Here is a 288,358-nt window from a genome sequence, read left to right on the forward strand (position 1 = left end):
TGTAAATTCTGTTGTGTTCCCCATGGGAATAAGAACAGCCCGGGGCTATTCTTGGCATGAGTGTCAGAATTATTACAAACATACAATGAGGTGGCAGAGTCCTATGTGGATGACTTCTATGTGATTGACAATGAATTACTTGAACACGTGTGCAGGGTGAACAACATATTTGCGGGGTTCGCCAACTTGGGCTACAAATTTAATTTCAAGAATTCAAAAATTGCCCATCTCAATGTCCTATTTTTGGGATATGAGCAATCAAGTGAAGGCAAGAGTCGGGTAGCAAACCTTTTAGAAGGGTGCGCGCTACTCCAACCTCCGAAGACTCTGAAGGGTTTGCAATCCATTTAAGGATTTCTAAATTTTGGCAGAACAAACATTCTGGATTATGCAGAAAGAGTAAAACCTTTCTACGACTTAATTAGACACGATACACAGCACATCAGTGGACATGGGAACATACAGATATTCTCCGTTCCTTTCTGGCTGACATGATAGCGTTAAAAATTGCACACTCGTGTGAATTCTACCAACTTGGTGATACGGGTGGTCCCAGGTTTATGAGGATATACATGCATCGCTTTCAATGAAGATGAGACAGTCCAAATTGCACACAAATCACATTTATACACAAATGCTGAAATGCAATTTGCAGCCACAGAAAAAATACTGACAGCAGTACAGACTGCTGTAGTGAGAGAAAGAGCACTAGCACAGGGGAAACACATAATAGTTGTAACCCTGGTACCAACTGTAGAAGCTGTGATCCAAGCAAGCATTCCCAATGCAAAATCACTGAATCCATGATCAATCAATCAGAGTTTTTGTAAAGCGTGTTACTCACCCGTGAGGGTCTCATGGCGCAGCGGGCGGGGGGTGCAGCTCCGGATCAGTTGCAGAGCCAGGTCTTGAGGCTCTTCCTGAAGGTGTGCAGAGTGGGGGAGCATCTGATGGTGACCGGGAGCTTGTTCCAGGCATTTGCTGTGACATACGAGAAGGCTGTTCCACACGCTCTGGTTCTGTGGATTCGTGAGGTTTCTGCCAGGGCGAGGTCGGCGGAGTGGAGGTTCTTTTTGGGTACGTGGAAGGAGACTCTTTCGTTGAGGTATTTGAGTCCGATGTTGTGGAGGGACTTTTAGGCGTGGGTGAGTAGCTTGAAGGTTACTCTCTTCTCAATGGGGAGCCAGTGGAGGTCTCGTAGGTGCTGGGTCATGTGCTCATGTCGTGGGGCTCCGAGGACGAGTCTGGTTGTGAAGTTATGGATGATTTGGAGCTTGTGTAGCAGTGTTTTGTTGATTCCGGCATAAAGGGCGTTACTGTAGTGCAGTTTGCTGGTTATGAGTGCGTGGGTGACGTTCTTTTTGTATTCGGGGGGATCCCCTTGAAGGTCTTGCAGAGGATGCTGAAGGAGTTGAAGCAGGTGGAGGTGACGGAGTTGATCTGGCGGGTCATGGTGAGGGAGGAGTCTAGAATGATGTTGAGGTTTCGGGTGTGGTCTGTCAGAGTGGGTGGGTTTCCGAGGGCAGGGAGCCACCAGGTGTTTTCCCAGGCAGTGGAGGAGGGTCCAAGGACGAGGACCTCTGTCTTCTTCGAGTTGAGCTTCAGGCATCTGTTTTGCTTCCAGGCCGTGATGTCTTTCATTCCTTCCTGAAAGCTGAGTCTGGTGTCTTCAGGGTTCTTAGTAGGGAGAGGATTAGCTGGGTGTCATCAGCGTAAGATACTATGTTGAGCCAATGCTGGCTAACGATGGCAGCGAACGGGGTATTGTAGAGGTTGAAGACCGTGGGGCTGAGCAAGGATCCTAGGGGTACTCCAAAGTTAATCTCTGTGTGTTCGGAGAGGAAGGGTGGGAGTCTGATCCTTTGGGTTCTGCAGGCGACAAAGGGAGTGGATCCAGTCAAGGGTGGTTCCCCGTATGCTGGCGTCATGGAGTCTGGTAGCGAGAGTGCGGTGGGAGGCAGTGTTGAAGGCTGGGGAGAGATCTAGTAGGATGAGGCCGCAGTATGTTCCTGGTCAAGTAGCATGGGGATGTCATCGGTGGTGGTGAGGAGGGCGGTCTCGGTGCTGTGGTTGCTGCAGAATCCAGACTGGGAGGAGTGGAGGATGGCGTTCTCTTCCATGACAGTGGTCAGCTGGGCATTGACGAATCTCTCTGTGACTTTGGCTGCTAAGGAAAGGAGAGAGATGGGCCAGAAGTTTTTCAGGACCGTCGAGTCTGCCGAGGGTTCCTTGAGGAGGGGCTTGACCTCTGCCTGCTTCCAGTCATCGGGGAAGATGCCGGATTTGAAGGAGGCATTGATGGTCCGGCATAGTTCGAGTGCCATGGTGGTGGCGGTGGCTCTGTGGTAGATGGGCAGTGGGCAGAGGTCAGTGGGGGCTCCTGAGTGGCTGTTAATAAAGGTCGTGGTGGTATCTTCGGTGGTGATGGTGGGTTGGTTGTCGATGGCGGTGAGGAGGGTGGTGTCTGGAGTCTGTTTGCTGAAATTGTCATAGAGGGCCTTGATTTTTAGGTAGATGTAAGAGCTGGGTGTGATGTCCGTGGCTTCGCTGGGGGGTTTGGTGAACTGCTGTATGATGTTGAAGAGTTCATTGCGTTACCGGCATTGGTGTGGACTTTGTTCTGGATTAAGGTCCTCTTGGTAGCTCCTATGCGCTGGTGGTATTCGGTGATGGCGTTCCTGTAGGTGTTCTGGTCTTCGGTCGTTTTCCTGTTTCTCCAGAGTTTCTCAAGGCCTCTGCAGGTGCGCCTGGCTTTTTTGAAGTCGGTGGTGAACTAGGCGGCCTTCAGGGGGCGTTGTATGATGGGGTGGCGGAGGGGTGCAAGCTTGTCTGCGCAGCTGGGGATCCAGCGGTGTAGTTCATTAGCTGCAGAGTTGGCGTCGGTCGTGGCGGAGGGGGGGGGTTCCTGGCAGAGGGTGGTGTTGAGGTGTTCCTCTGTGATCTGGCTCCAATTCCTTTGTAGCGGGCACGGGACGGGCTTGGGTGCGGTGGTAGTGTTGAAGGTGAAGTGTACACAGTGGTGGTCTGTCCAGAGGGGCTACGATGTGTAGCTGAAATGGATGTATTTCCCTCCTGCAAAAATGGGGTTGAGGGTGTGCCCAGCTTTGTGGGTGGAGGTGGTGATGAGCAGCTTTAGTTTGAGGTTGTCGAGGTTGTCTAGGAGGGTGGTGGAGTCGGGGTCGCTGCGGTTGTCGAGGTGGAAATTCTGGTCTCCGATGAGAATGTAGTCCGTGGAGGTGATGGCGTGGGGTGCGAAAAGGTCTGTAATGGTGGTGGCGGAAGAGGCATGAGGCCCTGGGACCCTCTAGGCGAGGGTCCAGCGCAGCGTGGTTCTTTGGTTGGTCTGGATCTGGAAGTGGAAGTGCTCTGTGTTAGAGAGGGGGTCGCTCGTGCTGGAGATGGAGAGTCGGAGGGAGCTCTTGTGCGCGATGACGAGTCCTCCTCCTGGGCGGTCGGGCAGTCTTTTCACTGGATCTTGTATCCCTCGGAGATGGCGGTGGTGATGTCGGGACCGAGGTGGTGTTGGTCCACGTTTCCATGAAGAAGGCGACGTCTGGCGTGAGGGTTTCGAGCAGTTCCCAGATCTCTACAGCATGTCTGTGTAGGGAGCACACGTTGAGGAGGATGCACCTCAGGGCTACTGTGGTACGTGCGTCCAGCGTGGGTTTGGCGGTCGTGGGGGGGCTGTCGATGGTGAAGGATTGTCGGCAGTGTCAGCAGGAGAACTGAACGTGGGTGGTTTTCGGCATTGATCTCTGGTAGCTGTTGTTCCTTCGGGGGTTGAGTGCGGGGAGGGCTGCGGAGTTGTAGAAGTGGGAGGTGATAGATCAAGGGTTCCTGGTGCTGGCCATGGTTGGGTCACGGATGGGCGCAGATGGGCTTGCCTGTGGCTTGCCTTCGATGCGCCGGCGGCACATCTGCTGCACGGCCGCACCGCGGCCACCATTTAGTAGGGGAGGGGGAAGGGGAGCGCAGCTGGGAGGTGGGAAGCGGGAACCGGCAGGGGGGAAGGGCCGCGTGGGCAGCAGCGGCAGGAAGGGCACAGAGGGCAAACGGGCATGGAGACAGAAAACGGCTCAAACAAATACAGAGGACACAGGTACAATTACTGGCACCATAAAGACAGGCACAATAGAGATAGAAGGCTAGAAGGAAGTCAGAAAACAGGCACAGAAAGACAGAAAAACTGAGACAGAAAACAGCTAAAACAAACACAGAGGACACAGGTACAATTACTGGCATAATAAAGGCAGGAACAATAGAGATAGAAGGCTAAAAGGCAGGCAGAAAACAGGCACAGCAGGACAGAAAAACAGCACGAAGACAGACACAGACAACAGCAGCCAGCATAAGAGTATGGCTCTCCCACTGGACCACCAGAGATGAGGTACTGGCAGGAGCCTGTGGGTGGAGGAGGGCTTCAAACACCTACCTGAGGAAGAAAGCAGAGCACAGTACAGGAGCGATGGCACTTAACAGCGGAGCTGCGGGGGATGGCAGGTCCCTGACCAGGAGGTCAGAGGTCTTGCTCTCATTCCCTCGCAGTGGCTGCCATTAAGTAGGGGAGGGGGAGGGAAGTGCAGCTGGGAGGCGGGAAGTGGGTACCAGCGGGGGAGGGGTGCCGGGGGCAACAGCAGCGGGAAGGGCATGAAGGCCAAATGGGCACGGAGACAGAAAATAGCTAAAAACAAACACAGAGGACACAGGTACAATTATTCGCAAAATAAAGACAGGCGCAATAGAGATAGAAGGCTAGGAGGAAGGCAGAAATCGGGCACAGAAAAATGGAGACAGAAAATGGCTAAAACAAACACAGAGGACACGGGTACAATTACTGGCACAATAAATACAGGCACAATAGAGATAGAAGGCTTGAAGGAAGAGAGAAAACAGGCACAAAATGACAGAAAAACAGCAAAAAGACAGACGCAGGCAACAGCGGCCAGCAGAACAGCAAGGCTCTCCCACTGGAACACCAGGGATGAGGCACAGGCAGGTGCCTGCGGGTGGAGGAGGGCCTCGAAAACCTACCTGAGCAAGCAAGCAGAGCACAGTGCCAGAGCGGTGGCACAAAACAGTGGAGCTGTGGGGGGAGTGCAGGTCCCTGACGATGGATACAATGGGCACATTCTTTCACTGCAACAGATGTAGAAACCAATTTGATGCTACACTGAAAACACAAGCATACCTGTAGTATGAGCAAGAACACCCTCTTCCGAAAAAAATCTTGCCTCTAGAAAAATATGAGTACATCTTTCACACTGATGATTCTGCTCAGTCTGCCATTGGAAGTGAAGAACAGTATAGCACATCATGTGCTACAGTGAAGGGACGTATGCGGGATAGTAAGTTCCATCTCAGCAATACAACTACACAATCTCTAGGAGATTGTACAGCACAGCTGGAAGAACTAAAAGCCCTGATACTAGCACTACAATATATGGATTGTGATTCTCCACACTAATAGTGTGCAATTTGTTCTACTGCGTACAGTCTTATAATTAACCCTGGATGTAGTGGACATAGCAGGGCTAGGCGGAGGTCCATGGAGTTGTGAACAAACTCCGCAGAACTCCGCTATGCTACGCTACGCTGTGCCATCCGCCTCCACCCCCCCTAAATTAACAAGTAATTCTAAATTACTTAAAGTAAATTAAAGGTAAACCACTTACCTGAATTGCGGTGTCCCAGGGCTGCCCTCCTCCTCTTCCTCACCGTCTGGATAATCCTTGAGAAAACTGCACATGCACGCGTGCCCGTGCATGTGCATTTCTTGTGAGAAATGCGCATGTGCAGGCGTGCGTGCATGCACAATTTCCTCAAGGATTATCCAGACCACGAGGAAGAGAAGGAGGGCAGCCTGGGAACACCCCAGTTCAGGTAAGTGGTTTTAATTTACTTTAAGTAATTTAGAATTACTTGTTAATATAGGGGGGTGGAGGCGGGGGCTGGCCAACTCCTCCGCTCCGCTGCAGGAGTGTGCAGAGATTTTCCTTCTCCGCGTTCCCCGAGGAACGCGGAGGAGGAAAATCTCCACACACTTTGCAGGTGGAGCGGAGTTCTCTGCCCGGGCTAACTTATAATGATATCTTCATTACTGGGACCAGAATGGGTTTTGAGATTCCTAGCGTTGCACAATTAAGCATAAATTGTTATTGGAACAAGTGGCACAGCTGAAGGAATGCCTGCCACGGGCTCAAGTTATTAACACTGTGAGTCATCAACATGCTTGCGTACATGTTGAAGGGAATTTACTGGCTGATGAAGCTGCCAAGGCGACAGTGCGAACTGCTGCTTTTGCTGCAATCACTCGTTCTAGCATAAGGATAGATAGAGACCTACTGATAGCTGTCAACGCCTCAAAAAATGGCTCTGCCCTGCCAAAGGGCTTCCCACTCAAGTACTCCTATAAATTAGATGTGCAAAATACACTGTATGCTCAAATTCCAGGAGTGGGTGATAGATTTATACCAAAGAAGGATCGCAGATAAAGTTTGATTCTAGCTGCACACGAGGGTCTGGGCTCATCACACGCAGGAGTCACTGCAACAATTTCACTGTTGAAGCAGCAATACTGGTGACCAGGTTTGTCTAAACAATCCAAGGGCTATGTTCTAAAGTGCAACATCTGTCAGAAGATTAAAGGTTCCACCATCACACGGCCACTGCAAACACCACTACTCATTTCAGACAGACCTCTCGCATGTGTCTATTTGGACAACTGCAGCCCCCTAAACTCGGAGTGTGCCTACAAGTACATCTTGGTGGCAGTGGATACATGCTCTGGATCCCTAGAGTTTGGCAACAGCGCTCAGCTGACACCCGAACTGTTATAAAAGATTTGGGACATACGCAATTGGCATGTTGCACTCCGACTGTGGCCCTGCATTTAGCTCAGGGCTTATAAGGAAGCCATAGGAAGTGTCGTCGTGGCCTTGCGGCACTCCTTCCCTTCCCATCCCGATGGAAATTGGGTGGTGGAGAGACAAAACCGGGACCTAAAGCAATCCTTAACAGAAAGGGTATTAGTTGTGGTGGCAGTTGGGTCAATCACCTGTATGGGGTCCAGAGGGCACTTAACGACATGCCAAGAAAATCCTTGAGAGCACATACCCCCTATGAGATCTTGTTTGGGACAAGAATGTGGGTACCTGACCTCGATTGTACCAGCACAGTGGCGGATGTAAAACCATTTGTATTGAATGATCCTTTGGCTATTTTACAGAAACTCAATGAGTTCTGGGCATTAAAAAGCAACATCCAAGAAAAATGCACAGCAACTGGGGAAGTGAAACCGGTTCCAGCAAGACCTGTCTGGGTCCAGAAGATTGGAGACCTGGTCAGAGAAAAGATCATCGATAAGGAGTTTGGGCAATCTTACAGAATACTTGTACCTGTCCTGACGGGTCAAGGAACAAGAACAGTACTTCTTCCACCTCTTGTTGGCAAAAAGGAATATTTGTCTCCATTGATCAGCTCAAGCTCCACTATGTGGCTGATTCTCAACAGTAGGCCGCGTGGAATCCTGAGTAGCCGCAGATCTTATCTTGCTACTTTACAGGCAGTTCACTTGGAAAGACTAATAACGTTTCAAGAGTCCCCTGCCCAAAATACAGGAGTATCAAATAACGGAGTACAAATTACACCAGTTGAAATTAAATAACATCCAAATACAACTGAAATGCAAATTGAAATTGGCCCAGTAATGACATCTACATCAATGTGCTTTCACAAGAGACACCTGCCAGTTCTACAAACCCTGCAGAGCTACCAATGATAGATCGAACTGCGTTTGGCTACTCTATCAACTTCAATGACTATTCTTCAGATCCAAGGGGCAGGCTTTGGTTCCAGGCTTTAGGCATCTAAGTTTCCCCAGCGGCTGCTATGGGAACCAGAGATGACCATCTTTGCTCACTCAAAATGTTAATGGAAGTGCTGTAGGGATTCCCACCTTCGAGTGCAATTTTCAGCGATGTTGAGTCTTCATCACAGGATTCATAAACAATCTGGCCTTCCCTGTGCTGGGAACTATTCAGCAAGTTTTAAACATTTACCAAATTGAAGGAAAAAACTGACTTTCTTTTATTTTTTTCTCCTTCTCTGCTCTAACTAAGCATATTGGCGTTCAAGGTGCTCAGTGTAATAATAACCACATATAAAAGTTTAGAGGATATTTTGAACACTTTTAGGGAAAATGGCTTTTCTTTTATGGACCCTTTTAAGTGTTTTTAGTATTTCAATTATAGCTGACCGTGTTTACCTTTTGATGAGGAGTGTGTGTCATGTCTCTTAGGCTAGTCCTGTCCTGTATGCCCCTTTTAACATACATTGTTCCATCCACACGACAATAACTGTTCTGAACAGGTGACCTTTTACCTAGTAGTTTGCTCCTGTGTCTTCGACACCAGGCTCTTAGTGTTTTATCATAATCCCTGTACCTGACGTAAATAAACATGTCCTCAGGCACTGCATCATTATTCTGTATAAGGGTCACCACTTTTTTCCATCCTTGGCCAACAGGCCTGCTGTGCATGATCACTTTGTTTTAAAAAAATATTAATGATTGTTTTCAAAACATTTATGATTGTTTTCATAACATACCAATTCTAGAAGAAACCCTGGAGTGACTACTCTAGTATATAAGACCCTTAGTCCCCACTGCAAAAGAGAGGAGAATTCCTTCCGCGCTAACACAGGGTCCTGCATGCTGAATCTTCAACACGCAGCAGACTGACAAGAAGCAGTCTGACATCCCTGGAGCAGAGATTGGGTTCTTCATTCTCTACCATCAGGTAAGGGGGTTGGTTCTTGCCTAGGGGATTCTTCACGATATATATCTATACACATATACATGCTACACCTACATATCTAGGCTAGGTACATTTAGGCAAATTACTTAGGGTACGCATTATAGGAGTATGCAAGTGCTACTGTCTTCTCTGAACTGTATATGTTCATCTTCTTAGCACTATGGTAGAAATCTATCTAAGGTTTACTATATTAGTATTTGAGATTTCTTTTGTCTGCTTCTGTCTCCTGATTGTCACAGCAAATATGTTTTACACAAGACTGACACTGGACCAATAAATGTTTATTGAAATGTCCTAACCACCATTCTGTGTATTTTCTGAGAATAAGTAAGCAAAAAAAAGTACTGTATTGTTTTCCGCGATCCTTGAGAAATCAGGGTTGTCATGCTCAGTAGTTGCCATAAACTACCTATACCACTGTAAGATACAGGGGGGGGTGGTAGTGGCACTGTAGAGCAAGCTGGTCTAACGGCTGACGTATCCTGTGGAGGTGTCGGTTTGGACACCAAGCCCTCAGCTTAGGTCATCCAAAACACGCAGGTCCTGAGGATTCCTTGAAACTACACACCATTGTGGGCTCTTTTGATCTCAAAGTCTTTGTTGAAGAAGATTTGGAGGACTTCTAAGATTCAAGTGATTAGGAAATCAGCACTCTGAAGATGCAAAGATTGTACCTTCAGTTACAGACTTCCTGTTCTGTAAGATCCCTGTTCAGTGAGGAAAAGGAGCGCTCAAGATTTTGCATGTGCTTGGCTTGAACATTGTTATAGACTTCCACCATACTTATTCTTTTCTCAGCATTAGAAATTCTTATTGTTAGGTCTTTGCAGTCTTTGTGGATCCCAGCCACTTCAACCTGAAGCTGGTCCATATTTGTTATAGTGCTCTGAGCTATGTTGTGTACAGAATTGAGTTTGGGGAATATTGCCTTCAAGGTGGAAGAGGACTTCACAGGTGACTCCAGAATGGTGAGTGACTGTTTTAGAGTACTCTAGGTTTTCCATTGATATCTCTTTCCTTCATTTTTCCATCTCTGATGGCTGACGTGTTGTGGCAGTTGTCTGGTGACCCATTTGTGGAGGTGCGGTACTATTGACAAGACTATATATTTGTATCAATCCTTCAGAGGATGCCAGTGTCCCACACCAGGAGGTAGAGCATGATCCCTTAGCTCGGGGGCCCCTGCCGTCAAGGTGATTTCAGCTAAGCGAGGGACGCTTAGGTAGTTCCATGCATGGCTGGGACTATTCGTGGGTAAAGATTCCTCCTGTGAAATTGTGGTCATTGAATATGGGGTTGCAGGTTGACGTGGGTGCTGATGTAGGACTTTGCATGTTTGGATCTCTTCATTGGGCCTCTTCACTGATGAGGGCTCCTCCTGTGACATTGGTGGATTCGGAGTGCCTTAGATCCGGTGACACGGGTGGAAGAGTGTCTGACATGGGATCACACTGGAGGTGCCCCCGTTGGTTAAGCAACAGCCTCTATTGAGTTAAGGCACAGTCCTGAACACAGTCCCCAACCTGGGCACATATAGAGTTCCCAGCACCCTGTAGAGAAGAGAGAGGTGATGCTGGTATATAGTGTTGGTGCACAGAGTTAATATGCCTAGGATCAAAGTACCAGTGCCCAAATGACTCTAGGGATTTGGGGATGAAACATCAAGCTACCACACTATATGATCTGATGCCTCTCTGTCACTTGTGGGGACACCGTTGCTATGTCTTCATAGTTGCTGCAACGAAGGCACACAATTGGTCCAGTATGGTTCAGTATAGTCTGTCCCCTAGCAGACACTCGATAAATGTATACAGGTAGTGCTGAGGTTTGGAGGGTCTGAGCCCAGATAGTCACCACAATTTTGTTGGGGTAGTAGGGATTTATATTACTTGGAACAGGGCTGTAACTTGAACTTGGAGAATCAGCCATCTAGTGTTAGAGTTATCATAAAAGAGACACCCTCTACATGTTCTTTGCAAGACCCCAAAGGTGTCAATTTGCCCCTAGGCAGGAAAGAATGCAGGTCTAGTCCCAAACAGTTGCTGCCATTTTGTATTAAAGTGAGAGCACTTGTATAATAAGTGACAGGATCGTCACAGAATCCACATGGATTGGAGGCCCAGCACAGGAAACCTTCTTATATTGGCAGATCGCACCCAGCCTGGTGATGAACTTTAAAGGAGTCCGACGACATGCGGCATGAACCAGGCACAGTTTGGGCGGAGAAACGGGTGCACATGTACGGTTATGCAGCATCTCCTGATTGGGGCATTAGGGGATAATCGCTTTGTACTTACCATCATCTGACCAGCGATGCCCCTCAGAGATCCTTAGAGATCCTAGAGTCCATGCAACAGATTGTGGGTTTCTTCAATCTGCCCCTTTGCAGCATGAGGTTGTCATTGTTGTGCCAACTTAGCCAGCCTGTTGCAGGGATATTGGACTGATAAAACACATGCTGGTGAAGTTTGAGGGCCCACAATGACTCCTCTATGCTCATCACAAATTCTGCTGCGTGTATATGTCTTAATTAGGTTGAGCCTAGCAGCAGGACACATGCACTACTCGCTCTATGAGACTGCTGTAGTAGAGTATGGGAGAGAAGCCAGCGCCCACTCTCCTCCCATATTTTTCATTGGCTTGTGTCATTGTTTTTTCGTAAATGCTGCCTTCGGATTTGTTGATAGGCTTGTTAGTCCCTCCTTAGTATGACCTTGTTTTCATTTGTACCCTCCCATGGCTATTGGTCCATTTACTTTGGTTGTTTCACAGGACCTGCTATTAAGTCTGTAAGCACTATTTACTTCATTGAGTTTCTCTTACTGCATGCCAGACATGCTCTGCTTCAGCTGAAACCTGTTTTCGTTTTTTGAAGCAGCACGGCCGCTTCTGTTACATGGGCGCCTGCTTTCAATCACTTTAACCAGTTATTATCTCGTGTCTTTTTCAACCTCCCCCCAAGTAACATGGATTTAGAAATGTTTAGTGAATTAAGTCATGTGAATGCCAGGTAGCATCCTGTTCTAATGGGCTGAAGCTGATAACAGCACATATGTGTTACATGTCATCTCTACTAAAGCCACGTGACAGGTTGTTTTCAAAAGACTATTTTATTAACAACGCCAATACCACCACCATCAATACAACCACCACCAATACCACCACCACCACCAATACCACCACCAATACCACCACTGCTGCAAATACCAAAACCAATACCACCACCACCCATACCAACACCACCATCAATACCCCCACCACTATTAATACCACCACTCCCAGCACCACAAATACCACCTATCCCACCACCACCATCAAGACCACCAACAACCCAATACCACCATCAATAGAACCACCAATACCACCACCACCAACACAACCACGAATACCACCACCAACAATACCACCACCACCAGTACCAATAACACCACCACCACTGATACCACCACTACCAATACCACCAGCAATACCACCAATACCACAACCAACACAAATACCAATACCACCACCATCACCCATGCCACAGCCAATGTCAATACCACCACCTCCACCAATACCACCACCACTAATACCACTGGCACCAATACACCACCAATACCAACACCAATTCCAAAACCAACACCTCTATTACCACCACCAATACCAACAATATCACCAACAATACCACTACCAATACTACCACCAATACCACCACCACCAATACCACCACCACTACCACCACCAATACAACCACCACCAATACCACCACCACCACCAACACCACCACTACCAATACCACCACCACCACCAATACTACCACCACCAGCCCTACACCAACACCAATAGCAATATCACCACCACCAATATCACCACTAATACCACCACCTATACCACCACCAATACCACAACTACCACCACCAATACCACCACCATCACCAATACCACCACCACACTAATACCACCACCACCATACCACCACTGCCACCAATAACAATACTACCAATACCACCACCTCAAATACCCCCACCAATACCACCACCACCAATACCACCACCACCACCACCAATACCACCACTACGGCCAATATCACCACCACCACCAACACCACTACCACCACCACCATCAATACTACCACTTCCACCACCACCAACAACACAAATAACACCGATACCACCACCAATACCACCACCACCCCTACATCAATACCACCACCTCCACCACCACCAATACCACCACAAATACCACCAACATCACCTCCAATACCACCAACACTACCACCTATACCATCACCAATACCACAAATACCACCACCAATACCAATACCACCACCACCACCAATACCACCACCACCAATACCAATACCGCCACCAATACCACCACCACCACCAATACCACCACCAATATCATCAATACCACCACCACCAATACCACCCCCAATACCACCCCCAATACCAGCACCAATACCAGCACCACCACCAATACCACCACCACCAACACCATCACCAATACCACCATTAATACCACCACCACCACCAATACCACCACCCCCAATACCACTACCACCAGTACCAATACCACCACCAATCCATCCAATACCACCACCATCACCAATACCACCACTAATAACACCACCACCACCAATACCACCACCAGTACCATCAATATCACCAATACCTCCACAAACATAAATACCAACACCACCACCAATACCACAGCCAATAACAATACCACCACCACCAATACCAGTAGCACCACTACCATCACCATCAATACACCACCACCACCACGAAATCCAACACCAATACCATTACCACCACTAATACCACCACCACCAATACCACCACCCCCAATACCACCAATAATACTGCCACCACCCCCAATATCACCACCAACACCAATACCAATATCACCACCACCAATACCACCATTAATACCACCACCTATACCACCACCACCAATACCATCACCACCACCACCAATACCACCACCAATACCACCACCACCAATACCACCACCATCACCAATACCACCACCAATACCACCACCACCACCAATACCATCACCGCCAATACCACCACCACCAATACCACCACCACACCACCACCGCCACCAATACTACCACCACCAATACTACAACTACCAATACCACCAGCACTGCCAACACCACCACCAATACAACCACTACTGCCAATACCACCACCACCAACAATACCACTACTTACAATACCACCATCACCAATACCACCACCACCATCAATACCACCACCTCCACCAACACCACAAATAACACCAATAGCACAACCAATACCACCACCTATACCACCACAACCAATACCACCACCAATATCACCACCACCACCAATACCAACACCACCAATACCACCACCACCAATACCAATACCACCACCAATACCACCACCACCACCACCAATACCACCACCACCAATTCCACTACCGTCAATGCTAAAACTACTACCAATACCACCACCACCAATATAAATGTCACCACCCGAATACCACCCCATGACTAAAACTACCTCCACCAATACCACCAACACCAATACCACTACCACCACTACCACAACCAATACTACCACCACCAATACCACCACCACCAGTACCACCACCACCAATACCACTACCACCACTTCCAATAGCACCACCACCACCAATACCACCACCAGCAATGCCACCATCAATACCAACTCCACCAATACCACCACCACCAATATCACCACCAGCAATACCAGCACCAATACCACCACCAGCAACAATACCACCACCACCACCAATACCTCCACCAATACCACTACCACCAATACCACCACTAATACCACCACCACCAATACCTCCACCAACAAGACTACCATGACCAATACCTGCACCACCACCAATACCACCTCCACCAATACTACAACCAATGCAACCAATACCACTGCCCCCAATACCACCACCATTACCACCAACACTGCCAAAACAACCATGACCACCAATACCAGCACCAATACCTCCACTAATACCACCACCACCAATTTCACCACAACCACCAATACCACTACCACCAATACCACCACCACTACCACCACCAATACCACTACCACCAATGCAACCAATACCACCACCACCAATTTCACCACCACCAATACCACAACCACCAATACCACCACCAATACCACCACCATCAATACTGCCACCAGTACCTGCACCAATTACACCACGACCAGTACCAATACCAATACCACCACCAATACCAGCAATGCCACCACCACCAATACCACCAATACAACCACCAATACCACCACCACCATCAATACCACCACCACCGCCAATACCCCACCACCTATACCACTACTACCACCAATATCACTAACAATACAAGTACCACCACCAATACCAATACCACCAATACCACCACCACCAAAACCAGTACCACCACCACCAATACCAATGCCACCACCAATACCAATATCACCCACACCAATACTGATACTGCTACCACCAATAGCACCACCACCAATACCAGTACCACCACCAATACCAGTACAACCACCACCACCAATAACAATACCACCACCACCAATACCAATACCACCACCACCAATACCACTACATCCACCAATGCCACCACCACCAATACCACCAATGACACCATCAGCACCAATACCACCAATACCACCACCAATAATACCAATACCAACCCCACCAATACCACCACTACCTCATCAATATCATTACATCCACCACCACCAATATTACCACCACCACTAATACCAACACCACCAATACCACCACCACCACCACCAATACCAATACCACCACCAATACCACCATCACCACCACCAATACCACCACCACCAATACCACCACCGTCAATGCTAAAACTACTACCAATACCACCACCACCAATATAAATGTCACCACCCGAATACCACCCCATGACTAAAACTACCACCACCAATACCACCAACACCAATACCACTACCACCACTACCACAACCAATACTACCACCACCAATACCACCACCACCAGTACCACCACCGCCAATACCACTACCACCACTGCCAATAGCACCACCAATACCACCACCAGCAATGCCACCATCAATACCAACTCCACCAATACCACCACCACCAATATCACCACCAGCGATACCAGCACCAATACCACCACCAGCAACAATACCACCACCACCAATACCGCCACCAATACCACTACCACCAATACCACCACTAATACCACCACCACCAAGACTACCATGACCAATACCTGCACCACCACCAATACCACCCCCACCAATACCACAACCAATGCAACCAATACCACTGCCCCCAATACCACCACCATTACCACCAACACCGCCAAAACAACCATGACCACCAATACCAGCACCAATACCTCCACTAATACCACCACCACCAATTTCACCACCACCACCAATACCACTACTACCAATACCACCACCACTACCACCACCACCAATACCACTACCACCAATGCAACCAATACCACCACCACCAATTTCACCACCACCAATACCACAACCACCAATACCACCACCAATACCACCACCATCAATACTGCCACCAGTACCAGCACCAATTACACCACGACCAGTACCAATACCATCACCAATACCAATACCACCACCAATACCAGCAATGCCACCACCACCAATACCACCAATACAACCACCAATACCACCACCACCCTCAATACCACCACCACCGCCAATACCCCACCACCTATACCACTACTACCACCAATAACACCACCAATACTAACAATATCACTAACAATACCAGTACAACCACCAATACCAATACCACCAATACCACCACCACCAATACCAGTACCACCACCAATACCAATGCCACCACTAATACCAATACCACCAACACCAATACTGATACTGCTACCACCAATACCACCACCACCAATACCAGTACCACCACCAATACCAGTATAACCACCACCACCAATACCAATACCACCACCACCAATACCAATACCGCCACCACCAATACCACTACATCCACCAATGCCACCACCACCAATACCACCAATGACACCACCAGCACCAATGCCACCAATACCACCACCATCACTAGTATCACCACCACCAATACCAATGTCACCATCTCAGCACCTCTCGCTCACTAGTAATAGCAGGGGCACTGTATGAGGCCAGAACTGCAGCTAAGACCATGTGCCTGCCCTAAAGCACAGCCCTCCCTGCACCAGGAGGTGAAGCCAGGGCCCTACTACAGCTGGAGTGTTTTTATAGGCCAAAGATAGCAATGACATTACGCAATGCGACACTGCACACTCAAATCACGGAGGGGGCAGGAAATAGCCCCCCCTCTCACTCTTCCTCTTGAGCTGCGACAGTGTAATTGCAGAGCGAAAGGTGTTGGAGCACTTTGTTAGTGTTTATAGCTTGGATCATTTGTAACTCTCACTTCACACTTTGTGTCTGTGTAATTTACAACACTTACACATCTTCTTCACTGCACTATTTATCACTACTTTGAAGACATCGTAGGCCGGTCTCTTCCTCTGGTTTTTACAACCTAACAAGTGGTCGAGAAGGCCCTTTATTGCAATGAGATAGATCGCGCATTCGCGAGAGTTTAAGCTATTAGTATTAATGACAATGCCTTTTATTTATGTTTTAAAACCCAAAACATAAATAAAAGGTATTGTCATTTACAATGCCAATAGCTCAAACTCACCTGAATGCAAGACCTATTGCATTGCAAATGCTTGTTTTTTTCAGCTGTCATCAGGGATGGCATGCAAGCAGGAGGCTCTACGGCACTTTAGGCAGAGCTGCCAACCTCGCCGAATACCTGGCCCACATATCCAAAGTAATAATATGTTTCAACGCTTCTTCTTCTTGCTGTATTATTTTCTATCAAACACGTTTCTAATATTTAGTTTTTCCAATTATTGTTGTTTTCTTTAATTGGTTTCCTAGTAATGCGTTAATGTGGTTTCTTTTCCTATAAATTTACATGAAACACTGATGTTCTTTAAACATGGCAAGAAGGGCAAGATCTTCGAATTGACGAAGAGAGTGACCAGGGCTTAAAGTGGGCAGGGTCTCACCGGTGCGGCGCACTGGCAGTTTTTTAAAGGGTCCTTGAAACGGGTCTCTATTGGGCTCTATTTTGTGCCCTGGCAAGGGCGGTCAGTTTTTTTCCAGACTGCAGTGACAGCAGGCACATTGATGTGCACGTGCTCACACTGCTCACTTCTTTCTAGCGGAGAAGTTACGGCGTGACGTCATGCTCGGTGAGCATTGTAGGGGAAGGGAAACCCTTTAAAGAGTCTTTTTCGCTGTGATTTTCCCTTCTCTTTTTGAAACTCAGGAGAAGCAACAGTGTTGTCGTGTCACCAGGGCTTTAAGTGGGAGTTTTTTCAATATTATATACAAGCCATAGTTGCTGCTTATTTATCTTCTGCAACTAGCAACCATTGACAAAGCCAATGGCCCTGACTTGTTGTAGGTATGATGTTACTTGTTGTATCATATATTTGGATGCAATGACAGAATGACAGAAACAGCACACTGTGCTAAGCACAGATTTTTAGCTTAGTGCTTAGCTTAGTGCTTAGTGTTTAAGCCACGCCCTTGATTACATTGGCCACCCCCCAGTTTTTTCATCCCACTTGAAGCCCTGACCATGACTAGTGTAATGCTGGGGATCTTGTATCTCTTCTAATATGTATAAGAAGCACAATATATTTTATGTGAGAGGCACAGCCTCTAAGTCAGTGTCTGCACCTAGATGATTGTTGGTATATTGCTGGAAACAAAAACTCTGAGGGGCTTATTTACAAGCCCCTTTCGCTGCCGGTGCGTCGCTTTTAATATGGGAAAAAGTGACGTACCAGGGGCTTGTAAATAAGCCTCTGAATGTTTGGGAAATGGCATAAAATGTGAGTTTGCTGAATGTGGAAGTAAAAGTAAAAATGTCTGACTAACGTGATAAGTCAATGGACTTTCTAGATTCGAAAGAAACCTGTTAGTGAGAGCATCGTTCAATTCTTCTAATACTAGGGGACAGTGTCTAGAGTGACCAGGGGAGTGCAATACGTGACTGCATGGTGGAAAGCAGAGAAGTTTGGCTTGTTGTTGGCTAGACTGCTGAGGGCATCAATATTTCAATACCTACACCTCAAACCCTGAATTGGAAGAAAAACATTAGACTTTGAGACAACGTTTCGGAAATGTTGTTCAATGTATGTAGTGTTACCATATTATTTAGTGTGGAGGAACATATTTGACTAGTGTTGGAGAGGTGTTAAACCTCTAGAAGAATGGCCGTCCTTAATTTGTGTGCATCAGCTTGACTGGTCCAGCTGTTATTCTATTGATCCTTTTATATGTTTTTCCCTATTGTTGTTTTACTTTAAGTTTGAAGGGTAGTTCTTTAAAATATTTCGCTATATATTGGTCATTATTTGGAACTTTTTAACGTTATGTTCTTTTTCAACAACTTTTGAACTGGTTGTGTTTGTGTAATCGTAAAAACTAAATGAAAACTTAGGACCAATGGGCAGTGATTTATTTCTGTGTTTTCCCTTTTTGAAATGTCTCAGATACTGGTGTAGTTTTTCGCCATTTTCTTTTGGAGCTCAAGTTATTGTATGGTTATTAAAAATGTCTTGCCAGGGTGATAAATGAAAACTGCAAAGCTTCATTTTGAAAGAAGATATCCAGGGGTATCAATGTGATAGAGTTATATGGAAGAAGCAATGACAGAAGATGATAACGTTTTGTGGGTTGCTCTCTACTTTTTTGATGAAATTCTGAAAGATGTTGGATAAGGGAATCTTAGCTAGTGGGTATAATACTAAGTTATAAATGAAATACGAACAGAATTATTTAAGATTTGTCAAGAGTTCGAGTATAAAATGCAAAGTACTTATTCAATCTTCAGGTTGTGTTTTTTTGCGAACCTCATGCTGTAGTACACAGTGCTTGGTAAAAAAATGAGGGCAGAATTTATGAAAAGTGGTGCATCGCTGCGAGAAAACAGCAATGCGTCACTTTTCATTGCTCCCTCCTTGCGACACCAATGATGCATCATTCTTACCGTATGACGCATCATGTCGCAAGGGGTTACAGATACGTCTGCATTTCTGACGTATCTGTAGGCGCAAAAATGACTCATTGCTGGAGTGTGTCACAAAAGTGACGCAACTGGGTCATTTAATATGGGCAAGTCCCATTTCATTGTGCCTGCATCAGTCTTACGCCTGCTGTGAGGCAGGCGTAGGATATGGACACATTTGCGTCCTAGAAGTGACGCAGTAAAATCTCTTAGATTTCACTGCGTCCCTTCTACGAGGCCTACTTGCGTCGGAACGCCCACCCTGCATACATTATACCTGACGCAGGTATAATGTGGCGCAGGGGTTTACAAAGTGACACATCTACCTAGATGCGTCACTTTGTAAATATGGTGCAACATGGTGCATTTTTTTACCATGCTGGTGCGTCACAAAAAGTGACGCTACAGCGGGTCAAAAGTGAGGCAAGGGCTCAAAAATCAGCCCCTGAATATTTTTTAGTTTATGAAGGGGCATCAGGAAAGCTGCATTAATGTTTGACCGTTTTGCTGTGGTGCTAAGCATTTATGAACTGGTAATGGACAACTTGAAGCAATATGTTCCCTTCACAACATACACAAGATGTTGTTTATTTGTTCTAATATGACAAGGAAAAATATGTTTTCTGCTCTGCTCATTAGTGCAATGTGACTGCAAAATTACCACACTGGTGCACATTTGCCCTGCACCAATACAATTTACAAAATGTAGCCAAGGATCTCTTCATTTTTAGGTTTTGCCTGCACAGTATTTAAAATATCTTAAAAGGGGGCTCATATCAGTTCACATTTTAAATTACTGTGTTCATTTGCCTTTGTGTAGAACTTTATTTTAACTCAACCAGGCTGCACACAATACTTCTACTAAAGCTTTTCAAACTGTTTAAGCACCCTTCACTGTCAAGATAAGATTTCTTTCCATGGAAAAGGCTGACAGCTTCAAACAGTATACTGGAATGCTTGCTTTGTATTACTTAGTTGTGTAACACAGATGCTTTAGCCACAGAACGTTTTTGGCACTTCTTATTCATTCCTCAGTACATTTCTTTGCACTCTGTAGGCATTATCAGATAGATTTTTTCAACTTAATCTAATTGGTCATTAAGATCAAATTTTAAATGTTGTAATATGGTGTAATAAACATTGCAAGTTAAAAAAAAAGTTAATATACAAGAGCTGTACTACATTTTGCAACTAAACAGGCAGCCACAGGTACAGTTACCTTGCAGAAAACAGGTTCATGATTTGAGTGTAGCAGGTGCAGTGGCACTGGGCCCAAACCTTTATTAGAACTCCTCTAAACACATAATGTTGCTATATTTGACTACTAAACAGGCAGTCACAATTGTAGTTACCTTGTAGCTAAAGGGACTTGATTTGAATGGTGCAGCAGATGCAGTGGCACCAGGGCCAAAAGATCTATGGACCCCACTACGCCCAGATTATTGCTAACATTTAAAACTTAATAGGCAGTCACAAGTGCAGTTACCAAGATGACAACAGAGTCATGATTTCAATGGAGCAGCAGGTGCAGTGACACCAGGCTGATGGCAGTCCATAATCTTCAAGGTCTCAATATTGTAGTTTATCCAATCATTAGCACTCCCTTCAACTGGGTTTGGCTACACATTCGTTTGTAGGTAGCTGTCATGTAACAAGCATACTTTGATTTAAGGGTTTGAAGTTTCCCCAGATGTCTTGAAACTTGCCATGCTGGCCATTCAGGTTAGGTATTATACATTTGTAGGAGGCTACTTTAACCATCTCTTGCATCCATGTATCTTTTTAAGGACATCTACTAATTCTCCAAAGTATAAGTATTCACATTTTTGCTGTAGCCAGTGTGAAAGCCAACTATGGCTTCTGTTAAGTAGATATTTCCAGGAATTGATCAAATTCATGGATCAGGGAAGTGTGTGCCATCAAGTGATCTTTCATTGCAGCATATCTCTACATCCAGACTCTATGCAGAATGGAGACAGGTGTGGGCTTTCTCAAAGCAGATGGATGATGCCGCCCCCTCACTCGCGAAATACCTGTAACATTGCCTGTGGAAGAATCTTGAACAAACTCAGTCTCTTGGGAGATAAGTGCCACCTGTGTGGAATTTAAAGTAGCTTAGTTGTGAAGGCCGAAGACCGTTCTTTTTATATGTCAGGACTGTAGAGGATTCTACAATGAGTGAGAATGGACTCAGGTGATGTTGTATGCACTGGGTAAGTGTCTAGTGGTCCCAAAATTGGCTTGGCTAGAGATTTAACCCAGAGTGCATTTCTGCACATATTTTTGTTTCCCTCATGGAGCAGATCTGAGATTCGGAGTACACCCTCAGATTTCAGGTCTTCCCGCAATGATTCATTGCCCCTGAAAAGGCTTGGCCCATTGGTTCTAGACCTTTTTTACAGACACACTCTGATGGCTCTTTTTAGCAGCATGAGAGTGTAAACGGGAGAAAAGTAGTTAACAAACAGTTAATTAGCCAATAATTCTCCTTGATACATAATAACCCATGGACAACTGCATATGGTTAGTTCGTTTATTACAAAGCCAAAAATAACTGGACATAGAGTGACCTCAACACGAGGGTTTCGAAATACAAGCGAATTAGCATGATGCCAAATCTACATATCCCATTTAAACGGTGCAGCATAAACAAAACCATTAATTCAAAAAGTAAGATACGGAAAATCAGAAAGCATGAATCAATATTTCACTCCATTGAGGATTGGAGAGTGAAAAGCATTACATCTCTCCCTGCACTATCGATAAAATGACATCCCTACATTACTGGGTAAGCAATTCAAGTCAAGAGGAAAATAAGGTGTCAGCCATGGAGTCTTCCTAGGAAGTCTCTTGACTGTCAAGATGGGTCATGTAGCATAAAGGCATCATCTCAAAGAAAAAGCTTGTTCCAGGGTGCTCTCTCTCTGAAGGCAAGAAAGAAGTGAGGTACTTTCCCTAGTTCCAACAATCAGTTATCCACAGGTAGAATTCCCATAGTGCACCTTGCACACACCGTCCACTCTGGGTACAGTCCTGAGCGTACTTTTCCACAGTGTTGTCCATGTGCAACTTTCACTGCATTCTACCAATGTCCTTCCTTTATCAACCCAAATCATGCAATTGTAACTTCTTCTCTCCTTGCCTAACTGCTAAAACAAAGACATTATTCTGCCTAAAAGAACGCTTCTTCACCTGCAATGCAAAACGTGAGAAAGAACAGATTCCACAGTGACATGAAATTCGAGCTATTAATTATGAAGTGAGATTTATCAGAGGCTTGCATTTCAGACGTACTATTTCAGTTAACATAAGAATGCATCAAGTAAGCATTACAAATTCACAAATTATGCATTTACTTACGTATGAAATATTACCATTAATAAACACAATTAGTAAATGAGTATTGTCAGCTTTCAAAAACAAGTTTTTCAGGTTAACGTTTTCTGCTTGTTACATCCATTTCCCACGTTAATTGTCCATGCTACTTATCGATAACTCAAAATACATTACATATAGATGTTGATACATTTCACCATTCTAACCCCTCACGTTAACATAGTTGCAAGATTATATGCGGGTGCACTCTTCACATGATTATGTTGTACCCCTACAAATGACATGATATTTCCACTCTATCACACCCTTCTTAATCAAACCATTTGCGATCTCTTTAAAATTGCAAAAAAAAATCTCTCTAAAATGTAAAATCACTACATTGGATTGTTTTATCACGTTTTGTATTTTTAAATTGTGATAGCTTTAAAATTGCACTTTACATTTGCCTTTTGCACAATCTGACTCGCCATTGCCAGCCATTGTAGATGCCTCAGGGCCCTCTTGATTGGACAGAGTGTACCTAATCAGTGGGAAGGTGGGCGGAGCCAGTGAGATCTCGCAGCCCTTAAGTACCGGCAGCAGCACAGTCATTCTTTTAACAGACTGCCTCGCTGCATTTGAATGTTTTATCACACATTGTATTTTAAAATTGTAATCTCTTTAAAATTGCACTTTAAAATTGTTTTTTGCACAATCTGACTTGCTGTTGCCAGCCACGGTAGATACTTCAGGGTGCTCCCTGATTGGACGGAGGGGTACCACTCAGTGGGAAGGTGGGGATGCCAGTTTGAGCTTGCATCCCTTAAATGCCGGAAGCAGCTCAGTCGTGTTTTCAACAGGCTGCCTCGGTACATTTGATTCTTTTATCACGCTTTGTATTTTAAAATTGCACTCTCTTTAAAATTGCACTTTAAATTTGCCGTTTGCACAATCTGACTTGCTGCCAGCTGCGCTAGACACTTCAGGGCACTCCCTGATTTGACAGAGGTAAACCAATCAGTGGAAAGGAGCCTGTTAGAGCTCGCAGCCCTTAAATGCTGGCAGAAATGCGTTGATGCAGTGGACGCGTGCAGGAGATGCGCCGACGGCAAGCCCATCGGCGAACGTCGTCAGCCTGTTGGGGCCAGGGGTCAGTTATAATGTTCAAAATTTAACTTAAACGTCCACTGAACTTAGAGATATGCATCTGGGAAATCTCCAACTGGACACTCTACTTTTCTTCATCTTTCCAGTCAAGGGCTACTCAATAAAAATAGCTCAGCCACTGAATTGAATAAACTCTCTACCTCCCTCACGAAAGTCGACAGTGGAACTGCTGACTCTTCTAACCAGATTGCAGTATTTTTTCTTAATGCTAGACCTAGGGTTAGGCAACAAATAGAAATATTTCAGCAATTAAACCTGGATAAGGTCGATGCACTACTATGAGAAACCTGGTTAACGGATTAATCGTCTCCCGATATATTAGCTGCTACCCCAGGAAATTACTACCTTTTCCAAGCCAGCAGATCAGCAGGCAACAAAAGGGGAAGGAGTGGCTGCAATAAATGGAGAACATTTGAGATGTTCTACTCTAGAGTCATGCAACGATCCTGCTGTTGATGGTCTTCTAATTAAACTTGCCTCCACAAATTCAATTTGTGCGTTGAATCAGACTCCTGGACTATATGCCCTATTTTTCACACACCTTGGTGGGATTTCACTCCGCTCCCCTCTAGTAATTGAGTACGCAAAAATACTGATAAATGTAGATTTCAATCACTGTGAATCAGGTGGGCACCTGTCTATGGATTTCACTGATAAGTTAGCAGCTTTAACTTTGAACAGCATGTATTGGTGCCAGGCGCGCAACACCCATTGGGCTCACCGGGCTTCAGCCCCCCCCCGTCGTCTTCTTCAGCCCGGGCTAAGATTACACACGCTGAAATGATGAACGAAGGCTGCGCATCGGATCCTTTCTGAGAGGCCAGGCAGCCTGCCTCTGAACAGCCTCTGAACAGTTTCATTGAAGCCCCATGCCCCCACCTCTTGTTTTCCTTTACACTGGCTTCACCGAGGTGAAATCCTTGCCTGAAGGCAGGGATTTCACCTAAGCACTTGAAAAGGGGGGGGCTCTTGGCCCCCCCTCCCGCATGGCAGTGCGGCGACCACCCTGGCCTCCGGGACCTCTCGGGGGTGGGGCGTGTCCTTTAGGGCACGCCCTGCCACCGATTGGTTGGCACCCTCCCCTGACCCGGATGTCCCTAATCGACATCCGGGTCGGGGGGGAGGGGGCGGGCTGCTGAGGGGGTTAAAGAAGCGGGGAGCGCCCAGGTGACCCTCTCGGTCCTTGGTCGCTCCCCCACACCGGACGTGCCCAGGGCTCGGGGCTTCTGATTTATTAGGAATGGGGCGTGCGGTAAGGTCATGACCGGTGAGCAACTATTTTAAGGTCTGAGGGGGCGGGCATCATCCTATGGAGGTTCCCGCCCAGGGGGAGGGGACATTGGCCCCTCCTAGAACTTCAGGGGCAAGGTAACTGGTGCTTCAAAGGGGCGCGGGTTGGGGAGTCACGCTTTCCTTAGGCTGGTAGCCACCCCGCGCGCGCATACTCATGACGTCACCGGATGGCGCAGAGTAAGGGCCCTCCTTAAGTGGGTAAATGAAGTTCACGGCGTGGACCGGGTAATTACCGGGCCCGGCTGCGCATGCGCACATCTTTAGGGGAGGCGCAACTAGTAGGACCTGACACCGGTTAGCGACCTTGCCATATGGCCCTGAAATGTTAGTATACAAAAATGCAGAGGATGATGTTAGACTCGGTTAGGAAACAATCTGTATTAGAGTTTTGATAAGGATAGTCACTCACACCTGTTGACAATAATGTATCTAATGTCCTGCTGATTTTTTTATAACTGTTTATCATGCAATCATAAATTTTATTGTTTTTAACCTAATAAATACGGCCGGGGGTCTTGCGACCTCCCGCCTTCCAAAGATACCACGTTCCATGTTCCTGTGTCTGGGGGTGGGTGAGGTCATAGGGAGGGGGGCGGCAGCCAGTCACTGACCATGTGATGGGATGGGAAGATGTGCACAGCAGGGGAAAAGGGATGGCCAGTGCAGGTGACGCTTTTCCTTTGTCAAGGAATTTCTGCTGGCGTCATAGCCCAGGGTGTGCTGTCTGTGCACTTGTATGGATGTGTATTCCATACAAGTGCACAGACAGCAAGCCCTGGGCTATGACTCCAGCAGGAATTAATTTACAAAGGAAAAGCGTCACCTGCACTGCCATCCCTTTGGCCCTGCTGTCTGTGCACTTGTTTGGAATTCACATCCACAGCGCTGCTCACCAGATAAATGGTGAACAGGGCCATGGATCTTTCTCTTTTTGCATCCAAGGGCACCAAGGAAGAAGCAAAGGAGGCCCAGGCAAGGAGAAACCAGGAGACATTTGACCCACATCTACCTACACTGTAAGACCTTTGGGAGGGGCTGGATGCCAGGGCACAGTGCTGCTGATCAGCCCGACTCCACAGAATAGCATCAGAAGAGCAGGCAGCAGTTTTTTATGTAAGTTCCAGTGACTTTAATGCATTTTTCAGCACAGCATTACGTACTGCCTGCATAAGTGAATGTTGTTCTTGACTTACATACATGGAAACGTCAAAGAGGACAGTCCCCACCGTATAGGCAAATGTAGTGTAAGTTTGTAGTGTTCATTTTTTGGAGTTCTAGTGGGTAACTTTAGGGTTCAGGGTGGGTGTGGGTTTTAGGGTGCCAGGGAGTAATTTTAGGGTTCAGGGTGGGTTACGGATTGGGGTGCCAGGGGGTAAATTTAGAGTTCTGAGTGGGTAAGGGTTTTGGGGTTCAAGGGGGGTAATTTTAGGGATCAGGGCGGGTATGGATTTTGGCGTGCCAGGGGTCATTTTAGGGTTCAGGGTGGGTATGGGTTTTGGGGTGCCAGTGGTCATTTTAGGGTTCAGGGTGGTAATTGGTTTTGGTGTGCCAGGGGGTCATTTTAGGGTTCCGGACGGGTCTGGGTTTTGGGAGGCCAGGGAGGTAATTTAGGGGTTCAGGGTGGGTGTGGGTTTTGGGGTATCAGGGGTAATTTTAGGGTTCAGGGTGGGTATGGGTTTTGGGGTGCCAGGGGTAATATTAAGGTTCAGCGTGCGTATGGGTTTTGGGGTGCCAGGGGTAATTTTAGGGTTCAGGGTGGGTATGAGTTTTGGGGTGTCAGGGGGATAATTTTAGGGTTCAGGGCAGGTATAGGATTTATGGTGCAAGGGGGAAATTTTTAGGGTTTTGGGTGGGTGTGGGTTTTGGGGTGTCATGGGGCAATTTTAGGGTTCAGGGTGGGTAGGGGTTATGGGGTGCCAGGGGGGAATTTATGGTTCAGCGTGGGTATAGGTTTTGGGGTGGCAGGGGTAATTTTAAGGTTCAGGGTGGGTGTGGGTTTTGGGGCATCAAATTAACAAAAATGCGTGCTCTAATTGTTGTCCAGTTTCAAATGCAGAATTCACCACATTTTTTTCTCAGCTTGATCTGAGCATTATCCGATCCTGATTATCTGCCATTTTAGCCCCGCCCCTATTGATTAACATTAGCCACGCCCCTTCATTTGCCATGTTAGCCCCCCCCCCCGAAATTAAGACCTAGTTGCGCCCCTGATTGGTGCCTACCCACAACAAAGGCCAAACCTTACATCATTTGTGGTCAATTAACATGTCTGTGTTCAACGTGACGATTGTGTAATGTGGATTTTCTGACCATTATTTAGTAACATTTGCACTTATCGTTCAGGTCCTCCTTAAATCTTCTACAAATACAGAAATTTCGTCTAGAAATTCGGCCAGAGTCAACATTGCATTGTTTTGCACCTCACTGGCTACTACTTGCCCAGTGTAAAGACTAATGCTAATCAACAGGAGGAGGAATTCACCACTTGGCTGATAAAAGAGAGCAATTTAAAGCCCACCTTTGCAAAATCAGACCACTCAGTCGTCATGAGGGATCTAGATGGATTTCCAAATAGTTAAGAGCTGCTAAACTTGAACTTCGTAGAGCTGAGCGTAGTTGGTGGAGGGACTACTTACCCAGGAAAAATGAAGTTTATCTGCTCCATTTCCAACAATATAGAAAATCCACTAATCAATAAAATAGGCAAATTTCTCCGATACAATCACAAACTCTACCAACAAATCTAAGGAAATGTTTTGAATCGTTACCAAATTATCCAACTCTGATAGATTGGTGGCAACCATCCATCCTACTCAGACCCTTTCGATGCTTCTAATGACTTTATTGATAAGATTAAAATGATGAAAGATAGCATCCCAGCCCCATCCACCCTCTGCTACTTCCCCAATCAAGGACAGGAACTCTTTGACATTAGCCAAGTGGCCAACTATCAGTAAGGGACACTTCTTGGACGTGTTAACGGAAGTAAGTCGGGTTCCACGATGGATATATGCCCTCCAAAGGTCTGACAAGAAGTATTCTCCTACTTTTAGGACCTAGCCCTATTCCCTTCTCAATAATTCCTTGAGGCAAGGTGTGGTCCCATCTCCTTCAAGGAGGCAATAGTGGTCCCACTATGAAAGAAAGCTGGTGATAGGAGTGATATGTGTGTAGTGGTGATGGTAGTTTTAGGTGTGTAGTAGTGATGGGAGTGATAGGTGCGAATGATGATAGGAGTGATATGTGTGTAGTGGTGATGGGAGTTATAGGCCCCTAATGGTGATGGGAGTGACAGGTGACTAGTGGTGATGGGCTTAATAGGTGTGTAGCGGTGATGGGAGTGATAGGTGCCTAATGGTGATGGGAATGATAGATGTCTAGTGGGGATGGACATTATAGGTGTCTAATAGTGATGGGTGTGATAGGTGTCTACTGGAGATGGGAGTGACGGGTGTCTAGTGATGGAGTGATAGGCCTCTAGGGTAGATGGGAGTGATAGATGCCTAACGGTGATATGAGTGACAGGTGTCTAGTGGGGATCGGATTGACAGCTGTCTAGTTGTGATGGGAGTGATAGATGCCTAATGGTGATAGGAGTGATAGATGTCTAGTGGTGATGGACATTATAGGTGTCTAATAGTGATGGGTGTGATAGGTGTCTACTAAAGATGGGAGTGACAGGTGTCTAGTGATGGGAGTGATAGGTCTCTAGGAGAGATGGGAGTGATAGATGTCTAGTGGTGATGGGAGTGACAGGTATCGAGTGGTGATAGGAGTGATGGTTGTTTAGTGGTGATGGAAGTTATAGGTGTCTAATGGTGATGGGAGTGATAGGTGCCTAGTGGTAATGGCAGTGATAGGTGCCTAATGCCGATAGGAGTGATAGGTGTCTAGTGTTGATGGGAGTGATAGGTGTCTAGTGGTGATAGAGTGATAGGTGCCTAGTACCTGGTGTTATGTATGATAGAGCATGCACACATTCTTCAAATGATAGGTGTTTAGAGGTGATGGGAGTGAAAGGTGCCTAGTAGTAATGGGAGTGATAGGTGCCTAATGCCGATAGGAGTGATAGGTGTCTAGTAGTGATGGGTGTGATAGGTGTCTAGTGGTGATCAGAGTGACAGGTGTCTAGTGGTGATGGGAGTGATAGATGCCTAATGGTAATAGGAGTGATAAGTGTCTAGTGGTGATGGGAGTTACAGGTGTCCATTGGGGATGGGAATAATAGATGCCTAGTGGTGATGGGAGTGATAGATGCCTAATGGTGATAGGAGTTCTAGGTGTCTAGTGGTGATGGGAGTGAAAGGAGCCTAGTGGTAACGGGAGTGAAAGGTGCCTAATGCCGATAGGAGTGATAAGTGTCTAGTGTTGATGGGAGTGATAGGTGTCTAGTGGTGATGGGAGTGATAGGTGTCTAGTGGTGATGGGAGTGATTCGTGCCTGGTGTTATGTATGATAGAGCATGCACACATTCTTTAAATTATAGGTGTTTAGTGGTGATGGGAGTGATAAGTGCCTACTCGTGATGGGAGTGATAGATGTCTAGTGGGTATGGGAGTGACGTGTCTAGTGGTGATGAGAGTGATAGATGCCTAATGGTAATAGGAGTGGCAGGTGTCTGGTGGTGATGTGAGTGACAGGTGTCTAGTGGTGATGGGAGTGATAGATGTCTAATGGTGATAGGAGTAATAGGTATCTAATAGTGGTGGGAGTGATAGGTGTCTACTGGTTATGGGAGTGATAGCTGTCTAGTGGTGATGTGAGTGATAGGTGTCTAATGGTGATGGGAGTGACAGGTGTCTAGTAGTAATGGAAGGGAGAGGTGTCTAGTGGTGATGGGAGTAACAGGTGTCTAGTAGTAATGGGAGTGATAGGTTTTGAGTGTTAATGGGAGTGGCGGGTTTCTAGTGGTGATGGGTGTGATGGGTGTCTAGTGGTTATGGGAGTGTCAGGTGTCTAGTGGTGATGGGAGTGTTAGGTGCCTAGTGATGGGAGTGAAAGGTGCAAATGATGATAGGAATGATATGTGTGTAGTGGTGATGGGAGTGATAGGCCCCTGATGGTGATGGGAGTGACAGGTGTCTAGTGGTGATGGGAGTGATATGTGTCTAGTGGTGATGGGCATGATAGCTGTGCAGCAGTGATGGGAGTGATAGATTCCTAATGGTGATAGGAGTGATAGATGACTAGTGGTGATGGAAATTATAGGTGTCTAATAGTGATGGGAGTGATAGGTGTGTACTGGAGATGAGAGTGACAGGTGTCTAGTGATGGGATTGATAGGTGTCTAGTGGAGATGGGAGTGATAGATGTCTAGTGGTGATGCGAGTGACAGGTATCTAGCGGTGATAGGAGTGATGGTTGTTTAGTGGTGATTGGAGTTATAGGTGTCTAATGGTGATGGGAGTGAAAGGTGTCTACTGGCGATGGGAGTGACAGGTGTCTAGTGATCGGAGCGTTAGGTGTCTAGTGATAGGAGTGACAGGTTTCTAGTGGTGATGGGAGAGATAGATGCCTAGTGGTGATGGGAGTGATAGATGCCTAATGGTGATGGGAGTGCTAGATGCTGAATGGTGATGAGAGTGATAGGTTCCTAGTGGTGCTGGGAGTGATAAGTGCCTGGTGTTATGTAGGATGGAGCATGCATACATTCTTTAAATGTTAGGTGTGTAGTGGTGATGGGAGTGATAGATGCCTAATGGTGATGTGAATGATAGGTGTTTAGTGGTGTTAGGAGTAATAGATGCCCAATGGTGATGGGAGGGATAGGTGTCTAGTGGTGATCAGAGTGACAGGTGTCTAGTGGTGATGGGAGTTATAGATGCCTAATGCTGCTAGGAGTGATAGGTGTCTGGTGTTGATGGGAGTGATAGGTGTCTAGTGGTGATGGGAGTGATAGGTGCCCGGTGTTATGTAGGATAGAGCATGCATACGTTCTTCAAATGGTAGGTGTTTAGTGGTGATGGGAGTGAAAGGTGCCTAGTGGTAATAGGAGCGATAGGTGCCTAATGCCGATAGTAGTGATAGGTGTCTAGTGGTGATGGGAGTGATAGAAGCCTAGTGGTGATGGGAGTGATAGGTGCCTAGTGATGATTGGAGTGATAAGTGCCTGGTGTTATGTAGAATAGAGCATGCATACAGTCTTCAAATTATAGGTGTTTAGTGGTGATGGGAGTGATAGGTGTCTAATTGTGATGTAAGTGATAAGTGCCTACTCATGATGGGAGTGATAGATGTCAAGTGGGTGTGGGAGTGACAGGTGTCTAGTGGTGATGAGAGTGATAGATGCCTAATGGTAATAGGAGTGGCAGGTGTCTAGTGGTGATGTGAATGACAGGTGTCTAGTGGTGATGGGAGTGATGGATGTCTAATAGTGATAGGAGTGATAGGTATCTAATAGTGATGGAAGTGATAGCTGTCTAGTGGTGATGTGAGTGAAAGGTGTCTAGTGGTGATGGGAGTGACAGGTGTCTAGTAGTAATGGAAGTGATAGGTGTCTAGAGGTGATGGGAGTGACAGTTGTCTAGTTGTAATCAGAGTGATAGGTGTCTAGTGGTGATGGTAGTGACGGGTGTCTAGTGGTGATGGGAGTGTCAGGTGACTAGTGGTTAAGGGAGTGATAGGTGACTAGTGGTGATGGGAGTGATAGATGTCTAGTGGTGATGGAAGTGATAGACGCCTAATGGTGATAGGAGTGATAGGTGTCCAGTGATGATGGGAATTATAGGTGTCTAGTGGTGATGGGAGTGATATGTTTCCTAGTGGTGATGGTAGTGATAGGTGTTTAGTGGTGATGGGAGTGATAGGTGCCTAATGGTTATGGGAGTGATAAGTGTCTACTCATGGTAGGAGTGATAGATGTTTAGTGGGGATGGGAGTGACAGGTGTCTAGTGGTGATGGGAGTGAAAGATGCCTAATGGTGATAGGAGTGACAGGTGTCTAGTGGTGATGTGAGTGACAGGTGTCTAGTGGTGATGGGAGTGAGAGATGCCTAATGGTGATAGGAGTGATAGGTGTCTAATGGTGCTGGGAGTGATAGGTGTCTAGTGGTGATGGGAGTGACAGGTGTCTAGTGGTGATGAGAGTGATAGATGCTTAAAGGCGATGGGAGTGATAGATGCTTAATGGCGATGGGAGTGATAGATGCCTAGTGGTGATGGGAGTGATAGATGCCTAATTTTGATAGGATTGAGAGGTGTTTAGTGGTGATGGGAGTGATAGGTGCTTGGTATTATGCAGGATGGAGCGAGCATACATTCCTTAAATGACTTAGGCACTGTTTCAAAGGTGTGGGAGTTGTTATTTATGTGGGCAGAGTGAATGACTGTGTACTTTCATCAGCAGTCAGTAGCTGGAATAATGCCCCTGAGAGTATACGATGAATAATAGCACAGCCATATATATTGTAATCCACATCATACTACTGTGGTTTAAGGCATCTTCAGCACAACTCATTCTAAAATGCTAAACATATGGAAAATGTTCCATTGTTAGTTGTTTCATTAATATGGAACCAATGCCCCTTGCTCATTTACGATTCATTTTTGATATGCAAGATTCTAACCAGCATGCAGAGAAGCCAGTTTCCTCTGCCTTGTATGTAGAGCTTAAAATCCAGCAGAATAATAATTCAGAAACAGTCATGAGCTCTGTGCTCCCAGGGCAGCAATGAGTGGGACTTTGATGAGAACACAGGAGTGCACAAAATTCAATTATGGCAGAGTGATATGCTTCTATTTGACTAGGCTCGGTACGTGAGTCAATTCCAACGGGAGTCATTTTATTTATGGTTTAGAGAAATGAGGCATCGGGAATCTACTGAAACAGTAATAAGCAGACGCAATATTACTCAGTGGAAATAGGAGAAAGTGGGATGCGTGCTATAGTTGAAGTTTTCGTTTGTACTTGTCATTCAGATGTTCATGAAATATTTAGTACATTATCCCGCAAGGCAAGTTCGTTAACCAATATTAATGACCTTCAGTTCCAAACTAGCAATACCGATTTACCAATGTGGGAATTAAGTGTTGCTGACATTTAATATTGCCACATGGAATATGGGATGGCTAGGTAAATGTCGTAACTTTGAGAATATGCCTCTTTCTCTGTAACCTCGGAGTTTCTTGTGCTCTGATTTAGGCATGGATCATTTAGCTGTGCAATTTCACGTCATCCTTTATCACAGGGTGATAGAAGACAAGGGGGCATATGTATCAAATACCGTTATTGCGATTCTCAAATAGCGATTTTTAGGGACTTGCTATTTGAGAATCGCAAAACGGGATGTAATAAAAAAATCGCAAATATTTTGCGATTCCTTGGCATTCCTTAATTGCGATTACCAAATTGCATATCGCAATTAAGGAATACCTTCCCATTCATGCCTATGGGCTTGGAGGCCCATAGGAATTAATGGGAAGACATTCTCAATTTGCGATTCGCAATTAGACAATCGCAAAATGAGAATGCAATTCCAAGGGTGCCAGGGACACCCTGTTGCACCCCTGAAATATGTATGTGTGCACATGGGGCGTGCATACATGCCCTAAGGGCATATATGTGCGCCACATGGCACTTTGAAAAATGCAAAAAACTGCATTTTTCAAAGAAATCGCAAATTACCACCAACTTGAAGTTGGTGGTAATTTGCGATTCCTTAAGGCCAAATCGCACTTTTTCTGTGCTTCATACATTGCATTTAAGGAATCGCAATTTGCGATTCCTTTAATGCAATCGCAAAATAGAGAATTGCAAATTTTGCGATTCTCTAATTTGCGATGCCCTTTTGGGATGATACATCCCAAAAGGCCTTTTCCAGTTCGCAAACGGGCCGATTCTGAGAATCGGCCCGTTTGCGAATGGGAAAAGGGCTTGATACATATGCCCCTAATTCCTTCTCTCTATTCACCCGAAAGATCATTTAGCATTGCTCGTGGGTCTCTGTACATTTGGATGCAATGTCTACTTTATAAGGTCATCAAAGTTTGATACATTTAGAACCTATTTCCACTGACCAGTTGTTCCACTGGTCACCAAAAGGTTTTCAGACAGATGCTTGTCCAACAGGCATGTTTAAAGACCTTAGTCCAACTAAAAGCAAAAGGGTGTCAGTGACACATTTCTAAAGAGGCCTCAGGCAGACAGACTTCTCGGGGTATAAGCACATTTTCTCTCGTCCCGAAAACCACACTTGCCAAATTTAGCTTAACTCCAAGATGAGCAGGTGGCAGAACAACCTCTACCCTTCTTAGAAGCTAAACATCTGTTTAACCTTTCACAATAAGGTTTTAGATTGGTGCTTGTAGCTCAACCTACTCTCCTTTTAGAATGACCTCTGTTAGACCTGTCATTCTGAGCGTGGTCTTCCCCCAAACATTTTGCCTGCTTGCCTCCACTTTTTGCTGTATCTCTTTGTTGCCCTTATGACTCTGGGTACTTTACCACTGCTGACCAGTGCAAAAGTGCCCGTACTTCTGCCCTAAACATGGTGAAATTGGTGAATACCCAGTCAGCATATTGCATTTACTTCTAAATCCCTTGTAAAGTAGTATACCATTTACCCTGGGTCCGTAATCTAAATGCTGCTAGTGGGCATGCAGCACAGGTTGTGCCACCCACACAAGTAGCCTTTCAAACATGTCCAGGCCTGTGATTGCAAGGCCTGTGTGTAAAGTTTACTGCCAATTCGACTTGGCATTTAAAAGCACTTCCCAAGACTGACAATCCCTTTTTATTACACATAGGTTAGGCCCTAGATAGCCCTAAGTGCAGGGTGCTGTGAACTAAAAGGTAGGGCATGTACTTTCTAGTTTTACATGCCCTGGTAGTGACAAACAGTTACATTTGTTTATCGCTACTGTGAGCCTACTCCTCTCATAGCCTAATCCTTGGGAATTCCTTAAAACAATTTAAAGCTGTAACTTCCGATTAGAAAGGAGTAGCTGCATCATGTTTCATCTTTGGAATGGTAATGATAAATCCTCTTTACTGGTAAAGTTGGATTTAACATTACTATTTTAGAAATGGCACGTTTAGAAAGGGGCATTTCTCTGCTCTTACTGCTCTGTGTGCCTTGGAGCCTGTCTCCAATACACGTCTGGGATGGGTGACAGCTACACTTTGTACATACCCTCTAGACAGCCAGAAACACAGGAAGGGTGAGTGTTACAGAGAGCTCATTTGCATTTATCTACCTTCTGATAACTCTTCCTGAGCAGGTAAAGGGAGGGGGAGTTGGCACTTACACCTGAAAAGGCAGTGTCCTGTGTCCCACACAAAGAGCTGATTTCCCACTACTGATAGTCTGGAGTCAGGGCGGGGATTAAAAGGGGGACGTGCATACTTCAAGGGATTCCTTTGAAGTCACCCCCACTTCAATGGAACAACTGTGTGTAAGTATTGGGGTTATAACCCAATCAAGACAGTACACTGCTGGACCTGTGAAGAAGTCTGACAGGAGTGACTGCTGCTCTGAAAGAACTGTTTCCGACTTTGCTGAGCTTCAGTGTTGCCTGCCGATCTCTGCCCTGCTGAGGGCAAGGACTGTTCTCAACTGAGTCCTCACAAACGGTATTGGCGTGAGGAGGGATCCCATATCCAGTGACTCAGCATCGTCAACAAAAAGCAATTATCTTTGTGAATCATTTTATTTCAACATGATTAATCAGCCATGGATGCCCCCTCTAAAAAACCTAACGTCAGCATTACATAGCTCTGATGTCAATGCAGTATACATCCTGATACCGGACACAAAATCCGTCAAGTATTAAAAATCACAGCCCTAAAAAGAAAAATCGTGCTGCACAATCCATTGATGCTACTTGTGCACGCTTTGACGAAAATAGGATATCATCATTGATTGATTTATTGTGGCCTTTTCCTGATGAAGGCACTACCCAGTGCCGAAACGCGCGTAGAATACAAATACAACAGTCAAACTGTAATTGTGCCACATTGTTCGCTTATGGATACGACAACTGGATATTAATGACCACAATTAATTTTGTTATCAATCTGTTTCTTTCAATAGAGATCAGATTGCATGAGATGTATGATTGCAGATGTGAATGGATCAGTATGTTTGTGTTATTATTTTTTATTGCTCCAATGATTATCAATAAATTATAACTTTTGTACTTTCTTAAGAAACAATAGTATTTGTTGGTTCTTTCTCTCAACATGTATTCTAGATTATCATTTGCATTGTAATAATGTGTGTTGTATGACTGTTGCCTTAAGTTTTTACATTGTGCTTATCTCACTTGAACCTAGAGTGACTCCGTGGGCTTGCTGGCTTGCCCCCTGTTCCGAAGTCTCAGGGCCACTAAAGACTGATACATCCCAAAAGGCCTTTTCCCGTTTGCAAACGGGCCGATTCTGAGAATCGGCCCGTTTGCGAATGGGAAAAAGGCTTGATACATATGCCCCTAATTCCTTCTCTCTATTCACCCGAAAGATCTTTTAGCATTGCTCGTGGGTCTCTGTACATTTGGATGCAATGTCTACTTTATAAGGTCATCAAAGTTTGATACATTTAGAACCTATTTCCACTGACCAGTTGTTCCACTGGTCACCAAAAGGTTTTCAGACAGATGCTTGTCCAACAGGCATGTTTAAAGACTGTAGTCCAGCTAAAAGCAAAAGGGTGTCAGTGACACATTTCTAAAGAGGCCTCAGGCAGACAGACTTCACGGGGTATAAGCACATTTTCTCTCGTCCCCAAAACCACACTTGCCAAATTTAGCTTAACTCCAAGATGAGTAGGTGGCAGAACAACCTCTACCCTTCTTAGAAGCTAAACATCTGTTTAACCTTTCACAATAAGGTTTTAGATTGGTGCTTGTAGCTCAACCTACTCTCCTTTTAGAATGACCTCTGTTAGACCTGTCATTCTGAGCGTGGTCTTCCCCCAAACATTTTGCCTGCTTGCCTCCACTTTTTGCTGTATCTCTTTGTTGCCCTTATGACTCTGGGTACTTTACCACTGCTGACCAGTGCAAAAGTGCCCGTACTTCTGCCCTAAACATGGTGAAATTGGTGAATACCCAGTCAGCATATTGCATTTACTTCTAAATCCCATGTAAAGTAGTATACCATTTACCCTGGGTCCGTAATCTAAATGCTGCTAGTGGGCATGCAGCACAGGTTGTGCCACCCACACAAGTAGCCTTTCAAACATGTCCAGGCCTGTGATTGCAAGGCCTGTGTGTAAAGTTTACTGCCAATTCGACTTGGCATTTAAAAGCACTTCCCAAGACTGACAATCCCTTTTTATTACACATAGGTTAGGCCCTAGATAGCCCTAAGTGCAGGGTGCTGTGAACTAAAAGGTAGGGCATGTACTTTCTAGTTTTACATGCCCTGGTAGTGACAAACAGTTACATTTGTTTATCGCTACTGTGAGCCTACTCCTCTCATAGCCTAATCCTTGGGAATTCCTTAAAACAATTTAAAGCTGTAACTTCCGATTAGAAAGGAGTAGCTGCATCATGTTTCATCTTTGGAATGGTAATGATAAATCCTCTTTACTGGTAAAGTTGGATTTAACATTACTATTTTAGAAATGGCACGTTTAGAAAGGGGCATTTCTCTGCTCTTACTGCTCTGTGTGCCTTGGAGCCTGTCTCCAATACACGTCTGGGATGGGTGACAGCTACACTTTGTACATACCCTCTAGACAGCCAGAAACACAGGAAGGGTGAGTGTTACAGAGAGCTCATTTGCATTTATCTATCTTCTGATAACTCTTCCTGAGCAGGTAAAGGGAGGGGGAGCTGGCACTTACACCTGAATAGGCAGTGTCCTGTGTCCCACACAAAGAGCTGATTTCCCACTACTGATAGTCTGGAGTCAGGGCGGGGATTAAAAGGGGGACGTGCATACTTCAAGGGATTCCTTTGAAGTCACCCCCACTTCAATGGAACAACTGTGTGTAAGTATTGGGGTTATAACCCAATCAAGACAGTACACTGCTGGACCTGTGAAGAAGTCTGACAGGAGTGACTGCTGCTCTGAAAGAACTGTTTCCGACTTTGCTGAGCTTCAGTGTTGCCTGCCGATCTCTGCCCTGCTGAGGGCAAGGACTGTTCTCAACTGAGTCCTCACAAACGGTATTGGCGTGAGGAGGGATCCCATATCCAGCGACTCGGCATCGTCAACAAAAAGCAATTATCTTTGTGAATCATTTTATTTCAACATGATTAATCAGCCATGGATGCCCCCTCTAAAAAACCTAACGTCAGCATTACATAGCTCTGATGTCAATGCAGTATACATCCTGATACCGGACACAAAATCCGTCAAGTATTAAAAATCACAGCCCTAAAAAGAAAAATCGTGCTGCACAATCCATTGATGCTACTTGTGCACGCTTTGACGAAAATAGGATATCATCATTGATTGATTTATTGTGGCCTTTTCCTGATGAAGGCACTACCCAGTGCCGAAACGCGCGTAGAATACAAATACAACAGTCAAACTGTAATTGTGCCACATTGTTCGCTTATGGATACGACAACTGGATATTAATGACCACAATTAATTTTGTTATCAATCTGTTTCTTTCAATAGAGATCAGATTGCATGAGATGTATGATTGCAGATGTGAATGGATCAGTATGTTTGTGTTATTATTTTTTATTGCTCCAATGATTATCAATAAATTATAACTTTTGTACTTTCTTAAGAAACAATAGTATTTGTTGGTTCTTTCTCTCAACATGTATTCTAGATTATCATTTGCATTGTAATAATGTGTGTTGTATGACTGTTGCCTTAAGTTTTTACATTGTGCTTATCTCACTTGAACCTAGAGTGACTCCGTGGGCTTGCTGGCTTGCCCCCTGTTCCGAAGTCTCAGGGCCACTAAAGACTTCTTTCAACCCTTCAACAGCACTGGGACTCTGCAATATGTGAGTGCTGCCCTTCCAAGTGGTGCCAAACCAGTCCTAGGCCCATGAAAGGTGATTTCTGCTGTGCTGAGCCATCAGAACCGATGCATCAATGACTTTGCACCAATTGGAATCAACACATTGCCCTCCAACGTTGCGGCTGCCCAATGATATCAATTCAATGGCCTGTGCGGCTTGACAACTATAGACGGTGTGGTTTACTGACGATACATCACCTGCATTATAAAGGGGTTCAATGCTGAAGCCTTCTCTGACTGCGTGGCTTGGAACCAATGCATCACCTGCATGCATGAGATCGACGATTAAAAATCGCCTCCCCTGCTCCTCACATCGAGACTTCAATGTTTGCTTTATCTAAGGTACCTTTCCATCAGGACCTGTGTGTGTTCTGTAGTCAGCCTTTTCTCCATCACAGCTGGTCTGAACTTTGGATTTGCCCATGTCCAAAGTGACCTCAAGTAAGCCCTAAACGCTATTAACCTCTAAGCACTTCGTTGTGATTTATAATTTAAAAATTCATAACTTTGGTTCTACTCATGTGTCTCATTTTGGGGATTGATTGATTTCTTGTGGCTCATAGGATCTTTAAAACTGACTCCTCAAAGATTACAGTATTCACCATCAGCAGATACCCTTTTCCATACAATCAAGGTACTTGCGCAATGATTCTAAGAATTAATGTTACATTTTTGGACTTCATTTGATTTTGGTATTTTTTTATTTTGTACATGCATCGATAGGCATCCAACTAGACTTTTATTCCACATCTATGAACATTATTAACTCCTAAAGGACAGACCAGTGTACATAGGTTTCCTTTAGATCTCAACTAATGCCTTATCCCCAAACATCACAGCATCCCAGTTCTTAGAAACCCATGCCTCACTCCTAAGTTGAGGCAAGTGAGTCCCTTCATTTAATATTTCTGAAGGTGGACAGGTTGTGTTCAATCTTTAGCTGCTGAAGGAACTACTTTCCAGCTTGTTTAAGGGGCCCCTGGTATTTTCCTAAGTGTTGTTCAAGATTCCAGATATAATGACTTTATCTGTAGGAGCACATAGCGGACCCTAAATTGAGATTGTTTTCCCTCTCCTTCTTTTTATTTGACTGGAACACATTACTTACTCAAATACAATATTCTGGCCCTCAGACATGTAAACTCATATTAACATCTTCATTAGTCTTTTTTTTCTTTTTTTATGCAATGCTTAACATAAGTTTGTTAAACAACGGTGTTTTTGAGCTTAGCCGGTACTTTTGTGCAGCAGTTTGTCATCCAACTGTGTACTTTATAGACACTTGGCACTCTGTCATCATATACTTGTAGACATAACTAATTTATTCTCAGTGTCCTGGTTCTCAGGTCAGGTGTGCTAACTTACACGTAAGTTTTAATTTAATTTTTTTTCATGTAATACTCTAGATGAATTTGGTTAGCAACTGCCTGGAGAACCACCATGGGACTTGGAGTCACCTGTTGTCCGACCCACCTAGGGTGCACTGCTGGTGGGACTGACTTCGCTGCAGCTCCTGCTATGTTCCTCTCTGCAGCAGCAAATCAGATTAAGAGGGCCCGAGGCCTTCTGACATCCAATCCAACAATGTTGCGCCCTCCATGGGGACAGTCCACAGCCTTGCCCCATGGAGGACATCCGACTTCCAAAATAGAGTCAACGACCAAAGGTAGAAATATTTACCAGACCCGATGTCAAGCAGCATCGCCTTCACAGAGAGCATGCCAATCCTTCATCGATGAGCCCCTCTTTGAATCCAACCTACAGCCTTGCTCCACTAAGTACTTAATCTTCTTTGAAAGTCAGAAGGTAAATCATTGATTGGGACCAACTTGGTCCTGTAATCCTACCCACGCTCCATCACAGTCGCCCTTAAAACTTACATTTGTTCTAGGTTTTGCCTGAACAGTTGCTCACAATTAGTGCTTTGGGCTATTTGTTGCTCTTTTTAGTTACAATTGAAAGAATTCATGTCTCCTGTTCTCCTTATTGAACTTTCTTGTTTTGGTGTCATTTTGTTAATTGAAATTGTCTCTATTTTTATAAATTGGGATTTTTATTGTGTTGTGTTTTCAACCTTTTAATTGTTTTAGTACTTCTTAATGCTTTACAATTTTATTTAAGTTAAGCCTGTATCCTCTATGTTATAACTACAAGGGGTTGAGTTCAGGTTTTAAAATACTGAAACCTTTACTGGACCTAACAACATTATTCCATTACACTAAACAGCCCCACCCCCTGCCCATTTTATTAATGTGTGTGCCTGCTGTGCATGCAGCAGGTGGGTGCCGCTCCTCCACCATAAAGGAGGAGTCGCCCCTGCCTCATACTAAAGCATTAAAAACATGAATCTGTTTGAGGATCAAACTGTGCTTACTAGTACGTATGCTACCTAGCGTTAAGGTATGTCAATTGAACGCCATCATTAAGGCCTGATTGGTGAGAGCAAGTGGCTTAACGGCTAGGACAGTCGACCTCGAATCTGGGGTACCGGGTTCGAGTTTTGGCAGGGACGTTCAACATCCTGTGGTTCTGGGCAAATTACTTAGGGCCAGATGTATCAAAAAAGCAATTTGCAATTCCCAAATAGCGATTTTTACCAAATTGCTATTTGGGAATTGCAAAACGCTATGCAGGAAAAAAAATCACAATTAAATAGCGGATCGGTAAAAATCGCAATCACAAATACTGATTTCAAAAATTGCGATTCTGTATTTGCGAATTCGCATTTAAGAAATCGCAAAATTGCAAATCTGTATTCAGGTGCAGCATGATGACATCACAACCAGGAAGTGTGACTGGCCATGCTGTTTCTGAGTGCCTGAGGCTGTGTTAGAGGCTGGGAGCAGGAGCACACCACTCAGAATCCCATCTGGAGTGCAAAGACACCCACAAAACCACTATGGATACACAGGAGAAGGCAAAGGAGGCTGTAGTATGAAAAAGGAAACAGAAATTCAGCGAGAAAGAACTGGAGGTCCTCATTGAGGAGATGGTGAGGAGCCATGAACAGCTGTTTGGGAAAAAATCTTCTGCCCATCCCTGAGACAGAGAAGAGAAAATTCTGGCTGGATATACAATTCTGGCTGGATATACAGGCAAAGTAAATTCCATTGGTGTCACACAGCACTCCATATAGGACCTAAGCAAGCGCTGGTACGACTTGCGCTCAAGGGCAAAAGAGAAGGTTGCAAGCAGGCTTGTGGATGCTAAGAAAACTGGTGGAGGTCCATCTACTGAGCCGGCATCCACACCTCTTGAGGACTTGGTGGAGTCTACCCTACAGACAGAAACAATCAGCGGCGTAGCAGACATTAACAACTATTAACAGCTCAGCCGTGCCCAACACCAGACAAGGTAGGATGCATGCTAAATCACCCCTGACCCATTACCCACTAAACATCCCACTCAATAATGACTCAATGTATAAGTATGATTGCCACTCCATGCCACAATTTTGTGGTCACCCAGCAAAGCATCATGGGAGATGCAGTCCTACACATAACACAGTAAAGCATTGGCACAGAGTAACATATCCGCAGTTGAGACACACCAGTAAAAGACCAATTGAAGCACAGCATTTATGTATAACAGAAAGTAGGACACACAATAAGTAGTTCTCTAGTGTGCACAGATGAACCTGCAACACAGGGTTAAAACACACCAATTGATGAGGCACCACACCTACAGGAACAGGCAGGGGGAGAGGAGTCAGACCACACAACGCAGACAACACCTGCACCAGGACCACGCTGTTACACTGTGGCTCCACTACAGGAGTTGGAGGGAGGAGTGCAAGCTATCAAGGATGAGCCACAGCCAAGGCAGGAAGAGCAGGCACGGCCTCAACATGACCAGTCTCCTGCGCACCGTAGCGACAGCAGTCGCAAGAGACACAGACCAAGGGCACAACACACCACTGATGAAGGAGAGGAATCCTCTGTCTTCTCTGGGCTGGAGGGCGCAATGGTGAAGGTGCAGTAGCTGCAAGTGAAATGCATGCAGTCAATGCAAAGGCAGCTGGTGTCTGTAAATCACAATCTTGCTGACATAAAGGATGGCATCAGGGAGCTCAACAACACTGTGGCAGAGGGTAATATGGCTAGTGCAGACAGCATGAAGGACATGACCGTAGCCATCAAAGAGCTCAGTGCCACCATGCAGAGGGACCATGCCTCCAGACGCAGGGAAACGCAACACCTAATTACCCGTCTGGATCACTACACTAAAGCAGTCAACCGTCTGTGCAATGCCACAGCCGTCCTTTCCAGAAGCAGTGTCCATGCAGATTGAAATGGCACACTGCAGCCAGGATGTTGCCAACGGGTTGGTGCAGGTCACCACTGCAGTTGAACAGCTACAGACAGCCAATATAGCTGGCACAGGTATTCTGGGTGCAAGGGACAGTGAGGAGGTCTCCAACTGCAGCAACATTACCCCACCCATGACTGAACCCAGGCAAGGGAGTGTGAGGCAGGGAACAGCATCCAACACCTCATCAAGGGAGGGCAGTGTGAACATTGACCATGCAGATGCTGTGCGTGGGGGCAAGAAATAGACAGTGTTGTGACCGAGTCATGCAAATGGGTGAGGTAACCCATGGCATACATGCAGCAGTAATATAAATGTGCATGGACTGTGGACATGGCATGTAAAACACCAAAAGCCACACATTAGTTGTGACTTGTAGGCTGGGTGAATACATTTTACCTGATGTTAAGGTAAATTAAAACACAGTTTTTCAACAGTCATGAGTTGCTTTGTGTCATCATTACTCACCTAGAAATAGTTGCATGTTATTTCATCACGTCTCTGTCTGCCATCTGCTGCACCTAGACCACCTGCTGGTCTGAGATGTGGACCTGGTTCCTCCTCTTCATCTCAATATGAATCTGTGAGGTCCACTGGCATGCCTTTGGTTGTGCAGCATGGCACAAGTGGTCTAGATCTTACAACAGGTCTCTGGCCTATACTGCAGTGCTCCTACAGTTGTGTGTAGACAGCGGGACCTACTCTTCAGTATTTCAAATGTCCACTCGATGACATTGCATGTAGACTTGTGTGCAGAATTGTATTTTCTCTCACTCTGAGTAGCAGGATTGAGGTATGGTGTGAGGATGAAGGAGTGAACAGCACATGCACGGTCACCTACAGGGTGAAAGGTATATGGTTAATCACTGTCCTATTTAAGCAGATGTAATGAGTACATCATAGTGTGTAAAATGCATTTACCTAGGAGGTATTCTTTGCCAAATTCACCCCCAGTAAGACGTGTGTATATTCCACTGTGTCTAAATATGAAGGAATTGTGTGTACTGCCAGGATATGTGGCCACTATGTCAGTTATTATGTGTTTGGCGTTACATATGACCTGGATGTTGAGTGAATGGAAGGATTTCCTGTTCCTGAAAACGTGCTCATTATCTGAGGGGGGACAGATGGCTACATGTGTCCCATCAATGCACCCAATTACATGTGGGAATTGTGCTATCTGGTAGAAATCCACTTTGGTCTGCTGCAATGCCTGTTGTGTCGAGGGAAATCTGATGTAATGGTGTATCTCTGTATCATTGCATCCAAGAAAGCATTAAAAAAACGTGACAGGCAACTTTGGGACACCCTTCCTGCTGTAGCTATCACCCCCTGGAAGCTCCCTGATGGTAGTAGGTTCAGTGAACAGAGGACCTGCACATGTGTTGGAATTAATTTGGTCCTGCGGGTTGGATGCTCCAGTATTGGTTGGAGGTCAGCTATCAGGTCTAGTATAGTTACTGAGTCTAGTCTGTATTTCTCATGTATTTCTTCCTCTGTCTGCTGAAACAGGGTTATGCGCACTCTGTAAATGCGTTCCTTTCTCCGCCTCATTCTCTGGGCTGCTGCTTGAATCTGCATCCTCCTCGCTATGACTTACAGCGCTGCCATTGTGAAAGACACTGAGGCATTCTGGGACTGTTTAAATAGGTTGCACCTGGTTACCACCTACCCTGAGTTGGTGGTAAATTGAAGGTGCAAAATTTCGACTGTTTCATACATTCATTTGCAAATTTGCGAGAGACATTTTTGTGAATTCGCTCTTTGAGACTCTCAATAATTTTTCGCAGATGTGATGCTTCGCAAATTTGCAAATTGCAATTTTTGCGACTATACCTTTTGCGATACGGAATAGTGTCATACATTGTAACATGCTATTTTGCGTTTGCAAATGCACTATTTTTGCGAATCGCAGCTTTTGCAAACGCTAAATATCTTGATACATTTAGCCCTTAATCTCACCATGCCTAACAAAACAACCATTTGCAATGCAATAAGTGTCGCATTTACACGGGTTTAAGCTATTGGCATTGTAAATGAAAATGTCTTTTATTTATGTTTTAAACACCAAAACAAAAATAAAAGGCTTCATCATTTACAAAGCCAATAGCTCAAACTCGTGTAATTGTGAGACCTCTTGCATTGCAAATGCTTGTTTTATAGAATCAACATACCACATTTCCACCCATTCAGACCACCAGTAAACATAGCAAACTTTATAATTGCACTGAATGTGGCACAACATACAGAGCTGCCGACTTTGGGACTGGAGACTACAGTTCAAGTTTAGGTGTCCACTCTCCCCTCCTTGATGTAACCAATTCAAATTCAACAACATCACAACATGGAAATGAAACAGTGCCGTATTTGTAGAATTTAGTTGAACTTTCTGAAGCTGAGATACTCAGGTAAACAAAAGCAGTAAATGAATGCAGTGTCATGAGGAAGCATTATGCTGGGATGGCCAATGAAATGACGGGCTGCATTTCCAGACGTGAGGCGGCCGGAGGGGGCCATCACAATGTGAAGGAGCATGAGGAGTTTGGATATGAGTTTTTATAGAATCAACATGCCACATTTCTGCCCATTCAGACTGCCATTAAACAAATCAAACTTTATAGTTGGTGCTGAATTTGGCTGAATGTAGCACAACATACAGAGCTGCCGAATTTGGGACTGAAGCCCGCTGTTTGAGTCTCTGTGTCAGCTCTCCCCTCCTAATACTAATTCAAATTAAACAATATCACAACATAAAAGGAAATGAAACAATGCCATAATTGTAAATAGTTGAACTTGCTGAAGCTGAGACACTCAGGTAAACAAAAGCCGTTAATGAATGCCGTGTCATGAGGAAGCATTATGATGGCATGGCCAAGGAACGGATGGGCTGCATTCCCAGATGGGAGGTGGGAGGATGGGCCATCGTGATGTGAAAGAGCATGAGGAGTTGAGATATACGCCTGCTGGGACGACCAAAAGAAAAAATTTGTGAAAACGCCATGGGGCAGGAACAGACAGAGAATGGAGGAACAAACACCAATGAAATGCCACCATTTCAGAATGCCACAGGTACCAGCAACTGTAATTCATGGACGTGCCACAAACTAACATAAGAGAAAACAACAGGTCTTACAGACAGCATAACTCTCAAAAAATAAATAAATTACTGTCCTTTCTAGAGAAGTATTGTTGAAATTTGTGGTAAGTGACAAGCAAATCCTCCCTTGTTCTACAATGGCCTAGCTAATATCTTTCACACATTGTCCTGTTTCAATGTAGTGATTGGTCATGCCTGTGGTGTTTTGTTTGCATTTGGTATTGCTGCGATGTTCACAACTTTGTATTTAATTTTGCACCATTTTCCCTTTGTACCTTTGGTGGCAAGGACTCTATGTTGAAGCATGTCCCATAGATTATGTAGGTGAGAGCCATTTTATAGAAGCCTTTTTGTGGTTTCTAGCAGCTTTAAATAGACAACAGCTCTATTGACTTTAATGGTATTTATTTCCTTTGCTGACGGCGCCCACTATCTGCTTTTGTTAGAACTGCCTCCCCAGAAGGCAAAGAGATCCTCAGCGGGGATTACATATGTTGAGAAGTCCTCTGCCAAGGAAGCTAAAGCCATAGCATGTGCGACCTGGCCAGCAGGTGGTCCACCCATCCATATCTAAATGACCTCTTTAGACTTTGGAGCTCTTAGTTCATGAACGGGAGCGAAGCAGAACATTCACTTTGCTTTTAAGTTACTCACTTTAATCTCTTGGCAAAGAGTGCTTGCTAATTTAATATCTGTATGGTACCACAATTTATTATCCAAAAACCCCCTCTCATCAACCCTAGCTGCCATTTCACCTTCCATTTTAGTAGCATCAGGACTCAATTGCATTTCTTTTTAGGTCTCGCCTGGCGTAGGCTGCGCGCATGCGCAGTCTCGCTAGCGAGATTTAATGAGATGTGGTAGTTTCTGTAAGGGGCATTAAGCCCCGCCCCTCTTTTCCATTGGCTGGCGTCACCGTTTATGCTAAAAGGTGGCCAGCCATTGGAAAAGAGGTGTTTGTGACGTATTTGCTTGGCTTTCTGAGCCGTCCCATTTGGACTGCCTTTCCTGCTTTGCGTACGTCGCAAAAGGTTTCTTATCTTTATGGGGCCAAACACATGGCCCCATAAAGTCAAGAAACCTTTTCGCAGGTGAGAAAGGCGAGCAAATATGTCACCCCCCCCCTTTTCAGGTTGAGCCAATAGTCCTGGAGGAGGAGGGTGAGTGTGTGACGTGTGCAGCGTTCACTGGAAATGTACCTCCTCTTCTCCGTAAGAATGGCAGTGGAAGAAGTCCAGGGGAAAGTGGGTCAGCAGGGGGGCGGGTGCTGTGGGCTGCCAAGACTACATTTCTCTGCATGCTCTCAAAGCCCAGATATGGAGCAGTGTGGTAGTGGGCGCAAACAAGATGCAGTGTGGGAATGCGGGCAGACATGGTGCAGTGCGCACAGACATGGCGCAGTGTGGCTAGTGAGAGCAGTTATGACCCAGTGTGGCAGTGTGTGCATACAAGGCACAATGTGGCATTGCGTGCAGGCATGGTCAAGTGACAATACCTGCAGACATGGCGCAGTGTTGTAATGCGCACCACAGGGCTCCAGTGCCGCCACTCATACACTACACCCTGTAAATGACACACACTCGTCCCCCCGACCCCACACAGGATAGTTAAAAGCATTTTTTTTTTGCTGCGCTCACCTGGGTATAAAGTAGAGGGTTAAAGCCCCCAACCCCCGGGTATTTCATAAAGAGCCCCCTCAGCATCGGGCAATTCCGCCCTACACCACCCTGGCACTGCACACACTTGTCAAGCCCCCTCCCTCCCGCTTACGCCCTCACCCCAGAACAGGCTATTAACGGCCTCTTGGTGGGGGTGTCACAGCCCAGCAGCAGCGCCTTGAATTAAAATAGAAGCTCCTCTCACCTCCCAGCTGCAGCAGCGTCATAGCTCGGCCCTGTCTGCTCCCTCCTATGACAGTGGTCCAGCCTGTCTGTAACCTGGGAGATGGGGCAGGACAAAGGAAAAACGGGTCAGAGGTGGGAGGACAGGGTGGGGGCTTTGTGCCCAGCTTCAGCCCTTCCAAACTCCGTCATCCAATCGACAGGCACATATTTATGCAAATGTTTTTATAGCCCTGCGAACACTGTCCCACAATAGCAAATGCCTGTGGAAAATGCAGCAAAACAGAATGTACACTGTTACATTCCAGCTCAACGTGTGTAGCGCTTCTTAATACTGGGCATTGGCATGTCCTTAAGCACTGTACACTCAATTTCAGCAGATAAGGGAACTGAAGGTCTGTGCCATGAAGATGAAATGCACAGTGATCATAATCTGTCTTCACCCCGAACCCCCACTCTCTAGCCTGGATCAGGCACCCTGGAACTTGGAATACGAGTTTCATTGTTGCTGCTGCCCAAGTGCTGGACTCTGCAGCAATGCACACCACTGTCACTGTGCTGAATACATAGTTTAGGAGGACTAAAGCACATGGAGATAAGGCGATCTGTCCAGGATCACACATTTGTGTTACACCCGGGATTAGAACTAGCACCACTGGGTTAAAAAATAAGCATTTCACCCACCAGATCACACAGGCAACGCTCTACCCACTTCTTCTCCGTTGTAAATACTTTCATCGCACACCCTCTCCTGTGTAAAGTCTCTGCCCCCTTCCTGGCACTTAGAATAATTCTGCAGCGCCCAGCCCCGTCCTTCCCTGCTGCCCCAGAGAGCGCTCACCTTCCTCAGGCAGCTCCCAGCTCTGGAATAGCCCGCTATGTGCAGCTCGGGCTCCAGGAGTTATTTCCAGTCGAAAACTTTGTCACTTATTAAAGTTTGAGCTATTGGTGTTGCATTATTTAGCAATGCCAATAGCTCAAACTTAAATAATGCGAGACCTATTGCATTGCAAATGCTTGTTTTATATATATCTTTATTGATCTTTTGTACAAACAAACACCATATATAGCGACATGTGCCATATCCATGTGCACACAATGGCAATTGTTCACACTTCAAATATAATTGGCCGCAGCCCAAGAACAGCAGCATCAAGCTTCATCCGAGTTTGGACAATTGCATTCTGTTATGTAAACAAAATGATTAAATGCCACAGAAACGCCAAGACCCGCTCAACTCCTTTTTATCTCCACTGTGAAGGACGAGACTGCCAGTGCTCTGTAAATTCTAATCTGCAGGGCAGGTGTGTGCCTCGCTGTTGACTCATGGAGCCAGATATGAACCAGGACAGGCCACTGCAGGTTCTTCCTGGAGTCATGAGACGAGTGCCACCACTCACATACATGGCGGAACTTCCAACTCGATAAGACCATAAAGTGATTCACTGTGAAAAACGAAAGAAAGGCACGGTGTTGGAGCCGGCCTCGTGGCGTGGTCCTGTTCCCCCTCACTAAGCCGCACGAGGTCCCCTGCACCTCGGGGCTCCTCCATTTTGGATTATACGTGACTCTACGCACCTGCCTACGTGACCCCGCTCCACCCGGCCTCGGTCCCAGCGAGGCCTGACATCGAGGCACCAACCCCTGGCCAGGGGGATACCACGTGAACACTTCCCACTCCCGGCGGAGGGCAGTATCGATGGGACCCCCAACCGTCCTTCCACACCTAGGTGCGATCGCCCAACAGCTCTCTGGGGCCTGGCGCCTCTCCTGCTGGGCGTCTGGCCGCTCCCAACCCGGCCTCTCCGCCCCCCGGGCGCAAGGGTCTGGACATCAAAAGGTTCCAGACCTATATCTGGGGCGACCCGGCAACAAGACGGCAGTTGTTTCCCGGAGTCAAGAGCCCTGCTGATCAGATCGCGGCTGACCCTTCGGAGAAAAGACTCATCCTAGAACCACGCTCTGAGCCCTGCTGACTACGTCGCGGCTCCACCGTGCTTAAAGACCTTCACGAACCTTTGGGGCCCTGCTGACGCTGTCACGGCCCGACCTTGTTTAACTTACCATCAGAGCCCAGCTGACCTCGTCGCGGCTCGACCGAAGCGGACCTACCACCGGAGCCCTGCTGACTGTGTCGCGGCTCGACCCAAGCGGAACTACCAACCGAGCCCTGCAGACACCGTCGCGGCTCTCCACGTCCGAGCTGCTTTGAGACCAGCACGCAAGGTCTGGCGCAGAGCCTCCCCGTACCAGGCTGGTACTAAGACTGTCCCGCTACCCTGTCCTTACAAAGACATTGAGACTCTTCCTGGATCACTTGATCACACTGTAAATATTGAATGTGCTACCATTGATAAAGTACCGAGATAAGCAACTGATACGGAGTCCTGTGTGGTGGTGTTACTGGGCCTAGTACGATCACAGGAGAAGGACCTCGCCTAGGAGGCTTCTTAGCAGCGCTTGGCTATAACTTTGCGGTAGGAAGGTGCCCCGGAGTGGTCCCCCTGACTCCCCGGTGGTCCTCCCTCCAACATTTGGTGGCCAGCGACGGGATCCGAGCCAGACGCAATCGTACAGGCAAGTAACGCACCCGCTGCCTAACCAGACGGAAAAAGAGAGAGAACCATGAGCAGCCAAGAAACGACCGTGGCCGCAACCTTCCAGCCAGAAAGGCTGGAAGAATACACCCACAAAGAACTGAAACAATTCTGCAAGGACAAAGGGATCCCAACCACAGGATTGGGCACCAAGGAAGAAATGCAGAAAGCCCTGAAAGCCTGGGCAGAATCCGAGGCCACTCCATCCCGAGCCGAAGGGACCTCGGCCCGGGACGGAAACCTGCCACCGACCATAACCCCGACAGATGGGGGGCGAAGCATCCCGGAAGCCGGCCTATCCCACGAAGAAATGAGAGAACGGGAGAGGGTCCGGACACACGAATTGGAACTCGCACGACTCCGGCTGGACGGTGAACTCCTGCTGGCGGAGAAAAAATTAGCCTTAGAGCAACTACGGCTGCAGGAGGAAATCGAAGAAAAGAAACGGCATCGAGAACTAGAAGAGAAACGGCTAACCCTCGAGCACGAGAGGGGCCTCAAGGAACTCAAACTGAAATCCAAAACGGGGGAGACCAGCGCCCCCGGAGCCCGGGACGCTCTGCCACTGACCGAGCCAAAGGTTCATATCCCCAAGGATGTTGTCAAGGAATACTACAAAAACGACGACATCCAGCAGTGGTTCCGAGCCTACGAGGTAGCCATGACCTCCCATCGGGTACCCCGGAAGGATTGGGGTGCCGGCCTATGGGGGACGTTCCTCAGCGAGGGCCGGGATACCCTGCTGCAACTCCCTGATGCAGTGATGACATCATACGACCACATGAAAGAAGCCCTACTCACCCGCTACGGACTATCAGCCGAGATGTACCGGCAGCGCTTCCGGGACTGCAAGAAGCTCCCCGGTACCACATGGGTCGAATACGTGGACTTCTTCAGCAGGGCCTTTGAAGGGTGGATAAAAGGGAGCAAGGTCACCTCGTACAACGAACTGTTAGACCTCATTGTCTGGGAGCACCTCACCAACAACTGCTTTGTCGAACTAAGGCAACACCTCCTGGACAGTAAGCTGACCGAGCCCCGGAATATCACCGCCGAAGCCGACCGATGGGTCAACACCCGGGTCCCCCGGAACCCCGTGGGGGACTACCAACGAAGTACCACGGGACCTCCTCGCCAGCGGGGCGGAGGAGGGGGGTCCCACCGCAGTCGAGAATTCCCGGCCGGCCCGCCCCAAAGCCCGCCACGAGGCCAAGCCGCCAACCACACGTCCCCGACCCTGGTCCGTAGGGGGACCCCCATCGCCAGGCCTGGACCCCGACCAACAGTGACCTGCTTCGGCTGCCAACAGACAGGCCACTATGCGAGCGACCCGGCCTGCCCCGTGAACCGACGAAACGGGACCGCTGGGCCCCCTCCCCGACAAATAGCCGCCGCAGCCCTGGGGGAAGGAGAAGAAGAGGAGGAAAACCGCGACAACGGGTCCCCCGAGTGGGAACCGGCTGCCATGTCACTCGTATGCCTGGGCTCCCGAGAAATGGTGCCCCGAGCTGCCCTCCCAAGCAACACCCAGAAGTACCAGCAGTGGGTCACCATCAATGGACAACGGGCCGAAGCCCTCCGGGACACTGGGGCCAGTGTGACCGCTGTCCGCTGCCACCTGGTGACCCCCGAACAGATCCTGCCGCATGTCCTATGCCCTGTCCGGACCGCGGACAACACCGAAAGCATGTGCCGGATGGCCAGGATCCCCTTCGAGTGGGGAGGAGTGTCCGGCACCCTAAAAGTAACTGTCCGCGATGACGCCCCAGTGGACTGCCTCCTGGGGAACGACCTAGAGAGCTCCCCCTGGGCCCAGGTGGAGCGCCGAGAGCATCTGGGGATGCTAGGGCTGCCCGAGTGGGCCTGCGCCACCACCCGGTCCATGACCGCCCAACCCGCCGCTGCAGCGGCCCCCGGCGAGCCTACGGGTCAAGAACTGCCAACCTCCTCCGGCACGGAGGAGCCTGACGATGAGGCCGGGCCATCCGAACTTTCCCCCGACGAGGCCACCTCCCTCAGCGAGATCCCCGAGCTGGCCCAGTGGCGCCACGACGGGAGCCCCACCCGCGAACAATTCCAGCAAGAGCAGAAGGCCTGCCCGTCCCTCGAGGGGGCCCGACAGCAAGCGGCCGCCCAGGCCTCGGGGGACCCCACGGGAACCCACTGGATCTATTGGGACAATGACTTGTTGTATACCGAGCAGAAAGTCGCCGAACTGGGAGCCGGCCGGGTGTTGGTGGTTCCCCTCCGATTCCGAGAGTTCCTCCTGAACCTGGCGCATGACGTGCCCCTCGCCGGACACCTCGGGCGAGACAAAACCTACAGCCGCCTAGTGACCCATTTCTATTGGCCCCGAATGCGGAGAGACGTGGACCACCACTGCCGGTCCTGCTAGACCTGCCAGGCTAGCGGGAAGACTGGGGGTCGAGTCAAGGCCCCCCTCCAACCGTTTCCAGCCGTCCACACCCCGTTCGAACGAGTAGGGATCGACATCGTGGGGCCCCTCGACCCCCGAACCGCCCTGGGACACCGCTTCATCCTGGTACTGGTCGACCACGCCACCCGATACCCCGAGGCCATCCCGCTCCGCACTGTGACAGCTCCAGTGGTGGGCCGGGCCCTGATGGGCATCTTCTCCAGGGTGGGGTTCCCCCGAGAAGTGGTGAGAGACAGGGGTACGAACTTTATTTCGAAGTACATGAGTTCCCTCTGGCAACAATGTGGGGTCACCTACAAATTCACCACCCTTTACCACCCCCAGGGGAACGGACTGGTCGTGCGGTTCAATAGAACCTTGAAGTGGATGATCAAGGGCCTGGAAGAGCCCCTGAGGAGGAGATGGGACGTCCTGCTGCCCTGCCTCCTGTTCGCCTATCGAGAGGTACCACAGAAATCCCTGGGCTTCAGCCCCTTCGAACTGTTGTATGGGCACCCTGTCCGAGGGCCCCTCAGCCTGGTCAAGGAGGGCTGGGAGGCGAACGTCCAAGATGCCCCCCCCCGACGTCTACCGGTACCTCATGGCCCTGCGGAACCAGACTCGGAAGTTCCGGGCCCTGGCAGAAGCCAACCTCGAAGCCAGCCAAGAGGACATGAAACGCTGGTATGATGAAAATGCCTCGACCATCGAGTTCGAGCCGGGCCAGCAAGTCTGGGTCATGTCGCCCGTGGACCCCTGCGCCCTGCAGGACAAGTGGACCGGGCCCTTCAAGGTGGTTGAGAGGAAGAGCCCCGTCACCTACCTGGTCGACCTGGAGTCCCCAAGGAACCCCCTCCGGGTCCTACACGCCAACCGGCTCAAGCCCCACTTTGCCCGAACAGAACTAAGCCTGCTGCTGGCTACCGACGATGGGGGCGAAAGCGACTCCGAGCCCCTACCCGACCTCCTGGGGTCATCGTGATGATTACAGGCCCCAGCTAGGCCCGCAGGACACAAGGGTTCGCTCTCCTGTAGAGGAATCTATAAGGAAGTTGGCACGGAAACTGCAAAGTACAAAGACAGAGTTTATTAACCCTTAAGGGTGGTCCTACAATCCATACAATACCCTTCAGTATTGCATAGAGTAGCACAAAGAACTTGCATACACGGTCCCCTTTTATACACAACAGAGGGGCTCATAAGTGGGAGGATACGACATGAGACGAAGAATGTTACCTTTTATGGACATTTTCAATACAAGATCAATATGTGGGCGGAGCTGACATACTCCTTAAGCCCGCGAAAACATGGTCAAGCAAGGACTAACTGATAACAGATGTGGTCAAGTCTGGGCATGCGCCAGACGGACAAAGGAACTATTTATAGACTGTTACTAGGCAGATTACAAGAGCAACTAACACAAAGATAAGACTCTCCTCGTGTTGCACACGTGGAGACCTGACAATACAAAATGGAGTCCAGACTTCAGTCAACATAACAAAAGAGACATGTGTAAGGCAGGAGAATTCATGTCTTTAGTAAATGCTTAATCACATCGAAGTTGCAATTTACAACAGACGACCCTTTCAGCATTTACTGAAGACATCCGGCTTGTTAGAATAATCATCATATATATCAATTATCATAATCTATTCTACTTCCTTAGCTAAACGTTTCTGATAAGTGACATTGGCAATAGCTTTCTTATCGGGGATACAGAATGATACACATAAGGAACAGAGCAAGGGACCACATTGAACACAGATGCAACAAGAAAACAGAACTGCCATAATTATACAGAGACCAGTTAAAACCTTCCAACCCCAAGCAGTGATCAATGCCCAGAACCATCCAGAAAAGGACCAAGTGCCGTTTTCTGTATGGATTTCAGCTGCAATTTTATGCAACCTGTTAATTGCATTATAGACTGAAGGTGTGTGGTCAGGAATAAACACACAGCAACTGCTTCCGATAATTTTACAAGCTCCACCTCGATCAGCTAACATAACATCTAACACCATACGATTCTGCAATGCAACAATTCTGGTAATCTGTAATTCTTCCGTAAGATTCCCAAGAGCAGCAGCGGTTTGGTTTGTCACAGCCTCTACCACTCGTGTTAATCTTCGAACTTTCCTACTATTTAGGGCAGCTCCAACGAAGAAAAACAATCCTAAATTGAAATCCATATACTGCTGCAAACTGGTGTCAGTCTGGTCCACGTCGTCAATTGATAGAGTACGTTTATACCTATTTACAGTCACATTATTTAACAACTTTAAATCCTTATGATAGGATGCAGGTGCCAGAAATACAGGAGGCAACAAAAATGATACATAACATACTCCGGACCAACCGGCTGGCAAACGGTAATAACCTTTATTTCCACATACAAAGTACATATTATGGGATGCTAAGAAGGTACTGTTATTCAACCCATCGATGTTTAATATGGTAATACAATCGCTAACACCAACAGGAATATAACCCACACTTTGGACACACAGGTCCGCTTGAGCTTGTGCCACTTGAATCACAAATTTGTCTTTTCCCACAGTGTCTCTGGTGTTCGTGAAAACATATGTCTGGTCGATACTCTTCCCATTCCCAAATTGTCCCATTCGCTTGCGGATATCCATCTTTATCCTGATGACATTCTTTATTGAGTCTGAAGAGTAATCGTCCCACTGTGGGTTTCCGAGTGGCAAAAAGCAAAGTGTACCATGCTCTACAAGAGCCATTATGAGAGAAAGGAAGAGGTATGAATGGCGTTCCTCCTTTCTTCTGATGAGCTGGCATCATACCACATATCCAACAGTTCGTAGCATTGGTGGCAACATGGGTATGATGTAACATCTGGATGAAAGTGTTATTCAAATAGGACTGACGATGCTTCAATTCTTGATACGGAAGGGTATAGAAATAGTGCTCCGCAGGCACTGGAGTGGTCAACACAAGCAACTCTCGAACAGGAGTCACATCCTCCACAAACCATGTGGTTATCCCAACAATAGCTACTGTGAGCATAAAACCTGTCGCACAAAGGATCTTCTTTTTCTCCATGTCAGAATAGAGAATCAATATCTTCCTGAAACTAAAAGGTTTGTCAGAACTCTTCCCCTTGGGCAGCGGTCGATTTCTTCACCAACGGGCCAAGACGGGTGTCGCTACACTAATGCAGGGCTGATCCCCCCCCCTTGCCTCATTGGCTCTCCGTTTCACTAACCCAAGGGCCGTTCTGACAACATGTCCCGATACTGAAGGATTCACTTTCTTGGCCTCAGATGATATCGCCTTCCTCCAGGAGTCGCGTGGTCCGGAAAGAGCTCCTCAGCGTCGTTCGATTCCACAGCACGGCCTTTCTCTGTGGTCAGAATCTCTCGTTGATCGGTCAATACAGCGGGCTCCACCAATCCGGGCGGTACTTTGCGGCAGTGCAGGGAATGGATCCAATTCTTTCTGTTGGAAACTCGCACAGCCGTCCTCGTTGCCAGTAAGACTTGCTCAGGGCCAACCCATCTCGGCTCCAGGCTGTTCGTCCTGTCAAAAATTTTCAGCATGACATAGTCTCCAGGCCGGAGACTATGTCCTTCGCCGGTGGACCGATCAGGGAGCGCCTCCCGGACCTGTTGATGAATGGAAACCAAGTTATCCGTTAACTGTGCCAGATAATCGTTCATCATTACACAAGGTACATCATACACAGCCTTAGGTTTTGGTGGACCCCAAATATTCATTGGACGTCCAAAGACAATCTCATACGGTGTAAGACCAATTCGAGAGTGCGGTACCGATCTAATTGACAACAATGCCAGCGGTAAAGCATCTGGCCAAGTCAAAGACGTTGAAGCTTGAATTTTAGCGATCTTGAGCTTCAGTGTACCATTATATTTCTCGACTAGCCCTGCAGATTGAGGGTGGAATACTGCGTGGAACTTCTGGGTGATGCCTAGACCCTTCAAAACATACTTTATAACATCCGCTATGAAGTGGGGTCCGTTATCACTCCACAGAAGTCTACAAACGCCATATCGAGGGAAGAACTCCTTCAACAGCATCTTAGCGGTAGTCATTGCAGTATTGTCCTTCGTAGGGTATGCCTCAACCCATTTGCTAAAGGCACACACCACTACTAGAACATACTTCAAATTGTTACAACGCTAAAGCTGGATGTAATCCATCTGCAAAACCTCAAAGGGTGCAGTAGGTGTTACAAACCCTCCTGCTGGGGTCCGAGTACCCTTTCCTGGGTTGTACCTCAGGCAAATCATACAGGTCTGCACCACCCTCTTTGCCGTGCTAGCAATCTCTGGATGCTCCCAAACTTGGGTAAGCAATTTTACAATTGCGGAAGCTCCAACATGTGCTAGCCCATGTGCCATCTGAACCATAGGTTGTACAAAAGCCGTGGGTAATTTCCATCTATCCATTTGCTTATTTCTCCAGCAGCCCTCCTCATCCAATTCTCCCTCACTGGACCAATTCTCCCGTTCTTTGTCAGAAGCGGTCCTCTGTATTTCTCGCACTTCTTCCTTCGCATCATGCCATCTTTCTACTTGCGACTTCACTACATACATGGCAGTAGCATCAGGCTGCATCGCAGTCTCCCGCGCCACCCGGTCTGCTAACGCATTCCCTTCTCCAACTTTATCGACTACTTTCCTATGGGCGCTACATTTAACGATGGCAATTTTCTTCGGATACGTCAATGCAGTTAAAAGATTATGAACTAACTCCCCATGCATTATTTGTACTCCATGCGACGTTAAGAACCCTCTTTCCTTCCAGAGCAGGCCGAAATCGTGCGCTACTCCGAAGGCATAGCGGCTATCTGTATAAACATTCACACACAATCCTGTACTGAGCTCACATGCTCGTGTTAATGCTATCAGTTCCGCTGCTTGAGCTGATTTCTGTGGTATGCGCGCTGTCTCCACTATTGTTTGCAATGTGGTAATCGCATACGCTGCTGAAGTCGTACCATCTGGTAGCCTCAGGCATGACCCATCCACCCACAGTTCTCCATCTACATCTGAAAAGGGCGTATCCTGGAGATCAATACGACCCTTTGTTTGTTCCTCGGTCACAAGGATACAATCATGTGCTTCTCGTGCCTCAGACCGAGTCTCGGGGTATGGCAACAATGTGGCAGGATTTAACGTCACGCACCTCTTCAACGTAATATGAGGAGCCAAAAGCGTCAGCTCATATCCCGTTAAACGGGCACTGGTCAAATGCTGCGTCTTTGTCTGATTAAGCAGGGCATCAACAGCATGGGGGACTAATACCAACAGCTTATGAGATAACACAATTCCCTCGCTCTGGCGTATTGACACAGCTGTTGCCGCAACCGAGCGAAAACAACCAGGCAATGCTCGGGCAACAGGATCAAGTACAGCCGAAAAATATGCACAAGGGCGCTGCTTGTCGCCGTGCATCTGCACTAAAACCGATAATGCACATCCATCTTTCTCATGCACATACAGCGAAAAAGGCTTGGTATAATCAGGAGTCCCTAACACTGGTGCTGAACAGAGGGCCTGTCGCAGTTTCTGAAAGGCAGTGTCACACTCATTCGTCCAAGGAAGCGGGATAGGTGTATCTTTTGTTAAAAGGGCTAACAATGGCTTGGCTATGTGCGAAAACCCTAATATCCACTGCCTACAAAAAGAAACAAGACCCAAAAATGCGCGCACGTCCTTCTGCGTGGACGGCGTCGGTGTGTCCAGAATCACTTGGACACGATCTGGTGTGAGTGCACGTCCCTCCTTAGACAGAAGGTGACCCAGATAAGTCACCTTTGGTCTACAGAATTGCAACTTTTTCCGAGAGACTTTGTGATTGTGGGATGCCAAAAAGGAAAGCAAAGACAACGTACTCGTTTCACACAACTCCGGAGTGTCGGCCGCCAGCAAGATGTCATCGACATATTGAATGAGGGTGACACCCTCGGGCAGAACAAAGGAGTCCAATTGTCTTTTCAAAGCTTGACTGTAGATGCTAGGGCTTTCCGTATAGCCCTGAGGGATTCTACAAAATCGGTAAGACCTATTATTTAGAGTGAAACCAAAAAGGTATCGACTATCGGGATGAATGGGAATTGAAAAGAAGGCATTTTTCAAATCAATAACTGAAAACGTGGTCGCCGTAGGCGGGACCAAAGTAAGCAACGTCGTGATATCTGAAACCACTGGGTACTGAGGTATCACGATCTTGTTTACTTCTCTCAAATCAATGATAAACCGATAGACTTTGGCATCCGTATCCTTTTTCAGAATGGGTAGAATCGGGCTATTACAAACATTATAGGGAACTTCTTCCACTACTCCCACTTTAATCAAATCCTGCACAATCTGTATAAGAGCCTCTTCCCCCTCCTGCGAAATACGATACTGTGGAAGGCGTGGTAACACCGCCCCCTCCTGGACACTAATGTGAACAGGCGGAATCACCATCTGTCCCACATCAGTATCCGAGGTGGCCCATAGGGCGCAAGGGAGGTTAGCTAGCTCAGCATCTTCTGTAACCACACACATCCGTTCAGACAGGGGGTAATTGTCATTCAATATCACCCGCACTCCAGCAGGGGAACAGCGGATCGTAGCTCTGAAGTGCTTCAGCATATCAAGGCCCATAATATTGTCCGGCGTGTTCGGGGCAAGCAAAAACGGACAGGGTGCAGAAAAAGAATCAACCTGAAATGTGAGGGGCTGCGAAAGAGGGCTTCGGGAGAGTGTACCATCAAACCCTACCGATGTAACCATTAAGCCAGATGGGGGAGCCCTCGGAACCAATTGTTTAGACAGCGCACTACGAGTCGCTCCTGTATCCACTAGGAACTGATCAGTAGAGCCCAAAACCTCAGCTGATACGTAAGGACCCTTCTGATCAACTGGCACCTCAACTGATTCTAACCCCCATCCAACGCATTCCTATGCATGCTGAGAATCATGGTACCCAGAACGGTCAATCCCCGACACTTGATACTGATTTTGTCGATCGAAAACATTAGACCTATCTCGTTGCTGCCCGGCAGGGTCAAAACGAGCGTGATCATTAGAATTCCCTCTAAAATTCGAGAAACCCCCTCTACCTCTCGGGCCACCCTGATTGTGTCCCTGACTGTGTCCCTGACGCAAAGCATGCAACGCTGGGCAATCTCTGGCCCAGTGTCCCGATTGCTTACAATACGCACATTGATTCCTATTCAGATCAGATCGGCCCGAGGGAGGACCATAAAATCCTCCCCTACCTCTATTTACACCCCGTAGTGGCGGACCATATACTTGTGCTAACATCACCTTTGTTTTTAAGTCCTTCGATTTCTTCTCCTCCTGCCCCTTCGCTTCCTGCTCCTGGCGCTCATAGTACTGAGCTATAGTCAGGAGGGCTGTCGGGGTCGCAGTGGACCAAGAACTTTCACTCGCTTTTAGGCGAGCTGCAATCGCCGGTAATAAATTCGCCACATATTTATCAGCAAAAAGGTGCCGCCCCGTATCATCCGTAAGGGACTGACCACTAAAATCATGAAACGTCTCCTCAAAGCGCGTAAAGAAATCTGCAACTGATTCATCGGCTTTCTGCTTGCACGAGGCTAGCATATTCCAGTCAATCTTTTTAGGGGGAATGATTGTCTTCAACTTAGTCAGAATAGCAGCGGGGAGATCTAAGATAATCTGAGGTGGTTTCTGCACGGGCTTTCTCTCCCTATCCTCATCCTCAAGCTCAGACCATCGAGCCTTAAAAGTGGCAGCATCATCCACCTTCCGCACAGATCGCCACATATCTGGTGGTAGAATAAGCCCAAAGAACAAATCTATATCCGCTAAGGTCATAATACAAGAATTCAAGGCCCCCTCGACTTCTTCGTAAAAGGCCGCTGGATTCTTGCGGGGATCAGGCAACGCATTCTTTAATGCCATGACGTCAGCCCTGTGCCAGGGAGTATAAAGCCAATTATATACAAAATATCCCTTAGCATCGGCGGAGGTAGTATCCGAGCTAGTCCCCGCTCCTTTAGGAGGAACATACAGAGGCGCCGCCTCGCGCATTGGTTTAGCATGCACTAGATCACTCTTATCTGATTGAGAGGTGGATGAATGGCCGCCTCCGGTACGCGAATCCAACCGCTTTTCCCCCTCAAGTTGTTGGCGCGCTTTCTCTTTAAGATCTGCCGCCGCATCCCGCAACGCAAACAGTCGTCGAACCGCCTCAGGCGCCTTAGAGGGAGAGAAAACACCATTACGCAATGCTTTAGCATCTAATACCACATCGTCAGGTTCAAAGACACTGGAATATTTCCGAAAGGCAGCAATCACTTCATCAGAAAAATGTCCCAAGAAATACAACCTTTCTCTATCCTGCCACGACTCCCAAGAATCCAACAACTCAGCAAGGGATAACTTGCCCTTACATGCACGATAGGAGAACTGTCGAAGCTCACCCATTCGCTCAGCCTAAAACATGGATCGCGTGTCTACCTTACTCGAACCCGATCCAGAATCTTGTGGCCTCGGGGCAGACGCGCCAACATAAGGAGGCGGAGAACGATCTAATAAATAAAAATCATCGTCATGATTATTAAGGATAGGATAGAGTGGCTGACGAACAGCATATTGACCCGAGACTTGTAACCTGCGTTCTTTCTCTTGCTTCTCCGTCTGTTCTCTTTCCTCCCGGCGCTTTGCTTCCTGCGCTCTCACATGATCATTCTTTCGTTGCTCTTTATCAAACAGCGCTTTCTCGCGTTTCTCTCGCTCACGCACTTCCTTCACCCATAATCGCACACATTCAAACATGTCTTGACGAGCACGCCGTTTACACATACACTGTTCCACATACTCAATCTTACGTATATCAAACGACCCATACAACGGCCACCGTAACTCAGGATCCTTTTTGGTATATTTCCTCCATACTGTGCTGTACATTATGGAGGAAAGACCATGCTTCACATACATATCCCTATTAGGAGTCCCCTCTGGGGGAGCTGGAGCGGATTCCTCGAGGTTTAACCGGTTTCCAAAGCAGCAGCACCACTTACGGAGTGCGCTAAAAGCAGGCATGCTCAAAAATAATGCAGAATATGCAGTATTATCAAAAAAATGGCACTTAAACGTTGTGCTGTTCAAAGTTACACAGTTCCGGAGAATTATCTCCACATTACCTGCCTATATGTGTTGCAACGCATATATTCTCACAATAATCAATACAAGATATGACCGGTCATCACAAATCAAACTCAAATAGCCAACCCAGGCTTCAAAAACTCGGAGCAATTACCGTACAACGGTTATTACCAATTAAGAGTCCAGATTCCAACTGCCAAGCTCCGAAATTCGCCCAAACGGCTGTCACGGCAGGACCGACAGAAGAGGTCTCAGTCGAGGACCGGCGCCACCCAGATGGTCAGGTCGGAAGGGAAGGAAGAAAAACCTCGGGATGCCAGGACTAAAAATGCCTCTGGCAGTGATCACATCCCCGGCCAAATTCCTCACCTTCGTCGCGACCAATCCTTCGAGCATCCGAGTCGCCGATGAGCCCCACGTGACGGGCGCCAATTGATGATTACAGGCCCCAGCTAGGCCCGCAGGACACAAGGGTTCGCTCTCCTGTAGAGGAATCTATAAGGAAGTTGGCACGGAAACTGCAAAGTACAAAGACAGAGTTTATTAACCCTTAAGGGTGGTCCTACAATCCATACAATACCCTTCAGTATTGCATAGAGTAGCACAAAGAACTTGCATACACGGTCCCCTTTTATACACAACAGAGGGGCTCATAAGTGGGAGGATACGACATGAGACGAAGAATGTTACCTTTTATGGACATTTTCAATACAAGATCAATATGTGGGCGGAGCTGACATACTCCTTAAGCCCGCGAAAACATGGTCAAGCAAGGACTAACTGATAACAGATGTGGTCAAGTCTGGGCATGCGCCAGACGGACAAAGGAACTATTTATAGACTGTTACTAGGCAGATTACAAGAGCAACTAACACAAAGATAAGACTCTCCTCGTGTTGCACACGTGGAGACCTGACAATACAAAATGGAGTCCAGACTTCAGTCAACATAACAAAAGAGACATGTGTAAGGCAGGAGAATTCATGTCTTTAGTAAATGCTTAATCACATCGAAGTTGCAATTTACAACAATCGGGCCAAGACGGCTCCTTGGAGGGCGTCCACCTCTCCGCCACCCTGACCCCAGAACAGCGCCATGACTGCCGGAAGCTGCTGCAGCCCTTTGCTGCCCTCTTCTCTCTCACGCCCGGGGTGACCCCCTGGTGCGTCCACGACGTGGACACCGGGGACAGCCCCCCTGTGCGACACTGCGCCTACAGAGTACCCGACCGAGTCCGAGCCTGCATACAGACCAAGGTCTCCAAGATGCTCACCCTCGGAGTCATCGAGCCCTCCGACAGCCCGTGGGCCAGCCCTGTGGTCTTGGTGCCGAAGGCCGCCGCCCCCGGCACCCCCCCGGAACTCAGATTTTGTGTAGACTACAGGGGCCTGAATGCAGTCACCAAGACCGATGCCCACCCCCTGCCACGGGCAGACGAGCTGATCGATCGCCTAGGGGCCGCCCGCTACCTAAGCACCTTTGATCTCACCGCTGGGTACTGGCAGATCAAGCTCACCCCCGGCACCCAGGAACGATCCGCTTTTTCCACCCCCGATGGGCACTACCACTTTCGGGTGATGCCCTTCGGTATGAAGAACGCCCCAGCGACCTTCCAGAGGCTGGTGAACAAGGTCCTGGCCGGGCTAGAAGCTTTCAGCGCGGCCTACCTCGACGACATTGCAGTCTTCAGCAACCACTGGGCCGCGCACCTAGGACACCTCGGAGAAGTCCTGGCCGCTCTCCAAAGGGCCGGGCTCACGATTAAGGCCAGCAAGTGCCAGATTGGTCAAGGATCTGTGACCTATCTGGGCCATCAGGTGGGGAGTGGCCAGGTGGCGCCCCTCCAGTTAAAGGTCGATGCCATCCAGGCGTGGGAGCCCCCCGCAACCCAAACAGCTGTCCGGGCCTTCCTAGGCCTCACAGGCTACTACCGGTGATTCATCAAGGATTATGGCAGTATTGTGGGGCCCCTCACGGAGCTCACCTCCAAGAAGCAGCCCAAGGCGGTGCACTAGACGCCCCGCTGTCAGACCGCGTTTGAAGCCCTCAAGGCGGCCATGTGCGCTGCTCCTGTGCTACAGGCCCCTGACTAAAGCAAGGAATTTGTGGTTCAGACCGATGCCTCTGAGTACCGGGTTGGGGCGGTCCTCTCCCAGATGGACACCGAGGGTCTCGACCGACCGGTGGCCTTCATCAGCCACCGACTGCTGCCACGAGAACAGAGGTGGAGCACCATCGAGCGGGAGGCCTTCGCGGTGGTATGGGCTCTCAAGAAGCTCCGGCCCTACCTTTTCAGCACCGACTTCAGAGTCCAAACTGACCACTGGCCCCTGCGGTGGCTAATGCAAATGCGGGGCGAGAACCCCAAGTTGTTCCGATGGTCCATCTCGCTGCAAGGGATGGACTTCACCGTGGAGCACCGGCCCGGCAACGACCACGCCAATGCCGACGGCCTGTCCAGATTCTTCCGCCTCGGTGAGGAGAACCCCCAAGGAGATGGGTGACTCTCCCTGCCTTCAGCTGGGGGGGACGCGTGTTGGAGCCGGCCTCGTGGCGTGGTCCTTTTCCCCCGTCGCTAAGCCGCACGAGGTCCCCTGCACCTCGGGGCTCCTCCATTTTGGATTATACGTGACTCTACGCACCTGCCTACGTGACCCCGCTCCACCCGGCCTCGGTCCCAGCGAGGCCCGACATCGAGGCGCCAACCCCTGGCCAGGGGGATACCACGTGAACACTTCCCACTCCCGGCGGAGGGCAGTATCGATGGGACCCCCAACCGTCCTTCCACACCTAGGTGCGATCGCCCCACAGCTCTCTGGGGCCTGGCGCCTCTCCTGCTGGGCGTCTGGCCGCTCCCAACCCGGCCTCTCCACCCCCCGGGCGCAAGGGTCCGGACATCAAAAGGTTCCAGACCTATATCTGGGGCGACCCGGCAACAAGACGGCAGTTGTATCCCGGAGTCAAGAGCCCTGCTGATCGGATCGCGGCTGACCCTTCGGAGAAAAGACTCATCCTAGAACCACGCTCTGAGCCCTGCTGACTACGTCGCGGCTCCACCGTGCTTAAAGACCTTCACGAACCTTTGGGGCCCTGATGACGCTGTCGCGGCCCGACCTTGTTGAACTTACCATCAGAGCCCAGCTGACCTTGTCGCAGCTCGACCGAAGCGGACCTACCACCAGAGCCCTGCTGACTGTGTCGCGGCTCGACCCAAGCGGAACTACCAACCGAGCCCTGCAGACACTGTCGCGGCTCTCCACGTCCGAGCTGCTTTGAGACCAGCACGCAAGGTCTGGCGCAGAGCCTCCCCGTACCAGGCTGGTACTAAGACTGTCCCGCTACCCTGTCCTTACAAAGACATTGAGACTCTTCCTGGATCACTTGATCACACTGTAAATATTGAATGTGCTACCATTGATAAAGTACCGAGATAAGCAACTGATACGGAGTCCTGTGTGGTGGTGTTACTGGGCCTAGTACGATCACAGGAGAAGGACCTCGCCTAGGAGGCTTCTCAGCGGCGCTCGGCTATAACTTTGCGGTAGGAAGGTGCCCCAGGGTGGTCCCCCTGACTCCCCGGTGGTCCTCCCTCCAACACACGTCATCTCTTTCATCATACAGAGGGCATGATCTTGCATCTCTCCACAATGTGTCAGCACTCACCAAACCTTGAAGATAATCAGTTATGTATTCCAGTTGAAAGTCAAGAGTAATCTAATTTCAGACTGATTGTAAACAGAAATTCAACAGAGGACGCATTGTTGGGTATCACAGTGAACACTGAGGGTCAAATATGACATGTGGCCCTGGAATTTCTATATAACTCTCTTCTATTTAACAAGTATTAGTTTTACTGTTTTTCGTAATACTTCCTAATACTTCATTATGGTTGCGAGAAAAAATATTTACAACAACACCTTTTCACATCTCTAATGATTATATGCAACTATGGGGGATATTCTCAAGAACTTGTGATAACCACCGCAAAAGTAGCTTAACGCAACCGTGTCAACGTAGTATTCTCACAACGGCGGCACCATGCGATAGAACCAACACAACGCGGCAAATGAACGTGTTAAAATCAACGCAACATCGCAAACATGCGAAACACGAATGCGAAAAAAGCGGCGATGATGCAAATCGCGATGCAAAAATCAGCGAAAACCAGCCACAGGCCTGCAAATCCCCACGCGACATGCGGGAAAAAGCACTATAAAAGTAGGAGAAAAAAACACATATAAAAGTCAAACAACAGCGAAACACAATGGAGTCAGCCGGAGCAAGTGCAGAGGACAACCAGAACCCCACAAGCCCCCCCGGAGGACCAGCCTGGGACCTCGGGGTCAGGGAAGGGCAAGGACAAGAAGAGTAGGAAGAAGCGGTTCAGTCCGCAGGAAAACAGGATCCTGATAATGGAGGTGATAGAACACCATCAACTACTGTTCGTCACCTCCACTGTGTCACTGGGAACTAAAAATGGAATATGGCAGATCGGACAAGGTGAATGTAGTCAGAGTGCTGAAGAGGAAAATGGAAGAGGTCAAGAGGTGCTGGAATGATGTCAAGCGCAAAACCGAGCAGAAACTTGCAAGCAACCGGAAGGCTGCAATGCATACTGGAGGTGGGAGTCCAGCGCCACTGGAGGAGCTGGACGAGATGGAGGAAATGGTGTCCACAGTCATCAGTGGGGAGACGGTGGCAGGAGTCAGGGCCCGGACACTGCTCAACATGACCGGACACAACAGCAACACGGTGAGTAACAACCAGGGACTGGGGGGACGGGGAGAGATGGGCACAATGGCACACATGCACAAGTAAGCATAGCACATCTGCGGACAAACCATGCCCCAGACCCCCAACTCCAACCAAGAGACCAATGCACCCAAGTATGCAACATCTCAGCACTGTATAACACAGAAGTCAGAGGCACGCCACATGTAAGGGATAAGGGGCAGCCAAATCAGAGCTGCAGGGGTGACTCCCCCAAAATGCGGCACACACAGATCACATGCTGAGCACATCAACACTGACAAAGATGTGGCACAATCCGCAACACGTCCACAACAGAACAGAGGATACAACTGTGATGTTGTCAAAATGTCTACTGTTTCGCATGATATAGGCAGCTCCCCACAAACAGTCACAATGTACACTGTCATTCAGTCTGAATGTAAACATGTACAATGTGTCGACATACATGTGAACACAATGTTAAACTGCATCTCCCCATCACATTGCAAAGGGAAATTCAACACCTCCTGCAGAGCAGTCCCAACCTCTATTCTCTGATGATGAAGAGGACCACCACACCTTCGACTCCGACACCCTCTAATAGCTCGTGGACAGCCTCCGCAGCCCACTTCTAGGAGCAGGGCAGCCCAGCTGCTATGGGGAGAACCTACCCCCTGCACAGAACACACAGCAGGCAGCACCCACCACTGCGGCTGCCTCCCAGGACCCCCACGGCGAACACATGGCCTTCCAACGCCCTGTTTTGGCTTGCCAGGAGAAGCTGGCTGAACAGGTGCAGGTGGGGTTTGACCGCATGGCAGACAAACTAGACGCCATACATGGGTGTCTAAGTCCCATCAGGGACCACTCACAGTCCCTAACGGACACCGACAGTCCGCTCCATGCCCTCCAACGAACCATGGCTGACATCGCCAGAGTTCTGACTCTGCTACAAGAACGACTGTCTAGTCAGATTGGCTCCAGCTCGCTCGCCCGGGAGTTGGGACTCATGCAGAGGCTCATGGAGAACATGGAGCGGACACATGCGGAAAGAGCGGCTGCCACGGCTGCACACCAGCGAGAGGAAGCTGGGTCCCTCGATGACATTAAGACCCTCATCATGGCATTGCTGCCACAAGGCCTGGCGCTGATGCATGCTGCTGCTACCACTCTATCCACATCTGCGGCCCCTGATGTGTCAGTGCCACACAGTGCGGCGGACATTCCACCTCCGGCCCCTGAGGTGTCAGTGCCACACAGTGCTGGATGCAGCAGAGGATGCGGCTGAATCTGCCTTCGTGGTCAGAAGGAAGCGGTAGCATTCATCTCCACCATATGGTCTCTTTCTGCTTGGTTCAGCCCTCTGCATCATCACCTTCCACTGTCCCCCGATGCACTCTGCAACACTCACCTTGGACCTCGACATGGACTGCCATATTCTGGTTGGTCACCAATGACACAGCTATCAGACTGCGGACTGAACTCCTCCTCTACTGATGTACTTGTCATTCCCTGAAGGACTCTGGCTGGCTCTCCACGGGCTAACTATGTAAAGTGGGGTTGGCATGGCCCTGTAGTGCTCCAGCTGCAACACTCCACAGAATGTGCATTAAACATTGATTTTCACCATCATGTGCCTTGTCTATGATCTTGCAAGTGTGGAGGTATGGATGCATGTAGCGTCAATGATTTAATCTTACGTCCATGTTGCTCATGTTGTTGGTCTTGGGTCACAGGGTGAGACATTGCCGATTGCGCACCGGGTGGCGCCGACACTAGAACAGAATCACACCTACTAGTCACTTTCTTGTCCAGCCATGGACGGAACCATGCCGAGAGCCCTGGGGTCATTGTTCGCACCCTTACGCTGGACTGGCATATGCCAGGCCATCCTACTCCACTTACACTCACAGGGGGGGCGACAATGCTACATGTACCAGGTCCTCTTCCCTGTAGGGATCTGCTGCTCACAGGTCTAGTTGCCAGAATGCCACAGCCACTCCCTCACGGCTGGTTTACACCAACACCACACCCATCCGGCACATGCGTCACAGGACATGTGACCCAGCCGATAACAAAGGGCCTGGCGCACATGCTGGACGCCATTTCCACCCTGTAACTCGGTGTCTCCGTGTGTTTATCATTTTTGCCTGAGGGCCTAGGGCCCGGGCACAGCACATTGCCCAGTGCCGGGGGTGACATGACGGCGTCCAAACCACGGGACTCAATCATGAAGGGTCCATGGCTTGCGGTGCACAGAATTTATGGCACCCGATACACTGCGGCAAGCACAGGCTCACCGCCACTGGATGGTGTCTTTCGGTGTACTGAGGTAGGGGCACCTTAGGTACTGAGCGGTTGTGCAGCCTGCGATGATGTGCCGTCCAGGTGGTCTGGAATGGTGGCATTAGTGTGAGCCTTGCTGGACCGCAGTGTAGGTGTGAGTCAGCGGGCAGTGCGGGCCAACCGCCACGTGGCGTCGCTTCACCATTCACAGAGTTAGTGGCACCAATAGGGCTGAGTGGGTGTGCAGCCTGTGATGAGGCCGGGTGCACTGTTATGTTCCCTGCCATAGCGAAATCAAGACCCAGAATCAAGTGTGTGACCCGGTGGCCTGCGCTGTGGGGCTGCATGATGTGGAGGGTGCCATGGTGATGAGCCCTGGGCTTGGGGATCCCACCGGCATGTGGTGGGCCCTCTTGGAGACACGCTGGTGGCGGAAGGTGAGCAGGGAGGCCTGGTTGCGCAGGGGCGGGCAGTCTCTGCTTGGCGGCAGGAGGGGTTGGGGTGCAGCAGCCTGAGTGCGCAGGGGTGGGCAAGCGCTGATGGTGTGTGCTATTGTATGGACTCTGCCATTCATGTCTCTGGCAACTGGTTCAGGTGAGGGACCTGGAGGACTGCAGAGTGTACCGGCACTTGGTTGGAGACACACCGGTGGCTGTAGGTGAGCAGTGAGGCCTTAGTCTGCAGTGTCAGCACTCTCTCTCCCTCTCTTTCTCTCTCCCTCTGTTGGATTTGGCCCTTTTTGGCAGGTTCGCCCATAAACATTTTGCCTTAAGCTCTGACATGGTGGTAGTGGTTTTAGGCCTCTGGGCACTTTAGCACTGTGGCCCAGTGTAAAGTGCGTGCGCTCTCTGAGTGTGTGTGGTGAGATTGGCCTGCCCTCCCATAGGAACGCATGGAGGATATGTGTGTCCATGGTAATTCTTGGTATGAGGGGAGTACAGGGTCGAGCTTAGTATGTTTGGAATCGTGAGAATGAATGCTGCGCAATGGTATGCGCCGATCCGTTGTGACTATAGGATAAATACCACTTTTAGAAGTTGGCATTTCTGTGTGCTGTGTGTCTGCCTGCCTGATGTGAATTGCATGTCTGGCTTGTAATTGACAGGAGCTGAAAGGGCTGGGGAATTCCAGGATGGGTCTGCCCGTTGGTGAATATCGAGATCTGCATGTAGATGGGAGGGAGGAGTTGCACCTGGGACCTGAATAGGGCTCTGCCTTCCCTCCACAATGCTGGCTCCACCTCCTATGTCTGATGTCCCTGGCCTGTCCTGTGAAAAGGAGAGAGGAGCTGAGCAAAACAAAGTGCTCAACAGCTCCCCTGAACCAGTTGTATCTGGTTCCCCCAGGCCCTACACTTTAAGACAAAGGAAAATGCTGTATAAAAGAAGGGGCTGTGACCCCATGAATGTGTTCTGTACTTGGGTGCTGATCCTGCAGGGTGTGCTGCTGCTGGGGGACCAGGGGAGGGCTGGCCTCCCTGGGCCCTGCCTGCCCCTTTTTGCCCTGAAGAACTTCTTTGCTGGGAGCTTGGTGCTCCATTTCTTTTTCCCCAAGGACTTCAAAAACTTAACCCTAGCGCCTGGTGAGCGCTTTATTTTTCCTCTCTAGGGAGCGCTTTACTTTCTCCCGCGGAGGGGGCGCAAGGCACATTGCTGGTGCCTGCCCCCGCCACATCCAAGAAGAGAAGTCTCCCTGTGCAGGAGCCCGGTAAGTGAGGGCTGGGCAGGGGGCATGGCCGCAACATTTCCTGAGCAGCCCCCACCTGATAGGGGGCCGCTCCAACGATGGGGTGAATTTGCTTAAAGAGCCCCGAGGGACCCGCACTCCCCTAACTGTCCAGGCATAATAGGCAGTGCCATTTTTCAGCGCGGCCCCGGATGGCAGCGGGCCGCTCCAACCCTTGGGGGCCTTATTTGTTTAAAGAGCCTGTGTGTGGCTCTAACCTGGCCATTTCAGCTGCCCCACTTGCTAGAATGCAGCTGCCACGTTTTTGGGGATATGGTTATTTTTAGAGCCCGTGCGTGGCTCCAAAGTTTGGCATGTTTTACTTCCAGAGCCTAGGGGGCTGCATCGTTTGGCATAATTTCTCTACAGAGCTCCGTGTGGCTCCCACGTGGGGCATAATGTGTTTTAAGGGCCATTGAGTGCCCATGCCTCAGTTTCTTATTTCCATCTGCCAAGCAAGTAGTGGGCAACTGCACTGTTTAGGTGCACAGTTCTTTGGGGGCATGTCTTGTGAAGTTAGGAGAGAGATTCACTCCTTTGCCCCATACTTTCCCAGCTGCCCAGCAAGTAGTGGGCATCTGCTACGTTTAAGTTTGCGCCGTGGCGCACCCTTGACTCCTGCTTCACAGGCAGCATGCCCTGACTTTTGGACAGAGGGCATTTGAGCCCCTTTGGAGATGGCCAGTTGGCCAGGGGGATTATTAGATTTATAGGGCACCAGGCCCTAATGTGATGTGGTGCTAGGAAATGTGATGTATGTAGTATGATTACGCACCCTGTGTTATACCTCTGAATGTGGTTTATGATTATGAGGTTGTTTATGCATATCATGGTTTATGCGAGGGAGAATATGTTTCACTGGGTGATTTACGCCCCTAAGGTGAGTTATATTTAGGAGGTTAGGGTCTAATGTGTTTAGACTTGTGAGATGATTGCATAATGTGTTTATGCTGGTGAGGTTGGCGCAGAAGGTAATTCTCGCCTGCTATGATGCGTTACATGATATGATTTATGTTACAGGATGATGCTGAGTATAGTGTGCCAGTAATTACTGGTTGTGTTCTATGTTGATAATATGTCTACATTTATTATCTTTACTAAGTGATGATTCTGACAGTGGCCCGCGTGGTCCTGTCATGTGTATATGATCCCCTGTAAATATTGCCCAGTGCCAGTTGGCACAGTGTATATTGTGTGATTACCATCGAATGTGTTTTATGATACTACAAAGGCTATTTTTATATATAACCTTGTGTGGAGTTCCTTTTGTGGTGTGCCTAGTATGTTGTTGCTGTGTGTGTTGTGCAAATGCTTTACGCATCGCCACCGGGATAAGCCTGACTGCTCGTGCCAAGCTACCAACGGGGTGAGCAGGGGTTATCTTTGGCGTGTAACTCCCTTTCCCTGACTAGAATGGTGGTTTCTGCCTGGCTTTGGCACAAGCCTTAGCCAACCAGAAATCCCATTTCTAACACCTGCTCTTTCTCTCTCTTTCTCTCTCCCTCTCTTTCTCTCTCCCTCTCTTTATCTCTCTTTCTCTCTCCCTCTCTTTCTCTCTCTTCCTCTCCCTCTCCCTCTCTCTCTCTCTTTTTTCTCTCTCTCTCCTTCTCATTCTCTCTCCCTCTCTCTCTCTTGCTCTCTCTCTCTCCCTCTCTTTCTCTTTCCCTCTATCTCTCTCTCTTTCTCCCTCTCTTTCTCTCTCTCTCTCGCCCTCCCTCTTTCTCGCTCTCTTTCGCTCACTCTCTCTCTGTACTTTGATGGGCGCATGACACACCTTCTTATCTGTATTTCTGTCTTGCAGGCTGTGACTTACAGAATGCCCATAGACCGGGCATGCCTCTTCAAGATTGTTGTTTTTTGTTTAATCTGCAATAAAGTTTTTATTTGGATTCTATGACTTGAATGTATGATTTCCATTTTTCTGGTCGCACCTGTATGTTAGGTGTTGTGATGGTGCGACTTCAGGCAATTTTTTTGGTTCATGGATTCGTGGTGTTGATGTGCATTCTCTTTTTCCAAAGGGAGAGGGAGGGGTGGGTGGTAGGGTCCTCGGGGTGGTGGCGGTGGGTGTTGTTGCCCTATTGGGGCTCCGGGCTGCATGTTCAGTTGCTCTGGGGCATCTGTTGTTCTTCATGTTTGTATATGGGCTGTGCTCCCTTGGCTGCTGCCGGTTGTTGTCCAACTTTACACCAGGGCAGAGCAGGTGTTAGTTTCCTGCTGCTAACGTGCCTTATAGCCTGTCTTGGGATCTTATCGCGGATCTGGCAGGTCATTGAGAATGTTGTGGAGTGGTGTTGTCGCGGCTTTTTGCTCGGGAACGCCTACTCTGTATTTCATTAGCGATAGTTGCCGGGGCCATCCGTGGCGATGTTTTTTGAGGATGCTATTGCCAAAAACTGGTGATATTGGCTGTTTGCATCGGCTTGTGAATGGGGCAATAGATTTATCGCGACTTTAGCTGCGCTAAAGTGCTGGTAACTCGGCGATAGTTCCTTAGAGAATATGCCCCTATATCTCTTCTCCAGTGTGCTGTGTGCAGGCAATTAACATTGTCTGCTACATTTTGTGCAAACTAACATAATGTGAATGTGTAAAATTGCTACACATTTTATGCTCACATTGCTTCAGTAAAAAAGGGCTTTTATGCTCTAATGAATGATTGCTCTATCTGAGGCTGTAAACGTTTTCTGTAGATTGACCTTGTACAGCTCTCTGCTGGCACAGCAAAAAAGTTATAAAGGACTGTTGCTTTTGGGCTTCCTAATATTTCTAGTCGAACATTGTTTTCAGTTTCATGCCGCAAACATAAGTTCTATGTGCCTTAGACCCACAATGCTCTATCTCCTTTTTAAAGGGAAAAAGGTATGAAAGCGAACCACTTTCTCTTCACCAACCCACTTTCAATAAGAACCTAAGTATTGGTTTTACATTGTTTCTTAATTTGCCAAAATTGAATAGTAAGGATTTGACAAGATGACCTGTCAACACTACAAGTATAGCTCAATGTATGAAAACTCTGTGATTGGAGCAGTCATTAAACTGCAGGCGAGGTACTGCCAAAAAACCATAAAAGAACAACCATCTCGTTTTCCGCCATGACACTTATCACAATTTCTGGAAGGGAATCCTTGCGAGTAATCTGAAAATTCTTGAGCTGATTGATTTTCATCTGTACCGCCAATGAACATGAGACCTAGAATCAGATCCTATATGTATTGTGGCTAAAACTATCACAAAAGTGGGAGTCACACAGATTATGAGCGCAATGGTATTGCAGAAGGGTCCATGTAGCCCAATATGCACTATGTAATGTGTGCATGGTGACCTGGTGCTGACTACCTGGTGAGATAAAATTGTAATTCACAATGCACATGGTCTACAATATATGTTTCTGGAAGGACATCTTCTCTCCTTGCTAAAGGTGTAAATTTCCCTAGTGCAGCCAGCTGTAACTTTAGCACAGACAAATACATATTTTCAGTGTCTTATACAATAAAGCATGGTAAGTAAATTCATGGCCTAACAATATCACCATGTGGTTTTGGTGACATAATAAACCACAAAGTTGTATGCTAAAATTTTGAGATGGCTTTGAGGATTTTATTTCATGTCATGTTTAATTTGTTCAGTTAGCATGAACTTTCTATAGGCAGGTGAGTTTTTCGGATTCTTAAGAAGAATAGCAAGTCTAGTGGCAAACTAATGTCATTTGGTATCTGATGCCTCCTTCTGGGAGCTAGGCAAGAAAACGATAGGTTCATTAATTTTGACTAATGTAATTTTCACCTTATTTCTTCCTCACAGACTTTGACATTAATATTGTATCCCCATACAATTCAATTAGCCATGAACTATGGGGCTGCTTTCTGTTCCTTATCAAAATATATGGAACCTATGTATTATATTCCACATCAAACTATCTTTCATACACCCAGCATGCCCTTCGGTGACAAGAAGACAAAAAAATGGCACTGGCTGTATTTATAGTGGAAAGTTCTGATTTAAAAAAAGTCTGCTTCACACACAAACCAAAGGCCACGCTCGTGCGAAGGCACAGGCTGGTAACGCACTATCATCCGAATGTCTATAATTGGTTGCTTAAAACACACTGTTTCTTCATCTCATGACGAGCAAAGGTTTTGTGGTAGAAATCTGCACAGACAATACTCATCTCTGTAGCTTACTTCCATCCTGTCTTCACATAAATTAGGGGTGGGTGAATAACTCCGTTCAGCCAGTGGAGTTGGCAGAGTTTTGCCCACTCCGCGTTCTGCTTGGAACCAGGAGTTCCAGCAAAACTCCACCAACTTCTGCATGAGGGAGTTTTTAGTCACGCACAGCTCACCAAGTTTAAGTTGGCTAGCGCGAGTGAGAATTTGCCTTCCCTTGCATGATTTTCGGCTGCTGGAAGGCCTCCCAGTGAGATTTCTCAATGTGGGAGTTCGTAGCAGGTCATGACCGCTCGCATTGAGAAAGCTGTAGCACAAGTGGAAAATCTATGTGAGAGGCAGAAAGTAGCAGCGCTCTGGAGCACTGCGTTGCGCTGTTTGCGCTATTTTTCAGAGCGAACAAGCTCCCAGTGCTAAATATCAGTGCGAGCAGCACGATGTGTCAAATTACGCCCACTCGCAGAACTCCAGGACTCTTGCAGAGTTTTTATGTAACTCCGTGGAATTCCATTGAGTATGACTCCGCAAGGTTCACCCACCCTTAATATTAACCAGATTTTAAAATACTGGCAAAGACCAAGCTCATTTGCTGATGGACTGTAGCAAGTGGGCCGTGTCCAAGTCCTTCTTAACACTGCTTACTCCAGTCCCAAGCATCCTCTCCGTCCTCACAGCATCCTGTAAATGCTCTTAGTTGGCCTCCATACTATAAGCATTTACATGAGTACACATAAAAAAGTGAGAACTCGGGTAACTGCAGCGCTACACAGCCATCTTAATTACAATGTTGGCTTTGCAGCATCCTATACTGAGACTAACTCTTCACGAGGACTAGAGGCAGTGTGAATGTCTGATCGTTTGAGGTCGCATCAAAAAGCCCACAGGAGAGTAACAGAAGAAGTAACCCTAAGGCACACACCGGCTGCCTAGACATGGCAGATAGGTGTTTACAGAACAGGTTGCAATTTAAATGTACCTACATACACGTTCCAATTTCATTTGGAAGTAAATGAATAAGGTCGTAATTCGTGGAAGGCTTGCACACCGGCAGCCGGATTATTGATCAGTTGCTGTGAAAGAGGACAGCTGGAAGGCCCCGAGCACACAAACAACAAACAGAAGGAGATTCATTTGCTAATCAGGGCTTTGAAAGAGAGAGCTGAAAGCAGGGGGCACATGTTTCTTACCATGAAATGAAAGGAGGGCTCCTTAGTACCAGAAGAATAAAAGACCTGATTAGCACTCAGGGAACCTCCAGCTGTTTGAGGCTTTATCTGCGACTGTGCTTTTCAGACCTGCATGCTTCAAAGGGCTGGAAACCATGTCGTTGCCAGCTGCTCACTGGCATCAGATATGCAGTAACGCTGTGACTTTACAAATGTACTGGGACCGTAGTCTTCCTATGGTCGCAGGGCTGTCTTGAGCTCATAGTAGAACCAATGGATGGGAGCTAGTTCTCTGGATCCCTCATAACATGCTTTAGAGCTCGAGCGGATGGGATACTGCGTCACAAACATGACGGATATCAGGTTTGCCATTTTACAAGTGCTTGCCTATGGCATGTGTAATACAGGGAACAAAGTGCTTCATTTGAGCCAGTAGTTACAGGTTGGGCCCACTGTCACCCATTTTTGGGAACTGGCACTTACTTTGCCTCATCAGACTTTGATCCAGAACATGGGAGAGAAAAACACAAAAGAAAGAAAGGAGAAGGAAGAGAAAAACATTAAAACAGTGACAAAGAGAAAGCAGGGATGAAAAGAAACATGTAAGAGAGAAATAAAAGGGGCAGTTAGTGAAAGTTGCATTATTTGCAATTGAAACTTCACAGTGCTGGTAGTGGGCAATCTCCATATTTTTTAGCATAAACGTTGGGCTCTGGCACTTAATATTCCACAAATCAAGCACTGTGTGGACGGTGTATCTGTCACTTTCATGACAGAGTATCCAATCTGCCAAACTCTCCATCAGGCCCTAAACATTTGATTTTTATTGGGAGAAGGAACGCGTGCACCAAGTCTGACAACTATTGGCTGAACCTAGACTACTCCAGCCTTCGGTATTATAAAGGACAATATATTCATTAATATACCACTACGAGCATTAGGCACAAATTCGGGAGGAGAAAAAAGAAGCAAAGGCGATCTGAAAGTGTGGAAAGCAAAGAAGTCAGAAAGTGTAAATTCACTTTTTACGGTTGAGCAAATGTACACATATTCATTTTGCACATGTGAAAATGCTTTTACAAGGGAGCAGATTGTAATTCACACGGAACTATATACCGACTCATTGAAAGTTAAGCCTATCACTGCATTTCAGACGTACTCTATGAACCCACTTAAAATTGGAAATAGATTCCAGATGCAGGGCTGAGTTTACTTTCGTACATTTCAGGGTTTTTTAAACAAATCAGTCCCTTCATGATCTGTATTGCAATGTTCCAAATAGGGGTCCATTCTGAGTTGGCAGAGTGCTGTCTCCTGCTGAGATAGCATCCGCCTGATTGAAATTTGTACCAGATATGGGACAACGCCTGTTAAACCACTTGCGGATGGAAAAGGCCCGAGATTGTCTTGTGGAACTGGGCCTAGATATTCCAGGTCTGCATGTTCTCCTCTTGTTGCCGGGTCTGCATGTTTTCCTCTTCTAGGGCCAACATTTGTAAGGTAATGTGGGCTTTTCCCTATTGGCCCATATGTGGGAATCTGCAAAGGAAGTCACACCTCAGAGTCGAACTTTAGTAGAGAAAGTATATATGAGAAACACCAAGAATGAGCTGGAGATTTCCATTTTTGAGGCTGATATTTTGACAACCACCCACAACCCCTACAGAATGCCAATCTTGCCAGGAGTGATGCGAGGTCCCAGCATAAATAAAGCCCCATTTCAGAGACATTAGAGAAGTAAACCATTCATTGCAATGCTGCTTTCAAGGCATCTGAATTTCAATGAAACCGAGAAGCAGCCCAAAATGGATGCAACACCAAATATCAGTTGAAGCCTGAATTACTTACCGTAATCTTCCTCACCCTCATTTTTCCTTACTTGGTCCATTAGCAACTCTAAGGGTAAATGTACGAATTTACTGCACTCTGCTCATTGCTTAAACAGGGATCCTCTCTCCCCCGACCTCTACTTGTTCATACCAAGTACTGGGACAAAGGCTGATGAAAGCAGTAGGGTGGAGGGAAGGTCGTAGGTAATGGGCGAGCAAGGAGAAATCAGTGTAATGTAGATTACCGGCAAGAAATTCAGGCATTACCTCCTCTTTTCCATTCTTGTCTCTTTCCTTATTCTACAAGGTTTCCCCAAGCTAAGGACCCTTCATCGGCTGAAACGAAACACACTTAGGCTGTATAGAGTTGGAAATAATCTTTTGCCATTCTTTCTTCTTTTCTATTCTCTGTTATGTTTTCTTCCTTATTTTTGTTTTCAAACAGGAACACAAAGGAAACAGAAAATACAAGTATTCTGACTTTACCTCAGGAGAAAAATCAAAGGAAGGAGAATGTCTATCTCATCTGACATGGATTTTATAAAACCTGTGATCCGAAGAACAGCACAGATCTTTCAGCAATATGCAATCTATAATATAAAATAAATGTAGGCGGAAATGTCATGCATGAACAGAAGAATGTTACGTGCTGAAGCCATAAATGGAGATAATTATCTTTCCTTGCACCAAGCATCATGGAAAGAAGCTCAGTGATGTTCATAAGTCATATTAAACAACTTCCTTTTGAGGTTTGCAAAGATCTAGAGACAGAGAGAGCAAACCGCTTTTTCAAGAAACCCTCCCTCTCAACCTCCAAGCCAACAGTCATAATCAGGCTAGGGAGTCCAGAGGTAGAAGAGAGCAACTCAGAATAGATGGTGATATGAGTACAATCCATTCCTGCTTCACCGCTAGATGTCTTAGGAGGGGAAACCATTGCCTCCATGTCCAGAACAGAAGGACCATAATCATCTCCACTGATTCCCTCTGGAGTCTAGCCAGGATTCTTTGAATTAGAGGAATAAGGGGGAAGGTTTAGAGGACCCTGCCCAGACATGATTAGGCAAGGTATCTATTCACACATCCTACTTATTCTCGTATTATAGAAATTGTGGAAGCCGAGGAGGAGGTGTCATCATCAGGGAGCTTCTGGACAACGTCGTGGTGAAGATTTCTCTGTATGGACTTAGTCTCTTTTTTTTGAAGTCGAAAACTTCCAGCGTGACTAAGCTACAGGCTGCAGTTGAGGAGGGCTCCATGAGAACGGATACCCCTTCCACGATGAGCCGCTAAATAGGATTTTCTGCTGCAGAGAAGAATGTAGCGGGAGTGACAGTGCTGTCAGGCCAACTGGTGATTCACCTTGGGTGGATCGGCGAGCAGGTAGGTCCTGTCTGCTCTCGGATCTCAGAGCAATGTTTGGCAGAAAATGTACTAAATCCCAAGTTTTGGATTTGGGATATCTGGGCACCTTTAGCACCACTTCCAAGGGTTCGGGTTGGAGGGGCACCACTTGAGAGTCAGGTTTCACTCAAGCTGGGTCCAGGTGCGGGTTAAAAATGGTTGGAGACTTTTCTGTCGCTGAGTATCTGATCAGGCGTCAGCCACATAGCCCAAGGACTCATTCTAGAAGTCCTTGGTTCAAACTAAAAGGAAGGTTTCAAGCTACAGGGCAGTCCTCTAAGTCCAAGGGCAAACGGCATGCATCAGGCAGCACAGCAGTCAACTGAAATAAAAAGTAGGACACAGGCAGCAGGGCAGATTTCTGAGAGTCCTCCGTAGGCTCAGAGCTGAACTCAAGAGTAGGTCTGAGGGTCCTAATTGTATACCTGGTGTTGCTTTGAAGTGGAAGAAACGTCTACAGATTCACCCCCACCCAAAGATGCTATTGAAGATCATTTCATCCATGCCCTGGTCCCAGGATGTCTAGAGGCACAACACATGTATATGTGTGTTGAGGCATCTGCTCTGAAGTGCACCTCCATACTGCCAGGATGGCCCATCCTGCCAAAACCCAGTTCCCTTATTGTGTGCCTGTCTGGGAGGAATACATAAAGACCAACTCCTAACTACACATAGTCATATGACACAGGAAATATACTGCAGGCACCAAATGGTTAGGGCAAAAAAATGCCAACTTTCTAAAAGTGGTATTTTCAGAATTGTGACTTGAAATTCGACTTTACCTTTGAAGAGGATTTTAAACTACAATTCCTTACACACCAAACATGCAAATTCAAACTGCTGCCAAACAAAAGTCATAACTTATTAAATGTAATAAGGTAACCCAATGTTATCCTATAGGAAGGATAGGCCTCATAGTAGTGAAAAATGAATTTGTGAGTTTTTCACTACCAGGACATGTAAAACTTAAAAAAAACGTGTCCAACCGTTTAAACACAATGCACCCTGCCCTAGGGGCTATTTAAGGCTTACCCTAGGGTGACATTAGTATTAAAAAGGGAGCTTTAGGCTTGGCAAAAGGTTTAGTTCGCCAAGTTGAATAGACAGTTTAAAATCGCACAAAGCCTCCAATGAAAGGCCTGAGGGGTTTCTTAAGTGGGTGGCACAATATGTGCTGCAGGCCCACTAGTAGCATTTCATTTACCTACCCTGGGAATTTGATATACAATGCAACTAGGGACTTAAATGTGAATTATATATGCACATCTAGTGTAATCAAATCTTACCATGTTTTAGGTAGTGAGCGCAAGAACTTTAGCACTGGTTAGCACTGGTAACGTGCACAGTGTCCTAAGGCCAACAAAAGCAAATTCAGCAAAACAGGAGGGGAGAAGGCAAACAGTTTGGGGAAGACCACCATAAAGCTGAAAGGTTTAATGTAGAACCTGGACAGACCTTCAGCATTGGAGCGGCCAGACCCTGGGAGGTGTTCCACCGTGAAGTCTGTTCTCTGTAGTTAGATGGACCACTTTAACAGTTTGAGATCCTCACCCCTCCTATGCATGAGCCATCTGAGCAGCCTGTGGTCTGTCTGAAATTGATAGTATATCCCAAATAAGGTATGATCCCAGCTTCTTCAGTGCCCAAACTACAACAAAGGCTTCTCTCTCAATAGCACTCCACCTGTGTTCCCTGGGTTGTAACCTACCACTGAAGAAGGTTACAGGTTGGCCTAAGCACTCCTCATTTAACTGTGACAGTACAGCCCCTATGCTCCTATGGTCAGCGCTTTGATACCTTTGGATTTAGTGTGCTTTACACATTTGTTTTTCATTTTATTTTTGGAGACAACCTCCTTAATTCTAGTCCTCCCCTTGTTTGACTTCCTGTAAATTTTATATTTCACAGGGATGCTGTCTCCAGTTACTATGTCATTGGTGCACAGGTAGTTGAACCTAGGGGAAAGGAGAACAGAGAGGTAAACTGCCCAAACAGTGGGTGACAGTCCATCTGTTGCACTAGGGCCAGGGTAGGAGACAGGTTGACACGCTCCACTGACCAATCTTACTCCTTGGTGGACAGTAGGTTGGAGAGAGGATCACTCTCCTCTTCCACCCCATAATCTGTCACCATGTGCATGGTGACTCCCAACCGCTCATAATGCGGTTTGAGGCGATTTACATGGATTATCCTTAAGGGATTTCATGGGGTCTTGAGGTTTACCAGGTAGATAACCTCCTCCTTCACCTCTAGGCCTGGTGGCTTAGTGGACTAATGCATCCACTCTAGGGCCTGTGTTTGATTTGATTGTCACAGGTTCAAATCTCAGTGGGCCCACTCAGCCTTTCACTCAGTTGGGTACCAATAAACATATGTTATTCAGCCCCAAGAGACCCCTCTGGGTGAGCGTGTGCATTACAAATACATATGTTATGTTATAAGAACCTTGGGCTCCGCTGGTTCCATTACCCACACTTTCTGGCCAGACTGTAAAGTGACTAGAGTGGCCTTTTAGGATTACCAGAGCTTCATGACTTCCTGGCTGGCTTCTAAGTTCTCAGAAGCCTTCTCCCAGAATGTATGCACCTGGTCCAGAGACCCAGCATGTAGCTAACTACATCCTGGGGGGGGGCTTCCAGGGAGCTTGCTCACTCCCCTCCTTTCCCAGACTAAGAGGTCCAGTAACAGGGAGACAATAAAGAAGTTAAAATGGGCTAAACCTAACTCCCATCTGTGGTACCTAACTTTAGGCAAAGAGCAGGCATGGTAAGAGGACATCCTACTTCTGCCTCATGGGCTCAGATAGCCCATAATCATGCCTCTTAGGGTCTTGTTGAATCTTGGCCCTGGTGGAGTTCGAAGTAGCGCTATGCCGAAGTCAGGGGAGTGGCTAAAAAGCCCTGCCTCACTATGCAGAGTTCCGCGGGTTGGTGGAGTTTGCCGGTCCTCCCGTTCGCGTTGCGAAACGCAGCCCGGAGTACATTTTCGCAATCCAAATAGTGCACGAACAGCACCACACAGTCCGCATGGGTTCTGCCATCTTGTTTTCTACTCTGTTTATGGCACTGGGTAGGCCAGGGCAGTAAACTCCACTCCACTTGTGGAGTTTGCGGAATTCGGGCACTCCATGCTCTGCAGAGGAGTGAGGAGTTTCTGAATTCCGCATTCCCAGCCATGAAGCAGCGTTTTTTCCGTTCTCTAGATTTGTTTTGGTGCTTGCTTGCAAGCTCCACAATAATCTTGGGACGCTAATGAGCTTGAACAATACTTTGTATTCGCTTTCACGGCTTCCAGCTGCAATAGCCCCCATGTACTGCTGATCATGAACGCACTTCTCAAGCAGCTTTTGTGCTTGAGAAGCAGATGAGAGGCCTTTCAAGTGGATTTTCTTCTCCAACGGGCCATGGGAGTTGGTGTTTTTGTGTGCAAGGAGCCTTTTTTAATCGTTTTTCCAACAGAAAGGAAGTGCCACAGAGACTCCAATATCTTGTTCCAGTCCAGCAGGCTCCTACCAGTGCTTTGTCCATCTCCTGGCCACTTTTCATTTGGATTTGGTGCTGGAAGGATCACTCTCTTTGTCTGCTGCATAAATACCATTGGATTTAAGGAATTTCCATTTGCAATTTCACAAGTTTAAAAACTGTTCTATAAGGGTGTTGTTTGTTTCATTGGGGGCATTCACAGGGATTTATTTGTACTTTTATTCAATTTTCAAAATTTATTGTGGGGGTTAGCCTGCAGTTTCAGTAGCTGCCTCGTTATTTATTTGCTTGTAATTTTTCCAGTTTAGTAAAGGAAACATTTTGCACAGTTTAGTACATTTTCTCCATGTTTTTTAATACATTTTCAATATTCATTGAATTCACTATGTGGCCTAGTCTGCAAATGGACATTCCAGCTAGTAGGCCCGATAATAGTCATGGGTGCATGAAACAACTGTTTCTGTGGTGTCTGTTGAATTGAAACATATTTAGGCCATGGATGGAATTGGATTGAATTACAAAATGTGTTTTTTGGGGTATTTCAATTTTTCCCCCCACAAACAGTGTATAGGTGGGGTAATATATTTGATGCCTTTGGAAGATGTGCGTTGCTGTAAAAATGATTTGCCTAGTTAGTGTGATTGTGAGTGTGTTTGCTATAAGCCACCATTTGTCTTTGTTCCCCATGCAATGTGTATAGGGGGCATTTTTTGTATTGTTAGTATCCAAAGGCAAGTGTGTTTTTGCCATAGGTCTGCATGTGTTCTTTGTTTTCCATGCCTCCTGCTTGTTGTTTTGCCATGTTGCTGGAGGCTATTTTTTGTAGCCAGCCAGTGTGCTCTGTCATAGGTCTGAATGTCCTCTTTGGTGTGGCCATGCCTTCTTGCTGGTTGTTGTTGTGACCATGTGGCTGTGGGCCATTTTGTGTAGCCAGCCAGTGTGCTTTTGTCATAGGCCTGCATGCCTTCTTTGTTGTGGCCATGCCTCCTTGCTGGTTGTTGTTGTGACCATGTGGCTGGAAGCCATTTTGTGTAACCAGCCAGTGTGCTTTTGCAGTAGCCCTGCATATCTTCTTTGTTCCCCTTGCCTCCTTGTTCAGTACTGTTGTTTGACCATATGGCATTGGCTGGCAGCCATTTTGTGCATCTAGCCAGTGTGATTTTGCCATAGTTTGCATTGATGGATAAGATATCAGTTTAATAATATGCTTGAGGATCATTGTAAAATGTATATTAAGAATATGATTTTGATGAGCAGTGCTTATATATCACATTATTTTTTTGTTTGTTTTGCTCCTCCAATAGGTTTCTTCTCATCCTCCCATATAAGCATCGGCAACTATTGATTTTTTAAATAATTTTTATTTTTTTTACATTTTTCTTTACATTTTCTTTTCTTTCATTTTTTAAAAAAATTTCACTTGGTTGTAATTGATTTTCCTATTATTTTTTTGTATTTTTTAATTTATACGTTGTTTACATTTAAAAAAATGTAAATGTAATTTTTTGAATGTTATTTTTGCTAACTTTTTTTACATTTACATTTTTTTAATTTTGCTTTTTTAAAGATTAATCTTTCTCCATGTCCCTCTTCAATTTCAAATTATTTTTCCAGTTTGCCTTGGTCAATCCATTATCCATCTATTCATTCACCATAGTTGACACAGCTGCGAAAAGGCATTCAGTTTTTTAGGTATATCATTCCATTTCCTACTGGACACCCTGACTGTGGTGCACTTTAAACACAATAGCATAATTCATTTATGTAATGATGATTATTCCATTTACCCCTAGACCACCTTGCCTGCCATGGGTGCACACTACCTCCATTTTTAGGTCTTGCCTAGGCAGCGCGCATGCGCTGTCTCTCCAAGACATCCAGTAATCCGTATAGCAAGAGTGCTGCTTGCCTGCTTCTTGCAATTGGGTTATTAATGCGTCAGTCGGCACTTCCGGGCTCCCTATTGGTTTCTGCTCCAATTCGTCACTTCCGTTTTTATCAGAACCAGCACCAATAAATTACTGTTTCATTGCGCTGCAACTGTAGTTATGTCATGTTTAGGGACTACTTGTTATTATGTAGTATGGCGTCCGTTTCACTCGCAGGCGTGTAACTCGTATTGTGCACATTGGGTGTCACTTCGGCTTTATTTTCATGTTTGTTTACTTGTTTTACTGACTGAACGTGCTTTTGGTGCTCCAACACCCATCATCTCAACTTCAGACGCACAGCGCCTGCGAAGCTCCACCCGCTCCTCCCCTTAACTCGTTCCGTGCTCATGACGGAACCACGCCGTCATGAGCCACGGTTTCCCGTGTGCTCATGACGGAGTGGTTCCGTCATGCTGCGGCCGTTGGCGGCCGCGCCGCCCACGTGGCGCTAATTCCCCGCCTGTGTGGGCGATTAGCGCCGTGGGCGGAGTCATGACGGAACCACTCCGTCATGAGCACAGCCCAACCGTGGCTCATGACGGAGTGGCTCCGTCATGAGCACAGCGCCACCGCGCTGCCCCCAGACCCCCCCCCCAGCGCTGCGGCGGAATTTCCGCCGCAGCGAAGGGGTTAATGCCATAGATGTTTTCACAATTTGTTTCTGCCTCACTTCAGACGCACAAAGCCTGTCCTACGATTAGTGTAGCTACAAAGAACCACCACCTCCTCCCCTCAATGCAATAGATGTTTCACACTTTTGTTTACGTCTTACTTCAGACGCACAGCGCCTGCCCCGTGATTAGTGTACCTATGACGCTCCTCCCTTCAATGCCATAGATGTTTCACACTTTTTTTACTGACTGAACGTGCTTTCGGTGCTCTGACACCCATCAACTCAGCTTCAGACACACAGTGCCTGCAAAGCTCCACCCGCTCCTCCCCTTAGTGCCATTTATGTTTTTCACAATTTGTTTCTGCCTCACTTCAGACTCACATCGCCTGACCCACGATTAGTGTAGCTACAAACAACCACAGCTTGTTCATTGCGGCCGCCCACTTTCTCCGTGGCTTAAGCTGCCTCCTTCCCCCGCCCTTCAGAAGAAAGGGCTGCTGCTTTCGTTGCCATTACATGCTGCCCATCTGCAGCTGAGCCATGCCCCTCTCACCAGGGGACAGTAGAAAGCCGCTCCCCAGCTGACGGGAGAACGGGCAGAAAGGCTAATTCCCCGCAGATATGGTATGTACAGCAAAGGGGAGGCAGGAACATGTGCACAGCATGCCGCTCCTCTTCGATGAATGGAACTCTGTGCTGCAGATAGTGTGTTATGTTTATGCTCCTGGGTGCATTTTGTTTTAGCCCTCCAGTGCATATTAACCAATGCATGGCATGTAAGGCTTGCAGCTGCTCTACTTCCGTAAGCCTTCCAGTGACATTGATATGTTTCACTTTTAATTACTTCCAAACACGGAGAATCCCAGCTCCCCCACTTACCACGACTTGTGATCCTGAGCGCGTGTTCCAATACCTTCTTTCCGTTATTTAAAAAGATAACGGGCATACAGGAATGGTCTCGGAGCAGGCTGTAAAAACAGTGCAGTCTGTATTGGTCCGCAAATAACAGGCTGGGAGCGTACACGGCCTTCTGCACTGTTGTGTGCCTGTGGGTACCCTTTGTAATGTCATTGCAGTAGTCTCTGCTTCCTGGACATGGTGTGTGGGACAATGAAATGCCTCTTGATTTTGTTTTGTTAAAGTAGCTGGGGCTTGTGTGTCTGTAGCATGCACAGAACACGGGCAACAGATACCAGCCCTAGCCCCCATTGTACTGTTCAGGGATAAAAGGCTGGTTTCGATATTTTTTAAGCCAGCTAGCTCAGGGTGTTAAGTCATTGTAGACTATTTCAGGAGCAATGGACCCAGGGGGTTGACCACTACGATTCTCCCGCATTTGACAAGTTGGCACGTTTCCTACAAGTCAGTTCCTTTCATTTTTGCACACCAAATGTAACCACGTGCTTCGGCTGCAGTGTGTTCAAATGTACTTTTGAGCACAACATCCTGTTTGTGAGAACAAACGAGCGAGCTGAGTGGTAGCCCTGGTTTTCCTGTTTGTTTAGCTGAAGACGTTTTCCGCAGTCTTATTTTTATGGAAACAAACTCAAGATTTCAGAAAGGAACTGAGGCAACGATAATAACGTGTGAAAATAATATCATACTCTCCCGTTTGTGGAAAACCCGTGTGTTTACTTTGGTGAGTTTACTTGGCATCATTTATAGCACTGCTGTTGTTCGTCTTTGTGGAGGTTTGGTGAAAGAGCTCTCATTGCAGTTTTTGTCACGATTCTGGCTGAGACAGATCACAGAAAATGATTGGTCGGGGGCATCACTGGTGACTTACATCATCGTGTTATCAATATTTTACAGTGGCCTTATTAGTTTTTTAGTCAAATTAATGATCCTGGCTTTTATATGTAAGCAGTGACATAAAGAATCTATAATTCCTTTAAGCAAACCGTTTGTCATATGACATGAATTATGACGAATATTTGATACCTATTTACCTGTATTTTCATAATTATCAATTTTCAGTGTAGGAATTATTTTAGCATACATTCCCTTGGTGACCCAGATATTAAACAATGTACTTTAAAAAAATACCCGTAATGTTAGACAATGCTTCATCTCAAGCCCGCCAGATAAGGCTTCAACAACAGCAAAGGTTTATTTTCCCTTTAATTTCGAGAAAGCTGATTGTTACCATGCTTTCGTCCGAAAATGCAAAAATTGCAGGAGTTGACATGTTTAATTTGACTTACCAAATGTTGTGTGCTAAAATGTTATAGGTCACATCCTTTCAAAGACAAACAGAACTGTTCTTCGGATGACAACAAACAAACATTTCAAAAGGTACAATATACAAGCATTTGGAATGCAATAGGTCTCGCATTTGCGAGAGTTTGAGCTATTGGCATTATAAATGAACATACTTTTTATTTATGTGTTGGTTTTCAAAACAAATAAATAAAAGACATTGTCATTTACAATGCCTATAGCTTAAACTCTTGCAAATGCGAGACCTATTGCATTGCAAATGCTTGTTTAAAAGATTGCTATTTCATTTACCCATGCAGTTTCCTGAGTGCCAAATGGGTCTCCTTTAGAGTATATGGACATAAAGTAAAGAGCTCCATAATTCTATATGTTATGTGTTATTCTGATTGTCAGGGCTGCTCCATCCCTGCAGCAGGTTGAAGCAGAGGCGTAATCGTACGGGTTCAAAAGCACCCGACGAAACAGAAGGAGTGCTTTGCGTTCTAGTTGTGCGAGTGTCTCCTTCACGTTCGGGTGCACTCACCTACTACCGGGTCATCGCGGCATCCTTCCTGGTGATTCCTCTCTCCATACGCAGGTTTCTTCAGACGGCATTCGTCAGAACCGGTGTCTTCTGTCCCTTCCTCGACTCACGGGACCGCCCCCCTGGGGGGGCTGTGTTACAGGTCATGTTCCTACGGTGATATTATGCTGGCATTCCTGTAAAGCCAAAAAAGAAGAAAAACTAAAAAAAATGTATCCACACTTATGCTGAAGTGGTAACGCGCTTGCTCTGCAGCATTACATAAAAGGCTTGATTTAAAGGCACTAATTTATGTATCTGACTGTATTCTTTTTTTTGCATTTTCTTGGCTGTGCCTGAGTAGTGCAGGAAGTGAGTAGTTTCCTGCAGTTAAGGAAACAATATATTAGCCTACACATTTTTTTGCATTTTTCTTTTTTATCAAAATCATACTTATATCTTTCTTGTCCATTGAATATAAGTATCAAAACTACTAATTTTGGGCTACATCTTTGCTTTTATTTATTCTTTATTAATGGTAAGCAAGTTGCGATGGACACTTAAATTGCATAAGGGAAATGTATACATTGCTTTATCCCTGTCTTTGCATTTCGTCTTTTCACTATAGATTTATTTTGACTCCTGAGGGAATTCTTTTGGATTACAGTGAAAGAGGGGAGTAAATCAGGTAGCGAAGATAGTTATATGTTTAATCGTTTCATACAAACCTGTTACACTCTTACCTTTGCTCCGTCTTATTCTGGTTCTCCATTTTCAGGGTCACACACTTTAAGTGATGACTTATTTCTGCCCTGACCACACCAAGGGGCCTTCTTCATTTCTCCTTACCCCTGTACGTTGGTCTTGCTTTGACTGAGTTGGGCATACCAAGTGAAAGCGAGAAGTGCGAACCTGCTCCTCAGCTTCTTGTCTCTTGTTCCCGTGGAAACTTCAGGTGAGCCTTGATACTGACGGGGAATTACATTTTATGGCATTGTGGTGTGGTTTGACTTTAAATTGGTTAGTATTACCTAAGTAAACAACCACACTAATATTGCTATTGTCTGTACTAATTCAAACTGCAGACAATGGCACGTTTCACACTGAATGTTTTTACTTGCTTGTTATCCAAATGCCTTTCTCTTTCTTCTACACTGACTAGAAAGAGGCAAATGAATACTAAATATTATACAACTCACTTTTGAAATGCAGATATTATCCTGTCTGCTGTAAGTAGACGTTGGGGAAAATGATGCACTGCACTACAGTGAAAGGAACAGGCTAAATAGATTGTATTTGCACGTTCATTACAGCGTATCCCATACTCCAAACTTGACATACAATGGCGCACTCACTCCCATTTTACTCGCCCACCACCACATATTATTTCCAACAAATTCATTCACGGGGCAGCAAGGAAAGGAAACCTGACTTACTCTCCTGCACGGTAAGGTAGAGGGATTAGGCAGGAAGGTGGAATTCAGAAACTCTGCGCTCATCCACGGAGTGCCCGAATTCCACAAACTCTGCAGTGGAGTGGAGTTTAGCTCCGGGGCCTAGTAGGTAGGCCAAGTCAAGAAATCTGAGAAACTGAGGTGAACAGATATTCATGTTTAAAAGGGAAGGGTCAACCCTAATTGTACAGAAATGTGCACTATATTCCTTGTGTTTCAGAGGTAAAGGAACTTGTTACAGGACCAGATAAATAAGCACCACGCAGGTTCTGGGTCTGTATTCCGTTTCCTTCAAGGTTCACTCTCCCTCTCCTTCAGGTTTAGTCCCAACCTTACTTCACTCCTGTCCAGCACCCTGGGGAAACATAAGCACAAGGCTGTTAGCATCCCAACTCTAGTTCTTTGTACCCTTAACCAAGCAAATACCTCTGTGTAGAGAAAATGAGTGATGTGATAGCTTAAAGCAATCTCCTAAATTGTGTATGGCTGTAAGAAAGAACTAGCCCCTTATTATCGTTTAGCATCAGGCGCATGTCAAATCTCAGTGCTCCTCAAATAGGTTTCAACACCACCCATGAACACATGCCAAACAGCCATAGTCAGTAGTGCCCCATTGAATATAGAAAGTCCCACGTGCTTTCTTACCACACTTGAATGATGCCACCACTCAAACCGGAATAACGCCCGCCTCGTCCAGCACGTCCTTCCTCGGGTGCTCTTAACCAACACAAATTGTTTCAGCAATTCCGCCACCCTTCAGTCTCCTGTCCTCTGGTCTCCTGTCCTCTGGTCCTCCGTCCGCCGGCCCTCCAGTCTCTGATTCTCTGATCTGCGGTCCTCCGTCCCTTGACCTTGCCTCCAACATGGCCAAACTTTGACCTCAGAAACCATGCCCATCACCATCAGCACTTCTGCTTGTCTTACACGCAAGTGTCCGTCCGCTCTCCTTCAATGCCACACAGTGGCCATGCCCCTGAGTCTGACCAATGCAATGCTGAAGATCCAGGAAGGACTGGGTCATGCACAACTAAAACACTAGAATGTGCGTTCCCAATAGCTGTGGAGTTTCTGCTATCAATCATCATGCCCAATTTATCACAGAACCATTAGACTGGGTAAGAATGAAAACTGTGACAAAATACTGCACATTCTGTACATGCAATGGGGCACATCTACACTGGTGGATACCTACTGGCAATGCAGCAAGTTTGCCTACACTCACCTAGTCTCCTGATGGCGTGGCCTCTGCTCCCTCGTCACCATACAAACCCCGACCCTGGTCATCCCCAGAGAAGATCTGTCAGAGTTGCACCAACCTCTGCTCAAGAAGAAGACGACTCTGTTGCATCAGGCTTGACAAAATAGAACTGCTGAGTATTTTGTCAGGACTCAGTACAAGACATTCTGGAAGAATTCAGACAGTTTTCTGATTCACAACTAAATGCTTGGAGGGTCTGTACCCTTCTTGACAGTGCATACGAAAGCAAATGCCTACTGGTTACAAATGACCAGGTGGAAATTACACAAGATGATGAACAGCACTGAGCTCTGTCTTAATGCAATCAGGGAAGAATTAAGACTATTCGCCCCATGGGGATTCAACATATGTGTTGGACTTAATGACTACAATGGAGGGCGGGGCATGTGCCAAGACCAGTGCATCCTGCTGCTCCTATATTCCTGGCAATGACCTAGACAACAGGACTTTAACTCTTGCCATCCTAGCATTGCACCGTTTACAAAGAGACATGTGTGAGGAGGGATGCGCCCCTGAGCAGGAATGGTACATGAACTAGCTATTCTGGCTCCCTTGGTGACTGACCTGAATGTGCATGTCATTGTTGCCCATTTTCATATTTTTATTGTTTAGTTTCCTGCAATTGGGGGTTTCCTGCCGTAAAAATCACAGTCCTCAAATTAGGAAGAATGTAATTAGGAAAGTAGTAATGGTCAAAACTGAAGAACAACAAGTACCCAATAATATGGCTGTCGTGAAGAATGGGTTAGATAATGTAGTTGAAATTTCAACTAGAGGGGGGAATGTTAATATTGATTACATCAATGCCAATATTTTTAATCATACACTTGGATATACGGACAAAATCACGTCGCTAATAACAAACCCGCCTGGCATGAACTCTCCATAAACACCTGACTCAGAAAGAAATGGTCAGGCAGGCTCTGCACCCTAAGCCTGAGGTTACTGATTGACAGGTCACAGGTGGGGTGTCACGTAACAGCCAGACAAATGGGCAAAGAGGTCCATTCCCTAGATAAGCACAGCAACACCACAATGGCCCTCGGAAATTGACCCCAATAAAGCACACATGGCCAGAGGGATCACACATTCCCAAAACATCATAAAGTCAGATGCCACACAAATTTAAGAACCCAGATTACACACAGTGATCATGCGCCCCTCATGCCGGTCATCTGGACATTTTACCCACTTGATCCCATTGTGTCCACGTAAGGTTGAGGCCCACTTGCATTTATTATCAGGGGCCTTATATATGACTCCACAGAGTCACTCGTGTCTGTTGGCGGCGTGTGGCTGGTGCTGACGCTGCCTCTCCCAGCTGCATTTCTCTTCGGGTGCCGGGCTTGGTAACGCCCCCTGACCACGCACGGAAGTGCGCCAGGAGGCGCTTAAAGACGGTGTCGGACCCTTCACTGGTGGGTCACTCGTGTCTGTTGGCGGCGTGTGGCTGGTGCTGACGCTGCCTCTCCCAGCTGCATTTCTCTTCGGGTGCCGGGCTTGGTAACGCCCCCTGACCACGCACGGAAGCGCGCCAGGAGGCGCTTAAAGACGGTGTCGGACCCTTCACTGGTGGGTCACTCGTGTCTGTTGGCGGCGTGTGGCTGGTGCTGACGCTGCCTCTCCCAGCTGCATTTCTCTTCGGGTGCCGGGCTTGGTAACGCCCCCTGACCACGCACGGAAGCGCGCCAGGAGGCGCTTAAAGACGGTGTCGGACCCTTCACTGGTGGGTCACTCGTGTCTGTTGGCGGCGTGTGGCTGGTGCTGACGCTGCCTCTCCCAGCTGCATTTCTCTTCGGGTGCCGGGCTTGGTAACGCCCCCTGACCACGCACGGAAGCGCGCCAGGAGGCGCTTAAAGACGGTGTCGGATCCTCCTCCCGCGAGGACGCGCGCGGGACGCGCCGGGCTGAGCCCGGGCAGAGGGCGGGCCGTCTGTGGCCGTCAGAGGCCAGAGGAGGCTGGGCTGGGCCACCCCCCTAAGGTGCTGCGACTCTGATACCGGGACTCAGTGTGAAGGTATTGTAACCTATACTAGCGGCAGGTCTGTGGCATCCTGTTGTATGTGGAGGACGGGAGGGGCTCCATCCTCCCTGTGTTATTGAGTGGCACCAACTGGTTTAGGCCACTGTGAACTGAGGGGAAAGTGAACGAAGTGGCAGGGGAAATAACTGTCTACCCTTATTAATCTGTAACAGTGTGGAATTAGAGAACCCCATGTCAAAAACCAAACCCTCCTCAACTAAATCAACCATGGACAATTATTTGGTAAAGATGGTTGATAAAATAAATAAAGAGCGGAGAAAATCATTGGGGCGGGGGGAGGTAATCGACCCTATTCTTGTAGATACCAACCCTATTTCCCACTTAACTGATATAGGCAATGTTAATGCCAACCATGAGCTTAGTGATCATGATCGGATTTATGATGCGGCAGATCTTAGTGTGCCTGCCTCTGCTGATGACACTAACATAGTTGACCCATCTCCTGAGGATTTAACATGTATTGGGGACTCTTTAACTGCTGTCCCAGCGGCTACCACATCACAAAGAACACTACGTTCTAGTCGGTCACATAACAAGGCATACAACAAGACCGTGCATTCTAGGAGGGGGGGGGGGAGAACATTAACATCTACTAAAAGAACTGATCCCTTGGCCGTAAACCCTACCCAAACCCCTCCCGCTGTGATGGATAGTAACCCGGTCGTTATTGAAAGTAGTCAGTTGGATCTTTTAATTAGCATGATCGATGCCAAGTTTGCTTTACTAATCAAACCTTTAATGAATAAATTAGACATGGCAATTATCGAGATGGCTAGGCTGGGAGGTTTGTTAGAATCTCATCCCAAAGCAAGTACTGGAGCTGAAGCAATCACCAAAAGCCCAGTAAACAGCCGTGCTTCTCGACAGACCTCTGAGCCAGCTGACCTAGTGGCCAATCCCCCTAAGACGTCACAAAGCATGCAAGTTAATGAAAGTAGAGATTCCACTAATTTTCTGCCGATTCCGGATCAACTAGTATCGTCCAATCTCCCCGGACTTGGTGTAAAAAACTTAGGTACTTCAAGGCCTGATCTGCCCCCAGCCTGCGCCCCGTTTGTGGCGGTCCTTACTAATGTGCCACAAGTCAAAGAAACTGGCCGTAATTTTAGCGAAACACACGTTTCTTTGAAAAATAAAACTGTGGACTGGCTGCGTCGAGAATGCGGCTTTCCAGTAGCCTTGGCCAAGGATATCATAAGTACTAGAAGAGTTGATTGGATCGGGAGCTCGCGTAAGACCTGTGGGGGTGATTGTATTATAGTTAATTTTCGTAACCCGCACCTTGCTTCCACAGCTCTGTTAAGAGCGCAATCCTCTCTCTCATTGGAAAAAGGGATATCCCTTCGGCCTCTAGGATATTTTTACAGGCATCATAACATCCGTCCAAATACCGCACATACTGGGGTGAGGGAAAGAGATAAGTATGTTCTCCCTGGTCCTATCTTTACCACGGTAAATAGATATGAAGCATTGAGTGGATTGGATGGGAACGATTGACTGGGGATAGATTTGTCTGAATCATAACATACTAGAACAACTATGAGTCTCAAAAAGTAGAAGACCTAGACACAAGGATAAAGGTAATGCTAGAGTTTAGTAAAGCTGTGAATTCATTTATGCATATATGTGTGTATGCACTGGAAATAAAATTCCCATCATCAACCTCAAGAGGTTAAATTCATCATCTGGGAAAAGAGGACAAGCACAACAAGTACACTGGCAAACAGACCAACCACCGCAGAACCCATAGAATACAAAGAACAAAGAACCGCTAAGACTACAGATGACAAGGATCTTCTAGTGGTGAATTTGAGCCAACGCAATTTGACGTCAATTGAACATGAGGTTCTAAACAAAGGTCTGGGGTTCGTTCCCACATGTGTGGGTGATCCCTTCCAATTAAAGTGCGAACTCGGAAAAATTTTTCGGAAAGTTCGCCTTCATTTCTTTTTTAAAGGTAAAGACAAGGGAACCAATATGATGAGTCTAGATGACACACCTCCAGAATCCAACACAGGTCTCAAACCAGCTTCTAACTTCAACCCACCAGTGCATTTGGTGCCAGACCATGTAAAGGTGTTTGAACAAGCTGTTACCAACGATGTCACTACGCTGTGCTCCACCAGCGAGAAGAAATATTCGAACTTTTCCCTCTTACAAAGAAAAGCCTTAACTACCCTTTCCAATGACAACACTATCACCATCAAGCCCGCTGACAAGGGGGGCGCTATTGTCATAATGGATTCGACAGCATATCGGAATGAATGTCTCAGACAGCTTCATGATGGCAAATCTTACCAGGTCCTGTCAGAAGACCCGACAGCCAGATTGTCCAAAGAAATCAATGATCTGGTCTATGAAGCAAAAGAATCAGGCTGGATTACACCACAAGAGTCTGATTTCCTGATCATGAGGTTTCCGGTGATGCCCTATTTCTATGTCCTCCCTAAAATTCACAAAGCCACTAGACCACCACCAGGACGCCCCATCATATCGGGGATAGGATCTCTCCTTGAACCTCTGTCCACCTTTGTGGATTTCTTTTTACGTCCGTTGGTCAAAAAGATGCCAACATTTTTACAAGACACAAAAGACGTCCTGAGACTGTTACCTGAGACCCCTTTCGACACCGAAACAGACCTTTTGGTAAGTTTCGATGTCGAATCTCTCTACACCTGTATTCCCCAGGACGAAACCCTGGAGTCCATCAGGGGTTTACTTGATACCACAGATCTAGACACAATCACGCCTATCAATTTCATCATGGAGTGTGCCAGACTGGCAATGAAAGAGAACTTCTTTAAGTTTGAGGATACCATTTACCTCCAGACCTCAGGAACATCAATGGGCAGCATTTTTGCGCCGAGCCTGGCGAACCTTTACGTACATCTTTTCGAACAGGACACAGTACTGAACGACAACAATCCCTTCCACGACAGGCTTGTCGTCTGGAAGAGATATATTGATGACATTCTGGTCATATGGCGCGGTAATGTGACTACCCTGCTTGATTTCCACACATGGCTCAATGCACAGAACAGATTTCTGAAATTTACAGTGACACACGATAAGACAAGGTTGCCTTTTTTAGATATTGTCATCTATCCCTCAGAAGGCACTCTGGGGAGTGAATTATACAGAAAACCCCAAGCAAAAAACTCTTTACTGAATTTTCAAAGTTATCATCCTAAGTCTCTTAGACAGAACTTGCCTGTTGGACAATTTCTGCGGATACGCAGAAATTGTTCCACTAAGGAGACTTTTGACAAGCATGCAGCTGCCTTATCCCATCAATTAAAAGCCAAAGAATATCCTCCTTTCTTGATTAGACAAGCTAAGAAAAGAGCGGCTAATAACAACAGAGACGCTCTTATTGCTCCCCCAATACCAAAACCGCCACTAACAAGATTAACTTTTGTCAATACTTTCAGCACACTTTCCAATCAGGTGCAGAAAGTAGTACGTAAACACTGGCGTATCTTGAATCTCAACAACGAAGAAATTCCTCCCCCACTTTTCGCTTTTAAGAGGGGTATGAATTTAAAAGACAGTCTGGTTCATACACGACCAAAAACTATGAAGAACCCTGTTAACTTAACACTCTGGGACCTGCCACCCGTACAAGGGCATTATCCTTGTGGCAGCTGCTCGGTGTGCCCACAGACAAAACATACTAAATCAGTAGATATTGGCACCGCAAGACCATGGTTGCTTCATAAACATACCAACTGCAACTCAGAAAAAGTAATTTACCTTATCACCTGCCCGTGCTCACTCAAATATGTTGGGATGACCACCCGCAAAATCAAGATAAGAATAAGTGAGCACAAGAGCACAATCAGGCGTAAGAAACAGTCAACAAAAATGACTACACATTTCTTGACATCAAACCATAAACCAGAAGACATGCAATGGCTCATCCTGGAACAACCTTTCATTCCACCACACATCACAGATGTCACGAACTACCTATTCCAAAAGGAACAGAGATGGGTGTTTAGACTACATAGTGACCAGGATGGGCTTAATGATGATATTCCTTGGGCAACTATCTAGGTAGATACACTTTCGTTTCCTAAGGTGTATTGGAGCTCAGGTCGATATGATTCAGTTAGCGTGTGCTTGTACACTACTATCTATTCAGGCTTGTGCTTGGTGGTTTTCACCTGAGTGGCTGCCTTCTTTATGTGTATACATACACATTTTTTCTGACATTTATGCTACCTTCATGGATAAGACAGAATTTTGCCTCATCATGCCATCGTTCGAGTCGAGCTATGTGCACGTGATTTGCCTCTCATAAAAAACCACATTTCCCATACTCGTTTGGAGCGATGCGGGGACGCTACTCCCCTGTGTCTCACTCACAGAGTTGCCATGACAATATGACACCATTTATTCAGGCTTGTGTTTGGTTACATTCACCCGAGCGGCTGCCTTCTCCATGTGTACACATACACATTCTTTCAGGAACTCTAGTCATCTTCATGGACAAGACGGAATATCGTTTTGTCTTTGCTATTGTTCTAATCGAGCTCTACCTATGACGCCTTCCCATAGGAACCACATTTCCCATACTCGTGAGGCGCGATGCGGTGACGTAATTCCCCCGCGCCTCACTCACAGGGTTACCATGACAACCAACACTGGCTTTCTGTACTTCAGCCGAGTGTTTCCACCCCGCTGGTTGCCTCCCCTACGAGCTCAGTTCCACTCCGAGGTACCGACGGAGAGGTGAGCAGTAATTCTCTCCTTTTGGTTCATTTTATGTTGTAAGAAGGAAATATATCGCGTTTGGTAATATCGAGTGAGTTACCTTGGGCAGTGGAGCCTTTCTCCTTAACTGTTACCATGGCGACTACTCAGTATAGCCTACAGGTACTACCCTTTTGACGCTTTGTAGCCCTCGAATGTCATCATGAGGGTTTAGTCTTTTCTGGCATTTCGCGGAATGAGCGCCTGCGGTTTTTATAAAAGAGCTCATATTCTGAGCAAAAATACATTGTGAACCCTCTGATTCCCTTACAGAGCGGGGCCTCCCCTAACCTGAGCAGTAGCCAGGCGAGGTGAGGCGCACACCCACAACATTTTGGGTAAGTGCCATAACCTTTACTCATTTTATTCAATTAACATAGACTTAATATAGTCTTGATACATTTAAGAGTATTTGCATACTTGGTCAATTACTGGATGCTATAAGTTTTTGACCTCATGAATTTCACTTTCTAAAAGGTTTGCGTCATGCTGTGTTTTCTGTCTCTCCCCCCCTTTTTTGTTTGTATCTCTGTAGGTCAACGGAGGAAAAATAACCTCCCACAGAGTTCCTTGGCCCTTCGTTTTGGGTCCAGGTTGTATCATTTCACTTTATTGCTCACTCGAGCACCGTTTATTTTTTGCAGTAGCTTTTTTGGTCCTGAAGAATGCGTGGGTGAATTTCACCCGGTAGCAGAAACATGTAGACCTATTTGTCATCACAGTTATTTGTTTAAACTGTCATAGCACTGTTTTTAGTCATTGCTAACAAGGCAGCGATTGAATAAAAAGTGTTTTAGTGCCTTGCTAGACAATTTTTATCGAGCACCCCCACAACATCACGTTTCACGAGCACTGCAATTCGCACACCTATCCATCCATCATCAAATAACAACTATATCATCCACTGGTTTGGGACACATAAGAGACCAAGATCTACTAATTGCTAAGTAGAATATGGTACTCTTGCCGTCCTCTTTTCCCAGATGATGAATTTAACCTCTTGAGGTTGATGATGGGAATTTTATTTCCAGTGCATACACACATATATGCATAAATGAATTCACAGCTTTACTAAACTCTAGCATTACCTTTATCCTTGTGTCTAGGTCTTCTACTTTTTGAGACTCATAGTTGTTCTAGTATGTTATGATGTTGATTTGGGGATACCACAACTATTAGAGTCTATAAACTTCTGTTCCCTTTGACCCCCACTCTACTTGAGATACTTTAAGACAGATAGATTTGTCTGAGTCAACTATTGTGGCTAATATTACTGGAGACAAGGGAGAGACTGAAGCAACGAGGGTCCCAGACCCAGTGAATGTCAGTGGGACTGTTATTGCCGTTGGAAATTTTGCTCACCGTGAAGACGAGAACTGTGTCCCTCTGTTGAATGACCAGCCCTGCAGTCACATCCCTTCTGACCCCACGAGCCATCCTCCCCGCCCTAGATCTTGGAGCCAGAGTGCCTGTCTGATCGCTAGCTGGAACATTGCTGGACATTCCTCCAAGACCACTTGCCCAGGATGGGTTGAATTTATTAACAGTTTTAACATTTTATGTTTCCAGGAAACCTGGTGTGTTGATCCAATCAATTACAATGGTTTTGTCTCTTATAACCTACCAGCTGAGGCCTCAACATCGGGTAGAGCCAAGGGTGGCCTATTGGTTATGGTTGCTGTTGATATACCTGTCAAAGTAAAAAAACATGTGTTGGTTGGAACACATTCTCAGATCTTATGGCTTCAACAGGAGCATGACAGGAATATGCTTTTAATTAATTTTTATAATAATGTCTTTGACAATTCAAGGTACCAGGTTGTACTTGCTTTAGAATCCGCTATGGAAAATATAGTGACTAAGTCTGATATTGTTTTTGATATCATTTGGGTGGGAGACTTCAATACAATGGTGTGTCCTTTTGCCACCCAAAAGGTATGTGGTTTTACTGATTGTTGGGGGGATGGGGTTTCCCATTTCCCTCACAACGCATATGGTAACTCTCTGAACAAAATTTTAATGACATATGATATGGAAATACTGGCTAACCAGACTAATAACTTAGGGGAAATTGTCCCCACTTATACGGGAAGGAACGCCAATACAGTGATTGATTTTTTCTGTCTATCATCTGGAATTGCCCCAAGGTGTTCTACCCCTGTGGTTGTAGACAACCTGATTAGCGATCATAATTGTATCACGGCAGAGTTAACACTATGGAAGGAACGACCTGTGTTTGCCCCATGTACTATTACTAATATTGAGCCCCACCGCCCCAATGGCACTCGTATTAGATGGAAAGGCAATAAAGCGGACATTCAGTCTAACGCCATTGTGTCGAGGTGTCTCACAGAAATAGTCACTATTTTAGAACAGGAGGAGGGAAATGCCGAAACCCTGCATACTTTTATTAATCTTAACCGAATTATAAACAGCAACTTCACTGTACCGCATAAGGGTACGAAACACCAGCCCAAGGGATGGTTTGATCACGCCTGTACTATTGCACTAAAAAAACTTAAAACAGCATTGTCAGATAAGAAGAGAGATATGGGAACCATTAGGGAATTACGAGGGATTTATCAGATGGCTACCAAGTCCAGGAAAAATGAACTCAGACTAGAAGCCTGGGAAAAACTAGATTTGGCAGCCTCTACAGCGGATTCCTCTTTATTTTGGGCAACAGTAAACAGCCCTTTTTTAAAGGATGAAAAGCTCCCAGAATTAACAGCCAATGTTAGTTCAGAGAGCTGGGTTACCCATTTCTCACAGATCTTTGACTCGATTAGAACCGGAAATTCCTATGAGGACAGTTGGCCTGTTATACCCTTGAACATCACTATCGCCGAAGTGTGGGATAGTATTAAATCCAGCAAGGGTGGGAAGGCCCAGGGACCTGATGGGGTCCCTATTGACGTATACAAAACTGTACCTGAATTATGGGGCCCACTGCTGACAAAAGTTTTTAATACTGCTGTACGTTATGGGGTCCCACACACCTGGGAAGAATCCATTATCGTACCGATTTTCAAGAAAGGTGACAGGGGGGATGCAAAGAATTACCGCCCAATATCCCTCCTGGACTCCTCGGTGAAAGTCATGAGCCGGGTTCTCATGGTCAGGTTGGAAGAATGGGCCGAGTCCAATAATATCCTTGCGGACTCTCAATACGGTTTCAGGCCAGGCAGAGGAACATTGGAACAATGCCTTAACTTAGATTTAATCATAGGCAAATATACAAAGGCAAAAAAAGGATCGCTCTATCTCTGCTTTGCAGACTTGAGTAGTGCCTTTGACATGGTGGATCATAGTATCCTATGGTCCACGCTATTGGAATTGGGGGCCCCAGAGGCAATTGTCTACTTTTTAGCGAGACTTTATGCCAAACTAAACTCTAGTGTTCGCTACGGCCAGACCGGAGAGTGTACCCCCAAGTTTAGGGTTAGACGGGGAATCAGGCAAGGATGTGTGCTTGCCCCTTTGCTATTTATTCTTTTTATTAATAAGGTGGACTCAGTCTTAAAGGAAATTGTGGCTGACGCTCCAAAAATAAAAGATTTCAGCGTCCCCGTACTTCTTTATGCGGACGACGCTGTTATTTTGTCTAGGACCCCTATTGGCCTACAGCGTTTGATGGATAGGTTCCTGCTGTTTATCAATGACAGGAAACTGTTGATTAACAAAACTAAAACTTTTATAATGGAGTGCGGGGCGGTGTGTAAGAAACCACATGCTTATTTTTTAGAAGGCCATAAGGTGTCTACGGTGGAAACATTTAATTATCTTGGCATTACCTTTTCTAAATCAGGCAGCTGGACTAGTGAGATCAATAATGTCCAGGCTAGGATGGCGAAAAGTTCACATGGAGTGTTCAAATTCGCTACAAACATTGGAGATAAACGGATCAAAGATATGTTGACGATCTTTCAAATGAGATGTCTGTCCGTGGCCCTTTATGGAGCCGGAGTGTGGGGGCATACCAAGGCAGGGAACCTGCAAGTAGAGGAAAACCTCTTCTTAAAAAGGCTGTTGTGTTTACCTAAATCTGCCACAAATGATCTGGTTCATAGAGAACTAGGTATCTCCCACCTCTCAGATTTGTTAGCACTAAGGCCCTTAATGTTGTGGCGTTCTGTATGGTTAAAAGAAGAAACCTCCCTAAGTAGAGCAATTATCGGAGATTGTCTCTCCATTGACAGCCATATGAAAATTCCTTGGATTAAATATGTCATTAATTGCTACTCTGAGATTTATGGTATTAGCCTTATAAATGACTATAACGCCTCCTCCAGTCTGTCTAAAAATGTGATGAAACCAATTTTTATGAATTTTGTCCAAAAACAAAGGGAAAGAACTAGCAGAAATTTAAGTACATGTGTTTTTTATAACAGTTTTTGTGAAGATGAGGGTTTTCAGATATATCTGAGTTTAGTCACCCGGCCCTCCCATAGATATGTTATCACCAGATTAAGGTTTGGGACAGTTCATCATTTGGTGGCTTACCCATATATAAAAAAACAGCCGGTAGGCCCTTGCCCTTGCGATAACGTATCAGATCAAAGCACTATGCACTTTCTTTTATCATGTAACCTTTATGATAATTACCGTCGAGCCTACCTTAAACCCATCTTTTTAAAATATGGAGTGAGGAATAGGAAAGATGCTATGAAATTGCTTTTTAAACCCTATCCTGATGTATGCTTTTTTACCGCAACCTACCTCCTGTTAGCTATTAAAGTAAGGCCTGGTATGCTTTTTTAACTATTTATATTCTTAATTCATGTAACCTGTCTACATTTTAACCATGTAATGTTTGATGTATTTGATATGTATTTTGTTTTGCTTTTATGGACTTGTTTTAAGCTCCGAATAAAGCCTTATGAAACTGACTCCACAGACAAGGCCCACATTCCTTTACCCCCAAAAATTGTCAGAAGTACTTTATGACACCCAAAAACTGTAGAGAGACTTGTTCAAATTGATTGTACTTTGAGACAGACCTCAGACCCGTTTTTGCAACTGTGGTCCAGTTTTCAATTAAACCAACTGTTCCTGCTTTGCCAAGCGCCTCTTATCTTTTGGGTATTTCAAGGTAGGTTCATATTCAAGCAACAAGTCTTCAAATAACTCTAAACATTTTGCTGGAGCTCTAACAATGTATTCTCTTTGTCAAGTCATCAAGGATGTTCCCCCATCGATCGTATGAACCTTTGACAGCTGACATCAAGTATTGAAAGAGAGAAAACATCTGCAATACAATTTTAACTTGTGATGACCATGTGAATCCACAATGAGGACCAGGAATCGCTGAATATGCTTAAAGAGTTTTAATTGGATTACCAATCATTCCAGTAAATATGCAAGGCAAGTGTAAATTCAATAAGTACATTAGTACAATAGACAAAGTGAAATATCTCAGCTGAATGAGACGCAACAGAATGAGATACACAATTATTATGATAGCCACAATTATACAGTAACAGATAAAAATGAACAGGTGTTCCATAAAGAACGTTCCCTTCTGTATTCTAAACATAGGTCAGATATAGGGTAATGTACAATGGGTCTCTAATTTTGAAGCATAAAGAAGAAGGTTTCAGCATAATCAGACTTAAGTAGGAATCCAAAGAAAAAGGAAATCAGTGTTAAGTCTAACGCTTCACATTTGCAAGAATAGGGCAAACAGAGAGGTCTGTTCCTCTCAAAGTCTAGCGGGGATCTCTCCTAACTCAAACCATGGGAACAACAATTTAAAAGTAACAGGAGAATCAGGAAAGACATATCCCATTAGGTAAACAGACATAATATAGAGTTGTAAATGTCGACTTGAACTAATATCGAGTGCAAAATATCGTAATAACAAAATATTGACCGTCAGAATATCGTTGTCAAGAATATCGAGTTTAAGGTAAGTAATATTGTTTTTAAAAAAAGTCATTAATATCATTTGCAAAAATATTGTTGTGAAGAATATCGTTGTTTTAGTTAGTGTTATGTATTTTAGCGTGTATTTTAAATGTAAGTGTTCCATTTTTTTATGGAAGTATTGCATTTGTTTTTTAATATATGTGTTACATTTTTAAAAGTTATTATTATTTTAAGTAAATTTTGCGTTCAGTTCCGTAGCGGGTTGTGGGTGTATAGGGGAATAGAGTGGGAAGTAATTTAATTATAATAAATTAATTAATATTGTTTATTAATTAATATTTATGTATTTAATATTTTATATTGTTAAATGTGGACCTACATTTACTATTAACTAGTTATTAATTGGTTGTTGATAATTATTAATTAATTAATAATTATGTTAATTGTCTAATTCTTTTAGCAGCGGGTTCTGGGATTATAGGGGAGTAGAGTGGGCAGTAATTTAATTACAATTAATTATTAAATATGTTTTATTAATGAATATTTAAGTATTTAATATTTTATAATGTTAATTGTGGTTAATGATTCATTATTAATTAGCTATGAATTGGTTATTAATATTTAATAATTAGTTGTTAATTGTGCTAATAATTTTTAGGAGCAGGTTGTGGGTTGATAGGGGAGTAGAGTAGGAAATAATTTAATTGTAATACCTTGTAAGTAATATTTTTTGAATGTTGTTTTATAGTGTTAATTGTGTGAATTAATTTATTAATATTTTTTTTATTTCCTTGTTAGTTGTCATCAATTGAGTAATTAAATGTTAATTAAAAATGTTAATTTTGTCATGTTTTACGACATTGGTAGTGTCATTTATAGGGAATAAGGTAGGAGGTAAATATTTTTGATTAATTAATTGTTTGTTAATTCATGTTAATTAATTTACTGGAGTGGGAATAGTAAATTATTCCTTTCGTCTATCCAACACTTTCCCTACTGTTGCACTTGCTGGAGTGGGAATAGTAATTTTTACCCCTCCGCTATCCCACACTTTCCCTACTGTTGCACTCCTTGGAGTGGGAATAGTAATTTTTACCCCTACGCTATCAAACACTTTCCCTACTGTTGCACTCCCTGGTGTGGGAATAGTAAATTATTCCCCTTCGCTATCCAACACTTGTGGGCCGATTCCAATCCTGAGAAAAGGCTGTACGAATCGTTGTACGGAGCGTTTTCTCCGTACGACTCGTACCTGGTAAACTGTCCGTACAACCTAGGAAGTACGATTCGTACAGAAAGCCTATTTCCGTACATTTCGTACAAAAGACCGTACGGGTAAAAAGAAACAATGATTCTGATCCGGAACAGCTTGGACGCGACGTCCGGACGCATTCAAGCAGCCCAGCAAGTACGATTCGTCCCTACGTCACTCCGCACGGCTCTTTTTTTACAGGAGCCAAACACAGCCGGAAAAGCAGAGTCTGACGTGAACTGCTATGCAACGGAGCCCCTGTACGCGACGTACACGCCATGTACCCCATCGTACGTGTCATCCCGGTCCTCCTAGCCTACGACCTGGTGCACCGGACCCGACGCGCATGCCACAGAAGGTGAGAACAACACCCAGGGGCCAGGGGGGATGAGGGGCAGGAAACATACCCCATACCCAAAGCAAAACCTATAATATGGAGCCCATACATTACCACCAGGGTCTGATCACTTGGGGGGCGTGGCCAGCAACCCCTGCGTACCGCAACAATGGAAGTGGATGTGAACGGTGCGTTGCACATGTACCCCTACAGCACCAGTAGAACAGTGATACGGACCGTACACACGCAATGAATGCGTGGGTACGGTGCGTTCCACACGTACCCCTACGGCACCAGTAGAGCAGTCATATGGACCGTACACACGCAATGAATGCGTGGGTACCGTGCGTTCCACACGTACCCCTACGGCACCAGTAGAGCAGTCATACGGACCGTACACACGCAATGAATGCGTGGGTACGGTGCGTTCCACACGTACCCCTACGGCACCAGTAGAACAGTCATACGGACCGTACACACGCAATGAATGCGTGGGTACGGTGCATTCCACACTAACCCCTACGGCACCAGTAGAACAGTCATACGGACCGCACACACGCAATAAATGCATGGGTATGGTGTGTTCCACACGTACCCCTACGGCACCAGTAGAACAATAATTCAGACCGTACACACGCAATGAATGCATGGGTACGGTGCGTTCCACACGTACCCCTACGGCACAAGTACAATGGTGAAATGAAGCATACACACGCGATGATTGCGGGTGTACAGTGCGTTTCACACGTACCCCTACGGCACAAGTACAATGGTGAAATGAAGCGTACACACGCGATGATTGTGGGTGTACGGTGCGTTTCACACGTACCCCTACGGCACAAGTACAATGGTGAAACAAAGCGTACACACGTGATGATTGCGGGTGTACGGTGCGTTTCACAAGTACCCCTACGGCACAAGTACAATGGTGAAACGAAGCGTACACACGCAATGTTTGCGGGTGTACGGTGCGTTTCACACGTACCTCTACAGCACAAGTACAATGGTGAAGATGAAGTGTACACACGCGATGATTGCGGGTGTACGGTGCGTTTCACACGTACCCCTACGGCACAAGTACAATGGTGAAACGAAGCGTACACACACGATGATTGCGTGAGTATGGTGCGTTTCACACGTACCCCTACGGCACAAGTACAATAGTGAAACGAAGCGTACACACGCGATGATTGCGGGTGTATGGTGCGTTTCACATGTACCCCTATGCCACAAGTACAATATTGAAACGAAGCGTACACACGCGATGATTGCTGGTGTACGGTGCGTTTCACACGTACCCCTATGGCACAAGTACAATGGTGAAACGAAGCGTACACACGCGATGATTGCGGGTGTACGGTGCGTTTCACACGGTTACAATGGTAATACAGGCGTACACATGCGAGGAATAGAGGGCTACGAGTCGCACAAGGATGTCCATCAAGTACTTGTCATTGCATACTTTCATGTGCAGGCCCTAGGTGTGTCAGCCAGTGATTTTGCACATGTCATCTCATCTAGTTGCACAATTGATATGTGATGACCTGTGTACACATGCCATGTGTGATGGGGCACTATGTGGCACACATCACCTTGCCACTTGCCACATGTGTGTCTGTAGTCCAACTGTGTCATGCACAGCAGCAGTGGGATGGCACAGTCATCACCACCCGCACCTGTCTCCTGATGCCAGGGACAGGGACACTCTCTCAACTGACATGTCACGTTCAGCGTGCCCCTATGCGACTATGTCAGGTGTGTGTCATGTGTTCCCATGAGCTTGCTGTTAGTGTTCCGTCAACTGCATCTGCTGTTGGTGCATCCAACATGGGTCTGTGCGGAGATGGGCATGGCACACATCTACGCACACCATGCCACATGTGGATTCCCACGGCTGTATGGTCTGTGTGCATCGGACATCATATTTTCCCAGGCATACATGTCTGCGTCGTCTCAATGGCTGTGTTTAATTGTTGCCACGTGTACCCCTTCATCTCAATGTGTGTCATATGTACATTTGACATTCCATGTGACCTGTGCGTGTGCCTTGAAGTCAGCTGTCTGGATGAGATGACATCCTTCCAATGCAGCTATGTGGATGTGTGTCACTCCGGTGATATCTCTGGATGTTCACTCAGACTTGCCCCAAGCTCATTTCAGGGCATGTCATGTAGACTTGACAATCAACAGGTGTATCTGGCTTTTCGTGGGAGTGCCAGCAAGGTGGCATATGTGTCCTGGATGTATTGCACACACCAGACTCCATAGTTAAAGGATGTTTTGCAGCAGTTTAGCATGTGCTATGTTCATTGACATTGATGTTGGCAGACTCTCAATCTTCATGATTCCTAACAATGTCTTGCAGGGCACCGCTTGTCCCAAGAACAATGACAAACTTGGCTGCCATGAGGGAACGTGCCTGCATCCAACGTTACAGATTCACTCAACAGTTGATTGAGGACTTGACCGACAGGCTGGCACCACACCTCCAACCGCGACACTGGTATCCTACTGAGCTGACCCCAAAGATGAAGGTGATGGCAGCCCTACATTTTTTTGCCACAGGTTCATTTCAATTGACCATAGCTGATGTTGGTGGGATGTCACAGACAATGTTCAGCCGTGTCCTGCGTGATGTTTTGGCAGCCATGTTGGAGCACCTTGATGAATTCATCAAATTTCCTACTTCTGAGGAGTTGACAGATGTCAAGGGTGATTTCTATGCCCTGGGAGGGATGCCCCATGTCATTGGGTCCATTGATGGGACACACGTGGCTTTGGTACCACCACAGGCACAGGAGTAGGGGTGGGCGGAATTTGCGAAATTAACTTTCGCAAACTATCGCGAAAATGCTAAAAATCTCCGCAAACACGCCGGAAATATCGTGAAGACGCGGAAGTTTTTTTCCCGCTTGTTCGCGGTATTTTTTGCATGATCGCGGGTCGCCAACTTACCCATGCGGTTGCTCACGGGCGCGGCCATCTTGTTTTCACTTGTCCTGCCCTCTCGCGATGCTTACTTCCTGTTCCGGGTCACGCAATGCATGTTCGCGCCCGTTCGCGGTCGATATTTCCTGTTCGCGACCGCTTTTACTTGATCGCGTTGCTTTTTGCTTGCTCGGGAGAAAATATCGCGCGAACTTGCGCACGTGGTCGCAATGGGCACGGCCATCTTGTTTTTCACTCTATTGCATGGTTCTGGGGCCTGATTTTGAATCCTCCCAAAATCTTTTCAATCCTTTGTTTATAGACACTTTTTTGGATCTTTATTACTTATTATTTCTCTAACTATTTTCCTGCCTCTATATTTTTGGTTTTTGTGTACTTTTTTTTGTTTTTTAGCTACTTTTTCTCTATCTATTGCCTGCTATTTATTTCCTTTACTCCTTTATTTATTTTACCTTTTCTTTCCCGCCCCGTCCCCAGAAACATGTCCAAGGGTAGGGCTGTTCGCCGGCGCAGCCAGAGCCGCGACCGCCTACCTTGCGGAAGGCGGCGCCCACAAGGGGTGCAGGCATGGGCCTTATTTGGGGAGGTGGAGTTGGCTGCACTAATTTTCTTTGTGCAGCGCCACCTCCCCTCAACCCTGGCAGCAGGTGGCAGGCCTGGGTCCGGGTACTGCCTCCGGGAGCGTCGGCAGCGGTGGGGGAAGGTGCGACGGGCAGTGTCACGCTTCTCTGGTGTAGCTGACGCACCGGTGGTCCGACATCTTGGACCGTGAGCAGGACCTGCTAGACCTGCTGGGAGTGGAGGTACCGGGGCTTGGTGAGTACCTATTTAATTATTACTACTTTGTGTCTGTTCTTCTGCTCTGTGTTATATATTGCGAATATCTTTTTTTCTTCCAACCAGCTAGAATGTTGCTGGTTACATTCCAGGTTAATTACGTTTAAAAGTCAGATTTTTTTGACACAGGTGCTCTTCTGCGCTACTACTAATCTTACTTGTTTGCAGCTTTGCGTTTGCGCTTGCTTAGCGTGATTCTTTACGAGTTTATTTTAGAGAAATTAAGTTACGTAATGCTACAGTGACTCTAGTCCACTCCCTACTTTGTCCTGTCACTAATTGATAGGGGCGGATTGATACTTCAGTTTAGGTACTTTGTATGAGCTTCTAATTTGTTAGTGGTATGCGTGATGCCCCCTCACTCAGTTACGTGACGTGCTGGTAGTACGGCTGTCTTTATTAGAACCTTTTCTAGTTTGTTCAATGAGTGGTGGTAGGCTTAGCAGCTACTTAGCACTAGCAGATCAGCATCAATCAATCAAACCCATATTTGGTGTATATAAAACATGTAGTCATGTTCATGTGTCCTCCATGATTTGACCATATGCATTGTTGAGGAATACAGTGGAAATGCATACTTAATGTACAATTGGCATGCCTGGAATAGGTGGGCTAGGTTGGGTGGTACGCTGTACTTAGGCTTAGTTGTAACTTGGTATTCTGGAATCAGAATGGAAGACTGGATTACTGTTGATAAATAGTAACTTAAGTAGTCGAACTGCGAATCCCCCGATATTACTTGTTGACCAGATGAGATCGGTAAATTTAGTTATTGCAATTGTTGTTTACATAAGTGTTTTTTGACCGTTGTTGAAAAATATTGTATTTGTTTGACACCATCCATCAATGTTTGTCTCTTTCTTATATCTTTCCTGTTCATCAGCACCCAGGGGCAGACCGACAGGGACTGGGCAGTCGGCGGGACACACAGAACACCACCAGGAGGACACCGCTGAGGGCTCCTCTGCTGGCCCCAGTAAGTCTTCTTGTTTTTAATAATATTTCATATTCCATAACTTGTACTGCCCCATATTTTTCCCGAACTATTGTTTGTTTCCAAATGCTATTTTTTTACCACCAATTATCCTTCGATCTGTACGGTTTCAAAAATCTTATCCCTGCCTCCGCTATGATGACTCTGAGTACTACTACTACTACATACTATCAGTCTGTCTGTACTGTAGTAGCTAGTCTTGCCCAGTTGGCCAGTGCCACTCTTTGTGAAAGGTTGTAATATAAAACTCATATTCACCAGTAGCTCGAGCCATTGAGTCCAATCCGTTGGGTCGTTGTCGTGTACTACTTTTACTCTTATAGATCTTGAGGCTTTGAAAATTCACAGCAACAGCCCTACCAGATTTATTACTATTTTGATATGATACCCTATAGGACATACTACTGTTGTAGGGATCTTGCACATACACAGACATTTGCACCAGAAAATAGGATGTTGGTGATGGTAGGTTGGACATTCCTTGCACACCTCATTCAGAAATTCCGCACCCACCACAATTCCACTGCTTGACTATAGTACTGTCTTGTCATAACTATTATTTCTCGGAACCCTCCCCGTAAGATACCCAACAAGTAGACAACCCAGAACATAACACACCCAACCTCTCAGTCGTGGAAGCAATTCACATGCACACCCTTACTTTAATTTGCTCACTCGTGTAAGTTAGTCCACACCAAATACCACCAAGTCTATGTAAGTTCAAAATGTTTATTTCAATTTGAGAAGGTCTGTACACTGTTTTCTTATAAATGCAGCACCAACCGGAAAATCAATAACATTAAAACAATATACATTGTTACACTTATACAGTTGGGAATTAAATCATGATAACTGAACAGTGGTGGAAGGCAGCACCACCATCCCATAGCAATTTAGTTTATATAAATTCATAAATGACGATGTGAGTGAAGGGACCCCTCACCTTAGAAGAACCTAGTACTGGTAGTTGTTGCATCATTCAGAAGCTCTGGTTCGTAGAAGGGAATCTCGCGTCTGTATTGCGAAAAATGAAATGGTGTGCGTTAGTATATTGCAACTTGCAAGCATTTCTCAGCCGTGCAAAAAGTGTAGCATTTATGGATAAGCAATATGGACTAACAGTAACAGTAGTACACCAGTACTTCCTAAAAAAGTGGCTTGTTAATGTTTGTTGACCGCTTGTACGCAGCGCGTAGACTAGACAGTAGCAGTGTGAGGCAGGTCATGTGGGCTCAAAGGTGTCTTAAGCTGCAAGGTAAAGGTAACGTCACATGTGCAAAAATAAAAGACACAAAGGTAAAATGGTAGCATGGCTAGGGCTAATTAAGCAAAGGCTACAATGATCATATATAACTATTAGTGTCTACTCTACTACTACCTGATTTGTACTAGTGATGTATGTTAGTATTAATTCATTTTTCAACCTTGCTACTGATCAATAGGGGGGGAGGTGTATATGACGCCTAATAAATGTGTAATGTTTTCTAGGCGCACTACCGACCACCATTGCCGTGGCCAGCGAAGGCGATGCGGAGTGCGAGGATGCGGCAGTTGGTGCAGATAGCAACGGAGCGGTAGGGGGAGTTGCAGCACCAGTGGCAGGCGGTGGTAAGTTAGATTCATAATCCTTAACTATTGTTGAACTTGACAGTACACTCACTGCAAGGGTGTTTTGTATGTATATGTATACTGTCCTGTTGAGACTTAGGGCCCCATTAGGATGGCGGGCGTATTGCTCCCGCTGGGCCAGCGGGATTCACCGCCGACACCACAGGGGCAAACCTCCCGCCATCCCTGTAGAAAAGAGTCAGACCCCCCATATGTCGACCAGGCGGAAATGGGTTCAATATGGCGGTGGTGTCTCTCTGAACACACCGCCAGCCATATAATCTGCATTTTGGAATGCCGTTGCATGGCGGCATTGCCGTCCGCCACGGAAAGGCATGCAGACATTGCAGAGTATGCTTGGGGGCCCCCATGGAGGGTACCTACCTATGCTATGGTAACCCCCTGCCTTTCAAAGCAAAACGTGACAGGGTCCGTGCGGGGCCCATCATGTTGTGCTTGGAAAAGCAGCACAACATGTATTTTTAGCATTGCTTTCGGCACCGCCAACCAGAGTGTAAAAAAAACTGGATGCGCCAGCCACTGTGCCGGGCGCATCATCCTAATTAATTGTCCCCACGGGACCCCCACCCTTTTTAGCGTGAGGATGGCGGGCAGATAAAGTCCGCCCGCCATCCGATGTCGTAAGTAAGTATGAGTTGTTGGGGACGTTTGAAGAGTGAACTAGAAGACTAGAACCCCTTTCATTTGCATAGGAGCGGGAGTATTGAGTAACCAATGGCCTCATCTATCTGATTTCAACTCCGCTTTGAAAGTTTTATGGAGAAGAGCACCTGGTGCACTGTTCAACTAAAAAGTGAAAGACGGGTGGAAGTAAGAAGGACAGGCGAGATTTAAAATGTTATGTACTACTGTGCTTTATAGTGCTACTCTACCATGCCACTATGTGTATAAATAATTAACTTGTTTTACTGTTTTTCTAAGAGTATATTTTACAATTGTCTTGTTTTTTTTCTTTTTGATACACAGCTACTCCTAACCTAAACCGCAAGGAGTTGGCCGCCAAGGCACGGCGCCGGAAGCTGGAGGCAATCCAGCGAGAATACCGGCGGCTGGTGGTCTTAGCCGAGGAGGAGGAGGAGACTGCGGCTGCAATTATTGAAGCCTCCTCCGGTGGCCCGGGCCCTAGCCACCGCCCTCCAGTGGTACGGCGCCACCGTCTGGCGGCTGCCCGCCGCCACCGTTCCATCTCCGGTGCCTCCCCCACTCTGGCTGCAACTGCCGCACCCTTAGACGCCGCGTCACCCGTTTAGAGGGCGAGATGCGCCAGATGCGTGTACTCCTGGAGTCCCGCCCCACCACTTAGTCCCTGTCATCCTGTTCTGCCCCTTTTTTAATTCTTGTTTGGGTGGGTGGGTGGGAACTTGCTTGGGCGTTACGGACTTCTATGGACATTGGTTGGGGTTAGGGAGGGGGGTGGGTCAGCTTTTGTGGGTTTAGTTTATTTGTTAGGGTAAATTAAATATATTTTTCTATGTTACATGCAATGTTGTTAATGTTTTGAAGGTGGGGTAACTGTTTTACATCACACTGTGTCCTTGCTGGTGCATGGCCGCCCATAGCCTGTGTTTGATTTTAATAATTGGCTGACTGTATAAGACACAGATAGATGCGACACACCTCACTCATTGACTGGTCCTTCTAGAACTTTCAGTCTGTCCTCTAGTCTATGCATTCTTTGTACTGGTGTGTGAAAATGAAATCATTGACAACATGTCCATTATTAATTCTGCCTCCCCCAAACTTGTCTCTTACCGGTGCTTGATGTTTATGTCCAACTGTGGCACAGCACTGGCTGCATGGTGAAGATGGTTTCCTTTTTCATACATGCCATGATTGGGGTGGTGGTGGTGGTAGCAGCATAGTAGTAGTAGTAGTAGACACTGGCAGGGCGGAAGCATTTGCAAAAAAAGAGAAGGAGACAATCAATCGCCTTTGAGAGACTGTTAGGAGTAGTTGAATGAAGTACAGTACAGAACTTACCGAGCAACAATAATATGCTCAAATATTTGACAAAAAAACAGAATGGTGGTTAGGAGGATAGCCTACTAGACAGAGTTACAAACTATAGTTGTGTCGAGTCACTTGACTAGGCCTACAGCCTAACAGTTACTGCTGTATATGAGGAATGACAAGAAACAAATCCAATCAATGCCGGCAATTCATGCTGAGGTATATGTTCCTTTGTTAAAAAAAATAACCTCTGAAATATCCTACTCATGGGTGGCCAAGCAGAAGAAGATCATCGCTCTGCCTTGAAATTGAAGTAGTGTTGCTTTCACCACATCCGCACCAGCAAGTGTGTGATTAAGTATTGGTGTACATTTAATTTAGTTACACCTCGACAATAAGTCACACAGCCTGGGGGAAGATGGTTAGGGTTTGTTGAATGGATGGGAAGGGGTTTTTTGGGAAAGGTTTGACATAGAAAAACAGTATGCATGGACAAACAAACGACAATCATTGAAGACTACCATATCCATATGTTAAGGGAGAAAAAGACAATGCATGCATGATGATGAGAGACCCATATTACATACACTTCTAGTTCTTGTTCTGTTGTTCCGGCCTTAATACTTTAACAGATAGCAAATAGAAATTTTAAATATTGGTAGGGAAGAATCGTAAACACAGAGCAAACCTAATGATGATTGATAATAACAACTCCAAGAACACACTGTTGTAAAGATTGTATACAAGATATTAATCAAATTATTTAAAAGAAGATAAAAGTGGAAACTGTTACTGTCTTATCCTGGTGAAAAATGTGGACTGGATTTTTGCATCTCGGCATTCCTCTTGCTCCTCTCGTCCATCAATCTTGGGTGTGTCGCCTCGCCACTCGCCACTGCCCGGCTGGAAAAAAGAAGGTGATTGATTGGTAAGGTAATTATATGCATTGTAATATTTTACAAAGTTTCGGGCAAGGCCCGGCCTGTAATTGTAGATTGAAAACCAAAGGGGATATTGAGAAAGAAAGTTAAAACAAATGCACAAGTGATGGTGTAGTGCAACAAGAACACTTTCCGAGGTGGCATCTATGCATCATCTCTACTCTAGTCTGTTTCCAGCATTGACCTTCAACAGTAACAGGAGAGAGCAGGCCCACAGTGCTTAGCATTAGCACATCCTACGTTAACACTTAAAATTCTTTTTTTTTCTCTCAAAGAGTTGGACAAACGCAAAGCATATTATCCATTCCAAACATAGCATTTTACAGTTTAAGTTAGTAAAATCAATGCACTGCAGTCATCCCACCGCTAGACTCTATTCAACTTCTATACAGACATTTGGGTCTGCTGTGGTTGTTGTTGTTGAAGTGTTTACCTTTTGGCTTTTCCGTTTTATGACACTCATGATGAAACGTCCTCCTGAGTCCTGACTCAATCATCATCATCTCTGATACTTTTACTGACTGACTGTGAAGATCGGCCTGCAGTATAAGTAACATTTTTATGACACAACAAGAGTAGAAATGTAAATGTAAATGTAAATGTAAAATGTAAATGTACAGGAATTTATATAGCGCAAATCACCAAGCGGTCTCTAAGCGCTTGCTTAGGGAACCCGTCCTGGTTTTCCCCTGTGAGATAACCCAGCAGGGCATCCACAAGGTGAAAGCCAGGCATCCCGCCGCGAGGGGCCCATGTGGAGATTAAGCAAGCTATTGCCCAGAGTCGCAGAGTGTGAACCCATGAATCGAGTATGCACTGGAGTGAGAATTATCAAGTCCATGGACATTTATGGACTCAAGACCCAGCCGAGCCGGGAATTGAACCCTGGTCCCGGGCTGACCTCTGCTTCCAGGTCTGCCTCCTCTAACCAGTGAGCCACACTTCTCCACAATATATAAATATTACTGACTTGAGTCATTCTTTATTGTGTACAGAAAGATAGATTACTAGTACACTTTGATATCACTTTGTGCACAACAAACAAACAACGCAAACACAAACACCAATAGCTTAGAGTCAGGTGTCCAATGCATGCCATTAATTGTCATCATTACCTGTTCCTTCTCATCTTAAGTTAACGGGCCGTCTATTTTGCCATCATCATGATGGACGGTGCTGTTGTGTCAATCATACTCATTGCGCAGATTGAGTGAGCCCCCTTCCTGTATTGAATTAAAAGCAATGGGTCACCAAGCTGCAGGATAAGTACCAATTTCTTATCTGCAAGAAGGGGGAAATTAGTGTGTTCTGTAGAAAGTTGATTAGTGGCAGTGCACAATTACATAAATTCAGGAACAACAAACACAACAAAATCTAAATCATTCAGTCTGCGACTCTGCGTCCAATGCATGGCATCAAACATTACCTGTTCCTTCTCATCTTAAGTTAACGGGCCGTCTCTTTCGCCATCATCATGATGGACGGTGCTGTTGTGTCAATCATACTCATTGTGCAGATTGAGTGAGTCCCCTTCCTGTATTGAATTAAAAGCAATGGGTCACCAAGCTGCTGGAGAAGTACCAATTTCTTATTTGCAAGAAGGGGGAAATTAGTGTGTTCTGTAGAAAGTTGATTAGTGGCAGTGCACAATTACATACATTCAGGAACAACAAACACAACAAAATCTAAATCATTCAGTCTGCGACTCTGCATCCAATGCATGGCATCAATCATTACCTGTTCCATCTTATTTTCAGTTAATGGCCAGTGTCTCTCGGCTCTGAAAGGAGGATAGCTATAGTAGTCATCTCATTCATGGTCCACTTCTTTTGGAAGGACTAGGAACGTTTGAATTTGTTGTTACCATCATCCAATCATCATTCATGAGGGAAATGGAATTGAGCAGGAGATTCAGTATGATGGAGCGGAGGAGCTGGATTTGGAGGACTGTTCTGTCAAATAGCAGACACCTGAAACTTGCATATTAAATTAGAAGACGGTGGTAATGGATTTGTTGTGATTCACAAGTTTATAACCGGAACGACAGACACATAAACAAAGGGGGAAAAAAGGGAGGAAGACAGTAAGTGCGAGCCTAATTGACAGAGAAGTATAGCTCGTCCTCAAACTCTGGGGGTTCAGCCAGTAGCAGGTAATCATCTAACACAATACTTCCGTCACCTGAGCCGCTGTCATCATCTTCCTCCGTTGATTCATGTATTGTGTAATTCGGTGGTATGAAGTGCTGATTCATTTTGATCATTGTTAACCTCTCCACGTTTTTTGGAGATAGACTGGTCCTTCTCAATGTTACAATGGAACCAGCAGCACTGAAAACACGTTCGGAAGAGACACTTGCGACAGGGCAAGCCAGATAGCTTATCGCCAGCCTGCTGAGCTGTGGCCATTCAGACCTTTTCCTATACCAATACTGCAATGGGTTTTGATCAACGTACACCTCTGTTGGGTCGTCCAGATAGGCCTGGACCATCCGCTCAATGTTCAGGGTTGCTGCTGGTAAGCTTTTGTGCTGTTTTTTCTGTGCATCAGCACTGTGCTTACAATAGCCCATCTTTACATACCAATCCTGTAATGATAATGGTTGTACTCGGTCTAATGATCCAGTTATTGTTTCTGTAGTAGATAGTGATGGTGAGTGTTGTGATTGTGAGCCAACCACACTGCCCTCAGCCGACGAAGTTGCACTTGATTCTGCATGGCCTGCTTCAGTATCGGTACTTGTTGTGGGTTGGTCTTGCGGGCTTTTAATTAGCAGCCATTCGTTTTCCAACTTACTGGCTGCTTCAGCTATACAACTTTTGTAGCGGGCAACATCATTGTCGGAAAAAGCAAGGAATGTCTTCAGTAGTCCCAATTTTGCACGTGGATCCAGAATTGTGGCACAAATGTAATGTTCTTGTGACAAAATTTTATTTTGTAACCTTACATTTTCAGTTAAGCGCCGGGATAAGCTCTCCACCAAGTCATGGGCTTGCCTTCTGTCCTCTACACCTTTGTATGATTCAGACACATTATTCAGCTCATACTCTAGCATTTGCAATAATGGGATAGCTTGGCCCATTGTACAGTCCTCCTTGCTGACTTCACGTGTGAAGACCTCAAAAGGAGAAAGCATCTCAGTCAGGCATTTAATTAGGCTGTATTGCTCCATGTCAAGGATCATGCCTTTAACAGTAGCACTAGCATCCCCTCTTCTTTTCCAGACATATTCATGGAGTGACATGTGCTGTTCGTACAGACGATCAAGCATGTAATACGTTGAGTTCCAACGTGTTGCCACCTCCTGGATGAGTGCCTTGACTGGCATCCTCAATTCACGTTGGATGATCCTCAGCTGCTTCCGAGCTTTAAAAGAATGGCTGAAATGAGTGCATATTCTTCGGCAGATGGCCAGTAAATTGCTGACTATGGTTTCTTTTTTCAGAAAGTTTTGAACTATAATGTTTATGCAGTGCGCCAAACACGGAACCCTGAAATAGGAACCAAGTTCCATGGCCTTAAGTACATTACTGCCATTGTCTGTGGCAACAAAACCAATACGAAGCCCTCTGGGCCGCAGCCATTCCAAAACCTTGGTGCGAAACTCGTGTAAAATGTTTTCAGCCGTATGAGATTTCTCCATGCCGAACATGGCTACAGTTGCATGTTTCCGAGTACCTTCAAAAATCGCAGCTGTGTCAACAACACCTCGTGCAGATAGTTTATCTTTAACCCCCACAAAAGAGATCCAGTGTGCAGTGATGCACATGTAATCTGTGGCTTGGCAACTGCTCCACATGTCTGTTGTCAGGTGGATATTGTGCACAGCACTCTTCTGCAAAGCTTGTCCAACCAATTCCAGCACATCATGATGTAGTGCCGGAACAGCAATTCTTGCGAAATAGGACCAGCTGGGAACTTTCCATTTCGGGCAGATGGCAGACACAAATTCAAGGAAACCCACCCCTTCCACAAATGAAAAAGGAAGAAGGTCCAGCGCTAACATTTTAACCAGCTTCGCATTGTACAATCGTGCCGTTGGGTGGTTGCGTTGGAACTGCCCCTCCAACCTAAACATGCTCTCAATGGTAGGCTGGCTTACTTTCCTTAGTGGTGCTGTTTTCATTAACCCACTACGGCTCAACGACACAGATTGTCTCATTGAGGTACTCGCCGGTCGCCTTGGTGTCTCACACAGACTCTGAGTATGGCTCTTACTGCGGTGCCACTCTGATGTTACTGAGGAGGATGTGGGCATTACCACCACTGCACTACTGGGGACAGGGCTAGAAATGCCTCCCTCTTCACCTGCCACCGCAATAATATCGCTCTCTGATTCATCCTGACCAACTTCAATGGGTTGACTTTTTCTACTTTCTTTTAACTTAAGTAGGTGATCCTCCCACACGATAGTGTGGTGTATTCTGAGATGACTTGCTTGTCCTCCGGTACCATAATTTGTACCAAGCTTACCACGCCGAACACCTTGCCGACAAATTGAGCACATAGCAACGTTCTCCTCCTTGGCGCTAACAGAAAAGAAGTCCCAAACTGGGGAAGGAGAACTTTCTGGCACTGCTGGATGTGCCACTTTCAACACCAGATGAACTTGAGGGGTTGTTTGAAAATGTGTGACCCTGTGAACCTACACTGTGACTTTTACTACCACTACCTACTGAGATGGTTGAGCTGGATGTAGGTCCCTGCCGGGCCTTGGAAAATATGGCAGCTGGAGGTAGTGGTGGTGTAACCTGTGTTGGTGAGATCCGTGCTACATCCCGCTCAGTAGCAGCCTTTCTGGATAGAGTGAGAATGTTGGTCTCCAATCCCTTTGGGGCGGGTGTAATGTGCGTGATGACTGGCTCGTCTTCATCAACATCATCACCCCCCTCTTCTACATCTACCTCCATAACTCTAAGTTTTTCTGGGACCTTCCTTTTCAGAAGCATTGTCTTGTGGCGTATATCACTCTCAGACCGAGCTGGTGGGACCCAAGTGTCATCACGATCATCAGAAGCGGGTCTTGAAGAAGAAGATGATGGACTAAGCCTCCTTTTCCTTGCTGGTGGTCTGGAGGACAATAGATCTTCTGAAACAGTGGTTTGACTTTGCTCCACTTTGTCTGCAGGAAGCTCGATTTCCTGAAATGCCCCAACGTCAGGAGCAACAACTACTATGGTGGGCTGTTGCGGCGGCTGCTGCTGTTCTTGTTGCGGCGGCTGCTGCTGTTCTTGTTGCGGCGGCTGCTGCTGTTCTTGTTGCGGCGGCTGCACACTGATCTGCTGAGTTGGCGACTGCGTTGAACTTGATTGTGTACTACTTTGCGGTAATGACATTTCTTCAACATCGCTGCTCGTTAGTAGACTGGCTACCTCTGCGACGCTAAAGCCCTTGGGCCTAGGTTGGTGTGGTTGGACCGCTGTGCTGCTCCCACCTCCGTTCCCGGACAATGCTGCCGCAGGCGTAACTTTTTGGTGCCCAAAAAAACATTGGCCGGCACACCACCAGTCGTGGTTAATGGCACTTCCTTTTTCTGTTCCTTCTTCTCACCGGCAACTTTCTTGGAACTGGACCTGGTACCTTTCTTTGGGGCCATCTTCTTCAGATGTCAGGCAGGATGCAGATGCACAACAAGTTCTGGGCACACGTGGACGTGATGCGCAGCAGCACTTCTGTCTGGCTGGCAGTACAACGGGTAGCCGGGTGATGCTGATGACACCTCCTACTCTGTCTTTTGTGCACCTAAAAGCAAATAAGATAGGAGAAGAACATCAGTGAAATGTTGCATTTGTTGTTGTGGTTCAGTTACTTAGTACTGTACTAGTGCAAACAAAAGATAGTCTAGCCATTTATGACTTTTTTTTTTACCTATAGCTATGTTATACTACTGTGTACAGCCACACACTACACTCTCAGGAAGGATAGGAAAGTTAATAATAACCACCAAAATAAAAATGTAATGAAAGTGGGGTGGACCATTAAATTATTTGAGCATCTCAGCATCCATGGAGCTGCTGCTGGCAAAGGGGGTGGATGGATGGAAGCAGTAAGCCAAATAGCCAATAGGAAAACCATGCAGGCCTATGTCAAAAGCAGGACACTAATAACTCACAGTCCAAACACCTAAAAAGGCCACCACCCACATGGACACTCACAAATCACGAACAAGCAGGGGGCCTGGGAAACACCTTGAGCTCACAAAAGGCCTATAAAAGCCAGGTAAAGGATGCATGCTAAAGCACACTGCTCTGCCTTTTTAATGCAACAAAATGGAAATACGAACATTCACAGGCCCCAAAAAGGTCTGCAGGGTGCATGCATTGCACACCAACACACCAGACACATACAACAAAAGCATGTCTTTAAGACAACCAACATCAGAAAGGCCACCCCAAAAAACACACTTCCCCAACTCAATCCAATGCCATCCATGCCCTAAATGATGTCTAAATTCAACAGATCACATAGAAAACACTTGATCAATAAAGCTGTGGCTACCTGCTCTGATCCTAGTGGATGAAAAAGCAGGCCTGTTGGCAGACAAGGCCAGGCAAGCTTGCAGGCCTAGGCTTCAAAATGGCCACCAGCCACATGGCCAGGCCCAACAACATCACAAAGGCCACCCCCAAAAAACACACTTCCCCAACTCAATCCAATGCCATCCATGCCCTAACTGATGTCTAAATTCAACAGATCACATAGAAAACACTTGATCAATAAAGCTGTGGCTACCTGCTCTGATCCTAGTGGATGAAAAAGCAGGCCTGTTGGCAGACAAGGCCAGGCAAGCTTGCAGGCCTAGGCTTCAAAATGGCCACCAGCCACATGGCCAGGCCCAACAACATCACAAAGGCCACCCCCAAAATACACACTTCCCCAACTCAATCCAATGCCATCCATGCCCTAAATGATGTCTAAGTTCAACAGATCACACAGAAAACACTTGATTAATAAAGCTGTGGCTACCTGCTCTGATCCTAGTGGATGAAAAAGCAGGCCTGTTGGCAGACAAGGCCAGGCAAGCTTGCAGGCCTAGGCTTCAAAATGGCCACCAGCCACATGGCCAGGCCCAACAACATCACAAAGTCCACCCCCAAAAAACACACTTCCCCAACTCAATCCAATGCCACCCATGCCCTGAAAGATGTCTAAATTCAACAGATCACACAGAAAACACTTGATCAATAAAGCTGTGGCTACCTGCTCTGATCCTAGTGGATGAAAAAGCAGGCCTGTTGGCAGACAAGGCCAGGCAAGCTTGCAGGCCTAGGCTTCAAAATGGCCACCAGCCACATGGCCAGGCCCAACAACATCACAAAGGCCACCCCCAAAAAACACACTTCCCCAACTCAATCCAATGCCATCCATGCCCTAAATGATGTCTAAATTCAACAGATCACACAGAAAACACTTGATTAATAAAGCTGTGGCTACCTGCTCTGATCCTAGTGGATGAAAAAGCAGGCCTGTTGGCAGACAAGGCCAGGCAAGCTTGCAGGCCTAGGCTTCAAAATGGCCACCAGCCACATGGCCAGGCCCAACAACATCACAAAGTCCACCCCCAAAAAACACACTTCCCCAACTCAATCCAATGCCATCCATGCCCTAAATGATGTCTAAATTCAACAGATCACACAGAAAACACTTGATCAATAAAGCTGTGGCTACCTGCTCTGATCCTAGTGGATGAAAAAGCAGGCCTGTTGGCAGACAAGGCCAGGCAAGCTTGCAGGCCTAGGCTTCAAAATGGCCACCAGCCACATGGCCAGGCCCAACAACATCACAAAGTCCACCCCCAAAAAACACACTTCCCCAACTCAATCCAATGCCATCCATGCCCTAAATGATGTCTAAATTCAACAGATCACACAGAAAACACTTGATTAATAAAGCTGTGGCTACCTGCTCTGATCCTAGTGGATGAAAAAGCAGGCCTGTTGGCAGACAAGGCCAGGCAAGCTTGCAGGCCTAGGCTTCAAAATGGCCACCAGCCACATGGCCAGACCCAACAACATCACAAAGGCCACCCCCCAAAAACACACTTCCCCAACTCAACCCAATGCCATCCATGCCCTAAATGATGTCTAAATTCAACAGATCACACAGAAAACACTTGATCAATAAAGCTGTGGCTACCTGCTCTGATCCTAGTGGATGAAAAAGCAGGCCTGTTGGCAGACAAGGCCAGGCAAGCTTGCAGGCCTAGGCTTCAAAATGGCCACCAGCCCCATGGCCAGGTCCAACAACATCACAAAGGCCACCCCCAAAAAACACACTTCCCCAACTCAATCCAATGCCATCCATGCCCTAAATGATGTCTAAATTCAACAGATCAAACAGAAAACACTTGATCAATAAAGCTGTGGCTATCTGCTCTGATCCTAGTGGATGAAAAAGCAGGCCTGTTGGCAGACAAGGCCAGGCAAGCTTGCAGGCCTAGGCTTCAAAATGGCCACCAGCCACATGGCCAGGCCCAACAACATCACAAAGGCCACCCCCAAAAAACACACTTCCCCAACTCAATCCAATGCCATCCATGCCCTAAATGATGTCTAAATTCAACAGATCACACAGAAAACACTTGATCAATAAAGCTGTGGCTACCTGCTCTGATCCTAGTGGATGAAAAAGCAGGCCTGTTGGCAGACACGGCCAGGCAAGCTTGCAGGCCTTGGCTTCAAAATGGCCACCAGCCACATGGCCAGGCCCAACAACATCACAAAGGCCACCCCCAAAAAGCACACTTCCCCAACTCAATCCAATGCCATCCATGCCCTAAATGTGCTTGAAAATGAAATACATTAAAAAAACAACAAAAGGAACAGTTGCTTCATCATGCACACACCCATGAGGCCATGCCCATGGCTAGCTCGGGCCTACTACTACTACCCACATAATTAAAAAAGAAAAAAAAAGGAATTATGATAATTAATTATCAAAAATAAATTTTAGTTACTTACAACAACTGCAATGCCCACAATCAAACAGACACAACAACCATTTACTTGTAAAATATCCTATTCCAAAAATCGTCAAATCCAATTGCAATGATGCAGCAGACAAAAAGAGTGAGCTCCAAATTCAAAGGCAGAATGAGCAGGAGATGGACAAAGCACTGGGAGGAGCCTGCTGGACAGGAACAGGAAGTTGGAGATTCTGTGTCACTTCCTCCCTCACTCCACCTTTTAAAAAAAGGACTCCTTGCACAAAAACGGACAGCCAAATGTCAATGTAAGGAGTTGTTTTCATCCAAAATCAGCATTTGCAGAAGGTTTCATGCTGCTAGAGCTGATATTCCTCTCCAAATTGAAAATGTTACATGTTCGAGTTATCGAGCTTCACATTACTTCCGCCGGCGTGTCGAAAATGACATGATCGCGTTCTCTTTGTCCCTGTCGCGTTGGATATGACGTGTTCGGGGTCTCTTTCTCCTGTTCGCGTTCGATTAGATGTGCCCGCGTCCTCACCCTCTCGCTCGCGATGTAGAATGACGTGTTCGAGATCTCAATCTTCTCATACTCGCGCGGTGCATGATCGCGAGAAGAAAGACGTGATTGCGCGACAAATGACGTGATCGCGCGACAAATGATGTTAATGCGGCCGCGAACTGTCGCGAGACAGCGCAAAATGGCTTCCAACATCCAACATCTCGTGGAGAACGCGACCGGGTCGGGAAAACTTGTCGGCGAACGCGGGGATTCAGGTAAGGCGATCGCGCGCACGCGAGAATGTATTTTTTTACAGCGCGAGCAAGAAACAAATTATCGCTAAGCTGCGGAATGCGGAAATTTTGACATTTTCGCGCTTTCCGCGGAACGCGAAAATGCCAAAATATCGCAATTTCCGCGAACGGAATGGAATTTTGGCCCAGGCCTACACAGGAGCAAGCCTATCGCAACCGTAAACATTACCACTCAATAAATGTCCTTGTGGTGTGTCTTGCTAACATGCTGATTTCACATGTCTGTGCACGTTTTCCAGGATCAGCACACGATGCCTACATCATGAGGCGTAGCAGGGTGCCACAAATGATGCTGCGGCTGCACAACAAACGAGCATGTCTAGTTGGTGAGTATACTCTGTTGGTCCAGTGTGTTGCGGTATCTTTGGCTCTTACGGCATCTCCTGACCCACTTATTTACATGATGTTTCCATGTATGGGACTCTGGATATCCCAACATGCCATGGCTAATGACACCTCTCCGCAACCCAAGAACAGCTGCAGATCACAGGTACAATAATGCACACGGGCAGACCAGGCGAGTGATTGAGAGGACGTTTGGCCTCCTGAAGAGCCGATTCCGGTGCCTTGACAAGACAGGCGGGTCCCTCCCATATGCACCGGAGAAGGTGTGCAAAATCTTCATTGTGTGCTGCATGCTGCACAACATTGCCGTTGAGAAGACAGTGCCACTCATCCTTGATCCTGATGAGGAGCAACACCCACCTGTGGAGGATCCAGGGCTTGGTCACGAGGCAAGTGATGAGGAGGAGGAGGATGATATCCTGAGTCAGCTCATACGCAACTTCTTCTCATAATGGTGAGTCACTGGGTATGAGTGTGCAAGCTTGTAGCATTGAGTGGCATGTGTTGCAATGTGTGTGTCCAGCTGACTGAATGCAAAGTGACTTTGATGTGTGTACTGATGTGTCACTCGAGTGATGATGTCATGCAAAACAGTTTTGCAGGGAGACTTTCTTTGAAATTTGCATGTGTCCAACATTGTTCATGTTTCATAACTGACCATGTGTGCGGTGAGATTTGTTTTAGGTGACTTCTTGTGTGTCTGTCATTCCCAGGTTTTTGCGCCTGTTGGCTGCTCGTGTCATCGTTGTCCTCCTGCTATTCCTCATGAGGATTGCAACGTGTGCTGAATCATCGTTTCATGCACGGACATGTGGAAATGTCAGTTTGCAGCAAGGCTTTTTGGTGGTGGTACGGGTTGGGAATGTGTGGGGACTGCTTCTGTGCATGTTGTGGTACCACGCATACATGTCTTCTCACCATGGAGCATATAACATGTAGCATCACTCCCATGACATGATAGTCACCCTTCTTGACAGTCATCTGTAGTGGAGTGTGGAGTCTGATGATGGCATCAATGTGCGTAAACATTGCCTCTGAAACATTGCTGATGCTAAGGGTGGACATAGTGTGGGACAACACAACAACTGGCTCTATGGTGATTTGCAGCATCTCCGTGTGCAGCAGGATGTGTTTGCTCATCCCCATGACTTGTGTGCCAGCTCATTGGGATTTACAACATCCGTGTTGTGAAGGGGGGGTCCAGCGTATGTCCCACATGTTCTGTCAACTGACCTGTGAGTCTGTTCGTATGGATGCATTTCCCTTTGTGTGAGTTTGTGCAATAAAGGTGTTCTGCACAATCCAAAGTGCCTCATCTCTGTCACTGCATATCTCTTGCCAGTTTGCATGCATCATCTATGGCATAATTGTCAAAGATTGAGCATATGAAGGTATGTGTACTTCGGCAACATACATGCATTTCTTCATGGCTCATAATCTCTATTGTGCATGAAGTACCTGGTTGTGTATGTATTTGTGCAGGTTGCTCCACACAACGGGACATCAACGCCTGCTGACGGTGTCTCTCCTGTGCGCAGCTCCGCATTTGTTTGCCTGATCCTGTGGCCGTCATTTTTGTTGATTCTTCATACATTTTCTCGGAGTGACCCATGAGTAACCTGACACTCCTTCCTTTACATGCACCTGTTGCACTGTGCCTTTCTGACCTCCTTGTCTTTGTGTGCTACTTTTTGCCTAGTTTCTCACCCCTTCCGCCTGCTGCTGCCTCACCTGTGGCACCGCCCCACCGAGTGCCCTGATTTGGCAACCCACACGCCTACAAAATGCTCCTCCCTTCCCCCTCCACCCATTTAAATGCAGCCAGCAGCTTGTCTGTGCCAATGTTGCACCAACGTCGTGCCAAAGGCAGGACCGTCTGCGCCTGCAATGTGCACAGTGCACGACCCTCTGGTCCTTGCAGGACCCACGTCATACAACAGGCTCATGCTGCAGCCACCCTCCAAGCAATGTCCTCCAGACAATCAGCCGCCTGCTATCAGGCAACCCCTAAGCGCACACACAACACCTTTGCATGCTGAGTGTGCAACTCCAACTGCCTACACAGCGCTGCCCCGCCTACCAGACCCTGTCAGAACAACCAGGTCATGTGCCTCCTACTCCACACCCGCTCCGTCCACAAGCACGCCATTGGACTCTGTTACCTCCTCAACACAATGGCCCCACACTTCACCTTCATGACAGTAACCTGATCAAAAGCATCATCAGCACACAACTTCTTCACTGCCTTCTCAGACGAATACAAGATCACCCACAGGGACGGCAACAACAATCCCGGAGGATGAATTGCAATTTATTCCCAAGTACACCCTCAGAATCACAAAACCGGTTTTGCTCCAACCACCTGGCAACCCTCAGAGTAACACTCATCTACAGATCTCCAGGCCTACATCCACAATTCCGCAAAGCCATCAACACGTACATCTGCACACACGCCCTCACCTCCACAGGCTACATGTAGCTGGGGGCCAGTAACTTCTTGCTGGAGGAGAACCACACCACCATCCAACATTGGTCCATCAACATTTGCATCCACGTCTCCGACAAGTAACACACTGCCCCACACCCCGCTACCGATCCCCCAAAGATGCTTGATGTAAGTCACCACAGACAAGCTGTGTGGGACACTCGAACCAACACCACCGCCACACCCTGCAACCTCACAAACTGGATCAGCTACTGATCCAACAATCTTGCCACATTGACGGACTTTCCTGTGAAGCACTACAACAGTTAAGCCACCTGGGACAAGGCAAACCTACTGGACTCATACAGATCGAGCCAGACTCTTGTGCAAACCTTGCAACACAAAGTACCTTCATTTACCTTACAGCCCTGGAAAACGCCACACACAGCCATCACCATATCATCAGCAAGGACAAGTGGAGATCCTTCAGATAGGGCCGAGGCACCAAAACACACAACATCATGGAGCTTATCAGTATTGTGAGTGAACTGACAGCAGATCTCCATCCAAAAGACACCCCACCCTTGCAAGGCAGATCACATCCCTTGCAACTTTCTACCACTGCAAGCTCATGGCCATACACGACAGCCTTGGCACACAGAGGCAGACAGCACTATTATCCGCGTGACAAACCCCCCTCAGGTTCTGGACTCCTGTCAGCAACAAATACACCACCTGGCTCATGTGCACCATCCACTCTGGCTCCCATCAGGCCCCTTCCCACACAACATCTCAACAACATCATTCCCCATCCTTGAAGCCCACGTCCAGGGCGTCCTGAATGTCTCATTTGAGTTTGCCACATTCCAGGGGAGCTGGAGGCATGCAGAGACCCAGGCCCTTCTTCAACAATGGATGGCAGTACCGCTGGATCTCCTGGAACATCACCCTGCTTCCCTACCCAGCAAATGTCATCAGGAAGACACTCAACGAGCAACTGACAAACTTCCTCCGCGCAAACAGCTCCAGGCAACCGGCACCAGAACATCTTCCACAGTAATCACACCACTGCAACCGTCATCATTGCCACCACCAACGACAACTTAGCCCTATTCAACAATGGTGAGACCACCCCCCTTGACCTCTCAACGGCACTGTACACCATGTGCAACCACACTGTCAGCTCACACATCTCCAATACTGGTATCCAGAGGAGGGCCCAGGATTAAATCACCAAGTAGCTCTCCAGCAAGGCCCAGGGAGTCGACCTCCACCCTGCAGAATGTAGTACACTGGGGTCATGTGGCCCATGCACCAGGGCTAATCTCTCAGCGTGACGATCTTCAATGTCTCCATGACCCCCCTCTCCACCATCACATGCGCACACAACCTCATCATCATCTCGTATGCCATTGACACCCAGCTGCTTCTCAACCTCACCAAAGACCCAGCCATTGCCAGATCCAACCTTCAAGAAGACATGAGATCCGATGACGAATGGCTGACCATCAGCCACCTGAGGCTGGACTTGGACAGGACTGAGGTCAGCATCTGAGGATTGTCCCCTTACGGCTGGGTCAAATCCTTGTGTCCCACCGGCCTGGGCACCGCACCAGCACCCAGTGGCCACACACGCAAGCTGGTGTTCATCTTGGACTCATCGCTCACAATTACCATGCAACTCAACATCATCTGTACCTCATGCTGCAACACCCTCCACATGCTGCAAATTATCCACAGATAGATCCACTCCAAGGCAAGACAGACCGTCCCCCAGGTCCACACCACAAGCCGGGTCAACTACAGCAACGTCCTCTACGGAGGAACAACAGCAAAACTGCAGGAGAAGTTGTCCGCATCCAATGTGCATCCGCACACCTCATCTTCAACATCCCCTGCCCCAGCCACATCACCATCCACCTGAGATAGCTAGAATGGCTCACTGTCTGCTGCAGGATCACCTTCAGACTCCTGAACCACACTCAGGAGGCAGTCCACAACCCCAGAACCAAAACCGACCTTGGACGTCTGTCATCCAACACCCCGTTGGCCCAACTCTGTGCAGCCCACCTTGCACTGGCCACCATTCATCACATCCACAGAACAACTGCATGCAGGAGATAGTTCTCCCACCTCACAAAACAGACCTGGGACTCCCTCCCCGGGCACCTCAACATGACCCATGACCTCTACACCTTCATGATACTCTGGCAAATTGGTCTGTCTGAGCAGTATTGCAATTCCCCCCTCAGCAGTTTGAGGCCATCACGGGTGAGGATTGGGCTCCATGTCTGTATTTGGTGATACATTGTGACCCATGTGTGTCCTCGACCGGACTCAGATCCAGGTGTATGGATGGCTGGAGTTAGTTCCACACTCAGGCATACTTTGACATATCCCCACACGTATGTTGTGGACTCATGCTAAATGACTGCAACATAAAATTACAATTATACATTTTTTTATTATAGGTCTGGGGCGTGATTTGTGCACAGAAAAAGGTGCAATACAGGGACCATAGAATCCAAAGTTCACAGGGGGAGATGGGATCCTTGGCATTTGAAGTCATCAGAGTCCAGGCCACAGTGTTTGGCATCATTGGTCAGACTGTGACCAGCAAGTTCATGTTGCAGATGATGTCAGTCAATGAGGTGATGCTGTCGCACATGGAGGCCAGGTGCCTCGCCAGGTGACCTGGGAGATGTGGTTGGTCCGCTGCCTCTCACGGTCTTTTCCGTGGACGACCCACCTTCCTCCGGGGACCCTCAGATGCAGGCCTTGACGATGCTTGGGACGCTCCGTCGGACGAATCCTCCTCCTCCTCCCTCCCTGTGGCTGGTGGTGGTCTTCGCCTGATGGCACAGGGAGGGTTGCCCATGTTGTCGGCCATCCAACGGAGTGAATGGCTTATGTCCCTATGCACCCCCAGGAGCTCAGCCAGTCTTACCTCCATCCGTCCTTGGTGTTCTTGTTGACTGGCGTGTTGCTCGGCCTGTTGGTTCTTCATCTCTGTGAGGGTCACCACTACCTGGCTGAACTCCCTGGTGTCACGCCGGTATGCGTCCATGATGTTGTCTATGTGTGACATACCGGTCCCTTCAGCTGGCTGGTCAGGTTCTCGCCTACGCCTGCCTCCACTCCCACCACCCCTGCCCACATGAGCCTGGGCTGCCGTTGTGGGCACATCGGGTCTACGGGACCCCTGAGGGATGGCAGTGGCAGTGTTGTCTGCCTCCTCCTGGGTGTCCGGCACACCCAGGAGGATGCGCCTTTTCTAGATGGATAGAAGCATACCCTCTAAAAGACAATACAGCCTTATCCACAGCTAAAGCTCTACTAAAATAATTTTTCCCCAGGTTTGGTTTGCCGCGCATTGTCTGGAGTGACAATGGGAGCGAATTTGTGGGCCAAGTCATGCAAAAAGTTTGTGCGGGTCTTGGTATCAAGCAAAAGTTCCATGCGGCAAATCATCCACAGTCAGCGGATTTAGTAGAATGTTACAATGGAACTTTAAAACTAAAATTAGCGAAAGTTCAGGCTAGTACAGGACTTAATTGGCCCGATGCTTTACCATTGGCTCTTCTATCCACCAGAACTGCAGTACACTCTCGTTTGGGACTTAGCCCGTACGAAGTGGTTTTTGGACACCCAGCTAATATATGGGGAGTCCCTCGTCCTAAGAAATACTCAGACTTACCATATCCAATGTTAATTGATTACTTGTATGACCTTACGACTAAATTGCGTGTTCTCCATCAACAGGTTCAGGTTGTTTTGACGGAGGTTTCCACAGACCCAGGTCATTCCATCCGGCCAGGTGATTGGGTTTGCATAAAGAATTTCCAAAGGACGAAAAATTTGGAACCCAGGTGGAGAGAGCCCAGAATGGTTTTGCTCACCACGAGAACAGCAGTGAAAGTCGAAGGAAAGAAAAATTGGATTCACGGTGTGCATTGCAAGAAAGTGCCTTTGCCTCTTCCGTTTGATCAGTGGGTATGTAAGGGCATTAGAGACTCTCAGAGCGAAAAGGTTCCACGATTTGTACCATTTAGTGATGCACGCCTGAGTGGAACATTGTCTGAGAAAGAGGACGACGACATTCTTCAGGAAGCGATAACACCCCATCGTCGCTTGAATACGACAAATCCACGAACATTGTTCCGAGACCAAACTGCACCTGATAAAGAACACTATAACCTAAGACCTAGACTAAAGCACACTTAAGATTTTTCTCTCTCCTATGTAGTATTCTATCCCGGTTGCAGGGTCATGGTAGGAGTCTTGGTTGCGACCTGAGTAGTGGCAATAGGCCTGCAGGACTTGCAGTGTCATAGGACCGCAGACAATCGTGACTAAGTGATTGAGGAAGGTTGCCGTGAGCATCCACTTAGAAAGATGGAGACTACATTAGGCAAAAGAGAAAGTAAAGATAAAATGAATCATTGTAAAGAAATGTATAGTCGTTGTGGTATTACTTTATGTATTATTAAATTATTGTGTATTCTTTTGGTGTGTATAAGTTGGATTATTTATGCTCTGCAGCAAAAAGTTGTCTCTCCTTCTACTTCTTTGTCTTCTTCTACTGTCTCTCCACATCTATTTCATACCCTTCCTCAACATGAACTCATTAGAAGAACCTAATATTACAACAATTCATTTGTCCAGTTATTACATCAACATCAATTAGTGATAAATACAACAAACTGTTGGGTGTGTAGACTTCTGCCACATACCGTAGAAAAAGGAATGCCGTATTTAGTTCTTCCGTTCTCCTATGAAGGTTCTGCTTGGGCTTATTTTGTTATCTTCTCTAATGCCTATCAAAGCAAATTCAGACGATACGTTAGTTCATATATTGGTGATCCAATTTTAGTCATAGTTCATTGATAAAGGGAATGGTAGCTATGGCTAAAATCATGGAAAATAGTAAGATCTCCGTTGACGAAAGAAAAGCGTACACTAACTGGAACGTCACCCATTATGTCACTAGCCTTAGTGATAAAGTTAAACAAGGGAAATCTTCTCCGATTTGGACTATACCACATCAGGGCAATTTCTGTCTACAGATAAATGGTCAGTCTGCTGACACCGTACAAAGAAATAGCTGTTCCCACACATACGTTTACTCCTCTCAGATTTCGCGCCTCTAGTACCATCTCAAGGTACATATTTCATCAGTTATAATAGGGCTTACACGTGGTTGCCAACTGGTTTTTCTGGTACCTGTTATATAGCTTTCCTTCTTCCTCCTGCATACACCGCTTCTGCAAATCATCATCGAAACAGATATGGCAGAGGGATTATTAATTCCAAGGCCACAGCAGGACAAGAGGGAGGAGATTTCCTCAAAGGATTTTTTCCTTTTTGGGGTCCAATGGCCAACAGCAGAAATATAAGGCAACTGGTTCGTGTCGTAGAAACCACCATAGACATCACTGTAGGAGCCTTAAGTAATATCACGGCAGAACTACAGGCAGATCGTCTTATGACTTTACAAAACCGAGTTGCCTTAGACTTTGTTCTTGCAGACCGTGGTGGAGTGTGCAGATTGATCGGGTCAAGTTGCTGTATTTTCATACCTGATGGCGCTCCGACAGTATACCAAGCTATCTCTAAGTTACATATAATCTCTGAGTCGATTCATCAGGACGAAGGAGATTGGTCATTATTGGAGTGGTTTTGGGGACTACTGTCCAAATGGGGTTGGAAGGTATTGACATTCCTTGGAGTAATTTTAGCCATCGTATTCTCCTGTTGCCTTTGTATGCACTGTGGCCCCGCCATTTGCGACCTTTGTGCTACTATGTGCATCCCTAAACCCAAGTCACAAAGAACAGAGAATATCAGAATGATGCTACAGCAACAGCTCGATGACCTCATGGCCATCGACATTGACTCAGATTAATGTGAGTCTGTGTATCTTGCCTGAGTTCTGGCAAAAGGAGGGTCTGAGGAACTTCGATTTTCGATCATGATCGTATCGACCCGCCATTTTGTGCTCCGCCGCCATTTTGTGTTGCCCTCACTCAGGCAGCACAACGATCAAAGTCTTTTTTCTGATTTTCCTGCAATAGTGTGTCGAAATACCCTTGTGCCTCTGTTTACAAAAGCTGGTGTTAGAGACTGGCCAAATACACTAATCCCTGTCTGGTTTTCCTAATCCCTGTCTCAACTATCTGTTGGTTCACACTATTCTCTTTTGATTTTATCTTATCGTCTGGCCTTCGCTGTCCTCTGCTCGTATTCTCTTGTTTCACAACTGTCTTTCAAAACACACAAACGTATCTCGTCACCTGCAAGACAGCTGCAAGTCAGTTAATGAATTAGCTCGTGGGGAGGGGTGACAAACACAGTTAGAGGAGAGGCTTCTTTGAGTTACTCGATACTTTATTTTCAAACCTTTCCGATTGGTTCTGTTCTGTTTTCTAACTTTTCTTATTGGCTCCTTTTATATGTTTTAGGTGTGTTCTTAGTTAATGTATATGTCACCTATATACTATATAAGGTTGTGCGCCACGGAGTGAAGTGGCAGTCTCCTGAGAACATACCGTGTGTACTTCTAGGACAATTGTACTAGCTGCAGCTAATAAATCTGATCTTTTACGCCGACAGACTGTCCCCGTGTCTCTGTGTACCTAAGCAGGAGAACCCAGGAGATTAAGGCGTACCCTGCGCTGCCAGGTCCAAAAGGTTCTGGTTCTTCACCATATGGGATGAGGGCAATTGTGTCTGATTTGGAGTTCAACAATGCGTTTTGTGACACCCACCCTTCCAGCATTAGGGACATCCATTCTTGGGTTGGTGCTTCGTGTAGCATGGGACATAGCATGGCCTTGCTTTCTCAATGGGGCATACACATGTTATTGGCATTAGAGTTGTTTTTGACTGTGGTTGTGGCCGGTGAGGGCTTGGGGGTAGCTGCATGCATTTTGTGTAGTTGGGGTGTGGATGCCATTACCCCCATGTTACGTAAGTTGTTTGTGTACTCACCAGGCTCTGAAAGTCCTTGAAGTACATGTACTCCCACCGGCGGAAGCAGGGCCATCACCTTCTCCTCCCAGGGATGGAAATGTACTGGTCTGCGAGGCCCACCCCCTCCAGTGATGTTGCTCTGGGCGTAGTCGTCATTCATTATTCGCTTGACCACCCTCCGCAGATCGTACCACCTGGCTTGGCATTCAGTCCTGGTCATTCTGATGGGTGCAACAGCATTCACCCTATCGACGATCCTCTGCCACAGGCGTGATTTTTCGGCTGTGCTGGTCTGTCTGACCAATATTCCAAACAGCTGTGGCTCGACTCTGATGACTTCATTGACAAGGATCTCCAGCTCCTCCCTTGTGAACTTTGGATTCTTGTCTGTGGGCACGGTGTGGGGTGAGGGTGTGGATGGTTGTGGGTGTGTGGGTGTGAATGTGAAGTTGTGGGTCTGAATGTGAAGAGGGGGTATGTGTGAAGGAGGTTGTGTGAAGGTGTATATGTTAAGGTGGATGGGTGCAGCTGTTGGTATGTGCTCTCTAGCTGCAGTGAGTCTGTTGCAAAGGCTCATGGTTTGTGTGTGTGGGCCCTTTTTATTGGTCCATTTGTGGGTGGGCCTCAGTTTGAATTTTTGGTGGGTGTGTTATAAGGGGTGTTTGTGAGTTTGCCCCTCTGTTTGCCTGTTTGGATGTGGCCAGGTCAGTCATTTCCATGTTTTGTGAACTGTAGATGTGTTTTGTGGTGTTGTGCGAGTAGAATAGCCCCTCCTTGTGCTGTTTTACATTGCCTATGTACAGTGCGTACATACACGATGTTGTTGTGAGGTGCGTACATACGCGATGTTGGGGTACGTGCCGTACATACGCAATGATGTTGTTGTGAGGTGCGTACATACGTGAGGATGTTGTTGTGGGGTGCGTACATACGCGATGTTGGGGTACGCAGCGTACATACGCGATGATGTTGTTGTGAGGTGCGTACATACGTGATGATGTTGTTGTGGGGTGCATACATACGCGATGTTGGGGTACGCACAGTACATACGCGATGATTTTGTTGTGAGGTGCGTACATACGTGAGGATGTTGTTGTGGGGTGCGTACATACGAGATGTTGGGGTACGCACCGTACATACGCGATGATGTTGTTGTGAGGTGCATACATACATGATGATGTTGTTGTGGGGTACGTACATACACGATGTTGGGGTACACACTGTACATACGTGATGATGTTGTTGTGGGGTGCGTACATACGCGATGTTGGGGTACGCACCGTACATACGCGATGATGTTGTTGTTGGGTGCGTACATACGTGATGTTGGGGTACGCACCGTACATACGTGATGATCTTGTTGTGGGATGTGTACATACGCGATGTTGGGGTACGCACCGTACATACGCAAGGATGTTGTTGTGAGGTGCGTACATACGCGATGTTGGTGTACGCACCGTACATATGCGATGATGTTGTTGTGCGGTGCGTACATACGCAATGTTGGTGTACGCACCGTACATACACGATGATGTTGTTGTGGGGTGCGTACATACGCAATGTTGGGGTACGCACCGTACATACGCGATGATGTTGTGATGTTGGGGTACGCACCGTACATACGCGATGATGTTGTTGTAAGGTGTGTACTTACACATTGTTGTTGTGAGGTGCGTACATATGCATGGGGGGCCTATACGACTCGCACCCCGGGAACTACTTTTCCCGGGATACGAGTCGTACAAAGTTTGCTTTGTAGCGGGTAAAGTCATTCCCTGTGTACGGTACGTTTTCCATATGAATCCTAAATCGGAAAGCCGGTCCGGATCGTACTTGTAGGGTCGGACTGTATTTTTAGGCTTCGTACGGAAAAGTGTCCGGGTCCGTCTCGTACAACTTTTCCCGATCAAATTCGTACAAATCGGGCCGATCCGTATGTATTTTTCCCGTACGAATCCTACTTCACGGGTGGGACGGGACTTGTACGATTCGTACTGGAAGAAATACGGATGCGAGTCGTACGGAAAAAAAAAATACAGGATCGGAATCGACCCCTTGATCTACTGTTGCACTTGCTGGTGTGGGAATAGTAATTGTTACCCCTATGCTATCCAACATTGTCCCTACTGTTTTACTCGCTGTAGTGGGAATAGTAATTTTATCCCCTCTGCTATCCAACACTTTCCCTTGTACTCGTTGGAGTTGAATTAATTATTTCCCTCTGCTATCCAACACTTTCCCTACTGTTGCACTCGGAGTGGGAATAGTAAATGATTCCGCTCCGCTATCATACACTTCCCTACTGTTGCACTCCCTTGAGTGGGAATAGTAATTTTATCCCCTTCGCTATCCAACACTTTCCCTACTGTTGCACTTGCTGGAGTGGGAATAGTAATTTTATCCTCTCCGCTATTCAACACTTTCCCTTCTGTTGCACTCTCTGGAGTGGGAATAGTAAATTGTATTCCCTTTGCTATCCAACATTTTCCCTACTGTTGCAATTGCTAGAGTGGTAATAGTAAATTATTCCCCTCCCCTATACAACACTTTCCCTACTGTTGCACTCCCTGGAGTGGGAATAGTAATTTTTACCCTTACGCTATCCAACACTTTCCCTTCTGTTGCACTCTCTGGAGTGGGAATAGTAAATTGTATTAATTATTTCCTTCTGCTATTCAACACTTTCCCTACTGTTGCACTCGGAGTGAGAATAGTAAATGATTCCCCTCCGCTATCCTACACTTCCCTACTGTTGCACTCCCTTGAGTGGGAATAGTAATTTTATCCCCTTCGCTATCCAACACTTTCCCTACTGTTGCACTCGTTGGAGTGGGAATAGTTATTTATTCCCCTCTGCTATCCAACACTTTCCCTACTATTGCACTAGTTGGAGTGGGAATAGTAAACTATTCCCCTCCACTATCCTATACTTCCCTACTGTTGCACTCCCTGGAGTGGGAATAGTAATTTTATCCCCTTCGCTATCCAACACTTTCCCTACTGTTGCACTTGCTGGAGTGGGAATAGTAATTTTATCCTCTCCGCTATCCAACACTTTCCCTTCTGTTGCACCCTCTGGAGTGGGAATAGTAAATTGTATTCCCTATGCTATCCAACATTTTCCCTACTGTTGCAATTGCTAGAGTGGGCATAGTAAATTATTCCCCTCCCCTATCCAACACTTTCCCTACTGTTGCACTCCCTGGAGTGGGAATAGTAATTTTTACCCTTACGCTATCCAACACTTTCCCTACTGTTACACTCGCTGGAGTGGGAATAGTAATTTTATCCCCTCCGCTATCCAACACTTTCCCTATTGTTGCACTTGCTGTAGTGGGAATAGTAAATTATTCCCCTTCACTATCCAACACTTTACCTACTTTCGCACTTGCTGGAGTGGGAATAGTTATTGTTACCCCTATGCTATCCAACATTTTCCCTACTGTTGCACTCGCTGGAGTGGGAATAGTAATTTTATCCCCTCCGCTATCCAACACTTTCCCTATTGTTGCTATCCCTGGAGTGGGAATAGTAATGTTTACCCCTACGCTATCCAACACTTTCCCTACTGTTGCACTGCCTGGAGTGGGAATAGTAAATTATTCCCGTCCGCTATCCAACACTTTCCCTGCTGTTGCACTTGCTGGAGTGGGAATAGTACATTATTGTAATCACAAGGGAAACTCCACAGTGTGTGGAGGGGGGAACGGGAGGCGTGGGGTTCTAGGAGCTAGCGGCCTCCATTACTAAATGTTTACCACAGAAAGCTACTCCTAGTAAAGTGTGACCCTACTACAGTTATAGAACTGTTGTGAGTTAGGACATTTCACAAAAAGTGACGGACTGATCTCACACACCACCTGGTGTCATGCTTCATCATCGGCCAGTCCTCGCCCTCCAAAACCTTCGTTTGATGGAGGGCGGGCATACACCTGGAGACAGGGATGCACTTCTAAACTAAAGTGTGGGGACCCGTGGGGTGGAACGTGAAGTTAAAAATCATTATAGTTACCAGAAGAAAATTTTAATGTGGCCAATAACTATATGATGCTAAAAACAAAAGGACGGTAGGTGGGGTATTCAGTGTCCCCTAACCGTCTTGTGAAAGGTCGACATGTTTCTGCCTAGTTGGCCCGAACGGGTCCAGGGCATTCATCAGGACCTAGGTTTGAAATGGGGCTCCGTTCTTACCATTAGGTAGCAAGAAATTACCACTGCGCGGGTGTGGCGGGGGCCGCACTCCGCTTCCTAATTGGCTTCCAGCCGTCAAGCCTATAGGGAGGAGTGAACAAACAATTGTGTAATAACTGTAGAGATGGGTCAAAAACACATATAACATTAAAAGACAAAAAATGAAAAGAAACAGCGCATGCGAAAGTTCCTTAAGGTGAGTGACTAATCACGCCACACCCGCGCAGTGGTAATTTCTTGCTACCTAATGGTAAGAACGGAGCCCCATTTCAAACCTAGGTCCTGATGAATGCCCTGGACCCGTTCGGGCCAACTAGGCAGAAACATGTCGACCTTTCACAAGACGGTTAGGGGTCACTGAATACCCCACCTACCGTCCTTTTGTTTTTAACATCATATAGTTATTGGCCACATTAAAATTTTCTTCTGGTAACTATAATGATTTTTAACTTCACGTTCCACCCCACGGGCCCCCACTCTTTAGTTTAGAAGTGCATCCCTGTCTCCAGGTGTATGCCCGCCCTCCATCAAACGAAGGTTTTGGAGGGCGAGGACTGGCCAATAGTACATTATTCCCCTCTGCTATCCAACACATTCCCTACTGTTGTACTTGCTGGAGTGGGAATAGTAAATTATTCCCCTACGGTATGCAACACTTTTCCTACTGTTGCACTCGTTGGAGTGGGAGTAATACATTTTTCTCCCCCGCTATCCTACACTTCCATACTGTTGCACTCCCTGGACTGGGAATAGTAATTTTATCCCCTTTGCTAGCCAACATTTTATTATTATTTATAATTTATTTGAAAGTTTTATATAGCGCAAACAAGACTCTTGCGAGTAACAGAGCGCTTTACAGGTCATAGGTGCAGATCTGAAAGTCATAAAGATTAAGCTCAACAGAGGGACAACTAAAGAGATGAAAGCAGCAAATGTCAAACACAAAATACAGAAAACCGCTACAGAGTTCATGTGAATTTAGCCATGAGGATCGCTTTCACTTCTTTTTTGAATGCGGCAGAAGAAGGGTTCATTCTTGTTTCACTGGGTAAGGTATTCCAGATCCTAGAAGCCATACCAGAAAAGGTTCGGTTATAGGTTTTTTTGTTGGCAAATCTTTGTGGTTGCCCGAAGAGAGCACCAGTTTCTGAGCTAGGTAGTGGGGGGCATTGCGGTGGAGGACCTTGTGAGTCATACAAGAGATTTTCAGATGAATTCTGGCTTCAAACGGAAGCCATTTGAGTGCTCTCAAGTCTGGTGAAATGTGGGAGTTTCTCTTTGAGCCAGTGATGAGTCTCGCAGCAGAGTTGATCGTTGCTCTTAGTGGGGCTGTCGATGCCCTCGGGAGGCCGCAAAGGGTAACCGCCCCATATTCCACACGAGGGATTACTAGTGCTTGAACCGCTAGTTTGAAATTTTGGGGCCGGTAGAAAGGGATTTAGTTTTCGAAGAGTCTTCAGATGGAAGTTAGCTCCTTATGTGGCGGCGCTGATATGTTTCTGCATCTTTAGGTTACTGTCAAGCGTGACCCCCAGAGATTTTGCTGAGTCCACGACTAGCGGATGACCTTTAAGAGCTGTTAGGTGTTTCATCCATTCCAGTATAATTGGAGATTTGTTGGGGGGGAGCGATTAAGAGGAATTCAGTTTTGAGGGAGTTTAGTTTCAAGTGGTTTTCAGCCAGCCATGTTTGGGTTTTTTGTAGCGTGGAGTTGAGTGATTTGATGTCTTCCAGAGAATGAATCTTGATGTATATTTGGGTATCGTCAGCGTACATGTGGAAGTGAATTTTGACGAGGCTGAGAAGATCGGTGAGTGGTTCCATAAAGAGGTTGAAAAGGGTGGGAGAGAGGGAAGAGCCTTGAGGAACTCCTAACGTGACTGGCATGGGGTTGGACAGAGTTTGGTTGACCTTGAAGCTTTGGGATCTATTTTGCAGGAAAGAGGTGAACCAGTTAAGAACAGAACCAGAAATTCCCATTCTGTTTTTCAGGAGAATGAGCAGGTTGTCGTGTTTGAGGGTGTCAAAAGCTGAGGATAGATCGAGTAGAATTAGTAAACAGGCTTAGTTTTGGTCTAGGATTTTTAGCGCGTCGTCTAGAATATGTGTCATAGCAGATTCAGTGCTATGATCTGCTCGGAAGCCTGATTGAAACTGGTTAAGTAAGTTGAATTGAACAATGTGGTTGTTCAGCTGTGAGTTAACGCATTTTTCCAGTAGTTTGGCCAGCATTGGGATATTAGAGATCGGGCGATAGTTGTTTGGGTCATTTTCCCTACTGTTGCAGTTAATGTAGTGTAAAATGTGGTTTAAAAAAAAAATATATATTGTAATTGTTTAATTTATTATATATTTTTTCTTTTTATATTTATTTTACAGGTGTATGTTTATATATATGTATTTATAATTTTTAATGTTTCTAACATTTTATAATTTATTAAAATAAATATTTAATATTATTATTATGATTATTATTAAGTAATTATATATATGTTATGTTATATATATGTATATTTCATTAATTTGTACAATATATCTATTACTTATAATTGTAAACATTTTTTAATAATTCTAGCCTTTTTTTAATTTTATGTATTATTTAATTTATTTTACATTATGTTTTTTAAACATTTTAAAAAACAATATTTTTAACAACAATATTTTTGTCACAATATTTTTGTACTTACCATTATGTAGATAGGATGTCAGTATTTTTTATAGCAATAATTGTGTCACGAAATTTTTGTAGGTCGACATTTCTGTTATCGATATTCTGTCAGTGATCAATTACCTCTACCTGGAACAATCGGAGCACCACTTTAGTGCATCTGCAACACAGCTCTGAATTCCCAGTGCATCAAACCGAGGCTGCTGTTCTCAGCCTTGCACATTTTTCCATCCTGGTACATGATGACCCGAAAATTTCTTTTGACCATTGTTCCTCCACGTCCATTGCCAAGTCTCTATCCAGGTCTCTCTATCAACAATATAATACTGACAATATGCCTGTCTCTAGCTAACAAAATAATAAGCCTACAAGAAAAGGAAAACATGCTGGCAAGCAAAATGCATTTCAACAAAGGCCTATAGTCAGGCTAACTTTAGTTTAGCATTTAATGTGCAATTCAAATACATGGTTATGCATACACATGGGTTAATTTTAGGAATAACTGCAAAATGTGAGCGAAAGAATGCATGTTTACATATGCAAATATAGCGTGAAGTGTAAGTTTAAAATGCAAATAAAGATTCATGTTTAAACTGAACATTAGTGCACATATTGTAAATCTCTAGTTTCTATAGTGAATACATTTCAATAATAGGTCAAATGCTTCACATACTTTAATAAAGTTAAGGCACGCAGTGAATATAATATAACATGCATGTACATAATTGAATTTCTGTGATGCGTAAGGGTGAAGTCTAAATTGTGCTTCTCCATTATCGATGATCAACATCTTATGGGCTCTGTGATACTAATACATGCTTTTTTTAAGACTTTTAATGTATCGTACTTAATTTATGAACAATATGACATATTTAATTAAACAGAAATTGATCCATGCTTTCACATGATTTGTTTGCTGTTGTTACTCATAACAGCTGACCTAAAGTGCATGAACCCAGGTCGAGCCAAAAACCAAGTATTTGCTCAGCACATGACTGTGATTTCAAAAGATGTTTTGAAAGCAGCAGCATTAATGCAGGTCACAAAACAAAGGGTTTAGCTCCTGTGAAGAGCTTTAATGAAAGCGAAAGGTCATGATATCAGGAGAGCCTGTTTACATCAAAGGAGATCTTCTCATTGATTAAGGTTTTCCTGTTTAAATTAAGATTGAAAAAATAAATGAAAAAGGGATTGAACTATTAATGAAGGCACACACCTTGTAAGAAGTTTGTGTTATTAGTTAAGAGGGGTGAGAGCCCCACTCAAGTAATAAACACATCCTTGTCAGGGTAATCCACAAAAGTCACTAAAATAATCTGTGCTTAACCCTCTGGTAGATTGGAATAAAAGCAGTCACTCTTAACTTAGAGGCAAAGTGTAAAGTATTTATGCAGCACTAAAGCAGTAATAAAGTGGAAACACACCAAAAGTGGCAAAGAGGCAGGGTATGTGGTCACGGAGGACCGGAACAAATGTGTAAAGTATTAAAGCAGTACTCAAACAGTAATAAAGTGAAAACAGAACACAAGAACAATCCAAAATCTATTTAGATAAATAGAGTACATTTTAATAAATTAAACAACACCAAAATGACAGCAAAACCAGTAAGTAGAACCATAGTTAAGAATTGTAACGTTTTTGGAGAAAATAGCACCAAAAAGCACAAAGAGCCACTTGCGGATGTCAAAGTTTTTTAAGGTTACGTTTTTTCACGTTACAATTAATAGAGAGTATTAATTAGTTTGTGGTAAATCTTATACGTAGACAGTGAGATAGCATGTATGAAGTTGAAACAAGTTTAATATAACGTTAAGAAATATGTTTATTAACATGTTTGGTTATGCCACATTTTTAGGGAAGCTGGGATATAATGATTGCTGTTTCTGTCTCTTCGTCTCAACTCCTACATTCACCCGGCTGATCAGGTCCCACTGTGTATCTTCTCTTCCCACAGGCTCTGTACAAGCAATACAACTGATATAATGTGTTTTTTTTCTATCAGCAATAATACAAAGATATACTAAATGAAGCTTCTAGAGTACTAGGAAAGTTGTAACTTTTCAGGTTCTTCTGCTGTGTTTCCATGGTAGAGTTTTTTCCACACATTCATAAATAGCTTTTGTTAGACGTTGCAAGTTATGTTCAAAATCTTTCCGGAAGACTGTATCTCTAGTAGGCCTGGGCTAAAATGTCGTACCGTTCGCGGAAATTGCGATAATTTGAAATTTTCGCGTTCTGCGGAAAGCGCGAAAATGTCAAAATTTCCACATTCCGCAACATGGCGATAATTTGTTTCTTGCTCGCGCTGTAAAATAATACATTCTCGCGCATGCACAATCGCCTTACCTGAATCCCTGCGTTCGCCGACAAGTTTTCTTGATCCGGTCGCTTTCTCCATGAGATGTTGTATTGTTTTTAGCCATTTGCGCTGTCTCGCGACAGTTCGCGCCCGCAGTGACATCATGCGTCGCGCGATCTCGTCTTTCTTCTCGCGATTATGCACCGCGAGACAACTGAAAACAAGATGGCCGCGCCCCGCGAGCAACCACATGGGTAAGTTGGCGAGCCGCAACCATGCAGAAAATCTCGCGAACATGCGGGAAAAAAACTTCCGCATCTTCGCGACATTTCCGCGTGTTTGCGATAATTTTAAACATTTTCGCGATAATTTGCGAAAGTGGATTTCGCAAATTCCGCCCAACCCTAATCTCTAGTGAGCATCCAGCTGATTTAGAGAATGGGATCTTGCTAATGTATAATGTCATCTGCATGGTGTATTCTGATTTGCCTGTGTTTTTAGATGATTTCCTATGCAAGAATTGTGTTTAAAAGACCCATTGGTTTGGAGGTGAGCCAGAAGACTTTCTTATTCTACAGGGACTCTGTCAGATTTTCCTTGCAGACTTTCCCGTTCTATTGGAGATGCTGTTCGACTTTGTCTTGATTTTGTTGCTCATTTGAGACTTAGAATGATTTCTGTTTTTTTACTACTCTTTATAACTTTGTCTTTAAGTCTTCATGGTATTTATTTCTGTATCACATATTTTTTTAGATTGTGTTACAAAACTGTTAACTTTTCTCCTGATTTAGAACTCAGGGCCTGATTACAATCTTGCCGGCTTGGATACTCCAGCACAAACATGACAGAAATCCGATCCACCTTATTACAAGTTCCATAGACTATAATGGAATTTGTAATACAGCGGACAAGATATCCGTTACATTTGTAATGAGTATCCCATCCACCAAGATTGTAATCAGGCCCTCAGTTACTGAGTGACTTGTCATGTTACTCTACTAAACTGAAATTGGGTAGTATCTTCTCTTATGTAAATGAACACGTAGTAGAACCTACTAACATGAATGGTGGCATTTTGGAGTGTCAACATAATTGGAGTATAGTCTTAAATATTGGTGTAAGGGGTTCCACTCTCACACGAGTATCTAGTCACGTTGGACCAGTTGAAAGTCACAAGTTCAGACCGGCCACAATGAAGCATGGGTCAGATACATGAAGCAGGTTTTTCCTGGTGTAGCTTTTACCTTCTAAAATTCCAAGTCTGTGTGAAGAGCCTCAGCAGGAGTTTCGTGTTGGTGGGTACAGTGATTAGATCATTATCGGCACAAGCTGTAGACATCTCTGGAGCTCTGCATATGAGGGAGACATGGTTAACGTTGCTGATGCGAAGAGCTTATTTTCGGTCACAAAGTGCCCCAAACATCTAGTTTTTCAGCTACAGCATAATTTTGAGACAGGAAGAGTACACTCGTGTTAGAAATTGGGTTTCTGGTTTTCACAGCAATGCACCCTGTCCAAGCAGGAACCACAGTCCTGGTCATGGTAAATCACAACACGCCCTAAATTAACCTTGCTCACCCCTTGGTAGCTTGGCACAGGGCAGTCAGGCTTAACTTAGGAGGCAATGTGTAAAGTATTTGTACAATACTTCAAACAGTAAAACAGTGAAAATGCCACACAAAAAGATACCACATCTGGTTAGGACAATAGAGCTTAATTTAATGAACAAAACACAACCAAAACAGAAATTCAATATGTAGAACCGGACTTAAGAATAAATTGCAATCTAGTGCTTGGAAGCATGAAATGCCAACCGGGAATATCGGTTTGCACTAGACTGGGTCAAATCCAAAAGTTCAGGCCAACCACAATGGAGCGAATTGTGCCAATAATCCTGTTCCCAGGGAAGAAGTTTGCTGGGAGCAAGGAAAGTGTTGCTGGCGGTTGTCTGCGGGGCATGAAGAGCTATCAGGCGTCACGTACAGATGGGCTGGCACCTCGGGCCGTGATTAGAGATAATTACTGTGCTAAGAGACAAAGTTGTAACTGCTATCACTTTATCTTTGTGTGAGTGAAGAGGTTCTGAGGCGAATGGGCTGTTAGCATTTGTGAAGAGCCCAACAGCTTGACTTTAAGAGCTGAATATCCACCCAAGGGCCCAGGGACCTGAGAGATGCCTCTTGGCGGTCAGGAACTCATTGAAGAGGGGTCTAGGAACTGTGGGGTGTCTGTGTTGTCCCTGATGCACACATTAGGAAGCAAGTAGACGAGCCCTGGCTCTGAGACTCTGGGGTATTTGTTTGAAGATGGGTTCCAGGTCCAGTTCTTCTTCCCCAGGAAAGAGGGCAGCAGGTAGCAGGTCAGCACAGCAAGGCAGCAACTCCTTCAAAGTAGCAGTTTGCACAGTGACAGTCCTTTCAGCAGCCAGCAGTCCTTCTTCCTAGCAGAGTATCCACAGGTCCAGATTTGTAATGAAATGGTGGTGTATGATGTCCAGTACTTATACCCATCTGGGCCTTTGAAGTTGGGGAAACTTCAAAGAGATGCCTTTGAAGTGCACAGAGTCCTTGTCCTTCCTGCTCTGGCTCCAGATTCACTAAGGGGGAGTGCAGCCCTTTGTATGGGTACAGGACACAGCCTATTCAGGTGTAAGTGTGAGGCTGTGTCTAGCTTCTCCCTCCCTTCCTGCCCAGGATGGCCCAGCAGGACACAGAGGCCCATCAAATCCCACTGATAGAAATGGGATTTCTGGTTGGCTAGGGCAAGCGCCTAAGCCAGGCATAAAACACCACTCTAGTCAGGGCAAGGGATTTACACACCGAAGATAACCCCTGCCCACCCCCTTGGTAGCTTGGCAGAGCAGTCACACTTATCCCAGAGGCAATGTGTAAAGTGTTTGCGCAACACGCAACACACTCACACAGCGGCGACACACTAGGCACACCACAAAAGAAACTCCACACAAGGTTATATCTTAAAAAAATAGCTTTTATATTACTCATAAGACACATTAGAACACAATCACATATGTACACTGTCCCACCTGGCATTAGGTATTACTTTACAGGGGATTATATACATTACCAGGCAAATTGGGCCCCTGTTATCACGATTAGAACACACAAGTAGTGAAAATCAAAACCAGTAACTACTGATAACATTGCAGGTAGCATAAACACATTCTGCATAACATCATAAGCATACCGCCTCAATTACCAATGCACCACAGTAACACTCATGAGGAGCACACATCACCTTAGGGCCTTACGCCCCAACAGAACACAAGGTGACCTCCAGGACTTCCTCAGAGGCACGTCTTAGGCCATCCCATAATGCCATCTGTCCCAAAGTCAGGGCTCTACTAGCATGCGGCCTCCCAACTAGCCAGCAGGCTGATGATGCAGCAGAGTACTGGCCCCATTGGGCCCATAACACAATGAGGGGCGAGGGTGCAGCTCACAAGTGTCTCCTTATGACACCAAAATGACCACCATGTTGCAGCTGCCACGATCTGGTAGTGCAGCTTTGTAAATTGCAACAGGCACCAACCGTGCCCTGGGAGCCCCCCTCATCGGGTTCCTCCAGTGCAACTAGCAGGCACTAACCGGGTGCACTTTCAGCCCCACTCACCGGGCTTCTCTGGTGCAACTGGCAGGCACCAATCGTGTACAATCTCAGCTCCCCTCACCAGGCTTCTCTGGTGCAACTGGCAGGCTCCAACAGTGTGTACTCTCAACCCCACTCACCGGGGCTTCTCTTGACTCTTCCGGTCTCTTCGCCGTTGCCCTGCGATCTCCGTAGGAGCCTTTAAACTCCGGTCGCACACGGGTCTTACATGCACGGAGCAAAGTCTCCTCCTTGGCCCTTTTTGGGCCATGAACGCAGGGTCTCCAGTGGCTTCCCCACCACGGCAGACACGTGGGGCTCTTCTCTCCTCAGCCAGTCATGCCCCAGGTCAGGCTTTGTTCCTGCCTGACTTCCGGTGTTGCTCCTCATGCCGCTGCGCTCTGGCAGTTTACAGTGGGTGTGAGCCCACAAGACTCAGCTTTGCTCGTCGTTGGGGCCCCGCCCCCAACCAGGCAACCTGCCTGGTTTCCTGGCCGCCGCGATTTTCACAGAGTGACAAGTCTCCGTCGATTTTGCCATTTTCGGACTACGGCGCCCGCCACACTCGGGCAGATAGATCCCACTCCTTGGGCTCAAACACCAGACCCACGCTAACCTGCACTGGGTATGCCACCAGCACTGCCTCATGCAGGAGTGCTCCTCACAGGCAAGGCTGGAGCCCCTCTCCTTGAGCTCAGGCAAATGAAGATGTAGAACTCACGATGCGCTTTGAAGGGGAGGTGCCTCACTTTACCTACACCTCGCCAAGCGCCTTGGCCCTCTGATAAGCACGCGCCCCCAGCCTGCTCTGGACCACAGAGTGCAGGAACAGAGGGGCACTCACTCGTGCTGCATCCAAAGGACAAAAAATAGGTAGAGCGCTCAACCCGGCGCTAAGTCCAAGGAATCACAGAGGGCAGAGCCGAGCCCAGGCAGGCCAGCTCACAGGGCCCTCCAGCTTAGGGGGATTCCCTTGTGGCGGTTCCTCCTGGCACCCAGCAGTTCTTCAGCAACAAGTAAGCACAAGAAGCACCCTTTCATGGGGTCATAGCCCCAATAATTATACTAGCTATGTTCTTTGTTCTCCCCCTGACACAGGGCTCTGTGCCCGGTCCAAACCAGTTCCGGGGGGCACTCAAACATGTCTTTACAGTGCACTAACACCCTCATTGTTAGTGTAGGCTCTGGCCCCAGACACACCACAGGGAGCAGAGCAAGCATTGTAGAAGGTAGGCACAGACATATTCAGGGTCAGGGGCTACTCCTCCCACTACTCCAAATGCAGATCGGCCTATTCAGCCTAGCGCTGACTCAGCCAGCCCCTGTCACTCCAGAGACAGACATGAAATACACAATAGGCACATAGCACATAGAAATGCCCACCTCTAAAAGTGGCTTTTCTAAATAGTGACAATAAATCGGTGCACACCATCACGTTGCATTTATTACCACTATTCCAAACATACCAAACTTGATCACGCTACTCCTCTCAGATCAGGAATTACCACTGAAACACTTATCAGGAAATCCCCAATGCATTCCTATAAGAGGGCAGCCTCACAGCAGTGAGAAACCAAAATGTCTGGTTGTCACTACCAGGATATGCCACACAGTTAAGGTGCATGTCCTACCTTTTACTGACAGTGTACCGTGTCCAATGGGCCAGCTAGGGCCTACCTTAGGGGTGACTGATATCTAGTAAAAGGGGAGTCATTCAAGTGGCACCCACTTTATGTGCCACGTCACAGAGGCAGTAAACTGCACATGCAGGTCCTGCAATGTCAGAGGCTTGAGATAGATTTGAATGGCTACTTTGGTAGGTGGCGCAAGCAGCGCTGCAAGCCCACCAGTAGCATTTAATTTACTTGCCCTGGGTATCTGAGATACCATTTTACAAGGGACTGACAGGTAAATTAAATATGCCAAACAGGTTTAGACCAATATTACCATGTTTACCATAGAGTGCACATGCACTTTATACTGGACAGCAGTGATAATGTGCCCAGAGTCCTAAAACCACCAACAGAAAAAATGCCAGGAGGAATGCAAAACGTTCAGGGGTGACCCTGCAAAAAGGGCCAAGTCCAACACCCACCTAAGCTCCCTTTGTATGTGGCCCTCTATAGGGAATACACAAAGCCCAGCTGTCACCCAACCCATACATGCAATCAAAGAGAGGCAGAAGGCACCAAATGGCTAAAGTAAGAAAATGGCAACTTTCTAAAAGTGGCATTTTCAGAATTTCAGTTTAAAATCCGACTTGTCCATAAGTTGTGATTTTTAATTGTGATTCCAGAGACACCAACCCTTTGGGTCAAATTGCTTCTCAATTGTAAATTAAACTTATAAGATGTAATAAAGTAATCCCAATGTTATACTAGGGGAGAGATAGGCCTTGCAGGAAATAAAAAGCAAATGTTTTCTCTACCAGGACATGTAAAACTTAAAAGTACATGTCCTACTTTTTAAATACACTGCACCCTGCCTACCTTAGGGGTGACATATGTATTAGAAAGGAAGGTTTATGCCCGGCAAGAGGGTTACTTGCCAGGTTGATATGGCAGTTTAAAACTGCACACACAGGCTCTGCAATGACAGGCCTGAGAAACGTTTAAATAGCTAGTTAAGTGGGTGGTGCAATCAGTGCTGCAGGCCCATGGTAGGCCCACTGTTGCATTTAATTTACAGGCCCTGGAAACATGTTGTGCACATTACTAGGGAATTATCAGTAAATTAAATATGCCAACTGTGGATAAGCCAATGTTACCATGTTTTAAGCAGAGATCATATGCACTTTAGCACTGGTTAGCAGGAAAAGTGTCTGGAATCCTAAAACCAACAAATACAAATTCAGAAAAAAGGTGAGGAGGAAGGCAAAAGGTTTGGGGTGACCCTGCAGAAAGGGATATTTTCAACAACTCTGATGCCAGCCAAGAGTCCAGGACCTGGGGTCTTCTCTTGGGGATCAAGACTCACTCCAACAGAGGCTAACAGCAGGGATCGAGCAGATCCAAGTGTTGCTGGTCAGCTTGACAGTTGCAGGGAAGTGCTCTGGAAGCTTGTTGTGTTCATGTAGCTCAACCAGGAGCTCAGCCAAATGACCCTTGGAGTTACTTCTGGGGATCCTGGTTCAAAGCAAGCAGATCCAGTCTTCCGTCTTCAGATAGCAGGGCAGTCCTTCTTCTGAATCTTTCACAGTTCCAGGAGTATCCTAATGAGAAGTTTTGAAGGTGGCAAACTTGTACCTAGTGCCAGCCTTTGAGAGGGGGAAGATCCCTGGCCTACTCCTGAACTAATTCTGGTTAATTCTTCCCCTTCTCCTGGCTTTGGTTCGAAACTGTCTAAGGTGGCAAAGCCAAAGGTAGACTTGGTATCAAGTGCTTTTGTGTGTTGCAGGCAAGGTCAATTGAAGTATAATCAGGACAGATTACAACTCCTCCCCAGCCATCCTGTCGAGAGGACCCACTCCCTTCACAACCACACCTATGTCCTTCATGTCTGGAAGGAAGACATACCACAGGAGAGCCATTAAAAGTAAGGTGACACTCGACACTGGCAAAAAGGCACATTTGGTTTAGGCAGAAAAATGCTGAATTTCTAAAAGTGGCATTTTTAGAATAGCGACTTAAAATCTGACTTTACCATTGAAGAGGATTTTAAATTACAATTCAAATGAGTGGAACACGTATTTCTCTATCAGTTCCCAAACTAAATGTATCCCCTTTTTCAAAGTGTAATAGGGTGCCCCAGGGTGAGTCTATGAGAGAGATAGCCGTACAACAGTGAAAAATGACTTTAGACGTTTTTCACTGCCAGAATATGTTAAACTTAAGAACACATCCCTACTGTTTAAATACCAATCACCCTGCCCTGTGAGTCTTTAGAACCTACCATAGGTGTGACTTACAAGTATTGAAAAGGAAGGTTTTAGCCTGGTAAAAGGTTTATTTTTCAAGGTTTAAATGGAAATTTAAAAGTGCACTACAAGACGCAGTGGAAGGCCTGAGAAATGTTTTATAGTACTACTTTAGTGGGTAGCACAATGGGTGCTGCTGCCCATAGTAGCATTTAATTTACATGCCCTGCTAATGGGTGCTGCTGCCCATAGTAGCATTTAATTTACATGCCCTGCTAATGGGTGCTGCTGCCCATAGTAGCATTTAATTTACATGCCCTGCTAATAGGTGCTGCTGCCCATAGTAGCATTTAATTTACATGCCCTGCTAATGGGTGCTGCTGCCCATAGTAGCATTTAATTTACATGCCCTGCTCACAAGCAATACCATTTATTAGGGACTTATAAGTAAATTTAAGGTGCCAATTAAGTGTATGCCAAGTTTACCATATTTAAGAGAGAGAGCACAAACTCTTTACCTCTGTTTTGCAGGGGTAACATCCACAGAGTCCTAAAGCCACCAAAAAACGAATTAGGCAAAAATAAGCGGTGGGTGGTGAAGGCAAAAAGTCTGGGGGAATATCACGGCAAGGATGTCAAGTCTAACACACCTATAACAAGTTCTGTGCTGTATTCACTGTGATTGCACAGGTTGTGCAGATGTCCTTGAACCTTGGGACTTTCAGGCCATGCTTCACCTCTTGTGGTCTACTTTACTAGTAGAAACATGTAAGCAGAATACGGGGCAAGCCTAATAACCTTAAGAACTTGGCTATAGTGTAGTATCACAAGAATGGTTAATTTGAGGGAAACGATTAAATACTTGAGGTAATGTAAAAAGGTACAGAGCAAGGCTGATAGAGGAACCTATGGAATTAAGACAAATTTAAATTGCAGGTAAGCCCCCCAACTTAAAGAGAACCAACACACTGAAATACAAATGTTTTGTTTGTATTCAAGATTAGCATTCTTGTTATCTATTAAAAGGGATATTGATGTCATGCGCTACATGGTTCGGCCCTAAAGGGATTTAAGTGCCCCTACCCTCAGTATAACTCACTTGTAGGACCTCCCAGCAATGCTTGGACATTACAAATTTGAATGCTCTGTGGTACTGTGAATGCACGCCTAGTGGATCATTATCAATAAGCAAGCCATACAGAACAGGACATCAAGTGGCAGGTGACTGAACAGGTGGAACTAAATTCTCATGACTGAGACATCCAAACAATGCTTCTAATGCCAAAATGTCGCTCTATTGATTGTTTGGACTCTTTGCAATGTGGAATCAGTATATTTTGGAGGATGCCAAACAAACAATATCAATTGCAGATTAAATAACTTTATATGGATAATACTATTTTTTAAAGAGGCTATCTGAATCAATATAATATTTATTTTTTTATTAATTCATTAAGTAGTTTTATAGAGCACGCTATTACCCAAGGGTGTCACTCTATACAGCAACTCGCTCACTGAGAAATCTTAAGATATTTGGCATTAAGTGTACCTAGGGATACAGTATTTTTCATGGCTGAGCAGTATCTACAGAAAAACCTGCCCTCCCATTCTTGCTCTGAATATTTAGGTAGTGTCATCAGACAGGCAGAAGTTCAGATAAGTAGTCTAGAAGGAATGCATTTAAAAAAAATATCAGATAGATAGATAGACCTTTGAAACTAAACTGAGGCCCACCTCTCTTGGTCCAGTTTATTTTTAAGTAGGAACAGACACCCACTCTGTGGTGAAGTTCGAATACAAAGAGATGCCCTCTTCCTCTCACTTTGCCTATGCCTCCAGAATTGGGAATTACCTGTCTGGGCTGTTTAGTCTTGACCTCGAGCCTTGCTGGACACATTTTATCCTTCCCTGAGCTAGTCCTCTCCTCCACTCTCAATTTAGAAGATGCATTCACGCTAAGCAATTTCTCACACTTACTCTCCTAATAATTTCTCTTCATTCATACCCTTGCAGCTATTCAGACTAGTACCTTATCTTTCAGGTTGCTGGTATTGGATGGGTCCAATGAACCTGGCTCAATGATTTCTATTCCACTTTGTAAACCTTTGCTAAGCTATTAAGTTATCCAGTGCTTAGTGTGATTCTGCTCTCGTTGCTCATTTCCTTACTAGTACACTTTGGTTTTCATTTTTACTTGGTGTGATTTTAGGGGACATTCTGCCCATGGAATTGGCAGAATTTGGCAAGTCCGTGTTACTCTTGTAATACAGAGATCTGCCCAAATTATGCTAATCGCTATGTGACAGAATTTCTTTCCACGAGGATCCAGAAATGTGAGCAAGATTTGCCATACCCTAGCATGATTTTCCAATTCCAAGTCATGGTGAGCGAGCTGCTTCTCGAGTAGATTTGTTGCTTCTCAAGTAGGTTTTCTACTTGAGTGGCATCAAAATCAACTTGATTGGCTGTGTGATCTTGCTGACCACATGGTGCCTTTCATGCTGATTTTTCAGCTTTGCTCGCACAACTGGTGCTAAATCGGAGCACAAGCATGGCAACATGTGTATTTCTGCCCGTTGGTAGAACTCCGCGGACTATCGCAGAGTGAAACTCTGTGAGTTTTGCCCACCCCTACTGATTTTCTGTCCTACTGATTTTCTGTCCTGTCTTATAACCTTTCTCACACATCCTTTTGTTTTTCTATTAATTATTGGCCCTATTAATTCATTTTTTGTCTCAATTAATAATGTGCCTTTTTAAAATGTGCTTTTCATGGCCTCTATTTTAGATTATTTCACCTATCGCCAGTGTCTTGTTACTGATCTGGCATCATGAGGGGATTTTCCCGAATTGATTATCTCCTCTTCCAACATTAATTACAGACTGTCACTGTTATTAAAGGCCCTTTATGGATTGCTTATAACAATCGGCTCGTCAAGAAAGAATTGCCGCCAATTTCACACCTGGCTCCTCTAGACTAAATTACCAATTGCTATGGACGTACCTTGTTCTCTCCCATGCCCAAGTTTCTGTGATGTCTCTGTAAAGTAAGCCCACCACTCCATTTGACCATTTAGGTATAAGGTATTACAACCATTCCATTTGACCTTCTAGGTATATTCTCAGTTTCCTATTATTTTTAGCTTGCTTGGTTTATTGTCTCTGTCACTGTCTTGATGATGGCAACAGTTAAGTCAACTGCTGTGCTCAAAACGCATACATCCTACACAATATGGATTATCCCAATTTCAAATTACAAATCAAATTGTTAGAAATGGGGTTTCTGGTTGGCTAGGGTATGTACCTAAGCCAGGGAGAACCCACCACCCTAGTCAGGGTAAGGGAGTTACACACACAAGATAACCCCTGCTTACCACCTTGGTAGCTAGGCAGAGCAGTCAGGCTTATCCCAGAGGCAATGTGTAAAGTGTTTGCACAACACATAAGCACACCAGTGACACACTAGGCACACTACAAAAAGAGACTCCACACAAGGTTATATAAAAATATCCTTTGTATTATGCACCAAACACATTATTTCACAGTTACATAAACCAATAATCCCCTTGCCAACTAGGCAATGGTCAAAATAATGCATAGATTATAAATCACTTTGCAGTACATGTAGCACACATTATACCATACTTGCATAAATCACAATTGGCTTGCCAACCAGGCAAGTGTCATATCATCATATAAATCAGAAATTACTTTGCTACCAGGCAATTGTCGCAATCCATGTAGTACAATAAAGAAACACTGATAAATTTGCACATCATCAATTATCATGGAAACATTAGCATAACATCCAGTGGGAGCTATAAAGCAGCCGCATATAGGTTGCACCTGTCATAAACATCATGGACACGTTACTGCATATATTATGCAGCTCTTGCAGTAAGTCTCAGCTTTAAATGGCTTTCCTCTCCGATTCAGGGTTCCTCTAACCTGAGAGGGGGCCTCTGTCAAGGTCTTCCCCATAATGCCTGCCAAACAATGCCCCCAAAAGTGAGTAGCAGCTCCCACGATACATGTTGCAGCCGCTGAGACCAACTGCGCTGGGGATGGCTCCAGGGCTTGCAATGGCCAAAGGAGAAAAGCAAAGCCCCCAAAGGTATACAAAGTAGCGGCTGCCCATGATCGCGTGGTGCAGCTGCTGTTGACCAGAACACGTAGGAGACCTCGGTCTCATGCATTCAACCCCCAACCAGGCTTGCCCACTGCAATAAGCACGGTGCCCCAGGCGGAACACGCCCACTTTGCTGGGAGCCCTCCTTCAGGTCTCAAAGGCAGGAGACGCAAGGTGCTGGCTCCTGCCAGCGGAGCACGGCCTGGCGGTACTGTGCAGCTGGTGCGGCGGGCCTCTGGCTCCTGATCCTCAGGCAGTACTGGCTCACACCAAGGATTCGATTGTGTACTTGCAGCCCAACTCTGACCATGCTGGACCGGCTTCGGTTTCCTGGGTGGTTCCTCTCTTGATTCCCGCCTTTCCTTCCTGACAGGTGGGGCCCCGCTGAGGGGGGTCTCTGCTCTGCGACTGGTGCTTCTGTTGTGGCTCCTGTGTTGCTACGGCAACCAGCAGAGGTTGCACCCAGGCTTCTTTCTTCCGTGTAGCCTTCATGGCTAATGTCTGTTCTGCACAGCAAGGGGCCCCTTCACCAGACCCCCCTGCTGCACGGTGAACTCGTATCTGGGCACACTGTGTGAAAAAGAGCACTTCTCACTGTTTGGCCCTAGCAATGGCGAGGGGGAGCACCCTAAAGCACTCCACGTGCTGTAAACACAGCGCTGGCATTTGCAGAAGTAAAAACAGTACTCAACACGTGCTTTCACTTTGGAAGCTGGAAAATACAGCACTCACGACACAGTCCAAAGGAGCAACAATAAAGCACTCAGTATATACTCTTCTTTAAACAAGGGTGAAGAACAGCCCAGTCATTCACCTGTTCCAGCCAGGAGTAGAAACTGAAGACCTTTCCACCCCACACAAATCAAGGTTAGCACTCCTCACACAGATACCAGCCCTCATTCCAGGCAGGTTTTCCCTTGAGATCCTGCAAGGATCTTTCCTAAAGTCTTTTGTATCCCTGAGATTCCCAACGGGAGACCAGCATACACAATCCCTTGGAGGTTCTTCACAAACAGGATACCACAGCAGGGCAAAAAGAATTCAGTCCTTTTCCACCACCACAGACAGAAGCAGCAACTGCAGGCCAACCCACCCCTCACACAGAAAAAGCAGGGTCCGCTTGTCCCTTGAAGTAATCTAATACCTGGGGTTTTAGGCCCAATACTTATACCCCCTTTTGGTATCGTCCTCTTTGTGGCAAGGGTCTCTGAACCCAGTCCAAACCAGTCCTGTCCTCCCTGGTGCAGCATGACCACAAGGGGCGGAGACAGCATTGTGAAAAGGACACACAGCCTATTCAGGTGCAAGTAAAACTCCTCCCACCACTTAAAATGCAGAACAGGTCCATTCAGCCCAGGAATGAGTCACCCAGGCAAGGCAGGGCACACCTCAACCCCCCATGTGACTGTCTAGAGTGCATGCACATCCCCAACTCCTGTCACTCAAATACCAGACACTGAATACACAAACAGCCAGAGGCACACAGAATGGTAAAGTAAGAAAATGCCCACTTTCTAAAAGTAAAAAATCAAAACCGGGTTTTGGCTCAAAACACTCAGCTGAACTGAGCCCAATTGATTAGCAAAACAGAACAAATAGTTCAAGCTAAGACTGGCTAAACCTTATGCTTTTATAACTCCTAAAATGAAATGAAACATGAGAGGAGGGTTTTATAAATTTCCTTTTTAGTCGATGGAAATGTTTTTAATTAATTTCACATTTCAAAATCATTTTGCGCTATAACATTGCTTCATTGCGCATTTATCTTATGTACAAATCCATATCTGACATAACATATAATACATCAACATAATACTCATGATCCCCTAAGTGAATAAAACAAACATACATGCACTCCTCAAACAATCTTGGCCAATATACTCATGCATACTCCAAACTACACACACACTCGAAAACTTGGTCCTTGTAGCAACCTCTCTTCTCTGGTGGATTGGTTACAACTCAGTTTGAACAACAAAAAACGTTCTTTCTTTTCCGTTGAAACAATAAAGTTCCAGTATTATTTTTGAAACACACAAGAAGAAAAAAATTTTTTATGGACGGTGCAACACAAGGACCGAACTGGTCGACGCGTTTCGAACCACTATATTTTGGGTTCTCCTCAGGACCAACCAATTTCTGCAATAAACAATAAAAAATTCGTTTTAGGTATTATACTACAGCTCAGAATTCCTACAATGCACCACCAAGACCTAACATCAACCACCTTCGAAATGGAGATCTATCTGCCTGAAATATATCCGACTCGTCCCAAATGATGAGGAACCTAAACAAAAAAACATTTGTATTATCGTTTCTTGCTTCACTAAATCAGGCTGTACATACAACACAGGACAAACAACAGACTGTTGGACAAAAATGGGGTGCTAGCTCAACTTACCGGATTAGGGGATGGTGCCCTCTTTTCCGGCTGACAATGCTTGTTTGATTGTTGCTTTGCTAAAACCAAAAATGAACTACGATTACTTAAAACGTCATTCCCGTTCACTTGCCGGTACTCAACCTGCCTTGCGAATAGAAAGGCTTACCTAGGTGAGTTCGTTTGTTCGTCTCACGTGGGGTGCCCGCGCCGGATTCTAAAAGCAAAACAAAGCGGTATAAGTCGTCACAAAGGCTACTCCGCCATCCATACTGAAGTCCTCTAAGCCTTAGTGTTCTTTCCTTAGTCGCCAGAACACTTACCGGGAATTCACCTCTCGTATCTCGATGTCCGTGTCAATCCATTGGTAAAGTTCATTTTGCATTGTGGGAAATGACGATTTAAACAAAACCAACTACCGGAAGCCCGAAGCTTGCTGGTAGATGTAGTTTAACTTGGCGACCTTCGTGTCAGGTATAGAAAAAATAGTAGGAAAGGTGCCGAGGACTTTTAGACAAATGCTTAATAATGTTTGAAAAATTAGAATAACTAAAGAGTACAGGCGCTCTTACCAAACTAAGTTGATATCGCGTAGTTGTCCACAAAAACCAGATGGCTGCTGGGGAATGTGGTTTAAATTTCACTACTGATGGTAACCTCTAACGAAAGTGTGGGTTTTTTTTTTTTTTTTTTTTTTTTGGGATTAATTGTGTGTTTAAGTATACGTTACAAAAACAATACGTTAAAAAAATCACGTGACAAACAGCGGAAGGCATTCCATAAGGACCAGGGTTTGGGTGGCTACATGTCAGCTGGCACTGTCAGCAAACTTTTGTAAACGCACTCAGTTAACAGGAAATCCGTACATTGTCTGTTATATTTGGAACAGCAAAACGAACAGGAAAGGTAGTGGGTACATCTGAACAATGTTATTCTCCCATTAGACCAATGGTCTGAATATCTCCGCTACTTCATTCAGGCCGTTAATCGCCGTGTTGAATTTCATGATGAGTAATGCCTCACGTTGGCTTAATTGGCCTTCCAAATCGCCCCCACGCGGGTCTCTTTCAATCTTGGACAACACTGTCCATTTCAAATCCCCCTCACTGTGAGTCATTGTTGCCCAGTGGCTGACTAATGGGGCATTTTCCACTCGTCGTCTAATCCTTGATTTATGCTGGATGATACGTTGTCGGACCTCCTGGGTTGTCTTTCTAATATACAGCTTTGGGCAAGGACAAGTTATTGCATAGACAACATTCTTCGTTTTACAATTGGTAAACGTGTTATGTTTCCAGTGGGTAGTATTAAATGAAAAGACATCACCCTCTATGGTTTGCTCGCAACATATACATGTTCCACATTAGTGGTGACCAACAACTGGCGGTAAATCCAGCATGCTCCTTAAAGTCCGATGTTCATGTTTTGGTAGAGCCGCCCGGACTATATAGTTGGCTACACTTTTCTCCTTCTTATATGCAAACATGGGAGGGGTGGAAAATTCTTCATGGAGGTCCTTAATCAAATGCCAGTTACCTAGGATGAGTTTCCGGAGTTGGTGGGTATTAGGGCAGAATGTCGTTACACAAACTGGTCTACTGCCCTTGTTCCTAGTTTTTTGCTCCAACAATGTTTCTCTTGGTGTCCACCAAGCTCTCTTCAAAGAGTGTTTGAGTAGTTTCTTGGGGTATCCCCTCTCCAGAAGGCGATCTCTTAATTTATTGGCGTGCATGAAGTATTCCTCTTTTTTTGTACAGTTCCTACGAATTCGCAAGAACTGACCATAAGGTAAATTTTGTCTCAGACTCCGAGGATGGTTACTGGTATAATGTAATGCCTTATTCCTGTCTGTCTGTTTCCTGAAAAGTGTGGTTTCTAGCTCCCCTTCAAAAACCACTACCTTAACATCCAAAAATGTAATCGATTCGTTTGATGATACACTGCTGAATTTGATATCATTAGATCTTTCGTTGAGCCAACCAACGAACTCATCCAATGATTCCTGTGTGCCAGTCCAAATTAGGAAAATATCATCGATATAACGCATATAGCTGGAAATGTTTGCAACAAATGGGTTGTTGTTATATATGAAATTGTTTTCATATAACCCCATATATAACACCGCCAACTCCGGGGCAAAAGGACATCCCATCGCCACGCCTCTTGTTTGGTAAAAGAACTGCGAATCGAATGAAAAGTAATTTTTGGATAATGCAAACTTTGCCAAAGTCAAAAGAAATTCCGTTGGAACTTGAACTGGTCGCTCTCTTTGACCTAAAAACCACTCTAAAGCCTCCAAAGCTTGATCCTGAGGAATCTGGGTGTAGAGTGAAACCACATCCAATGAAACCATCAGTTGTTTAGTCTTGTCAAACTGCACGGATGCTATTCTATTAAGAAAGGCAGTAGTATCTTTCAAATGAGCCGGAACTTCATTGATAAATGGTTTGAGGAAAAAATCAATATATTGAGCCACTGGCTCAATAAGTGACTCACACCCGGATACTATGGGCCGTCCTGGGGGGTCAAGTTCATTTTTATGCAGTGTGGGCAAGGCATAAAAGACCGGTATCCTCGGATTCATGTTCTTGAGAAAGAGGCGTTCTTTGGGGCCTACAAAACCTTGTGAAAAACCATCTTCAATAATATGGAAAAGTTGATCTTGTAATTCTTTTGTTGGATCTTTCTTAATTTTGCGATAGCATGTCACATCTTCTAACTGGCGTAGTACTTCCTTCTTGTATTTATTCACGTCCCATAGGACAATTGCCCCACCTTTGTCCGCCTGCTTCACCACTATTGATCTATCATTTTGGAGGTCAATCAGGGCATCTTTCTCCTGTTTGGCTAAGTTGAACTTGACAAAGCTTTTTTTACTTTCCATTGCCTGAATTCCAGATAAGATGGTTCTCTCAAAAGTGGTAATTTCTTTGGGGACCTTGGGTCCTATTGGACAAAAGGTTGATTTTCTTTTGAGTCCAGTTATTTCAGCCGTGACTGCTTCAGTTGTATCCGAAAAGAACGTTTTTAGACGGATTTTGCGACAAAACTCCATGGTTTCGAGCTTCATTTTTACAAAGTCTGTTGTTCTAGAAGGAACAAAACTAAGTCCTTTCTGTAAAATAGAAATTTCCGCACCTGTTAGGATTTTATCAGACAGGTTGAAAATTGGCGATGAAACTAGCTCCTGTAATATTGGCGGCGTGTCATCATTTCCCATGGTTGGGAATATCGCAACCGTCCTCTGCCTTGTCGTTGGCCTCGGCCTAAAAAACGTACCTCCTGATTAGATGTTTGCGGGTCCTGATTATGTTGGTTTGCCCTTTGATTCTGATTAGCCCTAGTATTAGTATCTGTGGTCTCACTCGATGATGATGATGATTCCGAGAAATTAATAAATCTCTTCCGTGATCGTCCTTGATAGTTTTGAAGGTAATTTCTTGAATCGTTAGTGGTATAAAAGTCTTTGTTCAAGTAGGGATAAGTGGACTCCAACGAAAAATTCTTTTTGTCCAGCTCAAATTTATTGCTTTTTTGGATTACCGTGTAGTCTTTAAACTCCAAAATTTCTTTCTCAACCTTTTCTAATAGGGCTTTTGCATCAGTTAGATTAGGGTTATTTTTGATTTCAGTTTCCAAGTCGGCGATCTCTTGTAGTTGTATCAACGACAGTCTATGTGCTGTCTCCACCGTTAGGACCATGAGGTCCCGGCTACATTTCGTCTCTATGCAGCTATATCCTTTCTTATAGATTGGATCGTCAATAAAAACCACCGGAATATTCCGTATCTGAAGTCCCGATGGAATTGTGCCTTCCTTTAGGTGTTGTAATAAAAAATGTCCGTGAAGGTCCGTGCGTATTTGTTTTTTTCGTAATCTTGTTAGTTTGTCCGATTCATTCTGTGTTTTTGCTGTGACACTCAAGGTGGCCGATGCAAAGACTGGCGGTGTTCGTATTAAATTCTGAATGTGTTCTTCGCTATAGGCGAAGGCATCTTTCTCTGCCATCACAGACTACGATGGGGAATAACAAAGACTTAGACAAACAAAGACAAACTAAACATTGAACAATCAATTAACAATACTAACAAGTGAAACTCCAAACTCCACTAAAGTGAACAATAAAGATCTCTAAAGGATCGTGGCTTTTTTTGCCACTCAACTCAACCTCGCGGGCATCTGCCCGCTCCTCAAGCAAAAAATCAAAACCGGGTTTTGGCTCAAAACACTCAGCTGAACTGAGCCCAATTGATTAGCAAAACAGAACAAATAGTTCAAGCTAAGACTGGCTAAACCTTATGCTTTTATAACTCCTAAAATGAAATGAAACATGAGAGGAGGGTTTTATAAATTTCCTTTTTAGTCGATGGAAATGTTTTTAATTAATTTCACATTTCAAAATCATTTTGCGCTATAACATTGCTTCATTGCGCATTTATCTTATGTACAAATCCATATCTGACATAACATATAATACATCAACATAATACTCATGATCCCCTAAGTGAATAAAACAAACATACATGCACTCCTCAAACAATCTTGGCCAATATACTCATGCATACTCCAAACTACTCACACACTAGAAAACTTGGTCCTTGTAGCAACCTCTCTTCTCTGGTAGATTGGTTACAACTCAGTTTGAACAACAAAAAACGTTCTTTCTTTTCCGTTGAAACAATAAAGTTCCAGTATTATTTTTGAAACACACAAGAAGAAAAACAATTTTTATGGACGGTGCAACACAAGGACCGAACTGGTCGACGCGTTTCGAACCACTATATTTTGGGTTCTCCTCAGGACCAACCAATTTCTGCAATAAACAATAAAAAATTCGTTTTAGGTATTATACTACAGCTCAGAATTCCTACAATGCACCACCAAGACCTAACATCACCCACCTTCAAAATGGAGATCTATCTGCCTGAAATATATCCGACTCGTCCCAAATGATGAGGAACCTAAACAAAAAACCATTTGTATTATCGTTTCTTGCTTCACTAAATCAGGCTGTACATACAACACAGGACAAACAACAGACTGTTGGTTCCTCATCATTTGGGACGAGTCGGATATATTTCAGGCAGATAGATCTCCATTTCGAAGGTGGGTGATGTTAGGTCTTGGTGGTGCATTGTAGGAATTCTGAGCTGTAGTATAATACCTAAAACGAATTTTTTATTGTTTATTGCAGAAATTGGTTGGTCCTGAGGAGAACCCAAAATATAGTGGTTCGAAACGCGTCGACCAGTTCGGTCCTTGTGTTGCACCGTCCATAAAATTTTTTTTTCTTCTTGTGTGTTTCAAAAATAATACTGGAACTTTATTGTTTCAACGGAAAAGAAAGAACGTTTTTTGTTGTTCAAACTGAGTTGTAACCAATCTACCAGAGAAGAGAGGTTGCTACAAGGACCAAGTTTTCTAGTGTGTGTGTAGTTTGGAGTATGCATGAGTATATTGGCCAAGATTGTTTGAGGAGTGCATGTATGTTTGTTTTATTCACTTAGGGGATCATGAGTATTATGTTGATGTATTATATGTTATGTCAGATATGGATTTGTACATAAGATAAATGTGCAATGAAGCAATGTTATAGCGCAAAATGATTTTGAAATGTGAAATTAATTAAAAACATTTCCATCGACTAAAAAGGAAATTTATAAAACCCTCCTCTCATGTTTCATTTCATTTTAGGAGTTATAAAAGCATAAGGTTTAGCCAGTCTTAGCTTGAACTATTTAGTCTGTTTTGCTAATCAATTGGGCTCAGTTCAGCTGAGTGTTTTGAGCCAAAACCCGGTTTTGATTTTTTGCTTGAGGAGCGGGCAGATGCCCGCGAGGTTGAGTTGAGTGGCAAAAAAAGCTACGATCCTTTAGAGATCTTTATTGTTCACTTTAGTGGAGTTTGGAGTTTCACTTGTTAGTATTGTTAATTGATTGTTCAATGTTTAGTTTGTCTTTGTTTGTCTAAGTCTTTGTTATTCCCCATCGTAGTCTGTGATGGCAGAGAAAGATGCCTTCGCCTATAGCGAAGAACACATTCAGAATTTAATACGAGCACCGCCGGTCTTTGCATCGGCCACCTTGAGTGTCACAGCAAAAACACAGAATGAATCGGACAAACTAACAAGATTACGAAAAAAACAAATACGCACGGACCTTCACGGACATTTTTTATTACAACACCTAAAGGAAGGCACAATTCCATCGGGACTTCAGATACGGAATATTCTGGTGGTTTTTATTGACGATCCAATCTATTAGAAAGGATATAGCTGCATAGAGACGAAATGTAGCCAGGATCTCATGGTCCTAACGGTGGAGACAGCACATAGACTGTCGTTGATACAACTACAAGAGATCGCCGACTTGGAAACTGAAATCAAAAATAACCCTAATCTAACTGATGCAAAAGCCCTATTAGAAAAGGTTGAGAAAGAAATTTTGGAGTTTAAAGACTACACGGTAATCCAAAAAAGCAATAAATTTGAGCTGGACAAAAAGAATTTTTCGTTGGAGTCCACTTATCCCTACTTGAACAAAGACTTTTATACCACTAACGATTCAAGAAATTACCTTCAAAACTATCAAGGACGATCACGGAAGAGATTTATTAATTTCTCGGAATCATCATCATCATCGAGTGAGACCACAGATACTAATACTAGGGCTAATCAGAATCAAAGGGCAAACCAACATAATCAGGACCCGCAAACATCTAATCAGGAGGTACGTTTTTTAGGCCGAGGCCAACGACAAGGCAGAGGACGGTTGCGATATTCCCAACCATGGGAAATGAGGACACGCCGCCAATATTACAGGAGCTAGTTTCATCGCCAATTTTCAACCTGTCTGATAAAATCCTAACAGGTGCGGAAATTTCTATTTTACAGAAAGGACTTAGTTTTGTTCCTTCTAGAACAACAGACTTTGTAAAAATGAAGCTCGAAACCATGGAGTTTTGTCGCAAAATCCGTCTAAAAACGTTCTTTTCGGATACAACTGAAGCAGTCACGGCTGAAATAACTGGACTCAAAAGAAAATCAACCTTTTGTCCAATAGGACCCAAGGTCCCCAAAGAAATTACCACTTTTGAGAGAACCATCTTATCTGGAATTCAGGCAATGGAAAGTAAAAAAAGCTTTGTCAAGTTCAACTTAGCCAAACAGGAGAAAGATGCCCTGATTGACCTCCAAAATGATAGATCAATAGTGGTGAAGCAGGCGGACAAAGGTGGGGCAATTGTCCTATGGGACGTGAATAAATACAAGAAGGAAGTACTACGCCAGTTAGAAGATGTGACATGCTATCGCAAAATTAAGAAAGATCCAACAAAAGAATTACAAGATCAACTTTTCCATATTATTGAAGATGGTTTTTCACAAGGTTTTGTAGGCCCCAAAGAACGCCTCTTTCTCAAGAACATGAATCCGAGGATACCGGTCTTTTATGCCTTGCCCAAACTGCATAAAAATGAACTTGACCCCCCAGGACGGCCCATAGTATCCGGGTGTGAGTCACTTATTGAGCCAGTGGCTCAATATATTGATTTTTTCCTCAAACCATTTATCAATGAAGTTCCGGCTCATTTGAAAGATACTACTGCCTTTCTTGATAGAATAGCATCCGTGCAGTTTGACAAGACTAAACAACTGATGGTTTCATTGGATGAGGTTTCACTCTACACCCAGATTCCTCAGGATCAAGCTTTGGAGGCTTTAGAGTGGTTTTTAGGTCAAAGAGAGCGACCAGTTCAAGTTCCAGCGGAATTTCTTTTGACTTTGGCAAAGTTTGCATTATCCAAAAATTACTTTTCATTCGATTCGCAGTTCTTTTACCAAACAAGAGGCGTGGCGATGGGATGTCCTTTTGCCCCGGAGTTGGCGGTGTTATATATGGGGTTATATGAAAACAATTTCATATATAACAACAACCCATTTGTTGCAAACATTTCCAGCTATATGCGTTATATCGATGATATTTTCCTAATTTGGACTGGCACACAGGAATCATTGGATGAGTTCGTTGGTTGGCTCAACGAAAGATCTAATGATATCAAATTCAGCAGTGTATCATCAAACGAATCGATTACATTTTTGGATGTTAAGGTAGTGGTTTTTGAAGGGGAGCTAGAAACCACACTTTTCAGGAAACAGACAGACAGGAATAAGGCATTACATTATACCAGTAACCATCCTCGGAGTCTGAGACAAAATTTACCTTATGGTCAGTTCTTGCGAATTCGTAGGAACTGTACAAAAAAAGAGGAATACTTCATGCACGCCAATAAATTAAGAGATCGCCTTCTGGAGAGGGGATACCCCAAGAAACTACTCAAACACTCTTTGAAGAGAGCTTGGTGGACACCAAGAGAAACATTGTTGGAGCAAAAAACTAGGAACAAGGGCAGTAGACCAGTTTGTGTAACGACATTCTGCCCTAATACCCACCAACTCCGGAAACTCATCCTAGGTAACTGGCATTTGATTAAGGACCTCCATGAAGAATTTTCCACCCCTCCCATGTTTGCATATAAGAAGGAGAAAAGTGTAGCCAACTATATAGTCCAGGCGGCTCTACCAAAACATGAACATCGGACTTTAAGGAGCATGCTGGATTTACCGCCAGTTGTTGGTCACCACAAATGTGGAACATGTATATGTTGCGAGCAAACCATAGAGGGTGATGTCTTTTCATTTAATACTACCCACTGGAAACATAACACGTTTACCAATTGTAAAACGAAGAATGTTGTCTATGCAATAACTTGTCCTTGCCCAAAGCTGTATATTGGAAAGACAACCCAGGAGGTCCGACAACGTATCATCCAGCATAAATCAAGGATTAGACGACGAGTGGAAAATGCCCCATTAGTCAGCCACTGGGCAACAATGACTCACAGTGAGGTGGATTTGAAATGGACAGTGTTGTCCAAGATTGAAAGAGACCCGCGTGGGGGCGATTTGGAAGGCCAATTAAGCCAACGTGAGGCATTACTCATCATGAAATTCAACACGGCGATTAACGGCCTGAATGAAGTAGCGGAGATATTCAGACCATTGGTCTAATGGGAGAATAACATTGTTCAGATGTACCCACTACCTTTCCTGTTCGTTTTGCTGTTCCAAATATAACAGACAATGTACGGATTTCCTGTTAACTGAGTGCGTTTACAAAAGTTTGCTGACAGTGCCAGCTGACATGTAGCCACCCAAACCCTGGTCCTTATGGAATGCCTTCCGCTGTTTGTCACGTGATTTTTTTAACGTATTGTTTTTCTAACGTATACTTAAACACACAATTAATCCCCCCAAAAAACAAAAAAAAAAAAACCCACACTTTCGTTAGAGGTTACCATCAGTAGTGAAATTTAAACCACATTCCCCAGCAGCCATCTGGTTTTTGTGGACAACTACGCGATATCAACTTAGTTTGGTAAGAGCGCCTGTACTCTTTAGTTATTCTAATTTTTCAAACATTATTAAGCATTTGTCTAAAAGTCCTCGGCACCTTTCCTACTATTTTTTCTATACCTGACACGAAGGTCGCCAAGTTAAACTACATCTACCAGCAAGCTTCGGGCTTCCGGTAGTTGGTTTTGTTTAAATCGTCATTTCCCACAATGCAAAATGAACTTTACCAATGGATTGACACGGACATCGAGATACGAGAGGTGAATTCCCGGTAAGTGTTCTGGCGACTAAGGAAAGAACACTAAGGCTTAGAGGACTTCAGTACGGATGGCGGAGTAGCCTTTGTGACGACTTATACCGCTTTGTTTTGCTTTTAGAATCCGGCGCGGGCACCCCACGTGAGACGAACAAACGAACTCACCTAGGTAAGCCTTTCTATTCGCAAGGCAGGTTGAGTACCGGCAAGTGAACGGGAATGACGTTTTAAGTAATCGTAGTTCATTTTTGGTTTTAGCAAAGCAACAATCAAACAACCATTGTCATCCGGAAAAGAGGGCACCATCCCCTAATCCGGTAAGTTGAGCTAGCACCCCATTTTTGTCCAACAGTCTGTTGTTTGTCCTGTGTTGTATGTACAGCCTGATTTAGTGAAGCAAGAAACGATAATACAAATGGTTTTTTGTTTAGGTTCCTCATCATTTGGGACGAGTCGGATATATTTCAGGCAGATAGATCTCCATTTCGAAGGTGGGTGATGTTAGGTCTTGGTGGTGCATTGTAGGAATTCTGAGCTGTAGTATAATACCTAAAACGAATTTTTTATTGTTTATTGCAGAAATTGGTTGGTCCTGAGGAGAACCCAAAATATAGTGGTTCGAAACGCGTCGACCAGTTCGGTCCTTGTGTTGCACCGTCCATAAAAATTTTTTTTCTTCTTGTGTGTTTCAAAAATAATACTGGAACTTTATTGTTTCAACGGAAAAGAAAGAACGTTTTTTGTTGTTCAAACTGAGTTGTAACCAATCTACCAGAGAAGAGAGGTTGCTACAAGGACCAAGTTTTCTAGTGTGTGTGTAGTTTGGAGTATGCATGAGTATATTGGCCAAGATTGTTTGAGGAGTGCATGTATGTTTGTTTTATTCACTTAGGGGATCATGAGTATTATGTTGATGTATTATATGTTATGTCAGATATGGATTTGTACATAAGATAAATGCGCAATGAAGCAATGTTATAGCGCAAAATGATTTTGAAATGTGAAATTAATTAAAAACATTTCCATCGACTAAAAAGGAAATTTATAAAACCCTCCTCTCATGTTTCATTTCATTTTAGGAGTTATAAAAGCATAAGGTTTAGCCACTTTCTAAAAGTGGCATTTTCAACCACAGAATTTAAAAACCACCTTTACCAAAAGGTATGTTAATACATTCTGAATTCAGAGAGCCTAAACTCAATTGCTCTATCTTGTCCCTATGGAAAGTTATACTTGTAAGGTATTACAAAGCAACTCTGATGTTAGCCTATGAGACAGAGAGCCTTTCAATAGTGAAAAACGAAATACAGAGTATTTCACTATCAGGACATGTCACAAACACCAGTACTCGTCCTGCATGTCACATATACTGCACCCTGCCCATGGGGGTACCTTGGGCCTACCTTGGGGATCCCTTTCATGTAAGGAAGGACAAGCTTTGGGTCTGGCAAGTGAGTGCACTTGCCAGGGCAACATGGCTGTTTACAACTGTGCGTACAGACACTACAGCGGTAGGTCTGAGACACATTTATAGGGCTACTAATTTGGGTGGCACAACCAGTGCTGCAAGCCCACTAGTGGCATTTGAGTTACAGGCCCTGGCACACACTGTGCACTTTACTAGGGACTTACCAAGAAATCAAATATGCCAATCATGCATAACCAATCATTGTCACAAACTATGCAGAGAGCATATGCACTTTAGCACTGATCAGCAGTGGTAAAGTGCCCAGAATCCTATAGCCAACGAAAACAGGGTCAGAAAAATAGGAGGCAAAAGGAAAAACGTGTGGGGGTGAACCTATCAAAAGGGCCAGGTCTGACACAAATGAATAGTATTCCAAAATGATGTGTGCTTCATATGATATTTGCAAACCTTTTTCTGTTGGACAGCTAATAGCTGCTCCTCATTATTTTATTTTCATATACTTTTTTGCAAACGGTTTCACAATAGCACTGAGATATTGCACAAAATCACGTTTTTACACAACAATTGATCTATTTGTGAACTAATCCTTAATGCAAATCAGAAATCAGTTTCTTCCATTCTTTTTTGATTGGTGGCTTGCCGGCAATTTTAATTTGCCCTCATTTCAGAGGTTCTTCCAATGGCCTTGCTCAGTGAGTTTTTACATTACCTCAAGTACTTAGTCACTCCCTCCTACCCCTCACCCCCGAATGAACCAGTCTTTTTATACTTACCTTAGTAGGAAAAGCGTTAAACGTCTGCATTGTTAGTGATAGTTTGGAGTTTTGAAGTACATTTTTTTCAACTTGGTGGGGTCGAGAGCGAGCTTGGCATTTTGTACCTGCGGATAGTGTGTTTTTTCTTTGAGGTAGGAATAAAAAAATAGTTATAGTGCCGTTGAACCGTCCCGTTTCATCCTGTATTTTTAGGAGAGTGGGGTGATTGACAGTGATTTCAAACTAATAAAACATGTCACTTCGTGATTCCTTATTTGAATTATAGTCTTCACGTACACCACAATGCAAAAGTGTACATACACGGGAATGTTCCTTCGCAAAAGAATCATCAGTCAATAGTTTTCTTCATATTTATTTGAACAATCCGATAGAAACTGTCTTTTAAGTGTTTCTAGTCTATTAAACAGCTACCTAAAATCCATAATTCAGTGAGACATTAAGTACTTGGCATTTATTTCTGTACTATTTAATTCCAAAGGCCCTACTGTGAATTCAGCGGGACGTTCTTGTATGGCATTTTTGTTAACAGCTGCCCCGCATGAGTGAGGATTACATTCTGCTGCTAATGAAGTAGATCAAGCAATACACAGCCTTTCAGTAGTTAAACACATTAATGTAGTCTCATGGTTTAAGTCTGAAGAGCAACACACGACGCGATTATTAAAATAAATATGCTGACTTTGTTGCACACTTGCTTGAGTGTCAAGTTGTCAAGTTAAATGTTTAGAAGTATTTTCTTCGCAGCTGTGTTGCAAATTACGAGTGCAAAAACCGAAACATGCAAAAAAATGACTTGAAAGGAGAACCTCCGTTATCCCCGGGGAGTCTTTTCCTCACAACATGTTACTTGATTAGCTCGCATTATGCTGCTGAAAGGCACCAAGAAAACAGCTAAATGTATTAAGACCGGCTAAGAGATACAGTTTACAAGGTAGTTATTTGAACTTGCCAGCATGTTTTTTTTTTAGCGAAAAGGATTCCATTTGTGAAGACCTTCATGTTCAGGGGTATGTATGACCCAGGGGCTAGCTATCTGGGGCTGACAAGAACCAAGGCTGGCCGGAGACAGAAGTATAGGTTGCAATGGCGTGTGCTGAGAATGTCTTAGGAGCAGCCATTTTAGAAGGGATTCTTCGTGTTAGCTGGGATTTGTAATCTGAAGACATCAAGTCAGGAGAATAGGTGACGTTATAACGCATGTCATTACATCGCATGCTGTTGCAAGCAAACTTTTACTCCGACTTTCTGTCGGGGGCGCTGGAAGTTGGAATAGATTAATTTTCTATTCCAACTCCAGTGTGTGCAACAGTAGGGAAGGTGTTGGAGTTAAATCCAAAACCTTCTACCCACTGCTGCATACCTTTCGCTTTGCAAGACATGTGATGTAATGGCATGTGTTGTAATAGTTTCATTGTAAAGGCTATCTCCCAATCAGGAGTATATAAAGGTTTGCATATTGCTGCAAGATGTAAAGAGCAAAAATGTCATGCTACTACCCTCGTGTACATGTTTGAAACGCATAATCATTCTGTATTCCATTATTTCTGCTTTATAAATCACTATAAATCAACATTTCAAGACTTTGGCCCGGAACCTACGCCTTTGAGTCCGTATTCTTTTCCTTTGCAGCATAATATGCCATTCCAATTCACCGGTACCATTGGCAAAATGCTAAATATTTTCTAAGACTGGACAAGTCACATTGCTACTAATGATGTGGAGACACATGGAAAGTAACAACCATGAACCCAAAATCGCAGTCGATAAACTGTAATGCTCATATCAACATATTTAAGACAGATGCATAGGACGTGTGACCGTCCTGTCAGTTTTTTAGGTCAAGCATTTGAGACCTCTTACATATACTTAGTATATACTTATATGTGTATGTACTTCTTGGGCTCTGGAGATCAGCCCTAGGACTTGTCTGCTTCCTCTTAGGGACTTTTTTCTGTTCAACTGCCTCTATTTAACTGTCTTAATAGAAAACGACCAGTAGAGTTCAGTAAAATACCAGAATTGCTTTCTGCTGAGGGACTTTCTTTTTTTTCTTTTTCTGGCAACTGCCTCTATTTAACTTTTTTGATAGAAAAGGACCAGCTGAGGTCAGTAAAATACCAGAATCACTTTAGCATTCTCTAGATTCAAGTCCATAGAAAATGTCTTCCACGAGCACCTGTAGAGAAGAATATTTTTTTGTCACATCTTCATTAGATGCAGTCAGACCCTAGCTCCTATTTCTAGGCCACGCGCAACAATTCTAAATAGGAGGGCCATTTAGTCTGGGATGATCAACTCTTCTCTGGATAGTTGCAACTCCTGTGTAGGTAACTCTTGACCCTGAGATGCGTATGAATATTCTGCACAATTATACAAAGCACTTTTCCACTTGCCATTGACATATGTGACTGCACAAAATAAAACTAAATTATAAGCCTTTCATACTTAATTCTTTTGTATCCCCTAATGCTATTATTTCAACATGTGGCGGAAGATCCTGTGCATCACAGTGCAGTTGTTAAAATCTTCCACATGTAGTATCAGTTTGACTAAGCTTACTGGCGAAACATTTCGATTTTCAAGGTCTTCCCAGAACTGGTGTGCGGGACCGGGCAGGGAGTAAACTAGGGGTGGGCGGAATTTGCGAAATTCACTTTCGCAAATTATTGCGAAAATGTTAAAAATCTCCGCAAACACGCAGAAATATCGCGAAGATGTGGAAGTTTTTTTCCCGCCCGTTCGCGTTATGTTCTGCGTGGTCGCGGCTCGCCAACTTACCCATGCGGTTGCTTGCGGGCGAGGCCATCTTTTTTTCACTTGTCTCGCGGTGCATGATCGCGAGAAGAAAGACGTGATCGCGCGACGAATGATGTTACTGCGGGTGCGAACTGTCGCGAGACAGCGCAAATGGCTACCAACAATCTAACATCTCGTGGAGAACGCGACCGGATTGGGAAAACTTGTCGGCGAACGCGGGGATTCAGGTAAGCCGATCGCGCACACGCAAGAATGTATTATTTTACAGCGCGAGCAAGCAAAACATTTCCGGTAAAATGCGGATTGCGGAAATCTTGACATTTTCGCGCTCTCCGCGGAACGCGAAAATGTCAAATTATTGCAATTTCCGCGAGCGGAACGGATTTTTAGCCCAGGCCTAGAGTAAACAAAAGGCAAAGTAGAAAGAGATTAGGAGACATTTGAAGATAGACTGATAGATCTTTGTTTGTTTTTTAACCTTCAAAGCATGAGTAAGGTGGCATATTTTTGAATATGAATGTGATGCCACCTCCCTTGCCAGAAGGGTTATCAGCATGAAGAATCTCATAGAAAATGGGAGTGACCAGAGACACATCTGGGGCTGACCAGACTTAGATGTTTCTGCAAGTCCTAGGATATCTCTTTAATTGTTTACAATTAGGTCACAAATGTAAGTATAGTTTTGTGAAAGGGATCGACCTGGAATGCAGACTTTTCTGAGCCCTACTCGGGCTTGCTCTGGCTTATGGTCTGCCCCCCCCCCACATATGAGTGTTTGCCAGAAACACAGACTGCAGAAGGGGGAGGGAAAGTGGAGTTGAGTGTAAGCTGTATTTGTCTCGGTCTATTACTTTGTTCTCAGTGTGGTTGGAACACTTTACAGCTCATTCTGCTATATTTGACACGGTCACTGACTTTCTTCTCAGTGAGGTTGGATTACTTTGCAATTCATTCTGCCTGCCCGGTGGCAGGATGGCTGCCCCAATAATCTGTCTATTGCGACCCAAGATAGCAGTTGAAAGAAAAAGAGGACTCTGACCTAGCTGAATTCCACTGAAACTAAGGCAGAACTCCTGCCCAAGTGAGTAATGGAAATCAAAGGAGGTCTATGAGCATTTAGGTCCTGAATAAAAGCAAAGTAGGACTCTTATCCAGCTATTCCTGGAATCAGCCATCTCAGAAGGGTGTCTCTACTATACACAAGCAAGTCCTACCCAAAGCTCTCTCCACTCTCTATCTCGCTCACTGATTCTCCTATCACTATTTAGGCTACGATTATTCTACTCAATCTTCATCAATTTAAATTCTACAGTAGATGCCGATTCATGTTATCCCTTAAATTCTTAAGCCCACTTGACCACTACACATATCATACACGGTTTTAACTCGCTCCTTGGTCTCCCGCTCACCATGGTGTTAAAGATCACCAGCCCCATCGAAGTCCTTCTCGCTCTAGTAGGTCACAGTACCGTTAAGATTACATACCCTTCTAACCTTTCGAAAAAGCCTCTAGGAACTTCAAATGTAACCTTCTCAAGAGGCACCCGTAAACGCTTATATCTGATACTTACATGTGCACATCTAAAGGCATCGTCGTTAACGACCTAATATTTTTTATGAACAGAAGAGCACAATGGAGGAAAGCCTTTACATCCATGCTCAGTGCCAAATCTATAAAGAAAATTTCTCCATCTCCTTATAAAACAATGGGATTACTCTTATTCAATCATCGGATCAAAACCTAGAACAATTTTACAAAATCTTTATGAGAATTAAAAGCTTGACGACTAACATTGTAACACTTCTCACACAAGATCAACCGCTTACAACTTCAGGGACACACCAAGGCGCTGACACCATCACTACCTCTGTCGCCCGACATCTTCCTCCCCCACCAGAAATCAGGTTGACCCTACACAATGCACTTGTGGGGTGTCCTCCTGGGGCAATCCTAGCACGCATTCAGCCCCTAATTTATGCTCATTTCACAACTCACTGAACAGACCTGAACCCTCTAAATATCTGACTGGGATACACCACTCTATAGTTTGCAATAACAGCAATTTAGTGAACTTTAGGGATGCTTCCCTCCTCCTTCTAATATAAAATCGCCCTCAGGCAAATCCCCCTCTCCTTCCTATATAAAATCACACACAGATAAAGCCCTCACTGGAAATTCTCCCTACATCCCACAGGTCTCTTCAGACTCACAACCCAAGTAATCTAGGGAAGGTAGCAATTCAACACCTCTTTCTACCCATCGCTACTCTCCAATCCAAAATTTAAAGTCCATGATAAATCTATTGCAGGTCAACACCCCCATTTCATCCTCACTCTCCTATGAGGACCCCTCGATTACCTCTTCCTCTTTTCCTTCCAATGGATCTCTTTCTCAACCTACCACCATACCTACCTTAAACCGATGAACCATCCATTCAGTAAGGATAAGCTGTATGAAATCAAGAATGAACTAGTTAAGGAAAGCATACAGATCTTATTGCACATATTTCCCAAAATAGAAAAACTGGGGATCTCAATTTGACTTTGGGGACCAATCATTAGAACCTCTACCTACGCTCAATTACTTCCAAAGGAAAATCTGTGCTAGGGACAACCTAGGGAATTCTCACAGGAAATCTCGACCTAACGCTAGCAATCACTCCAGACCCAATAGGGTCAGAGATCAGCTGATTGATACAGACATTCAGTCCCTTCTACAATCCCACAATTCAATCCATTCTGTTCCTGCTCCCTCTACTTTCAATTTACAACCTATTACTTCCAATCCTTTTAGAGAACCCAGTGTCAACCTCAGATCTAAGAACATGGAAAAGTTACTTCTGGTCCAAACCTCACACCTCGAAAGCGTTGTCACCAAGTTGCACATCAAATCAATGCTATCTAATTCCAGATCAGCAGCAAGACATGAAGCTGACATTGCAGACATGATCCTCTCATATGATCTAGACCTCCTGATCCTAACGGAAACTTGGCTCAAGGAAACCTCTACACCAATCCGGGACATTCTAGTCCCCCCAGACTACAACATAATAAGATCGGAAAAACTAGTTAAAACTGGAGGTGGGGTTGCTTGCATCCATCAATCTAGTCACGGCTTGATACAGATTCACTCAGCTCCAATGTCATCATATGAACACCTGGAACTCGAAATCTGGAACAATGACAAGATAATTTGTATACTCTGCTCTATCTACCACCTCCCTGGAGATAACCACTTGTTCACTGAACAAATGATGGAGACCATTTCGATGAACGCCGACCAATCCACAACCATATATTATCCTTGGGGACTTCAACTTGCATTGGAACAATGAAAATGATCCATTAGTAAACACCTTCAAGACCTTCCTATTCGACTTGAATCTTACCCAATTCTGCAACAAGCCCACGCATATCAAAGGTTCCACTCTAGACCTTATAATAGCCAAAGAGAACATCATTCAACTTGATGAAATAGCACCTTGCGACTGGTCAGATCACCTCCTAATCTCATTTCTCATCATGGCAAAATATTGATCAGACAAGGTCACCTCGAAAAATCAAATCAATGGTCTAGAGATCTGAGAAACATCAACGCAAATGTTCTTACCACTATGAGCAATATTCTTCTTCAACCGCCCCACAACATGACAAACCTGGATGAACTCACTGACCACTACACTCATTCCATGACAAATATCTTTAATGCACTCTCTCTCACTACATCTCAAAAGAATCCCTAACAAGCATTCTCAACCTTGGTCCAACAGCTCACTTAACGAGGAACGACGTAATCTTAGGCTCACTGAAAGATCATGGAGAACCTCTCCTTCTCTTGCTAACCTGAAATGACTAAGGAAGACTCAAAATGCATATAACAAACATATTCGCCACTCTAAAGCTTATCACTTTAGATCGCAACTTGACATGGCCAAAAATAGACCTAAAAAACTTTTTAAAATCATCAAACAACAATCAAACCAACCCTCTAATCAACTCTTGACACTTAAAGCCTCAATCCCAAGCAGTGAGGAGTTTTCAGCCCATTTCACTGAAGAAACAAGAAAGATAGAATTAGATCTGTAAATCTCCTGACCAAACTTACCTAATCAAGCGCTCCACTCCCCGGTCTCTGGTTCCCCATGGTTGAGTGCTCGCGGGAGCCCTGCTGTTGTTGTTTCTGTTTCTGGGGCAAAGACTGCACGAAGGACTGCGAGGACCAGCAACCCACTCCATCCCAGCTGCAGCCTCTTCACTCGCGACCCCGCCCCCTGCCTGGACACCATAAACGGCTCGCGCCACCGCTTCGCGGGCGCCGCTCGTGGGAGCCCTGCTGTTGTTATTTCTGTTTCTGGGGCAAAAACTGCGCGAAGGAGTGCGAGGACCAGCAGCCCACTCCATCCCAGCTGCAGCCTCTTCCCTCGCGACCCCGCCCCCTGCCTGGACACCATAAACGGCTCGCGCCCCCCACTTCACGGGTGCCGCTCGTGGGAGCCCTGCTGTTGTTGTTTCTGTTTCTGGGGCAAAGACTGCGCGAAGGACTGCGAGGACCAGCAGCCCACTCCATCCCAGCTGCAGCCTCTACCCTCTCAATGGTGGCCAGGGAGACAAGAATTAAAGCTCAGTCATCTAGTGCAATTATGGCGGGTACCCTGGACTGTTTTCTGATCAGAGCTAATTCTCTGATATCAAATGAGATCACTATTCTTGAACGTCGCCTTTCCCAGGGTATTGACAATGTTAAAGATCGTCGCTCGGCCACATAGCGAATGTAAGAACACCTGATAGGTGTAACTCACCGTCTAATTTCGTATCCAATGATGACTATTCGGAAGTAACTATGTTGCCTGATTCTGGGCATTGTCCCGGTCCGAATAGACTCTCTATATTGGCTTCTATTGACACTAGTACTGTGCCCCCCCCTATTGCTACTGTGACGCCTGCTACTGGTCCTGTGGCTAGTACATCTCAATTATGAGGCAATAGGGAGGGGGCTGTTCCAAAAAGAAAGTGAGGGACACAGGCAGGGGGTGGTAAGAAGGCAAGGCTATCTAATTCTGCACCCCTTCCCAATCCCAAAGGCAGGGCAAAAGTTAAGGCGATTTCTTCTGTAGCTAATGATCTTACTAACCTTTCTGTCCAGAGTTCCTCCGTAGCACTGCCTTCCACCATGACCATTAGTGATAATACGCAGGTAAGGGTTGACCCTCAAATTCAAGGTCTTGGTAGTACTTTGAAATCTCTACTGGACCCTCTGATTGCCAGACTCGACCAAATTGACCTTAGGCTGGCAAACATAGAAAGGGCCATTGAGCCTAGGACAGACCACCCCCAAACTGTGGATACTACCTAAAGGAGGAGGGACGCTAAGGTAAGAGGTGTACAATTATCCAATTCCCCTTCTATAACAACTTCTTTATTCTTGACAAATTCCCCTTCTCAAGCCCAGGACATTTTAAAAAGGTACACTCACTCCTCTCTTCCTTCCTACCCCAGGGTGTCGATGAAAAAGCCTATTGTAAATGCTGACCAGGAAAATCCGGAGGGTAATAGATCGACTAAGGATCTGGTAGTAAATCTCCCCCCTGAAGCTGCTCCCCTGGTAGTGGTCCTAGTAGGAGTTCCCGAACTCACCAATACAAGAGCTGAATAATTTGCTTCACTTAAAAATAAAGTAGCAAGCTGGCTAAACAAGCATAGACCCCTTCCCCCACAGATTTTTAGTGAAATTTTGATGGTTAGAAGGGTCTCATGGCTGGGAACAACTAAGAAAAATACCAGTGGTAACTGTATTGTGGTTAATTTCAGGGACCCAGAGATTGAGTCCCACATGCTTACTAGCCCATTTTCTTGGGAGGAGTCCATAATCCGGACACTCCCACTGTCCTTCTTCTATCCACCCCATGTTAGATGTTCTGACATGCGACTGGAAGAGGGCTGGACAAGGGTGGGATGTGGATGCCACTCTAGAGGGAATAGAAATATCCCTTACTATTCTAACAGGATATGCCAATATCTGGACTATAACTGGTTTAGCTGCCTGGATGAGGTAGACTGACTACCTACTAACTCCAATCCAGGGAGCTATCAGAGGGAGAGTGCTATCAGTAGCAACAAATCCATTCTACATGATCGACCAGTGGCAGGTATGAATAGGGGTAGACTAGGGAGAATGGATAGTCCCCAGAGGGCCCAGTTAGGGGCTTCTCTTGGCACTTCCACTCCCGATGACCAGAGCGGGGTCGCAGTAGAAGGTTGTATGGTGGAGATTAAAACGAATACTGAGGGCGATGTTGAATTAACACCGGAAGTTATACCTATTCTTGCTCCATTAACAATTTTGTCGTGGAACTTAGCAGGAATAGGTAACAAAATAATGTGTTCTGAATGGGGCTCCTTTATAGATAAGAATGATATATGCCTCTTTCAGGAAACTTGGGCTAGGGAAGAATACCATCGGAGTGGTTTTGCTTCTTTCTCAGTCCCGGCAAGGTGGAGGGGGAAGGGTAGACCGTCTGGGGGCTTACTAATCTGGGTGCGCACCCATTTGGGATGCCGACCAAGGGTTCTGAATACGGCATCAGAGGATCTTCAGTGTGTCATTTTAGAATGGCCGAATGATTACAGGCTTTGTTTATTCAAGACCTGTGAATATTACATCGGAGTCCGGTACCATTGAAGAGCTCTCCATATTTTTAAATACGATTGCTCAGGGCACCACTCTTCTGCTAGGGGGCGAGTTTAACTGCCATTTTGAGCCGCTTTTGGGTTTTACGGACAGTGGTTTCGCGGAGGAGGACGAATACTGGAAAATTCCCCCAGTAGTGGGCCCCTCACCTAGGTTCTGGGCTCCTTTGGCTGTTCAAATCATGGCCCTAACTCTAAAGCACTTAATTAGGGCATGCAATGGCCGTACAATATCAGATGTCCCCTCTAAGTGCACTTTCAACAAGCCAGGCCAAGAGTCACGCTTGGATTATATATTTGTCGAAAGTTGCGCGTGGGATAAGGTCATTGATTTTAAGATAGAAGCTAGGGAAGACAGTGATCACAACCCGTTGATTCTAGAATTTCTATCCCCGGGTAACTCAGAAGGCTTATCTAATTCAAATGATGACCTAGATGTCAGGTGCCACCTATCCAGTAATAGGCGTAGGTCAGGTAGGAAAAATTAGTCACCCATCCAGAGTCAGTGGCAGAAATCTACGAGCAGGTAATCCTGGTACTGGAAGCAATTGGTTCCCTACCGCTACAGTGCCCCACACCCAAAATATATAAAAAATTCGGGGATTTAAATTTGGAATTTACCGCTGTTTTGGCTGATGTTTTTAATCCTAGAGCGCCTAAAGAGAGAAGGAGTGGTAATAGACCTACCTGGTACAATACTGCCTGCAGGAAGTCTAAAACAGAAATCTTCAAGGCCGTTAAGCATAATAATAACAAGGCGCTAATAAGGCAAAAACGATTAAAATACAGGCAGCTAATTTACCATGCCAAGATGGAGTGGGATAGTGATAATTGGGCCAATCTAACCTTGGCACTAAAAACAAAAGACTCCAGGAAGTTTTGGCAAATTGTTAACACGGGGTCGTCCGAGCTTTTACCGGCGATTGTACCCAATATCTCTGCCAACGTTTGGGAAGAGCACTTCTCCTCCCTCTATGGAGGTGACCATTCTACCTCCGATATGGAACAGGGGGCAGTATTGCCTAATTCCACTTCCGATTTATATGAGGATGAGTTGAGGGAACAAGAGGTCTTAGCTATAATATCTAAACTTCCAGCCGGCAAAGCGCCTGGGCTTGACAAACTCCCTGGAGACCTCTTTAAACACGAACCCAAGGTTTGGGCTCCCTATTTAACGGCTTTATTTAATGCAGTCCAGAAGGGGATGGCGATACCTACTACTTGGCTGGGAGCTGAGATAGTCCCAATCTTTAAGAGGGGCTCACCTCTTCTCCCAGCCAACTATAGGCCTATCAGCCTTATTGATGTACCGCAAAACATTTTTGCAAGGCTGATTTTAGATCGCCTCAGGGACTGGATAGAAGAGTCCTCCATCCTGAGCCCTTATCAGGCTGGGTTCATGAAGAACGTGTCTACCATAGACCAGATCTTCCGCCTGACCCTGCTACTCTGGAAAACTGTCAAAGTTGAGGGTGGCTCGTTATATACTGTCTTCGTGGACCTCCGTGCGGCGTTTGATCTGGTCCCCAGGCAAAAATTATGGTCTGTCCTTCTACAGATGGGCATACCTGTTCCTTTACTGAATATGATAATTCGTCTGCATAAGGGTAACTTCGCACAGGTCAGGTGTGGGAAAAATGGTGCTTTAACATCTAGATTTCCCGTTGACAAAGGAGTCAGACAGGGGTGTGTCTTGGCCCCCACCCTGTTCTGCCTCTATGTCAATGGAGTATTCACACATCTGAACGAGACCACAAATAGTGATGCCCCCAAGCTCGCTGGATCTCGGGTTCCTGCGATTATGTTCGCAGATGACACCCTTACTCTCGAAGTCCCCGATGGGCATTCAACGGGTGTTGGATGGTTTTGAGACATTCTGCCTCGAGCGGGGCCTAGAAATAAATACTCTCAAAACTAAATACATGATTTTTAACCCACCACCAACGACACGCCCTAACTCTAGCATAGGGAGAGCTAGTCTAGAAAGGGTTCAGACCTTTGAGCACCTGGGGGTGACTTTAAATGAAAAAATGACATGGGTCCCACACCAAATTAAAGCCCAACTGAAACTAGCCCAAGCAGGGGGATTATAAGACTTTTAAATAAATCATGCACCAAACCAATTGCCCCACCCCTTGAAATATACAAACTACAGGCAAGGGGGGGAGTAATCTATGGTGGTGAACTCTGGGGCTTCTATTGCCGTCCGGAGATCACAGTCATAGAAAATAAATTTTTAAGGCAACTGTTGGCCCTTCCCACTAGTACACCCTTATTGCCACTGAGACTTGATCTGGGCCTCAGATCTATAGATGAGGAATTGGGCCTTAAACCCCTAACATTTTGGCGGAGGATTTGGACTACTCCGGAGCTTGAGGGCTATAGAAAAGAACTCATGGAAGTTCTAGGGCTACCTAATGCAGGGAAAAATTGTTGGCTGAGGTACGTGAGAGAGGAATTGGGGAGAATAGGCCTTCCACAGTTGTGGTCTGACCCGGCGACAGCGTGCACCAGTGTCTCACGAAAGCACCTGGCTAACTTGTATTATGAAACCAAATTAACTGCCCTAATACAGAAATTCCAATCTTCCATTTTAACACAAACATTTTTAATGTTCAAAGATTTTTATTACTTTGAGGATGTTCTAAATGATATCAGACCACATTCTACAAGGAAATTGTATGTGCAGTGGAGATACGGCACCCTACCTATAAGAGCCTTCACGAGTAAATGGTCTCCGCTCTCCAAAAAATTGTCCTGGTTGTGATGCCGAACAGGAAGATGAACTCCATATAGTATTTTTCTGTCCTGCTTACAAAAAGTTTAGGAGGTGCTGGATTGTTCCAGTTTGCAAAAATTTGGGGTTCACGCACTGTATGCACGCTTATCGAATTTTTAAAACAGATTTAACTATAGTAATAGTTTTTGCTGTGTCATCATTCCTCGCAGCTATGTGGAGGAAAAGAAGGACCTGTGATAACCTTGTTTGAAATTACATCCTCCTAGTAAAATGTTACAGTTGCTATGAGGAGGTTCCCGCATGGAGATACACTGCATTGCCTATTATTATTGGTATGTTCCATGGGCGTTGCTACTTTCTTGCTGTTGTAATAACTGGCACATATATAATTGCACTATCCTTTATCTATTGTAAAATGTTGTATGGTCTTGTATATCTCTACTAATTTTATTGTTTTTTTATCGTCAATTGTATAGATACTTTTATGAATGAATGTCGAGATAAAGATGAGATGAGATGGTTCTAAACCAGGTTTCTCTTAACAGCAACAGCAGTTCTCCTATGATCGCTCTGGTGGCCTTTACTACAAAAAATGATGCTTTGTGGAATAACTTCAGACTTTCGGATGATCTTGAGCTGCTTAACATATTAACTACTTTAAAACCATCAAATCATCGCAATAAACCTCTGCCCACCAAACTCTTTAAAGAGCTGACCTCATCCATTTTCCCGCTCTGGTCGAAGATTGTACATGAATCCCTCATGCAAGACCTCATTCCAGATTACCTCCAGATGGGTCAAGTCATCCCCATATCAAAGAAACCTAAGTCAGATTTATCTGAGCCTAACAACTACAGATCTATTTCTATTATCATGACTCTATCCAGCCATCTCGAGAAATATGTTCATACTCAACTCTGTAATCACTAAGGGTGGGCGTAGTTCGCGAAGTAGCACTTCGCGAAGCTACGCAAAGTGAAGTTCGCACTACGCGAGCTACGCGTAGCACTTCGCGAACTGCGAAGTAACATGTTCGCACTGTGCAAGATGTTGTTTTCAATGATTGCACAGTGCGGACAAGCAACCGGCACTGTGCAATCATTGAAAATGGCATCTTGCACAGTGCGAGCTGTAGTTTTCTGCTGCTCGAGTAGATTTTTCCTCGAGCTGCAGCTTTCTCAACGCGAACTGGTAGTTCCTCATCGCGAGCGGTCGCGAGCATACGCGACCCCTCGCAATGAGAAACCTGACCTTCTCGCGTTGGGAATCTCGCCGGGAGGTTTATTTTCCATGCTCGCGATCGCGAACAAGGAAAAAGTCTCGCCAGGATGTCATTTTGCTTGCTCGCGGTCGCCAACTTGACGTTGAGGACCGCGAGCAAGCAAAAAATGACCGCAGCACTACGCAACACTACGCTACGCGTGTTCGCACTGTGCTACGTGCAGTTCGCGTAGTGCGAAGTAGCGCGAACTTCGCAAACTACGCGAGCGTAGCGTAGTGCTTCGCCCAGGCCTAGTAATCACATTGATCATTTTCAACTCCTCTACCAATTCCAGTCTGGCTTCAGATCAGGTCACAGTACAGAAACCACCTTAACCCACATTGCAGAAATGATCTAACATTTATTACCATATGTATCTGGATGATGCCCAACTGTATATGAAAATTTCTTCTCCCGATGACATTGCTCTCCTAAAAACCCATCAATGGTTATCGCTCAACCACCTTTTGTTAAATTTACTCAAAACAGAATTCCTCTTGCTCACCCCACACAATCATACTGCGCCCATTCAGGACTGGCACAAACAGCTTACAGCCCTCAATTGCACCCCACATGTAGTTAACTCTACTAGATCATTAGGCCTAATTCTGGACAAATCCCTAAATATGCCGGATCACATAAGTGCTACAACAAGAGAGCCAATTAGCAACTCTGCACCTTAAGGACAATCAAAAAGTTCCTGCCACCCTCTGACCTGCAACAAGTTGTCCAGTCCCTGGTGATCTCACACTTAGAATACGGAATTGCGACCTTGGCTGGACTTCCCAAATCCAACCTGGCACCATTAAGAACCACTCTGAACTCTGCCGCCAGACTTATCTCCGACTCAAGAAAGTGTGACCATATCACACCTGATCTACGCCAACTGAATTGGCTGTCCATTGACACAAGACTCAAATATAAGATAGCTTGCTTGACTCACAACGCACTGCACCATAATACGGCTTCTTACCTAGCAAATAAGATAAAACTATTGGGTGGGAATCGGGCTCTAAGAAGTACAAATACTCTACTGCAGAAACCCCGAAAGTTCAAAAAGAAGAGAACTTACAACCACGCTTTCTCCGGTCTTGCTTTGAGAATATTGAACGCTCTCCCACCAGAAGTCAGTACAATCCCTTCATCCTCCTCTTTCAAAAAAGAAGTCAAATGCCTGCTCATGAATAGCCATTGGAGACAATAGTCCTTCAACTTCTTAAACTTTTGAAAATGACACTTTATCCTTATCCTCTCCTACCTCGATGCAATCTGTTCAAAATGCTGATGTTCATATCCATTTGCCTTTTACGCTTTTAATGTTTTTGCATAGTTTTCTGTGGTTTCTGCCTGCTACAGTTCAACCAGCAGTCGTCGTTGTACATTGCTCTTGTACCGACCAGGTCGGTAATCTTAGGCTTGATTATGAATGGACTTTTGAGTCAATAGCTCTGTAAATCACATACAATTTGAAATGAACCTACAACTTATGTCATCCTACCTGACCTTCGTTGCATGCTACCTTGTGAGCAACACACTGATGTCGATCTACCTTTGTCTGTAATATGCTTTTACTGTTGTTACATTGATTTCAATACCTTCCTGCTCTAGCCTAACAAGCGGGTGACAATGTACAGTGCTCTGATACCCTGCCGGGCCATGTTCGCGATTTATAAAACGTTTCAAATAAATAAATATATACATTGAACAATCAGGATGGCAGAATTAACAGCTTCATGGTAAAGAGAGTAGTCTCTGGTCAAGTCACTAGCTGGTTGCTCAACAGAGAGATTGCAGTAGTTCAAGAAAAACAGTGAGTAAAATTTAACAATCTATTCTTTGATTAGGAAAGCAGTTGTGTGGTTTTGGCATGCGCAGGCGGGCTTCCCGTAGGCATACGTGGTACAACAGCTATTAAGTAAATTATTTGAATAATAATAATTTAAATTTAAAAAACCTCCATTTATAAAACTAATAGAAAAAGTTTAAATACTTATCAAGAGCTAGCGGGACTAAGAACACCATTCATGAATAAACAAAGGAAAAGAGAAACCAAACCTTGAGCCCTGTTAATCATGGAGAGTGTAGATTAGAGCATGGGTGCTACAAGAGTTATTATGTAGGCTTACAATGGCTTCTAAGGCTACACAGGAATGTACTTGATGAACAGAGAATATTTTGAATAAACAAGATGGATCAAGGCGTATTCATTATGTTATTCAGTGTCTCACATTCTCTTTTGATCCGAGCCCTGTGCTCCATTGATAACACTCTGTGTTATGTCTGGCTGGACAGCCCACTGTCACCAACTTTATGTGATCAAAAAGAGCTTTTGGGAGTATTACAGAGGGGGGCTGTGGCTCTGACCAGATGTTGATGCATGCAAGTACAGCTTTTGATTTGTAAAAAGATGTGTGCTTCCAAGTAAAGAGCGCTTACTCTCCAACCACCTATGATCAGTTGTTTCTCCTGGTGTATGAGCCAGGCTCTTCACCAGCAGAGCTATTGTAATTGACTTTTCGGTCAGACACATGCCACTGCAATGGATGAAGCTTGCCCTTTAAGGTCCCACAGATGCCACTGTGATGCCATTAAACAGCGTCTCGTAGATAATTATGTTGTTCATTCTTCTCTGGTTGACATACGTGAATGTGCATGCTCAATACAGTAGTGCTTTGTTGGTTGTGGTGGCAAGCCAATGAAAAAGTCTACAAGCTAGATCTGTTTATTAAGAAAAATTACTGTAAGATTGGTGATCTTGATTTATATATTGTGAAAAAGGAGATGCTAAAGTCAATAGGCATTTATGGATGGGTTCTTGTTATTTGATACATGGAGTCTCATAGTTTACAGTAGAAAGAAAGGGACTTGCAATGTGGTAATCCTTATAAGGCAGTCTTAAAACGTGATTAAATTACTGTATACCTGATGGTTGCCTTGTGGGAACACTTGAGAAGAGTACACTAAGTTTGAGTTGGTTATGATGACAAGTCAATGATAAAGGCTATAGGCCAGATTTTTCAACTGGGGAACGTTATGGCAGATGTCATAGTTCTAATTTAATCTGTGAAGACTGTCAGGTTATATTATTCCACAGGTGAGAAATGGAGTTACTGATGCAATATTTACCGCTAGTGGATAGCAAGCTGGCCAGGATTTGTTATCTGGTTAGGAAAGGTAATAACTTTAATGTTAAGTGTCTGTTATTTATCCCAATCGAACATGGGCCACCATCCACATTTGAGAGTCCTAAATGATATCTATCATAGTGAAAACCTCGATGTCTAACATGAAGGAAAGGTTTTTGGAAACAGAGAGCAGAAGTGGGTCAGTGATGTAGCACGCAAATCATTTAATGTTTGTAGCTAGTTCCTCATCAAAATTAACTCCATCTGAGGTTTTACCATTTCTAACCACATAACAAACGCCTGACCATTCTACTATACAGTAGTGGTAAATACTGCATCAGTAACTCTGGTTTCTCACCTATAGCACAATATAAATCACAGTCTTCACAGACTTGCATCCAAAATGTATAGTTTTCTCCGTTGAAGATACAAGGAATCAGGTGAACCAGGGCCAATACACAATGTGGTCATAACAAGGATTAGAATTGTATATCATATTTTTGGAATTGGATACAATGTGAATACATAGAAATGTATAAAATTATAGATTGCAGATTTTGAATTTAGAAAACTTCATAAGCATGTTGAAATTTAACTTCCATGTTTATGATGGATATGGTTGGCCAGTAGTCCTTCAGTTATTTTCATTGGAAAGCACTTGCAGTTTAAAATGGTGATTTATAATGGCTTTCCAGCATAATGAGAGCAAGGCTTGGTGAGAGCCGAAACACATTTTCCTGCAACAGACTATTTGTGTAAATAAGGGTCTATGTGTCAGATAAACAAATAAAAAGAGAAGAGGGAAATAATTTAGATCAGAAAAATGCTATTAGTCACTGGGCAACAGAAACAATGCAATAGAGACAAAGGCTGATGCACTGCATGTATATCCATGATGACATTCTCATGGGACAATGAATCAGCAACTTCAGACACTTGCTCAATTACCTCATTCATGGCAGCATTAATCTAATTAAAATGAGTGCTCTTCAATGTCAGGACTGGCAGGCCAGTCCTTCAGTTTTCCATTTTTCCTCTCATTTCTTTGCTTCTCATCTTTGTATATTTATTATTTTTGGAGCATACAACAGCTTCCCACACAGTGCTAACAAGTTGCTTGGTTGTTGTTGACTATATCTGCAATACATTACACTGTGCGGGGCCACAACCTCCACACCAGGCCACCGTCTGTCATGGAATGGTCCTGTGCATTGTTTCACTGTTTTACCATTTCAAGAGGGCCATCACATTGGTTTCAAGCATGGCGGCCATGCTGGAACTTCAAAACAATAAAACACGATGTGGAATATTATTGCAAGATGGCCACCTGCTGCTATGTTTAATTTGATTTGTTATTGCAAATATATGCCTGGCATGATTGGGGGCAGCATATTTTATTATACCTTTATTCTTTTAATTTATCTTACCTATGTTTTGGAGTTTGTGTGTGATTTTTTTGTGTCTATGTAAGTAGATGAATGCAAGAATAAGTCAGTGGGTTGATGAATGGACACGAGTGCTAAAATGTGAGACAGAGTACATGCGTGATGACTTATTAAATGCCTAAATCCACTATTGAATGAGGACGCATATTCATTAAAAAAAACCTACTGGAATTGGTAGCACTTGTTAGCACAGCACAGATTTTTATTGCTACACGTTTATGATGAAAGAAGTGGAGCCCAGCAATTTCACTTCAGCTTGCTAACCCTCAGTTAAGACCAGACCAAAGGAACACTCTTGACAACCCTTTCAAGTCAGAGTACCCGGTATAACGACAGGCTGCTTTCCCCGCTTTGTATGAATGATCAGAGACTAGAACCCCCCAATAAATATTATACATCAACTGACCCTTTCAAAGTGAACTAAATCGCAATGCACATGCTCTTTACCTGGGTCATCATTTTACGGATGGAGTACAGAGGAAGAAAAAGAGATTGAGAGGACAACAATATAAGGTCCTTTGAGGGGCAGGGGGCGATTGGGCCCGGTCGCAGAGCGCAAGTCTAAATTAAACATGAAAATAAGCTCAGAGTGAAAGGAATTAACTTAATAACTTGCACTCTAATAGAGCTTTCAACACTTTCGCATGGGCTGATTCTGCACTACGGCCATTGGATTTTATGATGTACTAACGTTTTATTTTTATTAACTTTATTACTGTATTGCAATAGTTTTAATTAACTTATGCAATAAATAAATAAAAATAAATAAACAAACTTCAGCTTGCTTGCACTCTGTCTTTCTCTTTTTGCCTGTGTAAGCATCAACTGTTTTTTCTTTCTGGTTTAACACTTTGCTTACTGCTGTTGATCTGAAATCTGTCTGGTCCCTTTTCTGCTGAGGTCCTGTGCTGAGTTTATAAGATCAGAATGTTCAGCAGGGAGAGAAGCCATGGGGAACAGGTTTGGGTGAGTGAATTTAACAACTACAAAACAAGACTTTTGCAAATTACAAAAACTATCATACTAAAGCAAAGGTTGTAATTCTGTGTTAAATTGAGTTTTGTGCTTAAAACAGTGCAAGTTGAAAAATCCATTATTTGGGAAAAATGAACTTTCAAAAGGATTTTAGATAAAATGTGTTTCAGAAAACGAGTAGAACCAACCACATACCTACAATTAATAGCTTCAATTGATGCACCTGCAGCAATAAGTAAAAAAAAATGATGCTAGTAGAAACAAATGAAAACGCAAAACCAAGATTCTAAATTACCAGAAATTACTGATTTTGTGTATTTGGATAATGCAGTTACTGTACTGATGGAATAGTTCCATCATTGTTCACAAACGTGCACCATTGAAGAATCATACCTTCACACTCCTCCCAAAAGTCAGTTACTTTATTTGGGTTCACAAACCACAAACGTATGTGAACCACTTCATTGAAGCGAAAAAAAACAAGAAAAAAACAAACAAACGCCAAAAGAACACTGGCAATGAAGAAATTTCAACAGTCAAAATGAGAAGTGTTCCATAGTAGACGACCTAAAGTAACAGGATTTGAAAAGATAAACCTATCGCCTGGTTTCGGGATGGAAGGTGTGAGTACCTTAATGAAGGGACATATATTTCGATCCAGGGTTCCTAGAGGTCCTGAGAAGCGATTCCTAATTCATAAAGAAGAGATGCAGGCTACAGTCTGATCCAAAAGTAATGATGTGGGAGCCCATAAAACACTCACTCAAGCCTGCAGGCGTGTCTTTTATATAAATTAGTTTATTAAGTTTTCACAACAGGCTTACCTTCTTGTATATCAATCAACATACTAATGATTAGGGTGAAAAGTGAAAAGGGAGAGAGAGGGAAACAAACAAAAAGAAAAGAGAGACAACTTAGGGCTTTATAGTAGTCATAGCAATGCACACGCGTTTCCATACCTTCCGTCTACCATTCACAATTCGAGAGTATCAATGCAGCACAGTGACACTTAAACGTTCGTTGGCAGATAAAAAAGGAAGACAGCAAACCGACAGGGGGATAGAAAACAAACACCTGTCCCGGTATCGACCATCTTGCGTGAGACATTTATACCAATTGTTATGCATGGGGGAGGGTATGCAAGAGGCTATATCTGGGGATAATAATATTCATATTTCACACTATTCCCTGTGGATTCGTCAATAAATATGTCTTCAAAGGTTGGCATATGCTCTTGGGCCGCGAAGCGACCGGTCTCAGCGAAGTGTATATGTCACTTGTAGTATTACAGTGAATCAAGTCCCGGACCCATGCTTTGACCGTTGGGATCTGAGTGTCCCCCCAGTGTAGCAAACTTAGGGGCATATCAACAAGCAGGCGATACAAAATTATCGCCGCTTTTGCGGCCGTTTTCGGCCGAAAAGCGGCGATACTTTTATCGCCTAAACAGCAAGGTGACGCTAACGCGTGAAACCTTGCTTTAGCGTCAGGATTCCTAACGCCCAGCTTTGCATCTCTAATGAGATGCAAAGTGGGCGTTCCTGACCTGGCATGACAGAAGAAATGTCGCTAAGCGACATTTCTCCTATCAGCAAGCCTAACGCTATGAAGCATAGCGTCAGGAAAAGTAGCGATAACTCCTGTTATCGCTACTTTCCTTACGCCTGCCTCAGGACTGACTTAGCCATGATATCCTATGGAAGGTGGATATCATGGCTAAGTTTGTGAGTCCCCATCAACTAGCTAACGTGAGATTATCGCTGGAAACCCAGCGATAATCTCACGTTAGCCAGTTAGCGCTAGGATTTTTATCGCTGATGAGATAAGCGTTGCTAATAGCACGCTATCTCAGCGATAAAAATCGGCGCTAGCCGGTGATAATTATCGGAGCGCTAAGTGCGCTCAGCGATAATTATCGCCGGTTGTTGTTAATATGCCCCCTGTTGTTTAGCCATAAGTAGAATGGGGTTAGCGAATCTCCGCATTCCGGCCTTCAAGGGTTTAACATAGGCCAAGAGGGCCATCAGAGGCGAGGGTTGTAGCTCATAGTCAATCATCTGGAACAAATGTCGAAATACCTCCCCCCAGTATGCCAAGATGGGGCTGCAGTTCCATGACAGGTGCTTGACGTCTGCCTGATCAGATGCACATCAGGGACATTTGTGGGAATTTGTGGGGTCCATTTGAGCTAATACGTACCGTGTGAGATAAGGTCTATGGAAATATTTAAAATGTAGTAGTTTATGCCCATGTGTATATGAGACATATCGTGTCTGTTCACAACAGTAGAACCATGTTTGATCTGGTAAGGAACTTCCAGCAACTTGCCCCAACTGCTGGTCAGAGCATCAAAGATAAGCAGTAGAGATGGGAGACCAGATGGGTCCCAGAAGTGGCTGTGATTATTGCGGTTAGTGGGGAGAAGTCTGCAGGCTCCTTTGGGGGGTCTGCAGCATGGTGCACAGGGCATTTCGCAGTATATGCAGGATAAATGTATCAATATATGATGCGTCCCACCCTGCTACCAAGTCATCAACAGTGCGCAATTGGGAATTGCAAAATAGGTCATCAATAGTTTGCAGTCTATACCGAACTAGTGTTCGTTTAGACATTGGAGGAAGCCATGGATCATCTAACAATGGTATATTCGGGCAGTATAAGAAGTCTGCTTTAAGATATCTTTGTATCTTGGTTCAGGCACAGGACGTGGTATGTAGGGTCTGTATTTCTGCTGGGTTTCTGGTCTGTCCACGGGGTAGGATGGCTGAGAGAGTGCAAGACCGAGCCTTTGAGCATTCCGGCTTCAAGATTTGCAATCGGATATATGGGTGGCACCAGCAAAAGGCTAAGTGTATTTGCGCAATCAAATAACATAGATAAAAGTCAGGGACACCAAATCCCCCGCATTGGTATGGTATGATTTTAAGATCCACGGCTGTCTACCAGCCCATGTCAATCTAATAAGTAAACCACAAAGGGTGTGAAAGAATTTATTTGTGAGAGGAATGAGTATGTTGAGGAATAGTTACAAAAACGGGTAAGACCACCATTTTAATAATGGCAATCCTGTCTGCAACAGAGATGGGGAGTTTAATCCCTCTCTCGATTTGCTCTGTTAATTTATTGTTCGCAGGCCCATAGTTGAGACGGATAACTTCTGAGGCGCTTTGATGTAAAAAAAAATGCCCAAATATCTAGGAGGATCTGTGCTCCATCAGAGTGGAAATTATACCATAAAAGGTGCAGTGGACTGCATCAATGGGAACATTTCTGACTTATTCCAATTAATGGTCAGCCCAGAGAACACCCCAAAACGGACGACTTCTTGAAGCAACAGGGGGAGGTTAGTCTCTGGTTCTCTGACACAAAGCATCATATCATCAGCATAAAAGGAGGCAAGCAGCGGACCCAAGTGAAATCTTAAGCCTTGTTGCATGTGCCTTTCCTGCAGCTGTCCTGCAAGGGGATCCACAGCTATAATAAATAGCAGGAGCGATAATGGGCAACCCCGCCTGGTGCCTTGCGTAAGCAGGAACTGCTCGGTGTGCTCTCCGTTTACACGGAGCCTGGCTACTGTATTGGTGTAAAGCAAGTGGACCAGGCTGGAAAAGTCAGCTGGGATTCCAAGTTTATGCAGTATGGCATGTAAAAAGGTTCATTCCAGCGTGTCGAGCGCTTTCTCAGAGTTAAGTAAGAATAATGTTGCTTCAAGTGTGGGGTCTATTTGGCTAATAACCACAAATACTGCATGTAAATTTACCGCCATAGAACTACCTGGGACACATCTATCCTGAAATGGGCGCACTATTTATAGCAGGGACAGGCGAGTGGCCAGGATTTTAGCAAAAATGTTGTCATCTTGGTTTAATAATGATAGGGGCCTATAGGATGCACAACAGTGTGGGGGCTATCAGGTTTAAGCAAGAGTGTAATTATAGCTTCCCGCATGGTGGGGGCAGAACCCCTTCCTTTAAAGCCTTCGCATACACCTCTAGAAGCCTGGGGGCCAGTATCGTTTTATATGCTTTATAGAAATCACCTGTCAGTCCGTCCACACCTGGGGCACCGCCTCTAGTCAGTTTGTCTAGGAGCCTGCAAAATGATGCCCGTATCTATGGATGCTGCCAGAAATTTCCGCTGCCTCTCATCTATCCACACCATTGTTACCTCCGTGAGGTATTCCACAAGTGCATCTCCTGGGTCACATGAGGTATATATAGGAGTGGAAGGCGGAAACAATTTCTTTCCCACGTGTAAGCGATGTCCCATCTTCAAGTTCAAGTTGCGTGATATAAGAGGATTGACATTAAGGGTGGAGCAATCTGGCCAAGGTCCTACCCGGTTGCTCCCCTCGTTGTATACCTGGGCCCTCGCATATTTACCAACATAGTTCACCTCCCGTTCGGCCAGTTCCCGAAACTCAGTCAGTAGTGTCATGTGTTCATGTGCAGTGGGAGGATACATTAGTCTGTGTACGCTCATCAATTCTCTCAAGTTTCCCCTCCACCTCCTCAAGTGCTCTACGAATGGATCGTAACATCCTGACCTGCTTAGAAATACACACTCCCTTAATATATACTTTAAAGGCTTCCCAAAGGGTGGCCTGCTTTTCTACTGTACCAGTATTGAAATGGAAGTATTCTGTAATAGATTACCTGACCTTACTTCGGAACACTTCATCGAGCAGCGCCTCAGTCGAGAAGCACCATGCAGCCAGTGAGCTCATACCATTAGGAATGCTCAGTGTGAGGAGCACATGTGAGTGATCAGATAGTGTGCTCGGATGATGGTCAACAGTGACAACATTAAGCAGGAGGCGGGGTGAAACATACCAGTTATATATTTGGGAACAGGAACCAATTGGAGTTGAGTAAAAGGTATAGTCATGGTTCGTAGGTTTCCAAACCCTCCAGGGGTCCTTTAAAACGAAGGAGTGTAACAGTGAGGTGAGTGTCTGTACCGCATGTGGTTTATTGATATGCCCCACGCTTGTCATGTCCATAGAGGGGTCCAATATTAGATTGAAGTCCCCCCCATAAGTATATTAACAATATCTAATCAAGTAATGTGTGTAGCTATGTCTGGAAAGAACTCAGTGGAGTCTACATTTAGGGCATATACATTTATAAGTAAGAGTGGGCCATTCCCCACTACGCCCGTGACCAGAAGGTATCGACCTTCATCGTCCGCAATCACTTCTCGGGTTTTGAAGGGGATTGAATTATGAACTAATATGCACACTCCCTGAGAGTAGGTACCATAGCTAGCATGCCTGGTTAGATAAGATAATACTTGTCACCTCTTACGCGGGTTAGAGAGTCCTTTAGCGTTCCATGTGAGGCATTTCAGTATTAACGTCCCGTGCTTCGAGCCAGGTGTAAGAATACAGATAAAATGTGTGTATATACGGATGGGTATGCATTGCCTTTATGTGTACTTAGTATTAGTGTCTGCGCCCTGTAGAAATTAACATGTAAACATCCAACTGTTAAAAAAGAAAAAAAAAACAACCACACCCATATCAGACAGCATAAAACCTGCATCCGGTGAATCCCCTCATAGCTCTAATAAGAAACTACTAAATATAACTATAGGAGATCTCCTACGGGGGTAGGGAACACTATTATGAGTCAGCGGAATAGAGTCTATATGTTTGCAGTTAGTTGTTACAGCCTCACATATTCAATATGCCATGGGGTATGTTCCACCCTTCTATCTGCCTCTACTAGAGCATAAGACACAAGGCCCTAGACAGACCATAGCAAATACAGTTCGTATGGCATACCATGTATGAGCTAAAGGTCCAAAGGGAGTTCATGATTCCGCCGGATCTGAGTGGGACATTGCTCCCTCCCCACTACTCAAATGTGGGTCTAACTTGGCTCGGTGTTTCTTCCAGAAATTGGTGGTGTCTTCTGGTGAACCAAAGCTGTGCGCCTTTCCATCGATCTCAATACGAAGCCTCGCTGGATACAGCATGGCATATCTTACTGTCGCTTCCACAGCGTGGGCTTAATGTCTGCAAATTTCGGCCGCGCCTCCTGTACCAGTGGAGTAACAACCGGGAATAATGCCAAAGACATGCCTTTATATGTAATAGTACCCTTTTCACGAGCTGCTCGAAGTGCCACGTCTCGGTCATGATAGTTGAGGAGATTGGCCAGAATTAATCTTGGGGGTGCAGTCAGTGCCAAAAGTCGAGGAAAATGTCTCTCTGTTGAATAGCTCCGCTAATATTTTCTCGACATATCCATCCATAGGGCCAGCATTCATGGACTTGGGCACCCCAGCAATGGATTTGAAGCTGGCCTTCAACTCCGCCTTTATAGCTGTGGTTCCTTCCACTTGGGGCGCCTCTGCTCCTGTGAGACCCTCCGTGTCTTTGAGTCTGGGAGTCTTGGCTGCGTCAAAAGAAAGTTGGTGTTGTTTAGGGTCCGATCATCCAATTATAGTTCTAAGAAATATCCAGTACTGAAGATAGATACCCAGGGAGAAGGGTCATATAATACTTGTCCTGGTAATGTCAACCACATCTTTCAGGGCATAAAACCGTGTGATCTCAGGTGGGGGTCTGTACAGGATGCATGAGGGGCATGTGATGCTGCACCCCCAGGATGTAGGTTGTGTACTGTGTGAAGGTGCTACAGCTGACACAGGACACCGATGGAGGGGACCTGTTGCCAGCCCCACAGGCCACTGGGAATGGTTGTGTGCAGGGCCCTCATGCTTGTCCAACTGAGCCTCAGAACAGCCCACGGGCTTTGAGGAGGGATTGTGATCCCTCCACTTCATCATGACTGCTCCCTCTCAGAGAGGAGAGGTCCCAACCACCTCATGCTGTCCCAGCTCACGAGGGATGCTAGGTTGCCATTTTGGGCCCTCCTCTTCTTCCCCTAAAACACAGGGTCTTGCATTAACACTGAAAAAAGACTAGCGAAAACCAGGTGTTTCTTGAACTTCACTTATAAACAAAGCAGAAAGAAATCAAAGGAGGCATTAGTCCCTCCTCAACCTCCACCACTCTATAGAAATAAAGAGTGGTCCACTTGAACATAAGCTCCTCCTCTCTACCAGTTTGGCGGCCATCTTTGAATGGGCTGGCGTAAGTTAATCATAATTCTAATTCACTGATTTCAGCAACACTTCCCTTACACTAGATATACTATTACCCATTAGTGGAGAGCTTACCCCTTACCCCCTCCTCCTAAAAAATGGCCCCAAAGCAGTGCAAATTGAAGCTTGCTGACACTCCCAGTTTGGCAGCCATCTTTGAATGGGCTGGCTCAGGTTTATCATAACTCAAACTTGCTGATCTCAACAGCTCCTCCCTTACATTAAAAACACTAACACCCATTAGTGAAGAGTTCACACTTCCCCCTCTCCTAAAAACTGCCCCCACAACAGAGCCAAGTGATGCTCGCTAGTCTCCACTCATATTATACATTGGACCTGCCAAAGAGAAGCTAGGAAATTCACCTTTCCTAAGTTCTACGAGTTCCCCCCAAAGGGCTTTTAATGCAGGCCCCAACTGTCCTGTCTCTTATTAGATGTATGAGTTTCCCCTAAAGGGCTTATAATTAAGGCTCCCTGTTTTACGTTTTTACAGATTTTTACAGATAAATACAGACAGAAAACAATGTGTTTTCTGTCTGCATTTATATTTAAAAGTGAATAAATACAGAAAATTGTGCTGCTTTAAGTGATTTTCTGTGCTGACTTTCATGAACTATAGCCCAACAGCTGAGCAGATGGACAGCATGGAAAATAAAAAAACAGGATGAAATTTCTTTAAATAACGGCATGTGTCAATATACATTTGTGGTATAATGCTAGTATTTACTAGTGGATGTATTGTTATGCAATATTTGGCAGCTTAAATAGCTAGAACTCGACAGACATCAAAGTATGAGTGCACGTCTATCAGTTAAACAAGTATGGAAATATACAGTTTTACACCTTCATTTATACGCAAAACACAAAATAAATATGGATAAATACAGATAAAATGGCCCAAAAGTAAATATGGATAAATACAGACAGAAATGTTAAAAAAATAAATACCATAAAACCGGGAGCCCTACTTATAATGTAGGCCCCCACTGAAACCTCCACCCCTGCACTAGCCTCCCTCTTATAGCCCCACAGTCCAAACTCCTTCTCCATTACTCCCCCCTAACCTTTCCTTCACAGCGGCTAAAAATATCAAACATAAATTAATCAAGCAATAACCAAACTGCTCATTGCTGATGTCTATTACAATGTATCCAAAGGCCTAAAGAAAACTGAACTAATCTTTAACACTACAAGCTCTGTGAAATGGAACACACTCCTTACTAAATACCTACACATTACAAAATCCATTCATTGGCAATGCTACCACTACCATCTACAGAAACTGAACTGTCATGATACAAGCTAATGACACCAAACTCTTGAATCCATATTCCTACACTAAGCAATACCATATCACTGACTCAAACCTCTCTTCCCCTGACCCCCCACAGGACACTACAAAAAAAAAACTAGAATGAGTTGCACCACAAATTCTATCCCTCCCTCACATATGGCCTTGCCCTCACCCCAACCAGTACCAAACCTAGCAGACTGGGCTTCCCACTGGTCCACACTTCTATCCCTTGCTTTCATAATATGATCTACTCACCCACCTTCACTTTCTCAAGCCCAGACCAGCCCCGAACTCCAGCACCAATCCCACCCCCCAGCCCAACTAATACCCTGATTTGCCCCATACACAGAACTCACCCCCCATGGTCCCAACTCCTACTACCTTCCCTCCATGTTCACCAATACGCTGTCTACCCACTGTGAAAGGGACCTACTCTACTCACCCACCAGACCCGTCGCCATCAATAAGGAACCCAATGACATCTTGAATCACACTCCCGCCATAAACTCAAACCTCACTCCCAAATACAAACACCCTTAAACTCAGGTTCACCATACCACATATAATCTGAAGTAAAGCATCCATACTTTCCCCTCATTAATTCACTTGCCCCAGTCCAAACTAAATAAGTGGCTAATTTACCTGGAAAACCAACTAGAGATAGTAATATAGGGTCTCAAAAATATCTCAAGGAACATAGACACGTATCTGAATCCTGCCCTTCACCATCATTCCTCCCCTAAAATCAACCAGCATGTTACACCTATGAAATGCCAAGCCACACTGTCAGTTGGACCACAACGCCTCTCAACTACAAAGCTCAGGGACCAAAAAGAATTAATGCCACAATGACTCTGAGCAAAGAGGAGCTAGACAATTTACACTTTTTATCTTGGTTCATTACCATAAAAGAGATACATAAAACAATAAATAACCAGCATAATAGCAATGATAAAATCATACATCAAAAACATTTATAAAAGAAAGTGCATAACCTATAAGCCTGGGGCTATGCTACTTTTAAGGCCTTAAATAGGTGTGCTACCAGATTATTGAGTTAAACTTTGCCAAATATTAATGAAACTTCAACCATCAGTATCCTTTATAAGAGCCACATTGGTCTGTCTTTTCCTAGTCAGCCAAGCATGCAATAAAAATCTAGAAACAGCAAATACCATACGGGGTGCCAAATCTGTTTGCAGAATTCTATACGCCTGCTCATTTCTTCTAATGTGAAGGTTCAGACACATAGGGATCAACCACTTTAATCTTGCTCTGCTGTATGCGGGACAAAAGAATAATAAATGGGGTACATTTTTTATCATGATCACACACAAGGCATACCTGACAATTCGCATTTGATTGTCCTGTCCATCTTGAAGTAAAAGCATATAAAAGCAGTGTCCCATATCTGAACCGGAGTGGCCCATGCAGGTAAGAGCAGTGGTGTGGGGTGGGGAGGAATGACGAGGGAAAGGTAAATAAATAAATCATTTTCCCTCGTCGTCATCTGTCGAGTACCCCCCACCCTGCCCCACAGCTCTTGCCTGCACGGGCCGCTCCTGCATCTGAATCGAATATACAGATTGTTTCGCAAGGTTAGGCTCAATCTCATCAAGAAAGATTTAAAAATAAAATTATCCTTGACTGCTAAAAAGGTATTTATTAAAGAACCTTGAGCATGCATTAAAAAGTTATTAAACTTATATAATTTCAAATAGATTCTTTAATTCTTTTGAACTCATAGAAGAGCAATAGCCCCAGGGTCAAGCCAAAATTTGGTAAGGCCCATCCCCTCAAAAGAGTCTTTCACAAATTCGATCCAAGGGATATTTTTTCCAACCACCACGATAATTCAGGGGTAACCCAAAAATGCCTCCAATATGGCAGGAGTTGAAATTCAATCTTTTCTAAGATCAGCCTGAGCCTTTGTCTAATCTCAGCGGAATCAAGGAAATACTAGCTGTTAGACAAAGAAGACACCTTATAAACTTGTTTTCAACCAATTCAAAGGATTTTGGATCTTTATGCCCCCATGTCTCTGCACCATAAAGGGCTGCAGTGAGTGCCTTACAACTGGAGGACAGGGGAGAAGGATCTACATAAGGACCCCTTATGAAGCTTCTGCACCACCCCTATATTCTGTTCTAATTTAAGTCTCAGCTTTGTGATTTGTTATAACTAATTTATCTTTTCATCAATGAATTAGGGTTGGTAAAGTGCAATTACTCACCCGTGAGGGTCTCAAGGCAATGGGGGAGAGGGGGCAGCTCCGTTGAGTGCTCAGGTCATCTGGAAAGATAGATCTTAGGTCCCTTCTGAACTAGGGCAATGTGGGAGATTGCCAGAGGTGGAGGGGATAGGTGCTCCAGGCATAGGCTGCGAGATAGGAGAAGGACTGTCCTCCCATTCTGGTCTTGTTGATACATGGGACGGTGGCCAGAGAAAGCTGGGCTGATTAGAGGTGTCTTTATGGTGCTTGGAAGGAGAGGTGGTTGTTCAGGTATGCGGGTCTGGTGTTGTGAAGGGCCTTTTATGCATGGGGGAGGAGTTTGAAGGGTATTCTTCTTTCGACTGGTAGTCAGTGGAGATGGCGGCAGTGTTGAGTGCTGTGATTGTGATGGGGGATGTCGAGGATCAGTCAGGCTGAGGCGTTCTGGATAGTCTGGAGTTTGCGAAGGAGTTTCTTTTCGATTCCGGCATAGAGAGCGTTGCCATAGTCCAGTCTGCTGCTGATGAGTGCATGCGTGAGTTTTTCTGGATTCGGTTGGGATCCATCTGAAAGTCTTTCGAAGCACGTGGAGTGTGTTGAAGCAGGTCGATGATACGGCGTTGATCTGGCAGTTCATTGTGAGTGATGAGTCTAGTATGATACTGAGCTTTTATGTGTGGTCTGTCGGGGTGGGGGGATTTCCGAGGGTGGAGGGAAGCCAGGAGTCATTCCATACGGAGTGGGCAGAGACAAAAATGAGGACTTCTGCCTTTCTGCGTTGAGTTTTAGGCAGCTGTTCTTCATCCAGGTGGCAACAGCTTTCATCCCTTCTTGGAAGTTGTGTTTAGTGATGTTGGGTTCGTTGGTGAGAGAGAGCTTCAGCTTGGTGTTATTGGTCTAAGAGATGATGATGAGCCCAAGGTTCCTAATTATAGTTGCAAGGAGGGCCATGTAGATATTGCAGAGGGTGGGGCTGAGGGAGGAGCCCTGTGGCACTCCACAGTTGGCCTCTGTCAGTTCCAAGAGGTAGGGGGGGAGTCTGACCCCCTGAGTTCTGCTTGTGAGGAAGGAGCGTATCAAGTCGAGGGCCTTGCCGCAGATGCCAGAGTCTTGGAGTCTGGTGGCTAGGGAGCGGTGGGAGATGGTGTTGAATGCAGCTGAGGGGTCCAGGAGGATGAGGGCTGCCATTTTATCCGGGTCGAGGAGGATGAGGATGTCATCGGTGCTGGTGAGTAAGGCGGTCTCGGTGCTTTGGTTGCTTTGGAATCCAGATTGGGAGCTGCCCAGGACATTGTTAGCTTCAATGAAGTTTGCTAGCTGGGTGTTGACAGAATTTTCAATGACCTTGGCTGCGAATGGAAGGAGGGAGATGGGCCTGAAGTTCTTGAGGTCCTCCGGGTACGCAGAGGGTTTCTTCAGGAGGGGGTTGACTTTGGCGTGTTTCCAGTCATTGGGGAAGGTGGCGGTCTCGAAGGGGTAGTTGATATTTCGACGTAGTTCGGGTACGAAGACTGAGGCGGCTCTGTGGAAGATGTGTTGTGGGCAGGGTCTGAGGGTGCTCTGGAGTGGATGCTTTTCATGGTTTTCTAGGTGTTTTCTGTCAGCTAGCGTGATACCCAAATAATCAAATATGTGGATCTGTGCAAGTGGAATACTTTCTAAAATGGGGTTAAGGCATTTGGTTTGACTGGAATCAAAAAACAAATATTTAGTTTTATTTATATTTATTTCCAGACCCCTCGACACACAAAACCTAATAAAAAGATCAAGTATTTTCTGTAGCCGCATCAGTGGTTTTGACAAGAGGAGTGTATCATCAGCAATTATGAGGGCCGGAACGCTCATGCCAGATAATGAGAGCGTCATTATCACAATTGCTGAGTAAACTGACTAAGTCATTTCAAAATAAGTTAGGAGCCAGCACCCAATCCTGTCTTATGCCCCTCTCTACTGGGAAAGGATCTGTTAGTTCACCCAGTTTTCCACACCGAACTTGGACATCATTTTTTGGTGTTATCTCTCAATTATTTCACAGAGGTAGGTTGGAACTCCCAACTCAGCTAACTTTTTCTACAGCAGGCTTCTTGGGACCAGGTTGAATGCTGCTGTAAGGGTCCATAAAGAGAGTATAGAGCCTTCTCTTTTCTATGTTCATGTTTTGTCAATAGATGATCTGAATTTGGAAAACACCTTATGTACAGTGGAAGTAGTGGCGCAGAAACCTGCTTGTAGGGGGCAATTATGTCATTCTCTTCCAATCATTGCTGAAGCCTGATAAGAATAATCCTGCCAAAAAGTTTTTGGGTGGTGTCAATCAAACTAATGGGCCTTTAACTGGCTGGGTTCAAGGGGCAACCCTTTTTGAATATTGGAAATCACAGCCCCTGCTCATGACTTGGGAATGTTTAGCCCATTTAGGATGGCACTGAAGACCACTGCCAGATAGGAGGTCCAAATATCGATTTCTGATAAAAACAGGTCTCTGGGTATTTTGTTGATGCCTCGTGCTTTGTGGGGTGCAATCTTTCCAATTGCCTGTTCCCCCTCGCTGTATGTTATCGGGGGAAAACCCCCTGAACTTCCATCCACTTTATCGCACAAAGAGATTTCTGGTGCTTCAGAAGGCATCCCGTCACTAACCTTTTCCTGATATAAATTGGGAAAATGTACAATCCAAGTCTCAGCAGCGACATTATTGTCTATCTTGGGAATTCCCACCCTATTTCCCATGGCAATAACAGTTAAAAAAAGGGTTTAGATATTATTTCTTGTGACAACTACTAAAAGGTCATAATTTTCATTGTCCCAGTACCTTATTGCCTTAACAAGCACCGTTTTATAAGCGGCTCTCTTAGCTTGTATCTCTACCCTCCTCTTGCTCTTAATGGAATTAATTAAAGTGAGCTTAGACAGTCTACATTGTTTATTGAAACAGGATGGTATGCCACTCCTTGGTTCATGGTCTCTTGCTTCTTTAAGAAATTCATGTTTTACGCTCTCAAAAAGGTAATTAAGTACATCTCCAACTTTTAATGAATTGGTCTCCTGTGAGGAAGCCTGATTCAGGCCACAAAGCTCCCCAAGGGACTGTTCCACCTTATTATATATATATATATATCACTGAAAAAACCATAGGTTTCACACATGTTATAGTTAGCTGGACATTTTACTGATAAAAAACCAATGAAATTCCCCCGTTATAGTTACTGTAGGCAACCATAACTCACGCGACCGCAATCCTCTGCTGATGCTAATACTGTATTTAGACACTTATTTGCCCATATCTTCTTCCATTAAATTCTAGCTATACATATATTACAAATATTTTTTTTTCATAAAGACACATATGTCATCAGCAGAGGATTACGGTCGCGTGAGTTATAGTTGCCTACAGTAACTATAACGGGGGAATTTCATTGGTTTTTTATCAGTAAAATGTCCAGCTAACTATAACATGTGTGAAACCTATGGTTTTTTCAGTGAATTAGCAAGGTTTTTTAAATGCTATTTCCTAACTATAACGTGTGTGAAACCTATGGTTTTTTCAGTGAATTTGTACGGTTTTTTAAATGCTAAGTTACTTTACGCCATTTGTGGCGTGCGCGCCCACTTAACGCAGTTCGTTCCGTGCACGGTTTTTATCAACTTTAATAAGCCCTGTACATTTGGTGGCCTTCGGCCACCAAAAGCACAGGGGGTGAGGTCAATGTGGATAGTGTTTTTTTTATTTCGATTTTATAATTTCATGTTGCCAAAATTACGTTTTTTTTCTCTATTAATAAGCCCTGCACATTTGGTGGCCTGCGGCCACCAAAAGCACAGGGGGTGGGGTAAGTGTGGATAGTGTTTTTTTTATTTTTATTTTTTTACCGTAAGCGTACGGTAAGCTTACGGTAAGCGTACGGTAAGCGTACCCCGCGAAATTGCCGAAAAAAAAATAAAACCGTTTTTGCTCTTGGGGGATGTTTGGGGACTCCCTCAACATGACTATGTGGGAGGGAGTTGTCAAAACAGCCCCGTAACATGTTTTTGGCCATCATGTTTGATAAACACTCAGTGCGAGAGACAAAATGGCGGACGCCGCTTCCTGGTTTCGGCCGATTCGAATGTTTACTAAGATCTAAGAGCCAATCAGAATCGCGCTCGCGCACGCCACCGTAAGCTTACGGTAAGCGTACGGTAAGCGTACCGTAAGCGTACCGTAAGCGGGCTCAGATATATATATTGATTTAAAGGCTATTTTCTCAGAATCTACTGAACAGATTTACACCAAACCTACAAAAGGCACTTCCTTGACCTAGGGACTACCTCTCTGCCAAATTTCTAGTAATTCTGTTCAGCCGTTCGGGCTGTAGCTCGTTCTAAAGGTCCTATGGAAAAATGCATGGGAAAAACGCGTTTTGGGACCCCCCTTTTATCTCAGCCCCCGCTTGACGAATCCCCCCGAGACTTTCAGGGTAGGAGCGGAGCGTAGCGCCCCACCTATTTTGAGAAATTCGCGAGGATTCGTCGACCGGCGCCAAAGTTATTCAAAATAGAATGTTGAGGTTTTCCTATGGAAACGTGGTCCTAACTATAACTACCTACTGGCGACCGCCAGTAGGTAATATATATATATATATATATATATATATATATATATATATATATATATATATATATATTATCTACTGGCGGTCGCCAGTAGATAGTTATAGTTAGGATCGTGTTTCCATAGGAAATCTCAAAATTCTATTTTGAATAACTTTGGCGCCGGTTGACGAATCCTCACGAAAGTTTCAAAACAAATGGGGCGCTCCGCTCAGCTCCTACCCTGAAAGTCTCGGGGTGATTCGTCAAGCGGGGGCCGAGAAAAAAGGGGGTCCCAAAACGCGTTTTCCCCATGCATTTTTCCATAGGACCTTTAGTCGAAGGTACAGCCCGAACGGCTGAACAGAATTACTTGAAATTTAGCAGAGAGGTAGTCCTCAGGTCAGGGAAGTGCCTTTTGCTGGTCTGGTGTCAATCTGTTCAGTATTTCCTGAGAAAATAGCATTTAAAAACATATAAATATCTATAGGCGCGCACCGTGCGCGCACGGTGCTGTGCGTGAGCGAAATTCTGATTGGTTGTTAGATGTCGGTAAACATTCGAATCGGTCGAAATCAGGAAGTGTTGGCCGCCATTTTGTCTCTCGCACTGAAAAGGAAAGGGGGGAAAAGGTGGAAAACGTGAAAAGGGGGCAGGGAAGAGAGTTCCTGACCCCCTAGCCTTTGTCAGGGGGTCACAGAAGGACCCCTAAGGGGAAAAAAAAACATTTTATTTTTTTGAATAAAATCGCGGGGTGCGCGCAACGGTGCGCACACGGTGAAAAACCTTGAAAAAAAAATAATAATAAATACATAACTTAGCATTTAAAAAACCGTACAAATTCACTTAAAAAACCATAGGTTTCACACACGTTATAGTTAGGAATTAGCATTTAAAAAACCTTGCAAATTCACTCAAAAAACCATAGGTTTCACACAGGTTATAGTTAGGTGGATATTTCACTCGTAAAAAACCAATGAAATTCCCCCGTTATAGTTAGTTCAGATAACTATAACTCTCGCGACCGCCACTCTATCACAAGGATGATGTCATCAGTGATGTCATGAGTGATGCCACTGACCATGTCATGAGTGATGTAATATGTGACGTCATGAGCAGTGGATTGCGGGCGTGCAAGTTATAGTTATCTGAACTAACTATAACGGGGGAATTTCATTGGTTTTTTACGAGTGAAATATCCACCTAACTATAAGCTGTGTGAAACCTATGGTTTTTTAAGTGAATATATATATATATATATATTACCTACTGGCGGTCGCCAGTAGGTAGTTATAGTTAGGACCCTGTTTCCATAGGAAATCCGCAACATTCTATTTGGAATAACTTTGGCGCCGGTCGACGAATCCTCGCGAAATTTTCAAAATAGGTGGGGCGCTACGCTCCGCTCCTACCCTGAAAGTCTCGGGGGGATTCGTCAAGCAGGGGCCGAGAAAAAAGGGGGGTCCCAAAACGCGTTTTCCCCATGCATTTTTCCATAGGACCTTTAGACACAGCTACAGCCCGAACGGCTGAACAGAATTACTTGAAATTTGGCAGAGAGGTAGCCATAAGGTCAAGGAAGTGCCTTTTGCAGGTCTGGTGTAAATCTGTTCAGTATTTCCTGAGAAAATACCATTTAAAAGCATATATATATGTGGGCGGAGCCTAACCACACATCTCATCCTGAGATCTGATTGGCTGTCAGCACTTCATCCAAGAAGTGTTGGCAGCCATCTTGGGACCAATATACATGATAGCACCTCATTAAAAAGCATTGCAGTTAATAGAAGGTTTTAAGACTTTAGTTACATTATAAATCATTTGTTGATGGTACCATACTCATTTTAGGAATTGTGGTATGTTCTAAGGTGATTTCACCATGTGAAAAAGCCTTCTGCTGGGATATCATGATTGAGAGAAAAATATTTTCTCATGCTTTTACCACAGAGGTTTGGAAGGTGATCTATAGGCTAAACTGAGAGCTTATTTTCTGTAAATTCACATTATCTTTCTCAGTCATGTGAGAATGAAGTCTGACATTCTCAGTAAAACATGTACATCCAACAAGGGCAGAGACTGTCAGTTGATTCCTTTGTGTTCTACTGCAGCTTCCCAGAGTGTTCCAAAGAACTACTAGAGCGCTAACAGTCCTACTTATGATAAACGTATGGCACACCTGAAGCCATCTTGCTTGGATTAAAGTGGTAACTCTTAAAACATTTAATTTAAAAAGGAACAAAATGAGGGGGTTCATTTTTCCATAAAAAGTATGATTAGTGCTGCAGAAAGAAAAATTAGGGCACATTTTGAGTGACTTCTCAAATCCTCTTCTATTTCATTAAAAAATTCTGACATGCAGACTGAAACATGCACTTTCAATACCAGCAGCAGTTTTCCCTGGTGAGCAGTAGCTTTACTACAGTGATCTAATGAGCAAAAAGAGTGCTAACATTCTGAATTTATGGCAAATGTGTGACACATCTGAATGCCTTCTTGATGGAATCAAAGTAAAAAACTGAAAGTATTTCCTACTGAGGAGACTGCAGTAAATGAGGAAATTAGAAACTTCATAACAAATAAGTCTCCCAAGATGGCCACCAGAGACAAAAGAGCCCAAATGTAGCCCAAATATCACCCAGATGTAGCCCAAGTATAGCCCAATGACAGAATGTCCCAGAATGTTCTTAAAAACAACTAGAGCGCTTACTGTCTTCATTATGACAAAAGTATGGCACACCTGAAGCCATCTTGATTGGAATAAACTGGTAACACTTAAAACATTTAATTTAAAAAGAAACACAATGAGGAGGTTCATTTTGCCATAGAAATTATGATTATTGCTGAAGAAAGAAAATGAGGGCACATTTTGAGTGACTTCTCAAATCCTCTTCTATTTCATTAAAAAATTCTGACATGCAGACTGAAACATGCACTTTTAATACCAGGAGCAGACTTCCATGGTGCAGTAGTTTTACTACAGTGATCTAATGAGCAACTAGAGTGCTAACATTCAGAATTTATGGCAAATGTGTGACATATCTGAATACCTTCATGATGGAATCAAAGTAAAAAACTGAAAGCGTTTCCTACTGAGGAGACTGCAGTACATGAGGAAATTAGGAAACTTCATAACAAATAAATCTCCCAAGATGGCCACCGGAGACAAAAGAGCCCAAATGTAGCCCAAAATCACCCAGATGTAGCCCAAATATAGCCCAATGACAGAAGTGTGCAAAACACTTATTATTTTGTGTTTTTGCAGTGTTATATAGTGCAGACTTGTCAGGTATTGGAGTGCTTTACATGAGCATTGGTTACATCACACAAGAACAAATTCATTTTGGTTGTAGACATGGGGAGACTTAGTGATTTGACCAGAATCACAGAATGTCGAGCTGAAGCAGAAACTTCAACCTGGTTCCCCAGTTGCAAAGTCTGCAGTTCTGGAAGTAACACCACATCCTCTCCCCTAAGTGCAACATTTAATCAAGTGGTCAACTGGATAAAAAAACATAAAGATAACAAATAATTTAAAAGAGCTTTGTAGCTATTTGAAAACTCAGAAAATATGTCCTTATTTTAGTCTTTTAGAGCACTAACCATAATTTTGATGCCAATAAGACCCTCTCATATATGTAATTTCTAAAGGAAATGCTCTAGGTATTACAGTTTTGATTACATCAAGATGATGTCAGGCGTTCCACACTTTTGTAATAAATATAGAATGTTAGCAATCTAGTTGTTCATTAGGATACTGTTGAGAGGCAGAGGCCAGGGGCACGGACTCTGAAAATTGAAGGCAGGTAGGAGGGTGCAAAGGCAACAATTTAACCACACTGAGCAGGCAGGAAGGGCCGTGGAAGCACAACAGACTATGGAGGGCAGTGGAAAGGGGGGCAGGGGCAACAAACCAACAATACAGGACTTGCAAGAGAGGCTGTTGGAGGGAAGATCTATTACGGGTCAAGGAAGCTAGGGGCGGTCCCCAGATCCCCGGGAGCCACCACAGAACTGAGCAGGAGAGTGAGTCAGGGACAAAAGGGGCACCTTAATTTGAGCCGGGGTGCCTAGGAACGCTTGCTCCAAAAATGAAGAAAACAGACATATGAGACATGGAATTGGAGGCAGAATACAATGGCAGTTTAATGAGAAGATGCAACTTCAAAGAAACCGCAGAATAGAGACATAAAGTACAAAATACAGAATCCAGATAATCATACAGCTGTCATAATATTCTCTGTATCTCAATTAATGTACTGACAGAGAGAGAGAGAAAACACATCTATAAATGCATCATGAGAAACAAGTTACACCAAGGAAAATGTTACCTAGGAACACTCACGTTTACTCTTAGAGCAAGCATTCCTGCAATTACAATACAAAATCTTTTAAATGCAAAAGTAAAGAGAACAATGGTTAAACATAACATGACATTTCATATAGGTAAAATAGAATAAGATACTTCAAGCAAAGCAGAGCAAGACATTTTAAGCAAAGGAAGACAAGAGCTCCCAGCTCTTGGGGAAAACCTGCACTGCCTGTTAACCTACATACAGACGGCGAGGTAGTCCGTCGATATCTGTGGGTGCTCCCTTTTTATATCATTTTGTGGGCTCCTTTGCACGCTACATCTACCTACGTATGCTACCCAAAAGCTTCGTCTGCAGATTTTACCAGACATTTCGTCATTTACCCACTTAATGCTGACAATGGACTGGGTGAAAAGGTCAGTCTCTCAGGCCAATCGCTTATCGTAAGTTCCATAGAGCAAGCAGAAAATAATGGGTATTGTACGGGAATTCAATATATTCATGTATAAAATCTCCTCAGTTCTCCTAACTTGACGCTCTGCGGTTGCCACTTCCTTAAAAGCGGAAAACCTGCCCAGGAAGCAAGTACCAGTCCAGGATGCAGCCTACTGTATGTCGACAGCTTCAGGGGGATGTTGAACTTTGATACCGAGCACGGAGCACTCGGGTAGGGTGGGGGCTACTAGTTTGGATCAGAAGGCCTCGCAGACCTGCCTTCAGACTGCTATACACTAAAATTGCAGAGCTAGGGTCAATTTAACAAAGAGGCCTACATATTGAACAGAAGGGCCTACACAGGGGTTTTATGCTGGCTGAGTGGTAAGGATGTCTCAGGATAATTATATAGCAACACAGGACCCGCTGGTCAATTTAATACGGCCTACAAATGCAGCTGGCAGGGCAAGGACAAGGGTCTCATACTTCAGGTGTGGACAGAACGGGTCAGGGGCCCCCTGTGATACAAAATCTACCCTCCTTCAAGGCTGTGGCAATGTAATAGACCATTGTGGGCAGAAGGAAGAGGCAATGGTAGTACAACCATACATGCCAACAGACCCGATTCAGCCAGGAAACGTCCAATGTTTTTAAGCTCAAATGGGCTTTATTTGATCTGTCTCCTGTCTACAATATCCTCTTTTTCAATGTAACTCAAAGGGGAAAATCAATACCCCAGTTTTTTTTCAAAATCTCCCTCTTACCAAGTTCAAAATGTTCGCAAGTATGGTACATTGGATCATGGAAGGAAATGGGATAGGGACATGGACTTGGATAACAGAGGACAGGAGGGACATGGAGAGGTGCACCAAACTGACCCTGCAGGGCAGGCATCAGGGTTTGCAGCAGCACAATACACCACACAGGGCATGCAGGACGGGAGTGCAGCACAACAATCCATAGAAAGCAAGAGGGAGGGGACAGGACCATGCACATGGACAACAGAGAACAGAGGGGCAAGAGGCAATGGTAGCTAGCTGACCATAATGGACAGACAGGAGAGAAAGCTTCAGCATAACAGACCATAAAGGGCAGGAGGGACGGATCAGGGGCATTACAATGGAACAGACAAGCCAGGAGGGAGGGAGTAGGGCTGGGGGCAAGGGGGCAGGGCGGGAGCAGCAAGATAGCCATGGAGGTCAGGCAGGATGGGCACTAGAAGCAAGACACACCATGAAGAGCAACAGTGAGACTGTGATGGCATACACACAGACCATGGAGGGAAGGTGGGAGGGGGTCAGGGGCAGCTAACTGACCACACAGGGAAGGTGGGAGGGGCCATGGCAGCACAGAAGACCATGCATGGCAAGTGGGAGGGTTAGTGGCAGCACAATGGCTATGATGGGCAAGAAGGAGGGTGGAGGGGCATGCACAAAGGACGATGGAGGATAGAAGGGAGGGTCAGGACCTGTGCACAGACAAGAAAGTTCAGGGGAAGGGACCTCACAACAGACCACACGGGGCAGGCAGGAGGAGCAGTTGCAGCACAACAGACCAGGGAGGGCAGAAGGGTGTGGCAGTACAATGGACCATGTAGGACAGGAGGAAGAGGATAGGGGCATGGCATGTGGACAGGCAGGGTGGAGGTGGCAGGGACAGGTTACAGTCATCTGACAATGCTAGGCAGGTGGGAGGGGAGTGGCAGCTCAACAGAACACTCAGAGTAGATAGGAGTGGCAGGTCCATGGGACATGGTGGGCAAAAAGGATGGAGCAGGGGCATGCACAAAGACATCGGAGGGCAGGGGGAAGGAGAATAGGGGCAGCAAGCTAAGCACAGAGTTTAAGCAGGAGGTCAATGATGGGGCATAGAATTGGGCAATGGAGGGCAGGAGGAGTGGACTGGTACATCATACTAAATTGAGGGCAGTGGCAGCACATCAGACCATGCATGGCAGGAGGGAGGAGGCTAGTCCGTGGATTCACACAACAGAGGATAGGGAGGAAGGGGATGGGGCAGCAAGCTAACTGTTCAGAGAAGGCGGGTATTAGGAACTTTATTGTTTTTAAAACATTGTGTCTGTGCGAACTACTTAAAATATGAACAAGTATGCAGCATAATCTCACTTTTATTCAGGAAGAAGAGGACGTTTGTGACTGTGACTCCGGGCTCACTTGGCACACCCCTGACCCTCCACCCCCTATCGCAAAATGTAATGCCCGTGAAAAGGGTAGGTGAACACAGTGTTATATAGAACATAGTCCTGAGAGCACGATTGAAAATGAAAACTAGATATAGTGTATGGTAAAAACTATGCACCAAAAAGTGTGATATAAGATGAACCGGGCGTGAAATATAATATGCAATACATTGTGCGCAATGACAGATTCATTGGAGAGCGCGAGATAGCACAGGCACTAGCGCGTGCTATGCGATATGCGCCTTGGAGTGTAATATGCACAGGGCAGTGTTGTGTAACCTAACTAGTCTCTAAAGTTGTAATATAAAATATGTGCTGGGGAGTGTAACGTTGCATATGCACTGTGACAAAGATATGGATCCCAGATTGTAATATGTATGGCATAGCACTGTGCGTTATAACATAGGCATCGAGAAAGGCACGTTAGATGCGGCAATATAACCCGTGCGAAGACAAGTGTGGCATGACATATTCACGGGGTGGTGTTACAGTGCACATGGGCTAGAGAGTGTCATAGCATATGCACTAGCTAGTGGAATACAACACAGAGGTGTGTGGCACTCGGCAGGCAATGGTGGGTGTAACACAGCATTGGGCTCTGTCAGGAGCACGCTGTGACTCTCAAGTGATGTTCGTCCCCTTTCCAGAGAGTAAAATAAAAAGTATTACACATCCGGCAGTGGATGTGTGTTTTATTAACCGTGAGGGGGGTTTCTTGCATAGTTTTGGTCGAATTTTTGTCGAATCCCCTTTGAATGGCTTGGTGTGCATGTGTATTAAATGTGCCCGTCAATAGCTACCCATGTTTGTATAAATAAACGACAAGGGTGTCTACCAGGATTAGGCACGGTAGGGCATCAGACATGTCAGAGCTTCACTAGTGGTGTAAATACATTCCACGTGGATTCATTGCATGCATAGTCGCCTTTTAATGAATATCACGCAAATCGTCATGGTGATAGGTACGTACGGTTTGTCCAGCATGTCCTAGGTGTGTCTATAAATATATATTTTTTAAAAATAATAAAAAACAGTGGCCGGCCCTGGGGATTGGGGTCAAAAAAATATAATTAGGAGACTGGCCCTGGGGGATGGGGTCATCAGGGCCAATAAATTAGAATAAGAAGGGGAACCAAACAGCCCCCCTTCTTAAAAAACTAAAATAAATAAAAGACTGGCATCGTGCCGGAGGCCATGCCCCCTCCGTGCAGCACTCTGCAAACGCGCCCCCAACAGGCATCTCCAGTATGCGCCAGGGAGCTGCGCTGCAGCCAGGTGTTCTGAGGCCAAGCCCCTTTTTACACCTCTCTGCAACGCAGCTCTGTGGCGCTTACTGGAGGTACCTAGTGGTCTAGTTTGACCCTAGGGACCCTTAGGATTCAGGGGGACTTAATCTCTCAACTTAGAACAGCCACAGGGCGCGTTTACACAGTGGTGAAGGGAGGGGACGGGGCCTGAGGTGACGTGTGCAAACACGCACTATGGCACGTTTTAAATTGGGGATATAATTTCCCTTCAATACTGAGGGCCCCTGGGGGCTAACTAGCCCACCAAGTGCTTCCAGTAAGCGCCACTGAGCTGCATTGCAGAGAGGTGGTCCAGGCCGTGCCACTTTTTACACCTCTCTGCAACGCAGCTCTGTCGCACTTACTGGAGGTACCTAGTGGGCTAGTTGGACCCTAGGGACCCTCAGGATTCAAATGAACTTAATCTCCCAACTAAAAATGGACACAGGGCGTGTTTACACAGTGGTGAAGGGAGGGGACGGGGCCTGAGTTAACGTGTGCAAAAACGCCCTGTGGCCTGTTTTAAGAGGTAGTTTTAATCCCCATGCCCTATTATACACTAGGGGCTTACAGAGGAGGTCATGCTAATCACAGGGGGACCCCAACGCATAATGTTCCCTAGTGTATGTAGGTGTTTTCACTGTATTCTAAGTGTCTTTTAACATAGCACTGGCTCTAGGACTGGTTAGTCAGACTCAGTTACCACCAGTATCCGTCTGAAAAAGTTGAGAGTACAGGATGATTTTGCAACAAGGCTTCTTTCTGCTCTTCTTTTTGTTCTTTCTGCACGTTATCCTTCTTCCTGCACTTATCTTCGTATTTGAGGACTTCTGTTGCTTCTTTCTGCACTTCTTTTGTTTCTTTCTGTGCATTTTTTCTTCTTTCTTCACATGTCCTATCTCTGTAGGCATAGTTAGAAATTAGCATTTAAAAAACCTTTGAAATTCACAGAAAAAACCATAGGTTTCAGGCACGTTATAGTTAGGAATTAGCATTTAAAAAACCTCAGAAATTCACTGAAAAAACCATAGGTTTCAGGGGTGTTATAGTTAGCTGGACTTTTCACTTGTACAAAACCATTGAAATTCCCCCGTTATAGTTAGTTCAGCTAACTATAACTCGCGCGCCCGCAATGCACTGCTGATGACGTCACATATTACATCACTCATGACATGGTCAGTGACATCACTCATGACATCACTGATGACATCTCAAATGACATCACTGATGACATCACTGATGACATCATCCTTGTGATAGAGTGGCAGACCTCCTCTCACCCTAATATAACCTTTGATACACACATTCAAAAATAGAGAATAACATTTTCAAAACAATGGACATACCAATACCAGTTACAACAACCTCTTCAGTAATTCTAAGATCCACATACACATCCACTCATTCACCAACAGTCCTATACAGTCACTCATACATGTACTCACTCATCATATGTACTCATACACCTATACATCCTGTTACACAATGCCACTCATCCATAGAGTTACTCACACACATAGTCACTCATGCTAATAAAGAATCAAACATACATTTACTTGCATATACAGTTATACACACACCACCATACTTACTTCTACGGAAACTTACACATACTTAGTCTTTTAAACAATCACTTATAGAAACACATACTTATTCATACAGGAACTCTTTCAATCTCTCACTCTCACATATACTCACATATATACACCAATAGTCACATATACTAGTTTAAAACATAGGTAGTTACTCATAAAGACACTATTGAGACAGTCATTCACTCACTAACACACCCATACACACACTCATCCACCCATACAGTCCTGCACACATGCTGTGTTCAACACATACAAACAGTGAGTCACTCATTCATGCACCTATGCACTACGTAATACCCCCCACCGAACCATGCAGACACTCAGACTGATACTCAAAAAACCAACTAATAACCTATATAGACACCCATGTAGCTACTCACCAACCCATGCAGCCACTTATACACAAAGTGAGAGACTGATACAGATATTTACATATTTAAACACTAAGCCATGTATTCACTATGATACACTTAATCAGTCAGTTACACAATCAATTTTTTCAAAAAAAATCATCCATTTAGACACTTATATACCCATTTATTCTTCCATCGACCTTGAGATATACATATATAAAACATATTTAATTTTCAGAAAAACACACATTCACTGGATGATGTCATCAGTGATGTCATCAGTGATGTCATTTGAGATGTCATCAGTGATGTCATGAGTGATGTCACTGACCATGTCATGAGTGATGTAATATGTGACGTCATCAGCAGTGCATTGCGGGCGCGCGAGTTATAGTTAGCTGAACTAACTATAACGGGGGAATTTCAATGGTTTTGTACAAGTGAAAAGTCCAGCTAACTATAACACCCCTGAAACCTATGGTTTTTTCAGTGAATATATATACATATATATATTCAATGAAAAAACCAAAGGTTTCACACATGTTATAGTTAGCTGGACATTTCACTCGTAAAAAACCAATGAAATTCCCCCGTTATAGTTAGTTCAGCTAACTATAACTCACGCGCCCGCAATGCACTACTGATGAAGTCACATATTACATCACTCATGACATGGTCAGTGACATCACTCATGACATCACTGATGACATCTCAAATGACATCACTGATGACATCATCCAGTGAATGTGTGTTTTTCTGAAAATTAAATATGTTTTAATATATGTATATCTCAAGGTCGATGGAAGAATAAATGAGTATATAAGTGTCTAAATTGATGATTTGTTTCTGAAAAATTGATTGTATAACTGACTGATTAAGTGTATCTTTTTGAATACATGGCTTAGTGAGTAATGTTTAAATGTGTAAATACCTGTATCAGTCTCTCACTTTGTATATAAGTGGCTGCATGGGTTGGTGAGTAGCTACATGAGTGTCTATATAGGTTAATAGTTGGTTTTTTGAGTATCAGTATGAGCGTCTGAGTGTCTTCATGGTGCGGTGGGGGGTATTACGTAGTGCATAGATGCATGAATGAGTGACTCACTGTTTGTATGTGTTGAAGACAGCATGTGTGCAGGACTGTATGGGTGGATGAGTGTGTGCATGGGTGTGTTAGTGAGTGAATGACTGTCTCAATAGTGTCTTCATAAGTAACTACATATGTTTTAAACTAGTATATGTGACTATTGTTGTTTATAAGTGAGTATATGTGAGAGTGAGAGATTGGAAGAGTTCCTGTATGAATAAGTATGTGTTTCTATAAGTGATTGTTAAAAAGACTAAGTATGTGTAAGTTTCTGTAAAAGTAAGTGTGCTGGTGTGTGTATAACTGTATATGCAAGTAAATGGATGTTTGATTCTTTATTAGCATGAGTGACTATGTGTGTGAGTAACTCTATGGATGAGTGGGATTGTGTTACAGGATGTTTAGGTGTATGAGTACATATGATGTGTGAGTACATGTATGAGTGACTGTATAGGATTGTTGGTGGATGAGTGGATGTGTATGTGGATCTTAGAATTACTGAATAGGTTGTTGTAACTGTTATTGGTATGTCCATTGTTTTGAAAATTTTAGTGTCTATTTTTGAATGTTTGTATCAAAGGTTATATTAGGGTGAGAGGAGGTCTACCACTCTGTCACAAGGATAATGTCATCAGTGATGTCATTTGAGATGTCATCAGTGATGTCATGAGTGATGTCACTGACCATGTCATGAGTGATGTAATATGTGACGTCATCAGTAGTGCATTGCGGGTGCGCGAGTTATAGTTAGCTGAACTAACTATAACGGGGGAATTTCATTGGTTTTTTACGAGTGAAATGTCCAGCTAACTATAACATGTGTGAAACCTTTGGTTTTTTCATTGAATTTCTAAGGTTTTTTAAATGCTAATTCCTAACTATAACGTGTGTGAAACCCATGGTTTTTTCCAGTGAATTTCAAAGGTTTTTTAAATGCTAATTCCTAACTATAACGTGTGTGAAACCCATGGTTTTTTCAGTGAATTTGCAAGGTTTTTTAAATGCTAATTTTTTTTTTTTCTTCTATTTTTTTTTACATATTTTTATTTTAATTTTCTATCCTTTTTTAAAGACTATGGTTAAATTTTTAAAATTCTATAATATGTTTTTTTTAATATATTTTATAAAATAAACAGGTAAAATTTATTAGCAATACATTTTTTCCTTTTTTTTTTTTTTTTTTTTAGTACGCGTACCGTAAGCTTACGGTAACCGTACGGTTTACGCAATGTCCGTAATTTATCTACGCTGTTTGCGTATAGTTACGCAATTTGCGTAGCCGCGCGTACTCCGCGTGGGGCGCGTACGCGTGTACGCTACACGCGCACGTTACGCGGAAGTGTCGGGGAGTGACTGTTATGCGCATGCGCGCAAGCGCGTGTCTTTTTTACGCGCATGCGTACTTTTGCCGTAAGCGCACCGTAAGCGTACCGTAAGCGTACGGTAGATCATGTGATCATGAAACACAACTTTTGATTGGTTGAAACTACTTTCAGTTCTAGAACTCTCCTACACCACACCCATTCCCCTCATTTCTGCTTGTGATCCCTTAGGAGAAGGAGCTGGGTTGTCTTTGTGATACGATGGCAGAACAGCAGAGCTCTTCTGAGAGTGAGGCTAGCAGCACTACCTTGAGGCAGAGAGCGAGGAAACAAAAGACCTCTTACGTATGGGATTATTTTACTTTTCCAGAAGGCCAGCAAAAGGTAAATGCACCCTTAGTGACTTGCAAGCTGTGTAAGCGTGTACTTTCAAGAGGTAATCCTGACAGGAAGTATTCCTTTGGGAATCACACCATGATGAGACACCTTAAGGATGTACACAGAAGGACACATGCTCGACTTACTGAAGGTAACCCTTCAGTAAATCAACCAAGCACATCCACAGCAGCTCAGCCTGGACCATCATCTGCAGAGCCGACTCCTTCTTCTGCAGGTCAGGTGAGCCCTTCATCTGTGGGGGGAGCATCTCCTTTTTCTGGTCCTCTGGAAATTAACCCTCGGTTTGCGAGGGTTGAAGTACGGTGCGCCCATTGTCACGATCTAATTACTTATAGGGAGACCAGTGTTTCCCTAGTGAACAGTAAAATAGATCAGCACACTTGTCGTACCGTCTAATATTCCCAATCTTTCTTTCCTCTGTCCCTGCATGAACACAACGGCTCTTTTAAGAGCCAACCTTACCTTTCATCTATTTTTTATATATTTTTTTAAAAACTTTTTGTATTTTTTTTTTTACCGTACGGTACGCGTAATTTTTTTTTTTTTTTTTTTAAAAACACTAAAAATCAATTATCACATTACAAGGTCCTTGAGAGACTACAATTAAAAACTGCAAATGTGATTGTAGAGAAGTGGAAAAAAGGGACCATGACATTATTGACTTACCATACCCACTCAAAAAAAGATTTATTCATTTAATTTATTTTTAATTGCTTTTAAAATGGTTATAGTTTTCGAAAATTTTCTATCTCAATCTGAAAAAAAAGAAAAAAGTATTAATATTTAATAAAACATTTAATAATACAGTACACATATTTACATATTTTTCAAAAAATATTTTTGCCATTTTTTTGCTGTTTTCAGAAAATATTGCATTTCACTATAAATTGTGAAAGCAATTGCATTCATCATTTAACAGCAGGCAAAAAAAAATTAACAATCTCAAAGAATGTTTTTAAAAAAGCCCAGAATCTCTTTTTTCATAAACATAACTTTAAAGAAATGCATAATATTCTAAAAAAATATCATCTAATATCTATACTTATTTCTTTAAAATACCGTCTGATATTTTTGTTTCAGAAGTATAATCACAATAATATATGTCAAATAACTCCACAATACATCTGGTTCCATTTCCTTTAGGCCAAATAGTAATTTTAAAATTCTTTTTTTGTTTAATTTCCAATGGTAATCCAATAAAAAACAAAAGTTTAAATTGTACAGATGTCACCGTTTCTCTGTAACATTTTGGTTTCCGAAAGATTAATTAATAATTAAATAAGTCCACAATAGAATTGTTTACTTTTCCGCATGGCCAAATAGTAATTTTAAAAATCTTTTTTGAAAAAATTTCCAATGGCAATCCAATAACATTCCAAAATTTTAATTGTGCAGATGTTACCGATTTTTTCTAAATTTTTGGTTTTCCAAAGTTTCCTTAAAAAATGGAAAAATTCCACATTACAATTGGTTACCTTTCCATTAGGCCAAATGATAATTTGTTAAATCTTTTTATTTGTAAATTCCAAATGGTAATCCAACAAAATGGTAAAATTGTTTTCTCCATATGTTGTCAAATGTCTCTAAAATTTAGGTTTCAGGAAGATTAGATAGGAATTTGCTAAATCAAAAGGCAAACGTTGCTTAAAAATCAATTGGGAATCATTACACAGTGTCCAGCCTTTTTCACATTTAAGATAAACTGTGTAATGACCAGAAGTTACAGTAGGTCCATCATGGAAAATTATTGCAACTGTTACAAAAGTTTTTCCTGAAATTGATAATTGCTGTCCTGTAAACTTCTTTATTAAAGTATCCAATTTTGAACCATCAGCTCTACATCGTTGCATCATTAAAATTACATACTGTCTGTATTCCTTTAAAATTAATGTTGAAAACATGTCAGATTTACACTCACTGCATTGCATGCTATGATTAGCATCTTTAACTAATTTAGCAAAAGTGACTGTTTTACTCTCTGGCAATGTTAAATAAATAAACCTTTCAGAATCAACATTAGAGCCACATATATTATAACAGTTTTCACAACTATGTTCCCATTTATAAGAGAGACCAAATAAATTTTCAATGTTAACCCCTTCTTCTTCCAGTACCTGAAGAAAATAAATCAAGAATTCCTGTGCGTCTTGCTGTACATTTTGAGAAAACTGTGTTCGTCCTGAACATACATCTAAAACTTTTCTAATTTCAGTAGCACTTTCTATTTGAGTTTTATCATTACTCAGCTTTTCAAAAAGGAGACTCAGCACAGTACAGAATCTTTTTCCCTGATTTACTATTATCTGCTCTTGCAAACTTTCCAGATAAAATGCAACATTCAGCACTACATTAGCGTAGCAGTTGACACCAGAGCTATTTTCAAAATAACATCCTACAACCTGTTCTTCATTTTCCTTATTCTTTTTGCTTGCAATTACATCACTCCTCTTTTTTTTCCTCCTCTCTACATCTTCATTACAGATATTCTCATTTCTCCTTTTACGAGACACTACACGTTTCTCCAACACAGGATACTGACCTAAATGAGGAGCATAGCTTCTTCTTAATCTATTATACTCCTTTACACAGTTTGTATCAGCACTAACTTTTGAATCATCAAAGTCTATCATGAATAAACCTGATAATGTTTTCACTCGTGACAAAGCAACATATGCCATACCTTCTTTGAACACAGTTGAACCAATGTTCACAAATGCACAATCTACAGTCAATCCTTGAGACTTGTGAATAGTTACAGCATATGCTAGAGAAAACGGAAACTGCTTCCTACGTACATATAAGTCTTTCACAAGCATGAAACGAACTGTACAACGACAAATATCTTTAACTTCTTCTATCTGATCAAATTTTATTTTTAAACATTCAATTCCATCTTTTTTCTGATAATTAATAAAACCCACAACTCTTCCCATAGCTCCATTAACTAAACCTTTTTCAACATCCAAATTTCTCCTTAAAAATACTCTACAGTTCATGCAAACATATAGATTTTTTTCTAATCCAGCTGTTTTGGAAATCTTCTTCTCTAGTGAATCCAATTTATTTTTCAGTGTGCCTGTTAATGTGACAGTAATTCTTCCATCCTCAATTTTGTCCACTGCTTCCAATTTCCTGATATCTTCCTTTTCCAATTTCAAAAGCTCCTCATTGAATATTGAGCATTCACGTAGAGTTGGCATTAAGCAGATGACACTTTTGTTTTCTGCAATGTTCTTATATATCTTCTCTGCAACTATTTCTTCCTTTGGAAATAAATTATGTAGCAGCCGAGTCTGTAATGCTTTTTTGCCAGCTTCTGTGAGTAGTCCAATCCTGATATCTTTCAGAATACTTCCATATTCTTCATCGTTTGCTTGCCTCATATTAGTTGTAAGTTCCTTGTACTCAAAGAAGGACCAAATATTTGTATTACCTATGCTTCCCAATGACTTCTTCGTGTCTTCATGTGTCACAGTATTAAACACTGGTTGTCCTTTAACTGGAGTAAGTTGCAAAAGATCTCCAAAAACTATGACGTGTTTTCCTACAAATAACACGTCATAGTCTGACTTCAGAATTTGCTGCATTCTTAAATGCACAAAGGCAAGCATTAAGTTCGATACCATGCTCACCTCATCAATAATGAGAACTTGCATCTTCTTCAATACTCTTGAAACTTCCAAGCATACTTCTCCAGTTAGCTTGTTGTATTGTATTTTGTTCTCATGCTCCACTGGTAACATTAGCAAACGATGTAAAGTGATTCCTTTTATGTTATATGCTGCTAACCCAGTTGGAGCAGTAACCACACAGGACAAAGTAGAATCCGTTTTTTGCTGTAGGTAGCTTCTGATGACTTTTATTAGGAAACTTTTTCCAGTTCCAGCTTGTCCGCTTACATACATCCTGATTGGATGAAATGATGTGCATGAGCACTCTTTTTTTTCATGTAGAAATCCGTGATCAATTTTGTTTCTGATCTCTTCATAAATTTGTTGCTGCTCTTGATTCAGTTGTCTTTCCAAATTTTGTAAGTCTATAAATTCTTCTTGAGCTTGATTCATAGCTGTTTCCACTTCATTCATGGCTATTGATGCTTCATTTTCAACGATTGGTTGTCCTAGGGGATCTTGACTGAGTGTTCCTGAACTTTGGCTGTCCTGAGAACTGTCTCTAGCTATTTCTGCTGCAATTGTAGTTTCCTGTTCAATTTCTTCATTTAACATTTGCAGATAAGTTGTGAATGTTCTGCATTGTATGCTGTCTTTGCAAGCATTAAATGAATCTTCATAGCTTTGAAATTCTCCCAGTAGTTCATCCTCTGTACGCCATGGTTTAAACAGCTGTAAAAGAGCCAAGTAGTAAAATTCCTTTTTGTCAGTAGTGTCGCAACTCAGCTTCCGGTGATTTATCAAACTTCCTTTTGTTTGCTTTACCAAACATCCTTCCTCACCAATGACTTTATATTTTCCATTGTTGATGTCTTCTGCGGCTTTCCGTGAATAAATGTAGTTCTGCAGCACTTCATAGAGACACATGTTCTCCAGATGATGACTTCTCTTTGGGTAATATGTATCCAACATGTTTGATTTCAAAATATCTGTACTTTCTGGGTCATTCTCGGCCAAATATTCAATTTCTCCAACAGATTTCAGTACCCGATTTCTCATTGCTGCAAGGCCTAAACTTGCCCAAATTATTCTTCTTGATTTCGAGTAGAGACTTGCAGAAGATAACCTATCTGAACATTCGTAGGATCCAATTTCTCGATGCGATAACATCTTCAAACTGAAACTGTACAGCTTCTTACTGACAGTTTTCTCGTGAGAAATCTCTTCCCACATTTCCTTCAATTCTGTTTTTTCTGATTTCGTAATGTAAGACGTTACATATCGAGCAACAGCAATGGAATTGTCAGCTACATACTGTATATCCATGTTAGCGTTCCACATGGATAAAATCACTGGGTTGTAGTCATTTAAATTTTTTGATTCTTCTTTTCTTTTAAGGTTGTAGGTATTCTTAGGTGATTTTCTTGTGATAGTATGTCTCACAGCTGACATAAAACTGTTAACTCTTCCATTTGAAAGAACAGGTCTAGGAAATCCAAATCGACATTTAGTGTAGTATTTATCTTTGCTCTTGTATTTCCGTCGACAGTATTTTCCACACCGATGACTTTGGAAACGTAAAACTTGCTCCTTTAACTTTTTCTCTTCTGTGCTTTTTGGTATAGCACATGTTGCATATTCTTCAATGTAAGATAACACTGCTTCATCAGTATCTGTTCCAAACTTTGGGGCATCCTTGATCCACAACAGCATATGAATATGAGGAGCACCTCTTGCCTGGTACTCTTTTCTCCAAAAGAAATCCACTACTTCTCCTAGAGGTGGATTTTTTTTATTGCAGATGAAGGACATCATAGCCTCAAATCTATGATTGAAATATCTGCAAACATTAACCGGATCCAATGAGCACAGTTCTCCTGCTGTCTTGTATTTGATGTTTTTAATGTTTGAATTTGCCTCTCGTAGAAAATCCAGTAAATCATCCCAAGCGTACTCGGCACAGCTTAGGGTAAGGAACCATGTTGGAGTTCCTAAATTCCGTAACATGCATTTTAATTCACCATGGCGTCGGTACCAATATTCATTTGTCCCACGCTGACAAGCCATCAGATTGATCAGTTGTGTTTCCAAATGATCATCTCGGTGCTGCACTTTCTCCATAAAATCCTTAGCAGACACATTTTGTAAATGTACTCCACTTTTTAAAATGTGATTTACTGCATAAGACAGTGCAGACAAGTCGCTTTCAAATAAAAGATGGAACAAATAAGGAATACTTTGTCGAAATCTGGGATCTTCAGCATATAGTCTTGTAGTCCGATACTCAGAAGCTGGAATCTGTTCCGGACGTTCATCGTATCGTCCTCCTTTTCCTTTAGGAAACAGCTGGGGAAAACATCGAGCTTCCAAGCTCTCCTCCCATACACTCACGGGAGTTCCTTTTGCTTTCTTCATCTGAAATAGATCAATATTGTCTCCCATAACTTCTTTTGAATGAAGAGGATGTATGCTAAAATGTTCATAAATTTCTTCTTCCTTTGACTTGTCCACTTTTTCAATTTGTCCAGTTGGTGTTTCTGTGTCTTCTTGTAAATCTTCTTCTTCTTCTTCTTCTATATAAATTGATTCATACCATTTGTTATTCCTTTTCAAATACAAATTTGCTCTTTGTACTTTCCGTACATCTACCAGCTCCTGCCAAATCTTCTTATTCTTTGTAGGTACACCATTAACCAGAATAATTAATGGTTCAGTTTCCAAAGTATCCGCATCAATAGTTTCCATATTTTTTTTCAAATCCAAGGGCAAATACACCACTCTACCTTTTAAACCTCTCAGTAAATCTGAAGGAGGTAATTTACCAGTTTTGGGCTCCATACGTACTATGGTCTGGAACGGATGAACACATTGAATGAGTATAGACTCATATGTATTTAATTCAGAAAGTTCTGCAGGAATAGCATCCAATTCTAAATTATTATGTACAGCTCTGGTCGGCATTCTATTTTCCTCTAACTTGTTGTAACAGTATTTACAAATACGCTGAACTTCACCCAATTCAAAACAATTTTCAAGAAATATATAGGTGGCAAAATCCTTCCACTTGTAATTATCTTCATTTTCACTCTTTCTGTAGAGATCAACATACCTGGTTTGTTTTCTATAATGAGTTCTGCGGCAACAAATACAAGTAATATTTGGTCTTTCATTAGAGATTATTGCAAATTTTGTTATGTGATCATTAAATGTCTTACTTACAGAGGGTTCTACATTTTCTTCCACTTCTTCCTCATTTACTGTGTCCTTCTCTGCACTGTTTTGTTCAGGACCAAAGTAACAAAACTGAATTTCATCAACAACCTTCTCTACATCTGATACCGTTCCACGGAACAGAGCCCTATTCAATTCATCTAACTTTATTGCTGGACTTTTAGCAAAATACAACCGTCTCACAAACTTTCTCATTTCAGTATGATGAACAGCCAGCATCCTAAAATGATGGAAAACACTATTACACACTTTTCTAGATAGACAAGCCAGAGAATGACCCTGCAAACCAGTATTCTCTCTCACTCTGCATGGATCTAGACTTTGAAGCACCTTAATCTTCTGTTTCACACTTTTTTTGCTATATTCTCTTAGAAACTCACGAAATGTATCAATAGATTCCTGACGCACAGTGCAAATACTACTACAATTCCAAGTGTACACTGGGGCTTTAGGACGTCTCCCCATAGCCTCATCCGCCATCACTTGTACCTCATCTCTTGGAACCATTATCTCCTTCTCCATTATGCAACCATTTTTCACTTCATAAGCACGACCTCTGGTGTCAACTGCATGCAGCAAACTATTACTTTGAAAATAACTCTCTTCATTAAAAAAAGGTTCACTACTTGAACTATGCATCCATTTTCCTAAAAACACTTTACAAAAGTTTGTTCTGTTCACTACTCTTTTCCTTTTGCTATGTGATTTCAGTACATTAACCATTTTGTCTAATGTACGCATCCTATTCAAAATTAAAATGAATAGTTTCCTTTTTAATTCTAATGCCTTTGCTGCAATGGCTTCAATTTCTTTTTTTCTCTTATAAAACTTTGCCTTTTGCTTATATTTCTTCACATCCTTTATCAAATTGAACATAACTCTCCTCTGAAACATTTTTCTACGTATCTCTTTAAACGCTGTTTTTCTGTTTAAGTTTATCTTTTTAGTTGCAGAAGGTATATTTGCATTAACTAAATTCTCAATTTTTTCCTGTCCTTTTCGATTGAAATCATTCTTTCCAGTACAGACATTTTGTACATTTTTCCTTTTTTTGAATATGTTCCTTAGAAAATCTTTTGTTTGCTTACCAGAAGATTTTTTCTTCTTCCCAACATGAGCATCTTCAACTAACTTAGGTCCTCCAGTTGTCTTCAAATATAGGTTTTTTTTCTGCTCTTTTTTTACTCTGGATTTTGTAGGCATCTTAAATTTTGTTCACTGCTCTTCAGCAATACCTGAAAAAAACTAAAAAAAAATTCCTTTATTTTATTTAAATATATTACTACATTTGCTTTCACATTAGTCACAAAACGAAATTTCTTTGCCACTTTGAAAGCACACTTACTACTCTTTTTTTTGGCAAGTGATAAACACTTTTACAGACTGACACATTATGAATCCACTTTTCAGATTTTTTAAAAAGCACATGTCCAAACTGCTTTTTCAGACCAGCATCATTTGTAACCTGGGTGTCTGCCTACACTCCAGCAAGGGCAACCAGCCTTAGTGATGCTGAATGTATTTGCATTACTGACTGAAACCTCAAACCCCACTCGCTTGTGAATACTGTGCATGATTCCACATGGTAAGTAGCTGGCTGTGTGCTAAGAGTCTGCTTCTGCACCAAAAAATGGTCCCCCCTTTCCATCTAATGCAACTGTGAAATCACCAGAGCAATACGCAAAAAATCTCTGCCTGTAATTCCTATTTGGACACAGAGTCATGTTTTCACATTAGTCACAAAACGAAATTTCTTTGCCAATTTGAAAGCACACTTACTGCTCTTTTTTTTGGCAAGTAATAAACACTTTTACACACTGACACATTATGAATCGACTTTTCAGATTTTTTACAAAGCACATGTCCAAACTGCTTTTTCAGACCAGCATCATTTGTAACCTGGGTGTCTGCCTACACTCCAGCAAGGGCAACCAGCCTTAGTGATGCTGAATGTATTTGCATTACTGACTGAAACCTCAAACCCCACTCGCTTGTGAATACTGTGCATGATTCCACATGGTAAGTAGCTGGCTGTGTGCTAAGAGTCATGTTTTCACATTAGTCACAAAACGAAATTTCTTTGCCAATTTGAAAGCACACTTACTACTCTTTTTTTTGGCAAGTGATAAACACTTTTACAGACTGACACATTATGAATCCACTTTTCAGATTTTTTACAAAGCACATGTCCAAACTGCTTTCTCAGACCTGCATCATTTGTAACCTGGGTGTCTGCCTACACTCCAGCAAGGGCAACCAGCCTTAGTGATGCTGAATGTATTTGCATTAGTGACTGAAACCTCAAACCCCACTCGCTTGTGAATACTGTGCATGATTCCACATGGTAAGCAGCTACCTGTGTGCTAAGAGTCAGCTTCTGCACCAAAAAAAGGCTCCCCCTTTCCTTCTAATGCAACTGTGAAATCACCAGAGCAATACGCAATAAATCTCTGCCTGTAATTCCTATTTGCACACAGAGTCATGTTTTCACATTAGTCACAAAACGAAATTTCTTTGCCAATTTGAAAGCACACTTACTGCTCTTTTTTTTTGGCAAGTAATAAACACTTTTACAGACTGACACATTATGAATCCACTTTTCAGATTTTTTACAAAGCACATGTCCAAACTGCTTTTTTCAGACCAGCATCATTTGTAACCTGGGTGTCTGCCTACACTCCAGCAAGGGCAACCAGCCTTAGTGATGCTGAATGTATTTGCATTACTGACTGAAACCTCAAACCCCACTCGCTTGTGAATACTGTGCATGATTCCACATGGTAAGCAGCTACCTGTGTGCTAAGAGTCAGCTTCTGCACCAAAAAAAGGCTCCCCCTTTCCTTCTAATGCAACTGTGAAATCACCAGAGCAATACGCAATAAATCTCTGCCTGTAATTCCTATTTGCACACAGAGTCATGTTTTCACATTAGTCACAAAACGAAATTTCTTTGCCAATTTGAAAGCACACTTACTGCTCTTTTTTTTGGCAAGTAATAAACACTTTTACAGACTGACACATTATGAATCCACTTTTCAGATTTTTTACAAAGCACATGTCCAAACTGCTTTTTCAGACCAGCATCATTTGTAACCTGGGTGTCTGCCTACACTCCAGCAAGGGCAACCAGCCTTAGTGATGCTGAATGTATTTGCATTACTGACTGAAACCTCAAACCCCACTCGCTTGTGAATACTGTGCATGATTCCACATGGTAAGCAGCTACCTGTGTGCTAAGAGTCTGCTTCTGCACCAAAAAATGTCTCCCCCTTTCCATCTAATGCAACTGTGAAATCACCAGAGCAATACGCAATAAATCTCTGCCTGTAATTCCTATTTGCACACAGAGTCATGTTTTCACATTAGTCACAAAACGAAATTTCTTTGCCAATTTGAAAGCACACTTACTGCTCTTTTTTTTGGCAAGTAATAAACACTTTTACAGACTGACACATTATGAATCCACTTTTCAGATTTTTTACAAAGCACATGTCCAAACTGCTTTTTCAGACCAGCATCATTTGTAACCTGGGTGTCTGCCTACACTCCAGCAAGGGCAACCAGCCTTAGTGATGCTGAATGTATTTGCATTACTGACTGAAACCTCAAACCCCACTCGCTTGTGAATACTGTGCATGATTCCACATGGTAAGCAGCTACCTGTGTGCTAAGAGTCTGCTTCTGCACCAAAAAATGTCTCCCCCTTTCCATCTAATGCAACTGTGAAATCACCAGAGCAATACGCAATAAATCTCTGCCTGTAATTCCTATTTGCACACAGAGTCATGTTTTCACATTAGTCACAAAACGAAATTTCTTTGCCAATTTGAAAGCACACTTCCTGCTCTTTTTTTTGGCAAGTGATAAACACTTTTACAGACTGACACATTACAGGGAAATGTTTTTGGAACCCTTGTACTGTTGAAAATGTGGTGCCTCTTTTGTATTTTACTGTTGAGAATTTACCCTTCTGGGAAGGGAGAGAGCTGTTGAGTTTTATTAATTTTTTAGATGCTGTAACTGCTAGTGCAAAAAAGAAACCAGGTGTGAAACAATCCCTCGTAGTCCCTCATCCTTTACGGGCTATAAATAGAGAAATAAACAAAGTGGTAAGGGGACAATTTTTATTCTTTACCCAAGAAGCTAAGTCTAAGTTGTTTATTTTAAAAAGAAGGAGAGTTAGACTTAAGGCCCGTTTAAAACGTTCTAAGAAAGATGCCCTCTGGATTCAACTGAGGGAAGCTTCTTATAATGGCCAAGCCAAGACATTCTGGTCCTTAATTGGCAAAGGTTGTGGTACCAGAGCCAGTCCTACGCCTATTGCCATTGAGGAACAGGTGTGGGTTCATTATATCGAGAAGTTGTACAGTAACAATAATTCTCAAGTTTTTAATGTTGAATCTGATAATGTCTCACGTATATTTGACTGTCCAACGGAAAAGGAAATTGAATGTGCCATTAAGAATATGCGTTCCTCTGGTGCGATGGGTCCTGATAAAATCCCAATTTCGGTATTAAAACACCAGAGTGAACTTTGGAGTAAAATACTCTTTCCAGTGTTTAAATTTTGTTTTTCTAGTGGAACAGTCCCCCCCTCCTGGAAAGGAAGTATTATTGTCCCTTTATATAAAAAAGGGGCAAGAGATCTACCGCAAAATTACCGTCAAATCGCTTTGCTTGATGCCATTGGTAAGGTTTTCGCAAAATGTGTGCTTACTTTAATGAATCAATGGGTATCTGAACATAAAATCCTTCCCATGGAGCAAACAGGTTTCAGACAAAATCATGGAACTTTAGACAACCTGACTGCATTGCAAGTTATCAATGAAAAATATGTGAAAATCCGTGGTGGTCAGGTATATGGCGCCTTTATTGACTTCTCCACCGCCTTTGATAAAGTAGATAGAATTTTGCTGTGGAGAAAGTTATTTAACTTAGGTATGCCCCCATTCCTGATCAAGTTAATTCGCGCCCTTTACTCTGACACCTGGTGCAGAGTTCTACTTGGAGGTGAATGTGGTGTATCTAAATTAATTCCCACTTCCAATGGGTTGAAGCAAGGTTGCCTTTTGGCTCCATTGCTATTTTCCTTATATACTGTTGATTTACCCGTCACACTTTCTGCTTGCGCCGGTATTGCCCCGTCCTTGGGTGGAGTTCCAATTGCATGCCTTATGTATGCAGACGACATCCTGATTTTGGATCTCACCCCAAAGGGCCTGAACAATCGGTTGCAAGCACTCTCTGAATTTGCGGAAAGTCATTTCTTATCAATAAATACGGCAAAAAGCAAAGTGATTTGCTTTTCTGGTAGAAAGAAGCCTAAATGCCTTAATTATCCATGGGTTGTGGGGGGGAAAAAACTGGAATGTGTGAAATCTTATACCTTCCTAGGTAAAATTGTCACTTATAATTTAAGTGACAAATTACACATTGACAATAACTCTCGGAAGGCTATTTCTCAGGGAAAGAGTTTAGTTTCCCTGTATAAAGCCACAGGTAGAAGGCATTTTTCTATTCTTTTAGATGTTTTCAGAGCGAAAGTTCCGGCCTCCCTGTTGTACGGAATTGAGTTAATTGATGTTAAAAAGTGGAGTTTTTTAAACTCTGCGGAAGGGAAAATTTTACGCAGTTTAATGTCTGTAGGTACAGCAAATTCGACTGCTTCCTTGAGACAGGAATTGGGTTTACGTAGCAGTTGGGTTCAAGGTCTGGCAAGTATCATACGTTGGGTAGTAGCTTTATCTAAAGGTGAACCTAATGCCTTAAGAGATCTTATAAAAAATGAATTATTAGGATCTTTTAATGATTTCTCCCTGATTGTAAAAAACTTCAGATTTGCCGTGCTGCAATCGAAATTGGATGAGGAGACTTTATTTTTATTATCCTCTCATCAATTAAAAACTGTTCTGAAGTCAGCCTCCTGGGAATTGGGGTTTTGTCAGGATAGAGACTTCTGTTTAGCGAAAAAAGGTGGTACGCCTGTTATCGAATCTTATACCCTGCGGAAAGCTCAATCGTATATGTATTGGAACATCTCCCATGGCGTTAGACGCCTTGTGTTCTTATTAAGACATAATTTGCTTCCCCTGAAAGTTCTACATGCCAGCTGGTATGGTCATTCGGCATGCTGTGATCTTTGTCAATTGTATGATCAGGACTTAGATCATGTCATGTTTGTTTGTCCTGCACTGATGTCTTGCAGGCGCAGATGGTTAAGACCAATTTGCTTACATCTCAACATATTATCTGCTTCTTCATTTAAGGCAGCCTTGATTAACCCACCCAATGAAATGTTTGCTTTTAAACTGTACAACTTTTTTAAATGTTTTTTGGACCTGTATTAAGATGTTTCGTGGAATTGTGATGGAATAATATTTTATGTATTTTTTTTTTGTTTTGTATGTATATGTTGTTTTATGTGGACCTCATAAAGAGTTCCTTATCATAATAAAATAAACTTGTAAACTTGTAAACTTGACTGACACATTATGAATCCACTTTTCAGATTTTTTACAAAGCACATGTCCAAACTGCTTTTTCAGACCAGCATCATTTGTAACCTGGGTGTCTGCCTACACTCCAGCAAGGGCAACCAGCCTTAGTGATGCTGAATGTATTTGCATTACTGAGTCCAACCTCAAACCCTTAAACTATTCTTTTATTATACCAGTACACCTTAATTTATTGTGAAAACATAGTCCATATTATTTTACATGTTCCTCACATTTAAATTTCTCCCAAAACAGAAAATAATAAACACAACTTCAACAAAAAGAATTGCATTTCTATTATTCATTTCTTAATTTACCATATACATCCCCTCTCAGACTCTAAACTCACCTTTAAAATTAGTTAGTTGTGAAAGAAATGTGGCACTCAAACAGCAGATTATCAGAGCCAGGATCTCTGTTCTCTACACCTCTCTCCTCTCAGCAGAACCAGATAATGGCAAACTTTCCCTCTCTTTTTCCACACATATACATGTTAGTTTCAAATCTCAGTGCTTGCCCCTTTTTTTCAAATGTAATCACACATTTCTATTGGTTGAAAACCAACCCTTTTCCAAAAGTACCCTTCCCCCAACTTGACTTCTGCCTAGTACCCTTCCCCCAACTTGACTTCTGCCTGCTACCATAGCAACAGCTCATGGAACACTGCTGTGTGGAGTCAGGTCAGAAGTTCGCCAAACAATGTTTCAATTCCACAGAGCAAGAGTGCTTGACTTTTCAAACCTAACAGCAAATCCATAGTACTGTTCTTTGGTAACACATTTTTCTGTACCAATACAAAACATTCTTCTATTAATTTACACATACAGCCTAGTTTTTATTCTAGAATGGTATGAAACAGCCAATCAGTTCTTTTTTTTTTGAAAAAAATATGTATGCCTCCATTTCCAAACTGTCTTTCTTTTCATATTGCCATTCTACTGAAAGACACCTTCTGAGTGCATCCAGTTCTCCTTTGAAGATGTTCACAGTGTGGATTGTAGGGCACAGCTATGTCTTCTGGAGTGAAAAGTTTGCAGAGAAAACAGGTATGGTGAGAGACCTTGCTTTGCCAAATGTAGACATTAAATGGATTGGTCAGAGAGGGTTAAAGTGGCACCAATTGATGCCATTGGTGAAATCCTTCATGCACATCCAACACCCTGACCTCATAATAGTGCACTGTGGTGGCAATGACCTAGGCACTTTGACTGGGGTAGGTCTGGAAATGCTTATGAAGGAGACCTTTGCACAACTGTTTTCACTTTTCCCTAAAACTGCCTTTGTGTTTTCTAACATATGCCAAAGGCAAAAATGGAACTGGTCCAATCATTTCTGTCCGCAGATTGACAAAGCAAGAAAGCACGTCAACAAATCTGTTTCTGCTTTCCTCCGTGACTATGGTATGGGTTCCATTTACCACAACAACTTACGTTATGACATGCAAGACATTTATAGAGGAGATGGTGTACACTTCAATGATGAAGGGAACAGAGTCTTCCTCTTGAACCTTAGACTCTGCATCGGTACTTACTTGTAGGTACCACAAAAAAATCACTTCATAAACACAACGGCTCTTTTTAGAGCCCCCTAATATCTAAACACTTAAATCTGATTTTCATTTCTTTTTTTCTTTTTTTTTCTACCGTACGCGTACGTTGAGCTTACTGTACGCGTACCCCGTGATTTTTTTTAAAATCAATAAATGTTTTCTTTGTACTTTTCTGTCCTTCTTTGACCCCCTTACAAATGTTAGGGGGTCTGTAACTCTCCTCCTTGCCCCCTTTTCTTGTTATTACTCTTTTTTTTCTGAGTGAAACACACGAAATGGCGGCCGCCGCTTCCTGGTTTAGACCGATTCGAATGTTTACTAAGATCTAAGAGCCAATCAGAATCGCGCTCGCGCACGCCACCGTACGCGTACGGTAAGCGTACCGTAAGCGCACCGTAAGCTGGCTCAGATATATATATTGATTTAAAGGCTATTTTCTCAGAATCTACTGAACAGATTTACACCAAACCTACAAAAGGCACTTCCTTGACCTGAGGACTACCTCTCTGCCAAATTTCTAGTAATTCTGTTCAGCCGTTCGGGCTGTAGCCCTGTCTAAAGGTCCTATGGAAAAATGCATGGGAAAAACGCGTTTTGGGACCCCCCTTTTATCTCAGCCCCCGCTTGACGAATCCCCCCGAGACTTTCAGGGACGGAGCGGAGCGTAGCGCCCCACCTATTTTGAAAAATTCGCGAGGATTCGTCGACCGGCGCAAAAGTTATTCAAAATAGAATGTTGCGGATTTCCTATGGAAACGTGGTCCTAACTATAACTACCTACTGGCGACCGCCAGTAGGTAATATATATATATATATATATATATATATATATATATCTCAAGTTTTTTTCTGATTGGGCCAGTGCACACCAGTGAATTTTGCTTTTGTTGCGGGTGGGCTGACACCCATTGTCCATATTTGGGCCAATACCATATGACGGGGAGTCATAGCAAGTTCTAAGGTCAACTCAAACTCATTATTATCACTATCATGCCGAAGCGCCAAGCCATATCCATTAGAAGTTTTCATAGTTTAAATCAACTAAAATGTAATCAATTAGGCGAGTGCAGGATCTGATTTAGTCATCCCATTACACGCACAGATACTGTGGTTCAGGGCTAGATCATTTAATTGAATAGCAAGAGGAGACCACTTTTTAATCAGGCGTACATTAAGGGAAGGAATTAACCAGATCCTGTCCTTCTTCTACAACGGGGTGTGACTGACAAGGTCTAAAGTGTCAAATTGGCAATTGAAATCACCTCCTATGATTTTCAAGATATCTGAGTGGAGCCCAGACAAATGTAAAGCTAACAGATAAACAGTTGTGGATGCCACTCGATTTACAGACGATCTTAAGTAAATATTGTAGATTTTATTTGTACATCCAGTCAGAAATGTAATGGGTACACATAACATATCAGTGGTAATCGATTCAGACCCTACAACTACACATCACACGTTCAGCGCAATCCACGTCATCAATCTTCCAGAGGTTCTGCCCCTGCCGTGAGAATTTGCCTCAATGCTGACAAAGGCGAAGTCAGCTTGTTTAAGTTTATGCCTTTCCCAAGTTTCTTTGAATAAGCAGATATTGAATGAGCTGATGTAAGTTTCCCAATCTTGATTATTCAGTTTTCCCCCCTGCCTGGTGATCTTCCACAAAACAATCTCAAATTTTTTCTTGATCCCTAAATCAGGAACATCCCTGTGAACCAACACTCCATCATTTAGCACTAGGCTGCACCCTCTCATTGCACCTATACCCATGACTGCTGTTAACAGGTCATCCGAACTGGGATTTCCAGGATTATTACGGGGAAGTGGCAATGTTACGGAAAGTGGTTCAATTTTCTCCTTGACCTTAGTGGCTTTAGCTGTGGGAGATTGCGTTTGTCCTGTATTGCCCCCATGAGGGGAGAACATCAACGGGCGTATAGTTGTTGTCCTATCACAGCTTGGGTTGGTCATGTAAGCACGGCAAGCTTGCAGACCATTATTAAATTCAATGCTTCGCTACAATTATCCAACCAGCTAAGTCCCATTATGGGCCTATCAAAGTATGCCATGGATCCTGGCCCACTGAGTCAGTCAACAAGATCCAAAGGCTCAAATCTATTGTAAACTGGAAATTTATAGATAACACCTAACTGGTGCTGGTTTGAACTGAGAGGTGGGGGGGTACAATTTGTTAAAGACCTTTGGGGCTTCGGAATGTTTCTGTCCAATTCCTTCAGGAGGTTTATAAAGATATCCTAATGGAAGGGGTGTCAGCCCTGAACCCCTCATATGATCTGGTCCAACATCAAACAACAATTTACGTACCACTGCCAGCTCTCTAAAATTAATAATTACACAATCACCAGGATGGTCCTTTTGCCCTCTCCCTATCCACCCTTCCCACCGGGCACACAGAATATTGCTTGTCATTGAGATTGGAAAGTTCCTGTTCCTGCACAACCTATTTAAACACTTATTATCCAATTCCACATATGACTTAGTCAGGCCATGTCTTAATCCTGTAAACTCACTCCCTTCAGGATAGCCACACAAGGGCAAGCTTCTGGGGGTAAATTTATTACTGGAAGATTCCTCGATCCTTGAATAAGCCCCCTTCTTCCTTTCTCGTAGAGAGAACCCTAGAATTAATACATCCTGGTTACCATTATGTCTTGGATCTGTGTCCTTGTCCTTCACAATCATGGTGGATCTGGCTGGATCAGTGTTAAGAGACTCAGGGTTCAAACATGTAGGGGTGTCGGTGCTACTAGAAGACTCTGATGGCTTAGCACCTAAACACGGTCACTCAAGAGGAATCCCGGTTTTCAAGAGATGGCTCACACAAGCCTCTACCTCAGATCGTCTCTCCAGAAGTGGGGTAAGTTCAGATGTCAATTTACTTAAAGGTGGTTTATCACAGTACCTATAAAATCATCCAACCAACAGGGTTTGAGTGTCTCAGATGTTTCCATCAGGTTAATGGGTTGGAGTTGGTTTTGTGGCCTTTCAGGAAGGTTGGAGGCATTTTTGGGATGCTACAGGGGTTAGACTTGTTCTTACCAAACTTCAGATATGTTTTGCCACCTGGTTTAATTCCTCTGGAATTGCCACTTGAAATGGAACAGCTACAGCCTCTAGTGGCAAATCTTCAGGGATATGATCAGCATCAGGCTGCTGAACAGTAGGAATTTCAGCAGCACCATGGCAACAGTGAGGAGAGGCAACTGCATCAGAAAAATCGCCAGTACCACATGAAGAAAGACTCTTTTCAGTTAGCTCAATCTCAGTCGCTATTACTCCAGAGCCCTTTGAAGCAACTTGTGGATGGTGGTAGTCTCAGCTAGGGGCGGGGTTAGATGGGGTCCCCCAGCACACTTACGTTTCCCCATTCTGAACTTGCAGCAGTCTTGGCTGATAGGGTGTTAATTACAATTCAAGGTTGTTACTCCCCCACCAGGGGTCTCCAGAGGAGACCAGATGTCCGGGCAGTAGCCATACCCCACCTCAATTAAAGGACTTTGCAGCAGTTCCAGGGGAAAAAACAGTCCATTTCAGCATCGTCTACAGAAGGGAAACCCCGGATCCAGTCTCCACAGGGGGAGGGAATAAATGTGGCAGACTCAGGCCAGATTTACAGGTTAAAGCGCTGCAGCATGTAGGATTGCAGTGGGCCCCCCTTAACAAAGTCCACCAAGGGAGACTCACCTCGTAGTGTGCTCCTTGTCTATCTTTGCTCCAGGGTATTGGCGCTGTGCGGTGAAGATATCAAGTGTGGTGCGCCTGCTTTCTGCAACCCTGTAGCCTCCAGTGGCACCCCAACCTCAGGGAGGTTTCAGATAAGAAGCCATGGGGGGGTTGGGTCTTCAACAGGAAAGTGCCAGAAGGTACCGCTCAACAAGGTAGCCAAGTGGGACCCCAACCCAATGCAGAAAATGACCGAGGCCTGAGCTCATCTCCCCAGGCTCTGCAGCCGGTGCCCACGGGCCATTCTCCCAGATCGCCCTCATAGGTTCCAGCCACCAGGGCAGGGCTTGTCATGGCAGTCAGGGATGAGCAGGCTCCTCAACCATGTTGGACAGGTCCGGTAGCAGGATTAATTCTGGGGGAGTCCTCGATCCATGCCTCAGTTAGGGCCCGAGTTAGGGAAGGCATATCGTCACTCCTGCCTCCTGGATGCCACAGTTCCTCCGGAATGGCATTTTGTGTTTCCTCCAGAATAGCACCCATTCCTACAGTGCCAGGTGTTCCTCCAAGCACTCTTCACCAGTCTCAGCAGGTCCTGTGGCAAGGAATCCTCATCTCATGCTGCAGGCCCCACCAGTATGGCCGACCTCTCTGAACAAATCAGCGGCCTTCCCCACCTTCTAACATTGGGCTGATGTTACTCTCTCACTTCTAGCTAGCCAAATCTTGCAATCGGGAACTTACCAAAAACGACCCCTCCTCTATGATTCAGGTTTTCACAGGGCTTGGTAGAAATCACACACTAACGACCACTATCAGACCTCCACCACACCTCCTCAATATCCCCCTGACCTCCGCCCCTGAAGGTCCTAAGAATGACAGTCAAACCAACTGTATGTTCATCAACTGCAGGTCTGCAAACAACCATGCTAAAGATCTAGCAGAAACCATCCTGAACCACAACATTGACATCACATTCATTACAGAAACATGTCTTAATGAATCCTCACAGCCAATCATGGACACACGAGTCCCTCCGGGATACTCAATCATCAGAAAAGACAGGAAGTGCCTCCATGGCAGAGGCATCGTCATTATTCACAAGACCGACATCAAAGCGGGCGAAGCAGACAACCTCAACTACAACTCATTTGCCTCATGGCCTTAAGGATGAAAGACAAAACAAAAATGATCTGTCACCTCATCTACCACCCTCCTGGCAATGCACTCTCCTTTGGTGAACACCTAGCAGTTCTGAAAACACACTGCTCACTCTCATGTGCCAATAGCATCATCCTAGTGGACCTAAACCTTCACTGGAATGCCAAAAAAATTACTCTAATCCAATCTTTAAACAACCTCATGTATGGTCTTGTAAGGACCTCTCCACGGACTGCAAAAGAGACACTAACGATCGAAAATATATCTTCTCCGTTCACTCGTCAGACCACCACATCATTCTGTTCCATGTCAACAAAGGGTTTCCCCTCCCAACTTGCATTCAAAAAACCCTCCAATGGGCAAGAAACATTAGACAAATTCCCCTAACCCACCTCGAAGGAAGAATGGGATCACTCCCTCCCCCCTCTTCAGATAACCTCTCAACAAACAAACTCACCACCCACTACAACTCAATAATGTTCATCTCACTGGACCAAGTATCCCCTAAGAAACAGAAAAGGGTGAGAAACACACCCTTGAAAGCCTGGGTCAATAAAGACATAAACACTGAAGGAAGAGAGAGAGCTTAGAGCGGCAGAAAGACTCTGGTGAACAATTCCATCCACAGCCCACCTTGACTGACTCAGGAGAGAACACAGAAACTACAAAAAGCACATCACAGAAAAAAAGCCACCTCCTTCTGCAATGCTCTAGATAAAGCCAAAAACCGCCCTAAAGAGCTTTTCAATATAATCAAACATCAAACCTCTAAACCACCCTTAAAAACCCTCATACCTCCAAAGAACAGTCTGACAACATAGCAAACTCCTTCAATGAAAAAAATCATGAAGATTGAGATCTCCCTTGAAGCTATTGGTGGAGCGTAAATGTTTAATAAGGGTTGCCTCTATCAATTATCAACATCAAATGAGATTTGCAACAATAATTTTGATAAAAACGTGTAAAATGGTTGAAGACGAAAAACATGCGATTTTCTACTACATAGTAAAAGCATGCAGAAATGTTTTGAAAGGTGAAAATGTGAAAGACGTAAATAATGAGAGAGAAAAAGTTATTTGCTTATGCAATGTAATCATGTGATAAAGAATCCAAACATATTTAACCTAGAAAATGTGCTCCTGATGACTTCTAAAAGTGATAAATGAAACCAATGCTTACGTAATGTAACACTTGAAAACCATAAAAATGCTGAATTTAAAGATGCTTGACCATATGAAGATTTACAGTTTTATTTAGTATTGTGTGGTACAAACGTGCATATCAATAGAAACATGTATATTAATCTGTTTTGAAAATATAAACATGCAAAATATTATTTTAGAGCTACCTAATATTGATATGTAACTTTTAAGAGAAGAATCATGAGTGAATTAAGTCGAAGAATGAATTATTCATATGAATGTGTTTTTATATTAATCATAACGTGATAGTGATTCAGAGAGTTTTCAGATAGGCCTAAAAATGCTTTCTTTTTCTTGTTCGAAAAACAGAATCTAGCTAAAGAAATCATTTTGAACGCTGTGAGAACTTTTCATGAAGTTTCTTTCAGAGGCTTGTAAACAACAGATTCGCTCTTGAATCAGCAACACTTTTGACAGAAATGTATCAATACAATTGCAAACCCAGAGAGGGCCTCTGGGAATGAACAAACAGTGAACAAAGTGAAGTTTTTTACTTCTGAGGAAAGGATGGAAATATAAAGTTATTGAATTTGATGATTTTGCGAAAGGATTACTTAATGCTTCCGGATTTCTTAGTGAGGTATTGATCACACCATGAGCAGCCAATTGTGGACAACCAATGAAAATGATATTGTATGATGGAAAGGATACTTTGTTTGCGTAAACTGAGAGATTTCGGAAGTATAATTGCTCCCTTGGAGGAGGAGTCAGGGGCTGGTTATCATTTTCAATTTTCCTGCCCGGCATACTGTCGGACTGAACTCTGATTTCCATTATATGCCAAAACATTTGAACTGAACTTTCCGAACTGACTCAAACCATACATTGCCAGCTTATAAAGTGTTCAGGTACAAACTCTTCGGCTGAAGAGTTTATGGATTCTTTTGTGTGACCCATTGTGCTTCGACTCTGCTTATTTGGTTTGTATAACCTAAATGCTGAAACTTGATTTTTCCAATGTTCTCTCTCTCATCGCTTTCCTAGGTAACCAGCAAATGTTTATCCTGTTGAATCTGTATGACATTGTGTGACTAATTGCACTAAATGATTTCTATTGAACTTGAATATAATATGATTTATGTTTCCGACCATTCAAATTGAGGCTTTGATAAATGGTTCACCTGAGTAAATATATCGTATTTGAGTCATTCTTGGTGTGAACCTTTTTGCCTAAGTATTATGAATAGAAATATCTAAAGTAATGGCTATATGTTGTTAGCATGATTTTTGGCATTTTCTTATTCCAGGTCCTCATAAGGATTTGCCTCACGTTCTCTAAATATCCACATCCATGTTAACTCACATAAAAGATCCATTGGAGGACCAATGGCAGTTTGGTGTTATGTTGTGGGTCCAGAGAGGAAATAGATGATAGCTGAATTATATACCAAGTGAAATTTTGCCTAGCTTTCCGCTGCAACACCATTAACCAGCCAAACAATGAGAAGCTTCCTCCCTCAAAGTAAGAGAACAATCCCCTCTCCCTCTCCATGATGGCCTCCTTATCAACAATCTCTCCACAAGACAGCAACACATGCAATTAAATCAAAGACCTCCCACACATCTGAAAAGTTGGAAGGTATTCAACCCACTCTGAGAGGTGGACATTTCTGCACTGCTGGCTACGTCCAAACCCTCCTCTCACCTGGCAGACCCCCTCTCAGACTTCCTATCAAACAAACTTAACCACACCCTAAACCCCTTCTGTATTAAGATCATTAACAGCTCACTGATGACTGGAGTGTTGCCAGATTGTGTCAGGCTCAGTCAAGTCACACCACTGCTTAAAAAACTGGGAGCAGACCCGAACGACCTCAATAACTTCAGACCAGTCTCCAATCTCCCCTTCCTAGCTAAAATGCTAAAGAGATGAGTTCTCTCTCACTAAACCAACACAGAGACAACAACAATTTCCTGGAACCTCTTCAATCAGGCTTTAGAAAAGGATGCAGCGCAGAAACAGCTATTCTAAACATAGTAGATGACTCTCACAGATCCTAGAATATAGACCGATGCTGCCTGCTCATTCTCCAAGAACTATTGGAGGACTTCGACATGGTCAACCACAAGCTTTTTCTGGATTCCCACCAAAAATGGATCGGCACAGACAAGGCGGTCCTACGCTGGTTCATATCTTTTTTACAGAACCACCATCAACAAATGAAAATAAGCAATCTGACCTCTGACACAACAGCTGTTGCCCAGGATGTCCCCCAAGGCTCTGCCCTCTCGCCTACACTGTTCAATATTTCCATGGAGCCCCTCACAGTTATTCTCAACCAAGCTAAAATAACCTTTCATCTATACACAGATGACACCCAGCTATACATGGAAATATCCTCCATAGAGGACATACACCAGTTAAATGCCATCCTGAAAGAAGTACAACAATGGCTATCCCTCAACCACCTAAAACTCAACCAAGATAAGACAGAAATCCTTCTCATATCAAAGACAAAGCAGTCCCCCAGATGCAAGAATGGATAACATCCATAGACACTATAAACTTCAATCAAGGCCTAGCTGATTCTGTCAAATCACTAGGAATCACACTGGACCCCAAAATTATCATGAAAGATCATATAAAGAATAATGCGAAGAATGCCTTCTACAACCTGAAACTTCAGAATAAAATTGCACTCTGAGATCCACTCTCAACACAGCGCCAGAATGGTCACAGGAATCAAAAAATATGAGCACATCACCCCGATTTGAAGCCCTTCACACTGGGAAACCAGCCTACTTCACCTCTAAACTCAAAAAGGCACAGCAGATATGAAATCCAAGAACAACCTACTCCTCATTTCGCCTAAAGCCCACAAAAAAAAATCCCAGACATGCTCTTTTTCGAGCATTGCCCCGAAAATCTCAAATTCCATTCCAGTACATATCAGGATGAACCCCTCCTTCCTGTGCTTCAACAGAAAGCTAACGGATCTCCTCTTCAACCAAAATCTCAACATGGGGAACATCCACTGTTGTTTTTGCTCCAAACTTGAGCTTATACTCTGATATGTTTTTGTTTCAATTCAGCTGTACTCATTATATGAGTGATCTGTTATGAACATGTATCATTGTAAAGAGCTCTGATAAGAGCTCTGATAGCCTTGGGTCTTGTCAGCACTATATAAAACTCATAAATAAATAAATACATAAATAAATAAATAACCAACAACTCAGTTTCTTACAAGTGCCCACAGTCTTGGAGCTGCTCACTCACCGATCTTTCTACAGATTTGCAAGGCGTCAAGCCAACTTCCTTCACTTCCAGCGCTCTGTCACGCCTGGTCTTCAATGACACAGTGATGCTACTGCCATCGGCGGGCTGAAACCGGTAATTTTTCCAATTGGGGGTCCCTTTCAAGACACCTCCTTCGGCCTCTGTGGTGCAGTGCTGGTGCTGCTGATGCTTGAGGCCTGGTAAGCCTCTGCCTGAACTTGCCCTATGCACCCTCCATCTTTACCTGCTTGGATCCTTTTGATTCTAGCCTGCTTGGAGCCATCAAAACCTTTGGACCTCCTCTCTTTCCTTTGGGTATCCCTTCTCCTGCTGTGCTCAGGTGCTTGGGGAACAATAACAACAATGGGTGGACGGCAGCCCGTTCAGACCGGACAACTATGGGTGCTGCTGGTGTGTTTGCAATAGGCAAGCCGCCTCTTAGTTGTCTCTCTAGGTACCCCAACCTCAGACCTGTGCTGCCCTTATTTCCAGCAGACTTTACCGGAGGCCTCCTCCTGGGACTGATAACCCACTCGCCACCTAGGAGACCGGCTCCAGAACTGTTCAGTGATGCTGCACAATCCAGCCCTGATGTATGCAAAAAGCCGTATCTGGCTCTTCGAGGCATAAATCTATTGCCCCAATCCCCGTATAAAGGAAACACCACCACCACCACCAGTTTTTACCAGAGTCTGGCCCAGAATACCCTCCAGCAGACTGCGAGGGAGGCAAAGTACTGTACAGGCACTCAGATGTTATGAGACCCATGAACTATACTGCTTGCCCTCCACACCTCCCAGAGATTGGCGGAGGACAGAACTTGGCAGCTGCCAAATGAACGTGAGACCCATAGTAGTACAGTGGCACAAATGACGAGCTAAGCTATGATTCAGGGCAGGTGGAGTGTGGACTAGAAACAACACTGTAGATGAGGCCAGTTGGAGGAAAAAGCTAATGAGACTTAGCCTAGTGCTACTGGGTGACAGCTCAAATATAACGTCCGAAGCAGCGACATGCTCTTGGGAACTATGAGGGATGCCCTGCATAGAGAAGGTATGAGCCAAGAGCCGCGAAATGGGAAAAAATTCCCACAGACGGGAACCAGACCCTGGGGGCATGGCTGCGGCTGGTCTGGAGGGGGGGAGCAGCTTTACCAACACCAGAGAAAGACCCTCATTATCGGATATCCTGCAAGCTAACGCTGTGTCCAGAACAGTGCTCGAGACAAATACAGCACTGTTAGACCGAGCACTTTTGACAGGTTTATCCCCAAACATTTTGTCTTTGGCCTCCTACTTTTCTGACCCTGTTTTTGTTGAATATAGGATTCTGGGCACTTCACCACTGCTGATCAATGTTAAAGTGAATATTTTTTCTGCATAAATTGTGACAATGTTTGGTTTACCATGATTGGCATATTTGATGTACTGGTAAGTCCCTAGTCAATTGCACAGTGTGCACCGGGGCCTCTAAATCAAATGCTACCAGTGGGCTTGCAGCACTGGTTGTGCCACCCACATGAGTAGCCCTGTAAATGTATCCCAGACCTGCCACCGTAGGGTCTGTGCACAGAGTTGTGAACTGCCATGTTGTCCTGGCAAGTGCACCCACTTGCCAGGCCCAAACCTTTGCTTTCCTTACATGTAAGGCACCCCTAAGGTGGGCCTAAGGGACCACCCATGGGTGGGGTGCAGTGTATGTGAAAGATAGGACATGTACTAGTGTGTATTTCATTTTTTACTGTTCGGCTATCTGTACCATAGGCTTATCATTGGGGTTGCACTGCACCATTTTTACAAGTGTAACTTGCTATAGGGACAAGATCGGAAAATTGAGTTTTGACTCTCCGAACTCAGAATTTATAAATGCACCTTTTGGAAAAGGTGGTTTTAAATCTGTCTAGGTGGAGACTTACAATGCTGTTTTCTACTTCAACAGATTATGACCAAAGCCACCAGCTAGACAATTTGTTCTTTTGTATTTATCAGACCGTTCTAGCTGCTTGAATTAGGGCCCCTTTTGGAGTAAAACTTTTGGAAAGTGGACATTTTATTACTTTACCATTCTGTGTGCCTCTGTCTGTTTGTGTATTCAGCTTCTGGTATGTGAGTGACAGGAGCTGAGATATGCATTCCCTGTAGACAGTCACTGGGGGGGGGGGGGTTGAGGTGTGCTCTGCCTTGCCTGGGTGACTCATCGCAGGGCTGAATAGACCTGGTCTGCATTTAGAGTAGTAGGAGGAGTTTTGCTTACACCTGAATAGGTTGTGTCTCGTTTTGCACAATGCTGTCTCCGCCCCTGTGGTCATGCTGCACCAGGGAGGACAGGGTTGGTTTGGACTGAGTTCAGAGACCCTTGCCAAAGAAATTTTGGTATAACACCTAAAACCCGAGGACTTCAGATTACTTCAAGGAACAAGAGAATCTTGCCAAGGAGAAGAGCTGGAGAGCTGTAAAGAGGAGTAGTGCCTCTTTGCTGTGTGCTGTGTGGGTTGGCCTGCAGTTGCTGCCTCAGTCTGTGGTGAAGGAAAAGGACTGGCTTTTTTGATCTTGCTGTGGTATCCTGTTTGTGAAGAATCTCCAAGGGCTTGTGTGTACTTGCCTCCTGTGTTTGGAAGACTCAGGGACATCAAAGTCTTCCTGGTGCTTTACCTTATGGAGATTTCCTGGTGCCTCAGGTTTTTGAGATTTCATGGTGCTTTACTCTATGTAAATCTCCTAGTGCAGTACCATGTTGGATTTACTGGAGCCAGAGGTGCAGTCTTGTTCTGCAGTGCCTACCGCGCTCCCTGCCCTCTCCAGCGAGGGAGCGGGGCTGCCATAGCTAAGGAAACTCCAGGAGGGGGGGTGCCTGACCTGAGGGCTACGAGCCGTGCCACAACCCCGTCTGCCCCGGAAAGCCACAGCATGATCTGGAAGCCCCGGGTATTGCCTGGTAACTGCTCCGGAGCTGAAGGAGTTAGGCGGGGCCAGCCGGAAGAAAGTCGCAAGGCCGCAGCACCTCTGCCATGCAAGAAAGCCCCAACGGAGGGGACGGAGAGGACTTTCTGCAGTAGTGGAAGGCCCGACAAGGTCACAGCATGCGGGAGGACTGAGCGAGACCTCCCCACCAACCTGGAAAATCTCTGAGGAGGTGTCACAGCTGCACCGCACTTGTGGGCATCTGCAAAAGGAACCACTCTCCAAGTGGGGGACTGAGAGAGGTTCCCACCTGACATAGGCAGTGAGTATGCCCTACCGTGCAGGCCCATATCTTTGGGGGACATCTCTGGAGGTCACCACCTCCAATGTGCTTGCAGCAGCACCGCATGTTCATGGGCTGCTGCCCTTTAGTCATTTTGCACATGCGGACGGCCGAGTGAGGTCTTCCACCCTCCCTGCTGTATAGGCGCTGAGTGTCAAAGGCACCGAGGTGCTGTACCTCGGCATTAGGATGACTTTTTTGTTGCCTTATAAGGTGTTGGTCACATGTGCCTATAACATTTTTTTCTTTGGATGCACACATTTTTAATGTTGTGCTTATTGTTGAGGGGGCCAAGTGAGCTGGGACCTTTGCATCTTATTAGTATTTACCGCGGTGCACTACCAGTGACCTATGACCTATACTTGGAGTATTTATATCAGTGCACCTTATGTTATGTTGATGACATTTGCCAGTTGGTAACATGATTATTAATGGATGTGATCTTGGTCTAATGTGTTTTACATACTGCAAAGTGATATGTGGTCTAACTGTTATGTTCATGACAAGTGCATAGTGGCACAGTGATTTATGTGATTGTATTTGATTTACATACTAAAAAGTGAATTATGGTCTATGTGTTTTATGTATGAATAAAAATGATAATTTTATATAACCTTTTGTGGAGTCTTTTTGTGGTATGCCTAGTGTGTCACTGGTGTGCGTGTCTGTTGCACAAACGCTTTACAAATTGCCTCTAGGATAAGCATAACTGCTCTGCCAAGCTACCAAGGGGGTGAGCAGGGATTATCTTGGGTGTGTTACTCCCTTGCCCTGACTAGAGTGGTGTGTTCTGCCTGGCTTAGGTGTTTACTTTAGCCAACCAGAAACCCCATTTCTTACAAGCACCTCGAGCTCTGCTCTGGGCCTCGTGCAGTCCCTTGCTCACTTTGCAACTGGATTCAAGCTAGCCTGGCCGATGAAGGGTGTTTCCCAGAAATCGGTCCCAGGATGCTTGTTTCTGTTTCAGGGAAGACCTGGCTTGGCCGTTCGGGCTGGACTGTTCCCATAAGGCACAGGGTCAAGACTGATTTGCATACAGCTGGGTCTGAACTGAGGTGTCAAAGTGAGCTAAATAATGATGATGGATTCAACCCAGATCTGTGACTGGGGGTGAGTGTCTGAAAAGTTTCAGCACTCCGTACATTATCTACTTGTGTTTGTCTCTTGTAAGTTGACCACAAATGACTGGTGGAGAGGGTCACCACCAAGGAGCATGCCTTGGCAGACATAACGCCTGTACTTGCCTCGACGGCTGAATGCCTGAAAATGATGAAATCCAAAATCCGCACCCTGGAACTCAGTGCAGAAGATGTAGAAAATCAATCACACCACAACAACATACATGTAATGGGATGCTGGAGAAGTTGGAAGGTGCAGATATGACCGAGTACCTAGAGCAGTGGATATGAACTGAAGTAGCTCAGGAGGGACTGTCTATGTTTTTCTCTCTCGAACAAGCACATAGAGTCCCAGTACTCCCACCCATGCCAGAAGCCCCGCCCGACCAGTGGTGGCACACCTTGTGCATTACAAGGATCGAGACCACATATTGGCACAGGCCCGCTGCAAAGGAGAACTCCAAGTCGAAAACACTGAAGCACGAATTTTCCTGGACTTCTCCCGAGAGGTGCAACAGAAAGGAGCCACATTACAGGAGGCTAAGTGCTAGTTGAGCCACCTTGGCCTTCCATTTACCATGCTCTTCCAGGCCAGGTTGTGGGTGGTGGCACAAGATAGCACCAAATTCTTTCAGACACTGCAGGAAGTCTGGGACTGGATAGAGCAAAATCCACAACAAGGGACAGTATACAGATCACAGAAACAACACACACCCTTCTCCTGCTCTTGATGAGGGAAGACGCCGCACAGCATGGTGGCACTGTCACAAGCTGAAGCGAGAATGGGACGGCAGAACATGGTAGAGGTGGTGGGGCAAATCAGTGGAGGAGGCACAGGTCCACTGAGCCGGAGAGAGTGGGATCGCCACAGGACTGTGACTCAGATCTTGGGTCTATTAGCTCAACAGCCTCGAGCCTGGTGCTCCCCAAGGTGACCCGAGATCTTCAGACGATCTCATATGAGCAGCTCTGCAGTGGCCCTCTGATACAAAAGGGGACTTCACAAGACCTTCTATAACTACACTGGAACATTGCCACCCAAGACATATTTACCATATTTAGGTCTGCACTAAGACATCCTGAAGACTTCGCTGGTGGAGAGGAGAATGCCTGAAGGGAGCACTTATCCACCCCCCACTTTTCAACTGCATGGAATTCCCTCGATAGACTAACTTAGCTTAATAGTTGATGACCACCTACATGTCCTGGGAAGCGGAAGTTGGGAAACTTATTATTGGTTTCTTTACTGGGGAGTTTTGGGTCGCATTGCTTCTGACCTTATTCTTGTGCTACTCAGAGGTACTCCACATGCTGATGGGGGATCTGGGGATGGGGACACATTGCGATAACAGATGGCAGGCGCACAAATGTACAGATGCATATCCTGGAACATACGTGGTATGCCCACTATATCAAAGAGATGATATAGTGTTCTCCTACCTCAATAGGTGAGGGGTGCAGATAGCGCTACTACAAGAGATGCACCTCAAGACCAAAGAGGGTCATTTGCTGAAGTGACCCTGGTGGGGGCAGGCATTTTACACCACATACTCTGCATACACTAGAGGGTTGATGGTCTGGATTAGAGCAGGGGCTCCATGCCAGCACATAGACAACCTGACAGACCCAGAAGGCAATTACAAAGTGGTGTGAGGCTGATTAGAGGGCCAGGCAATGAATATATGCCCCTAAAACTGATCAGGCCACCATTTTTACACACCTAACATGCCAACTGGCCCAGTACCTGATATCCCCTGCGCTTATGGAAGGGGACTGCAACTGCATGAATGACGTGCCCCTAGACAGATCTCACCCACTGCTGCATGACTCCCAGACAGTGCACACAGCCCGGATCTTTGGGGCCTGGCAATGCCACTGGGGACTGGTTGACTCTTGGGAGGACCCTACACCCTCATGACTGAGATTATTCCTACTTCTCTGCCCCACATGTGGTCCATGTTCGCCTAGACAAGTTTCTATGCACTGCAGACATACAAAGCCTAGTCCAAACTGTTGAACACTTGGCCTGAACGACATTGGTTCTCCTCGGATGATATGGACACTCCCCAGGCCCTCGATCCCTACCTGGAGGCTCCCGTCAGTATCTTTAGAAGATCAATTCTTTAGAATGGGGATCTGAGAGAAGATAGTCCAATACTTTAATGACAATGAAAGAACAACCTCCTGTCCTCTAGTGGAATGGGATGCCTTCAAGTTTGTCCTGCGGGGTCAATGTATAGCGAAAGCCAGAGGGATTAGGCATACGCTTCTGAATGAGGAACTGATTGTGGAACAGGTTCTCAGACAGCTCAAGCAGAGATGACGGGGGCACCCGGAACTCCAGCCGGGACTACAAGGACGCTAAGGAAGAAGTAGAGAAACAGACTGAAAGACTTAGGTGCTTTGATTTTAGGGAATACATGGACAAAACACGCCAAGTCGGGTCCCTCCTGGTGTGGCTGGTGTACCGGGCCAGCAAGGGCTCACCTGTGGTTGAGCTGGAGAACGAGGAGGGGGACAATAAGTACACTCACGAGGGGATCAACAACGTTTTTACTCAGTACTACTCCAACCTATACCGTAGCGCCCCATGCAGGCCTTCACTGCAATCCAAGACACTCTGGAGGATTTGCAGTTACCACAGCTAGGAGAATATGCGACAGAGGCACTGGGTGCAGACATATCCCTGCAGGAAGTGAGAGTGGCCATTAATTACATGGCACATGCAAAAGCCCGGGAACTGGTGGTTTCCCTGCTGAGTTCTATACCACCTATTCGGGAGAACTAGTGCCACAGCTCGTGTCACTGTAGACAGCGGCCCGGACTGTAGGTGCGCTTCCTCACAGCACTAGGAAGCACTCATAAAGCCAGTTCTGACACCAGGAAAACCGGCCCATGACCGCACGGCCTACAAGCCACTGTCAATGGTAAATATTGACTATAAAATACTGAATCAGATTTTGGCGGCCAGGCTCCTACCCTACATACCAAAACATATCCGCCCAATCAAGCGGGATTCATTCCGGGCCGGAATATGCCCATTAACATCAGGTGACTTATGGCAATATTAGGCTCTGAGGATCTGGATAGAACAACGGAGGCTGTGTTCACAGTGGATATAGAGAAGGCATTTGACTGTCTTGAATAGCACTTCCTCTATGAGGTGTTGTGAAAGGTGGGCCTGGGTGAAGGCTTCCTAACATGGACGAAATTATTGTATGCAAACCCGATGGCCAGTATACCCAAGGGGAGAACTATCTCTTCGGGTCAGAAAGAGGAGATGGGAACACAGCAGGGATGCCCCCTGTCTCCCCTTCTCGTTGCACTCGCAATGGATCCTCTTGCCTGCTGCACGCGAACAGGGCAAGACTACCGGGGACTGACAGTGAGGTACTCACAACATTGCATTGCCTTGTACATGGATGATCTCCTGCTATTCCTCAGAGACACAGAAGAGGATCTGAGAGGGGTGAGGAATGTGCTGGAACACTTTGGTATGCTCTCTGGCTTGAGAGAGAATTGGCAGAATCCTGACTCTTCCCCATGGTGCCCAATAGGCTTCTCCAAACAAGCTAGACCATCTCCAATGGGAACCCAGAAGTCCGCCGTACTTAGAGGTAAAGATATATCATGACACCTCTGACATCTTGCAGTGCAATGTAGGTAGAGTGCTTCGCTTCCTCCGCTCCTCCATGGAGTTTTGGAAATCACTGCTGCTGTTTGTGGCAGACAGAGTGGCCCTCCTGAAAATGGTGGCATTGTCACTGCTGCTTTATTACTCGGTGTGGATTCCCCAGACGCTGTTCCAGTACCTAGACTCACAGGTCGTATCGTTTATCTGGGAACAGGCCACAGACAAGTGGAACTGGCTACACTACAGCTCTCCACAGTGACTGGGGGCGCTGGTAGTCCTGGACTTTGAAACGTACTATATCAGGGTGCAGCTAAGCTGGATGATTTAGTGGCTGTTGTCCAGGAGGAACCCGGTCAGGGCCGTGAACCCATTCAGCCAACGTCCTCCGACCTCGCAAAAGTGTTATTACGCATAGGACAACAACCCACTGGGGACACAGGAGAGCTCAGAATCATAACCTGATTCCGAGCTATATTCTTGCAACAGATTCTCCTGATTTGCCCCTAGACATGCTTCGACATTTGCCACATGGTGGAAACTGGGTGGGACTGAACGCCTGGATCGCAACGGGGTGACTACGGTAGGAGACCTCTTCTGAAACTCTGTGCTACTCTCGTTTGATGAGTTTCAGGCAGAATTTGATCTGCCCCAAGGTCACTTTCTCCTATATAGTGCCCTCACCTCAGTGTTCAGACAGCACCGGGGTACCGGATCCACAGAACCATGGGCACTGAGCTACTGTCGGTATGTGGCCCTGTTGGCAGGCACAATCAAAACAGTCTCATGTATATACACTCTGATCTTCAATGACCAATGGAACGATTGTGAACGCAATGGGAGGAGGACTTGAGGATCCCTACCTCTGAGACAGACTGGGATACCATAGTAGAAAGTACACCAAAGGTATGGCACAATGGGCATTTTAAGTTAATAAACTACTATATCCTGAATAGGGCATACCATACCCCAGTGAGAATTAGATGATATTTCCAATAGGCAGAGAAAGCTTCACCCAATTTGGGGACAGGGAAGCACACATCCTACACATGCTCTGGGAGTGCTCCAATCTGACCGCCTTCTGGAAGGAGGTCATAAACATAGTAGAAACTATCACTGACAGGGAGATTCCTCACACTCTGGGTCAACGCCTACTGGGATGGTTCCTGCACACAGCTAAAACCAAAGTAACATGGAAATTTCAGGATCTTGCAAATGTCCTGGCCAAATGTGAAATTACCAGTAATTGGAAATCGATGGGAGGGCCGAGGGTAATAACATGGAGAAGAGAACTGGAAAAATGGGAGGGGTGTGAAGGGAGAATACTCCTGAGGGATGCCCGACACACCATAGGCACACCTGACCCAGCCAGGGACTGGGGAGGATTAGTTGATGAATTAATAGCAATGGATTCAGACGCTGACGTGGCCTTGCCCTCATGACCTTCATCGCCAGAACAGTGAGAGGACCGACTGGGCAAGGCCACACATCTAGTGACCCTCTTTGATCACACACTCTGACTCCTATATATATCCTACACATACTAATGCGCAGCGACCTCTAAAGGGTACACACATATCACACAGGCTGACTGACTGAAGTGAGGAATCAACTTAAGGGGAGAGGGTGGGAATGAGTTGGGAATGTTATTGATGTTGAAAGAAAAGGGGACGGCAATGACATCAAAATGTTTTAATGATATACAGTAATTGTACCATGATGATGAAGTACATATGCAAAACCCCAATAAAATCAGGTTTAATAAATATATTCAAAGAGACGTACCCTGCTGGCATGTGTGCCACCCCTTTTTATCTTTTCCCATAGTGGACTTCTGGGCTCTCATACTTTAATCCTGCTGTAAAGTCCACAGCACTTATTGCTTTGGGCAAAGCGAAATGCCAACTCACCTTTAAGGAGAATAACCAGGCTGTTAAACACCTGCCCAACCCGCCTTCCACTTTCCCATGAGATGTCACCCTGGAGTCCATAAAGAGTGCCATAAATGCCATACAGGCCTCCATCACCATGGTTGAATATGCCACCATGGAAATGAATGCAGACTCAAACTATTGAAAGGCAACTTGAAACAACTGTGGCATCTGCTGGATACTGCAGAACACAAAGTGGATGATCTCGGCCTTCGGGAGACGCGGAGACTATGACCTGAAGCACTGAACTCTGGAACACCCTAAAGAAACTCACACACCTGGAACATCGCAGTAGCAGAAATAATGTCCTTATTTTTAAGGATCCCGGAATCAACAAACACGCAGGATGTCCCCCAGTTTCTTCAATCCTTCCTTGTGCAGTTGTTGGGCTTGACCTTCTCCTTCCTGCTAGAGATTTAATGGACAAGATTCACTGTTTCCTTTTCCTCCTGTGCATGCCAAGAGCCACGCCTGATCACTGCCTGCTTTCTCTGCCACCAGCAGGTGAGGATGGTCCTCTCAGAAGCCTTCAAACGTGGTCTGTTAACTTACAAACGGCAATAGGGCCACCAGACTCACATTTTGAGAAGATCCTGGCTCTGTGTCCAACGCTCTGGAAATTGATCCTCCAGTTTGGACTGATGGAGCCAGCCACCATTTTGGTTACTGTTAATGTTGCTGTCAAGGAATTCTAGGTTCCCGTTGAACTAGAGCTTTGGGTGGAGGTTATAGAACCCAATGACACTCATGGATGGATACTACTCTGTTACCTTTGCTGCAATCATCAGCACTAGCAAGGAAGTGACCATCAGGGCTAGACATTTATTTTGACATGTACGTCTGGTTGGATCATCACAATGGTAGGGTAAAATCCAGGTCTCATAAGCCATGACGCTCGCCCATTATCTGCTTGGCATTGGCTGCTGTGAACCCCATTTCCCCTGGCCTGATCGGCTCTCGTCCCCTCTTTCCTTTGGAGAGGTCGTCACTTAAGGTAATCTATCACCCCCACTGAAAGTCAGGTTGACCTCTCTTTCTCCCCGCCATTGCCTCCCACTGTTTAATTCAATATGCTTCAACATCATACTGCACATTGGTCACTTTGGTCCATAGATGCGAACAGCATGACCCACTTTATCAAACATAAAGCTCTTCCTGCTCAATATGCGATTGTTAGACATGATCGCCCCAAGAAAATTGGTGGCGGTATAGCAATAATCTTTAAAAATACCTACAAATGCCATCTGGATCCTGTTCCGTTATATGGCTGTGAGGCAGCGTTTTTTAAGCTGGCTCTCCAACCCAAAATCACTCTTTCAGGTCTACTAGTGTATCGCCCTCCAGGTCTTGGCAACGCCTGGCAGTTACAGCTCTCTGAACTCATAGCTTCGGCCTTATCTACATCTAGCAACTTCTTTGTCATTGGCGATCTGAACGTTCATCTGGACGATCAAAATGACAACCTGGCCTGCAATCTTATTGCAGACCTTGCTTCCATGAACCTCAGCTTATCCAACAAGGGCTCCACTCATATAGGCGGTCACCTCTTAGACCCAATTTTCTCTAACAGTATCCATGTAAAGTGTTCCGCGGCGGTGCCAATCATCTGGTCTGATCATTTCTTAATTAAATTTACTGTCACAAACTATGTGAACACACCCACTTACAAACCTGATCCCTACTCATAGAAAAGGTGAGTGACCTTCATAGCCAGAACAGGGAGAGGACCGACTGGGCAATGCCACACATCTAGTGACCCTCTTTGATCACACACTCTGACTCCTATATATATCCTACACATACTAATGCGCAGCGACCTCTAAAGGGTACACACATATCACACAGGCTGACTGACTGAAGTGAGGAATCAACTTAAGGGGAGAGGGTGGGAATGAGTTGGGAATGTTATTGATGTTGAAAGAAAAGGGGACGGCAATGACATCAAAATGTTTTAATGATATACAGTAATTGTACCATGATGATGAAGTACATATGCAAAACCCCAATAAAATCAGGTTTAATAAATATATTCAAAGAGACGTACCCTGCTGGCATGTGTGCCACCCCTTTTTATCTTTTCCCATAGTGGACTTCTGGGCTCTCATACTTTAATCCTGCTGTAAAGTCCACAGCACTTATTGCTTTGGGCAAAGCGAAATGCCAACTCACCTTTAAGGAGAATAACCAGGCTGTTAAACACCTGCCCAACCCGCCTTCCACTTTCCCATGATATGTCACCCTGGAGTCCATAAAGAGTGCCATAAATGCCATACAGGCCTCCATCACCATGGTTGAATATGCCACCATGGAAATGAATGCAGACTCAAACTATTGAAAGGCAACTTGAAACAACTGTGGCATCTGCTGGATACTGCAGAACACAAAGTGGATGATCTCGGCCTTCGGGAGACGCGGAGACTATGACCTGAAGCACTGAACTCTGGAACACCCTAAAGAAACTCACACACCTGGAACATCGCAGTAGCAGAAATAATGTCCTTATTTTTAAGGATCCCTGAATCAACAAACACGCAGGATGTCCCCCAGTTTCTTCAATCCTTCCTTGTGCAGTTGTTGGGCTTGACCTTCTCCTTCCTGCTAGAGATTTAATGGACAAGATTCACTGTTTCCTTTTCCTCCTGTGCATGCCAAGAGCCACGCCTGATCACTGCCTGCTTTCTCTGCCACCAGCAGGTGAGGATGGTCCTCTCAGAAGCCTGCAAACATGGTCTGTTAACTTATAAACGGCAATAGGACCACCAGACTCACATTTTGAGAAGATCCTGGCTCTGTGTCCAACGCTCTGGAAATTGATCCTCCAGTTTGGACTGATGGAGCCAGCCACCATTTTGGTTACTGTTAATGTTGCTGTCAAGGAATTCTAGGTTCCCGTTGAACTAGAGCTTTGGGTGGAGGTTATGGAACCCAATGACACTCATGGATGGATACTACTCTGTTACCTTCGCTGCAATCATCAGCACTACGCAAGGAAGTGACCATCAGGGCTAGACATTTATTTTGACATGTACGTCTGGTTGGATCATCACAATGGTAGGGTAAAATCCAGGTCTCATAAGCCATGACGCTCGCCCATTATCTGCTTGGCATTGGCTGCTGTGAGCCCCATTTCCCCTGGCCTGATCGGCTCTCGTCCCCTCTTTCCTTTGGAGAGGTCGTCACTTAAGGTAATCTATCACCCCCACTGAAAGTCAGGTTGACCTCTCTTTCTCCCCGCCATTGCCTCCCACTGTTTAATTCAATATGCTTCAACATCATACTGCACATTGGTCACTTTGGTCCATAGATGCGAACAGCATGACCCACTTTATCAAACATAAAGCTCTTCCTGCTCAATATGCGATTGTTAGACATGATCGCCCCAAGAGAATTGGTGGCGGTATAGCAATAATCTTTAAAAATACCTACAAATGCCATCTGGATCCTGTTCCGTTATATGGCTGTGAGGCAGCGTTTTTTAAGCTGGCTCTCCAACCCAAAATCACTCTTTCAGGTCTACTAGTGTATCGCCCTCCAGGTCTTGGCAACGCCTGGCAGTTACAGCTCTCTGAACTCATAGCTTCGGCCTTATCTACATCTAGCAACTTCTTCGTCATTGGCGATCTGAACGTTCATCTGGACGATCAAAATGACAACCTGGCCTGCAATCTTATTGCAGACCTTGCTTCCATGAACCTCAGCTTATCCAACAAGGGCTCCACTCATATAGGCGGTCACCTCTTAGACCCAATTTTCTCTAACAGTATCCATGTAAAGTGTTCCGCGGCGGTGCCAATCATCTGGTCTGATCATTTCTTAATTAAATTTACTGTCACAAACTATGTGAACACACCCACTTACAAACCTGATCCCTACTCACAGAAAAGGGAGTGGAAAAAATTCGACCCTGCTGCTTTCAATAAAATTCTATCTGATCTTAAGCCAGAAAATATATTTGCGTCCAATGATATGGATGGGTTATCCAGTGCTGCTAATGACTGGCTCTTGGAAGCCTTAAATACCTGTCTTCCCACTACCCACAAGAAAGGTATTATTCACAAAGCCCCCGCGCCTTTGTACAATGAGACGCTCCATCTGCACAAATCAAAGTGTAAGAAATTAGAACGCTTATGGAGGAAAGACTACTCATTTACATCGGGTACCGCTTATAAATCTGAGCTGAAATGCTATCATAAGGTGTGTGCTACAACCAGAGCCATCCACGTCAACAAATCCATAAACGAAGCAATAAATAAATCAAAAACCCTATTCAACGTGGTGAAAGAGCTCGCTGGTTCACAGACCACGGCAACAACTCCCCAACTGTCCAACACGAAATGCGATGAGCTTGCCCAGTACTTTATTTCTAAAATTACAAATATACATCAGGACATTCTTGCTCAAAGCAAAACCCAAGCTCCCTCTATTTCCCCTCAGACTAGAAACGTGGCCATGAACTCCTCTGGGTCACCTTCACCTCTACTGCTAGCTTGGCCTGATCTCTGTCCGAGAACTCTTTCAGAAACATTGAGCAAAATCAAGTCAGGATCCCCGCTGGACCCTTTGCCCGCCCCGATTTTACGCTCTCTGAACTCTTCGCATTTAGCCACCATCTGCAAAATGCTAAACAACTCACTGGATACTGCTATCGTTCCTAGCTGTTGGAAACATGCCATGGTCACCCCGCTTTTGAAGAAGCCACTAGCCGATCCCAAAATATCCGCCAATTACCGTCCCATTTCTTTACTACCGGCATTTTCAAAAATCTTGGAACGTCACATCCATGCCCATCTTTCAAAATTTGTAATTGACAATAACCTGTTACATCCTTCCCAATCGGGATTTCGCCCCGGTTTCTCTACAGCGACAACCCTACTGGGCGTTACGGACAACCTGCGTCTGCTCTTGGATCGAGGAGAAACAGTTGCGCTGATCTTACTCAATCTCAGCTCAGCTTTTGCTACTGTGTTACACAGTATCCTTCTCAAATACCTCGCGGCCATTGGCATTGGAAACAAAGCATTGGACTGGCTCGCATCCTTCCTGTCTGACCGCACGTTTCAAATTTTCTCCAAGTCATCGTCCTCTAAGAGTTACCCCTCCCCCCATGGGGTACCCCAAGGGTCTATCCTTAGCCCTCTTCTTTTTAATTGATATGTCACACCTTTGGCTTATGTTGCACAAAGTTCTGGATTAAATCTTTATTCTTATGCCGATGACTCACAAATTGTTTTCTCACTGTCTCAAATTTACCCCACAACTCTCTCTCCGTTGCAAACTGGACTCAGCAAAATATCTAAATGGATGAGCAACAACTTACTCAAGTTAAACGGCGGAAAGACGGAGGTCCTGATTTTTGGCTACAAACCTGATCTCTGGAACCTGAGTCACTGGCCCACTACCATGGGTCCCCTTCCAACTCCATCTGAACAAGTGCGTAACCTGGGTGTAATTATTGACAGGGGACTATCCATGAAAGATCAGGCCAACAGAGTCATAGCCACCTGTTTCACCATTCTACGATGGCTGCGTAAAATCCTCTGGATGCTCCCCAAAAACACCCAGAGATATGTTGTGAATGCCTTGGTGACCTCCAGATTGGATTACGGCAACGTGCTCTATCTGGGGTCCTCAAAGGCCGTCACACGGCGCCTTCAGCTGGTACAAAATGCTGCAGCTCGGCTTCTCTGTGGCTGTCATAAACGTGACCACATCACAGAACGCCTGAGAGAGCTGCATTGGCTTCGTGTTGAAAACCGGATAAAATTTAAAGCTTTGAGCTTTATGCATAAGATCAAAATCCGATCAGCACCCCTCTACCTTCAGGCCCTTGTCAGCCCCTATCTTCCTACTCGGGCTCTCCGTTCTTCATCCCATCATCTTTTTAAGGTACCTAAGTTCAAACTTACCAGAATGGGCGGTAGTTGCTTTGCGAACTTAGGACCCAGACTGTGGAATTCACTTCCACTGGCCCTACGGATGGAAAACTGTCACATGCGATTTCGCAGAGCGGTGAAGACCTGGCTCTTCGATCTCTAAATCTTCTGCCTGATGTTGTCGATCTGTCTCTGAGCGCCAGGAAACCCTCAGGGGTAGCTGTTCGCGCTCAACAAATTCAATTAATAAATAAATAAATAAAAACACTCACAACTCCTAAGGCTTTAAACAGCCAGATATCGCCCTTATGCAGGAAGTACATCTTACAGCAGAAGAATTGGTGAAGCTTGAATGCGACTGGGTGGGCAAGGTCCTCTTTTCCACCAGGTCTGATGAGGTCCTGCCTGTGACCTGCACTAACAAGTCTCCCTCCAGGTAGAACAGAGTGGCACTTTTATTTCACTGACCACTCCTGGTTCAAATCCTGAAATCATGGTTGGATGACTTGGATGCTGTATTTTTACACAGATTAAAATGAAGACCAAACCTTGATTGTCGGCTCCTTATATGCCCCTGTGGCGGTGAAGCAACCATGACTCTCTAACCTTCACAAACTGCTTGTGGAATTTAGCTCTCATTAGCTCGTCACAGGTGGTGACAGGAATTTGCTTCTGGATCCTCTTGTGAATAAATCAGGAAGACCAGATATGCGGCATGACAATGACCGGGCTCTGCTCCATGACTTGATGGCAGAACATTCTTTACATGATGTGTGGTGTCGACTCCATCCTACAGATTGAGAATATATGTACCTTTACCAGCCCACGGTTCAGAACCACAGCTGGACTTTATACTGATGAATTCTATGGCCCTACTGCTGACCCACACATGCTCTATTGATGTCAGCGCAATCTCGGATCATGCCCCAGTGTCCTCAATCTAGATCTGCAATTGACACTGGCTGTGTCCCGCATTTAGAGCCTGAATACCTTGCGGCTCGAATCGCCAGTGAAGAAATCACAACTGCGGGCCTCACTCCGTGAATACCTCGGGCACGATGAAGGGACCGGACCTCTAAGCAACTCCTCTGGACGGCAGGGAAGGCGTACCAGCTTGGCAGCAGAAAAGGCAAAGTCCTGTATACAATAGAACTCATATGAACATGGTGCGAAATCAGGATGCCTTTTGGCAATGATGCAATTAAAACATCTGTAAGCACAGACGGTATTTCCGCCCTCCAGATGGTCACAGAGTACCTCTAGACTCACCCACTGGACATTGTGCATGAATTCTTCACCTTTTATATGGCACTTTATTTTAAGGCCTGCCAAGCTGATACCACACAGGAATATACTTTCATATCCGACTTCCAAATCCTCACTCTTTCTGTGAGTAACTGGGAGGTCCTGGAATCATCTATTTCAGAGGAGGAGGTTGATAAGGCCATCAAATCCTTGAGTACGACCAATACACCCGGGGACGATGGTTTCCCTCGGACTTCTACACGGCTGATAGTGACCTAACCTTCTTGCTCTGCAATGCAATGTTATGCGAAGCCACGCTTAAGGGTTCACATTGTCCTGAATTCAATAGAGTGCCTATCTCCCTCATTCCAAAACTGGGAAAATATTGCCTCTACTGTGTCAATTAATGTCCCATTCCAAATTGTGAAGTGAAAATAATGGTTAAGGTCCTGGCCACCAGATTGGGATGAGTGATCAAATAATTGAAACATGACAACCAGGTGAGTTTCATCCTATGCAGATTGTCCTGGAACCACCTGCACACAGTGCCACATATCAAATACTTCTCTTGCAGATTGACTCTGTGGTTCAATATCAAGTGATCAATACTTTATTCGATTTATAAAACAAAAATCTACATGAATACAGATCAGCAATATTTCATCTGATATCCATACAAAAATATCTGAAAGCAAATAATACACTCTGTGGTTCACAAATATATCTGGGGCTTATTGCCCCAGAGACTTTCTCTAGACAAACTCTATGCCACTACATCCTCTAGATGACTCCTACTTCTTTGCTTTCGGTCCTACTATAGGGCCCAGTACCTATCCCAGATGGCGTACTGTCTTCTTTCACATTGCAAACTTCTCTTGTGGGATGAAATCAAACTGCACCTTCACAACAACACTCCAGGCCTATTGGTCCTCTAAAGAGGCCCCAGTCAAGGTCAAGGTAAGTGGTTTTATAATTTGACCTATTCTGTCGTCTTTCGACTCCCCCCCAACCCCACTCTGCCACTGTCCTACAGCTCTTACCTGTGCCGGCTGCCACTGCCCTCCAAGCCCCCCCCTCGTGATCCTTTATGACAGACAGGGCCTCTTGGCACTCACTTTGCAAAAGTTCCATTGGGTGGTGTCCCTATGGGCTGCAGCTAATGCACCCTCCACTGGTAGTCCACAATTCCTGTTCCAAGGATTGGCTGCAGAGAGTAACAACCACAGCGGCACATGAACATTTGATCTACCGATTATCAGGAACACTTATTCACTGTTATTTTGGGCGTCCTATGCTTAGAACTGCTATGATGCGTTATTGCCCCCTAGAGTCTAGACCCATGACTATGGGGTGAATGCCCATCAGCATTTCCCTTACTCCGGATTTGTCCCTCAGGGATTGTTTGCATGCTTGTATGGTCGCAGCCCCCACGCTCACTCTTCTCTTTGGCTGATGCCTTGACCTTGGTTCATTGCCTTAGCATCATCCAGTTACCCGCCCCTTGCCCACCTTTCCTTCCTCAATGCTGGTCTATTGATGTGCGTTTCACTGAGCAGGCTCTACCTCTCACTACTCCCACATGGCTGTCATTCCAACTCTACTGTCTTGCCATAACTCACGGCGGACAGGGTCCGGGCCAGGGAGGCAAAGCCGGACTCAATAGAGGCCCGGGCTAAACGCCGTCCGGGGGCGGGAGGCCCGCCCCCGTCACCCCACATTAGCATGCCGGCTAGTCCGGCGGGGGCTAGGATTGGCCCCCTGAAACAAAGGAAAACCCCCCCAATCAAGGGGCGACTGGTCAAGCGAAGGGGGGGGATAAAAGGGGGCAGAAGGCCCCAAGAATTCACACTCATTCCCCCCACTCGGAGGAGAAAGAAGAAGTGGCGAAACTGACCTGGACCGGGAGGACAGCGGCCGGTTTCGCGACATTTTCACAGCCAGATCGAAGCGCAGCAGAGGGATCGACAACCGGAGCCTTCCCAAGAAGGGAGGAGAAGATCGCAGAGTACGCCGTTTGCCAGGACGAAACACTAACGCCCCAATCAGGACGGCCTGGGTCCAACGGCGAGCACAGCGGAAGACGATCAGAGGCTCCACTGATTAAGGTGCAGGGCGACCGACTGAACCGCAGCGAGGAGGGCGCTGGTCCGTCGTTCGGAATCCAGTCCATCCAGAGCGGCAGCAGCGTGTATGAGCCGCCATCCCGCACGCTCAGCGATCATCGCCTGGGTGAATACGGCGCCAATTTCTGGGCTGCAGATTCGTCCTCGCAGCATGGGGAGCGAAGGAAGAAGCGACACGGACACCTGTACAAACCCGGGTGCCGCGGCGGAGAAACGGGGGGCAGCGTGTGTAAGAGCCTCCACCCCGCCGTCCATCTCCAAGCCAGGAAAACACGGTAAGAGCGTACAAAGGGGCAGGGCGCTCCCAACTACGGTGGCACGCACAGCACAAGTGCCGCCCGAGCAGACTCTCGCACCATAGTACCACTGCTGCGGGGGTGTCACGGAGCACTGCCTCGCTCCTCTCTGGGTCCGAAGTAGGCAGCAGTGCATGCCAGTGGTTGCGAGCCACTCGCTCCTTAAAGGCGCAGGAGCCCAAATAACAAAGGCTCTCCTTAAAGGCACAGGGGCGTGAGATGGCAGAGAGCAGCGCTCTGGGCAGAGAAACGAACAACATAGGGACTGAGCCTCAACAACTGCTTGGATTGACAATGTGGTTTCCCTTTGCAGCTAGGGCAACGAAGGCTGCACAGGAAACAGACAGCACCTGAGTGAACAGAGAGAACACAAAGATGGCCAGCAAGAAGGGGACATCCGGAAGAAAAAAGCAGCTCCCGGCCAGGATCAGGGAACCACAGGGGGCACCAGCAGCACCAACGAAGGGAAGGAAAAGGTGCAGCGAGGGTTCAGGCCCAGACCTGGACGAAGACCTCCAGGTCATGCTGGAACAAGCCAGGGCCCTGGTAGAGTTGAAAGGGGGCAGCTGGATGGAGGAACCGAACAACTCAAGGAGGGGGCAAAAAAGAGTAGCAAAAGACAGCGCCGAGCATCACCAACACCACCGCCAACTAAGAAGACAGCAAAGGAGAGGCCTGTAGCCAAAACGGCGGCCCCACCTAAGAGCAGAGGGGAGCCAGTCAAGAAGAAGATTGGCAACAATAAGGACAAAGACAAAGTCACAGCGGCGCCAGTGCAGGTGGCCAGCTCTGAATCAGAAGTCAGCAGCGACGAAGAGGGGTCTGTGGCCAGCTCAGCGGCCCCTCAAGAGAGACAAGGGGACAACGCTCATGGTAAGCATAACGCGCCTAACAGAGAGCGGGGGCGCACAAAGGGGCGGGGGGGCCATGGCATGCCGGAGCAGAACGTGAGAGTAAGGACCCCAATGGAGGGAAACTATTTGGCAGTATAAGGGGCATGGCCCATGCACCCTACTTGGCAAACAGGAGTAGGGCACCTGAGGGCAGATTTCCGAGGGGAAGCCTGATTAGAGGGACCCACACAACCACCACCATGGATGCTCTGGTGGCAATGGCCAGGGAGGGGGGCCCAGTTCGAAGGACACACACCATGGGGCACAGGGGGCCAGGGGCACAACACGGCAGGAGGAAAAACTTCAGACGCAGGGGCGCTAGCGGGAAGGGCGACGAACAAAGAGCCTAGCAGGGCGAGCCAGGCAGGGCAAAGTGCGACAGCAGACAGCGAGCCAGCCACACAAGAGAACACAGGGCCCCCTGCAGGTGAGATCCCAAACACAGCCAGAGCGGAAGAGGGGCAAGGCATTAATGGGAAGCCAGCAAGCGAGTACTTGCGCCCCTCCCCAAGTGATCCTCCCACAACAACCAAGATGCTGGGGCTGGCCAATCTTATCCCACTCGCGGTGAAGGAGAGGATTTGGAGGAAGGAGTTTGAAGACATTTTCTCACTGCTCGAGGTGAGACAGGCAGGCCTAGACCTCACAACACAGGATAAGAAAGATGAGGACAGGAGGGCCCCGAGGAAACCCATGGTAGAGAGATCTATAGAGAACTGGCTAAAAGCGTTCAGGACACTGGCATGCGTTTTCATTGAGAAATTGCCACAGAGCGCAGCGGCACTAATCCTTTACGAGCAAAAAGTGCATGAGGCGCAGCAGCAGTATCAAGGGGAGGCATGGCTGCAATACGACGAAGGCTTTAGGGAAAAAATGCAAGTATGGCCTTGAATAGGTTGGGACTGCCAAGACATGGAGGGGAATTCTAGACACATGGTGGCAGCCAGGGAAGGATTTAGCGCAAAGGAAAGTAATTTTTGCCCCTACGGGAGTAAGGGCAAGTTTGAGGAAAAGATTTCAAAGGGAAAGGCCAATAAGGTAGCAAATCAAGCAAAGCATGCTGGAAATTTGACAAGGACAAGTGTAGGTGGGGAGCATCATGCAAGTTCAAACACGCTTGTGGGTCATGCGGGGGACACCACCCTACCATTCGTTGCAGGCGAACCGCAGGGCCAGGGACAGACAAACCAAAGACAGGCCCCAAGAAATGAAGAGGCGGCCCCAGTAGCCTGGGTCAAGGGGGCGAGGGGGCGGTGGACAGACACTACCAACACCCATAAAAACCACAGACCAGCAGACCGCCAGCTGCTAGTGGAGGGATTTACACAAGGGTTTCCAATCCTCTACAAGGGCCCCAGGAACGCACGAGAGAGCAATAACCTAAAATCAGTCATAGACAACCCTGAGGTAGCATTACAAAAAGTAAGAAAGGAGGTATCACTGGGCTGGGTAGCAGGCCCCTACCCCCATCCCCAGTTGTGGGACTTGATAGTATCAAAGCTTGGCATTGTGTCCAAAAAAGAGCCGGGAAAATTCAGGCTGATACACCATCTCTCATACCCTGAGGGGGGGTCAGTCAGCGATTGGCTGGAGCTGGGGGCATGCACGGTGGCCTACGCGTCAGTTGACGACGCGGTGGACCTCATTAGGCAGGAAGGCAAAGGGGCATTGATGGCCAAATCGGACATAGAATCAACATTCAGACTGTTACCTGTACACCCAAACAGCTACGATCTGCTACGGTTTAAGTTGGGGGGGAGCTACTATTACGACAAGTGCCTGCTGATGGGGTGCGCAATATCATGCGCACAATTCGTAGCGTTCAGTAGTTTTCTAGAATGGGAACTAGGTAAACACGCATCGAGGGGGAGGGCAAGTACACTACCTAGATGACTTCCTGTTCATTGGAAAAGCAGGGACGGGAGACTGCAGCAATCTCCTAAGCAAATTTATAGCAATGACACAGGAGCTGGGCATCCCATTAGCCAAAGAGAAAACAGAGGGCCCCACAACAAAGCTGACGTTCCTGGGAATAGAGCTGGACTCAATGGCCGGTACATGCAGGTTGCCACCAGAAAAAGTTGCCAACCTGCTGAGCGAACTAAAGAGACTAGGGCGTCAGAAGAAAGCCACGCTGGGGGAAATACAACAGCTGCTAGGAAAACTGAACTTTGCCACGCGAGTAATGCCCGCAGGGAGCACCTTCACCAGGCGGTTAGCATGGCTAACAAGGGGCATGCCACTGAAACACCACAGGGTCCGCATCACACAAGGGGTGAAGGGGGACCTGGGACAATGGGAGAGCTTTTTAACGGATTTTAACGGCACCCTGATATGGCGGGAACCCTGGGTTCAGGCAAGCGAGCTAGAGCTCTACACCAACGCAGCAGGGGGGTATGGCTTTGGCTACTAGGGACCGCATGGTCAGCAAGGCAGTGGCCAGCGGCATGGCACAATTCCGGGTTGACCTCAAACATATCATTGCTGGAGTTGTTCCCCATAGTATTAGCATTCCACATCTGGGCTCCACAGCTAGCGAACAGACAAATCACGCTGTGGTCTGACAATTATGCGGTGGTACAGGCGATTAACACGGGAGCTGCGCATTGCCCAGCGGTATCGACCCTGCTGTGGAAGCTGGTGGGATGCCAATTAAAAGGCAACATCGCACTTAGGGCAAGACACATACCGGGAGTAGAAAATGTAGTCGCGGATGCAATTTCTCGTTTCCAGTGGGAAAAATTCAGGCAACTGGTGCCAGATGCAGACAGAACGATGACCCCAATGCCAGAGGAGGCTTGGGCATGGGTGGATCCGGGTTGAGAGTATTACTGGACAAAGCATTAGCCCCAAAGACTAGCACCCGCTACAGTAAGTGCTGGGAAATATTCAAGGCCAGGACAGGGGTGACGGGACGCCATGGGGTCACGCAGAGGGAGGTCCTAGAGTTCATTGAGGGGGCATTCTTGGAAGGTAAGCTTAAGTCATGGGCCCAAGCACACCTAAGCGCAGTTGCGTATGTTACGAAACTGGCAGGACAGGAAGACCCAACAAAAGCATTTGAATGTAGAATGGCCATGAAAGGATGGGGCAGGATCCAGGGGGCAAGAGAGGACACAAGGCACCCGATCCACTTCGACATACTGCAAGAGATGCTGGGAGCACTGGTAGGGATCTGCTCTTCCAGACACGAATTAGCCTTGTTCAGGGCAGCATTCGCAGTGGCATTCTTTTGGGCATACAGGATCAGTGAACTAGTGGCCCCAGCAGTGGTAGACCCAAGAACAGCGTGCATACACAGGGGAGATGTAAAAGTAGAGAAGGGCTACCTGGACATACGGCTACGAAGGTCCAAGACAGACCAGGCAGGCAAGGGAATATGGACTAGGTTACACTGCACCAAGGATGCGAATCACTGCCCGGTGTGCCTGCTGAAGGAACACCTGCAACAAGGTGACTGACCAGATGCGGTAGTAGTACATCTGGGTGGCAATGAATGGGGCGGGGAGCACTCCTGGTAGAAATGCAGAAAGGCCTCACAGCAGTGGCTCGCCTAATACGCCCCGCGGAAGTTATTTTTTCGGAAATTATAGTGAGGAAAGCCTGGCGAGGAGCAAGGGACCCGGGGGCGGTCGAAAAATCCAGAAGAAAACTTAACATTACCATGGCCAAGGTTTGCAGGGCCAATGGCTGGGGGTTCGTGAGGCATGGTTTCATAAACCTCAGATCCCCGGGGTACCACCTGGACGACAGGGGTACACCTCACGGGGGTGGGAATGGACATGTTCCTGCTAAATATCGTGAGGGTATTAGATCAGAGGGGCTTCCAATAGGACATAGCAAAGGGGCAGTAAGGGGGAGCTCCCTCCGATCGAGAAACTGTAGGGAGCGTGGCAGAGCAAACCCAGTAAAATTAGCAATAAAGAGAAGAACTCACCAGACGGTAGATAGAAGGATCTCACAGTGTCCTTGGGATGCCGCACGGCAGGGGCACTGAGGGAGCCAAATGGCGACATACCGCCATAAAAGATTAGAAGTACTGCTCCCGCAGGACCCTTGGGATGCCTCATGGCAGGGGTTTCAGAGGGAGCAAGGACCCAGCCGCAAGAAAGTAGGATAGAGGCTCAAGAAAGGTCCTTGGGATGCCACCCGGCAGGGACATCTGGGAGAAGGGAAGGCCCACGAAAGGTTTCAGGGCGAGCGGGACGGCACTTGCGGCCCGGACAGGTCCAAACGGACACCATCCACTTTGGTAGCAAATTGAAACCTAGACCCGAAAATCTGAAGCCAAAAAAGGGTCCCTCCCCTCCTGGGTCAGTGAGAAGGCTGGGTCCATAATGAAGAACGCTGAAGAATGAAATGTATGTAAAATCATGAACATGTGAAATGTATATATTGAGAGTTGACAAATAAAAACTGCGACCTTTACAGGCACCCAAGAACAACGTTGTCAGTGGTGATTTAAGGCGAAAGCGTGCAGTTGGCGTCAAAGGGCAGGGAGGGAGCGGGCCGAGAAACTTGCCACCTGGAAGGGGTTAGGGTCCGGGCCAGGGAGGCGAAGCCGGACTCAATAGAGGCCCGGGCTAAACGCCGTCCGGAGGCGGGAGGCCCGCCCCCGTCGCCCCACATTAGCATGCCGGCTAGTCTGGCAGGGGCTAGGATTGGCCCCCTGAAACAAAGGGAAGCCCCCCCCAATCAGGGGGTGACCGGTCAAGCGAAGGAGGGGGATAAAAGGGGGCAGAAGGCCCCAAGAATTCACACTCATTCCCCCCACTCGGAGGAGAAAGAAGAATCCCAGCCACCCACACCTGAGAAGCGGGCGTCGCAGCCGCAGGGTAGAAGGGTAGCGGAGCAAACCCAGTAAAATTAGCAATAAAGAAAAGAACTCACCAGACGGTAGATAGAAGGCTCTCACAGTGTCCTTGGGATGCTGCACGGCAGGGGCACTGAGTGAGCCAAAGGGCGACATACCGCCATAAAAGATTAGAAGTAATGCTCCAGCAGGACCCTTGGGATGCCTCACGGCAGGGGTTTCAGAGGGAGCAAGGACCCAGATGCAAAAAGTAGGGTAGAGGCTCAAGAAAGGTCCCTGGGATGCCACCCGGCAGGGACATCTGGGAGAAGGGAAGGCCCACGAAAGGTTTCAGGGCGAGCGGGACGGCACTTGCAGCCCGGACAGGTCCAAACGGACACCATCCACTTTGGTAGCAAGTTGAAGCCTAGACCCGAAAATCGGAAGCCAAAAAAGGGTCCCTCCCCTCCTGGGTCAGTGAGAAGGCTGGGTCCATAATGAAGAACGCTGAAGAATGAAATGTATGCAAAATCATGAACATGTGAAATGTATATATTGAGAGTAGACTAATAAAAACTGCGACCTTTTCAGGCACCCAAGAACGTTGTCAGTGGTGATTTAAGGCGAAAGCGCGCAGTTGGCGTCAAAGGGCAGGGAGGGAGCGGGGCCGAGAAACTCGACACCTGGAAGGGGTTTGGTTACCTGCCTCATGCAACCTACAGGGTCTACCCATGGCTGACAACTTGCATGCATTCCTCTTTAATGTTGTTTGTTTTGACAAACACCTTTCGAGTCCGGCGAGAGGATTGCGAGCCCACAGGGTGATTGACTTTGCTGTTGGCCTATTTTCTATGCGTGCGCCCTTGCGTATGTACGCTGTATTGTATGCATTTTCTGCCTGAAAATTTAATAAGATTCAGTGAGAAGATGAGCAGTGTCCCCGAATCAATGGCTCCACTGAGATTTGCCAGAACAAATTAGTCAGAGGAACTCGCATGAAGGGAAATCGCGTGGCAAGGATGGTACAGCTGCGCGGACACTTTTATCCTTATAGAAAGCCACGTCTAACATCTCTCGACGGTGAAAACGACTCGTTTGTGAGTAAGCTAGCTTCAAGGCTTTTTACTGGCATTGTGAAAAAGCTGTCTCACAAATCCCTTTTTCCCTGTAACATTTTGTGACTCACACAATCGACTCAGTTCTCCATTAACGGAGGTATGGAGTGTGAGATGCAATAATAATAAATTATTCAGCAGCATGAAGAGACTGTTTGTGCTATCTTACTAGCAATGCACTGTTGATATTTGCCTGTCAAAGATAGAAAAGGATAATCACGCATCCAATAAGAAACATGCTTCCAGGTACTCTGGTGGAAAGACGGGGTTCATCCTGCCTCTCACAATAGGCAGAAGCTGTAATTTGGCGGGGTCTCAACCGATAGGATTATCCATGGAGACGTGTGAGAGGTCGGCAGCCTAAGTCAGTAAAACAGATTCCGTTCGCTGAAAGTACAGCCTGGCTGTCTTGCAGGAATGGGATCCCTGCCCTTCATTTGTCAAGGTGATGAGTGGCTACTTCAGTAAAGAATGGGATTCCCAGTGCATATTGCAGCTTGCAGAGGAAAGCAGTAGATGGATGGAGTAGGGAGAGAGAAAGAGACGATGGACAGATTTCTGAAGACAGATGAATCAACAGGGGCCTGAGACAGAATCAACTCACTGCACTGGAGCTCTGGAGACAGCACGATCGGGAGGTGAAATATGCCCTGTCAAGAATCGATCATTGGTCTGACAGGTACGGAGGACCGGAACTGCAGATGAACGTGACCACGAGAGTGCAGAACTGAAGGTGTGTCTAGGCAACGATGTGATACTGTTTCCTGGCAGGTGCATGTTTATGCACGCAGAATACTCACATTTAAGGAAGCTTATGGTATATTAAACACCTCGCCACGCCTTCAGGATGACTTCTTCACTACAAAATTAGAAAGCATAGGCCTGGGGCGGCATCCCAAAACATTTTTAGGTGCTGCTGTTTCATTTTATTGGTGATAAGCTGAGGCAGTGCTTGGAGCAGACAACTTTTACCACCGTATTATAAATGATTTTGAGCGGTATGTGTTTTTGCATACTTGTAGTTCACCGTTATGTTATGGTGTTATGTTCTGTTGTTTTTTGCGCTGCTCCATTTTTTGTGCTGGAATACTGCAACTTGATGTTGCGTTGTTAAGTGGCAGTTGTGGTGCGTTCTCTTTTGATTGCTTCTCTGTGTTGTGCCATTATGTTTTAATTGTGTGTCATTGTTATGTCCTGTTCCTGTTGCCTACTTTACATTTATGAACAAATGCTGCTGCATTTCCAGACAGAAGCAGCACTTGCCTTTACTTTTCCTGTGACAAGCAACCAGTTACCACTGTCTAAGGTGGTAAAAGAGCCCGGCTGCAGCTCTGCAACTATTTAGCTCACACGTCACCCAGTGCTGTGGCAGGCAGTGCCCTGAATTAGCACTTGGAGAGCGTGCTCAATTTATGTGATAAGGTCCCTGATGCGCTATGGTCTGTATAATACCTACCTTATGCCTCCAGGCAGCTTCTGCATATGCTGTCTTACTTGATCTCTAACCTGTACAAAGCCACCGTATTTCCGAAGTTACAGCATCACATCTTCTTTATTCTCTTAAGGACTCATTTCTGAATTTAGGCACGATTAAATGGTGGATGCTGCAGAGGTAAGGGGATTATTTGATCTGCCTTTGGTGATCCTATCACAGACTTAAAAAGGTGCCTTATTTCTATAGTCCTTTTATATTCACCAGCTGAACACAGCGAAGAGCAAGCGATTCTGACCTGAAGCAATCCTACAGTGTGATCCTAAAAGCAGAGTCAGCAGTTTTGTTCAGCACTTTTACAGTGTATGAGCCTCAGGAGTATTTCTGCAGATACATTTATACTGAGACAAAAATGGTAATCCCAAACCCCTTCCAGGAGGCGAGTTGCCCCTTGCCCTCCCTTTCTTTCAACCCTTCGTCCCATATGCACATCTAATTAAACCACTGGCAATGTGTTTTGGTGCCAAAAAAGTTCGCAGTTTATTTAACAACATAACATGATTATACATTTTCATACATTTGCTCAATCTTGGTTATCCTATAGCTCTCTTACTATTCCTGCAAATATACTTCCTTGTTTTGCAATTCTTTTCATTGCTGTGTGGACCCCGCCTCCTCCACTTAAGGGGACCGGAGGGGCCACCTTCTTGGGCCTCTGTGCACCGGTCAAGGCTTCAACTTGCTACAGATTTGGGACCTGCTTGGGCTGCAAGTGCCGTCCCGCTTGCCCTGCCCTTCTGTGGGCCCTCCTTGCTCCCTGGGGTCCCTGCCATGAGGTATCCCAAGGACCTTGGTTGAGCATCTACTCTATCTATCCTGAGGCTGAGTCCTTCCATTGTGCTCCCTCGGTACCCAAGCCGTGAGACATCCCAAGGGTCCTGTCCTACTGGAGCATCACATCTACTCTTTCCATGGCCGTAGGCCGCCCTTGGCACCCTCAGTGCCCCTGCCGTGAGGCATCACAAGGACCTGTGTGAGCCTTCCCTTTACCTTTTAGTAATTCTATGTCAGGACTGGAGGCGAGGATTATGCCTTCTTTCTTCACTTTATGCATATAGCAGCCGTTCAAAATGAACTAGACTACATTTCCCATCAACCCTGGGGAAATCTGTAGTCAAAACAAAATGTCCAATTATAACAGTCCTAGGTGCACCAATCGGGGTCTTCCAGTCTCCAGATAGTCTGCCCTCACTGGCCCTTCTTCCTCTTTCTTCGCTGCTACGCAGACGAGATAAGTGTTCCCTGATTACTCTTTGTTTTTCTCATACTAATTGCCTTGTTGCATTCAGTTTTACTTGAATATTGTGCTAAATGTGTGCTATAATGTTGCCTTGTGCCCTGTTGTGTTGTTTACATTGATTCCGGTATTTCCGACTGTGTGCCTTAATTGGTATTTTAGTTACGTGTTGGTTCTCGGGTGGTGTTGCCCATTTCTGTTGGTGTTTCTGTCAATTGTGTCTTTGTTTGAGGTAGGGCAGTGGTTTTTCTTTTCACCGCTTGCTGTTAGCCTCTCAATTTTTGGGATGAGTGCCACCTCTCACTGAGGCTCCTCCAGCCATCAGGGGGCATATGTGGAGTTTCCAAACGGCGCACGCATTCAAACCCTGAAGGGCTTGTGCGATGGCCATAGAAGCGGGTTTTCTGACCTGAGAAGAAGCGCCATATGGTGTACAGCTGCCGCGATCGGTCTGCAAGCATTTCTAAGATCCGGTCGGCGGTGCATTTAACACGCTCCACTATGCACTTCAGGTGTAGTCTGTATCATCTCTTTTCCTACGCCCTTTGTGGGTCCTGTATCTAGCGTTTTCATGCTCAGTGGGCACTTTGTTACCAGGCCAGTGTTTTTTATTGAATATTTGTATTTTTTCAGTCACCAGACAAACGTGCTCAGGGGTTTTTTCCCCCCCTCATTGCTTAAATTGCGAGTTTGCTCACCCCTCACCCCGGCTGACACCCAGCCTCCCATAAAGCTGGTGCTTCCCCAGCCTGTTGTGACACCCAGAAGCTACTACTTTCTAAAAGCTCATCTATACTTTTATCATCATGGAATTTGGTTACGACGATGACTCCCAAGGGGGGGAGAACGCCCTGACCGACCTCCAATGGGACGATAAGTTCTATGACGCAGTGGATGCGTCCATTTATAGGGCGGTAGGGGAAGCTAAGGCCCCCTCTTGAAGACAGGTTAATGCAAAACATAGATCAAGCGTTGGCGCGCCTTGGGCGATTCCATCATCTACGGTGCCGGACCCCCCTTCCCCTCCTGCTAAACGCCCTTGGGATGTGGGAATGGATGCCATGGCCTTCGACAGGCTTAAAAAAGCTTTCCTGGCTACCCAACCGAGTCTCCCACAAGGGGCTCCCCTTTCTGTTCCTCAGGGCACAGGGGATTCCGGTGACAAACCGGGTCCCTCAAGACCTTCTGACCCCACTCCAATGCTAGACGTCTCTGATATGTTTGATCCAGGTGAGATCAATCAATCACTGCATATCACTGATAATTCATCCAAGATCTTCCAACTGGGCCCCAGCGGATAAGGTGGCAGAGTATGTAGCCATGTGCATCAGAAAGCCTCTAGAGAAGGACGCACGTAACTGCCTTCGAGCTCAATGCCTCCGCCCGTCTTTGGACGGCAAAGTAGCCCTCACGCCGGAGATTGACACCCGCATGGCGACATTCCTCCCAAAATTCGTGCGTGACCCCAAGAAGGAAATTGACAGATCCTGACGGTCCTGCCAGGACAAACTTCTCGATGTCCTCGGCCCATTAAAAAAAATACTCGACGTGACGGAGGAAGCCAAGTCATCAGGCTCACTCATTTCCCCCGACTCCCTTTCTGGATGGGCTCAGAGAGCTATAGAATTCCTTGGCAATGCCAACTGTGCCATTTCGACTGAGCACCGTCGGTGGACCCCAAACTTGGGGATTTTGCAGATTCAGGGGCAGGAGTGGTAGCCCAAGGGGGATTGTTTGGTGACCCCTTTGTGAAAGAATTGGGCAAATTCGTCAGCACATTTACTTCCCTGGACAAGGCAAAGTCCACCATCCAAAAAGATTTCCCCTGGGTTTTCCATGGGGCCAGTTGAGGCAGGGGCCACTGGACTGGCCGCGGTGCCAACCTCCAGCCTAGAGGGCAAGGCTCCAACAGAGGCCACTATCAAGACCAGTCCCTCTTTGGCAACTTTTACCCCACCAGAGGCAAACGCGGCAAGGGACGAGGCTATCAACGAGCTGCATCCTCTTCCAATGGTGAGTGTTCTCCCTTTTTCCCATTTAAAAATAGGGGGGAGGCTGGGGAATTTTTTCCAGGCTTGGACTTCTGTCACGGGAGAGGAGTGGGGCCTGCAGACTATCCAGGGCTTCTGCAGAGAGTACCTGGGGGTACCCTACCAGTGCACCAGACCCCGCCCCATACAGTTTTCCCAAAAGGATGCTGCTTTGGTAGATGAAGAGGTCTCCTCCCTACTTTCCAAGGGGACAATAGTGCCAGCGGTTTTCCACCCAAAGGGTTTCGTCAGCAACCTATTTCTAGTGGACAAACTCGATGGGGGCAAATGCCCAGTGATCATCTTAAGCAAGTTCAACGAGTGGTTGGTTTACCACCACTTCAAGATGGAAGGAATCCATCTTCTCAGAGACGTGCTGCATCCGGCCAACTGGATGGTTCGCCTCAACTTAAAAGATGCTTACCTGGTGATTCCCATTTTTCCTCCCCACCAACGGTTCCTCCAGTTCTCTTGACAAGGTCACACATTCGAGTTTGCCTCCCTCCTGTTCGGCCCGTCTTCGGCCCCTTGGTGTTTTACCAAGGTCCTCAAACCGGTGGTAGAGTTGCTGGGACCTCGGGCATTCGACTGATCATTTACCTCGACGATCTTCTTCTTATGGACACTTGCCCTCTTCAGCTTCAGATGACAGTGGATCTCCTCCAAGGTCTAGGGTTTGTCATCAATGAAGTGAAGTCAATGCTTTCTCCCACGCAGACTCTGACATTTCTGGGTTTCGTGATAGACTCAAAGTCCTCTACACTCAGTCTTCCACCTCGGAAAGTCACAAAGATCCGCCACGAGATGCGTCGTACTCTGGCCAGATCGCAAGTTTCCCTCAGGGATTTGGTGAGGTTAGTGGGCCTTCTCTCCGCCTCTATCCAGGCGATCTTCCCAGGCTCCCTATATTACCGCACGTTGCAAAGTCTCAAAGTGCTATACCTTTGGAGGGGGTGCCCTTACTCCCACAAGGTAACTCTGTTGGAGGAGGCCAAGGAAGAGATGCAATGGTGCTCCAACACATGGAGGCCTGGAACGGTCAAGCGATCTTCGGTTCCGCTCCAGATTTAGTTATCGAATCCGATGCCAGCAACCTAGGCTGGGGAACCAGGTGCGGCGATTTTCCTACCGGGGAATTGTGGTCTCCAGACAAACGCAAATTGCATATCAACTGTCTGGAGCTATTGGCAGGCTCCTTTGTGGTGCGTTGTTGGACCAGGGACTCCATCCAGTCCTCAGTGCTCCTCAAGATGGACAACATCTCAGCCCCAGGTCCAAGGCCCTTTCCGATCTAGCGGGCAGCTTTTGGCAGTACTGCCTGGATCATCATGTATCGGTGAGAGTGGAAAATCTTTCAGGCCGGGAGAATTTTGTGGCGGACTTTCAATCCTGCAACTTCCGGGATTCCAGTCTGTGGAACCTGGACTCGGACATCTTTCAGAGGTTGAACGACCTTTGGGGACTCTTTTCGATTGACCTCTTTGCCTTGAGGCTCAATCACCAGCTTCCTCGGTTTTACAGTTGGAGGCCAGACCCATCAGCGGTGTCCACAGATGCATTTCTCCAGGATTGGAGCCTGGAGTCGAGGTACGTGTTTCCGCCTTTTGCGATATTTAGCAGGATGACAGACCATGCTTGGCGCTAGGGAGCGGAGTTGGTAGTCCTCTCTCCCCTGTGGAGATCGCAGGTATGGTTTCCAGTTCTTCTGGAACTTTCCTAGGATTCTCCAATCCTACTCCCCCTTGTACCGCATCTGCTGCTCAATCCCAACAGGGTTCCCCATCCTCTAGTTCTGCAGAACTCGTTGCGACTTGTGGCATGGAGGATTACCGGAGACGATGGGAGGTCCTGGGCCTTTCGGCAGAAGCTGAGGACCTCATGTCTAAGGCGTGGGCGGACAGTACCATCAAACATTGCAGATCCGCATGGGGCAGATGGTCCCGTTGGTGTCTGTGAAGGAGTACCAATCCCATGGATGCAGATTTAGTGTTCGTTCTCAACTTCTTGGCTCACTTAGCCTCCAGCGGTCTAGCCTACCGTCTTATTAACACCTTTCGTTCTGCTATCTCTGCTGCTCATGTTCCCATTAACAATTCCCCTGTCGGGGCGCACCCTCTTGCCTGCAAGCTTCTCCGAGGCCTTCGGCTTTCCTTGCCTCCGGAACTGCATTACTCTGCTCTATGGGACGTGAACCAGGTTTTGAATTTGTTCTTGTCCTGGCAACCTAACAGGTTTCTTTCACGGAAAGAGCTTTAGGCCAAATTGGCGATGCTGCTTTGTCTGATCTCATGTAGGCGTGTGTCTGATGTAAGAGCCTTGGACATCACGTCCAGGATGTTTACTCCCTCAGGAGTGACCTTTACCTTGCACCGACGAACTAAGTGCCACACCAGAGTAATTTCTTATCCAGAACTCCCGGACTCTCCAAGTTGTGTGTGGTTCGCTGCCTGAAAGCTTACGAGGAAATGACAGAAGAAGTTCGGCCTCCAAGCAAATGCAAACTCCTCATTGCTTACCGCAAGCCTTTCAAGGTGGTGTCTTGCCCTACTATTTACTGCTTGGTTAGATGGGTTATGCAGGAAGCTGGCATCAGCCTCCGAGACTTTGGTGCTCACTGAGCAAGAGGAGCAATGGTTTCAAAAGCATTTGTCTTGGGCACTTGTTTAGAGGATATCCTCAATGCCGCAGATTGGTCTTCAGGCTCCACCTTTAAGAGATTCTACTTCAAGCCTGTGCTAGATATGACTCACCTCATCGTGAGCAAGCTTTGAAGTAGCATAATCCTCGTCTCCAGTCCTGACATAGAATGAAAAATGTCCTAGCTATCGTAACGGAAAGTTTCAATTCTATCAAGGACTCGAAAGCGAGGATTATCCCACCCTAGGGATCGTTACAGGATACCCCACCCCGTATTTCAGTGAGTAAACACATTTTGAATTCTATTTCCTAGCATGTGTTTTTTTTCCTTATGTTTATTATGTCATTATGCTTCCGGATATTCTTAATTTTTGATGTTATTAATTCATCTTTTGTTTCCCTTCTTGATACTGGTCATGATTTTGTCAGATGTCTGTCTTGTACTATTTTCTGCTCACATCAGATTCTTTCACAAATTGATGACTCCCTTTGTCCTCGTAGGTTCAGACTCGAATAAACAAGATGCCTGAGGTTTGGGTTGTCGGCTAACTTCGCGCAAAGAAAGAGGAAGAAGGGCCAGTGAGGGCAGACTATCTGGAGACTGGAAGACCCCGATTGGTGCACCCAGGACTGTTCTAATTGGACATTTTGTTTTGACTACAGATTTCCCCCGGGGTTGATGGGAAATGTAGTCTTGTTCATTTTGAATGGCTGCTATATGAATAAAGTGAAGAAAGAAGGCATAATCCTTTCCTCCGAGTCCTTAATAGAATTCAAACTTTCTGTTACGATACCTAGGAAATTTTTCATTTTCTCTTTTTCTACACTTTTGGTGCTCCTTCTGCCACGTTCCCTACGGTTCCACTATCGGAGGTTTCTCCCCCCTCAGCCTAGCTCTGCCCGCTGCTTTCTTATTTGATGCAAATATTTGCAGATCAGTGCCAGTGCTACTGTGGCAGCGTGTTTTTTTGAGACCAAAACCTTTTTTTGCTTTTTGCCCATATTTGTTATAACGGTGGAGGCCTTGCAGCTCCCTCACCCCTAAGGTTTTACAAAAAACCCATGCCAAACTAGTCATGTATTGACAAAATGAAAGGCTGACCACCAATTTCGGACCTACTGGCTTTACCAGGGCTTCTTTACCTGTGTTACCCATAATCTTATTGCCACTGGTTACACTGATTTTCCATTATGAATATTTTGGGAAAATACTAGCATGCGTCGACACATGTTATTAGATGATGCTGCAAAGAAGGGCTACCTGACGTTTTACTGGAGTTCTATTGAACGTTTTATTTCGAGAGCGCCACCTACAGATAACCAGGATTGCTCCAGTTTACTTCATATAAGCTGTTCCATGCTGACAGAATTAGCGAGAATGCATGTCTTAATTTGTACGAGTTGGAGCATGGCTACTTGAGCGACGTTATTTTAAAAGAAGATAATTAACACTTCTCTAGCAATATTATTTCATCTCTGACCGTAAATGTGAAGACGTGCACGGTGTGAACAGAGTTTTATTCCTTGAAGAGATGCATGGCATTCCCTCACTTATGTGTATAAGTAAAAGTCTAAGTGAGACAAAACAGCTCAACAAACCGTATTGAATAATTGGCAGAGGTTTGAAAAACAGACCCAAAACTAACAGTGAGTTTGTAGAAACATTCCTTTCCAAAACAACAAAGGATTTCTTTAATAAAAGCCTTTCACAAAATTAGGATAACTTTTCTTAAGGCAAGGGTGGGTCAAATCTATAAAGACTGTGGGGCATATTATCAAGGACAGCGTTAAAAATTATCCCCGGTTTAGTGGCAGAAAATTGCCCTTAAAGCGGAGATAATGAGCTTGATAATATGCCCTTGTGAATTCCCATAGAAGCCCAGGTTCTGGTGTGAACCTGAGCTTCTATTGGAATTCTCCAGTATTATCAAGCCCATTATCGCCGCTTTAGCGGCAGTTTTCAGCCTCTAAGCCGGCGATAATTTTAACGCCGTCCTTGATAATATGCCCCTGTATTTTAAAGCAACGCTATATATTCCCGTGAGTGATATTAGGATGCTTGGAAGAGGATGCTGCAAGCTGCCTCAGGCTTTTCTGCTCCCTGCGTGTAGCTATGCTTCTTGTTGTGCACAGAGCTACTTTACTGCACATGGTATGCATATTTCAGCGTTATTAGCTCATGACTAACTTAACAGTTGATCATGATCTAACACAGGGGTACTCACATACTTTCTCTCGGGGGCCAAATTTAGAGTGTGGTTTGTGGCCGAGGGCCGCACCGGTGGGGGCGGGGTCAGTGGGGGAGGGGGCGGGGCTAGAAAAAAAACTGTGACCATGAGCTTGAACACAGGCCCCTGCAGCGGATGCCTTCGTCCAGACCCGGTATATCTCTCTATATCTCTCTATATCTCTCTACATCTCTCTATCTCTCTCTCTCCCTCTCTCTCCCTCTCTCTCTCTCTCTCTCTCTCTCTCTCTCTCTCTCTCTCTCTCTCTCCGTCCCTCCCTGCCTCTCTCTCTCCGTCTCTCCCTGCCTCTCTCTCTCCATCTCTCCCTGCCTCTGTCCCTGCCTCTGTCTGTCTGTCCCTGCCTCTATCTGTGTCTCTATCTGTCGAACGTGAGGCGAACACGAAAAGTTGCTCCACCAATTACAAATTCTTATTGTAAATTAAAGATTCGAAAAGCGGTAGTTTATCAGATTGTGGTTTGTAAAGTGATGACAACTTAGAAAGTGAGCTTTAGAAAGAGGAAGTAGATGGGGCGACAGCATTAGAGTGGGAGAAGAATCAGTACAGGGGCCACTCTGGAAAGATTGCTTTGACCTTTTTGGGGGGCTTATGGAGCCAATTTGTAGAATGCACTGATTGATGCAGGGTCATGGTAATATTTCTATATATGGTATGACATTCTTAGCATGGTTGTGATTTAATTTTGATAACATATTTTGTTCACGGAATTGAACTAATGTTTAACTAAAATGAAATACCTTAGAAATATATTAACTTTTATGATGCAAGATTCATGACAATTAATCCTTTTTTAATGTATATACTTTATGATCTGTGGAGTTTATATGTATTTTATTTCAAGTCTCCAGTGTTACCTGTTACTATTGTATCACGTAAAGGGCTGGTCCTCAGTGTAAGAAAGTACAGAAAGTGAAAGCTGCTGAGTCGCTGAAGTGCACGCGTGTATCCGTGGATGCTCCTGATTGTTTAGATGCGCCTACCTATGAACATATATATGCACCCTCCAAGTCAGTTTTCCTTGGGGGAGGGCAATGAATGCACAATACAGGACTCTACTTTGAGTCCTGCCTGCTTGAAACTCTACCATACAGTAATCCCCATGCTGTGCCTGCGTGCTATATAAAACTCTCCCTCTCCCGCCCCCCCCCAAAAAAACTACACCTAGTGCCTATACCTGAAGCTGCATCACAAACACTTGCTACTTGTGAAAAATAAGCTGCAGGATCGGACATTTGCAACGACACTCACTGGCCTGGCAGGTTGCTGGCAGTGCATACCCCCCCCCCCACACACACCTTTGTGGCAGCCCAGGCACACACACACCCGCCCCCAGTACTTCACAGGTCTTTAAAGACCATTCACTTGCTAACAAGCCTTTGTTGTATTTCACCTCTCAGCGCCCCCGCAGCTCCACTCTAACTATCGCTGGAATTGCCGGCTCCTTCTCGGATTCCGGGCTGCTGCAACGGCGGTGTTTGGTGACACTTATTTAAAAAATGACAAAAAACACCGGTACGATCTCTGCAAGCTCCGCGGGCCGCCAAGGAAGGCTTGCCGGGCCGCTGGCGGCCCGCGGGCCGTACTATGAGTACCCCTGATCTAACACAACGGGCTTCAACAATTATTTATTTATTTATTTATTTATTATTTTGTTGGGTAAAATCTGTTCTCGAGCCGGCTGAGACTATATTTTCACAAGGGATCATTACGTGCTGTCAATGGAAACTCCTATGCTGCACATATAGATAGACAACCGCGGACAGGAAAATAAATCCTCTTTTGTTTAAACCCTTGAATGGTGTCACAATCATTCCCAACCCCCGGTTAGTTCAAAGAGCACCATCGGTTGCCCTCTAGCGGTGCATGAGCGTAATGAAGAACAAGTAATCACCGGTTCTGCCACCTTGCAAATGGGGTAGGGATGGTACTTACTCTCTGCTGCGAAGCGGACCACAGAATGCCAAGCTAGCTTCTCCCGGAGGGGGGGACAAAGGGGATGTGCCACCTTGGAACCTCCAGCCAAATCTTGTGCCCTTTACCTCTCTGCCGTGTCCGACCACCATTAAAACACAACTGTGCTCGGTGCTCCATCGCATTCACCCCAGGCTACGCTGCGCCCCACATCCTTTGCCTAACCAGAGCCGTGCTGTTGTTCCTTGCCTTCAACACATGAGGTAATCCACCGTTTCGGGGGCACCACCGCCGGCACAGACCCACAATGTGGCAGCCGGCAATCTTAAGGTGATGCCGGAGCTCACACCCGATTAATCTGCACCCCCATCAACGCCGCTGTGCTGACTCCATTGTTAAGCCTGCCGCTATCCTCCCCTTGGGCCTGCCGTCTTCCAGGGGCACCTTCTTCAGTAGCCCTAGTAGTCTGAGCAGCAAGGGTCAACGACGAAGACACCTGATTCCTTTTGTTTTTGTCGTCGTCGTCGGAGGGGTTTTCTATTCTTTCTTCTCTCCTGTGAGGAGGGGGGGTTATGTGTGCATCTAGGCCCATTGCTCCTTATTTAACCCCCACATGCCTCCTCCGCTCGCTCCCGTATTGGGGGGTTCGCTCTTGCCCTGGGGCGACCACTCCTGGTCACCCCCTCACAAGCGGGCTAAATAAATTAGCGGCAGCGGGGCTTCCCGCCTCCGGCCGGCGTTTGGCCCGGCCCCTACTGGGTCCGGCTTTGCCTCCCATGGTATTCACATGCCCACTGTACCATGGAACCTCAAATCGGGTCCCTATTCTCTGAGAAATAGTTGCTGATTCTGGATACAGTAGCCAGTCTATTTCATTGGTATTTTAAAATATTTTCCTGACTACCAACTAGGTATCATCAGAGTAAACCACTCTTTGGAAAAAAGCACCCCGGAACCTTGAACAATCCCCACCAGTACCATGGCCCAGTTCGAACTTTTCCCCTTCAAACCACCCCACTTCAATTATAGGTGTGGGTTCAGGAACTTTATTTACTTGAATGGGACAGAGGTGAAGCCTGTCAATTCACAGTTAAGTGTAAGGAGAGATATGGAGAAGGGAAAGCCTTTGTCCCCTAGGCCCACACTAGCCATGTTGTCCCCAAACCCATTGGGAGGGAAGCTACTCCCAGAACTGGTTTGGAGTGGACACAAGGGGAATAACTGCTTATTCCCTGGCCACACCTCTGGGTGGACATAAGAACTCTGCACATGGAAGAAAGGGTTTCCCCATTGTGGATGGTGTGAATGATTGGCACTATGGGATTGTATGTAATAGGCCATACTGGAGCTGCTGTCTAAGTGGGTAGGATAACTCGACAGAACTGTTTCCCCATTTGTCAGGTGGTGTCTAGGAATCACCTCCACCCACTGGTTTCTGTCAACCATAAAAGTGGCACCCCAAGCACTCTTCCTCAGAACACTCTCTGAACCGACAGAATATCAGAAGAGGACTGGACCCTGCTTCCTGTAACCTGAGAGGAACCTGAAAGAGTGTACCAGCTCCCTCTTGTACGAAGGTGAAAGAAGTGGATTCCATGGTCAGTTGACTGACCCCCTGTGTGGCTGCAGGGACACAACAAGCTGCAAGAGGCCTTTTTCCCTAAGTGACCAATTGACCAGTACCAGCTAAATCTGGACTTTGCTGGTGCCTCTGCTAGAGTGAGACCGGGCCCCTCAATGCCGTCCCTGAGTTCCCAGTAGCCTTAAGAAGTGACCGAGAGGAGCTGCTTCAGAAACAAGAAACGTTAAGGTCTTTCAACTGCCAAGCCCTCTGGAGCCCTCAAAGGGACCTTGCGACTAAGGCATCACATTTTGATTTCTTTCCTTGGATACAGCATCATGCTTGTCCTGCTGGATGAGATTGAACTCCATAGAAAAGACTAAGTCAGAAGTTAAAATCTTTGACCTGGTTGAACCCACTTTATTAGGTTCAGTCTCTTTGCTCTGTGCCATAGCTACTAGGGGGTTTAGGTTTGGTTAATTTAGTGAGATTAGGCTCCACCCTGACAAGTTAGTGTTATTATTCTTTGCATTGGGCAACTGCTCAACCCAAATATTAATACTCTTTCTTTCAATGGGGCCCTGAGCATATGCTTATTTTGGGGATTTCTATATGTAACACAAATACTTCAGAAAGGGCATAGGCAGGAATAACATTTCTGCCATCCTTTTCCACTCTATTTATGTGCTGTTCTGCTCATTTGTGGAATAACATATGTAAGCATTGTTCTAAGTAAACATTTGTGCACACTTTCTCCAGAAGCAACAGGCTGCTGAGAAAGACGGAGAAAATTGCCGGGTCATATCTGGTGCTACCACTGCACCACTTGGTAATCATCTATCATTGCAATGTAAAATATTTTACAGAAAAGCATTTGCTCCATTATGCAGCTTCTACAAGCTCAGGCACTGGACAAGAGCTCTGGATCTAACAAGCAAAGTAATGTCATTCAGGCTAAACTCTTCAATAGAAAAACAATCTATGAGATTACAAAGAGTTTATATTCCACATGTTGTACAACAAATTGGAGCTTCTACTGGCTTGGGGTGCTAACAGAAAAACTATCTCTTAACTTACCTAGCTCTCACAGACCCAGTCCTGAAACAAGGGAGCTGTCCTGCAGATTACTATTCTAAAACCATTTCTAGCCTACATGCAGCTAACTGTGTTCAGCAGTTGGGGGCGGTAGAGTGCCGGCTGCGAAATGGCCGCCACTTAGTGAGGCTCTGCAGGCTGGACCTCTAATCCGGCAGCTATCTGGCGGTGCTGGTGAGCGTTGCGGACCCTGAATCTGTGACGGCGGCATCAGAACACTGGGACAACTGGTGGACGAAGTTTGGAAGCCGTCCGCTCTAAGCAAGACGAAAAATGGCACATTGGAGTCCGGCTGCCGGACCTGCCCCAGGCACAAGATGGCAGCCCCGCACCTCGCACTCTGAACTCTGGGCTGGTGAGGGAAACAGCGTAAACCCGCCTGAGTAGAAGAAAGACGGGATCCGGCGGGGCTGCGGGCAGAGTGCAGCTGACGGCCTGATCGGGGCCGGGAACGGGCACTGGACTGGAACCGGTGGAGGCTTGTGGAGGTCAGATAGTCCTGCTGGGCACTGGAGAGAGCGACGGCCCCGCGAGTGGAGGTGCACTGAGAGGGGCTGCTGATGCTAACGTTCTCCCTCTGCTGGAACTACCACAGGTACTCCCTGCCAAACTGAAGGCATAGCCACAGGACGCCTAGCAGCAAAGCAGGACAGCAGAATAACTGCACAGGCGGCCTGCGTGGCGCAACTCCCTTTGGGCCTGTGGCGGACTAGCATCCCCCTGGTGAACTTTGGAGCCGACGAGCACTGGATCCCAGGCTGAGCTGCAACCAATTAAGAGCACGGCAGTGTGAGGGGGCAACAGAGACTATATCTAGGACACAGCCCCCCTACTGCCCTGAGAAGTACACACCACGAAAAATCGAGAACTCCCATTAGCACCCCCGCAGCGTAGCGAGGCCCATTGGAGGCCTGGGTGATACCGTCTCTAGACTGGAGAGGTGGGACTGGAGTGCCCTGCCCACGCAGGCAGGGCAATCTGTAAGGATCAGAGAGGCTGGGCCATGTGAAAAGGCAACAACCCTGACTGGACAGATGGCCCCCACTGTGTTTGATCTGATAATTGTAAGCAGAGTGCTAGAGGAGCGTAGTAGCGGACCAGCGGGCGGTGAGGCACAGGATCCCAGAGATCGTAGCTACAGATGCGCCCACAAGGTGCAGACCACACATTTCTGGATGGTGAGGGCTGCGCTGGACAAGCAGTGTTGCCAAGGTACCCACCTGGGGGGAAATGGCGTGAGCCATGGGCAAGACGGACACCAGACAGCCCAAAATTTAGTTTGACCAATGCAATGCAAGCCTCCCCGTGGGGTGATCCCCACTGAAGAAGTGCAGTCTATGGCAGACATGGCTTCTGTACAGTCAGCGGAGCCAAACATACGCAAAATATTCACCAAACTAAAACAGTCCCTCTGAAACATTGATCTCAAGATCGACTCCATGTCAGATCGCCTTGATCAGCTCAAGGACAAGGTCTCAAACGAAGATGAGCAGCTCGCGGAGGTCGAGCAGCGCACTTCCGCACTTGAAGACGAGGGCACCGTCACCCAAGAGAAGCTGCTCCATATGGAGAAAGTGCTAGTGGTGATTTGCAGCAAGAACGAAGACCTCGAAGCGAGATTGCGCCATAACAATCTGTGCATGATGGGAATCCTGGAGACAACGGCTATGACCAGAGTCGAGGATTACTTTGAGGACATGCTTAGGGCACAGGTTGGGGATCATCTCTCACAGGTCTGTAGAGCGGGCCCAGAGGTCCCTGGGCTGGAGGACACCAGCGGGCACCCCACCAGACCAATAATCGCACACCTGCTGAATTATAGAGACTGCAACACAGTGCTGCGCAGGGCCTGGGACTTACAGGACAAGAAGTATCAGGGTAATGTAGTTTCCTTTTTCCCTGCCTTTACCCTAACAGTACAGGCCGCAAGGAGAGGATTTGCACCTGTGAAGAGAATGCTGCAGCAACAGGACATTAAATACTCACTCCTTTATCTGGCAAAGCTCTGCATTTTTCATCAGGGCAAAACCATGTTCTTTACTGACCGCAAGGCTGCCATCAAGTTTGCTCACTTTCTGAAACAACCAACCTCGTCTGGGCGGGCAAGTAAAGAAACCGCCAAGGATTAGGCCCCAGACGACAATGACTGAGACCCCAAGAAGCCTGCGACCAGAATGACAAGGACAGGATTTAACTGATTGGGCGGGGAGGGGTCTGCATCACATGATTTCCCTTTTCCGCTTGCATTGATAACTTACATTTCTTTAATTGGGGCCTGGGGCTCGCCCGGCCCACCCAGAGGTGGGAGGGATGCCACTCCCGAACGTATTCTGTCCAGCTGCCCAACTTTCCCATGTTGGGTATTCCCAAGCACCTAGTGCCTTCCTCAGGAATTAGTCCCTTCAACATCCTATTTGTTGGCCGCGATTGGCCTCTTTGGTTCATGAGGTTTGGCTGTCAGCCATGTTGGGGGGGCTGAAGTGGGTGGTGGGTGGATTTGTTGGGTTGGGAATGCTTTGGGTGCTGCAATGTGCTTTGTATTCTTTTTTCCCTTTTTCTTTCTCCTTCCCCTCTCTTTGTCCCAGTAGCCATGAACATTGGTGGGGCTGGGGCCCTCAGGGAATCAGGACCTGCATGTTATAATGGATGGGTGAGAGTATCATGATGATGTCTGAGCTCAAGGCAGTGATATGGACTGTGCGCAGGTTGAGTGACAGCCGTGAAGCTGGGCTGCTGGCGAGGGGCGGTGCAAAAGTCCCCAGTATGTCAGGACTTGTACACTCCCAGTAATGGCGGAGGCCACTGCAGAGGTTAATGTGATTAAAGTGGTGACATGGAATATGCGTGACCTGAACGACTGTCGTAAGGTGCGTATGGTGGCAGCATATTTGCATACACAGAGGGCGGACTTCTGCTTCGTACAAGAACTTCACTTGATGAACAGTAATTATGCACAGCTGCGGGCTGGATGGATGGGAAAGAAATTTGTGTCAGGATACTCTAATTATGCTAGAGGCATAGCCATATTCCTCGGGAAGGGGCTCCCCTGGCGAACGCATGCTGCGCTCTGCGACCCACAGGGGAGGTATGCAATTGTCGCGGGTGAGCTGGTGCGCCGGACGGTCACACTTGTGTCAGTCAATGGGCCGAATGTAGACGATCTGCAATTTGAGTTGCACGGACCCGGGGCCATCCTGTGGGGGGGATTTTAATGTAGTTCTGGATGTGGGGGTGGATCGGGTCTGGTGACTCCCGTAGACCACACACGAAGGCGGGGGAGCAACTGCAAGCCATTATTTAAGACTACGAGTTGGTGGATGTTTGGCAACTTCAAAACCCACTCACCACAGGAGGGCACTTGCATTTCCTCAGCTGGCCCAACCTGGTCCAGAATCGATTATTGGCTCACGTCGAACGATGAAGACTCATGGATACTCACGGCTGCCCATTTGTCCCAATCTCTCTCTGACCATGCACCAGTGCTACTGAAATGTATTTTGCCGGATGCGGCACATAGGCCCGTTTGCTGGAGACTCCCCCAGGTGCTCTTTGGGATCAGGCTTTCAGAGCATCAATTTGTGCTGATATCATAGAATACTTTGAATTAAACGGTGGGACTTTGGACTCTCCTTCAGTGTTATGGGAAGCATTTAAGGCGGTTATCCGGGGCAAGTGCATTGCTAAACAGGCGGGGGTATTGCGCTCCCTCAGGGGAGACCTCCGATGTCTGGAAGGGGAAATTCGGGATCTCGAGTCTAACAGCCCGGCAGCCTTGGAACACATCACAGGAAAAATAGTGAAATTTGAAGAGGCCGCACAGAGAGAGATGCATTATCTGGACAGAGAGGTGCGGCACGCCAATACGGAGAGGGGGATTGTGCCGGAAAGACGTTAGCAAGCCTCCTAAAAACTGTGGGCCAGTGAGTATGTGAGCGAGCTGCATACCAGTAGCGGTGACGTGATTGCTGGACAGGAAGTAGTGCAAGCAGAAATTATGCATTCTACACCTCCCTGTACATGGGTAGACAAACAGAAGCTCATGCCGATCTGCTCCCCCTCCTGGAATTGATTGAGCTAGCCTGGTTAAGTGTCGTTCAGAGCAAATATGCTGAGGAAGAGGTCAATGGGGTTATTCGGGCTTTGCCTGGGAACAAGGCTCCCAGGCTGGACGGACTCACAGCTTCATTCTACAAGGAGCATGCACCGCTCCTCGTCCCCATCTCCTCAACATGTATGAGGAATCGTTAGAATGAGGCTCACTGCCCCCCTCCCTCCGGGAGGCACTGATCGTCACCATCCTTAAACCCGATAAGGACCCGTTATCATTCAACTCCTATAGGCCTCTGTCAATGATAAACTTGGTTAATAAAATACTTGCCAAACAACTGGTGTCGCATCTACTCCCCCTGTTGCCGGCATTATTGAGGCCTGACCAATGTGGCTTAGTGCGCCGGATGAAGTACATCCCACAATCACCGCACCTTCTTTGCGACCATGCGGGAGGTAGATAATACTCTCCCCGCTGCTGCAGTCTTCCTGGACGCAACCAAGGCCTTCGACACCTTGCAGTGGTCGTACCTGTTCGCGCTCCTCTCTTGCATTGATATCAGCCCTCTTTTTCCTAAAAACATGGCCCTGCTGTACTCGGCTCCAACTGCGAGACTGAGAGTCAACGGACTGGTATTTCCCCCCGTCCTGGTGACCCGGGCCACCCACCGGGGTGTCCGCACTCCCCTTTGCTGTTCATGGTGGCAACGGAGCCACTCGCGGCCAGACTTCGGCAGCACCAAGTGCAGAGGAGAATAGATTTCACCCCTCGGGTGATCCTGTATCTCTGTATGCAGATGACGTTACCTTGTATGTCCAACGACCAGCTGAAAATCTAGATCCACTCATCCGGCAAGGTATCTGCTGTGGAGGCCTTTTGGGCGTCACCATAAATTGGGGAAAATCCGTCATCTTCCCACTTACCCAGGCTACTGAGCCATTCCAGTTAGAGTTCCCACTTAAATGGGCAGACTCCCTGGTAAAATATCTGGGGATTTGGCTCTGCCGGAAAACAGAGGAAATTTGGTCTTACAACTACGGCAAGCTGATTGAATGGTTTGAGAGTAAAACAAATAGGTGGAAGACACTATCACTGTCACTGGCGGGCTGATTGGTGATCGCCAAGATGGTGGTTCTACCCAAATTTTTATATGTTTTTGTTAATCTGCCTCTTTCCCTATACGGCTGCCTTTAAACGGCAATTACGCTTGAATCTGATTTCGCTGGCGCGGGTGGACAGCTCCGAGTCACGTGGTAAATATTAACGTATTGTTGAAATGTAATAAAAAGAAACTTTAAATAATTCTTTTTTTTTTTAAACTGTGTTCAGCAGTTATCTCATCACTTGGATGTGCAGTGTCCCAATGCAATTGACTGCATCTTCAAATGTCCCCCTCCCATCAAAAAACAAAATATCGAACAGAAATGAATCAGTGTAGCAAACATTTTATATAGCTTTGATAAGCAGTTGGATTTGCTGGATCTGAGGAATTTCCACACAGCAAGTAAGACTTTATTTTTTGTGAGGCAGATACATTAGTGCTTAAATCAAATTCTTATAGCAGGTTATATTTTAACTTGACACGTTACATCTTGTTTAGAGCACCATCAGCAGCGCATGCAGTAAATAGCTCCTCAAGCTCGGATCACACACTGATCACAACAAGCACTGGCATAGCCAATAGGTCTCGCCTTTGGGACCTTATAAGTATATACCCATACAGCAAATTTGCCTGCATGCTGCAACACCTACTGTTACTTCACGTGCCACTGATGAACAATCACACACACTCAAAGATGGGCTTTCTTTGGTGCTATTTAACGAAAAAGTGTATTTATTTGACATAGAAGCTTTGACACCAACAGGCACAGCAGCCTAGCGCAACCGGAAATTGGATAATTAGGGGCAAGAAAAGAAGTGAGAACCAGCCTGGGTCTCAAATGATCAGGCATTCAAACCCTAACAGTAGCAATTGGCAGGAAAATCCAGTAGCACCATCAACATCTCTCCAGACACGCCATACCTGCTTAAAGCTCTTGCCCAAACACCAACAGAATACAGATACCCCCAGTTGCGCAACAATTCGCTTAGATAGTACCCATGCAACATCAACAACCCCATCTTTGCTGGTGAACCCACCACTGTAAACACACCCCACCAGAACATTAGCTCAAAACTTTCCACAATACCACCTCCCACAAGACACAGCTGAATAAAGGGTGTATAAGTGTAAAGGCAGACCTATTTATTCATGCTGATATTGAAATAAACTAAACATTAAGAGTGAATGAAGCAAATGTAAGGCTGGAGACATTGAAGGCAGTGTGAAAAACCAGGCATAGCAGGAGTGGTGGTCGCTATTGGCCGCCAAAAGCCATGTGTGCCTGTGTCTTTGTGAGAGCTTGCAAAGGAATTTATCACACAGGCTCAACTTAACAAAACCAAAGAAAGAGCCGCTTTACAAACAGGTTTGCGGGCCTCAACCGAAATGCCAAGAATTCGAGTTACTTTGTATGGACAAAGATGAAAATTATAAAACTGCAGAAATGGGGATTATGTGTGGCCTCGGAAGAGGGCAATCACTTCTACAAGAAAAAAGGGGGTGCCAGAAACTGCCTTTTCTCATTACCAGTGAGTTTACAAAAGTGCACTCATGTTACTTCACCCATGCCTCTAGGAAAAAACTACCACACAAAAATCTTTTCT

Source organism: Triturus cristatus, chromosome 4_1 (genome assembly GCF_964204655.1).
Source record: "Triturus cristatus chromosome 4_1, aTriCri1.1, whole genome shotgun sequence".
In the NCBI taxonomy this organism is placed as follows: domain Eukaryota; kingdom Metazoa; phylum Chordata; class Amphibia; order Caudata; family Salamandridae; genus Triturus; species Triturus cristatus.